Raw genomic sequence first — 239,374 nt, 5'->3', positions numbered from 1 at the left:
ATTACATGTGAATTTCCCATTTCAAGAAGCACATCTGTCTCCGAACAGATTGAACTCAGGGTTTATTCCTACTACCCGGGACATCTAGGGTTTAAAAACTAATCACGCCACTGAAGGGGATTAGGTGAGGTCACCCTCTTAATCCCTCAGTGGAATGGGCGTAGTTTGACTGTTTCATTTGCAGGGGCAAAGAATGGGGTGGAGCATATTAGCATATTCATTTGCATGCATATATATATGCATGCAAATGAATATGCTAATATGGAGGAAGGAAGGAAGGGAAAAAGAACTGTCTTTTTTGGGGAATAACCATCATGAATATGTATGAGATATCAAGCCAGCTCTTTCTCCCTTCCTTCCTTCCTTCTTTCCTCCTTACCCAGCACTCCCTCTTCCTCTCCAGTAGTATTTCCCCACCCCCTTTCCCATATCCATACCTTGCCTGTTTTGATCTCGAGGAAATAGGAAGTTATATCAGAGGGCGGGACTGGTCATTTAGGGCACCCTTTTGTGCCTTATTCGTTATAAAAACAGGTCTGGCTCAAAATGTCTTAGTTTTAGTCCTGGACGGTTTTGTTTTGTTCCATAATGGCTGTAAAACATCCAAGTCTTAGGAATGCCCAAAGCCTGCCCTTAACACACCCCCAACATGCCCCTTGTGTTTTGAATGCACTTCTGACGGACTTCATAGAAAAAAGTCTTTAAAAATATTTTGAAAATATTGATTTGGACATTTTTGTGAGAAAAACATCCAAATACTGCCTTATGCCACTTTTTTTTTAGATGTTTTTCACTTTGAAAAATTAGCTCCGTAGGCACCCATTTGGCCTTCACACATAAAATATTAACCTCCATATGAATACTCAAAGGAAAATGACACATTATGATGAAAGTCAGTTAGAGACATGCCTTTGCCAAAGGTGAAATAAACTAGTTAGATCAGTAGCGGGAAGGAAAGGCGGGATCAAATTAATTACAAACCACATTATCATTTACCAGAAACTATAGGTCCTCTATCACACCTCTAAGGACTCACTTTTGGAAAGGTATGTTCCAGATGCGTAGCATGTTGAATTCTGATCTCTGTGCCTTTTTTTTTTTAACCCTTATACTCTTTCCTTCTCTTCTTTAGTCCAGGTCTTCTTTATCTTTTCTGTTGACTGTCCTATTTACATTGTAGTTCTTTTCTTACTATTCATTGAAGTTGTAAACCGCTGTGATGCCTTATGCTCTTAGCGGTATATCAAATAAAAGAAACCTGAAGCAATAAGATCACAGTCCATAGATATCTCTAGCTAATTTGAAAAACCTTGAGCTATTCTGCCAAGATTAATGGACAACACTGCACAATCTCACTGAGCAAAGTTAGGAGACACTTATCCTAAATAACACATGGCTGTTATTGCTGAGAAAGGGATTCCACAAGTATTGAATCCAGCGGTGTGAAAATTTATGGAATCAAGATTTTTTGGTTATTCTATAATTGTTCTTTCACATTGAAAGTGTAGCGTACGTTGAGTAGATCGGTGAAACAAATTCCTAATACATTTATTTATTTTAAATACTTCTATTCCACTTATCTACTAAGTGGTTTCCATAAAAACATACATAATAAAATACAAAATAAAATAACAAAATATACATCCTCATTAACATACATAACAAAGTGCTGCCATCACAAACTCTCCATTACTTATCAGAAAGAAGCTTGAACAAAAAGCTGTGTTTTTAACATTTTCTTAAATTGCTGAAAACTAGTAATTATACGCAGCTGATCAGGAAAAGCATTCCAGATAAGCGTTCCTGCAATTGAAAACCTAAACAAAATACCATGGCATTTTATCATGAAGATTTTTTTGCCCTAGGCCCAGCTTTGTCTCTAGATGGCCCTGGTTGAAACAACTTCACTGGTTGCCCGTGAAACATAGAGTGCAATATAAAGTTTTGACTCTCATTCAGCAAGTGGTCCATGATAAAATGCCATGGTATTCTGGTTAGGTTTTCACTCTGTTCTCATCTGGAAGGTCTTTAAGATCTGATCTCACTAAATGTTTGAATCTGCATTTAGTATCTTCTGTGCATTATGCTACTACTCGAGCATCAACCTTTTCGATTGCAGGAACGCTTATGTGGAATGCTTTGCCTGGTCAGCTGCGTATAACTGCTAGTTTTCAGCAATTTAAGAAAATGTTAAAAACACAGGGGTCCTTTTACTAAGGTGCACTGAAAAATGGCTTGCGGTAGCGTAGGTGCGGGTTTTGGGTACGCGCCAATCCATATTTCAGATCTCTGTAAAAAAGCCCTTTTTAACATTTTTGACAAAAATGGATGTGCGGCAAAATCAAAATTGCTGCATGTCCATTTTGGCTCTGAGACCTTACCATCAGCCATAGACCTAGCGGTAAAGTCTCACACAGTAACTGGGCTGTAATGACCTACACGCGCCAAATGCCTCTTGGCACGCGTAGCTGACATGCCAGAAAATAAAAAATATTTTTGGGGCACATGTAGCAGACGTACGCCAAAAATGAAATTACCACAACGGCCATGCAGTAGCCGTGTGGTAACTCCATTTTGGCAAGCATTGGGTGCACGTAGACGCTTACGCGGCTTAGTAAAAGGGCCCCACAGCATTTTGTTCAAGCTTTTTTTTCTGATGGGTAATGTGGAGTTGGGGAGTTTGTGATGGCAGCACTTTGTTATGTATTTTTTTCTTGTTTTATTTTGCAGTTTAATATGTATGTTTTTATGTTTTGCCACATTCAAAGTCAACTTATTAGTTGGCATCCATTTACAAATCTCATTCATATAAGATGTCAATTGCAGCACAGACAACTCCTCTCCCCATGCTATTATTGGGGAAAAAATTGAATATCATTGGCATACAACTGGTACTCCATATCTAATAACTCTAGAACTTCACACAAAGGGGGCATATAATACTAAACAGGAGAACAGACAAGGCAGGCCCCTGTGGGACCCCCTCTTAAAACTGGAATGGATTTAGTAACCACTCCTGCAATTGAATTGTATGTTTTTAGACAGCAGAATGTGAACAATGCACAAGAGTATGAAGACTTTCACAAGGTAGTGTGTGTGCATAAGTAACATCACCCACATACTGCTAAAGTGTAGGAACTGAACTGATGCCTAAATTCTTTTTGTCAGTGACGACTGTACTTAGGGATGTTGTATAATGTCAGCTATGTCTTACCTCCCCTTCTGGCCCAGTTATTGAAGAAAATAATTGCTTTTGGTGCTGTCTCTTAACAAACAAGAATGTCACTGTATGTCTGCTGGTATTGGAAAGCAAGGTATGAAACACAGTCAATTGTACCATAGGCAGTGGAATGGAGTGGTCCACCAATATTTTGCCCAATACAGCACTAGCAACTACAGAGCTTGAGGGTTCAGACCACCCAAAAAAACCCTAGAAATTCAATGTCGGTTGCCGGATATGGACCAGCATTGAATTTCTGGGTTTGCTGCCGATCACGGGAGGCAGCCTGGCTAACTCCTGTGGTCTGAATATCGGCCGGAATTTAAAAAAGTTATTTTCATATATAAATGGCCTCTAATGCTAACTACAGCAAATTGCACACAACGACATAATGCTGTGTACTTTGCCAGAAGGTGTGTACAGGGGCAGAGTTTGGGTAGAGTTCACAAGAATGCACATAAAATATATAATACTAGTAAAAGAAGCCCGTTTCAGAGCAAATGAAACGGGCCCTAGCAAGGTTTTCGTCGCCAACACCCCCTCCCTCTCTCCCTGGCCAACCCCTTCGTTGTTCTGGCATTGCTCCGCCCCCAACGTCATGACGTTTGATGCGAGGGTGGGGCCCAGAGCAATTTCCCACCCTCCCCCGCCTCCCTGCCTCCCTCCCTGTCAACCCCTTTGTTGTTCTACCATTGCTCCACACTCGAGGGCAGGGCCTGGAGTGTTTAAGAAAACATTGACTGCCATGGGTTTAATATTACCACACTTCCTACCATTTAGAAGATAATCAATAGAATTAAAACAAAATAAACGACCCTGACACAACAGTCTATGATATTTCCAAAATTAACAAGTGTTCAGCAACCTTAATATACCTTCTGCCCTCCTCTTCAAAAGGGAACTTGGCAAACCCAAAGTAACATTTTCTGACTCCCATAAAGACACCACCTCTTTACATTGTGCTAAGCACTTGGGCCCGAGGCACAGAACTCCGGCACTTTAAGGAAAAGCTGAGAGGGGGCTAAATACCATATAAGTAGTTTTTTCCCCTTATATGGTGCTTAGCCCTTACCAGTGCATCCCAGGATGCACAGGGCAGGGGCTGGGAAGGGTGGGCCCAGAGGCAGGAAGGAGGAGGAGGTGTTGCATGGTGGGGTGGGGGGTCACTAGACCACCACAGTTTGAGTTGCACGGGGGGGGGGGGGGGGAATTTTTGTAGTTTTGTAGGAGTGAATTATGTGCTACAACCACTGTCCCCCTAATTTTATAAAAGTTGCCAAAAACTGCACGGACAATTTAATTGAATAACAAGTCAATTAGTGCCAATAATTGTCATTTTAACAAGCAATTATTGGCACTAATTAGATTTAATTGGCATTTATGTGTGTAAATTTAGGCGCACAAGTAAAAAAAGGGGCGTGGAAATGGGAGGTGCATGGGCGGAATGGGGTTGTTCGTAGAATAACAGGTATACGCTCCTATATTTGCACCATTTTTCAGTTGGTGCAAATGGTGTTGCCTAAAGTTAGGAGCAATTTCTGTACATAAGTACTATACTATAAACCCCGTATGTAAGCGCTATTCTATAAACCACACGTAACTTTAAGTACGGCTTATAGAACAGCGCTTTTTTGGGCCAATTTTTTCAGTGCCGTATATAGAATTCACCCCTTTATGCTCACTTTACATTTTTAGGCGCCAAAACTAAATGCAAACTGATGAATGCATTCCCCTATTATATGATGAAGCAGCAGCACTGGGGGAAAAGGCTCTCAATAAGGCCCAGATGATTAAAAGCCCTGCGCTGTTCCAAACAGCACCCTAAAAATAGCGCCGGGACAGCGCAGGCCTTTTCTGCATCGATGATCAAAGATAATGCATGCAAATCTAAGCAGCGCTATTATCTTTGATTATCATGTTGAAGTGCGGGAGAATTGCGCCCGAGCATGCCCTCAGCACAATCCTCCCGCACTTGTTTGACAGGTCTGGGCTGTCAAAAGCCCAAACCTGTCAAACAGCCTGGCCCGAGGCCCGAACAACGAGGCCCCCCCCAAACCTCCAGAAAACGTCGTGGCCGCCGCCGCCGGCCAAACCCTCTCCCACCCTCCCACCCAGCGACGGGGGGGGGGGAGGCTGGAGGATCGGTGGGTCTCCAGCCCCCGAAACCCCCAGAAATCGTTCTTCCATCGACGGGGATGGGTGGGGGCTGGAGGTCCGGTGGACCTCCAGCCCACCCCAAATCCTCCCTCCAGCGTTGTCTTTAAATTCCCTGGTGGTCCGTGGTGTCAGGGGGGGGGGGCTGGAGGTCCGGTGGGTCTCCAGCCCCCGAAACCCCCAGAAATCGTTCTTCCATCGACGGGGGTGGGGGTGGGGGCTGGAGGTCCGGTGGACCTCCAGCCCACCCCAAATCCTCCCCCCAGCATTCTCCTTAAATTCGCTGGTGGTCCGTGGTGTCGTGACACCCCCCTGGCCCCGTCCCGGCCCCCCTACCTTGTGTTGGAGGAGGGGCGCAGCCTGCCTGCCTGCCTCCCTCCTCTTCCAGTCAGTCGTAGCCCAAAATGGCGGCGCCCAGCACCGCCCACTGCATCCTGGGATGCACTGGGCGGGGCTACAGACCATGTAAGGGAGCTCGGAGCTGGCGTTGATTTTGCTGCGGCCAGTGACCCAATCTTTGGCGCGCTGGTCGCTGATCATTGGGGATGAATGCGTTAAGCGCCAATTAGCATGCATTTGCAAGCTAATTGCGCTAGAAGCCCTGTTTAGCATGCATTTGCATGCCACTTGCACTGTTTCAGGCGCTCGAGGGCTCTGATCATGGGTCGGCTGCAACCTCTGGCGCTAGTATGGCGTTAACAGCCTCTAGCGCCAGAGTTTGCTTTTGATCATGAGGGCCTAAGTCAGTGTGTGTGTGTGTGTGAGTCAAACAGGGAAGACAATGTGTGGTGTGTTCACTGTTTCTCTCCTTCCATTTCTATATGAATCTGTCTCTGTCTGCCTAACTTCCATCTGTCTGTCTCTCCATCTGTTTTCATCTCTATGTCTCTCCCCCTCTGCCTGTGTCTCTGTTGTCTCTTCTCCTGTATGCGTGCGTCAATCCTTTGAAAATTTGAGCCAGTGAAGCCTGCAGATAAAAAAGTGCCTTGGACATATTTTTAGCCATTGAGTGGAAGGGAAATTTCAGGGACGTTTAAGTGGTTAATAACTTGGGCAAATTTATTTGAAAATGGTCCTCCATTTTCTCTCTAGCCTTTCAGAGGTGCCAGAGAAAGGTAATATCATTTTATGTTGCTGTTTTCATTTGCAAAGCAAATTAAATCTTTGTAGTGCATACCTCAAAAATAGGGTCTGAAAAATCTCGTTGTTTAGGGTAGTCCAAATTTGGCATCTCTGTACTTAAGGGTGGAAGAAGAAGGGATCTGGATCCAGGAAGGATTCCCTTTCACTCTCCCTCCCCAACTAGTTCAGATCACCTTTCTCACCCCCACTGAACACTGGTTCCATCTTTCTTACACACTCAGTGGTCTTCATCATAATGTGTATGGAGACAGACTTAAGGATCACAATATGTATACTCTGGAAGAAAGGCGGGAGAAGGGAGATATGATAGAGACATTTAAATACTTATGCAACATAAATGTACAGGAGGCGAGTCTCTTTCAATTGAAAGGAAGCTCTGGAATGAGGGGATATAGGATGAAGATGAAAGGAGACAGACTCAGGAGTAATCTGAGGAAATACTTCTTCATGGAAAGGGTGGTGAATGCATGAAATGTTCTCCTAGTGGAGGTGTTGGAGACAAAGACTGTATCTGAATTCAAGAGAATATGGGACAAGCACCAAGGATAGGCTATATGGTCATTATGTGCCTTCATTTTCTCTGTTTTTATATGCACACACAGACCCTCACCCACACCCTCACATATACATACCTACCCCATCCACCTTGATCCTCTCTCTCTGCCTTCTCTTGTACAAATCCCCTCATTTCCTTCTCCCTCCAGGCAACACCCCCCCCCCCCCCCCCCCCATCACCTCCTTAACCAATTCCGCTGCCCTCAGTGCAGAACTGACTGCCTGGAAGAGGAAGGAGCTGTGGCACCTCAGATTGTGTTCTATTGATCTGCTCATCTGTGACCAGACTTGTGGTTTAAATCACAAGGGACACATGATGGTGTAGCTCTCCTCTTCCTACTGCTAGCTAATTTTGGAGGTTAGTGGGGAAAGAAGGAGATGAAGGAAAGCCCTCTACATTCACACTCAAAGCTGCCTGTCCCTGGTTGAGGGAATCCCATAGGGATGGGGTAACTCTGTGAGCTGTCCCAGCTGCGGAATTATGGAAGATCAGGGTCCCATCGTGTGTCTTGATATTGTACCAGGAAATATATTGGACAGATTAGATGGGCTTACCTGCCTTTATATTCTCTGTTTCTGTGTTTTATGAGGCCTTCATCTGTTTCTTTTAGAACCTGCAGAAACTCTATAAGAAAGATATACCAGGAAGATAATTAAAGAATATAAAAAAATTAAGCAATAAAGCATCAGGGTGTGTGATGCTGTTGTGAAATATTTCCGCTCCTGGTGGTATTCTCGAAATTCAGTATAATTATAAAGCTGGCAAAAGCAGGATAGCTAAACTGAGTGGTCTGGTTTTACTTGTAGATCCAAAACTCAAGCTGAGTCAGACAATTTAGCAAAGTTTAGTTATAATAAAATAAATAAATAAATATTAACTCAATGTGGAATAGCAGAGCTACACACAGACATATAAACAATGTCAACAGATAAAAGAGCCAACCAGTCTGCCTGTTTCTGTCTGCCTACTGTGCCATCACTGATCTTACATGATATCTGGTCTTCTCCCTCCCTCTCTCAATTAGGTCTCCTATCCTATGTGTAGGGAATACTTGTATCACAGTAGACCAGTGGTTCCTAAACCTGGTTCTAAAGGCACCCCATCCAGTCAGGTTTTTAGGATATCCACAATGAATATTTATGAAAGAGATTTGCATGCAGTGAAGGCAGTGCATGTAAATCTCTCTCATGAATATTTGTTGTGGATATCCTGAAATCCTGACCTGCTGGGGTGTCTCCAGGACCAGGTTTGGAAACCACTGAAGTAGTCAATCAGGGGACTGTCACCTCAAAGGGCCCTCAGAACCTTTATTTGTCTCCTGGTCCTCTCCCCTCACATTGCTCAGCATACATATACTCTTCTCTAAGAGAGCAGGTTCTCTCCAAGGAAAGGAATATCCCTTCAAGACCCAGGTGTAAATTTCCCTTTTTTTCTCATATAAAAGGAGACAGATATGGGTGCTTCAACTGACATTACTGAGGATTGATGCAAAACAAGAGTCTTTCTGAGGTAGTCTCTAATTCCAGAAGTTGTACGACATAACGTAAGCACATATGGGCTGATATTCAGACCATGGGATGGAGCCTGGCAAACTCCCACGGTCAGCAGTGAACCCGGAAATTCAATGCCAGGGCCATATCTGGCAACTGGCATTGAATTTCCGGGGTTTTTTTTGGTCACTAAAAACATAGCCGGTTAAGCCGATATTCATTGGCTGACCAGCTAACTTATATAGACCTGCTATTTACAAGGGTCTATCTGGCCACTAAACTTATCCAGTTAGCCAGTGAATATTGACGCTAACTGGCTGTGTCGTGCAACATAGCCAGTGACCAGGCTAGCCGCTAGGTGGTAATATTCAGCTGAGATAGCTGGCTATCCATGCTGAATATTAGCACTTAGCTGGCTTAAGGCTATTTAAGCAGCCAGGAGCCATTCCTGGCCAGTTAAATAGTTTTAAATATTGACTGATTAGAGTCTTATATTTGTGTCTTTGATCCTTCCCAATAATTGTCAGTCTGTTGGGGTTTGGGGTGTAGTCAAGCTCCTTGTTGGTGCATCTTTCTCTCCTTTCGTTCATCAGATTGTGGCTCAAGCTCTCTAGTTCACTCTTTAGATTCTTGTGCCAGGCAAAGGGGTAGCAAAACCTTCTTGCCTGTTGTGAGAGTGCAGGTGAAAGGGGATCCGGGAAGGCACAAAGAAAGGGGGTGCAGGCAGCCGGGGAACCCCAACGGGGCAGATTTCATGTGCACAACACCCACATTCAGAAAGCTGGTCTACCAGAGGCAGAGAGGTTGGCCGGGTTAAGGAAGAAGAGGAGGAACTACCAGTCCCAGAATCCTTCTCTTCCCCACCCGGCTGTGCAAGAGTTAGGGGAGGAGATAGAAGATTGGGAAATGGTCTCGGAGGAAGGTGATGAGAGCCAGCTGGAGAGTTTGAGGGCGGGGGAAGTTGGAGAGGAGGATAAAATGGAGGTTACTGAAGGACTAGGGGAGGAACAGATGGAGATTGGAGCCCTGGCTCAAACCCAAAAAGCTGCTGTAAGAGGGTGGCTAGCTGTACCTTGGAGAGACTGGTGGAAGACCGGAGGAAAGAGGCTGAGGCACTGGGGGAAATCTCTACTAAAGAGGAAACAGGTGCAGCCTGTGAGAGAGAAAGAGAGCTGGGCACAATTGAAACCCCAGCCTGAACCAGGTGGGAATAAAGCTGTGTAACCGTGCTGTAAGAAGGTGCAAGAAAGACTGTGTAAACTGTTTCATACTAAAAAGGTCTGGGCTGCAACCTACCAAGCTATTGGGTTTTTCCCTCTGATAATGTACTGTTCCCTAAGTGAAGTAATCTGAGCTAAAGTGAAGTTATATGGACTGTTTTTGAACCTGAATTTGACTGTGTTGAACCTGAATTGTGCTCTGGTCTGCTAGCCTAAACAACCTGGAGTGAAGGGTGTTTTGTGGATTTGAAGCAAGAAAATAAAAGCTCTTACTTATAAACATTGGGCTTTGAATGTGCCTCTGTGAAAGGAACGGAGGGAGGAGGAAGTCCTTGGAGTTCGCAGGGCCTGGAGCCAAGGCTCAGAGGAACCAGATTGCTGTGGAGTGAAGGCAACAGTTGTGTGGAGGAAGAGGCAGCTAAGCAGGGTCAAGCCTGGCTGGGTCCTGGATGGGCAACCCAGCTACACTGTATACACATTTCACACAAAGGCAACTGATTCAAAGGAGACTTCACAGTGGACATTGCTAACTAAGCCCAAAGGTTGAACCATCAACACACATTGATTCTTACAGCAAGTCCACCATAGTCCACAACAAATCCACTACTGTAGGGGCCTCTGCCTTAAATGAGGGAAGGAAGAACTATTGCAGCCAGGCCAGCAGGGGACAATATAGCAGAATAGTGTGTATATATCCTCTCTACAGTATAATGGTATGGTCCTGATAACTGAAGCATAGTAGACTAGTGAGATTTCTTAAAGGATCCTTACACATGCATGTCTGAATTCTGCTAGTGTTTTGGGGCCTATCACTTCCTCTGAAAATCTTTACCAGGCTATAACCCCTGGATCCCTCCAGAACCAGATACACATACACCCTAAGCCTAGCCCAAAAGGTATCTGTGGTCTGCAATGGCTGTGACCCCCCTCTTTTGTCTGCCTTCAGTGCTGCCACTGCACTCCAAATCCAGGTACATCATTTGTTTTGATCTCAGGCAGGCAACAGTCAATACAACTTTGTATTCAACATTTTACAGAGACTTTTTTTTTGTTACATTTGTACCCCGCGCTTTCCCACTCATGGCAGGCTCAATGCAGCTTACATGGGGCAATGGAGGGTTAAGTGACTTGCCCAGAGTCACAAGGAGCTGCCTGTGCCTGAAGTGGGAATTGAACTCAGTTCCTAAGGACCAAAGTCCACCACCCTAACCACTAGGCCACTCCCATTTACTTCTGTAAGCAAGTGGCTATTTCTGAAAATAGAGTACTCTGGCTGCCATGTTAGTCCGCTTGCATGTCTAGAAATGTGTGAACAAATCATAAGCGATATCTATTTTACAGCAGTAATTTACTACATCTTAAATCAAATTCCAAAGGAGCCACGGATGGGAGAGACAGGAGGAAGAGGACCTGAGAATAAACTATGGTTGTGAGCAGGAGAACCAGCTTTGGGAAGAGGCTATGGGGGGTGGGGAGGGGGAGACAGAAGGGAGACGATATGGGAAAGTGTTTTGGAGGCAGCAGAGAGAAGACCCAGGAAGGGACCACTGGTGGATCCTATTCTAAAAGTTCTCCCCAAGTCACCTGGACTCTACAGGAGGTGCTGCACTAAATACAGTGTGTGCAGCTCTTTTAAACTCAAACCCCTTGATATTCAACCAGAGGCAGGTAGTGAAGTTAGCTACTGCCGGCAGTGCTGACCCCGGATATTCAGTGCCGGATCATTTCCAGTGACTGGCATTGAATCAGCTATGTGAATTCAGCCAAGATAGGACTGCTATTTATGCGGTCTGATTTGCTCGCTAAACTTAGTCAGCCAGCGGATAGCCGGCTATGCACTAAGCACCAACCTTCAGAGGAGCTAACTGTCTGTCTCGTGGCCTAGTGGTTAGAGTGGTGGACTCTGGTCCTGGGGAATTGAGTTCAATTCCCACTTCAAGCACAGGCAGCTCCTTGTGACTCTGGGCAAGTCACTTAACCCTCCATTGCCCCAGGTACAAAAATAAGTACCTGTATATGTAAGCTGCATTGAGCCTGCCATGAGTGGGAAAGTGTGGGGTACAAATGTAACAAAAAAAATTATTAGTGCTTAGCTGGCTAAGTGCTATTTAACCAGCCAGGAGACATTCCTGGATGGTTAAATAGTGCTGAATATTGGGCCCAAAGAACCTTGTTTATCAATCCCCCCTGTTTACTAAGCTGCGTTAGTGATTGCCGTGCGCTAATGCTGACACAGCCCATTTACTTTGAATGGGATGTGTTGACATTGCTGCACAGCTGCTGCTACTGCAGTTTAGTAAACAGGGGGCATTGTGTGCTGATAGAAAATTTACTATGAGAAAAAAATGTTGGGGTCATGTTAAAAATGGGCTTAATGCATGGGAAAGTACTGTGTTAAAATGCACTAAGTCCATTTCTTAATGCATTTTAGTAAAAGGGCCCCTATATTATTCTTCTCAGGCGTAGGAGGTTAGAGGAATTTTCCTGTGTTTTGTGAAGTGTGGGTCAGGCTGTCTGGTACTGATGTCTTTGCTTTATTAGGGAGAATGTATTCATTGTTATGAGAAGTTTGCTGTCAGATAAAAGGTTTGGCATGAAATTACTGCTATGTGAAATATTATTAGCTTTGCTTTATTAGCTATATGCCAATTCTATAATATATCACTACTTGTATGAAATGTTTCTTGTCAACGTCCTTATTGCCAGTAAACAGAGTGAACTTGTTCCCAGGGACAGGTGTAAATAATTCCCTAAGCTCTGTAGACTTGGCAGTTCCCCATTACAGTTACCCCCCGGGTGCAGCACCCCCCCCCCCCCCCCGGTGAAAGGACACCCCCCCGCGTAAGGCCCCCCCCCCCCCCCGCGCGCGCCTGTCCATGTTTTTTCTCTGCCCCAGAACAGGTTACTTCCTGTTCCAGGGCAGAGAAGAAGCATGGAACGAACGGAGGACAGACGCGCGCGGCACCCCCCCCCCCCCCAGCGGCGTGCACCCAGGGCGGACCGCACCCACCGCACCCCCCCCTAGGAATGCCACTGGATTGCTAGGAGTATTTTGATTGTATTCATTTTGGTGGCGATTTGGGATAGTTAGATAATTCACAGACAGATGCTCAAGAGTGGTGTCCTGGGCGCAGCGCTCTGTAGCTCTGGATGCCATCTCTTTCCTGTTCCTTCCTATGAGCAGCTTAGTGCCGTGGCTCCGGCCAGAGGTCAGAGGCCGTTCATTCCTTGCACCATGCCTTCTCGTGGTGGTCGTCGGGCTGCTTCTCTTAGCTATCACCTGATTCTCCGTGCGCTGCTTCATCCGCACGCTGTTCCTTGCTCTCCTGTTCTTTGTGAGTGTGCCAGATGGCCTTCCAGGATGTGCGGCATGCAGTTAGATGATCAGAGGTATTGCCCCAGGGTGCAGAGGCTCCGTAGTTGTATCATTGGTTGGGGTAGGGATCTCCCCAGTGCACTGGGTTCCTTAATTTTGAGGGTTGAGTCACTGGTCAAGGTGGGGATCTCGTTTAGACGATCTTAGTGTAGAGTTAAGGCAGGTACAGACTCCTTATCTTGGCAAGTTCAGCTACTTGATTTACTGCTGCCTTTAATTCCCTTCATAAATTAAAAACAGTGAAGTCCTTGGACTAAAGATGCTTTTTTTTTTTGTACTTCACTAGCTCCTTTTTCTCTGAAAGTTAAATCAGTTAAATCAGGTGGTAGATGTGTAAGCTGTTTACTCACAGTCAGTATACAGAGTGTTTCTTCAGGGCATAGAATCTATGTGATTCTGAGAGCTGTAGCAGTAGTTGAGGTGATGGATGTTCCCTGCAGGCAGGCCCAGGGGCACCGACTTCTCCCTGAGTGGGAGCGGGCCTTCCCCTCCGTGGTCGCCGCGATTGGCGTGATTCGTATTGGTCGGCCACAGGGTTGGTGCCAGCCACTGGATCGTCGTCAGGCACTACCTCGGGTTGTCCTCCCATGCTCGGCGTGCCCATGCACCTCTTCCCTGCTGTCCTGAATCGGCGATTGGCCGGCCGACTCTCCTCGCAGTCTGCAGCGGGGCTGGGGGCATCGTCGGACCCGTCGGCAGTTACTCCTGCCCCCTAGTTTGTCAGGTTCAAAATGGCACTGGTCAACCCCTAATGGCAGTTTTGTGGTACTGCTGCTAGGGGGTCCTCTGTGCCCCCTCTAAACATCAGAGATAGGTCTAGTAGGTCCGATAGGGTTAGAGTGAGGGGTTTCTCTTAGGGATGGTAAGGGGTCTGTTCTGAGGTATAAGGGGTCTCTTGGGGAGAAAAGGGGGTATCTTTGTTGGTGGGGGGATCAGGGTAACCCTTGGGAGCATCAGGCTGTGCACTAGTGACTCGATGCTCCTGGGAAGGAAGTATAACACCGCTTGAAAGTGCATTTGTAGCAGCGAGTTCATGTTTGGTGGACAGTTGCATATAGTATACCCAGAGTTGGTATCATTTTGACCTCGGCAACCCATATAACTTTATCATCAACATTTACACATATTTTTTTCTTTATGCTGTGAGCTAATCTGGACATGCTGAGCTAATATTTTCAAGCTTTTTATACATGTAAAGCCAGTTTAATAATATTGCATAGCTGTTTACATGCATATAAATGCACACGCATGCGAGATCACATGGAGGAATTCCTAGAGTTGTAGTTCAGATGGAATGAATGGAGACTGGTGATGCATGTACATTTAGAGACGGTATAATTATATGTCAACATTTGTGCAATGTTAAGGTTGGTTCTGGGATCCTGTTTTATAAAGGCACAGAGGCGCTTAGGTTGACTTTATAAGGGGCTTTGTTACTTGGACTTTATTATTTGTATTTTATTTAGATTCATGTTCTCTAATAAAATTACCCCTGTAGGGACAGAGAAATAATGAACTAAATAAATATTATATAGAGGCTTGCACTTCTTATTTGTGAACAAAACGTAGAACAAACCAACAGTTAGAACCAGAAGAAATGCCCTACCTAGACAAAGATCCAAGGACAATAGAAATCCACAAGAAGCCAAAAGGAAGTTTCACAATTCAAATCAATAGATTTATTGATAAAGCACCACAATTGAACAGACCCGACATGGAGCCATGTTTTGGTGAAGATCGCCTGCCTCAAGGGTCACAAAATCTTATTTGACAAAAGCTGTCAAATTGTTTGGTGCTGTACTATAAAAAATGGCTTTATGTGCATTCAATGTGCATTCAATGTGGAAACTAAAACGAGTCAGACCATTTTTCCCAAGAATGGTCTTCCGCAATCTGGTACAATCACTGGTACTCAGTCATCTGGACTATTGTAATTCACTCTACGCTGGCTGTAAAGAGCAAATACTTAAAAACCTCCAGACAGCCCAGAATACGGCAGCCAGACTAATATTCGGCACACCAAAATACGAAAGCAAGAAACCCCTACGAGAAAAACTACACTGGCTCCCACTGAAAGAACGCATCACATTCAAACTCTGCACCCTAGTCCATAAAATTATCCATGGTAACGCCCCTACCTACATGTCAGACCTGATAGAACTACCGCCCAGGAACGCAAAAAGATCTTCTCGCACACCCCTTAATCTTCATCCTCCCAAGTGTAAGGGTCTGAAATACAAATCAATGCATGCATCTACCTTTTCCTATACGAGCACGCAGCTCTGGAATGCGCTGCCACGTAACCTGAAAACAGTCTATGAATTGACCAACTTCCGCAAACTATTGAAAACTTATCTCTTCAACAAGATATATCACAAAGATCAACATGTGTAACTGTATAATCTTTAAAACTTCTAGAACTGTCTTATAATGGTTTTTTTTTTTTGCTTAACACTATCATGTATGTCGCCACCATGTAACACAAAACCCTCTGTAAATTAATTGTATATTTACTTCTATTTCCAGTATCCATGATAAACTGTAAACCACATTGAGCCTGCAAAGAGGTGGGATAATGTGGGATACAAATGCAATAAATAAATAAAAATAAATAAATTCCAAATTTTATCTGTCATGAGGCTGAAAAAAAGAGCTATGTAATTCCATACCTTAACCACCATGAGGCTGAAAAAAAGATCTGCCTTTCCGATGATGCTGAAGCTTTAAAGTGAGGGACCAAAACAAAAAGTAGAACCACCAGTTCGGCAAAACCAGGATTGGCTCAGCCTGTCAAAAGGAAATGGAGCCCTATGAGCAACTCTCTGATCCAATTTCCTTTCTGCCCTTTTCTGGACACTCAATGAAATTACATGGAAATACTTTTAAAACAAATAGGAGAGAATATTTTTTTTCACACAAAGAATAGTTAAACTGTGCAACTTGCTGCTGGAGGATCTGGGGTTTAAAAAAGGTTTGGACAAGTTCCTGGAGGGAAAATCCATAGTCCGCTATTGAAATGGACATGTGGGAAGCCACTGCTTGCCCTGAGTTTGGTAGCATGGAATGTTGCTACTATTTGTGTTTCTGCCAGGTACTTGTGACCTGAATCGGCCACTGTTGGAAGCAGGATACTGGGCTAGATGGACTATTGGTCTGACCCAGTATGGCTTTTCTTATGTGCTATAACGTAACCCTGCTGCCATTCTCTCTCCCCCCCCCCCCCCCCCCCAAAAGCATGTTTATATACCACCAGATCAATGTCTTTGCAAAAGGCACTAGAGTGAGGTTAACTGAGTGATGGTTTATGCAACATATCACACAGCTCAAAAAAATTACTCATTCTGCAGCCCACGCGAAAGAACAGCACCTGCCTTGATGATCTGCTGCCAAAGGAATTTTATCAGTTTTTCAATCACCTCATCTGTTTGGGATAGAGACTTCTGTAAACAAGGAAAATCATATCAAATATCCACATGGGAAGTCAGGGCCGTGCCGATGCGGTAAGCGAGGTAAGCGCCGCAGGGGGGCGCCCACCTCTGGAGGGCGCCGCCGCGGTGCTTACCATCGCCCCGCCGAGGCCTTTAAATCTTTTGGTCGCCCCGGGTGTCACCAGAAAGGGGGGTGCCGCCGCTCCCGCTGCTCTTCATCCTGGCACCCCCCCCCCCCTCCCGCACCAGCCCTTTAAATTTATTTGCCGATGCGATAGCGAGCGCAGCACCTCGTGTGGAAGTAAAGGAAGCGGATCCGATCATCTCATTGGGCTTTCCCTCACTGTCCCGCCCTCCTCTGACGCAACTTCCTATTTCCTCTAGGGCGGGACAGTGAAGGAAGGCCCAATGAGATGATCGGATTCGCTTCTTTTACTTCCACACGAGGTGCTGCGTTCGCTATCACGTCGGCAATTTCTTTTTAAAGACGGGTGGCAGGGAGAAGACGAGGCAGGGTGAGGGTGGGGGACAGATGGGGTGACCGTGAAGGTGGGGGAGGACTCGGATAGCAGAAGGGACTGGGTGGGAGCCAGATGGGGTGAGGGGGACTCGGATGGGCAGAAGGGACTGGGTGGGAGACAGATGGGGTGAGGGGGACTCGGATGGGCAGAAGGGACTGGGTGGGAGACAGATGGGGTGAGGGTGGGGGGCACTTGGATAGCAGAAGGGACTGGGTGGGAGACAGATGGGGTGAGGGTGGGGGGCACTTGGATAGCAGAAGGGACTGGGTGGGAGACGGATGGGTTGAGGGGGACTCGGATGGGCAGAAGGGACTGGGTGGGAGACAGATGGGGTGAGGGTGGGGGGCACTTGGATAGCAGAAGGGACTGGGTGGGAGACAGATGGGGTGAGGGTGGGGGGCACTTGGATAGCAGAAGGGACTGGGTGGGAGACGGATGGGTTGAGGGGGACTCGGATGGGCAGAAGGGACTGGGTGGGAGACAGATGGGGTGAGGGTGGGGGGCACTTGGATAGCAGAAGGGACTAGGTGGGAGACAGATGGGGTGAGGGGGACTCGGATGGGCAGAAGGGACTGGGTGGGAGACATATGATGGGGTGAGGGTGCGGGGCACTTGGATAGCAGAAGGGACTGGGTGGGAGCCAGATGGGGTGAGGGGGACTCAGATGGGCAGAAGGGACTGGGTGGGAGACAGGGGGTGAGGGTGGGGGGCACTTGGATAGCAGAAGGGACTGGGTGGGAGCCAGATGGGGTGAGGGGGACTCGGATGGGCAGAAGGGACTGGGTGGGAGACAGATGGGGTGAGGGTGGGGGGCACTTGGATAGCAGAAGGGACTGGGTGGGAGACAGATGGGGTGAGGGTGGGGGGCACTTGGATAGCAGAAGGGACTGGGTGGGAGACGGATGGGTTGAGGGGGACTCGGATGGGCAGAAGGGACTGGGTGGGAGACAGATGGGGTGAGGGTGGGGGGCACTTGGATAGCAGAAGGGACTAGGTGGGAGACAGATGGGGTGAGGGGGACTCGGATGGGCAGAAGGGACTGGGTGGGAGACATATGATGGGGTGAGGGTGCGGGGCACTTGGATAGCAGAAGGGACTGGGTGGGAGCCAGATGGGGTGAGGGGGACTCAGATGGGCAGAAGGGACTGGGTGGGAGACAGATGGGGTGAGGGTGGGGGGCACTTGGATAGCAGAAGGGACTGGGTGGGAGCCAGATGGGGTGAGGGGGACTCGGATGGGCAGAAGGGACTGGGTGGGAGACAGATGGGGTGAGGGTGGGGGGCACTTGGATAGCAGAAGGGACTGGGTGGGAGACAGATGGGGTGAGGGGGACTCGGATGGGCAGAAGGGACTGGGTGGGAGCCAGATGGGGTGAGGGGGACTCGGATGGGCAGAAGGGACTGGGTGGGAGACAGATGGGGGTGAGGGTGGGGGCACTTGGATAGCAGAAGGGACTGGGTGGGAGCCAGATGGGGTGAGGGGGACTCGGATGGGCAGAAGGGACTGGGTGGGAGACAGATGGGGTGAGGGTGGGGGGCACTTGGATAGCAGAAGGGACTAGGTGGGAGACAGATGGGGTGAGGGGGACTCGGATGGGCAGAAGGGACTGGGTGGGAGACATATGATGGGGTGAGGGTGCGGGGCACTTGGATACCAGAAGGGACTGGGTGGGAGCCAGATGGGGTGAGGGGGACTCGGATGGGCAGAAGGGACTGGGTGGGAGACAGATGGGGTGAGGGTGGGGGGCACTTGGATAGCAGAAGGGACTGGATGGGAGCCAGATGGGGTGAGGGGGACTCGGATGGACAGAAGGGACTGGGTGGGAGCCAGATGGGGTGAGGGGGACTCGGATGGGCAGAAGGGACTGGGTGGGAGACAGATGGGGTGAGGGTGGGGGGCACTTGGATAGCAGAAGGGACTGGGTGGGAGCCAGATGGGGTGAGGGGGACTCGGATGGGCAGAAGGGACTGGGTGGGAGACATATGATGGGGTGAGGGTGCGGGGCACTTGGATAGCAGAAGGGACTGGGTGGGAGACAGATGGGGTGAGGGGGACTCGGATGGGCAGAAGGGACTGGGTGGGAGACAGATGGGAGAAGGGGCATGGAGCTGGAACTGGGGTCTGAAAAGTGAGCAGGAGGGAGAATGGGGTCATGCCTGGGGCAGGGGTGGATGGGAGAATCAATGGATCTGGAACTAGGGGCAGCCGCAGGTGGGAACTGGGAGCCGAAAAGAGGGGGCAGTGAGAGAGGGGGGATAGATCCTGGATGGAATGGGGAGTGAGAGGGAGGGCAGACCCTGAATGGATGGGAGGGGGAAAGAGAGAGGGCAAATGGTGAATCGAAGGAGCAGAGAGAAAGGGCAGACAGTGGATAGAAGGGAGTGAAAGAGCAGACAGTGGATGGAAGGGGGCAGAGATAGAGGGCAAATGCTAGAGGGAAAGGAGAGAGAGAGGGCAGATGGTGGATGGAAGGGGGAGAGAGAGATGGCAGACTGGGGCAGATGGTGGATGGAAGGAGCAGAAATAGAGAGCAGATGTGGATGGAAGGGACATTAGAGAGGGCAGACACTTGAGAGCAGAGAGAGAGCGAAGACAGATGCTGGATGGAAGGAAAACGGTGAAAAGAAGATAAGGAAAGCAGAAACCAAAGACAACAAACTGTAAATATATATTTTATTATTTTGCTTTAGGATATAGTATTTTAGCTGTGTTAATAAATGTTTATAAATAGAACATGTAAATAAGGTAATCTTTTTATTGGACTAATTTTAATACATTTTGACTTAACTTTCAGAGAACAAAACCCCCTTCCTCAGATCAGGATAGGATACTGTAACAGCACTATACTGTATTGACCTGAGGAAGGAGATTTGGGCCTCTGGAAGCTAAATGTATTAGTCCAATAAAATGGTATTATTTTATTTTCTGTATTTGTTTTATTTCTATTTGTTAATTTGTAAAGTGGTGATTGGTATTTGTTAGTTTTTTCAAATTTACATCTGCTGTCTTTATATTTTGTACAGTACTAAGGGACATTTTCTGTTTCTGTGGTGTTGCATTGTATGCAGAGTCTGGCATCGGGGGTTCAGTTTAATTTTTGTCTAAATAGAAAGTTTATGATTACTTATCCTATAGTGGATTTGGGTGTATCTGTGTTTGAAAAAGACATGGCTTTCAGTTGGCATTGACTGTGCAGGATCTACGATCTGTACTATTCTGTCTGGTTTCGTTTTACAATAGGTGAATTGATGTTCTAGTGCTCACTGTAGTGTTTAAGATGCTTTCCTTTTCCTTGTGTAACTCGTAGAAATGACTGCTTATGGTATGGTAAAATTGCTCTATAGGTCGTGAGTGTTTTGTATTCTCGGTATGCCTAGTACTGGATTGGGGGGGGGGGGGGGGGGGGGGGGGGGTGTTAAACAATGACCGGCCCCGGGTGTCAACTACCCTAGCTATGCCACTGCTGCCGACGTCTCCCTTCCCTTGCACAAAGGGCACAAAGAGCGCAAAGGGAAGGGAGATGTCGGCAGCGCTCCGCTTTCACTGACGCTGCTGCGACCGGAAGTAAAAGATTTAAAGGCCCCAGGGTGCGGAGGGAAGGGCAGAGAGGCATGGATGGGAGGGCAGGGCCCAGGGAGAGGACAAATTGCTGGAAGGGAAGGGGAGGGGAGAGAGGATTGCTGGCTATGGATGGAGGAGGGAAGGGCAGAGAGGGACAAGGATGGACATGGGGGCCCAGGGAGAGGACAAATTGCTGGAAATGGAGGGGAGGGGAGAGAGGAGGATTGCTGGGTATGGATGGAGGAGGGAAGGGCAGAGAGGGACAAGAATGGACATGGATGGGAGGGCAGGACCCAGGGAGAGAGGAGAAATTGCTGGAAATGGATATAGAGCAAGAAATGAAGAAGAAAGGAGAAAAGTAAAGAAATAAATGGAAAGGAAGCCCTGGAAATGGAGTTAAGAGGACAGATAGCAGCAGAATCAGATACTGGACCAGCATGATTGAAAAAAGAAAGTCACCAGACAACAAAGGTAGAAAAAATTTATTTTATTTTCATTTTAGCGTTTGGAATATGTCCACTTTGAGAATTTACATCTGCTATCTTATTTTGCAATGTATAGCAATTTGTTTCTAAGAATATTGCTGACAATTCCTTTCAGTGTGGCAAGTGGTGAGCGATCATTTTCATGGGGGGGGGGGGGGGGGGCGTGATCATTTTCATGGGGGGGGGGGCGCCAACTGATAGTCTGCAGGGGGGCGCCAGAGACCCTAGGCACGGCCCTGTGGGAAGTGGCAGTGTACTTCTTGTGTATCTCTGAAAGTTTTACACTTACAGAGATGCTAGGTCTCATTCACTGGGAGCGTGTCACACTTCTTTTGAGGCTCCCTCACTCTCTTACTCCTTGAGCCCCTTCTGTCCCTCATTATAGCCTATGACAGTGCACTGATCATGATCACTGCTTTCAGGAGACGCCCAGGAACCAACTTTTCAAATCTATTGAGGGTGCTAAACTCAACACAAATGATCCCTTCCCAGACATAATGAAAACGTTTGCTCAACACTGGGTGTACTCAGGCACCCACAGAGCTGGTATCTATGATGAAAAGCAAACAGGAGAGAGGAAAAGCCAAGTTGCTTAATCAGTAGGAAGAAATTCCTGTATATTTTGTTTCCCCCATTCTCATCCCTTTTCCCTGCACCTACAGGTACTTATGCTGTGAAACCTGTGTGCATACTTGTAACCAAAGTGGTTGGGAAATTAAAAAAAAAATTGTCTCATACTGGCATCTACTTTGTCTATAGCCTTTCAGAGGCAACAAAGAAAAAACTCTATTACACTGCAATATGACATTCAGTTTTTTCTAGATTTATACCTTGGATATACCATGTAAAAAAAATCTCATTCTTTGTCCTTCAATCTCACACCTTGGGTTGGTAAATCTCACTCTTTGGCATGGTCCACCGTTGGCATCGGTCTCTTATTTCCTTATCCTTTTCCCACCTTTTTAAAAGAATAATCAAGGGTAGATTCATGAAGTACACATCCTATACTTTAAAAAAGTTGTTCCCCATTTTATCCTTATTGTGAGGCCCCGCCAAGAATTCTGTTGTTGCAACAACTCAAACCCTGTTGTTAGTAATCGTGGCAGGTAAGAGTCTTGTACCCCAGAATTCAGGGAGGTCCAGAGAAACTAACCTCGCTGTACACTCTCAAAGAGATGTACAGGGAAAAAAAACTAAAGGACTATTCCTGAATTTGAGAGAATAAAATCACAATTTCCTTATCAATAAAATAACATTTATTTTCTTTCTTTAACAATCCAATAACATATAGTAAATTCTATTTTAAATTGTACATTTAATGTTTCTGTTTCTTTTAGGTCTATTCTACTCCGGAGCACCTCCCTGCATAGACATCAGATAAGTATTTCCCCCTCTAATACCAAAAAATATACCCTTTAGTTCAAATAAGTGTCAAAATGTCTCTTAAAAAAATTTGATACTTTGTGTGCAATTGTTGTATTTTTCAGGTCACGTGACAGCTGCACCCCAAGGTAAGTTTGATGTTATATGTTTGTTTGTCTGTTGGTTATATTCACCACAGCCGCCGCTGCTGTGCTGGATATCTGTCTTGCGCTGGGGCCCGAAGTTCCAGAATTTCTGTGCACGTCTTTTCTTCACCTAAACCTAACACTTAACAACTAAAATGGAATAAAAACCCTAACTCCCTAATAAATTCCTTATCCCCACACTAAATGATTTTAACAATATAACATTTGGACAATCTAACTATATAAAAAGAAAATAACCAAACAACCCTTACCTAATTTTCCTAAACTCAAACTGTATTCCCTATTCTATAGAGCTTTCACATATATACACCACCCATCAATCATAAATGTACTTTCACTATAAATTAAACTCATTCATAAAACTACATCAAATTTTCCCAAACACTCTCCCACAGTAATCAATCACCCAATTATACTCTCTTACACTTAACTCACTCACTTCCAATTCTCCAATATCACTCTTAAAGCACCAATCTCACCAACTCACATAAAACACCTCCTCTCTCAACCACCGTCACCAACGCTCTCACAACACTCTGCTTATCACTCAACTCCAAACCTCACCCACTTTCAATCTCCACCAACTCTCCAAATCCTCTATCTCAGCCACACCACCAAAAACACGTCCTCTCCTCACCTCAGTCAGAAATGCTCTGCCAACTGCCAGCTTGCCCGTTACCTGGGAGACGGACCCTTGGCTTGGGGTTCCGCAGCCCATCCAGCCAATCCTGAGTCCTGCTCAACATTCCGTATCCTTCTGCTGACCAGCGGAATGTTGAGCAGCACTACTCAAGCCCCATTTTAATTAATAATTTCCCATAGGGATCAATGGGAAAAACTTTAATTAATTTAAAACCCCTGAAAATTTTACTCAAATTACCCCAAATTTCCCATACTAATTAAACCTCCCATTCTCTATTAACCTATATGTTTAAAATTTAAAAATCCCAAAATTTAATATCCGCCCGGAAAAAAACTTCCTAAAATCCCGGAAAAATTCCCCAAAAATTTAAAACCCCCCTCAAAAATTCTAAAACCACCTCCCGGACATACCACGTCGAAATTTAAAAATTAACCCTTTCCTAACCTCATAAAATCAGCCCCTTCCCAAAACACCCCTCAAAAATATAAAAATTCAAAAACTAAATCACCCAAAAAATCCCAAAAAATCCCCCGACCCCAAAACTGAAAACAGAATTCAAATTAAACAAAATCCTGATTTTTAAAAAATAAAAGTCCCTATTTCCACAATTTAAAAATTAACCAATTAAAATTTTGGGTTAAAAACCCCTTACCTGTTTTCCTGATTTTCTCCTTACACGATCCAAACCACCGGATCCGGTCCCGGTCGTCTCCCCACCGAAACGGAGCAAAAATAAAAAAACTTCCGAAGTCGGCCCAAAATTTAGGCCCCGGCTTCGGCCTACACGGAGCTTCGCGCGCGCCGCCTTGTGCACACGCGCGCCGATGTCATCTTCGGGCCGGCCATGCTCTTCTTTCTTCCTCCCGCCCGAATCGTCACGGCGCTGCCTCCCTGCCGCTCCCGCGGCACCTCCTCCACACACGAGCGGCCCAGCAGGGCCCGAAGATGCCGGGAATGCCCGGTTCGTGCCCCACATGTCCGGGGACGTGCCCAATCGTCCCCGGACCCACTCAACAGACGCGCTGCCTCCCGCAGCGTTCTTCCTGCCCCAACTCGGGCCCGAAATTTACTCTTCACTCCCAGAGACGTTTTCAATCGTCTCCGGGAGCCCAAAAATCCAGCGCTCACTCCCGGAGCGCCCAGCCCCCGGCCCAGACCCCGAGAAAACGCGACGCTGCACCGGGAGCACTCTTTCCCTTCCCCAGCGCTCCCGGTTCCCAGGTAAGTAAAAAAAAATTTTTTTTTTTTTTCAATTTAAACCCCGGGTTACATTCGTCCGGTCTTAAAATCAAACATTGTCCCCAATGTTCACAACTCATCCCGTTTTCAAAACATTCCACCACATAACTCACCACAACCTCCAAGCTAACGCACCCACCACTCAAACCTTAACCATCTTCCTTCCATTCTCAACTACACACCCGCTCTCACCTTTATTTGCACACCATTCAACCTCAACACTTCTTCCAACTTACGCATTTTACACCTCCTTTTCCCCCCCCAACTCACCTCCTTACACACCAACCCCTACACATCCCCAGCTAACATCTCTATTTTCACTTTTCAAAATTTTTATAATTCTTAAATTCTCTCTTTCAGTAGTAATATTCTTTCTATTTAAAATACATTTAATGTAGTATGAACATCTAACAAAAAGAACATTTCAGCAACATATAATAATCCATATTTGCAGTTAACTTTACTTTCCTCAAAATAACATTTCAAAGATCCCCAAAATATAACTACTTTAGAAAATAGTTCTCTTTTAAATAGGAAGAACATACCCCCTTATTACTTCTGGACGAGCTTCTAACATGTTCTGAACTCTCTTGCACAGTGCATACCTTATCCGAATCTATCAAACTTTCAGTAAAAATCACATAATCACATGCGTCTTCCAGAAAATTTCTACCAGAATTTGAAACCCTCCCCTTGTCCAAATTCTGTGCAATTGGTGTTGCTATTGGTTCAGGTTCTACCATACTCAAATTATATTTTTTTAACAAGTCTCGGTGAACCACTTTAACTCCATGAGTCGTGTTCTGGATTTTAATTACATTATTAAATTTCCCCAGAATTTGCACCACTTCATATGGTTGCTTTTCCCAAAAATCCTGAATTTTGTGCCTCCTACGAAACCCCCGCTCCCGGAGCAGCACCCAATCTCCCTCCTGAAGTTGTTCTGCTTCGATTTTTTTCCTCTCATATTGCCCTTTCATCTTCTCGAACTGAGTTTCCGCGGTTCTTCTGGCTAATTCTCCTGCTAAATCCAACTTCGCTTTATGATCAGCCAACCAGTCCTCCAGGCTATTAACATTTTCATTATATTTTTCTTCATTCTGGTTCACTAATTCGGTGTAAGGTAACAAATTTTCTTTACCCAAAAAGAGGAATGCTGGAGTGTATCCGGTAGCATGATGTATTGAACTATTGTATATTTGATTAAGTTCAGGCAGGAACCTAGACCAGCTTCTCTTCTTCTCCGGAGGCAGTGTACGGAGGATCTGATGCAGTGTACGATTATACCGCTCACAACGTCCATTCCCTTGTGGGTGATATGGAGAAGTACGGGTCTTCTGGATGCCATAATATTTGCACACCTCTTTAATTAATTGAGACTCAAAGGCAGGGCCTTGATCAGAATGTAGTCTCTCTGGCACGCCATAAACCGTGAACCATCTATTAATCAGAATCTTAGCGGTAGTCCTTGCCGTTTGGTTCTTTGTTGGCACCGCGACAGTGAAACGTGAAAACATGTCCGTTAAGACCAATACGTTTTCATATCCTCCTCCATCTCTCTCCAGGACCGTGTAATCAACCGCCAGGACTTCATGCAGCCGGACTACTTTAAAGCATCCCAACTCGGCTCTCTCTCTCGGGAACAGCTCTTTGGCAAAACAACATCTCCTGCAGTTGTTGATCCAGCTGATAACATCCTTCTTCATGTTGACCCAAAAGTGAGTCTTTCTCAGGTTTTTAAAAGTCGTCTCCGCAGCATAATGTCCCATCCTGTCATGAAATATCTCCAGTACCTGCTTCCTCCAGGCTGTCGGCACCACCACCTGCATCTCGTCCCGACCCGTCCGGCAATCCTCATATTTCCGGAACAGGACCTCCTCTTCTATCAGCAACCTGGCTCTATGTTTCCATAAGGCTCTCTTTTCTGTGCAGTCTAACTCTTCTTCGGTAGGAACATGGTTTTCTTTAATCCAAGAGGCAACACTTCCAAGTACACTATCCTCTTTTTGAGCCCTTTCAATCTCCGAATTTCGGTATTCAGTAAAAATTCCCCAACATTTCCTGTTTTCTCTTTTCTTCTTCCAAGTCTTCTTGGGTCTGGCCATTATCCTGGCACAAGAGAATCTCAGGAAGTCCGTATCTTCTTCCTCTAACTCTGGTTCTTCACTCTCCGGTAACCGGGATAAGGCATCAGCCACAACGTTACTCTTCCCATTCTTATACTCCACAGAAAAATTCAACTCCGCCAATTGGGCAAGCCAGCGTTGCTCCACTGCATGGATTTTGGCGGAATCTAAATATTTAAGTGGGTTATGATCAGTCCTCAAGAGAAACTTCTGGTAGATCAGGTATTCCCTGAATTTCTCTGTTGCAGCCCACTTGAGCGCTAGTAGCTCCAACTTAAACGCCGAATAATTATTGGCGTTTCTCTCGGACTTCCTAAGACCTCTGCTCGCAAAAGCTATGACCCTCTCTTCTCCATTTTGAATCTGACTGAGCACCGCTCCTAAACCACGAAGGCTAGCATCAGTCGTTAAAATAAAAGGTTCGGAGAAAATGGGATAAGATAAAATCGGAGCCGAGGACATCTTCCGCTTCAGAATCTCAAATGCCTCCTGGCACTCCTTGGTCCACAGAAGTTTTGCCTTTTCAGGAATGGTCTTCCCGGTCAGAGCATGCAGGGGTGCCGCCACTTGTGCGAAATTCTGCACAAATCTTCTATAAAAACTTGCGAAGCCTAAAAAACTGCGCACTTCAGTTTTTGTCGTAGGAACTTTCCACTCCCTCAAAGCCTTCACCTTCTCCACATCAGTAGACACTCCCTGGGCCGACACTATGTAGCCCAAGAACCTGACTTCTCTGCACAATAGTCGGCACTTGGACGGTTTCAGTTTCAGTCCATGCTTCCTCATTCTTAAAAACACCTGCTCCATTCTCTCAAGGTGCGTTTCAAATGATGGTGCAAAAATCAGGATGTCATCCAGATAGAGGAGGAGGATATCAAAAACGTATCCATCTAGGACTGTTTCCATAAGTCGCTGAAAGCTGGCCGGTGCATTACATAAACCAAACGGCATTCGGGTCCACTCAAATAATCCCATAGGTGTGGTGACTGCCGTCTTCTCCATATCACCTCTATTCATTCCCATCTGGAAATACCCAGAGGTCATGTCAAGAGATGAGAACCACTGGGATGCTCCCAAAGCATCCAAAGACTCGTCTATTCTAGGGAGTGGGTAAGCATCTCTAATCGTAACTGCGTTGAGCTTCCTATAATCGCAACAGAATCTAATACTTCCATCTTTTTTCTTTATGACGACAGCTGGAGAAGCCCAGGGACTTTGACTCTTCCTCAGAATCCCTTGTTGTAATAAGTCATTCACATGCTCCTTGAACTGTTCAAAAATGTGAGGTGACACTCTTCTATACGGCTGTCGAATAGGTTTGGCATCTCCGGTATTTATTCTATGAGTGACCAGCTCTGAGTATCCAATATCAGTATCACACACTGAAAACACTTCCCGGTGTCTCCATAACAACTGCTTCAACCGACTAGCTTGTTCTGTCGTCAGCTGACTCCAGTCCACCTTCACAGCTGGAATCTCTTGTTCCCAACCCACTCTCTCTTTCTGCTCCGGTAGGTCTATTTCCGGTATTACTTGTACTTCATGCAACTCCGCTATCTGTGTCCTTCCTGGTATCACCACATCTCGTACTCCAATATTTATCATACGGACGAACACATTACCCCGATTTTGAGTAACCAGAGTATTTGCCACCATAATTTTATCCGGGAGATTTATCCTACGAGAAGCTGAAACAAGCAAACCTCCTGATGTCCCATGGATTTGCTGACACTTGCCCATAATAATTCGCTCAGACATGGCGGGTATAAGCTGTCCAACATTTCCCTGCACCTTAACCAATCCATCTCCGTTCTTCACCCTGGTGGTACGAAGATGCCGGGAATGCCCGGTTCGTGCCCCACATGTCCGGGGACGTGCCCAATCGTCCCCGGACCCACTCAACAGACGCGCTGCCTCCCGCAGCGTTCTTCCTGCCCCAACTCGGGCCCGAAATTTACTCTTCACTCCCAGAGACGTTTTCAATCGTCTCCGGGAGCCCAAAAATCCAGCGCTCACTCCCGGAGCGCCCAGCCCCCGGCCCAGACCCCGAGAAAACGCGACGCTGCACCGGGAGCACTCTTTCCCTTCCCCAGCGCTCCCGGTTCCCAGGTAAGTAAAAAAATTTTTTTTTTTTTTTCCAATTTAAACCCCGGGTTACATTATGACATGCACACATATGCTCCCAATGACATGTCAGAGCTCAAGACACTCTCACCAACATTAGGGCTGAAGGGTTGCCTCCTCCAGCTGGAACCACTAATATAACTGTAGTTGTTCTCCCTCAATCACTCACTGAGCCTGCCTCACCCCTATGGCATACCCAGGCCAAACCACTGTTCCCTCTAAGCTGAGCGAGAGTCCTCCAACTGCATTGTTACCAGTGTGTGGGGGGGGTTCAATATTGTGTTTTCAAACATTAGAGACAGACAGGCTCCCTGGAGTCCTCCAGAGCTTGCCTGTACTCAGTGGCGTTCCTAGGGGCACTGACACCCGGGGCGGTCGCCGATGCGCCCCGCCCCCTCCCCGTGCAGCGAAAACCCCCTTGTCACCCCCCCCCCACCCCAGAGAAAGAACCCCCCACCGGGTGCACGCCGCTGGAGGGGGGGGGTGCCGCGCGCCGGTCAGCTTCGTTGTTTCCATGCTCCCTCTGCCCCGGAACAGGAAGTAACCTGTTCCGGGGCGGAAGGAGCATGGAAACAACAAAGCTGACCGGCGTGTCACCCCCACCAGCGGCATGCACCCGGGGCGGGCCGCACCCACCCCCCCCCCCCCCCCCCCCCCTTAGTACGCCACTGCCTGTACTTCACTATTGGAAATGTGATGGCAGCCCAGCCAACTCTCCTGCATTCATCGGGAGTCTCCTGCTTTGGTGGGTCATCTTCCACACTCCTGCCAAAGCAGAAAATTCTCCTGCTGAGACACACCACCACCACCACACCGCCACTGCTGCTTCTCCCGATGTGCAACAGCAGCAACACAACAGAAAACAAGTGCAAGGCCGCAGCCTTCAGGCATGCACTGTCAGTTCTGCCACTCCTCTGTCCCCGCTGATGTCAATTTCCCGTTCCAAGGCAGAGGACTGGCAGAGCCGACAGCACATGCCTGAAGGCTTTCTAGCTGTTGTTTTGCTGTGTCTGCATTTGCTCAATGGGAGAAGCAGCAGTGGCCAGAAAAGAAAAGATATGGAGTGAAAGGGGAAGAGGGTATGGAAAGAGAGGTAGGAGATGCTGGAATGGAGAGAGAAAAGTGGGGACACTGAATGGAAGAGGAGTAAAGAGAGAGCGAGAGAGAGCGATGAAGAGTGGAAAGATGGGGAGAGAAAGAGTGGACACCCTGGATGGAAAACGGCTAGAGAGAGAAGATGCTGGGGAGAATGATGGGGAGAAAAGGGGAGACCCTGGCTGGAAGGATGGAGAAAGAGGGAAGGTGCTAGATGGAAGGAGGGGGAGAAAGAGGGAAGATACTGCAAGGATGGGAACGGAAAAAGGGAAGATACTGGATGGGAGGATGCAGAGGGAAGACACTGGGAGAGAAAGAGAGAAGATGCTGGATGGAATGGATAGAAAGAGGGGAGATATGGAAGGGTAGGGAGAGAAAGAGAGATGCTGGATGGAAGGATGCAGAGGTAACGAGGGGGAGACACTGGAAGGATGGGGGAGAAAGAGGGAAGATGCTGCATGGAAGGATAGGAAGAGAAAGCGGGGAGATGCTAGATGGGAGGATGCAGAGATAAAGACACTGGAAGGATGGGGAGAGAGAAGGGACATGCTTTGTGGAAAAGGGGAGAGAGAGGGAGACACTGGATGGAAGGATCGAGAAAGAGGGTAGATGTTGGATGGAAGGGTATGGAGAGAAAGAGGGAAGACGCCTTGTGGAAGGGTAGTGAGAGAAAGAGAGGAGATGCTGGATGCAGTGATGCAGAGAGAAAGAGGGGAAGACACTGGAAGGATGGAGAGAGAAAGAGTGAAGATGCTGGATGGAAAGGTAGTGAGAGAAGGAAGAGAGATGCTGGATGGAAAGGGGGAAGTATAGAGTTAGTGAAAGACTGGAGAATAAGAGGAAGGGGCACAGGGAAGAACAAAAGTGAGGAAAAGATGAAAAGCCATAGGTAGATGAAGTAAGAAGAGGGAAATTAAAGACTAGATAATAAAAATTAATTAAATCTGGACAGAGAGGCAGAAAAATTAATTACAGAAAACTGAAAGAAAAGGAGAGAAAAAAATGGCAAATGGACAGGAAACCCTAGCAAGAGACTTAAGAGAAGGAAAGCAGAAACAAGAGACTGGGATGAAAACAATTAGAAAAAGTAAATGACCAGACAGCAAAGGGAAAGGGGCTTGATAAACTGCCTTTCTGTGGTTTTTGCAACTACATTCAAAGTGGTTTACATGGTGGGCTCCATGGAGTGTAGGGATTGATCTTGGTATATGATTATTTCCCTGTTTGGAGATTTGAGGTTCCAACTTGAGTAATTTGGATGTACTGATTCCCGTGTTGGAATCTTTAAATATACTCCCAGAAAACACCCGCAAACTGATGTTAGATATTTTCAAACTTCTTAGAGGGGTCTTATAATTATTTAGTAAGTTTGAACTTCCCTGAATTATTTAGAAATTTCTTTAATGGTATACTATTTGCAATGTCAACACAATACGTAATAGAACATTATAATTGATGGTGAAGGGTAAGGCAACGCTGTAACATATAGATGGGTAAGAAAGTAGGAAGAATTAGAAAGTAAGGTGACTGATTTGAAGAAAGTTGTACATGAGGTCAGAGAGATGGTTAAATTGTATCTCAGCTAGAGTAGTCACAGTTTACAGAATACACCTAGGCTTATTTATATATGGGACTCATGAAAATGCAGTCTGCTGGGCATTTTGTCATTTGCATATTGATGTGCCTCAGTAAATTAATTAAATTTGTATCCATAAGAGGATACTGTAAAGGACTAAAATATAAATTAGTATATGCATCCAGTTTCTCCTATATAAGCACGCAAATCTGGAATGAATTACCAAAATCCATAAAAACAACCCACAACATAATTAATTTCCGTAAATTATTGAAAACCAATTTATTCAAAAAGCATACCACAATAACTCATCCTAAATGCCAGTTAACAAAATATACACTGGATCAACACAAAATGTAATTCTTTATTTCCTAATTGTTCATACTAATTTTATCATGATTTGAAGTTTAATATTCCTGATTGTTCAAGCTAATTTATCACGAATGAAGTTTAATCCAATACCTTTCATTTCTTTTATAAAATGAACTTTCCTTACCTGAATACCTAATCCATTCTGTCTCCTCTTCCTTAACTATGTATTTCTCTTTTCCGGAACTGGTAATCACCATTACGGAACTAAGTAAGCCACATTGAGCCTGCAAATAGGTGGGAAAATGTGGGATACAAATGTTACAAATAAATAAATAAAATAAATAAATATAGAGGTGCTTATTTGTACCTGGGGCAATGGAGGGTTAAGTGACTTGCCCAGCATCACAAGGAACTACAGTGGAAATCAAACCTGGTTCCCCAGGATTAAAGTCCACTGCACTAACCACTAGGCTACTCCTCCACTCCACAATAATTTTATTTTTATTAAAAGTTTTGATATATCGCCACTACTACAAAAGATCACAGTGGTTCACAATAAAATATTTTAAATTTAGGATAAAGTAATGTAGTAACTTTGTTAATAATGGTTAATAAATACAAATAAAACACAAAATAGAAGATAAGGTGACATCTTTATATTGGACTAATTTTAATACATTTTTGATTAGCCTTTAGAGACCAATATTTTCTTCCTCAGATCAGGAAAGGATACCATAACAGTCCTGACCTGACGGTTTTGGCCTTTGGAAGCTAGTTGAAAAAGGTATTAGGCTAGTCCAATAAAAAGGTATCATCTTATTTTCCATTTTCAAGTGCCTGAACTGAGATTATGAGGACGGGCCAGCATCAGTGGCTGAAGCATGCTGCTGACTGCTGTACTGCTCAAACAGCACGGTAGGGGGTTCATGCAGTGGACCTCTTTGGGTAGTGGGGCTTGGACATCTCCACCAGCAATTCAACCAGTGCCACAATTTTGGAGTGGGCTTAAGCTCAAAGTGGGGGGGGAGGGGGGGCTGGCCTCCTTGTGGTTTTGTCCCTGGGAGGCAATAGATGCTGGATATGGGGTGTAATAGAGTGAACTGAAACACTCCCTCGTATCCATCCCTTCTATCACTGGTGTAAATAAAATATTTTTTGGAATGGCCATGAGACAGGTGTGCCAGGGGATGGAGCTATGAGTTAGAGTGGGCAGCGCCAAGGCAGTGTGAGGCAGGGCTGGGGGCGTGTACTGATAACTCCCTCTCACCCCCCTTGGCAGCTCTGTGATAATGAAGCAGCACCCCTGACTGGCAGGACTATAGGTGGAGGACCCTCACTCAGCTTAGAGGGAACAGTGGGCCCAACTGTCCCTTTTAGTTTGAATTCCCTTCATTTTCAGATCCAGAAACAAAGCCAAGGAGGCAGAGAGGAGTGACCCACATTTAACTCTCAGAAATCAAGATAAGCTTGAAAGTTTTTTCTGCAAGTGAAATGTCTGTGGAAAGGAGTTTGAATGTTGCCCTGAAAGGGAGAAAGGGAAAGGGGAAAGGGATTTGATATAATGCCTTTCTGTGGTACAATCAAAGTGGTTTACATATTACATACAGATAATTTTTCTGTCTCTAGTGGGCTTACATGTACTAATATGAACCATCAGAGGACCTCTTCCTCATCCTGTGTAACCCACAACATCAAAATTGCTATATATGGCACCCAAAATTGTGCATGCAATTTGACTACTGCACCATGAACTAGCAATAATTGGGCGCTAACAACCAATTATTGCAGTTAATTGGTTCCAATTAGGATTTGTGTACTGTAGTCAGGTCTCCATCCTCCTACCAGGAAGAGAATGGCAGCCAGGCCTTGGCGGTGTCTTGACACAGCTTCACTCCACTTTGCCTTGGTGACCTTATGTTTGTTAACCCTTAAGTAAGGGTCCCTACCCCCATAAAGGTCACTATTCACTAGGCGGGGCTCTCTGTTTAAGTCCAGACCCCTGTCTCCACATAGGCTCGTGCCTAGAGCAGCTTCCACCCCAAACTTAATATAGTATCTTTTATCCAGGGGTTTCCTCCCACCCACCTATCAGTCCATACAGTCCTTAGCAGGAATTATGTAGTCAGTTCATTCCTCCCCCTTCAAGCAATGTTCATACAAAACACCACGTTCATAACAATCTCGCATTCACATATGCGCCCTCAGCTTCACTGCTCCAAGACTAATTAGAGTCCATGGATGTATAGATATACAGAGCACTTCTGTTGCTTTCAGCTCAACCAGAGTTCATTTGTATATAGAGCAATTCCACTGCTTCCTGCTTAACCTCAAGTTCATTTATATATGGAGCAGTTTTGTTGCTTTCAGTTTCACTCAGAGCTTTCAGCTACAACCCTCTATTCCTTCACCCCTCCTCCTGTGTATTAGCACAGGTTGAAGGGACCCCCTCCTATATCTATACCAGCACCAACTCCCGGTATCCTCCCACTTGGGTCAGGGCTGAGCCTTTTAGCTGGTTCTTTTCTCCCTCCCCAGGAACCTTTTCCCTCCCTGCACCAAGCTAGAGAGCAAGGCTGCTATGAGCCCCTTCAATTGTTCCCCTTTCACCTTGGCCAGGGCCGAGATATCCATAGGTTCCTGATCCACAGTTGCCTCATGAAGAACCCCCTGTCTTTCCCCTAATGGTTGCCAGTCCATGGGTTCCTCCCCCTGTGTCTCCCCCAGCTTCATCATAGCCCCCTGATTAAACCACACCAGCCAGTCACCCTCCTCCCCCTCAGGAGCCTGGGGGATTGTAGTGCTGGGCCTTCCTCTTGATCAGGTCAGGACAGGTGCCCTATCTTGGGGCTGCTGGGAACTGTAGTTTTCATGCCTCTCAAAGAGAGGGGAAAAACTGCTGTTACTGAGAGGGGAGGGCAATCTATGTCGGGGCACTCCTGGGGTTTCTGGGTAAGGTTTACCTCCCCGGCCTTTTCCTCTACAGACTTTCCTGCCCCTTCCTCTGGGCTTCTCACAGTACACATCTTGCTTGGAACTATTCTATAAAGACTGCGCAAATCCTTTAGTATGTAATTCAGAAGGGGGTGTGGTCATGGGAGAGATATGGGCAGGTCAGAGGCATTCACTAAAGGTGCACACAGTAGTACAGAATACTGGGAATCCATGCCTACCATACACACCAGGATTTGCATCTGATTTCAGCTGTAAATTCTGGGGCACATTATAGAATAGCTCATAGCAGATCCCGGCACTACACACTATTCTATAATGGACTCCTATCCTGGCGTGCCCTTTATAGAATTCTGCTCAGTGCCGATATTTTTTTACGCCAAATTTTGAGCACCATTTGTTGAATCTAGTCCATTGCTGATGGTTTTTCAGTGTTAGTTCAGGCACTACAAGTTGCATTCAGGAACAGTCAGTACTCTTCTGCCCCTCTGTGGGGTCACAATCAAAGTCTGTTCTCTTGCTGTAGGAGTGTTCATTAGATGCTTTGCATGGAGTGGCAAGAGATGTGCCAGAGGAGCAGGATAAAGCTCTAATGAGAATCTGGGGAGCCCATCCTGCAATTCATAAAAGGATGATCATGCCTCACTGTAAGTTGTTCAGGGAGAAAAGGTAGTGGTTTAGGCTTTTTGTAGGAAGACAAAGTGGTACCAGTAGCAAATTGTGAAGCACTGCGTATGACTGGTAGCGCTATAGAAATGAGTAATAGTAGTAAATTAAACATGAGCCACAATAGAAGTTGTGCTGGGTTTGAAAAGAAACCTGTGAATGTCAGATAGGGTCTTGCAGATGTGACCCAGAAGGAAGCTTATGGAGGTAAAGGACAAATCCGTCATTGAAAAAATAACTGTGGTCCATTCCAGAATCCTGTGATAAAAGAAGTCAACTCAGGAGAGCACACAGGAGGGCATGATCTCATGGTATTTCTGAGAGATGAAGTCCATGGGAGTTCTGAGAGAGGAAGTAAGTTCATAATAGAGATGGGCCCTCTTGGAAAAGTAGTGAGCAAGAGCAGGGGTTCAGGAAACAGGCGAAGGCGCCTGGAGCCAATTAGCATCCTTGTGGTGAATGAAAAGCAGAAGTCAAGGCAGGATGAATGGGCCAGGAGAAACAGCCCTGAAATGCAGAAGGAAGAGAATTTTGAGTTCCTGTGCCAGACTGCTAACTTACAGGAACAAGCCAGTGAGAGTAGACAGAGCAGATGCTGTAGCCATGGGGCTCGGCTGTTGACTGTATGCTGTCTATGCCTTCTGGTTGCAATTGACCACCTGGCTGTCAGCAGAATGTTGTTTGTTTTTTTTTAGATTGGGACATGGTAGAAATTATTATTTTTTTTTAGAATAGTCATCTTTTCTAGAACAGTCATCTCAAATTTTCTGAGTGAAAAAAGCGTATGCCAGGCCATTTTGTAGGTACCTAAGGCTATCAGAGTTGTCTTGAGAGATGTGAAATAAAGAATCAAAGGCTTTGACAAGGAGCTAAATTTTATAAACGGCGGCCAAATTTGGGTGGCAAAAAAAAAGAGCACTAAACGCTATTCTATAAACAGGGCTCAAAGTTCTGCACCGTTTATAGAATAGCACTTACCGGTGGGATCCGTGCCCAGTTTTGGATGTGAGAATTTACACCAACTGAAATCTGATATAAATCCTCTCACCTAAATTAGGCGCAGATCTTCCATATTCTATAACACTGCGCTCAAATTCTAGGAATGCCCCGACCCGCTGATGTCCCTGCCATTGCCACACTCCTTTCGGATCCATGCGTAGTTTTACATGTTCATCTTTATAGAATACTGACTACAAAGATGCGCATATAAATTTAAATAATTGCCACTGAGTGCCAATAATTGATTGATAGCACCCAATTATTGGCACTAATTGGCTCATTGTTCAATTAAATTGAATGCGCAGATTGGACGCCGAATTTTGAGCGCGATATATAGAATTTAAGGGAAGGTGTGCAAACATATTTTTCACCTCTTGAAAGACAGAGGTCATGACCCACTGAATCTGAGCCAGAAGGGAAATAAGAAGACTGGAAACAGTAACCAAGACCTTGAGGAATTAAAAGAGATCACAAGATATCGAGGACAGTCAGTCAAAGAGCTAGGTGAACCACGTGTGCTGATTCTATCCTACTAGTCCATAAAAAAAGCGAGGTTACATACCTGTAATAGGGGTACTCTGTGCACAGCAGGAAACACATGCCCCTCTATATTCAGCCGGCAGCAGGCAGGGCTTTGACTGCCGGCGTTCATCCCATATATTCAATGCCAGGTCATTTCTGGTGACCAACGTTGACTATCTGAGTTTTTTAATGCTGGCTAACGCATGACCAGTTAAGTCGATATTCAGACTTAACAGGCCATGGATTAGTGGGCAAAGATAGGCCTGCTTTTTATGTGGCCTTATTTGCCTGCTAAACTTGGCTGGTTAAGTTCCAGATATTGAAACTTGAGCAGTCAAGCCCCTGGAACACCCCCAACATCACCTGGTTTTTTTGTTATGCTAACCTATCATTTTCAGTGATGATAATCGGTTAAATGCTTCTGAAAATGACTGATTATCCACTGGTTGGGAATTTTCTTACTACAATTCAGATTACCACAAGGGAGAATTTTCAAAAATATATACATATTTTGACTCTGAAAATATGTCCACACAAGGCAGTGGGTGCAAAGTGTGAGGTTATTTTTCTTGGGTAAGTTCCAAAGTTAGTGAAATACACTTTTGCTTTAAAAATTTGGCAAAGGCAGCAGAGCTGCTTTTTGGTTGAAGGGGTCAAGCAAACCATTCTGCAGGACCAGTCTTAGGCAGAGGCGACCGAGGCGGCCGCATAGGACCCCATGCTTAAGGGGGCCCCACGTGGCGCGCCTCAACTCTGCCTCTCCCTCCAACCCCCGCTCGCTCAGACCGCATCATCATCATGATCCCGCTTGCTCCGAACCTCATCATGATCGCTCCGCTCCCGCCACCGGTGCCCCCCCCCCCCCCCCCCCCGCTGAGCCCGCCGTCAGCTCCCGGCACCTCCCAGTCCCAGGACAATGACAGTTGCAGCGGCGGCCTGGCCCCGACAGACATTTGTAGGCACGACGGCTCACTCCAGCTTTTCCCTTCCTCCTTCCCGCTCAATGTCCCGCCTCCTTCTGATGAGGTATTTCCTGTTTCCGTGAGGGCGGGAGTCATTGAGCGGGAAGGGAAAAGGAGCTGGAGCGTGGTCGGAGTTGAGCCATCGATTCGCTGGTGCCAGTGCGAGTGCGACTTAAAAAATAAAGAAATTCAAGTAGAGCGCCTCGAGCAAGTTTGTGCCACTGCCAGTGCCATTCAAAGGCAAGGCATGAATGATGATAGCTTTTCTTATAAAGGAACCAAAGTGCTCTTGTTGATTTGCGAATGGAACTCAACCATTAAAGTGATGATCTGGTGGTTCATTTGTGCAGGTGAGCCATTGCTGGTGCAAGTGCTGTGCGACTTAAAATAAAGTCAAGTGGAGGAGCTGGAGCAAGTTTGTGCCCAGGGCCGGTCTTAGATGCTCCAGGCTATCATTCATCCTAAAACCGGTCTGGTAGGGGTGTAAAGCAAAGGTCTTGTCCAAGAAGTCACAAAGTTGGTAGTGAACAATTTTGGCAATGAATGGAAGGTTTGAGATGGGTCAGAAGTTTGCAGGGTCAGAGGAGTCAAGGGTGGGTTTCAAGACTAGAGAATGCGTCCAGGCACTTGGAACACTGCTGTTGGTTAAAGAGATTTGAAGGATGGGTAAAAATAAGGGGAACACATGAGGTGCTAGATGCTTGAATAAGTGAGTGTGCCAGGGATCAAGAGGAGAGTCAAAGGGGTTCATGTCCTGGAGTAGAGTTTTGAGGGAGAAGAGGACGATAGCACTGAAAGAGCACCAGGAAAACTGAAGTTGGGCAGCGCTCTCTGGAGCAGGAGAGAGGGGGATGAATGAAGGAGTTGAGTGGGGGGATGAGAAAGGGGAGAAGAGCTAATTAAGGAGGACTGAAGTGTATTCACCTTGTTCTGCTAAAAAGTGGCAAGAGTACCAACAGGTAGCATAGAGGGGTCAAAAGTAGGGGGCTCTGAGGTCAGGGGGGCTAGGGACCTAATGATATTAATATATAGTTATATATCCTGCTGCTTTCAGTTTAATAATCCAAAATATGGGCAAACCAACTTAGAAGTGAGAGAAAAAGTGCATAAAAGAGGTTTGTGGAGGAAACACTAATATTCCCAGTCCAGGATCAATAGCACTAGACTATTGCAACCTGCTGTTCACAGCTCTCCTACTGAACCACCTCTCTCTACTTCCATCTATTCAAAATTCATTTGTGCAACTCATCTTCCACTAGTCTACCTATATTAACATAATTCTCCTTCTCAAGTCACTTCAGTGGCTTGTTCACATTTCTGGATACACTTCAAACTTTTCTTACTCACCTACAACATCTTTAATTCTGTGACTCTTTACCTCTCCTCTCCTCTCCTCTCTTCTCTCTCCCTATATCCCTCTTTGGGACAGGGCTGGTGTTAGACATTCTGGGACCCAGGACACCTACCTTGCTAATTCAGGCAAATTTGGGTTCCCCTGTGGCATGAGGAGTCCATCAGTTTGTTTTTTTTTGTATAAGTTTAGCTTCATTTGTCTTTATTTGAAGTTTCATAAATAAAAAATTTTCAAAAAATGGAATAATCTTTTCAATGGGGTGGAGCTAGAGTGGGGGCGGAGGGGCTAGGATGGGGCCCCACCAAATTGGTCTGCATAGGGCCCTGCACTTGCTAAGACCAGCCCTGCCATTCTGTGGTCCCATCCCTAAGCTCTCTAGCTGCAGATGATGTGTTGTAGAAAATATTGGTTGGAACCTGTGCTGCCCCCTCCCCCCACATTTCATCACCTATGAAATCTGGCAGAGTCCATAGAGTCAAAAATATACATGCTTTTCATTTATAAAAGTACACCCCTTAATTCACTCCCAGCACCCCTTCCTTCCCATGTCTGTCCACAAAGCTTTGCAATAATCTAAACCCTCTTCATATACCAGCAAGGCTTCTACCCAAATATACAGTCTTCCAGGTCCTTTTGACTTTTCCAGAATATTTAGTCATTGGCAACCTGCTGCACCAGCAGTCAACACAAGTAACTCATAGCTTGCCAGATAGACCTGACTATATGAGTGCCTGCATCCTCACTGGGACTTCTATTTATTCCTGTGCTCACAGCCTGCAAGACCGACCCAGGTGCTAATTAATTCTTCATATATTGCAGGTGCATTATGGAACAAATGACTAGTAGTCTAGATATGTTTTTCCAAGAAATAGTACAGAATCAAATGTAATCAACATTTTTGAGAGATCTACCTTGTCCTTTTATGGCCTTAGCACACATCCAGATGGTTGCATGCTGTTTATAGCCTGTGGTCTACTGCTTCACTTGTGCCAAAACATAGACAAATACGTGTTCATACACACATCCAAACGTCATGTGCTGCAATGAACTGGCTGTGGATGGATGCGGTCCCAGTTCCTGAAGAGCAGAATGGTGACTAATATACAACAGGAAGCTGAGTTGTACAGCTGAGATCACACAAGAATTTCCCTTCCCAGTTTATCAGACTTTGGAGCTACTGTACTGTCAGAGGGCAATGACAGGCTTCACAGGAGCTTTCTCTGGATTTGTTTTTTCACTTTTAGGCTAGTGGTTCCCAAACCTAGTCCTGGAGGCACCCCAGCCAATCAGGTTTAGGCAGTGGCGGCTGATGCTAAAGTGTACCAGAAAGGAATAGACATGGAATATGACAGTAGATAAGATCATTTGAATGCTATACACAAGGGGAATAGCCAGACCTCAACCGGGGGGGGGGGGGGGCAGAGCCGAAGATGGGGGAGCACATTTTGGCCAGAGGAGACGCTTCCGGGCAGGGGCGTATCTGCGTGGGGCCTCAGGGGCCTGGGCCCCCGCAGATTTCGCCCTGGCCCCCCCTACCGCTGCCAACCCTCCCCCTCCGTTGCTCGCCTACCTTCGCTGGCGGGGGACCCCAACCCCCGCCAGCCGAGGTCCGCGTCCTCCTGCCGCTGCCGGCTGCCTTTGGTCCTTTCATTTTTCCATTGAAGCTGGCGCCGACTAAAGTTTCTTTTGAATCTGACGTCGCTGCACGTTGTACGTGCAGGACGTCAGACTCAGAAATTGTTTCTGAGTCTGACGTCCTGCACGTACAACGTGCAACGTGCAGCGACGTCAGATTCAAAAGAAACTTTTTCGTCGGCGGCGGCGCCAGCTTCAATGGAAAAATGAAAGGACCAAAGGCAGCCGGCAGCGGCAGGAGGACGCGGACCTCGGCTGGCGGGGGTTGGGGTCCCCCGCCAGCGAAGGTAGGCGAGCAACGGAGGGGGAGGGTTGGCAATGGCAGCGGCTGGGGGGAGGGGGATCGGTAATGGCGGCGGCGGCGGCGGCGGCGGGGGGGGGGGCTATAATGTGCCCCCTCACTCTGGCCCTGGCCCCCCCTACCGCCGCAGGTCAGATACGCCCCTGGTTAGAAGCAGGAGGTAGCGTGTTTGAATCGCTACCACTGCTGTTGAGAGTGAGACAGAGGGAGGAGGTAGATCGTGGCGGCGGAGGTAGCGTCTGGGAAGCGCTGCCATCAGAGAGAAGGAGGCAGATGCAGGATCAGCGCTGCCTGCTCCCTCCGCTCCGCTGCTGGGTGGGCCTGAACCCAAACTGGGTGGGCCTAGGCCCATCCAGGCCCACCCGTGGCTAAGCCCTTGTAATAGAGTCTCAGCCATTGAAAGCTAAGTAAAGTTTTTTTCTGAACATCGGATTTAGATTTGGATATCAGCGATGTTATGAACTTTTAGACGGTAAGATTTAATTAGCTTCAGGAGGTTTTTTCCTGTGATGAAGAAGCCCTAGCCCTTCTACTTATTTAAAAATTAAGAAGGTGCTTCTTGAGGTTTTTCCTCCTGTTATATTAAAGTTTACTTACCTAGTGGCTTACTCTAATCGAGTTTCCACATTTCTTTATCTATTGGTAGTATCATTTTGGCATGCACTGCATGTGCGTAGAACCTACGGCGCCTTTGCAAAGGGCCTCGAAATGCTGCTGAATATTATGAGCTGGGTCACTCAATGGAATTTAACTGGCAGGAGCCTCTCTTGCCCGGTTAAACCCTTTTGAATATCAGACAGATTGCGTCTACTGGAAGGCCAGTGTAATCCACAAACATTTGCATGAGGTAGCATTTTCTGATTTTATTTCTCAGTTTACCCTCATTGGACGAGGGCAAATGCAAGATTATTCAACAAACCCTTGAGATTTTGATAACTCAAGTCATTGATTATGATGATCTACTACCACCACTCCTGAACAATCCTGTAAATAAATATACAAAATTGGACAAAGGTAGAACAATTTTCAAAAGCCATTAAAAAATACCCAGTAATTGTCAGGCTTCTTCCCTGGAAGCACTGGGTTTGTGAGCCCTTGGACCACTACCGTGGAGCGGCAGTGGCAGGCATGGTCACCTTCAAAGCAGAGATGAGGCAAGGCTGGACTGGAACCCCGGACTGGAGTTCTGCACTGGAATACACAGGACTGGAATGCACCGGACGGGTGCACACTGGACTGGAACCCACTGGACTGGTACACACGGGACCGGAACCTGATGGACAAGAACACGCTGGACCTAGGCTTCACTCACGCTTAGCCACCGTTCCCCGAGGGTTGAGCCCTCAGGTTCGGGCAGCCAGCAGGGCTTACAGGAAAACCGGAACGGGAACTAGCAAGCAGGAACAACAGGAATCAGGATACAGAAGTGCCCCCAGGCACCTAGGCGAAAGCAAGGCAGACAGGCGGGGAATGTCCGGGTTCCGGCAATAGTCAGGTCTGGCCACAGGCAGAGAATATCCGGGTTCAGGCAGTAGTCTGGTCAGGCAGCAAGTATCGTGGTTCAGGCAGTAGTCGGGTCAGGCAGCAGGCAGCAAGTATCGGGGTTCAGGCAGTAGTTGGGTCAGGCAGCAGGCAGCAAGACTATGGCTGGAGCTCCAGTAGCAAGGAGTACTGGCAGCGGACAGGACTAGGGCTGAAGCTCCAGAAGCAAAGGAAAACACACACGGGAAAACCAGAAAGCTAAACACAAGAAAACTAGTAAAGCTGTACACAAGCTAACAAGAAAGCTATGCCCAAGCTAACTAGTCACAAGCTAGAAACTCACACTAAGCAAAACACAGGAGGACTAGTAAAGCTGTACACAAGCTAACAAGCAAAGCTATGCCCAAGCTAACTAGTCACACGCTAGGAACTCACACAACACAACACACCACACAGGAGAACTAGTAAAGCTGTACACAAGCCAACAAGAAAAGCTATGCCCAAGCTACTAGTAACAAGCTAGAAACTCACACTGAACTGGACAAAGTAGCAGTGCACAGAGCACTCTAACATACCAGGGACCTTAGAAGATGCAAAGGCTGCAGTCTCTAAGTGATTAATAAAGCCCTTCAACACCTGAGGAGCAGCTGCAGCCATCAGTTAGCAACTATGGAGGCTGTCCAGGCGCAAACAAGAAAGACAAGTCCGGCAGCCTGGCAGAACCAGACTGGACTGGGCTAAAGTCTGGAAGAGGTAGGAACAGCAAGACAAACTATGGCAGCCACTGGCTCTGGCCACCAGCGGGTGAGAGGAGCACAAACCAAGGAGCAGGCAGAACGCACACAGAACACAGAGAGACTTAGAATACCTAGGTGCAGCACAGAGGAGCAAACAGAGCCAGGCTGGAGACAGAGGTAGAGCTAACTCAGGCAGCATCCCCAGGAGCAGTAGAGTGGAGTAATTAGAGCCATGCTGGAAGCAGCCAGCACACAGAAGGAAAACTATTCCAGAAAGGATAGGCAGAAGCCAGCTTAGAAGCTGACCCCCAGAAATAAGGTAAGTCTGAGGGTGGTCATGGCCACAGACGTGACAGTAATAAGGGTTTTCTGAAAATTATCACTCAAAAATACATACAATTCAAAGGAACCACATGCTGCATATACTTTTCTCTTTTCACTAACTTTACTCTAACACTAAAGGATAGTGTTTTCATTCTGACAACCATGCAGAATGCCAATATGCATTCCTTCTCCTCTTTCTAATTCTTCAAGGAGCAAGCTTTGCCACTGCAAACGGTCCTTACACCTTCGAGACCCCTGACGCAGGCACTGTGCACCGAAACACGGCCCATGTTGGGTCATTGTTTGAAGACTGTTTCCTAAGTTGTGTGATTAAAGGATTCTTGTCCCGCTTTCTGAAGGCTCTTGGTGCTTTCTTTTGCTACTTGTGCGTGTATGATACAAATATGTTTCAGAAATTAGGTCACAGTAATTTGTCATCTGTGATTTTATGGAGTTGATTTTAAAAATCAAGAAATACATGCTGGGAAATGGTACTGCCTAAATGTTCACCTATATTATATAAACTGGGCAACGGTGGCAATCTAATTTATAATGTAGGACTTTCTGTGAGGCACATACTGGCAAAAGTGTGTAGAAATGTGCACACTGACATCATGTGTGCAGGCAATTGCAAAATTGCCTCAAGGGCTAGAAAGCCTAATTTTGACACTTCTTCTGGCCTAACTCATAGTGGAGCAACAGCACAAAGTGTTCCCCACCCAGGGCCAGAGGAGGCACCAGGCCTGAATGCACCTGCTGTGACGCTACAAGACAGGCTTCATACAACTAGAGGTAAGACTCCAGAACAGGGTAAACTCAGGAGCCACAGCATAGCCTTAAAGAAGGAAGTTACAGAGGGTTATTGGAAGAAATGGCAGTGTAGTATGGGCTAGGATTCTATTAAGACCTAGATAAAACCACTGTCCTACATAGCTGCATAGATGCAAAACTGTCAGGTGGGCACACTCTCCTCGTGTGGAAATCAAAGTGTATTCTATAACAGTGTGCGCAACTTAATTCTTTAACTAGCTCATCAGCACTGTTAATTGGATGTTAACAAGCAATTATCAGCACTAATTGGCATTAACTAAGATTTATGCGCACAACTCGCTAAGTGTATTCTGTAATGTTGTGCTCATAAATTCTAAGTCGCATAGTTGAAAAGGGGGTTTGGCCATGGGTAGGATGTGGGCATTGCTAAAATCTATATGCGTTGTTATAGAATACACTCAATCTGCACCTAATTTAGATGTTGGGATTTACACCAAGTAAAACATGGCATAAATGGCAGTGACTAAATTTGGTCCGTGGAGAGGTGTTCGGTGTAATTCTATATACCACACAGAAATTTAAACCTATTCTATAAAATTTAGGCGTACTTTAGAGAATAAGCCTAAGTGCATTTTTTTTCCGCAAGGAATTTTCAGGCACCATATATAGAATCTAGCCCTCTACCCTGAGCACCTTCCTGGTGCTTTAGTCATGGCTGACAAAAGTTCATAAAGCAACACAGAGAGGGTCCAAAGTACAGAACAAAGTCCAAATAACAAAAAGAAGCACCAGGAACCTTCAAAATCGGGACACAATTTCTTTAATTATATGAACTTGAACGACAATGTCAATTCTTCCCTTGGTGACCCGATATGGGCTATGTGTCAGGAGTCAAAAAAAATGTGACATCTAATCCATTGCTTAATAAGCAATGCAACTTACTCCTTTTAAAGTGACAAATAAGATGAATTGATCCGTTAAATGCTGATGAAATATACTTGATCGCTCAGTAAAATTAGAGCGAAGATGATCCCTCTTGATCGAGTTCAAATGTACAGAAGGCATGCTAGGTGGCTAGATGGAGCTTCCCAGGGTCATCCTACTGCCAGACATGATCAATGGATTCACTGAAACTATGAGTAAAATACACAGGAGCCACACAATGCTACTAAGATAAAACATGTGACACACCAACATGAATCTAGGGTTACAGATATGATGGGAATAGGGCCCACTACATGGTCTACATGATCTTATTTAAAATTAAATAATATGGAGGCAATATTAAGACCGCGGGAGGCAGCCCAGCTAATTCCCATGATTGGTGGTGAGGCCGGATAGTCAATGCCGCATCATTTGTGGTGACCGGCGTTGAATATCCGGTTTATTTTTGGCCAGTTTAAACTTAAACAACCAAGCCAATATTCAGCACTTGCAGGTTACGTTCATAGCGGCCAAAGATAGGCCTGCTGTTTGGGCAGCCTGATTTGACTGTCAAACTTAGCCGGTGATGCACTGAATATTCGTGGCTAGCTGGTTATATTGCATGATATAGCCAGTTAGCCGCTATGCTCTTGCTGCAAATATTTAGTGGGAGATAGCCAGATATCCCCTGCTGAATATTTGTGGATAGCTGGTTAAGTGCTATTTAACCGGCCAGGAGCCATTCCTGGCCAGTTAAATAGCACTGAATACAGGGGGGGGGGGGGGGGGGGGGGTTATGTACCATATGTATATAGCAAGAGGATCTGAAGAAGTGAGCTTACTATCTGTGCATCGTGCTGCCTGGCTGGAAGAGGTGCAGGCTGTCATGGAACAAGACACAGCTCAGTACATCTATTTCATACACCCACATGTATTCTCTCTGCTTGTTTCATGACATCCCATCTCATTGCACCCCCTCTGCAGATGGTCCTATCTCTAGGCCTAGGTCCATGCTTGCCTGTTGGGTTCCTGCTTTCAGTCTGTCTTACCATACAAAGCACAGGAGTTGTACAGCAATGAAGGGTTTCCGGGTAGGCATGCTAACACCTGTTCCCAAGTATACTGACAACACTTCCACTCTTCCTTATCTTTCCATAGACTATCCAGCTTATAATTGAAAAAGAAAAACGCCTATATTGCGACCCAAATCTGGAGATAGACGTTTATCTCACAAAAACGAATAAAGCGGTATAATCGAAAGCCGAATTTGGACGTTTTCAACTGTACTCCGTCGCGGATGCGGACAAAGTTGATGGGGGCGTGTCGAAGGCGTGGTGAAGGCGGAACTGGGGCGTGGTTATCGGGCGATCAGAGATGGGCGCCTTTCGCCGATAATGGAAGAAAAATATGCTTTTTTAGCGAGAATTTAGGGCACTTTTCCTGGACCCTGTTTTTCTATGAATAAGGCCCCAAAAAGTGCCCTAAATGACCAGATGACCACTGGAGGGAATCGGGGATGACCTCCCCTGACTCCCCCAGTGGTCACAAACCCCCTCCCACCACAAAATATGCCGTTTCACAGCTTTTTATTTTCACCCTCAAATGTCATACCCACCTCCCTGGCAGCAGTATGCAGGTCACTGGAACAGTTATTAGGGGGTGCAGTGGACTTCAGGCAGGTGGACCCAGGCCCATCCCCCCCCACCTGTGCTGCTTAATGCTTAGTCGTCCAACCCCCCCAAACCCACTGTACCCACATGTAGGTGCCCCCCTTCACCCCTTAGGGCTATAGTAATGGTGTAGACTTGTGGGCAGTGGGTTTTGAGGGGGATTTGGAGGGCTCAACACACAAGGGAAGGGTGCTATGCACCTGGGAGCTCTTTTACCTTTTTTTTTTGTTTTTGTAAAAGTGCCCCCTAGGGTGCCCGGTTGGTGTCCTGGCATGTGAGGGGGACCAGTGCACTACAACTCCTGGCCCCTCCCACGAACAAATACCTTGGATTTATTCGTTTTTGAGCTGGGCGCTTTCATTTTCCATTATCACTGAAAAACAAAAACGCCCAGCTCACAAATTGTCGAATAAAATATGGACGTCTATTTTTTCCGAAAATACGGTTCGGTCCGCCCCTTCACGGACCCGTTCTCGGAGATAAACACCCATGGAGATAGACGTTTTTGTTCAATTATGCCCCTCCACAGCTTCTAACACGTATATCTCTTCTCAGAGCTCACTTTAACAAAACATTCATAGTGCCAGTGCCACTAAGGAATCAAAACCAGCTTCCCACACCTCCCCCTTCACAATCTCCATTCCGCAGTATCCTCTCAGAAAGCTATGTTCCTGATGGACACCTCAACTTTATCCATATTTCTGCCCCTTGGCCTACTCATGTACAGCTTTGCATTCTCTGCTTGTAGTATAGCAATCCACTCCTTCTCCTGCCATCCTTATCATATAATTCCTGTTCCTAACAAGTCAATCATCCTTACTCAAACCCCCCCCCCACCACCACCTTCATTTCTTTTCCCAAATAACTGGCAGGCCCTTCCTGTACCTCTACTAGATGAAGAGGGGCAAACAGCAGAAGGATCAGGCCCAGTCCCCCTTTACTTCCCAACAGCAGCAGAGGTTTTCCTATTACTACATGTCTGAACAAAGAATAAGAAATTACACAATAACTGAATGACCCTGTGCACTTGAGATCACTACTAACCCTATATAATTTACAATTTTCACTGGCCATTCTCCACATGTATTGCACTGCTTTGAGGGCCTCATTGATTGAGCAATACTTTTCTCTATTTGAGCTTTTACATTACCTAACAGGAAATGTCTTGATGTGAAATTTCTTTGAAAGATGTCAATGCAGCTTTCAGTAATCATTCTGGCAGGAATGGGCCTGTTCTGGAGCTTTTTTTTTTTTTAGAATAGGAGATGGTTTTCTCAGTATTGTAGCAGGGAATGGCCAGATCAGAGCTTAATTTGCAAATAAAAATAGGCCAGACTGTCCCCTCTCCAATCCTCTCCCAACTAGCCTGCTCCCCAAATCAGCCAGTCCCCCAACCAATCATCCTGTCCTGCCCTGACCAGCCAGCCTGTGGACTGCATAAAATAATTCATTTAATTGAATTTAGTTCTTATACTGTATTTTATTGTTTCAGGGTTATCACTGGTCAATGTGGATTACAAAAGAATATAAACGTTATACAGCATAACATTTACTTTTTCACATTATACACTAGTCCACATTACATATTTATTAAAGCTATCCACCTCCCTCATCCAGCCAGCCTGCAATTAGCCATTCCCACCAACTAGTCAGCCTGACACTAATTGGCTTTAATTAGAATTTACGCACACAAATGTCTAAGCAGATTCCATAAAGTGATGCGTGTAAATTCTAAGATGTGGATCTGAAAAGGAGGCATGGCCATAGGTGGGTTGTGGACGTTCATAGAATTTATGCGCACTATTATAGAATATGCCTGTTCCATGCATAATTTAGGCATCAACATTTACACCAGGTTTTCATTGGCATAAATGGCCGTAACTAAATATAGTCGCAGAAAATGACTATTAGGCATATTCTATAAACTATGCCTAAATTTAGGCATGGTTTATGGAATACGCCTAGGTATTTTTTTTTCTGGCGACGACTTTATATGATTGATATATAGATCTAGCCCTATATATGCATGCACTTTGGCATGTATCTTTCATGAAAATTAAGCTCTCAATCGCTTTCTTGAAAAGCTCCTGTATTTTCTACTTCATTGCCCCTGATGGTAAAATAAATGAGCTTCTTGTTTATTTTCGACTGCAGTTTAAAATTCTCACCCTGGCTTTTAAAGCTGTTCATGTGGGCTCCATGATTATTTAGCGAGGCTCACTATTCCATATGTTCCTGTCCGTAATCTCCGATCTATGAATGATTTTAGGTTGGTTCTCCCCAACCCTAGAGAGGCTTATTGGGAGGTAACAAGAAAAAACACCTTTATTTTATGTCTCCTTTCCTATGAAATGGACTCCCTTGAGAAATTTGGTGTGAGCAATCTTTTAAGAAATTCAAGACTATGGGGGTCTTTTACTAAAGGTTAGCTCAAGTTATCTGCAGCAGGTCTCATTTTATTCCTATGGGCCCTGCTGCAGACAACTCGAACTAATCTTTAGTCATCCCTGAATCTCTCCAGTGGTCATTTAGGCCATCTTTGTGTGTTTTATTCATTAGAAAAACAGGTCTATACTAAAACCTTTAAGTTTTCACCCTAGACATTTTGGTTTTGTTCCACTATTGCTGTAAAATGTCCAAGTTTTAGGCACACCCTAAGCCCGTCCTAATCCCACCTTCAAAATGCCCCCGACATGTCCCCTTGTGATTTGGACGCACTGCAGACAAATTACATAGATAAACATGTTCCCTACAAACAATACAGAGACAAAACTATTTGTGAGTGTGGATATTGATTTATATTCATTAAGCGAGTACCAGGTTGTGTCTGAAATAGATAAACATCTGCAAAATATATTTCTAAAATACCAATTTAGACATTTTTAGAAGAAATTCATCCAAGTGGTGCTTTATGACACTTTTTGGATGTTTTTCTCTTTCAAAAATGAGCTTCATAGTAAGCCATGTAACTTTGTAAGTGCTTTGAAAATACATCTCTACATTTCCTTGAATGCATGAAAACAGTTTAGATCATGTTTTGAAACATATATGCTCCAGACCAAGAAGCCTCCAAACAAAAACAAAATTCTTATTACAAAGGGTGATTGTTAATTTCTTAAAATGCCACAAACAATAAAATCAGAATAAATTAAAAGTATAAGAAGAGGTACAGTGCAGTGCAGCTGCCTGCCCATATTAGATTACATTACAAAACACAATAGTTAATGTACACCAGCCTCTTAACTATCAATTAAAATACAATTTGACATTTAATCAAATCCATACATTTAAACAAGTAACATCGAAACCAAAAATGATAAAATCCCCATTACCTAATACTGTCGGGACTTATGACTGACAAAAATCCGCCTAAAAACTCCAAAGCTTCCCCCAACCGGCATGATACCTAGTTCGTTCCCCTTTAAGTGAGTATGACAATTTTTCAATGTATGCAATTTCAAAAAGTTGACCATGCCAAGAAACAATATTCAGTGACATTTTCCAGTACTTGGCAATAGCAAAACTAGCTGTGAGCAACGTTTGCATCATCAAAATCAGGTGCAAGTGGGTCCCCCTTCTTCCTTGAGTACCAGGCAATGCCCCCCCCCCCAGGAGCTGCTTAGGCAGAATTTGTGCCACTAGTGTGAAGTGCAATAGTGAAGCTTATTATTTAGATATTTCAGCTGAGACTTCTCCCCAGAAGTGTTGACTTTTTATTTCTTAGGATTTATTTACCGCCTTTTTGAAGGAATTCACTCAAGGCGGGGTAGATTAGATTGTAAGCTCTTTGAGCAGGGACTGTCTTTCTTCTATGTTTGTGCAGCGCTGCGTATGCCTTGTAGCGCTATAGAAATGCTAAATAGTAGTAGTAGTAGAAGTGGGAATGAGAGATAGGAGATTGGTGATGGTTAGGAATTGAAAGCAGCCATCTAGCCCTCCTGTCCTGTGAGTTGCTATGTTGGGGTGGGGGTGGAAAAGGGTGGGTCAGGTGCAGCACTAAACAGCAGTCTCTGACAAAACAAGGGTCCAGGCTGTGCTGTGCTGTCTCTGAGCCCTCTCTGGGCTGGATTCCAGCTCCTGATTTCACTCTCAATCTCAATGTGTTTGGAGCAGTGAGGTCCTCTGACAAACACAACAGGAGGATATTTCTCTGCTTGGGAGGGGGGAGGGGACTGGACAGAGAGCTGACAGCTCCTGCTTTGGAGCCAGACTGAGATGAGCAGGAGAGATTAGATAAACAAAAGCCTCAGCAGGCCCCCTTGAAGGCAAACGCCCTCCTGCAATGCATAGCCTGCTTACCGGGTTTGACCAGTCCTGGGCCGATGCTCCAAACTCCCGCAGTAAAAGTCAACAGCGCAGCAGGGCCACTGAGAGACAAAGCCAGGCCGGGGGGGGGGGGGGGGGGGGGGGGGGGGGGGGGGGAGCAAGCACCCCTCCCTGGGCCCGCCCTGCTTACTTGTCCTGCTCCTGTCACTGTGCACAGTAAAATTCCCCAGGGCATGGCGCTAGCATGGCTCTCCTGTTCCTGTGCGCGGCAGTGCCACAGAATAGAGTCCTTCCTTCCTTCCTTCCTGCCGTGTCCAACAAGAGCAGGAAAGAAGTAACATAGTAAATGATGGCAGACAAAGGCCTGAATGGTCCAGCCAGTCTGCCCAACAAGATAAACTCATTTTACATGGTATGTGATGCTCTGCTCTGCGGCGCTGCCGCGCACAGGAACAGGAGAGCAATGCTAGTGCCAGGCGGGCCCCCCTTGGATGCCGGGCCCTGGGGAATTTTGCCCGCCCCTCCCCTTTTGTCAGCCCTGCAGCGTAGAACCCATATCGCCGGAACAGCACAGAAAACAAGCTCACCGATGCTCAAAGGAAATGGTATTCAAATTATTTGTGCAATGTAAAAGCAAAAGTAAGGAGGAATGTGCTTAGCACATGCGCAGAAGTGTTTTGCGTGTGCACCAGGCAAACCCAAAAGTGAAACACACATTAGCACCTGTTTTCTGCACCTTTAAATATAAGCTTTTCAATTTTTTTTTAATTTGGAAGGCTTATATTTAACCGCAGGAAACAGGCGCCAATGTGTGCTTTCACTTTTGGGTTTGCTCTGACTTGCACACTTTTATCTCTCACTACCAGTGCTTAGGGGTTTGCGCAGACTTCCTTCTGCTTCCAAATTAAATAAAAACCAGCAGATTTTAAAGAAAGAAAGAATAGTGAGAAATCCTCTCTTCAAACATCCTAAAGCCTGCTCCGAGATAGCGTTAGGTTTCAGTGGTAAAAGTGGCTTTGTTTTGTGTGCTGGTCTCTGAGCATTAGGAGGGAATAGGAAATTACCTTATTAACATCCATTCGACTACATTTGCACACTATTTGCGCTAATATTTAGAATGCACATTGTATCCCATGCTAGAACCCTTGAGCATTCTGCGCTCACTAACACCAACGCTAGTCCAGGGGCATAACCAGACACCCAATTTTGGGTGGGCCTGAGCCCAAGATAGGTGGGTAGAAGAACTCCTCCTTATCAAACAAGTGATTTGGAGGGGCATTTTCGAAAGGGACGTCCAAGTTGCGATTTGGACGTCATTGCAAAACGACGAAATCCAGGGGTGGGGAAACTCGTATTTTCAAAACAAGATGGACGTCCATCTTTTGATTTGAAAATACCGTCAGGGACGTCCAAATCCTTAAATTTGGACATCCCTAGATTTGGACGTCCCTAGACATGGATGTTTCTGACTTTTGGTGATTTTCGAAACCAAAGACATCCATGTCAAAAATGTCCTAATGCAAGCCATTTGGACATGGGAGGAGCCAGCATTTGTAGTGCACTGGCCTCCCTGACATGCCAGGACACCAACCGGGCACCCTAGGAGGCACTGCAGTAGACTTCATAAATTGCTCCCGGGTGCATAGTTTTCAGATGGTGGGGCTTGGGAATCCCTGCCAGCCACATCATAGGTGTGCTGCTACTGGATGGGCCTGAGCCGAAAGGGGTTGGGCCTGGGTCCACCCGGGCTCACCCTTGGCTACGCCACTGCGCTATTCCAGTGCTAATTGCCTCTAGCACCGGCATTATATTTTGAGCATTGGTCCATGAGAGCCCCTGCTATGGAAGCAGCTCTGTACTGGCATCGATCTTTCTCCCTCTAGTTTTTTGTACCATCTCCCATGACTTAAGACCACACCTGTCCATTGCCCAATTGCAAACACTGCCCCAGTGTTTCCCAAGACTGGTCCTGGAGTTCCCCTTACCAGTCAGGTTTTCAGGCTATCCACAATGAATACACATGGAAGAGATTTGCATATAATGGAGGCATTGTATGCAAATTAAGTTTATGCATATTCATTGTGGATATCCTGAAAACCTGACTGGCAAGGGGTACTCCAGGACTGAACTTGGAAAACACTGCACTACACCAAACTGGAATTCTTTATTTATTGAAAGCCTGGGTTTGCCTGAAGCTATAGATGTAATTTTCTGTGAATCTGGTTCCTGCAACTTTCTGTCTTGCCTCACCTGTCTGTGGTGACTTCACTTTGGCATTTTCTTCCTCGTTCATCATTCTCACAGAGCTGCTTTCTTTACTCCATATATTTTTGACATATTTGAAAAAAATAGCATTTTTTTCTTTGCGTTGCACAACTTTTGACTTCTATTCCACCCTTATTTTAAATCTTATCTCACCCCCCCCCCCCCCTTTATAAAGCTACACTAGCAGCTGTCAGTGCGGTAATGCCGACACAGCCCATTCAAAGTGAATGGGCTGTGTCGGCATTACCGCATGGCAGCCACTAGCGCAGCTTTGTAAAAGTGTGGGGAGGGGGTTAATTGTTTAACAGGGGCAAATTGGCTTTAACTGCCAATAATGGCCCTTTATTGGCATTAATTGTACCTAGATGTTATTCTGCAAACTAACCGCCCGATATTCAAAGTGATTTTAATGGCCAGGAGAGGCTCCAGGCCATTTAAGTTGCTTGTTTGGGTTAACTGTGACATTCAGTGGCACTTAACTGGATTTTGCTGCTGTATATCCATGGTAAAGCATCTAAGCTGAAACTGGCTAACTTGTGGGCAGTCATGAGGCAGAGTCAGAACTTTTGTGGTTTAGGCCAATATTTAGTACTAAATCACATACAATAACTACATAAATTGGACAGCATAAAAAGCAGTCCTATCTTTATGCAGTTAAGTGCATTTAACTGCATAACTGTTATCTGGCAACATATGCCCTGAATATTCAATACCATTGAATATCCGGGGAAAATGCTGACTGCCATGGGCTGAATATTGGCCAGTTAGGATGAAATTCTATATATGACACCTAAAAAAATCAACGCCAACAAAACTGTGCTTAGTGGTCTTCTATAAGCCTCGCCTTAAGTTAGCACCCGCTCCTTGACTAAAATTTAGGCGCAGCTATTTATGTAAACTGAAACCTGGTGTAAATGCTTAAGCCTAACTTCAGCACAGATCGGGCACATTCTATAACTGTGCATATCATTTTTAGGAATGCCCATGATCCGCCCATGCCCTTCCCTTGGCCACAACTCCGTTTAAGATCCGCGCATTAGAATTTATGCGCACCACTTTATAGGACATAAGAATAGCCATACTAAGTCAGACCAATGGTCCATCTAGCCCAGTATCCTGCTTCCAACAGTGGCCAATCCAGGTCACAAGTTCCTGGCAGAAACCCAAATTAGTAGCACCATTCCAGAACCCCTAAGAGTAGCAGGATTCTAGAATCCCAAAGAGTAGCGACATTCCATGCTATCAATCCCAGGGCAAGCAGTGGGTTCTCCCATATCCATCTCAATAACAGACTATGGACTTTCCTCCAGGAACTTGAACAAACCTTTTTTAAAACCAGTTACACTAACTGTGCACATAAATTTTAATTAGTGCTGATAATTGTTTGTTAGTGGCCAATTATCAGCACTGATTGGCTTGTTAAATAATTAAGTTGTGCACAACTTAGTCACTATATATAGAATCTAGGGATTAGTGCCTAAGATGGTGCGTATACCTGCAAAGGGGGCATTAACATGGGAGGGGCATGGGCGGGTCAAGTGTGTCAGGCACTTACATGCTAACTTTATGGAATACAGTTAGTTATGTACACACCTGACAGTATTTAGGTGCGAGCATTTAAGTAAGCGCTCAAATACCAACTTACGCTAGTGGTTTATAACCACTTCAGCGCCCAACTTTGCCATTTTAGAAAACGTAGCACTCCACTTTTTTGTACCCGTTCTTGAATGTACTCTCAAGTGATTTAGATGCACTATTTAGAGAACAATGCCTGAGCACTTAGGAGTAGCCTAGTGGTCAGAGCACCAACCTTGACCTCCTGAGGTGGCTGGTTCAAATCCCACTGCTGCTCCTTGTGATCTTGGCAAGTTACTAAACCTTCCCTTGCCTTAGGTACAAGTTTAGATTGTGAGCCCTCTTGGGACAAATCAGGGGTGTAGCTGCTATGGGGTCACGGGGGCCAGGGCCCCCACAGATTTGGCCCTGGACCCCCCTACCGATGACCCTCTCAACCCCCCGCCCGCCGCCAACCCGCCGTCGCTGTCTGCTACCTTTGCTGGCGGGGGACCCCAACCCCCGCCAGCTGGTCTTCTTCCTTCATTTGGTTTCTTGAGTCTGATGTCCTGCACGTACGTGCAGGACGTCAGACTGAAGAAACCAAACGAAGGAAGAAGACTTCGGCTGGCGGGGGTCCCCGCCAGCAAAGGTAGGCGACTGCGGGGGGGGGGGGTCAAAGTTGTTGGAGGTGTCGGCAATGGTGGGGCGGGGGGAAGGTGTCTGCAATGGGTGGGGGGGGGGTGTCGGCAATGGTGGCGGGGGGGGGGGGCTAAAATGTGCCCCCTCACCTCGGCTCTGGCCCCCCCTACTGCTGAAGTCTGGATACGCCCCTGGGACAAATATCCAGTGTACCTGAATGTAACTCACCTTGAGCTACTACTGAAAAAGGTGTGAGCAAAATAGATAAATGCCAATTACTGGCACCAACTGTGGACAAGCTCTAGTGTTCTATAAACTGGGCACTAATGATGTCCTACAGAATTGCTTTTTATAGATTGGTTATTATATGGCATGATCCAAAAGGGCAGGGGATTTGATATACCACCTTTCTGTGGTTTACATACTACATACAGGTACTTATTTTGTACCTGGGGCAATGGAGGGTTAAGTGACTTGCCCAGAGTCACAAGGAGCTGCAGTGAGAATTGAATCTGGTTCCCCTGGGTCTCAGGCCACTGCACTAACCATTAGGTTACTCCTCCTAGATCTGTATTTGCAATTCTTACGTGACAAGCATCAACGCTCCCCACGAGCAGCTCTTCTGCACTTCATGAGACAGCACACTCAAACCTAACAGCGACGTGTCACAAAATTCAACTGCTATGCATGTTTTATAAGCCAATCAACAAAACAAGTAATAAATTACTCATAAAGCGTTACTTTAATTGCCAAGAAATTCAATGTACATAATTCTTTTTTTTTTCCATCTCCTCTTAGTTTTCAGAACAAAGTTTAGACATTTATCTCATGGACAAAATGCATTCATATGCCCATCTTACACAGTTGGGGCTGGATTCTATATAAGGTGTCTTAAATGTAGGTGCGTTGGAATAATGCGTAGCGCTATTATATAAACCACATCAATAGTAAGACACAGTTTATAGAATAGCGCATAGGCAGGGGGAATGTGTATATATTTAGACATGGCCATTTATGCCACTGAAAACCTGGTGTACATGCCCCAGTGGCGTAGCCAGAAGGCAATTTTTGGGTGGGCCAACAGGTTGGATGGGTGGGCACTAGAGTTGTCAACTTTTTTGAAAGAGAAAAAACAGCAACCTGATGCACCCATGCTCTGTCCCTACCCCACTCCCCATAACTTCAATGAGGGTTGCAGGGCAGGCTTCAGTGGCTGCAGGCCAATTGAGAGCTAAGGGAAGTACAATAGACTGCACTATTCAGCCCCATTGAGCCATGGTCCTCCAACAAATATATGGTATTGAAGCCAAACACATTCTGCATCAAGAGAACCTCCTGGCCCTCCACCAACAATGGATACAGAGCACAGTAAGGACAATTCTCCATAAAACTCATCATACAAAGAAATTTTGTTTTCTAGTGTAATCTCAATTACAGACATATTATAAATTAACTTTAAAAAAATCTATAAAACAAAAGTCACTCAGAACCTAGAGCAAATCTACCATGCCAACACTAACTTCCAAAAACAAAGATCCTACCTATGAAAAAGAAATGCCTTAAATATTATAGTAGGGCTCAAAAATACAAATACATTTATCAGAAAAGCTGAACAAGCCAAATTACTACAGAATGCTACATAGAAAATTCATGCTAACAGAATACCTCAGTCACACACACAAGACACAAATGCCAAATACAGAATAAGTGACCACAAACTCTAGAAATATAAATTAAACGGAAGCCCCAAGAAACTAGACCTTGCATGTAGTACATCACTAGAGAAACAAGAAAGAAAGGCATTTGCTCCTGTGCAAAATATAAAGATGGCACATGCCAGGGATGGTGTTAGGGATTGCAACTAGGGCAATTGTGCTTGGTTCCTTGGCCAGAGAAAGCCTGCAAACTGGAAGCTGAAGGCGCAGCCTGGTAATGGACTTTGGGGTCCTTTCCTAGATTTCTGTCCTGGACCCCAGCCATGTTTAACATCAACTTTGGCAAGATGTACATTCCAAATCCAACATATTATATTCACAACATTGACGACAAAATAATATTTTTATACCTTTTTGTTGTCTGGTCATTTTTTCTCAAATCATATTGGTCCCAGTCTCTGGTTTCTGCTTCCCTCTTTCTTCTCTTAACTCACTTGCCAGGGTCTCCTATTTGACATTTCTTCTTTCTTCATGTCCATCATCCATCTCCCATCTCTGTTTTCCTATATTTCCTTGTCCAGTATCTCTCCTGTATTCATATCCCCTCATCCATCATCATTCCTCTGTTCACCTATGCACCCCATGCCCAGCATATCCCTTCTGTGTTCCTATTCTCCCCCTTGTCTGGTATCTCTCTCCCCCCCTCTGTGTCCATATACCCCCCTCTCCAGTGTCCAGCATTTTATCTCTATTCCATATCCCTGTTCCCCCCCCTTGTCAGGCATTACCCCTCTGTGCCCATGTGCCATCCCCACACAGCATCTCACATTTGTGTCCCTGTCCCCATGCTCCCACCTAATGCCCATCATCTCCCTTCTGTATACTTACCTATGTCCCCTTTCTCCCTTCTCCACACCAATGTGTCCCTCTCCTCTCTGATCCCATCCCCCAACCAGCTTCTCTTCCGCTCTTTCCTTCCCCTTATGCATCTGGCTCTTTTTCCATGCACCTCTCCTCTTCCCTCCAACCTCCCCTCTGCAAATCCAAAACCTCTCCCCTTCCCTCTGCAAATCCAAAACCTTCCCTCTGCAAATCCAAAACCTCTCCCCTTCCCTCCGACCTCCCCTCTGCAAATCCCAAACCTCTCCCTTTCCTTCCAACCTCCCCTCTGCAAATCCCAAACCTCTCCCCTTCCCTCCAACCTCCCCTCTGCAAATCCCAAACTTGTCCCCTTCCCTCCAACCCTCTGCCCCTCTGCAAATCCCAAACTTCTCCCCTTCCCTCCAACCCTCTGCCCCTGGCAAGTCCAGCACCCTTCTGTTCCCTTCCCAGCCTCCCCTTACTGGCCCAGCACCCCACTGACTTCCTCACCTTCTCCCACCCCTGCAGCAGCGCTTCATTTAATTCTGTCCGCGCTGCTGTAAATGCACAGTCTCCCACTCCCCGCGGCGGCGCTTACAGTTTGCTACCGCGCTGACAGCAACTCTACAGATGCGGCACCGACGTCTGACGTCCTGTTCCGGGGCCTTCCGCGTCCCGCCTCCATAAACAGAAAGTTACATCAGCGCAGCAGAGGGAAGGCCCCGGAGCAGGACATCGGTTCCGCATCTGTAGAGTTGCTGTCAGCGCCGTAGCAAACTGTAAGCGCCAGGGTGGGAGACTGTGACAGCAGCACCCATAGAATTAAATGAAGTGCTGCGGCAGGGGTGGGAGTCAGGAGAGGGTAAGGATCTGCTTCTGGGCGGGCCTGAAGCTAAACTGGGTGGCCCTGGGCCCATCCAGGCCCACCCGTAGCTACGCCCCTGACATGCCCACATCTAAATGCATGTGCGTTCCTCCGAATTCTATAACAACACGTGTAAATGTGATTGACACCCCTGATGTGCCTATGCTCCTCCCATGACCATGCCCCCTTTTCAGCTTCACACGTTGGAATCTACATGCACCTCTTTTTAGAATACACCTAAAAGAAGCAAGCGTAAATTCTAATTACTGCCAATTAGTGATGACAATTGGTTGCTATTGGCCAATTATCATGATTAATTGGCTCATTACTCAATTGAGCAACATGCGTAAATTGGCCGTGTGCACAATTTAACGCATGCTACTTGTCACACCTTATATAGAATCTGGGAGTTGATTCTCAGATGTGTTCATGCATAGACACAGGTTTCACAGATTCTGTGAACTCCCATATAGTCACTTCCCCTCTCTGTGAGTACAGATTTATTATCTTGATTCTTGAACATCCAGAGTTTGCATAACCGCAACTATTAGACATCAGATTATGACTGTGATTTTGTATTACCCAAGAAAAGAAAGCATGCTAACCAGAAACCTTGCCCCTTCCAAATATATTATTTTAAGGAAATACCAGTATGAGCTCACAATGCAGTGACCTATCACATATTTTTTAAAAACAGACATAAACAAATCATTACCCTGCATCACTTACTATCTGATAAACACAGTGGACTTCCCATGACAGGGTGCCAACCCATGTGGAATGTTTATGTAGTTTAAAAGTTTATAACCCACTATTTCTGAGGTTCCAAGCAGCTTACAACAAACATACATGGAGGGGCATAATCGAACGCAAATGCCTATCTCCATGAGCGTTTATCTCCGAGAACGGGTCCGTGAAGGGGCGGGCCGAACTGTATTTTCGAAAAAATGGACGTTTTGAGCTGGGCGTTTGTTTTTTTTAGCGATAATGGAAACTAAAAACGCCCAGCTCAAAAACATCCTAATCCGAGCAATTTGGTCGTGGGAGGGGCCACGATTTGTAGTATACTCGCCCCCCTGATATGCCAGGACACCAACTGGGCACCCTAGGTCAGTGTGGTGGACTTCAGAAAAAGCTCCCACATGAATAGCTCCCTTACCACAGGTGCTGAGCTCCCAACCCCCCTCCCCCAAAACCCACTACCCACAAATGTACAACACTACCATAGCTCTTAGGGGTGAAGGGGGCACCTACTTGTGAGTACAGTGGGTTTTGGAGGCCTCCCATTTACCAGCACAAGTGTTGCAGGTGGGGGGGGGGGGGATGGGCCTGGGTCCACCTGGCTGAAGTGCACTGCGGTACCCACTAAAAGTGCTCCAGGGCCTCTAGGACTTGTTGCTGCTGTATAACATTGGCACACCAGTTGACACCTGAAGACTAATCTCTCCGAAAATGTCCTTTATTGGAATAAGCACGTTTACTCACAGTTAACTGCAGAGGTTGTGCCCCACTGGCAACGAGTCTCCCTGGTACTGAGATGAGCAGTAGGACAGAGCTGGCAGAATGCTGTATAATGCCCTCTTTCAGCCACATTCAAGGTAAGAACTAAGTTGTCTAACGTGGCTAACACAGGAAAGGGAACTAAAACTGGCTTACAAAAATGGCCACTACCGCATGGGCTACAACAGCAAACACAACAGGGCACACTCTGACCCAGTAGGCAGGGGGGAAAGCACCATGGGAGAAGAGCCTACCAACTACCAACATTGTGAGACTGTAACACAAGCTAATGAAATCACGGAGCCCAATACCCTACACCCACCACAATGCAATGCTGATGTGACCCTGTAGTGCACCCGAGAGCCACATCTGTCCCAGGGAAAGGCTGTGAGAGGATCGAACACATTCTGCTGTCATGGAGGTGGGTACGGCATTTGAGGCTGGCATACAGGCTGGGAAAAAGTTTTTTTAAAGTGGGTTTTTTTTTTTGGTGGGAGGGGGTTAGTGACCACTGGGGGAGTCTGGGGACGTCATCCCAATTCCCTCCAGTGGTCATCTGGGCAGTTGGGGCACTTTTTTGGGACTTGTTCGTGAAAAAAAAGGGTCCAAAAAAAGTGACCCAAAATCGCGGTATTAAAAACGCCTTTTTTTCGATTATCAGCTATAGACGCCCATCTCTCCTCGGCTGATAACCACGCCCCAGTCCCGCCTCCGACACGCCCCCCGTCAACTTTATTCGTTTCCGCGACGGAGTGCAGTTGGAAACGCCCAAAATCGGCTTTCGATTATACCGATTTGGGCGCCTTTGCGAGAAAAACGCCCATCTCCCGATTTGGGTCGAAATATAGGCATTTTTCTCTTTCGATTATAAGCTGGATGATCAAATTAGCAAGGGAGCACATCCAAAATGACAGTGAAAACATAGTCAGCATAAAATTCTATGTAGCAGGATGCAAAAATTCTTTGTTATTGCATTGAAGAAAGAACATTCTGGCCCCTGATCCAGATATGAGGTGTCAATGAATGTGTAGCGGTAGGAGATTTAGTTAGAGACTCTCATCCAATAGGATTTGACTATGAGCTTTGGTGGGAAGTATAAAACCTGAGAACAAGGGAGATGCTGGCTCCTATGGTCTCCTCATCCTGTCCAAATGAATGGTAATATACTGTATCCCACTGGTATACTCCTCCCCCCCATCACATATAGAATTTCTATACATAAAGATTCAACATTGCATTCTTCTGTTTATACAAATAAATAGTACTTAATATTTCTATAATTAACCCCCAAAGGTTCAGATAGTGTAACCCAAGCCTCAATCTAGGTCAACCTAGACAGCCAGTCCTGGCTTTTGCCACCAGAGCTGTCTCCGGGGCCTAGTGTAGTAATGAAAGGTGGGGTCTCCCATTTCAATGGATGATTATTTCTCTTTCCCCACCTGACTCGTGCCTCTTCTACCTTGCTCATCTCTCATTCCCCACTTCACTACCTCACTCACAAGTCTCTTTCCATCTTGCACACCATATATCCATCTGTCTCTGCCTTGTTCACTCTTCCCTGTCTCCCCTTGGTCACCTCCCAGACTGCATGCCTTCACCTTTCTTTCTCAGCAGCAGAGCTGCACAGATATGAGCACATGTTTCACCTGCTTCCCATAGTTGATTGATTCCCTAGGCTAGATGAGAGTGAATCGATCAACCGTTGGAGGTGAGGAAGCAGAGCAAATTCAAAAGTGCTTCCTCCCAATTTTCACTGCCTCTGTGGTCCTGTACCCTAACCAGAGAGGCAGCTACTCTAGGGGGGAGAGAGGGAAAGCCTGTGACTCCATCTGTCACCGGTGGCCCTGCAGGAGTCAGCTTTGTCTTGTAGGAATGTGCATGTATTAGCACTCATTCAGTTTGTTAGTGTGTCATAAAACATTTAGTGCACACTCAATTGATTTGACACATGCTAACCTATGAATCAGTGGCGTAGCCACAGGTGGGCCTGGGTGGGCCGGGGCCCATCCACTTAGGGCTCAGGCCCAACCAACAGCAGCACATATTTAGTGCTAGCTAGTGGGGATCCCAAGCTTCGCCAGCTGAAGACCTCCCCCTGATGGTGCTGAAAACATTACTTTCCACTTCAGCAGTCAAAGCTTCCTAAGCTGCTGATACTGGCCTCATTGCATTGGGGAGGGGGGGGGGGGGGGGGGAGGAAGGAGAACACTTGGTGCCCACCTACTTCTTGAGTAGGCCCACCCAAAATCTGCTGTCTGGCTACGCCCCTGCTATGAATTAACATATATTAAATGGATTAATACATGTTAAAACATTCTAACACACTTTAATGATGCCTGAAAAAAAATCAAGGTCTCAACATTAAGGATTAAGACCATACTTCCCAAGATCCGTCTTTCGCAGCCTAGTGCAATCCCTTGTGCTCAGCCATCTGGATTATTGCAACTCACTATACGCAGGTTGCAAAGAACAAACATTGAGGAAACTTCAAACAGCCCAGAATACGGCAGCCAGACTCATCTTTGGAAAGCCAAAATATGAAAGTGCAAAACCATTAAGAGAAAAACTGCACTGGCTTCCACTCAAGGAACGCGTCACTTTTAAAGTATGCACATTAGTCCACAAAATCATTCACGGTGAAGCCCCAGCCTACATGTCTGAGTTGATAGACTTACCACCCAGAAATGCCAAAAGATCATCCCGAACCTTCCTTAACCTCCACTTCCCCAATAGCAAAGGTGTGAAATACAAAATGTTACACACGTCAACCTTTTCTCACATGAGCACGCAGTTTTGGAATACACTGCCGCGCAACCTAAGAACAACCAACGAGCAAGCTTCCTTCCGCAGATTACTGAAGACCCATCTTTTCGAACAAGTCTACAGAAAAAAACAAAACACATAAAGTCCACACTTACTGTTCACTAATGCATCATACATTCACCTCGGAACTCCCATTCCCGTATTATCACATCACTCATACCTTTACTCACAGAAAGTTATATACCATATGACTTCATGTCTTATCGCCCCTAAGCTCCCGTTGTTTCCTTCCAAAGTTGCAATGCCTGTGTTCCATTATTACATCCCTTAACGACACCTCAATTGTTTCGCTTAACCCTGCATAATATAATCCATAACTATCTGTAACAAATTGTATTTCCAACATTCAACTCATATTGTAAGCCACACTGAACCCGCAAAAAGGTGGGAAAATGTGGGATTCAAATGCAATAAATAAGAATCAGAAGCACTCATCAAATTATCAATGCTTCAAAAGCTGTTCAATTAAACATTTTTCATTAATACTCTATTACAAAGTATAACTCCCAACCTGAGACATGTTACAGCCCTATCCCAGGTTTCCTTATCGCTTCCTCCTGGAGGCAATGCCAAAACCAGCATCGCATCTGCCCCAATGAACAGAAATGGAGGCAGCTGGCAACCCTCACTATTGAATGGCAGCTTTCTTTAATTACTTTGCTATATTTCTAGATTTGTCTAACTTTCATTTATGCAAGACAAAAAAATTTTTCAAGCTTGTATTTGGACATGTTGGGGCTTCTACAGTAATTCCACATGACTTGTGCTACAGTTCAGGCTCTCAGTTCCTTTCCATTGATGTTAAGAAGTATCAACCTCGGACACAATTCTTTACTACTTTCTAATATAGAATATCACAAAAGTAATCAAAATATATGCATGAGGGCTGGCCTGGTGTCCAGTGCAGATGACCCAGCTTTAATTCCCAGGTCAGGTTTCTGTTCTTTAGGGCCAACTGGGGTGGGCGATGTTCTGTCCTCCGACAGCCTCGCACTAGTTTATAACGTGATCCTAAAATGTGTGTAATGCCTTTACTGTTATTCTCAGTCCCAAGGACTATCATTGCTGCAGTTTCCCCACTGGAAAAATACATGAGCAATGCACTGTGGGTAATGTAGTTCACAGGCAGTGCAACCACACTTGTTTGGCTGTGTAAGAACTGCTATCACTGGTTGTGAGGCTGCTCAAACCTTCTCTCTCTCCCTCTCTCTCTGCCAAGCTTGGCTCTTTTGTCTTCCTGCTCAGTATTACTATTCTGTCCACAGAGGTCAGCCAGGTATGACCTTTCCCTCCTATCTCTAGGACTACCCCTTGCTATCTGATAGCAGGCTCCATCCCCATTGGTCTCTGTCTGCTCCTCCCTGTATGAAGCCCCACCACTTCCTTGTCCTTTCAGCCATGTGGGGCTTCTTCCTCCATTATAGCCAGGGCATGGAGCCCACCACCATCTCGCTCCAGACAGCTCTGTCCTGCTGAAAATCCCTGTAACGTCTAAGCCCTCGCACTCCCTGTAACGAACCTGGATTTTTTACCCTGTAAATATCTTCTTCCAAATGAGATATTGCACATTGCAGTCACCCAGCTTTGGACTATTTCTACCTGTTCAACTACTTTCCCCTCCCCCTGCAACACAACTACCTCTCTTCAGATCTCCACCTCCCACAGCCTCCAGATTCAGAAGTCTCTGTATCCTGAACATCTATCTGTGAGTAAATTGTCTGTGATTTATTCAATAAAAGAGACTTTACAAAATAATAGAGACTTCAGGTGATTGCTGCGCCAGGGTTATGCTCCATGATATTGGGGCTTCTTATTATCAAGCCCCGAGAGTCATGACAGTAAAAAATCCAGCATTATAACTGAATAGCTGTGAGGAAAGCTTGGAGCAGGACAACTGTGCCTTTAAGAGAACAGAAGGGTCAAGTGTGTGAAAAGAAAAGGAAAATCAGTAACTGCGCATTGTCTGGATGTTAATTGATCTGCATTCTAGTGAAGCCATAAGGAAAGCAATGTTGGATGATCTGTTAAAGTTAAAGTGCATTTACTAGATAAGTGGAGCTTGTGAAAGAAGCAGAAAATCGTGGAGGTTTAAACTGAATCCAGTGTCTGCCTGCATTCTTGATAGTGATTAATTTAAATACCCTCTCCTGCACAGAAGGGACCCCTTCTCATCTGGCTCGCCAGTAACCAAAGTAAAAAACCAGAATTAAAACAGCCATCTGCACTGTGTTTAAAGAAATCAGTGACTCTGCTAGCACTGCCTATGTTAATTGAAATGCATTTAAGTGAACTTGCAGCTAAAGGAAGCAACATTGGACTGTTTAAAGTTTAAAAGCATTTATCAGAAGGACTTAGTTGTGTGGGTTTGCAGAGTTTTCAAAACCAAAGCTTTGAGAAGACTGTGCTAGCAATGGGTCACATTCCAGAGAGCCATTAAGAGGCAGATGCACGAAAGCTTAATGAGCCTTTAGTCAAAAGCACTGTCCTATTGTCCTCTCCTGCTCGAGAGCAGCCCCCCCCCCCCTTTTTCTGGGTCATCAGTAAATGAAGCCAGCAGCTAAAGGGTCAGAGAGAGAAGAAAAATGTTTTGTGTTGACAAACCTGTGAACGTTTAACCTTCAAGCAAGACATCAGAGTGAGCCAAAGAATGTGCAGCTAGCTCTTTGTCTGAATATCACACCTCTGTGATTACTGAGGAAACTTGGAAGGTCCCCCTCCCCTCTCCCTCCAGCCTCAGAAATCTGAGCCCTGAAGGTCTTTGGGCAAGAAGGGCGGGAGGCAATCTGTTGCTAGGTTACTGCTTGAAGCCACAGCCCTGACTCAGAGCTACTCTCTCCAGTCCCCCCTCCCTCCTCCTTTGCCCAGTAACATAACAGTGAAACTTGATCCAGTTGAATCCAACAGCTTGAAAGACAAACTGCTTCGTGCTGGGTAATCCTTACATCCCCAGCCCCCCTGCACACAAGAGTTGACTTTTCATTTAATAAAGACAAGAGAAGCAAACCAGTCAGGATGGCAGAACTTAATGCCTTACAGACAGGACCAGATGAAGTGTCCCCTGCACCAGGCATGAAGAAACAGCCAGAGGGCAGCGCAGGGTTCAAGGGCAGAAGAACTTGTCAGTTAACCCAGAAATTCCTGGAAAGTTATCAAGCAAAACAGGAAAAGTACAGCGAGAAACTAATCGAGCGCTGTGAGGAAGTGGAAGAAAGTATACGTAGCGCTGCAAAAGCAGGGGCAGACAATGATGCAAGATCCTCCAGGTCACATACAAAAAATCGCTCCAACCATTCGAAAACCAGCGAGGCAGCCTTCCAAATGAGGGCCCTCATTGAGCAAGAAACCGTCCTGAAGTTAAAACGAGCTGCGCTAGAGGCCGAGGCTACACACAGAAAGGCTCAGGCTGCATATAAAATTGCTGAGCTGGACATCATGATGGAAACACTCCAACACGAGAGAGAGGTAGCAGCACTTGAGGCAAAGGCCAAGGTCTTAGAAGCTGCCGTGGGTCGGAACCATGGAAAGAACCGACTCAGTCGCCTTGCCTCTGAAGACTACGCTCCTCGAGCCAAAACTCATGCAATGGCACACACCCCATCACCTACTAGCGCATTGAAGCAACTCGTGTCAGAAGAACCCTCATATACCGAGGAACCTGATCTACTTTCGTCAGAGTTTAACGCACCCGAGATGAATGAGCCTAAAGCAGAGCACACTACAGAGGCAAGCTCATACGACAGTGACTCACACGCAAGCATGCACATGGATGCACTACCACTAGCACTCGCTCCAGAAAGATGCGCTAACAGAGACGCTCCATCTCAGCAACAGAGTCTGAGCCTTCACACAGACTGGAGGCAGGGGGGACACGAGCAGGAACGCTCACCGCAGAGTCTGAGCCTTCACGCAGACTGGGGGCAGAAGAGACATGAGCAAGAACGCTCACCGCAGAATCTGAGCCCTCGCGCAGGGCGGAAGCAAAGGAGGAACGAGCAAGAACGCTCACCGCAGAGTCTGAGCCCTCACACAGGGCAGAAGCAAAGGGGGAATGAGCAAGAACGCTCACCGCAGAATCCGAGCCTTCACGCAGACTGGGGGCAGAAGAGACATGAGCAAGAACGCTCACCGCAGAGTCTGAGCCCTCGTACAGGGCAGAAGCAAAAGGGAAATGAGCAAGAACGCTCACCACAGAGTCTGAGCCCTCGTACAGGGCAGAAGCAAAAGGGAAATGAGCAAGAACGCTCATCGCAAAGTCTAAGCCCTCGCACAGGGCAGAAGCAAGAGAGACCGGAGCAGTCGCTCTCAAGCAGAATATCGGCTGAACTCCTTTGGTCTAAACCAGAGGGAGCTGGACAGCCACACTCCGCATCAGGTGTCGGAAAGGCGCAAGCCAACCAACTGGCAGTGACGTCAGCTGCTCGACTTAAAGCCACAGCAAGAGATGAGCCAGCAGAGTGTCTGACCAGCAAAGATCTGGGGAGCGCAGAGCTTACCCAGTCCAATGACCGCCCTGAGCGGCACAGGACGGAGAAATCCGATTCCGAGGATGCCATAGCAAGTATGAAGCTTACTCCTAAGCAAGAGAAGCACACGATGCTGCACGGGCTGAGAAAGGAAACGGCCACACGTGTAGAAGAATTGAATTCAGATCATCCTGCCAAAAATGGCAGAGTACCTATCAAGGGTACAGAACATGGCAACGACCAGAGCGTCTATGCCGTACACCCAGATGATGCCGAACCGAGTTCTAACCCCGCATCGAATCATGGCGGGGAGACGGAGGAGGAGAAGGCACCAACATTCCAAGCCACTCCGAGATGCACGAAGGCGTGTGAAGGAAACTGCGAAGGTAGATGCCGCACCAAGACATGCTTGACCGAAGTGCACCTTAAAGGACGACGTGACGAAGCAGCCAAAACGTACGTTGTCATAAATGAGCAGAGCAAACAGGCCTCTTGCAAGATCAGAGCGCCATGACCTGTTCGACATCCACCAAACTACACCCAAGACAGCATCAAAACTTGTGCAAAGGCCGTACAGACGGCAAGGCAAGCAGCAAGCGGTTACGCGATAGAGGCTATGAATGGTGACACCATGCCACAGTCACTCACAAAGTTTGAACGTGACCAGATACCAAATGACAAGGGTGAGAGTCCCACGCTACAGGCTGCCCGGAATCACCCTTACCTGAGGCCCACCACCGACCAGCTTGCATACTTGAAGCCAGACGCTGAGATCTCGCCTTTGCCAGACAGAGATGCACCAGAACCCCTGGGTATCCATGAATCAGGCAAGAGCCCATGCAGTGCTCCCTATGCTCACCCACTCAACTTGGGTGGGACAACGGCAGGCGATGCCTGCCTCAAGCGAACAAGAGAGTCAAATGTCAAGGTACTTCACACCAATGTCCTAGACAGCGGGTGCTCTTCCTTGTTCGAGCCATGTACCAACCACTTAACCACCAAAGAAGCTCCCGCCCAGAAGGAACAGAGCATTGTCCCAACGCTCTACAAAACAGTCTCTCCAGCAGATCTAGGAGAACACCTGGGAAGCTCAGTGTTCCAGAACACCAAAGATGGAGACGAACCAGCCTTCTCCATAAAAGATAAAGAGTTCCTGAGCATGATGAACAAAGAGTTCAGTAAAGATGAGTCATTCCCTTCTGTAGACCATGCCAGAGACCTAAAAGATCTAGACTTGGGTGTGGACACACCCTCGTTTCAACGCCGCCTTGGCCTAAACTGGGAATTCACCCTTTGGGTCTCCACCCAGCTGCACCAGCGCACCCAACGAAGCATCCTGTCTACAGTGAATGGCCCGTATGACCCACTGCCAAGATTTCGCTTCCTGGACCACCCGAAGAAGCACAAGCACAGAGAGTCGCCATCCTCCCATGAAGACCAAGGACTCAAAGACTCTCTCTCTCTTTTGTGTTGTCTAGTGTTGTTGTTGTCTGTCTCTCGTTTCAGCTCCTGTGTGATGAAGAAGATGACCCTTCAGCCAGTACCACAACTGTGGTCGTGATCCCCCTCTGGTCCACACCTTGTCCTGAGGGTCAGCTGCTGTGCTGGCTACTGTCTGTGTGTTTCTCTCCTGTGTGTCAAGCCTCACTTTGGGTTCTGTGTATTTCCTGCCTCTGTCCTGTTTATAAGGAAGCGTAGCACTTCTACCTCATTCATAGTCTGTGTGCCTATGGGCACTTCTGCCTCTGCTCTTCTCAGTCTGTTTGTGTGCTGGGTTCAACCTTCAGCCATAGTTCTGTTGTTTGTCTGTGTAGGTCAGATTTGTGTCCTGCCTAGTCGGCCTTGCTTGTTCTAGTTCTCCTCTACCTTAGTTCCAGCCTTAGTCTGTTGTCTGTCTCTAGGTCGGTTTGTGTCCTGCCTAGCCTGCCTTGTTTGTTCTAGTCCCTCTCTGCCTTAGCTTCAGCCTTAGTCCTATTGTTTGTCTGTGAGGGCTAGCTTTGTATCCTGCTTGTGTCTATCCTGGTTGTCTTCAGCTCCAGTTCCCTACCCGCTCGTCTCTGCTTTGTTTGCTTTCAGCTCCCGTTCCTGTCAAGTTTGTTCCAGCATCCTGAATCCCGTTCCCGTCCAGCTTGTACGAGCATCCTGAACCTGGTTCCAGCATCTTGAACCCTGTTCCTGCAAAGCGAAGCCCGTCCTAGCAACTGGTTCCAGCCAAACCAAGCTTGTTAGTCCAGTCCTGCTCGGGAGGTTTGCCTCCTGCTGCCGTTCAACGACAATAGGTCAAGATCTCACGTTGTTCCAGAGTTCGCGACTGTTTGTTTGAAGTCTGGGATCGTGACAGCCGATGGACAGCCTGAATGTCAATAATGGACCTTGCATGCGATTAATTTGATAAAGTGTGATAATAAGGATAGTGGTATCTACCGATACCAGGCGGGGAGTGTTCTGTCCTCCGACAGCCTCGCACTAGTTTATAACGTGATCCTAAAATGTGTGTAATGCCTTTACTGTTATTCTCAGTCCCAAGGACTATCATTGCTGCAGTTTCCCCACTGGAAAAATACATGAGCAATGCACTGTGGGTAATGTAGTTCACAGGCAGTGCAACCACACTTGTTTGGCTGTGTAAGAACTGCTATCACTGGTTGTGAGGCTGCTCAAACCTTCTCTCTCTCCCTCTCTCTCTGCCAAGCTTGGCTCTTTTGTCTTCCTGCTCAGTATTACTATTCTGTCCACAGAGGTCAGCCAGGTATGACCTTTCCCTCCTATCTCTAGGACTACCCCTTGCTATCTGATAGCAGGCTCCATCCCCATTGGTCTCTGTCTGCTCCTCCCTGTATGAAGCCCCACCACTTCCTTGTCCTTTCAGCCATGTGGGGCTTCTTCCTCCATTATAGCCAGGGCATGGAGCCCACCACCATCTCGCTCCAGACAGCTCTGTCCTGCTGAAAATCCCTGTAACGTCTAAGCCCTCGCACTCCCTGTAACGAACCTGGATTTTTTACCCTGTAAATATCTTCTTCCAAATGAGATATTGCACATTGCAGTCACCCAGCTTTGGACTATTTCTACCTGTTCAACTACTTTCCCCTCCCCCTGCAACACAACTACCTCTCTTCAGATCTCCACCTCCCACAGCCTCCAGATTCAGAAGTCTCTGTATCCTGAACATCTATCTGTGAGTAAATTGTCTGTGATTTATTCAATAAAAGAGACTTTACAAAATAATAGAGACTTCAGGTGATTGCTGCGCCAGGGTTATGCTCCATGATATTGGGGCTTCTTATTATCAAGCCCCGAGAGTCATGACAGGCGATGCTATGTTCACAGCTCTTTTGTTGGGTGTCTCAATCATTGAACAACAGCAACACCTAATGACCAGGGTCCATATTACCAAGTTACAATCCTTCAAATTCTGTACCTTTATCTTTCAAATACTAAATGACATAGCTCCAGACTACATGGTACCATTAATAAACTTACCTCAAAGAAACACTAAATATGAGGCAAGAAACTATCTCAGACCACACCTCCCAAATTGCAAAAAAATGATCTACAAAACTGTCCACTCTGCAGACTTCACTTACCTAGGAACCAAATGGTGGAACTCCTTACCACCCAAAATAAGAAATACATAGGAATATACTAGATTCCGCAAAATCCTCAAATCGTTCCTATTCAAACAAACCCTTACAAAGAACAACCATATTTACCCAAATTGGTTATTACTCTATTTACCATTAACTTTCTCTTTGCTTCATGTACAATTTCTCATTCATAATAGATTTTCTAAATGTTAAACATCCATAGCTATCCCAGTATGTTTATGATACTGTATTGTAAAATTGGATTCTTACAACAAATTACTTTCTTATGCATTATTCTTTGTTATGTATCCTATACTGTTTATTGTAAGCCACATTGAACTCAAAAACTTGTTTGGGATAATGTGGGATATAAATGTCATAAATAAATAAAAACCTGAGGACCTGCTCTGGTAGCTGAAATGAGATGGGAGGATAATATGAAAATTAGGTGGTGGTGGTGGGGGGAACTCTGCATAGTTTCAGCTGAAGGCTCCTGGTGCACTAAAAGCTAAAGGATGTACATGTGATGAACAGGAAGCTATTGGTGGGGGCTGGGGAAGAGAGACGGGAGAACGTTTCTTGAAATGGACAAATATGTTCCATGATGCCAGCATGTAGTTCCTGTTTATAAAGGACATTATTCAGTAAAATCACCAAAAGAGGAAGGAAGAGAAATAATTTGACAAGGGTTATTCATGTATCAAAAGCAATTTCACTCATGGAGATGTAATGGAAAGCTTGTTGAGCAATCTTGGTCGGTCAGAATGTGTTCTGCAATGCTGGCCTTGATTTGAAGTATGCTAGATTATTGTAATTCTCTATACATTGGTCTGCTATTAAAGGCAGTTATAGGTTTCAGGTTATTCACAATTCTGTAGCAAATCAGAAATTGCCAGGCCTGCTTTGATAACTTTATATTAGCTACCTATTCAAGCAAGAGTAAAATTCAAACTTGTGGTGATGGCTTTTTTTTTTTAACTTTGAATGTTTTTATTAATTTAGCATAATCATCAAACACATATGCAAACAGCAAATATAACCAAAAGCACAACCTGCTCATATCCGCCCACGCAGGGGCCTTCACCCTCCCATCCCTCCCTACCCCCTCCCCCACCTCACCACTCTACTGGTAACATTACATCAAGCTTTTAAGGCTTTATGATACAACAAGAGAACCGAATTAGTTGACAGAGTGAAGTGGTATACTCCTGTGAGGCCTCGTAGATCTAGACAGATATCTCAGTAGGTGATTCCTTCTGGGCATTTAAGGCCTCTTTTATCAAGCCAGGCTAGTGGCTCCTGGTGTGGTAATGCCGACAAAGCCCATTCACTTTGTATGGGCTCCGTTGGCATTGCTGCATGGGACTGCTAGGGCAGCTTGATAAAAGAGGCCCTTAGTGAGAAAAGCGCGGTGGAGATCGAAGGCTTTCTCAATGGTGTTTCTATCACTGTGAACAAGTAGAGGTGAAAGGCTCTTAAGCACTATATAGTCCGTGTGTGTATGTATGTGCGCACGCGCATGCTAAATGAAGCCTTATTCATGTTTAATTTTTTTGCATTTTTTGCGGGGCTGGTGGTTGGGAGGCGGGGATAGTGCTGGGCAGACTTATACGGTCTGTGCCAGAGCCGGTGGTGGGAAACGGGACTGGTGGTTGGGAGGCAGAGATAGTGCTGGGCAGACTTATATGGTCTGTGCCAGAGCCGGTGGTGGGAGGCAGGGATAATGCTGGGCAGACTTATACGGTCTGTGCCAGAGCCGGTGGTGGGAGGCGGGGCTGGTGGTTGGGAGGCGGGGATAGTGCTGGGCAGACTTATACGGTCTGTGCCAGAGCCGGTGGTTGGGAGGCGGGGCTGGTGGTTGGGAGGCGGGGATAGTGCTGGGCAGACTTATATGGTCTGTGCCCTGAAGAGCACAGGTATAAATCAAAGTAGGGTATACACAAAAAGTAGCACATATGAGTTATCTTGTTGGGCAGACTGGATGGACCGTGCAGGTCTTTTTCTGCCGTCATCTACTATGTTACTATGTTCCATTGTAAAAAGTTTTGAACTGTGTACAGGAAGCTGATATACTAGAAAACAACAAGGCAAACGATCTGTGAAATCCAACGTGGAAAATGAGCAAGCAGATCAGTATATTATCCAAAATATTTTATTGAAGATACCGTATCTAAGACAGCTGTCCGACACAGGCCGTGTTTCGCCCACAAAAGGGCTGCATCAGGGGCTAGTCTGTATCTCTACGAATAAGAACAATTGCAAATTGCATATCAGGACAAGGAAAAAGGAAATGCAAAAAAACCCAGCACAAACAGTGTGTCCTGTTGTGTTTCCAAATCACCAGCAAGCAGTCTGCTGTTTGTGCTGGGTTTTTTTGCATTTCCTTTTTCCTTGTCCTGATATGCAATTTGCAATTGTTCTTATTCGTAGAGATACAGACTAGCCCCTGACGCAGGAAGTTGATATAGAAATAATTAAAATAAATTTCAACCCACTGGTAGGAGCAAGAAGGCGGCAAGGTAAGTTGCAAAGGAAAACCTACATATATAGTATGTCTGTTCTCTGCAGATACATGTATACATGTATGACTGATGAAAACTGCTTGAGTAAATGAATTACCTCTAGTGTTACTAGTAGTAATGTAAACTACTGGAGCTTTATCCTGTCCTGCAATATGAGGACCTTTTGTAATCTTGTGCTGAACAGGCTATTCTGCAGTGATCTGCAGTGGTTGTACGAGTGGTTTGAGGGTAGAGATGTGCAAATCTGGGGTCAAGATATATCTGGATTTGCCAGCCCTAGATGGGAGTAGGACCTACATTCACTTTATATATGACCAGGGCCACCGAGAGGGGTGAGCAGGGAGGAGAGATAAGATTCCCCATGCTCGGCCTCCAAGGAGGGCCCGGCGCTAGTGCTGTCCAATTTGTGATTCGATTTGATTGGCTGATTTCATTTTTGAAGAATCAATTTGAATCGTTTCAATTGTGTAAAAATTGAGGCCCCCCCCCCCCCCATGTACCTTTTAAAACAGAAGTTCTTAGCCAGCAGTGAGCATGAGCGGCCAGCGACTGATGCACACTGCTCACGCCAGCTGCACAGCCTTCCCTGTGATGCAATTTATTGTTACCGCAAAGGCGAGAACAAGCCGACAGGAGCATTGTGTATCAGTCACTGGCTGCTCATGCTCGCTGCTGGCAAGGAACTGCTGTTTTAAAAGTTATGTGGGGGGGGGGGGACTCAATTTTTAAAAAAAATGAGGATGGGGCAGCAATGGTGGCAGTAGGGGTGGCAGCAGCATTTGAGGGGGGACTGCAGCTGGGGGGCTTGTTTGCCCCGGGCCCGGCTTTGTCTCCCAGCGGTCCTGTATATGGGTACCAAAGCACATATAATCATGCCTGCATCTCAAAAAGGTTAATTGAGAAGAGGAGACACATTAAGTCAAGATTCCTCTGAGGTTTGTCTCTTCCCCCTACCCCGCACGGCCATCATCCCAAGCAAAGCAAGCAGTCCTTTGAGCTGCTGCATCCATGTTGTCATTCTTTAATGTTGGTAGCATTTCTATTTAACCTCATTTATATGTTCAAACATGCCAGCTTTTCATAGGTAGAGTAGTAATTTGTTATAAATCGTAATTAGTGTGTCAGTTGGAGTAGGGGCTGGTTATAGGGACACTCTAGCACGTGTTGTATTCATGCAGACATTTTTTTTCTCCTGATAAAGAGCCACTAAAACAGGCATCATGTTATGAGAATCAGGTGCTCAACATCCAGCGTTTCTATTTATTTACTTATTTTAAGTTATTTATGACATTTACATCCCACATTAAACATGAATTAGGTTGAATCCTGGGAGCATTTAAAATCTATTTTTTTCCCTGTGCCTAGATCAAAAGAGAAAGATGGTCAGCATTCCTGCCAGCAAAGGTATGCCTAGCATGCTCGCATGGGGGGTGGAGGGGAGAGTGAGGAATGCATTGCCCCCCCAATCCACATCAGGGCCCCCCCCCACACACACACACACATTGTACGACTGGCTATGCCCGGAGAGAGAGCCTGTTAAAAATTATCCAGCACACCACTGCACACAACTCATACCCCCTCCATACTCCCCACTGTATTTCCCCCATACACCCCTCTTCCACTAGTTTTGACATGTTTGTGGAAGTTTTACGGTGTGTTTATAAATGCTGAGGAACCCAACTTGTTCTTTGCCCAGGGCCCATCGAAGTGTTAGTGCAGCCCTGGATCTACTGCAGAACAAGTCACTGCCCCCTCATCATGACATAAGCATGATAGTTAGTGGCTAAACTCAGGGTGCACCCAGGGTAGATAATGGGAGAGTTATTGCATTCAACTACTTTGATGCAAATATCCCTAAAGTGTGGACACTGGATTATTCAAAAGAACTGGAAATTGTCACAGAACCTTTCACTCCAGGATCACTGGTTAGAGTCCAGCTCAGGTTGATAGCAGCCAAGTGAAATGAGTTAGAGGGATCTCAGCCCAGCTCCAGGGTTCAGGGTAGCAGCAGTCATACGGCAGTCCCTATCAGATTCTCATTAATTTGTGAATTCTGCCTTTCATCTTGTCACTGATTACTGAAAGGGACTAGAATTTAGCTCACACACCTTTCTCAGAAGTTCAGGTATATTCCTGTGCCTGGACGGCTTACAGTCTAAGGGGTCTTTTACTAAGGTGTACTAGCATTTTTAGCTCATGCTAAAAATCAGCTGGTGCTAAATGCAGAGACACCAATAAGACTATAATGGGCATCTCAGTGTTTAGAACCAGCTAAAAACGCTAGCGCACCTTAGTACAAGACTCACTTAGTTTGTATGTGAGGGTTAGGTGACTTGCCAAAAGTCACAAGAAACAACCATGGGATTTGAATTCTGGCTCTCAGCCTGATAATCTAACCATTAGGCTGTTCCTCAAAAGAAGAAAGTACCTCTAAATCCTCTTTGACCCTGTCTGTGCTTTTCGTGACAGGTCCAGCTGGAAGTTACACAAGCACTTCCGTTGAAGAAGTCATGCAGGGAAGAGGAACCCATGAGTTTTCTTCTCATGCTCGTGGTCGATGACTCATGGTGGATCAAGTGAAAAATAACAGTACTTGGAAGAAATGTCACTGAGAATATGTATTCTGCTTTCTATGCATTTACCTTTGTGATATTGGTTTCAGAATGGCAAAGGAGCCCCACCTAGTGCCCTGAGGATGAACTACAGCATGGCTGTCAATGCAATCCTGGGCTGCAAGATTGCATTGTAAACTTAATATTCAGTTAGTGGCAACACCCGACGCCGCTCATATGAACATCCTCCTGCATTTATACACCATGCCACTTACATGGCCCTTACAGAATAAAGCTTACTTACTTTTCTGCAACTTACACACTTAAGGGTACTCTTACCAATGAAAGTGACATTATTGTGTACATTTACAGGAACAAGCCGCACGTAACTGCGGGCAACCTCTTAAAGAACTGCCTGTTATGTGGCCAGATTATTCAAATATGTTTCATGAATGGGGGAGGAAGAAGACTACAGTTTATAAGAGTGGGATTATCAGGGTGTCCAACTGTTCTGCATTTGGAAAACTAGATTCTCTTTTTTTTTGGCTGAACAAAAAAACATTTTTTTTAAATGTGTCTTACATTTAGGATTTAGGACAGGGGCATTCTCAGCACAGGCATCACTATGGGATGGCACAAGGTGGCAACTGCCACCCCCAAACTTGCTTTGCCAGCCCCTTGCCGCCCCAGTATCACGCACTGCCCCTGACAGTGCAGCATTACTACTTCATTCTTCCCTCCACCTCATCCTGTTCCCTCCTGCAGACCCAGCATAATCACTTTCCAATTTCCCTCTGCTCCTCCCCACCCATGGGCCCTACAAATTTGCAGTGTTTGCACTGCTGGCAGCACTACCATCAAGTTCTCTCCAACCAGGCCCGGGCCAGGGTCCTTCCCTGTCGCAACTTCCTGTTGCTGCAGGGGAAAGATACAGCAGAGGAAAAGCCTCAGAGTGGCTGGAGGGAGCTTGAAGTAATTGCTGCTGGCAGTGCTGGCAAACGCTGCAAGTTTGTAGAGCCTGTGTGTGTGTGTGTGTGTGGGGGGGGGGGGGGGGGTCGATATACAGGGAGATAGGAAGGTGATGATGCCAGGAGGGAATGGAGAAGGGGAGAATGCACACAGAAGGGAAGGGAGAGGGGGAGAAATGCAGCATATGGATGGAAGGGGAGAGGGAGGGGCTAAATGCTGCCCAGGAAAGGATGGGAAGGGAGAATGCAGCAGAAGAAGGGGAGAGGGAGAGAGGCTAAATGCACAGGAAAGGAAGGAAGGGAGGGAGGGGGAATGCTGAAAAGGGAAGAGAGAGGGAGACAGGCTGCACATGGAAGGAAGAGATGGAAGGGGGGAATGCTGTACATGGAAGGGATGGAAAATGGGAAATGCTGTACATGAATGGAACAGAAGGGAGAGAGGGACATGTGCACATGGAAGGGAAGAAAAGGGAGGGGATAAATGTGCATGGATGGAAGGGAAGGGAGGGAGGGAGGGGGGAAGGCTTACATTGATAGAAGGAAAAGGAAGAAAAGGGGGGAATGTGCATTGATGAAAGGGAAGGGGGAAATGCTGCACATGGATAGAAGGGAAGGGGGAAATGTGGTACATGGATGGAAAGGAAAAGAAGGGGGGAAATGCTGCACATGGTTGGAAAGGAAGAGAAGAGAGGGGGAAATACTGGATATGAAAGAGAAGGGAAGTGTAGAAAGGGGGAATGTTGCATATAAATGGAAGGGAAAAGAAGGGGGAATGCTGCACATGAATGGATGCAAAGGGAAGAAGTGGAAGACTAGATAGTTTTGAGAAGAAGGCAGAAAAATGGAAGAAAGCTGAACTGGATAGATCAGTGCTGAAGATGGATGTAGAGCAGGAAGTGAAGAAGAAAGAAGGCAAGAAAAGAAATAACAAATGGACTGGAGGTCCTGGAAGTAGTTAAGCGCACAGAGGGAGGGAAGGAGAACCAGAGACTGGAAACAAGATTATTATAAAAATAAAATCACCAGACAACAAAGGTAGGGAAAATTATTTTATTTTCAATTTAGTAACTGAATCATGCCAGTTTTGAGAATTTACATCTGGCGGCATTATTTTGCACTGTACAGGAGGAAATGCATTCCTTTCTCTTTCTCTGGTGTTGCATTAAGTTTGGCATCTCAGGTTTCAGTTTAATTTTTATCTACATTAGTACTTTTAATTTGTGGTCACTTATTCTGTATTTGAACAGGAGCTTTGTGACTGAGGTCAGGATGGGGTGGTGTGGAAGAGTATGAGGGAGAAGATAGGTCCCAAGGGGTTGAGTGAAGGTGGAAATGGAGTTAATGTGGTCAAAGAGAGGTAATAGGAGATGGAGTAGAAGGTAAGAAACAGAATGACCTGGAGACAAGGGAAGGCAAGAGAGAAAGGGATGGAGCTGGGGCTGGTAGACGGATGAGAGGCAGTGGAGGGTAGATGAGAGCTGAGGGGTGAATACAGAGGATGGAAATGGAGGACTAAGGAATGGGTGATAGATAGAGGGGGGATTAGTAGACTGGAGAAGGAGATAGACAGAGGGGGAAATGGGATTGCTGGAGAGAGGATGAGGAGATGAAAAAAGCCAGTAGATAAATAAGAGGTGAAAAGAAGGCGACTAACTCTAGAGGGTGAGAAAAAGGGAGACTGAGGTAGAAAAATCATATATGGGTGGATATAAAGGCAGAGAAGAGAAAAATAAAAAAAAACATCAAAAAAAGAAAAATAAGTGCCAGACAGATGTGGAGAAGAAAAAGGAAGAAGGACAAGAGAAGAGAGAAGAAATGGAAAGGCAAATCTAAAAAAAAAAAAAATTAGAAGACTGACACAAATAGTGGAACAAACCAGGAAAGTACACAGACAACAAAACTAGAAAAGAAAAAAAATGATTTTGCTTACTTTTTAAGGATTGATGTGTCTGCTTTGGGAAATGTACATCTTTTCTAATTTTGTATTTACAAGAGTACAGGAGAAAATGCATTTTTGTTTCTCTCATACCAGTATTTTCACTACTTATGCAGTCTGGCTTACTTGGGGGTCTCCATTTCATTTTTTATCTGCATGTTTTTTGTGATCCCCTATTTTGTATCAGATGAGGGTCTGTCTGTGTTCTGCATTTCTGACAGAGTTGAAGGATTCTGCTAAAATGTAGTGTCTGTGTAGGACTGTGTAACAGTCCAGCTTGTTTCAGTTTCCCAGTAGGAGGTATACTGGTGCTCTAGGGCCCAGTCTAATATTTATAACACTGTATTTTCATAGTTGGGTCAGGGTTCCTTTTGATATGATGGCTGGTGTGGCCAAAGACAGATAACTGCCTTTGGGCTGGGGTACCTTATTTATATTTGTGTATTTATAAATAAATAAATAACAACATTTATACCCACAATATTCCAAATCACATTGATTTATTGTGGCTTACATCATTAGTAACAGGGACGTCAATAGACCATATAAAGCATAGTATGGGGTGCTGAATTATACCAAGGGTAACTTCCAAGAGGATGAGATGTAATGGGTAAAATGATAATGTATACAATAGAAACTGAGAGAACAACTGATCTATGTTATCATGAGCTTATATGTGGTCTTCATAATAGAATTTTCTGAAGAAAAATGCTATGAGGTGTTTGCGAAAGTTGAGGTATTGACCTATGCACGTTAAGGTTTTCGGTAGGGCATTCCATAGTTTTGTGCCTTGGTATAAGACTGAGTGAATGGTCTTGTATATTAGTTTCTGGCATTTTGGGTAGTGGAGGTTCAAGTATGTGCAGATTCCGGCTTTTACATTCCTGAATGGAATGTCAATTAGGTCTCTCATATAGACTGGGGCCCACCAAAGATTGTTCAGTAGACCAGGGTGTGTATTTTGAATGAGATGCACTCCTTAATTGGGAGCCAGTGGAGCATTTGTAGTAGTGGTCCTGCCTTGTCATAGCATGATTTTCTTATTATTAATCTTGCTGCTGTGTTCTGTGTGGTTTGAAGGTTTTTTTCAAGATTTCCTCTATGCAGCTGCCATATATTCCATTGCAGTAGTCCACGTGTGTTAGGACCATCGACTGTACTAGCAAGCAAAAAATGTCTCTGGGAAAGCAGGTTCTTATCCTTCTTAGTTGCCAAAGAATTTGGAACATCCTGGTTGTCAAAGTTGCTGTCTAATTTTCAAAGGTGAACATTTGATCTAGCGTGACCCCCTAGGATCTTTAGAGATTGGGTAGTTGGTTCCACCCATCTCGACTAGAATAGATGTCTTTGCAATATGGGGACGTGAGCAGTAGGAACTGTTTTTTCCTTGTTCATTTTTAGTTTGAAGGCAGTTGACCAGGCTTCCAGCAATTTGATCACTTACCTAATCTTTCCTTTTATTTTGTTCAGGTTATTTTCAAAGGGAATGTAAATGGACCCATCATCTGCACAGATGAAGGGATGAAAACTTTGCAGTGATAGGTGTTTCGCCAGTGGGATTATCATTATGTTGAAAAGTGTTGGTGAGATGGGGACCCTTGAGGGACCCCGCAGGCTGCTTTCCAGGGTACCGACAGCATTTGGTTCATCTTCACTTGGTATGTTCTGGTTGTTAGGAACCCCTTGAACCAGCTGAGGACTTCACCACCGATTCCAATTTCATCTAGAAGTCTGAGTAGAATTTGGTGATCTACCATGTCAAATGCTAAAGACATGTCGAATTGTAACAATATTATCTTTTTTCTTTGCTTATCTCCTTCCTGAAATTTGCTAGCAGTGTTATTAGGACCATTTCAGTGCTAAACTGGGGTCTGAATCCCGATTGTGATTGACACTACCGGTCTATAGTTCTTAATGTTGCTCTTACTAAGTTTTGTGGTTTTTTGGGATAGGGGTTAGCAGTATGTTGCCTTTATCTAACAGGTATAGCCCCTTGAAGAACATAAAGGCCACGTATTGTGTGTTGTGTTCTACAAATTGGATCGGGGCAGGGGTGTGCTGGTAAATTTTTAACAACAGGCTCTTTCTCTGAACATAGCCAGCTCTGCAGTTGGAAGGGCCGGGGGGAGGGGGGAGCAACACTTGCCTCTTTCTCTTCCCTCCCTTCGTGCGGGCACGCTAGGCATACCTTTGCAGGCAGCCAATAAATGGACTGCCTCCACTCCCAATGTCTTGCTCTGAGCAGCATGCTGAAACTTCTCTCACCTGCTCGAGAAGTCCCAGCCTGCTGCCCAGAGCTGGAAACAAGGAGCGGGGAGCAGCAGTAGTCTATTTACTTGGCTGGCAGGGCTCAGCATCCCCACCAGCAAAGTAAAAGAGAATTCAGCAGGGGGCCCAAGCCCACATTTTGGGAGCCAGTTGTTAAAGAAGCCATGGAGGGCCCTGCTTTAACAACCGGCTCCCAAAATTCTTAAAATCCTAACAACCGGCTCTTGCAAGCCTGCTCCAGCACACCACTGGATCGGGGCCTCTTTCACTATGTAACTTGTGCCAGTTCAAATTTCCCTCCAAATGGGGTCTCCTCCCAGTATTATCTCACTAGTGCACAGAATCCTCCCATGTTCTGGAAATTGTAAATGGCACAAAAAGTTCATAATGTACTACTTTAGTAGAGCTACTAGAGGTCTCTGCCATATAAGCCAGGCAGAACCTTAGGAATCGCTACACATTCGTAACAGAAAGGCTGCTGGAGACAGAAGAAAAGATAAGTAATCAGGAGTTGCAGAGTGAATACATTTGTAGGTGAGCAACAGAAGTTTGAACTGTATGCAGAAAAGGAAGGAGTGCCAATGTAATGATCTGAGGAGAGGGGTTACATGTTCACAGTGACTTTGAAGGAAGATAAATCACAGATGCATTTTCAACGGATTACAGAAGAGAAAGATGGTGTAGTGGAATCCCCTCTAGGATTAGGTTGTAATAGGCTAATTGGGAAGTGATGAGGGAATGGGTAAGCATCTTGGTAGTATGCTCAGAAAGAAAGGGATGGATTTTAGCAATGTTGAAAAGGAAGAAAGGACCTGTTTAAGCAGATATGTGCAGAGAAGGATAGAGAGACATCAAAGATCACTTCAAGGTTCCAAGCTAAGGGAATCAGAGGGCCAGGGATGCCATGTATAAATACAGAAAAAGAGGAAATACAGGAAGTGGATTTTGGGGAAAAGATAAGGAGTTCTATCTTGGCCATGTTGTTTAAGGGGATGGTGGGACAACTCAGCAGAGATGTGAGGCTTGTATTCTTGGTGAAAATTCTAGTGTGGCAAGATAGATCTGGAAGTCATGCGCTTAAAAACAGAACAAACCTTTTTTCCTTTTTCTTTTTTTTTCATATTTGGGATTTGCTTAGGGATGTCATCCCTATTTCTGTTACAAATGATATTTTGCTTATTTATTCTTTGTAAATTGGCCTTTTAAAAATGGTACAAACAGCTATGAGAAGAAATATGAGCACTGAGCGATCAAATGTAGAGAGAGAAAAGGGCTTAGGACTGAGGCTCAAGGTACATGAACTGAAAGCAGAAAAACAGTGGAGGAAGAACCACCAGCGGATACACTAAAAGTACAATAGAAGAGGTATGAAGAAAGCCAACACAGAGCAGAGTCCTGACATCCAATTGTATATAATATGTCAAGGAGCAGATTGTGATCAAGTGTCAAAAACATTGGATTGATCAAGGAGGTTGAGAATAGAATAAAGGTCTTTGTTCTTGGCTATAAGGAGATCACTGGAGACTTTGACAAGAACAGTTTCTGTGGAATCTAAAGGGTGAAAGCCAGACTGGAGCAGATCTGGAACAACTTGAGATGAAATAAAGTCAAAGTGCCGCAGTTTGGATATGAAATGAAGAAAGATGAATCGGTAGTTGGCAGGGCAGGTTTTTTTCTGGAGTGGTGTGATCACATCATATTTGAAGGAAGAGGGAACAAGTCACAGTGAATTTTCACTTTTGTTTTTTTTTATAAACTTCATTATAACACTAACATTTCTATAAGTTCCATATGTGTATTCTATTCCTATGCTATAATAATGTATTCATTTATTACACATGATAGTGAAGTTTCAAGGAAAATATGGGAGAGAGGTTCTGGAAGCCAAATTTAGGCTCTTAGGTAGAAAGCTCAAATCCAGATCCTCTAGGGTAGCATTTTCTGAAATGCTACCTGTTCCACGCGCAGGGCCAAAGAGACAGGCAGAGCTCCAGAGTCTTAATGCGTGGATGAGACGATGGTGCAAGGAGGAGGGTTTTAGATTTGTTAGGAACTGGGCAACATTCTAGGGAAGGGGGAGCCTATTTCGAAAGGATGGGCTCCACCTTAACCAGGGTGGGACCAGGCTGCTGGCATTGGCATTTAAAAAGGAGATAGAGCAGCTTTTAAACTAGAAACGGGGGGAAGGCCGACAGTCGCTCAAAAGCGCATGGTTCGGGATAAGGTATCTTCCAAAGGTATCACCAAAACAGGGAAGATAGGGTATCCTGATAGTGAGGTTGCAAAAGAGACATTAGTAGATCAGGTGTCCTTAAATAAAAATAAAAATCAGACAAAAGATTGCAAATTAATACTGTCAAGTACTAAGCATGATGTAAATAGGAGCAACAAATATAGTTTGAAATGTCTATATGAGAATGCCAGGAGCCTAAGAAATAAGATGGGAGAGTTAGAATATATTGCACTAAATGAAAAATTAGATATAATAGGCATCTCTGAGACCTGGTGGAAGGAGGAAAAACAGTGGGACACTATCATACTGGGGTACAAATTATAGCGTAGTGATAAGGTGGATCGAATTGGTGGAGGGGTAGCATTGTATATTAACGAGAGCCTTGAATCAAATAGATTGAAAATTCTGCAGGAAACAAAACACTTCTTGGAATCACTGTGGATTGAAATTCCATGTGTAAAGGGGAAAAGAATAGAGATAGGAGTGTACTACCGTATGCCTGGCCAGGATGAACAGAATGATGCAGAAATGTTAAAGGAAATTAGGGACGCAACCAAACTGAGCAACATGGAGGGGCATAATTGAACAAAAACGTCTATCTCCATGGGCATTTATCTCCGAGAACGGGTCCGTGAAGGGGCGGACCGAACCGTATTTTCAAAAAAAATAGACATGCATGTTTTATTCGACAATTTGTGAGCTGGGCGTTTTTGTTTTTCAGTGATAATGGAAAATGAAAGCGCCCAGCTCAAAAACGAATAAATCCAAGGCATTTGTTCGTGGGAGGGGCCAGGAGTCGTAGTGCACTGGTCCCCCTCACATGCCAGGACACCAACCAGGCACCCTAGGGGGCACTTTTACAAAAACAAAAAAAAAGGTAAAAGAGCTCCCAGGTGCATAGTACCCTTCCCTTGGGTGTTGAGCCCCCCAAATCCCCCTCAAAACCCATCGCCCACAAGTCTACACCATTACTATAGCCCAAAGGGGTGAAGGGGGGCACCTACATGTGGGTACAGTGGGTTTGGGGGGCGGGTTGGAGGGCTCCCATTTACCAGCACAAGTGTAACATGTGAGGGGGGATGGGCCTGGGTCCACCTGCCTGAAGTCCACTGCACCCCCTAATAACTGCTCCAGTGACCTGCATACTGCTGCCAGGGAGGTGGGTATGACATTTGAGGGTGAAAATAAAAAGTTGTGAAACGGCATATTTTGTGGTGGGAGGGGGTTTGTGACCACTGGGGGAGTCAGGGGAGGTCATCCCCAATTCCCTCCAGTGGTCATCTGGTCATTTAGGGCACTTTTTGGGGCCTTATTCGTGGAAAAACAGGGTCCAGGAAAAGTGCCCTAAATTCTCGCTAAAAACGCATATTTTTCTTCCATTATCGGCGAAAGGCGCCCATCTCTGATCGCCCGATAACCATGCCCCAGTTCCACCTTCACCAAGCCTTCGACACGCCCCCATCAACTTTGTCCGCATCCGCGAAGGAGTGCAGTTGAAAACGTCCAAATTCGGCTTTCGATTATACCGCTTTATTCGTTTTTGTGAGATAAACGTCTATCTCCCGATTTGGGTCGCAATATAGACGTTTTTCTTTTTCAATTATATGCTGGATAATAATAATAATGGGTGATTTCAATTACCCCGATATTGACTGGGTAAATGTAACATCGGGGCACACTAGGGAGGTAAAATTACATGATGAAATCAAGCTTGGAGAGTGGCCAATGTAACGCCAATTTTTAAAAAAGGTTCCAAAAGAGATCCGGGAAATTATAGACCGGTGAGTCTGACGTCAGTGCCAGGCAAAATGGCAGAGACTATTATAAAGAACAAAATTACAGAGCATATTCAAAAGAATGGATTAATGAGACAAAGTCAGCATGGATTTAGTGAAGGGAAATCTTGCCTCACCAATCTACTACATTTCTTTGAAGGGGTGAACAAACATGTAGATAAAGGTGAGCAGGTTGACATTGTGTATCTGGATTTTCAGAAGGCGTTTGACAAAGTACCTCATGAAAGACTCCAGAGGAAATTGGAAATTCATGGGATAGGAGGTAGTGTTCTATTGTGGATTAAAAACTGGCTAAAAGAAAACAGAGAGTAGGGTTAAATGATCAGTATTCTCAATGGAGAAGGGTAGTTAGTGGGGTTCCCCAGGGGTCTGTGCTGGGACCGCTGCTTTTTAACATATTTATAAATGACCTAGAGATGGGAGTAACTAGTGAGGTAATTAAATTTGCTGATGACACAAAGTTATTCAAAGTGGTTAAATCGTGGGAGGATTATGAAAAATTACAAGAGGACCTTACGAGACTGGGAGACTGGGCGTCTAAATGGCAGATGACGTTTAATGTGAGAAAGTGCAAAGTGATGCATGTGGGGAGGAGGAACCCGAATTGTAGCTACGTCATGCAAGGTTCCACATTAGAAGTCACAGACCAAGAAAGGGATCTAGGTGTCGTCGATGATACGTTGAAACCTTTTGCTCAGTGTGCTGCAGAGGCTAAGAAAGCAAATAGAATGTTAGGTATTATTAGGAAAGGAATGGAAAACAAAAATGAGGATGTTATAATGCCTTTGTATCGCTTCATGGTGCGACCGCACCTCGAATATTGTGTTCAATTCTGGTCGCCACATCTCAAAAAAGATATAGTGGAATTAGAAAAGGTGCAGAGAAGGGCAACGAAAATGATAAAGGGGATGGGACGACTTCCCTATGAGGAAAGGCTAAAGCGGCTAGGGCTGTTCAGCTTGGAGAAAAGGCTGCTGAGGGGAGATATGATATAGGTCTATAAAATAATGAGTGGAGTTGAAAGGGTAGATGTGAAGCATCTGTTTATGCTTTCCAAAAATACTAGGACTAGGGGGCATGCGGTGATGCTACAATGTAGTCAATTTAAAACGAATCGGAGAAAAGTTTTCTTCACTCAACGTGTAATTAAACTCTGGAATTCGTTGCCAGAGAATGTGGTAAAGGCGGTTAGCTTAGCGGAGTTTAAATAAGGTTTGGGCAGCTTCCTAAAGGAAAAGTCCATAGACTGTTATTAAATGGACTTGGGGAAAATCCACTATTTCTGGGATAAGAAGTATAAAATGTTGTGTACTTTTTTGGGATCTTGCCAGGTATTTGTGACCTGGATTGGCCACTGTTGGAAACAGGATGCTGGGCTTGATGGTCCTTTGGTCTTTCCTAGTATGGCAATACTTATGTATGCCACAATCTGGGTTTCTGCCAGGTACTTGTGACCTGGATTGGCCACTGTTGGAAACAAGATACTGGGCTGGATGGACCATTGGTCTGACCCAGTATGGCTATTCTTATGTTCTTATATAAGTTACCTTTTATATCTATCTATCTATCTATCTATCTATCTATCTATCTATCTATCTATCTATCTATCTATCTATCTATCTATCTATCTTATATATATATATATATATATATATATATATATATATATATATATATATATATATATATATATATATATATATATATATATATATAGGGAGCCCTCTAGTGTTAGTGAGGAAGAGTAGAAATTAATCACAACCAACATATCTTTGTGGTGATGCAGTTCTATTTAACCTGTGTAACTCCCATTTCCTCTGAATATATTAGAAAGGGAGGAGTATAAGAGGATTTTCTCATAGGGGTGGGGGGAAGCTAAACTTCATGGTGATGTTATCAGCAGTTACGTGTATGTTCACTGTACAAGTAGCACATGCCACACAGTATTCTTGTACCAAATAAAAACAAACTTCAACTGAAATAATTTCACAAAAAGTACATTTTGCTGGAGAACATTCCAAATACTCTGTTATCCACTGCACCTCTTTGTTGAATTATTGGTGTGACTCAGGCATCTCTAATCCTTTTCACATTGACCTTAATGTGAATTTTCTGTCTTTATTCGCTTACAGAGGTGGAACTGCCCTGGAAGCGATACAGGGAGATAAACACCTATGATTGTTCTACCTGGGTGCCCAAATGAGATGTACCAAGGGGAGAGGTTTTGAGGTCCCTTAAAGCAGTGCTTCTCAACCCAGTCCTCAGGGCACACCCAGCCAGTGGGGTTTTCAGGATATCCACAATGAATGGCTTAAAATAGATTTTCCTCTTTGGTATACAAATCTACCTCATGTATATTCATTGTCGATATCCTGAAAACCTGACTGGCTGGGTGTTCTCCAAATACTGGATTAAGAAGCACTGCCTTGAGGTCATAGTTTTGGAAAAGTGTCTTTTGCCTCTTACCTGCTACCTGAGTAAAAAGTGCAACCCTGCTTCCTGTGGTCCAAGGCCCTGAAGAATCACCCAGAGACTCAGGGATTAGTAAAAGGAGGTCATTCCCAGGAGAGGATATTGTTTGGTTCTCTGAATCTTTTCTCCCAAAAAGCTGACTGAGCTGTAAATGAGGAAGGCATATAGATCCTGTGAAGGTGTACCCACAGAGATAAATAGGCAAGGTATATGAGGACCATCCTGAGCACTTACCAGGGCAGAAGAACAACTCTCAGGTGGCAGGGATTTCATTGGTGCTGATCTAAACCCAAGGATCCAGAGATCCTGGAGAAATCCTGATGCTCAGTTTCTAATGAGGAGCTCAGTGGTACAGGACTGTAGTCAAGCAGTTGGTGCAACCCATGTGGAACTAATGCAACTATGGGCTGGGAAGAGAGGTGTTCCCCAAGTGATCTGACTAGGTTTATCCTGTTCTGAATGAATGGAAAGTGTACCCATGTGTTTAAACAATCACTTAGGAAACTGTAAATATCACCTAAGTGTCTTCCAAAAAGATACTGTTCCAGGTAAATTTTCCCTGAAGTTAATTAGTAAAGTTGAAGCTGAAATTACATATCACTCTGTGCTATGTACTTTTCCTTGACCACCCTCACAGGGGCCACATTAAGAAGCCTAGCTCTAGAAGGCTCAGCAGAGAGGGCGTAGTTGAAGCAGGGATGAAAAAACCCAAAGCAGAGCCAGGGAGGCCCAAAGCAGGAAGAAGCAGGCTGCCAGAGAATCTTAACACAATGTATGTTTGAAGGACCAGAGGAGTAACTGTAACCTAGGGGTTAAAATAAATTTAACTGGGCTCCTCCAGAGGGAAAAGAAAAAAAGTTCTATAGTGACATGACTCTGGAACAACAGCTGAGCAAGCTGAGACCTGGTTGCCTTGGCGATAGCTTGCTGTTCAGTTGAAAGTTGGGCAGAAACAGATGAAGAGAGTATATGTATTTTTGAGTGTGAGAGTGGCCAGAAGGAGTTGGTGCTGCGGTGAGAGAGGTTGTGTGTGGGTGAGGCTGGTGCTGATTGAGGTGGAGAAAGATATATATGCTGAGTTAGGATTGGGAAAGGGGTGAATACCTGTGAGTGAGTGCCTAGAGAGGGGATATTAAAGGGAGAAGGGTGAAGGCTGTTGGTGAGAGCGGATGTGTTGTGCAAGGTGTCTGTGCAAAGGAATTACAAGGGAAGTATAGGTGTTAGGAAAGAGAGATGAATGCATGAAATTAAAGTGTTAATATTGTTTTGAAAGGGGGAATATCTTGGGAATGTGTGAATAACATTTGGACTTAGGTAATTGGATTTGGATGCAGTGAATGCAGTGAATAGTGGATATATCCTTCCAGTATAGGGAAGCACAAGTAATAGTTTAGGCCTGGAAGTGAGGTGCCTTTGGTTAATTTTATTTATAATAACTACCAGCCCCAGTATTTGAAATTCCATTTAAAAGTCATTTAGTATAGTGGAATATGGTAAAGGAAATAAGGAGAAAGGGTTTTCTTTCCTATTTTATTTAATTAAGAGTAAGGTGTAGGAGGAAGAGAGACGTGAAAGCGGTGCTGGAGGAGAGGTGATCGAGCCCCCACGCAAGAAAGTTCGGAGCTGCATCAATTCAAGAAGGAGAAGGACAGCTACGTAAGTAAAAGTGAAATAGACTTTGAAGCAATACTTACCTGGGAGAGAGTCCAGGTAACCTAGGGAAACAAAAAAAGACACAAAGTATCACATTCTTCCTAATTTCAGGGAAGAAAATAGATAAAGAAAATAAATAGGTGTTGCCACAGGTTGATGATTAAAAAGGGTAAATGTATAAAAAGAAACTTATCTGATGGTGGTGCATAGAATCCAGATTAGTCTGTCTGGAAAAGGAAGAATACAAGAAACATTGTTATGATGTTGAAGTGAAGTAATTGAAATGTTGTTTAAATGCTTAGTGCTAAGTTAAATACCAAGTTTTGTTGTTCAAAAGGTAAAATTATAATTATTAGTCATCAATAAAGTTTATATTTTGCAACTATTCAAATTGGTCTCCTTCAAGTTCGGAACTTATCCTAAATTTAGTTTTTTATTCCTCTCCTGCCCTTTGAGGACAGGAGACGAGGTTAGTGGATTTGTACCCCCTTCCGGTTGGCAGAGAGTTCCTGAGGGTGAGTCACGACTACTACCAACTAATTCTCAGAGAACCTACAGCTGACATCGCATGCCTTACCAGGGAGGGCGTGTAACATAACCATTAGGTAACTGTTCACACTGGAATTCTTCTGCGCTCTGGTAGGAAGTGGAACTAGACTCTTTGTTTGCTGTTGAACTCTAAGTGGGTTTATGTACAGTGGTGTCTCTAGACGGAAATATTTTGGATAGTAACAGGAAGGCAAGCTAAGTATGAGGGGAGACAAGTCAAGGTAACATGGCCATACATCATAATCATCCATTCCCAGGGGGCAGCCCAAGGAAAGATGCCATCTGAGAAAGGGCTGAGATGCCCCACCCCCGGGCCAAGTTCTGGCATCTCCTCCTTCTTTCCTTCACCCTATTCCCAGAGTTTACCTTCTTTCTTCATGTTCTAAAAGCCAGCAGCTGCAACAATTCCCATATGCTGCCCTGCCACCAGCACCAGCCTCTTCTCTACTGTGGCCGCCTCTGAGAAAACAGGAAGTTGCATCAGAGAGGTGGCAGCAGTAAAGAGAAGAAGGTGGGTGATGGGCAGCAGGGCAGCATATGGGAATCATGCCTGCCACCGCCGGCTTTTGGAACATGAAGAAAGAAGGTAAACTTGGGGAACATGGTGGAGGAAGGAAGGGAGAGATGCCACTCCCGAAAGAGTGCCGCCTGAGGCCCCCACCTCAGGTGGCCTAATTGTCGAGCCACCCTGTCCACTCCACTCCTTTAAATAAGCTGTAACATACACTATAAGAAAGTCCCAAGGGTCTTCTATGCATAAAGAATCTCCCAGCTAGTTTCAGCCACCATTGTAACTGATAGCATTATTTCACAAATTCTTCTATGTGGGAGTGAAATCTGGATCCCATACAAGACTGGACGGAATCCAGAGATGCTGAGTTACCTAGTTCCGGGAGAGAGACAAAACATTTTGGCCAATTTTGGTTTTGATCTTATATCCCAAAGTAATGTGGAATTTATAGTCCCAGCTGACTGTGTGAGAGAGCCCAGTCTTCCTTGCAGAACTTGATGATTAGCAGCTGTTCTAGAGGGCTGATCCTTCCTTAATCTTCCATCAAGATTTTCACCATCTCCCCACGTCATTTCCCATATATTTTCCCTGCGTTTCTCCCCTTATTCTCCTTTGAGTGTTACAGCTTTTCCTCTCAGCTAGGCTGAGATTCTGGCCGTCTCCTTGCCTCTGGGGTGGCTAGATACAGATTCTATGTGCAGAAGGCAACACTTCTCTTCTAAGCAACTGAACTGTAAATTGGAATTTCTTTGTTTATTATGAAGATTTGCTTAAGAATTGAGAGTCTACTGATACAGCTTCTACTTGAGGATGGCTTCGCTTGCTGTTTAGTGTTCATAGTCGGAGTCTGTTCTTACATGGCCCCCTCTGACAACCTAGTATCAGTGAGGGCTGTAATTATGCGGGAATTATTTCTCTGATATACCTACTTACCATAAGAAATATACAATTTGGAAATATGGGGCAAATAGGGTTTTTCTACCTCCTTACACCCACCCAAGATACAATGGACCAGCCACCTTCAAGATATGGAGTGGCAGAAAAGACAGAGGCCATGCTCTTTCCAAGGAGTACGTCTTTATTCCAATATAGATGATAACAAAGCAATCAGGTGATAAAGTAATTGGAGTAATTAGGTAATTAGATAAGGAATTAGGGAATTAGGTGGTGTAATTAGGTAGGGAATTAGGTAATTAGACAGAATTAGGTCAAGTAATTGGACAGAGTAATTAGATAGAGACAGAGCAATTAAAGTAATTGGACAAAGAAAGGTATGGCAAAGAAATCAGGCCATAGCAATTTGTTATGAGAGGGACAGAGACCACTGCTGTAAAAAGTTACTCTCTGTTGATCATCTCCTCCTCTGACTAGATTCAGTACCACGGCCACTTATATACAGTGGATGGAGCAATCCTCCTCCCAACCAGTGTACAACTTGCAATGTCAGCCACTTGTATTGTAACATCAGCTAAATTCTGTCTTACTGTCACGTTTTCAAAAGCAGGAACTAGGTTAGTGAGTCCTTGGGCCATTGCCAAGGAGCGGCAGTGGCAGGAAAAACCACCCCACACCAGGAACAAGACAGAACTCAGATAGGAACAGCAAGACTTCACCTGCACTAGCCGCCCTTCCCCAGGAGTTGAACCCCTGGCTGCAGGCGGCCGACAGGACTTACAGGACAGGGTAGGAACTGGAAGCTGCAAGCAGCCACTAAAACAGGGAACAAACACTGACAAACATGAGACAGAACTGAAAGCTGCCAGGCAGCCACTGAACAAGAAACACAGACAAACAGAACTAACACAAAAGACAAACAAGGAACAAGACTAGGAAACAAACAAACCCCAAGCCAAACTACACACAGACTAACCAGAAACAGACAAGAACTAGAATAAAAGCCAAACTAGGCAGAAGTGAAACAAGCACCAACAAACCAGGGCCTTAGGCGATGCAAAGGCAAAGCAGAGAGTGTCCAAATGGCTAATAAGTCCAGCAGCAGCTGAGATTCAGCTGCAGCAATCACCAGGCAGCTACGGGTGCTGTGCAGGCTCAAACAAGACAAGCAAGTCTGGCAGGCCGGAAGATCCGGACTGGACTGGGCTGAAGTCTGGAACAGGAAACAGCACACAGACAATCCAATGCAGCCACCAGGGGGCGAGATGACTGACAGCCTGAAACCAGGGCACGACCGTGACACTTACGTTATTGTTTACATTAAATGGAACATACTATCTGAATGTTTACAGAACCAGCATCTTAAAATAAGTCCAAAGCTCTTTTACCGAAGACTTTCAGTCGCCACCTCGTATAGGAATTTGCCTAACACCCGGGTCTTATCACGGTGTTACCTAAGTCCTCAACACTTCCTCCTTCCCAAACGGTAAACATATTCTTCTGAGCTAGAGTCAGTGGCACCATTTCTGTAAGGGGAGGGGGAAGAGCACTCTTTGCTGGTACAGTGTGACCTTGCATTTACAGCTCTTGGCAAAAATACAGAAAGATGAAGTTTGAGCTTTTAGCTATGTAGGTCATGGGTCATGCCTGTCAGTAAACAGAAAAGTTAGATTCAAACGTACACCAAAAGAAGGAGGAAACAAGGAATTAAAAGTTAAAGGTGGATACAAAGAGTAAATAAAGTTGCATGAAATTGAAACTGGGTGTTCAGAAGTAAAAGACAAGATCATACACAAACAAGTGTTATAATGTTGTCTGCAATTAAAAAGAAAGGAAAATAATTGAGTTGTAGGACGGGGTCTTGTACACATGTAGCAGTTAGAAATCTTAAGGGAAGAAGTAGTATAGTGCAGTCAGTTTAACCATATTAAAAACTTCATATCCAATCTCATGAAATATGGTATCCTGAATAGAATTATTATTAAGAATTTTGAGATCACAGTGACGCGTGTGTGGTTTGGGTAACCAAGGTTCAAGGGTTATAGAAAACAAGATTATTGCCAATTTGGTCATCAGGACAGATGTATATGTGTTCAGTGATATACTGGCGTTCTAAAGCTAGGCTTGTGCATGTAAGGACATCACAAAGATTTAAGGAAAAAAATTATGGGTGTCAACCTAAGACTTAGAATTATGTCATGTTGTAATGGGAACTGATGAGTTGGACCTATTAATTGTACAGGGTCTAAAGAATAGGTGACAGAAAAGAAACAAAACAAAGTTAGAAAGGTGGTTAAAAGTTAAAGGAGACATAATATTAACAATCAGAGAAAATATTAGAAAGTAGGAATTAAGGGCAGGCAGAATGCAGCAACAAGAGAGGACAAAAATGGGGTGCAGGAGAGAATGATATGTAAAGTATCATGAGTAAAAGTGGGCCATTAACAATTAAAACTATGGTGGCATATGTCTTACACAAGGACACAAACCTGAAAACCAAGTATTAGTAGAAAAAAGATAATAGGAAGAGCATTAGCATATGGAATAGTAAAGTAAGAAATTTCAACAGGTCATATGAAATTTTCTGAAGCCACTTAGCATTAGTTGTGGCTTGCAAGCTAGGAGTACACTATATTTTGCCTAGAACAACACATTGAAAAATCTTGGATACCACAGTAAACTTCTCAGGGGTAGTGAAGAATTTTGGAATAACTCAGGGGATTCTACTGACATAGATTTTAATGGACATTCTCAAAATATCTTTTGTGTGGATAACAAAGCATGTTCCAGTTCAAGTGAATGTGTGCATGCAGAGTAATTATAAGCATTCCTCAATGTGAAAGAAAGAACAGAGTTACAAGTGCATTGCTTAAAAGCTTCTAATGTGTGACCTCAAGTGAAAATTAAATAATTCTGCAGAAGAATTGTGCAGTGTGAAAGCTCTAAGCCTCAGCTCTATCTCTAGCAGAGCAAATAAAAGTTTGTTAAAGTAAATTACATTGCTTGAAAATACTTATGGTGTCAGTTTGAGGGGGAAATCTGGACTGTTAAAGTAAAAAGCCTGATAACACTTGCTGCTGGTGAGTTATATAGAAGGCAGTTTTGGTGCACTCAACACTCTCTCTGAAGAAGTTTATTAAAGATAAAAATTGTATGGCTTAATACATTACTGTGTAAATTTAAGTGTGAGACTGGTCTGTTTGAATGACTTGTAGAGCATGTGTGCAAGTCTATAAGCAAAACATTTGTGCAGACTCCACTGGCTATTGCAGACAGGTGGACCCAGTTTCCCTGAAAAGAAAGACAAACCTGCATAATTAATTTGCTAAAACCAGGTGCTTTGCACATAGCAAGAAGCTGTGCCCCTTTCCCCCACTGCCTGCAAGATACAAAAGAAAGGAAATAAATTTCCATATAAGAGCTTGCTAACCAGGCAGGGCCGTGCCTAGGATCTCTGGCGCCCCCCTGCAGACTGTCAGTTGGCGCCCCCCCCCCCCCCCCCCCCGTGAAAATGATCACGCCCCCCCCCCCCCATGAAAATGATCACTCACCACTTGCCACACTGAAAGAAATTGTCAGCAATATTCTTAGAAACAAATTGCTATACATTGCAAAATAAGATAGCAGATGTAAATTCTCAAAGTGGACATATTCCAAACGCTAAAATGAAAATAAAATGATTTTTTCTACCTTTGTTGTCTGGTGACTTTCTTTTTCCGATCATGCTGGTCCAGTATCTGATTCTGCTGCTATCTGTCCTCTTAACTCCATTTCCAGGGCTTCCTTTCCATTTATTTCTTTACTTTTCTCCTTTCTTCTTCATTTCTTGCTCTATATCCATTTCCAGCAATTTCTCCTCTCTCCCTGGGTCCTGCCCTCCCATCCATGTCCATTCTTGTCCCTCTCTGCCCTTCCCTCCATCCATAGCCAGCAATCCTCCTCTCTCCCCTCCCCTCCATTTTCAGCAATTTGTCCTCTCCCTGGGCCCTGCCCTCCCATCCATGTCCCTCTTTGCCCTTCCCTCCTTCATCCATATCCAGCAATCCTCCTCTCTCCCCTCCCCTCCATTTCCAGCAATTTGTCCTCTCCCTGGGCCCCCATGTCCATCCTTGTCCCTCTCTGCCCTTCCCTCCTCCATCCATAGCCAGCAATCCTCCTCTCTCCCCTCCATTTTCAGCAATTTGTCCTCTCCCTGGGCCCTGCCCTCCCATCCATGTCCCTCTTTGCCCTTCCCTCCTCCATCCATAGCCAGCAATCCTCCTCTCTCTCCCCTCCCCTCCATTTCCAGCAAATTGTCCTCTCCCTGGGCCCCCATGTCCATCCTTGTCCCTCTCTGCCCTTCCCTCCTCCATCCATAGCCAGCAATCCTCCTCTCTCCCCTCCCCTCCATTTCCAGCAAATTGTCCTCTCCCTGGGCCCCCATGTCCATCCTTGTCCCTCTCTGCCCTTCCCTCCTCCATCCATAGCCAGCAATCCTCACCTCCCCTCTCCCCTCCCCTCCATTTCCAGCAAATTGTCCTCTCCCTGGGCCCCCATGTCCATCCTTGTCCCTCTCTGCCCTTCCCTCCTCCATCCATAGCCAGCAATCCTCTCTCCCCTCCCCTTCCAGCAATTTGTCCTCTCCCTGGGCCCTGCCCTCCCATCGATGCCTCTCTGCCCTCCCATCCATGCCTCTCTGCCCTTCCCTCCGCGCCCTGGGGCCTTTAAATCTTTTACTTCCGGTCGCAGCAGCGTCAGTGAAAGCGGAGCGCTGCCGACGTCTCCCTTCCCTTCGCGCTCTTGGTTCCCTCAGTGTCCACCTTCTTCTGACATCAGAAGAAGGCGGGACACTGAGGGAACCAACGAGTGCAAGGGAAGGGAGACGTCGGCAGCGCTTTCATTGACACTGCTGTGACCGAGGTAAAAGATTTAAAGGCCTCGGCGGCGCGGGCGAAGGTAAGTACCGCGGCAGCGCCCTCCAGAAGTGGGCGCCCCCCTGCGGTGCTTATCCCGCTTACCGCATCGGCACGGCCCTGTGTAGACATAGTGTAGACATTTTAGAGAAGTAGAGGCTGGTGCAGTTTAACCTGTCATCGCAAATGCTTTCTTGAATGTTTAAAATGTTCAATTGCTGCTGCCTGTTTGTGTTACTCTATCTGTTATCAGGGGCATATCTGCGTGGGGCCACAGGGGCCTGGGCCCCCACAGATTTCGCCCTGGCCCCCCTACCGCCGTCAACCCTCCCCTCCGTCGCTTACTTTTGCTGGCGGGGGACCTCAACCCCCGCCAGCCGAGATCCGCTTCCTCCTCCGAGTTCTACATTTAAAAATATTTCTTCAGCTGGCGGGGGACTCCAACCCCCGCCAGCCGACCCGAGATCTTCTTTAACTTTCTTCTATCTTCGTCCTCCGCGTGGCTGACATGTTGCTGCTGTTGTGCAAAGCTGAAATCCAGTTTCGGAGTCTGACGTTGCAGCACGTTACGACGTCAGTCAGACTCCGAAACTGGATTTCAGCTTTGCACAACAGCAGCAACACATCAGCCACGCGGAGGACGAAGATAGAAGAAAGTTAAAGAAGATCTCGGGTCGGCTGGCGGGGGGTTGGAGTCCCCCGCCAGTTGAAGAAATATTTTTAAAGGTAGAACTCGGAGGAGGAAGCGGATCTCGGCTGGCGGGGGTTGGGGTCCCCCGCCAGCAAAAGTAAGCGACGGAGGGGAGGGTTGACGGCGGTAGGGGGGCCAGGGCGAAATCTGCGGGGGCCCAGGCCCCTGTGGCCCCACGCAGATACGCCCCTGATAACAGATAGAGTAACACAAACAGGCAGCAGCAATTGAACATTTTAAACATTCAAGAAAGCATTTGCGATGACAGGTTAAACTGCACCAGCCTCTACTTCTCTAAAATGTCTACACTATGTCCACAATTATTGTTCAGTATTAAAATTAAGTTCAAAACATACTGCATGAGTAAGTAGGACATATCAAATTCAAATACATTTTTTCATAAAACAGTGATCCTAAAGCTAACATATTGCCAGAGGAGACCAAGAACCAAAAACGCCATGCAATACAGCTCAGTTCCTTGAGCCTATGCAACAAAGGGCCAGAAAATCACCAATCTTATTCAATAGATCTCTGTGAAATAGTAGTAATAAAAAAAGGCAAGGGCATTTTTATAATATACCACTGCATTCCAAAAAAAACCAAAAGGACCAAGTTCTCATATGCCATCTTTTTCTTTTAATACAGTCTATTGGTTTTCTTATATTTTGTCCTCGTGTTCACATTTGGGTAATAACTGAGAAAATGCTGCTATCAAATCATATTAGTAAGCTTGACATTGAGTTGGTTAACTTCATCTATATACAAACACACAGCCGGGAGACAAAGATTAAACCCTACCCCTCCCACCCCCACCCCCCCACCCCCCAAAAAAAAAAACATGCCTTTTACAACCAGACTTGAAAAATAAATATATATCACAGAAAAAAAATCTCTGCACGAATATAACCAGCCATTCCAAATGATATACTGATTACGATTTATAACAAATTACTACTCTACCTATGAAAAGTTATTCCATGTACATCCGTATGCTGCACAAGCTGGCATGTTTGAAAATATAAGTGGGATTAAATAAAAATGCTACCAACAATAAAGAACGACAACGTGGATGCAGCAGCTCATAGGTTGGTTTGCTCTGTTTTGAGTGTATGGGGATGACGGTTGCATGGGGGAAGGGAAACAGAGACTACACAGACTTTCCATTGACGGCTTGGCACAGCTGCCAGTCCCGCCCCCGTTGTCACTTCCTGTTCGAGGTAGAGCCGGCAGCCTGCACCAATAGACACACAGGCCCCGAGTGTAAGTTAGTTTATTTTCTTGTTGCCGCTGCTGCTGAGGAAGAGAAGCGCCATCATTGATCAGACTTTAAGGGTCACATGCAGGTCCACTTGACAACCCATATGCCTACTTACTCACCCTCGGATGGGTGACTGTAGATGACATCTACCTTAACAGACTGAGGAGACCAAGTATAGATGTCTACAAAACATGCATCTTGGAAAATGGGTGCACCACCTTGTTCAAATCTTGTCATAACCATCTGCATATGAAGGAGGTTTACTGCTGGGAAGAACCAGACCCTGGCTCAACCATCTGTTAGGACACCTCTCCACCTGATTTAGGAGAATATCTGGGGAACTTGGTGTTCCAAGTCATCAAGGAATACCAAGACAGTAGAACACACAGAGTTCTTGAAAATCATGGATATGGAATTCTACAAGGATGAGTTCCACAGCTGGGTGGCTCCGCTACCATTCCGGACACCCAGAACATGACTACGTAACAACAGAGAGCAAGCTCTCACTCGTCTCACTTCATTGCAAAAGATCCTATGTAGGAAAACAGAGAGAAAACAGCACTTTACAACATTCATGCAGAACATGCTGGATAATGGCCAAGCAGAGCCAGCTCCACCATTAAAAGACAATGAAGAATGTTGGTATTTACCTACCTTTGGTGTGTATCATCCACAAAAACCAGGCCAGATCACAAAGTTATAAAATTAAGTAGGAGGAAAAATGTTTTTCTGTATTGTTTTTACAATTAATGGCTGTATTACACTTTGCAGTTGTATATATCTGTATAAGTATATAGAAAATAATAAAAATTATAAATCTTAAAACCAGGCCAGATCAGGATTGCGTTTGATTCCAGTGCTCAATTTCAAGGAACCGCACTCAACAATGTACTGCTTTCTGGGCTTGACATGATCAACACTCTAGTAGGAGTCTTGATTTACTTCAGAAAGGACCATACTGCCATAACAGCAGATATCCAGCAAATGTTCTACTGCTTTGTCGTACACCCAGATTACAGAAACTACTTGAGATTCCTGTGGTACTGTCATAACAACATCAACCAGGAAATCGTGAAATACAGAATGAGAGTTCACGTCTTTGGTAACAATCCATCACCTGCAGTGGCAACCTATGGACTTAAAAAGACAGGCCAAGAGGGGGAAAGAGAATATGGCACAGAGATTTCATTGAGAGAGACTTTTATGTAGATGATAGTTTGAAGTCCTTACCTACCGAAGGACAAGCTACTGACTTGCTAAAGAGAACACAAGAAAAGCTGGCAGAGGCCAATCTGAGACATCATAAAATCACCTCTAACAGTCCAGATGTAATGAAAGCATTCCTTGCAGAGGATCATGCCAAAGATTTAAAGGATCTAGAGTAGACACCCTTTTACTTCAGAGAAGCCTTGGATTACATTGGGATCTAAAGAGAGACATTTTCACCTTTCAAGTCTCCACCCACGAGAATGCATATGCACGCAGAGGTGTCTTGTCTACAATCAATAGTCTGTACGACCCACTGGGGTTTGTGGCTCCAGTCACCATTCAAGAAAGATCCCTACTGAGACAACTTTCCCAAAGTACTGATAAGTAGGATGTTCCATTACCACCAGAAATGCAACAAGAATGGGAAAAACGGAAAGATTATTTAAAGACTCTTGAACAACTGCATATCCCACACACCCCTGCAGCACTCAGTACTGCCCATCACAAAGAGATTTGCATCTTCTCAGATGCTTCTGAAAAAGCTGTAGCTGAAGTGGCCTACTTGAAAGTTACAGATGATGATGGGCTATCTCATGAGGGATTCATCTTTGGCAAAACCATTAGCATCACAACCCAATCATACCATTCCACGCTTACAATTGTGTATAGCAGCGTTAGCAGTAGAGATGGCAGAAATGATAATGAAATGGACATTCAAATAGTTGCTATCAAAATGTACACCATACATATATGTTAGCAACAGAGAGGAGAGTATACGAAAGTCAACACGACCAGAACGGTGGCATTACATGCCAACTGACCAAAATTCAGCAGATTGTGCCACCAGAGCTGCATCAGCATCTCATCTAATGGAAATCATGTGGTTATCAGGACCAGACTTTCTTCTAAAACCTGAACATACACTTCCAGTGATGAAGAATTCTTTTGAACTTATAGACCGTGACTTTGACACAGAGATCCATCCAGAGATGGCTGTTCTTGCAACTAACATTATGGCTGAAAACAAATTGGAAGCTCAGCGTTTCTCTCATTTCTCAAGTTGGATAACGCTCAGAAGAGATATAGCACATCTTATTCATATTGCAACTTCAACTCATCAACCAGTTTATGAAAGAACTAGTATAAAAGGCCCGTTTCGGTAGGCAATGAAATGGGTGCTAGCAAGGTAATCCCCCCCTGCAGCGTCCTTCCTGTCTCCCCTGCCCCCCCTGCAGCCACCCATCTGGTCTCAGGACCCCCTCCCCACCAACCCTCCTCCGCCCCTGCAGCCACGCATGTGCAGCGGCCCTCCTCTCTCCCCTGCTCCCCCTGCAGTCACCCATGTCCAGCGACTCTCCTCTCCCCCTGCCCCCCCTTGCAGCCACCCATGTCCAGCAACCCTCCTCTCCCCCTGCAGCTACCCATGTCCAGCGACCCTCCTCTCCTTTCCCCTTGCCCCCCTTTAGCCACCCATGTCCAACGACCCTCCTCTCCTTTCCCCTTGCCCCCCCTGTAGCCACTCATGTCCAGTGACCCACCTCTCTCCCCTGCACCCCCCTGCAGCCACCCATGTCCAGTGACCCTCCTCTCCCCCTGCCCTCCCTGCAGCGTCCCTTCTGTCTCCCCTGCAGCCACCCATCTGGTCTCAGGACTCCCTCCCCACCTCCCTCTTCCCTGCCCCCCCCCTGCAGCCATCCATGTCCAGCGACCCTCCTCTCCGCCTGCAGCCACCCATGTCCAGCGACCCTCCCCTCCCCCCTCGGTGCATCACCCAAACCCCTACCCCCCCAGCGCATCACCCCAGCCCCTATCCCCCCCCCCGAGCGCATCAACCCCCTCGCCACCCGCAGCCACCAATACTAACGCTGTCCGGCCGCTGCTGCGTCTCCTGTTGAGCAGCAGCAGCCGTTACAAAAAGAAAAAAGCCAAAAAAAGATTTTAAACCTGAAACACGGCTCCGTAGACAGCCATCTGGCATTGGCTGTCATCTCTGCAGCCGCTCCTCCTCTCCCCCCTGATGTCGCTGCGCTCCTCCGGGGTCTTCCTGCAGGGGCAGTGACATGGAGGGGAGAGGAGGAGCGGCTGCAGTGACAACAGCCAATGCCAGATGGCTGTCTACGGAGCCGCGTTTCAGGTTAAAAATCTTTTTGGGGCTTTTTTCTTTTTGTACTGGCTGCTGCTGCTCCACAGGAGAAGCAGCAGCGGCCGGACAGCGTTAGTATTGGCGGTTGCGGGTGGCTAGGGAGTTGATGCGCCCGAGAGGGGGGGTAGGGGCTTTGGTGATGCGCCGGGGGGAGGGTCTTGGGTGATGCGTCAAGGGGGGGTAGGGGCTTGGGTGCTGCGCCGGGGCGGAGGGGCTTGGGTGTTGCGCTGAGGGGGGGGCACTGACAGCTGTTTCCCAGGCTCCGCGTGTTTTCCTACTCCTCCCCCTGCCTGGCTCGCGGTTTTGCAGGGCAGGGGCTTGGGTGTTGCGCCGAGGGGGGGGGCACTGACAGCTGTTTCCAAGGCAGAAGCATGTTTCCCAGGCAGAGGCGTGTTTCCCTACTCCTCCCCTTGCCTTGGAATCAGCTGTCAGTGACATCACTGACATCAGTGCATTCTAAACTGCCTAGCAGACCACCTCCAAGGGAGCCACGGTACCAGGCACATTAGAACGTTGGAGGTGAGAATTATTATATAGGATGGACAACTATCATCAAAATGCCATCAGAGATACAGAACTACAGATCATCAATGACAACTTGGCACCACCTGGGAACTCTGACACAATACTTCCTTGGAAGACAAGGAACTTCTTCAGCAGAGCCATCACTGAGACAGTGATCCACACCAAGAAAAGATGAGGACACCATGGACCGTTGTTTACTCCAGAGACTCAAAGACTTTTCTCTCTTCTTTGTGTTGTTTGTATTGTCCATCTCTCATTTCAGCTCCTGCGAGACTGCAAGAGAAGTTGCCAGAGCAACAGTGAACCGGAGACAAGCAAGACACTGCCAAGTTTAAGATCCAGATACAAATGGACTTTTGCATGTTTATAGTTTAAGAAGCTTTTTGAGCTACTACTTTTGTGTTTTTGAGCCACTCCTTTGGCAATTTGGAACCTGATCCACAAGCTTTTCTCCAAGGCTTCTGATGCACTGTGCTTTTTACATTAAATTTCCCAGCACAGACTCCTGAGGCAGGTACTTGTCACCAAAACACTGTTCCAAGTCGAGTCTATAGAATAAAACTCTGTGTACAAAGAACTCTTGACTCCCGCTTTTTCTTGGAGGTGCCATTCCTTCACCCTACTCTTCTAAGATTATTCTTTTTTAGCCACATCACAAGTCAATGAAGGAAGAAAAAGAGACGTTGGGTCATCATAGTCATGGTGGTAAGCGAAGAATAGACCTACTATATTAAATGCCTTTTTTTGGCCTGATCAAGTGTAAGGTGTAAGGGAGAGAGACAGGGGAATTTAGAGAGCAAGAGACTAAAGAGATAAGGGGGCAGTGGGGCACAAAGAGGGAGTGGCATGGGGTGGGTCTTGGAATGGTACAAAAGTACATAAGCACCGCCATACTGGGAAAAGACCAAGGGTCCATCAAGCCCAGCATCCTGTCTCCGACAGTGGCCAATCCAGGCTTCAAGAACCCGGCAACCCCCCCCCCCCCCCCCCTCCAAAAAAAAAAATTAATAATGTTCAATGGACTTTTCCCTCAGGAATCTGTCCAAACTCCCTTTAAATTCCGTAAGGCCAGCTGCTGTCACTACATTTTCCGGCAACGAGTTCCAGAGTCTAACTACACGCTGAGTAAAGAAAAACTTTCTCCTATTTGTTTTAAATCTACCATATTCTAGCTTCATCTTGTGCCCCCTGGTTTTGTTGTTGTTTGAAAGTGTAAACAAACGCTTCACATCTGTCCGCTCTATTCCGCTCATTATCTTGTAGATTTCTATCATATCACCCCTCAGCTGCCTTTTCTCCAAGCTGAAGAGCCCTAACCTTCTCAGCTTTTCCTCATAGGGAAGTCGTTCCATTCTCTTTATCATTTTCGTCGCCCTTCTCTGCACCTTCTCTAATTCCTTTATATCTTTTTTGAGATGCGGCGACCAGAATTGGACACAATATTCTAGGTACGGTTGCACCATGGAGTAATACAACGGCATTATAACGTCCTCGTGTTTGTTTTCCATCCCTTTCCTAACAATACTCAACATTCTGTGCGCTTTCTTAGCCGCCGCAGCACACCGAGCAGAAGTTTTTAACGTTTTATCAACGATGACTCCCAGATCCCTTTCTAGGTCTGTGACTCCTAACGCGGAACCTTGCATGACATAGCTGTAATTCGGATTCCATTTACCTATATGCATCACTTTGCACTTGTCAACATTGAACTTCATCTGCCACCTGCATGCCCAATCTCCCAGTCTCGCGAGGTCCTCCTGTAATCTTTCACACTCCTCCTGCGACTTGACGACCCTGAATAGTTTTGTGTCATCTGTGAATTTAATTACCTCACTAGTTACTCCCATCTCTAGGTCATTTATAAATATGTTAAAAAGCAGCAGTCCCAGCACAGACCCCTGCAGGACCCCACTGTGCTGGGACCTCTGCTTTTTAACATATTTATAAATGACCTAGAGATGGGAGTAACTAGTAAGAAGGAAGGAATGGGGCAAAAGGGGGTACCAAGAGGAAGGTACAGATGGGAGAATTTAGAGTGGCATGAAAGGAAGAGAGATGGGGTTAGGGCTGGAGCAGGACTGAAAGAAAGAGGTGGAAGTAAAAGGAGGAGACGGAGTGCTGGTAGGCAGAGTGAGGGAAGCTAAGAGTACATAGAGGGGAAGAGTACAGAGATAAGGACAGAGAGTGTGAGGTGGGGTTTGGATAGGAAGAGAGGGGGAATGGCAACGAGAAGGGAAGTAGTGGGCGTGAGAGGGTGGGGAAAACGGAGGTAAGTGGACAGTAGGATAAGGGCAGGGGAGTGTGGCTGAAGGAATGGGGAGTCAAGAGTGAGGGGAAGTGCAAGAGATAAGAGAGATACAGAGGAAGAAGCTATTTGGAACAGTTTATAGGGGGGAAAGAGGATTTGGGAAGTGATACACGTAGTGTTTGTTGGGGTCATTAAGTCCCACTATCTCCACTCTTTGTGTTCTTGCTGAAGTGGGATGTATGGAGTTGAGGCTGCTGAGAGGCCTTCGTTTTTGTGAGGATGGGAGGTGCTGTGTTGGTGCCATTGAGCCCCTTTTATTGTTTGGCACATTTACTGAATTCCTTCTTGTAAATGTCACCGCACTCTACTGGTAGGAAGTTAAAAACCCACTGGCAGGACAGAACAGGGATGCCCCGAGGAGAGAAGAGAAATCCTTCACCCTATGCCTCCATCACAGAAGTATCAAGGATTGAAGTCCTTCACCCTATTCCTCCACTGCAGAAGTGTAAACTGCAGAAGCTTCACTAAAGTAGGCTGTTTGTCATGGAACCCTGCTGGAAGTTGTAACTTTGGAACCTAGGGCTAGGTTACGGCCGCTTATGTTCAATACTGGAAGACAGAACTTTAACTCTGGGAATCCAGGCCATAGACAAGCTGTTGATGCTGCCTTTTTGAGAGACAAACTCATGTATGCTTTAGCCCTACAGGAGTAGGCCTCGGGGAGAATTCTTGAGAACAAAGACTGACTTTTTGCACGTTTATATACCTTCACCTGTGAAAGGTACAGGTTATCTATCTCCCTGTAAATCAATAAACTGCTTTGTTTTACTTTTAACCCTTTGCGTGGCTGTATTTATTAAGGGCCCAGGCTTGTCCACTAGCCACACTGCCACACCGAGTTAAATTTAAATGGCGGAGCTGTTGACTCACCTTCTGTAGAAGGCGGCTCCATATAAGGTTCATTGGTCAACTACCATTTCCAAGGTCTAACAGATGCTGTCTACTTCAAGCCACTTCTGATTAGTCCAACTTCAATTGATTTATTTTGTATCTCGGGCAATGGAAGGTAAAATTATGTATAATCATACCTGATAATTTTCTTTCCATTAATCATAGCTGATCAATCCATAGACTGGTGGGTTGTGTCCATCTACCAGCAGGTGGAGATAGAGAGCAAACTTTTGCCTCCCTATATGTGGTCATGTGCTGCCGGAAACTCCTCAGTATGTCGATATCAAAGCTCCATCCGCAGGACTCAGCACTTAGAGAATTACACCCACGAAGGGACACTCTGCCCAGCTCACCACCGCCAAAACGGGGGAGGGGAATTAACCCAGCTCATCCCCACACAAGTGGGGGAGGGGAATCCGTCCAGCTCATCCCCGCGGAGCGGGGGAGGGACACCACACCCGCCGATGCGGGGGGATCTGGCTTATCCTGCAACCGCAACCGCGGGAGGAGCTGACTGACCCTAACACCGCCGAAGCGGGAGGGGTACAAAGCTGCCCTACAGCCGCACGAAGCGGGAGGGAGTGCCGGCAGAATTTATGTCTCAATCCAGCCCCGTAAAACGGGGGGGAGAGGAATGCAGCAGCTCACTGTAACACAAACTCGTCTCAACTCTTGAAGAATCCAAGTGAAAAAACTTGAACATGAAGTCTTTCTGAAGTAACTGAAGACTAAACTTGAACCTGAAATGCAACCAGAATAAAAACAGTACAGATATCTGGGAGGGGCTATGGATTGATCAGCTATGATTAATGGAAAGAAAATTATCAGGTATGATTATACATAATTTTACCTTCCATATCATCAAGCTGATCAATCCATAGACTGGTGGGATGTACCGAAGCAGTACTCACCCAGGGCGGGACATTGAAATCCCTGACCTCAACACTGAAGCTCCAAACCGGGCCTCCGCCCGTGCAGCCACCGTCAAAGGATCAATGCTTGGAGAATGTATGAGCCGAAGCCCAAGTTGCCGCCTTGCATATCTCTTCCAAGGAGACGGATCCGGCCTCTGCCATCGAGGCCGCCTGAGCTCTCGTGGAGTGAGCCTTCAGCTGGATAGGCGGCACCTTCCTTGCGGCCACATAAGCCGCTGCAATGGCTTCCTTGACCCATCTTGCCACTGAAGGCTTAGCAGCCTGCAGACCCTTACGAGGACCTGCAAACAGGACAAACAGATGATCCGATTTCCGGAAATCATTGGTCACTTCCAAGTATCTGATGATGACTCGCCTCACATCCAGATATTTAAGAGCAGAGTACTCCTCTGGGTAGTCCTCCCTACGAAAGGAAGGGAGACAGAGCTGCTGATTCACATGGAAGCGAGAAACAATCTTGGGCAGAAAGGAAGGCACTGTGCGAATAGTCACTCCTGCCTCAGTGAACTGCAGAAAAGGCTCTCGACATGAGAGCGCCTGGAGCTCGGAAACTCTTCTGGCTGAAGTGATAGCCACCAAAAAGACTGCTTTCCACGTCAGGTCTTTCAGAGATGCCCTTGACAAGGGTTCAAAAGGCGGCTTCTGCAATGCTCTTAGCACCAGGTTGAGATTCCACGCAGGCACCACTGAGTGCAGAGGAGGCGCAGGTGATTAACTCCCTTGAGAAAGCGCACCACATCTGGCTGCGAAGCCAGGGAAGCACCCTTCAGGCGGCCCCTGAAGCAAGCCAGAGCCGCTACCTGGACTTTAAGGGAACTGAGCGACAGGCCTTTCTCCAGACCTTCTTGCAGGAACGCCAACACTGAAGAAATTGGAGAAGTGAAGGGAGAAAGTGAGCCTGCTTCACACCACGCTGCAAAGATACGCCAAACCCTGGCGTAAGCAGTAGAAGTAGAGCGCTTCCTCGCTCTTAGCATAGTGGCGGTGACCTTGTCTGAGAAGCCCTTCTTCCTCAGACGCTGCCGCTCAATAGCCAGGCCGTAAGACCAAAGGGGGAGGGATCCTCCATCACCACGGGACCCTGATGTAACAGGCCCTGCTCCACTGACAGCCGCAGAGGATCGTCGACTGAGAGCCTGATCAAGTCCGCATACCAGGGACGTCTGGGCCAATCCGGACCCACCAGGATTACCCTGCCGGGATGCTTTGCCACCCGGTCTAGCACCCTGCCCAACATGGGCCAGGGCGGGAACACATAGAGGAGCTCTTGTGTCGGCCACTGTTGGAGAAGAGCATCTACTCCCAGGGATCGAGGGTCCCGTCCTCTGCTGAAAAAGCGCGGCACTTGGCAATTGGCCGATGACGCCATCAGATCTAGGCTCGGCTGGCCCCAGCGCTTCTTGATGTCCAAGAACGCCTGAGCAGATAGTTGCCACTCTCCGGGCTCCAAGGTATGGCGACTGAGAAAGACCGCCTTGACATTCATGACTCCGGCAATGTGGGCCGCTGAAAGCTGCTCCAGGTTCGCTTCCGCCCACTGGCAAAGATTCATAGCCTCCTTGGCTAGAGGGGCGCTCTTGGTACCTCCCTGGCGGTTGACATAGGCCACAGCCGTGGCATTGTCTGACAGGACCCGTACAGGCTTCAACACCAGTACCGGGATGAACTCCAAAAGCGCCAACCGAATGGCTCTGAGTTCCAGGAGGTTGATAGACCACTTTGCCTCTGCAGGAGACCAGAGCCCCTGCGCTGTCCTTCCCAAGCAGTGGGCTCCCCAGCCCGACAAAGAGGCGTCCGTCGTGACGACAATCCACTCTGGGGTCACCAGAGGCATTCCCGCAGACAACTTGTCTGTCTGCATCCACCAGCTCAGCGCCTTGCGCACTGCTGGGTCCAAGGGAAGGCGCACAGCATAATCCTCCAACATCGGAGTCCAGCGCCGCAGCAAAGATTGTTGAAGTGGTCTCATATGAGCCCTGGCCCAGGGCACTACTTCCATCGTGGCCGTCATAGAGCCCAACAGCTGCACATAGTCCCAAGCCCGAGGAGGAGAGGCTACTAGGAACTGGTCCACTTGAGCCTGAAGTTTGACAATCCGATTGTCTGGCAGGAACACTCTGCCCACTTGGGTGTCGAATCGAACTCCCAGGTACTCCAGGGACTGAGTCGGGCGCAGCTGGCTCTTCTCCCAGTTGATGATCCATCCCAGGGAGCTCAAAAGAGCAACTACCTGGTTCACAGCTTTGCCGCACTCTGCATAAGAGGGGGCTCGGATCAACCAGTCGTCCAGATAAGGATGGACTTGTACCCCTTCCTTTCGTAGGAAGGCCGCGATGACCACCATTACTTTGGAAAAGGTCCGCGGAGCAGTAGCCAACCCGAATGGGAGGGCTCTGAACTGGAAGTGTCGTCCCAGGACTGCAAAACGCAGAAAGCGTTGATGAGGAGGCCAGATGGGAATATGCAGGTACGCTTCCTTGATGTCCAAGGATGCCAGGAACTCTCCTGCCTTCACTGCCGCTATAACAGAGCGGAGAGTCTCCATGCGAAAGTGCCGCACTTTCAAGGCCCGATTGACCCCTTTGAGGTCGAGGAGAGGCCGGACAGAACCTCCTTTCTTTGGTACCACAAAGTAAATGGAGTAACGTCCCTTGCCAAGCTGACTTTCTGGCACCGGAACGACCGCGCCCAGGCGGATCAGATTGTCCAAGGTCTGCTGCACTGCCACAGCTTTGACCGGAGACTTGCAGGGAGAGAGTACTACCCGTCTTTTAAGGGTCGGCAGAACTCTAGCTTGTAGCCGTCTCTGATGACTTCCAGCACCCACGCGTCTGAAGTTATTGTGGTCCACTCGCCCAGAAACGAGGACAGCCGTCCTCCAATCTGCACTGGGGCGTGGACCAAGGCCCCGTCATTGGGTATGAGACCCTGGGGGAAGACCGGAGGGAGCAGCTCCGGGACGGCGGTCTCTGCGAAAGGAATGCTGCTTGGGGGAGAAATTCCTCTTGAAGGAAGAAGGGGCAGAGGAGCCCGACTTGCCCGGGCGGTACCGACGGGCTTCCTGCAACCGTCCTCTGAAGGTACCGGGACGAGTACTAGCCCGAGCCCTGACCTCTGGTAATTTCTTGCCCTTAGACGTGCCGAGATCGGTCACGATTTTGTCCAGCTCGACCCCAAAGAGCAGCTTGCCTTTAAAAGGCAATCTAGCCAGGCGGGATTTAGAGGCGTGGTCAGCAGACCAATGTTTCAGCCAAAGCCACCGCCGCGCAGAGATTGTCTGAGCCATGCCTTTAGCTGAGGCCCTCAAGACATCATACAGCAAGTCTGCCAAATAGGCTAAGCCCGATTCCAGGGCCGGCCAATCAGCCCTCAAGGAATGATCCGAGGGGGAAGCCCGCTGCACCATAGTCAGGCACGCCCTGGCCACATAGGAGCCGCAAACTGAGGCCTGCAAACTTAAAGCAGCCGCCTCAAAGGACGACCTTAAGGCCGCCTCCAATCTTCTGTCTTGGGCGTCCTTCAGGGCCGTGCCACCTTCCACCGGCAAAGCCGTTTTCTTAGTCACCGCAGTGATTAAAGAATCCACGGTAGGCCACAGATAGGCCTCACGTTCACTCACAGCCAAAGGATAGAGGCGGGACATAGCCCTAGCCACTTTAAGGCTCGCTTCCGGGACATCCCATTGAGCCGAAATTAAGGTGTGCATGGCATCATGCACGTGGAAGGTTCTAGGCGGGCGCTTCGTCCCCAGCATAATGGCAGAGCCAACAGGGGCTGAGGGAGAGACATCCTCCGGAGAGGAAATCTTCAAAGTGTCCATGGCCTGTAACAACAGGTTGGGCAAATCCTCTGGGCTAAAAAGCCGCGCTGCAGAGGGGTCATCCGCTCCATCCGAGCGGGGATCTATCTCCTCCAAGGAATCCGCAAAGGACCGTTGGGAGACCTCAGACACGCTGCCCTCATCTACATCGGAGGAAACAAAGTCCTCCAAGGCCTGGGAATCAACCCGAGGGCGTTACCTCTGGGAACCTCAACCTCTTTACCAGACGAGGGAGCAGGGGCAGCGTTTTGCATGAGGAAAGCCTGATGCAGCAGCAAAACAAACTCGGGGGAGAAACCCCCCAGACTGTGCACTTCCGCAGCCTGGGCAACAGCCCTAGACGCACCCTCAACCGGCGCTCGCACGAGCGGGGGAGAGACATGCTGCGCATCCAAAATGGCGTCCGGCGTGACACTCCGCGAAGGAGCCGCGCGGGAAGAACGGCGCTTAACTTTAGCCGCTTTTGTGCCGTCGCCCAAATTAAGGGCGTTCATGGCATTAATGTCTCCAACCTCAAGGGCGGCCCACGAAGAAGCCGTCCGAGCCGCGTGGCCGGCCAAGATGGCGGAGGCGAGGAGCGGGGGATGGGCGTTTATGGCGGGAAAAACCGCCACGCCGGAGGAAGGACCGGGACATTCATCGGTCACTAAACTGTCACCCATCAAGGGCGAATCAGGCTGGAAAACCCCCGCATCCCCTCTAGAAGCGCTCCAGCGATCCGGGGAGCGACCCTTTGCGCCCTCGCCCTCCGACGCCATATGCCACGAGGAGAAGAATCGGGGAACCTCCTGCCCCCTATAAAAAGGTAAAATTACCTGCTTGCCGCTCCGAGCTGTAACGAACTGGTGTCCCAGTGAGTAGCTGCAATGAACGTTTAAATAAACGTCGAAATAAACGCCTTTAAGGACGTTTAAATTTTTTTTTTTTTTTTTTTTTAACGGAGCCAGCGGGAGGGGGGAGAAAAGGAGGGACCTGGCACCACCAGGTTTGCACTTGCTCAAAAGAGCCCTCAACCCCAGGCCTCAACAAAACCTAAGGATTAGGCTTGGAGGCCTAGCCAGAGCTGCTGCTGTGTGTGACCACCACCTGCTGAGATAGAGAACATACTGAGGAGTTTCCGGCAGCACATGACCACATATAGGGAGGCAAAAGTTTGCTCTCTATCTCCACCTGCTGGTAGATGGACACAACCCACCAGTCTATGGATTGATCAGCTTGATGATATGGAAGGTTACGTTACTTGCCCAGAGTCACAAGGAGCTGCAGGGAGAACTGAATCCAGTTCCTCTGGTTCTCAGGCTACTGCAATAACCATTAGGCTAAACTGTTAAAAGAAACAGAGTTTCACAGCCCTGTCTCTGTGAAACTGGGAAGGTTCTTAATGGGATTAGGTCATCTGCTACCTCTGAAGCTTTCCATGTGTGTCAGATGTTAATACATGCATTTCTGGCTGCTGAGATGACACCTTTAGACCCCTGTTCCCCTTCCCCTCCCCCCCAAAAGTCTAGTCTCACTTCTTAGGAAAGCTTATGTATTTAGCTCATGCCATTAGCTCATTGCTATTAGTGCACAGCCATTTTTAAAAATGACTGTAGCAGTGCAGCATTAATGCCACCTATTTTGCAAGTGGTAAGTGCTCCTATGTTATCCATGTGCTAGTTAGCATGTGATAATGCAGATGCGCAAACTGGTTAGCGCAGGAATATTAAAAAAAATACAAAAGTTATTTAGTGTGCTGTTAAGAGCGCTCACATTTAAAAACTACTGTATGACACTTTAATGTGTCCCATGATAGTCTATTGTTTGCTGCATTCAGTACAAGTTAGTACCTAACAGAGCTTAGTAAAAGGACCCTTAAGTCTGCACCTGAGGCAAGGGAGGGTTAAGTAAATTGCCAAAGATCACAAGGAGAAGCAGCAGGAATTGAACTGACGTCCATGGTCCTTTAACCACTAGACCGACTATTCCTTGGAGTGGGTGGGGTTTGAAGGATGGAGGGAGGGGAAAATGAGAAGACAGAGGCACTAGCAATGCCCAGGGGTTGACACAATTCTAGCTCTGTTATTGCATGCTGGTATAAATCTATCACAGCTCTTACTTGGATTACATCCTGGACTGCAGGTGATAAAGCCAGCTAGATCCCTTTGAAAATTGTCTTTTCTAAATGCATGACACCAGTACAAAGCTGAAATGTGCTTTATTTTAAATTCCACTGTTTTTTTTATTTTATTAAGGATTCTTCAGTAAGTTGTATTTTACAGCACTACAGAAGTGCCTATTTCTGATTAGCTTTATCTGTTGCTTTTCTCTGACTGGCCATTAGGTGTCACTATAAGAGTTTACAATTGTTAGTAGGCTGTAGTCAGAGAGTGCACTTATCTCCCCATTTAGAAGGAGAGGTATAACCTACTTATTTGGTAGAGGAGGTAATAAAGCCTTTGCACAGAAGTGACTTACAATATTATGTCTCATTCTGGAGGCCAAATATATGTGAAATAATATACATGGCTCAGGCTGGAGGCAGTCCAGTGAAGGGCTATCAAAAGAGAAGGGTGTACAAGAAAGCTATATTTATGGGGTTCATTTTCAAAGCAGACTTACGAAGTTCCATAGGATACTATGGAACTCTGTAAGTCTAAGTGCTTTGAAAATTGTTTGAGCTAAGATTGAAGGAGGCTATCTATAGACTAAAGGAGAGGAGACATGGGGGAGGGATGCGGGAATATGACAGAAGCATTCAAATGCCACACAAGTACAAGAAGCAAACCTTCATCAGAGAAAATAATTCTCTAAAACAAGAGCTGATGTTGTGAGGCTCCAAGAAGCTAGACTCAGGAGCAACATCAGTAAATATTACTTCACGGAAAGGGTGGTGGATGCATGGAATAGCTGTCCAGAGGAGCTGGAAACAGAAACAGTACCTGAGTTTAAGAAAGCATGGAGTAAATACAGACACAAACACATGAATGTAATGCTGCAGACAGACTGGGCTTTATGGCTATGCAACAGCAATGACATTTGGGAAACTAGAAGGACCTTACACTCCTTATCTGCCATTTCCTTTAAAGTTGCAACAAAATAAATAACTGAATAAAAATACACATTCAAATAAGCAGAACAAAATTAGTTTTTAATCCTGTTCCTGAGTGATTTGTCTTTTGTGGAAGCAGACTGTGAGAAGCAGCCCAGAGACACAGCTGATGTAAGAACTTCTTACTAAGAAGTCGTTTCATACATGTAATACCTTCAGAATAACCTCTCCCCCAACCCCTCAGGATCTACATCAGTTGTAGCCCTCAATTGCACCTAACTCAGTTTGAGACACTGGCCACAGGAAAGCTGCACCTGAGCAGGGGCCAGACTGAATTCCCAATTAGTCTGGTGCATCTGGCCAGGGACCTGCTACAAATGGAAACATTTCTTCATAGAAAGACTAGTGAATATGTGAAATGGCCTACTACTAGAGAGGTGGTAGAAGCAGAAGCATTAAGAATTCCAGAACGCTTGGGATAAGTGCAGAAAAGCAAAGATAGGAAGAGAAAATAGGGAGACTGCTTGGGCTTTGAAATCTTGATGTGCTATAATCCATATATTCCTCGTAGTGACAGAAATTTGAACTAAGGACCCCAGGTAAAACATTGGAAAGAGTCTGTAGAGCAGGGGGGAATCCATTTTAGAAGATACAGTACAGAAGTGGCTATAACTGTGCCCCCCTCCTTCCCCCTGCAGGGCAGGGGCTTGGGTGAAACAACTGTTCTTCTCTCTTTCACAGATGCTTGCAGGATTTCATAAAGTCATAGGTTTCCAACATCAAAAAGAGCCCGAGGTTCCCTGCAAGGATTTCTGCTACTTGAGCAGCAAAAAGAATTTCAGCTGCCCTGTCACAGGGCTGCATCATGTGCCAGAGACTGAGAATTTGGAGCTGCCAAATTAAAAATGTTTGAACTACAAAATGTCCACCTCCTGGAGGGATATTTCATGCCAGTCCTGAATCCACAACCCTTTCCTTTCCAGATCCGTTATGGAACCAGCAGCTCTGACTTCAGTAGGCAGATATACCGTAACTGGTGGTGGTCTGGAATGTAAATTCAAAACCCGGACTGGCTAAAAGTTCTCCTTCCTGGCACTAGATAACTTGGCAACTAGTCTGTGGATAGTGCCTGGCTGGCTGGCTGGCTCTCATCTCTTGCTGATAAGTGATTGCCGTCAAACCTGACCGACTGCTCTGGAATCCAGGTTGAAATCTGAGACCTACTCCTTTTCCCCCCTCCTTTTTAATTATTTCCGGTACAAGTACAATGTACTGCGGTGTCCAAGCCGGAGCTCAGCTCGCCGCAGCACTCTCTCCTGTACGCTCTGCTACGATCCTCGCTGTGTTACCCTCGTGTGGGGCCAGGAGAGACAGTGGCAAGCAGGAAGTCGCACCCGAGACACAGGCTTGCAGCAAGAAGGCTGGAGAGAGTGAAAGCAAGCGACAGAGGCGGTGGCTGTGCTGAGAAATGAGCCTGCCACATTGTGAGGAAGAGAGGAACTCCAGGCCTGCACTCTCCAGCCAAATCGCTGCACCGAATGGGTAAGTTCAAAGTTTCCTGTACTAAGCAGTTCCCGGCTTTCTATGTGCTGTATATGTTTACATGCGCACATATATGCATTTGTGCATGTTAATGACATATTACATACCGATCAGTAAAAAGCACATTTATAAGATAATAAAGATCTGAAAAAGTATTCCAAAGAGCATAGCTCAACTTGTCAGGCTCGAAAAATGAACATTCTTGTCATTGGAAGTCCAGGAACAAAACTTGAGATTGCCATCAGACCAGATCCGTTGCAGAATTGCTTCCACAAGGCAACTCGCTCATTTCGCACGAACACAGCAAGACCCCTGTGGCATGACGATCTTTCTGGGTTTTTTTTTTAAATTATTATTCTAAAATATTTTTCATCGCTCTCTTCAGCAAAGGGAAATAGATACGCCCATGAGGATTAAGAACATATGAAAACCAAAAAGTAAACACGAGAGATTTATGGAACTATTTGGGTTATCCTGATCAAAACGCGTTTATCTCCGACTCTGTTTACCCACATGATGAATCCTTCTAGTAGTGAGTGTGACCTGCAGGTTAATACAAAAATAAAATTGAATTAGATAACAATGTTCTCATGTTAAGACTTTTTAGCACATTTTTCATATTTCTAAGATCTTGTCTCTGGCAGTCCCATTATACTATTATTTGCTTATTATTCAAGAACCAAATTTTAAACCTGCTGGTTAGGTATTTGAACAAAGAATATTTCCCCATTTGGTGCCTGTGAAGTTCTAAGACCTGTAAGTGCAGGTAGTTTTTTTCCCAGTAAACTGTTTTAAGTCAGGTGGCTGGATTGTTGTTTCCCTGTATGATGTTTTCCATTATTTTGCATGGCAGAGACCCACATCCGCAAGGAGTTTGCATGGTGGGATGTCTAAGGTGACAAGTGCTACTCAGTGTCATACAGAATGCCTCTGATTTGTTTCCTGTTGGGTCTTCTGATTACCAGCGGGCCAATGCCCAAAATCTAACGCCAGCACTAGAGGTAATCAGCGCCGGTGTTAGTGAGCGCAGAATGCTCAGAGGGCTCTAGGGGACCTTTATTTATTAGGATTTATTTACTGCCTTTTTGAAGGAATTCACTCAAGGCAATGTAAGAATAAATCAAACATGAGCAACAGATAATTACAGCAGTAAAAATATTCAAACAATAATACAAAGTATGGTTTCACTAAAGCTTAGCTCGAGTTATCTGCCGCAGGGCCCATAGGAATAAAATGGATAACTGGAGCTAAGCTTTAGTAAAAGACCCCCCTAGTGCGGGAGATGTGTGCACGCCAAAGATTAGCGCAAATAGCATGCAAATGTAGTAAAATGAATGTTAATGAGGTCATTTCCTATTCCCTCCCAATGCTCAAAGAGCTGCAAACAAAACAAAGCTGCTCTTATTGCTGAAAACCAAATGCCAGCTTGGAGCAGGCGTTGGGGTGTTTGAAGAGAGGATTTCCCACAATTTTTTCTTTAAAATCTGCAGGTTTTTTATTTTAGTTGGAAGCAGAAGGAAACCCTTGCAAGCCCCTAAGCGCTGGTAATGAGAGACAAATGTGTGCAACTTGGAGCAAACCCGAACGTGAAAACACCCATTGGTGCCTTTTTTCTGTGTTTAAATATAAGCTTTTCAGGTGAAAAAAAATTGAAAAGCTTATATTTGAAAGCGCAGAAGAAAGGCACTAGTGTGTGCTTTACTTCCGGGTTTGCCTAGCGCACGCATTCAAGAGCTGAGCTTACTGCGAAACTCTTGAGCATGTGCCCCAGGCGTGTTCCTCCCCCTTGCTTTTAGTCAGACATGCGTATATTGTTTTCATCTTTTTACAATTGCGCATTGGGGAGCTATTTTTCTGCGCTACTCCTGCGGTATTGGTCAGGCACTGTTCCAGATAGCACCAGAGTTCTGAGCATCAGTCCACAGATCAGCCAGGACTAGGAATGCTGTGGATTCAGAATTTATAGTCTCTGGAAGGAGGGAAGTAATAAGGCGGAGGGCCGCAGTGCATGAAGCCACCCTTAACATGGCCCGACTGGGGGAGGTTAAGCTGGAAGCAGTCAGGGAGCCCTGGTGTCTGGAAAAGGGCTTTTGCGCCAGAGCAGGGCTCCTACGGGGAAAGGAGGTGCCAGAGGCATGGGCTTAAAAGCCCACAGCGTGCCATAAGAGCCCGCCTTGTCCCTGTGGGCTCAAATGCGAGCAGCTTACCCTTCCACTCAACTCTTGCTTTAACGTCCTGTGTCTTCTATTCTACACGTCTCAGCTTGGAATGTCCTGGGTACAGTATATAGTGCGTTGGTCAGTCTTGCGTATGGCAGCAGACAGGGATGCATTATTCATAGTTTTTGGCTCGAGTGTCCTGTTTTGGTTGTTTGTTTTAATAAAGCTGCGGCCAAGTTGTTCCCATTTAATTAGTTGTTCCCATTTAATTAATGGGTAATTGTTGTTATTTACTAATTTGGGTTCAGGGTGCAAGGAGCTGTGGCAGGGTGTCTCGGATGCCTGTGTTATTATGGTCATTGCCTCAAGTTGATTCCTAATGATCAGGTCCAGGCCCATAGTTCCAGGGTTCCAGAAAGACGGTCAAGGCAATGGTGCTGGGGCCTCTTGATAACAGTGATCATACTATGATCAGATTTGATTCGGCTTTGGAGTAAGTACACATAGGAAATCCAATACATTAGTATTTAACTTTCAAAAAGGAGACTATGATAAGATGAGAAGAATGGTGAAAAAAAATCTTAGAGGAGCAGCTTCGAAGGTCAAAAATTTACATCAGGCATGGATGCTGTTCAAAAATACCATCCTGTAAGCCCAGGCCAAATATATTCCGTATATTAAAAAAGGAGGAAGGAAGACCAAACGACAGCCAGCATGGTTAAAAAGTGAGATGAAGGAATCTATTAGAGCTAAAAGAAAATCCTTCAGAAAATGGAAGAAGGATCTGACCGAAAATAATAAGAAACAGCATAAAGAATGGCAAATCAAATGCAAAGCGCTAATACGAAAGGCAAAGAGGGACTTTGAAAAAAAGATTGTGTTGGAGACAAAAACACACAGTAAAAAATTTTTTTAAGTATATTAAAAGCAAGAAGCCAGCAAAAGAATCAGTTGGACCGCTAGATGACAGAGATGTAAAAGGGACAATCAGGGAAGACAAAGCCATAGCGGAGAGATTAAATGAGTTCTTTACTTTGGTCTTCACCGAGGAAGATTTAGGAGAGATACCGGTGCCAGAATTGGTATTCAAAGCTGACGAGTCGGAGAAACTGAATGAAATCTCTATAAAACTGGAAGAAGTAATGGCGTAATTTGACAATTTGAAGAGTAGCAAATCTCCTGGACCGAATGATACTCCTCCCAGATTACTGATAGAATTGAACAATGAACTTGCAGTACTATTGTTAGTAATATGTAATTTATCTTTAAAATTGAGCGTGGTACCGGAAGATTGGAAGGCCAAAAAGGTTCCAGAGGTGATCCGGGAAATTATAGACCGGTGAGCCTGATGTCGGTGCCAGGCAAAATGGTAGAGACTATTATAAAGAACAAATTACAGAGCATACTCAAAAGCATGGATTAATGAGGCACAGCCAACATGGATTTAGTGAAGGGAAATCTTGCCTCACCAATCTATTACATTTCTTTGAAGGGGTGAACAAACGTGATAAAGGTGAGCCGGTTGATATTGTGTGTCTGGATTTTCAGAAGGCGTTTGACAGAGTACCTCATGAAAGACTCTAGAAGAAATTGGAGAGTCATGGGAGAGGAGGTAGTGTCCTAGTGTGGATTAAAAACTGGTTGCAAGGTAGAAAACAAGAGAGTAGTGTTAAATGGTCAGTATTCTCAATGGAGAAGGGTAGATACTGGGTTCCCCAGGGGTCTGTGCTGGGACCCCTGCTTTTTAACATATTTATAAATGATCTAGAGATGGGAGTAACTAGTGAGGTAATTAAATTTGCTGACGACACAATGCTATTCACAAGAGGATTGTGAAAAATTACAAGAGGACCTTACCAGACTGAGAGACTGGGCGTCTAAATGGCAGATGACGTTTAGTGTGAGCAAGTGCAAAGTGATGCATGTGGGAAAGAGGAACCCAACTATAGCTACATAATGCAAGGTTCCACATTAGGAGTCACTGACCTGGAAAGGGATCTAGGTGTCATCGTTGATGATATGTTGAAACCCTCTGCTCAGTGTGTGACGGCGGTTAAGAAAGCAAATAGAATGTTAGGTATTATTATGAAAGGAGTGGAAAACAAAAATGAGGACATTATAATGCCTTTGTATCGCTGCATGGTGCAACCGCATCTCAAATATTGTGTGCAATTCTGGTCACCGCATCTCAAAATAGTGGAATTAGAAAAGGTACAGAGAAGGGCGACGAAAATGATAAAGGGGATGGGACGACTTTCCTATAAGGAAAGGCTAAAGCAACTAGGGCTCTTCAGCTTGGAGAAAAGATGGCTGAGGGGAGATATGATAGATGTCTATAAAGTAATGATTGGATTGGAACAGGTAGACGTTAATCACGTTTTTATATTTTCCAAAAATAGTAGGACTAGGAGGCATGCAATGAAGCTGCAAAGTAAATTTAAAACAAATCGGAGAAAATGTTTCTTCACTCAATGTGTAATTAAAACTCTGGAATTCTTTGCCGGAGTGTTGTAAAACAGTTAGCAGGGTTTAAAAAAGAAGTTTGGATAGCTTCCTAAAAGAAAAGTCCATAAGCTATTATTAAAATGGACTTGGGGAAAATCCACTGCTTATTTCTAGGATAAAAATCTGGGGCCGGACTCTACTATGTCGTCTACAATACCAATACCAAAAAATAGTAGAGATGAACTAGAGAGTTAATCAAGACAAACGTGATCAGGGAAAGTCTCATACAGTCACTAGGGTAATTCTTAGCACCAATGTTGGTGAACCCTAATACGTGACACTTTTAATCATAGACTGACCCCCTCCTTCCAGTATTTTAAATCACAAGCGTAACTTATTGATTTAACTTGTTGTTGAGGCTTAATCGAAATTTCTTAATTTATTTGGTTGTTTACTGAAGGAGTGATCTAATTTCACTTGGTGTTCACATGTTTGTTAATACTCTCTTATTGAGTCTAGGTGTTAGGTGATGCAGCAATACAGTCTTAAATGCTAAAGTCACACTTATCTGTGATGACGCTGGTCTCTGATTCGCTAGTCTGCCGATATAGCCTGTTGTCCTGCACGGGTATTCCCAACAGGTGCCTGTTTCGCTACACACCGCTTTGCCAAGGGATACTAGTGCCCAGGATCATATGTCGGCTTTATTTTGGACCTGCAGAAGTAAAAATGTGAGCATTACCGTAGTTCATCAGCACATCATATGGCTCAAGAGGAAATATAGCTCACTGCTCGCGGTCTATCAGCTTTGGCTTTATTTCAGCGTCTATGCCCGGTTAGGAAATAGCGGCCTTTTTTAAAGCACTTCCCATTGACAGTTTTCAGTTTCAACTGTCAATTGTATCACCACCGGGGGTGTTTCACATAAAGCACCCCCAGTGAATATATGTGTTCAGCCCATTTGGTTCCAGTGTGTTCACATTGTATATCCAGAAAGTTTCTTGTTGTAATAGTTTCCTGTTCCTGTCTCCTCCCCTTGTGTTTGGTGTAACGTGGTCAATAACCATACATTTCAAGGAATCTGCAGTGTCCTGCTGCCGGACACAATGTTGCACTAATTGTGCCCCCAAGTGTTGTGCGGTAATCCGTGACCAATGTTCAATCATTCTAGCATTCAGTAATCTACTTGTTTTCCCTATGTAGACTTTTTTACATGGACAAATCACGTAATAAATCACATAAGGGGTCCGACATGTCGTATTGTGTCTCAGAAAGTAAGTTTTCTCATTATGCTCAAAGCTAGTACACTCTATCGTGGAGGCACACGTCCTACAACTCAATCTATTGCATTTGACGTGCCCACCTTCTATAGTTACTGGTTGACTCTCTGTAACTGGGAGTGCAGCAGGGCTTAATAGTTCTTTCAAATGCGTGGTGTCCTTGATGTATGACTTACTCTCTGGTACAAACTCTTTAAGAAACGTGTCCTCATACATGGAGAGGGGTTCTAGTAGTGATCCCCTGGATGACATTATCGGTCTGCCCGGGGGGTTATTTAAATCTTTGTGAATTTTGGGTAGTGTGTATAACACTGGAAGAATGGGTAAACAGTATAAAATGTATTGTACTGTTTTTGGATCTTGCCAGGTACTTGTGGATTGGCCACTGTTGGAAACAGGATGCTGAGCTTGATGGACCTTTGGTCTATCCCAGTATGGCAATACTTACGTACTTATGTACTTATGAAGGAAAATGTGAGGGTTATAAAGTAAGAGGAAAAAACCTGCATAGTTGTGAACAAAGGTTCGTGATACTGGAAGACAATGTAAGGCCAAAACAAAATGCAAAGAGCTTTTTGGACAGGCATGTTTTAATAGACTTGTGTCAATATTAGAGGAAGTCCTGCAGGTCACTGATGCAGGGTAATATGAGTGAGAGGTACAGCAGCCTTACAAGGATGCTTGCCTTATTAATTTCAATAGATAAATACAAAAATATTTTCCTTGTTCTGATTGTTTAGAGGTTTATAAGCTGGTTACTACAGTTTCCATTACCAGCAGTTTCTCCTCCCTAACATCCTAAAAGTGAGTGTTGCTGTGTTAATGGTTATGTACTGTTATCAGAGCATTATAAGGTGTTAGGGTTGCCTGTCTGATACCTTCAGAGAGCAGATTAAGGGGACAGGGTTAATCCAGTCTGATTTATGACGGTGTGTGGGTCTGACTCATTTTACAGGGACCTTTTCAGCCTCAAACAGAAAGCCAAGTCTTTATGGCATATAGACATCACAGCAGTTCTGTTTTACGATCTTAATGAAAAAAGGCTACAGGGAAATCAAAGGAGAAACCGCCATACCAATTCTACAGTTTACGGTTATCGCCCATTTTCTGTCTGCTAAAATCAACTTGATCGTGTTCTATAAAATTAAGAGTGTCATTGGGAAGGTAGAAGAAAGCGTGAAGCCAGTGGCTGAAATGAATTTGGAACCATTTTTATTTTCTCATGTAAGAACATCAGAATTGGACGCTTATGGGATACAGAACAGTCTGAAGTGCGAGAGGTAACTCTAGAGCCTGGCAAAGCTGGAGAGCTAGTGAGGTCAGTGTAGTGCCTTCTGCTAAGAGAAACCTGAAACAGCTTTTCAGGAATGGGGGGTACAGAAGAGAGGTCTCTTTAGTCACATTTATTGATCTTTGCTGAAGATTTAATAACGTAGACCTTCTTCCTATGTATCCATTGTCAGAGTATAAAGCCTGTGTTGTGTTTTAACACATCTGGACCCTCACCAAACACAAAAAAGGAACCACATGACAGGAATAGAAATGTGCAGACAAAACCTGAACTAAAAAACTCTGAGAAGCTGAACTTTGCATATAATGCACCAATGAGAAATAGAAACAGAATGTATTTCCTCCTGTGCTTGCAAAATGTAAAGATGGAAGAGATGCGGGGGTAACAATAACACCTTTGCATATCTTCACATACTGTATGTGCTTTGCATCTTGGCTCGAATTTTCAAATGGAGATGCTGCAATGAATATCCCTTTGAAAATGACCTTGCTGGCACACGGATTTAAGTCACTTGCAAGTCCCATTGACAGTTTTTGAAAATTGCCCCCAACTCATTTTTTCTTTTTTTTTTTTCCCTGGAGATTTTGTAAAAAATACATTGGTCTCTTTTTTTTCCATGTTCCTCTTGTTGGTCTTTTTAGGATTTCCTTTCAATTTGCCATTTATTGTCTTTCCTCTCGTCTTTACTTTCTCCCTTATATTTTTCTCTGATATTGATCTTTCCCTTTCATCTAATTTTTTTTCTTCTTCTCTGCCTCTCCATTCACTCATAGCCAGATTTCATCCCCCCCATCTCTCCCTTTCACTGGGTTGCTCACTTTACCAGACTCAGCTGTCTGGCTTCCTTGTCCTTCCACCATTTGAGAAGTGACTCCTTTGTGGGTCTCTCAAACCATCCACCTCCTCCGTTCACTTCTCACTTTCTGCCATAGCCTTACTCTCCCATTACAACTTCTTCCCCCTCTCTTGGTTTCCAATCGCTGTTTCTCTACCTCTTCCTTCTTTCCACTTTTCTCTTAAATCTCTGTCACTTACCCCAGTTCCGTTTCCCTTTTTTAATTGTTTGACTAGTTAGATCAGCTTTTTAGCTCCTTTTTTCACCTTCCCAGTCCCCCTGTGTCTTATTTATTCCTTCCCTTTAGTCCTTTTCCTCCATCCTTCATCTCATAGTAACATATAGTAACATAGTAGATGACGGCAGAAAAAGACCTGCACGGTTCATCCATTCTGTCCAGCAAGATAAAGTCATTTGTGCTACTTTTTTTTGTATTCCTTACCTTGATTTGTATCTGCCATTTTCAGAGCACAGACCATAGAAGTCTGCCCCGCCTCCCCCCACCGGCTCTGCCACCCAATCTTGGCTAAGGTTCTGAGGATCCATTCCTTCCGAACAGGATTCCTTTATGTTTATCCCATGCATGTTTGAATTCCGTTACCGTTTTCATCTCCACCACTGTCTCTGTGAAAAATACTTCCTGACATTTTTCTTGAGTCTGCCCCCCTTCAATCTCATTTCATGTCCTCTAGTCCTACCGCCTTCCCATCTCCGGATTAATACCTTTCAAATATTTGAACTTCTATATCATATCACCCCTGTTTCTCCTTTCCTCCAGGGTATACATGTTCAGGTCAGCAAGTCTCTCCTCATACATCTTGTAACGCAAATTCCATACCATTCTTGTAGCTTTTCTTTGCACCGCTTCAATTCTTTTTACATGCTTAGCAAGATACGGTGTCCAAAACTGAACACAATACTCCAGGTGGGGCCTCACCAACGACTTATACAGGGGCATAAAAACCTCTCTTACCCCAGCGCACATCCCTAGCCCCATCTTTCCTTCCTCACTCATACCACCCCCCAATTGCTGATTCCTCAGTGTTCCCCTCCCATCAAACTCAATTCTTGCACTCTTTAGACCTCACTCAATTTCTGAGTCCCCACTGCTTTATGTTTCAACATTTTTATTGATGACATTTCAGAGAAAGGAACAAACATAAACATCAATCTGACTATACAGTGTTGTACCTAATAACTTGTGTCCAAACAATAAAGAAAACAAAATGGTACAGTCCGTCATTATTTTTTTTTGTTTTAACCTTAACCCCCTCTCCGCTCCTATTGTGAAGTTTCGTCCTCACTGCTTTAATTCCCGTTCTCTGTTTTCCCACTCTCCCAAGTCCCATCCCAACCCCTGAATCCCTGCTCACTCCATCCCAAGTGTTCACTCGTTTCCTTCCTCCCCTGAGTCTTTGCTTATACCCCCAACCCATTCTGAATCCTCGCTCTTCCCCTTCTCAGTCCACTAGTTCACACTCTCCACCCCACCCAATCACTTTGTCTTCACTCTCACCATCCAGTTCTAGTCTCAGTCCCTTTGTCTGTATTATGTCCCCCACAGTCCCAGTGTGTTGCCTGTTCTCTCTTCCATTTCCTCATTCTCAATTCCTTTGTTTCCATTCCCTTCCCTAAGCCCCCCCCCCACCCTCTCTCCTTCCCCACAGAACTTTATTGCTCTTCTGTTTACTTCCTGTCCGTGGCCCCTCCCTCGTTGTCCCCTTTCATGACATGGAAGGCAAATGGGGCTGGGAGTCTATTATTTCTAACTCCTCCAGCCATTTCTCATCCTTACAGTTTAGATCAGCTGATTGAACTGCATAAAACAAGAGGAGAAGTGCTGACAGGAGGACAAGTTGGTCAGTTGTGCCAGCTGGCTCTGTTCTTGGTGACAGAGGGAGTGGAAGTTGCAGCATGTAGTAGGGTAATGGGGGGTTATTTTTATTTTTATTTTTCACTTGGTCCCATACAGGCACTATCAAGAGGATTTAAGGTTTGACAAGAATAGCAAAGCGGTGACCAAAGCAATTTAAAATCTAGGGTGGGAATTAATAAAACATCCATAGGAAGAGTAGATCACTGCCAGGGCTTTCTATTTTGGCTTTATAAGCTCATCAGGTGCTCTAGGCAGCTGCCTTCTTTGTTGGATGGATAAGCTAGCCCAACTTGGGGAAGGGACTGTGAATCAAAATAAAACTTAAGGAGATCCTACAGTAAAGCATCTGAGTTTTGACTTTTTAGGATGCCCTTGGGTTTGCTTAAATCACTTCCAGGTTAGTCCTGGGAACTGAAGAGGGTGGTTGGAGCTGTCGTAGCATCCTTCCACATCAGTACCTGCCCTCTAACCAGGTTTGATGGTGGGGCATTTAGGATCACATCCAGCTCTTCTGTTTACTGGTTTAACTGGGTGTTTGCTAAGAAGCATCAGAGATTTTAAACGTGTAAATCTACTTTGGGTCATGTACAATTTTAATCCAAAATTGGATAGCCATTGAAAAATAGCTTCTAGGAAGATGTGTCACATATTTGTGTAGGGCAATAGGTCACATATACTAACATCTTCTGTTTTTGTGCCTAATTACCAGGTATTCTCTAGAGGTGAGTAATGTGTGATCAGAAATAGGCTAATTACTATGCAAGGAATGTGCTTTACCACATTCAGTATGCATTATTGTACGTTATTCTTCACTGACTGGATTGCCAGCCCTTGCCGTGGCTTTGGGCTGACAGGTCTCACCAGTGTGCACACCCATGTTGTAATGCTCTTTGCACCCCTGCTGTGGCACTATGGGGGTAATTCTATATAGCGCCAATTAGGTACCCAATGGTAGGCATGCAAATGTGAGATAGCGGATCTTGAGTGCCAAAGTGGGGGTAAAATGGCAGGTACACCTGTAAGTGCACTTAGGCGCTATTCTATAACTGGGTTCCTAATGGCCAGATGATCAAAGACAAATACGGGCGCTGGAGGCCATTGACGCCAGACTAGCACCCACGTTTGCCTGCGCCCCAGGATCAGAACCGGAGAGCACGTGAAACAATGAGCTCACCAGCTCTGACTGCTAATTGCATACAAGGGAGGGTCTCCCTTATATGAAAGTTAAACCTTACTCAGTGCATCCCAGGGCTTAAAGGTACTGCGGGAGGGGAGGTGGTTATGTTGGGGGGACCCCCCATAATGCTAGACCACCAGGGCTAACCTTTGGGGGGGGTTGGGTCATGTTGGGCCCCCACTGTCACGGGTCCCACTGGACCACCAGGGCATTCAGCGTGTGTGTGTGTGTGGGGGGGGGGGGGTGAGGGGTCTGTGGGCCCACTGGACCTCCAGACCTTGTGCTTGGTAGGGGTTGGGGTTATGTATTAGGGTTCTGGGGGTCCTTGTGTTTAGTGAGTCCTTGTGTTTGGTAGGATGGGGGGCATGGAGGCCAACTGGTCTACCAGGGCTTTAGGTTTGACAGGCCTAGGAGAAAATTGCTAGGGACAGGCATGTTCCCTCGAGTTCTGCAGAACTTGCCTGTCCATCACTATTTATCTGAATTTTGCTCACACCTTTTTCAGTAGTAGCTCAAGGTGAGCTACATTCATGTACACTGGGTATTTCTTTGTTCCAGGAGGGCTCACAGTCTTAAGTTTGTACCTGAGCCAATGGAGGGTTAAGTGACTTGCCCAACATCACACGGTGCAGTAGTGGATTTGAACCAGGCACCTCTGAATGTGAAGACCAGTGCTCTAACCACCAGACCACGCCTCCATTCCACTATTGAAGCTGTAATAGTGAAACAGCACCCCCTACTGGCAGGTCTGTAAGTGGAAGACTCGCTCAGCTTAGAGGGAACAGTGGTCATAGACGTGACATAAGTGGTTGCGTCTAAAGTTGGCCATCTAACAGATTAGGTGCGTTAGTGTGCCAGTATAGAATACTAGCTGAGAACCCTAGTTTTGGGTGCCTAAGTTTGAGCGCCCTTTATTGAATTGACCCCATATGTGCAGGTCACACCAGTGTGAACACCCTAGAGTAGCATTATATCTGCAGCTTTCACCACTATGCATACCTGTACTGTGGTTTGATGTTGACAGGTCTCATCAGTATGCACCTCATGCTGTTATCCAGTGTGTCAGATCTTCGCACCAGAGTGTAAACACCTCAAGTATAGCTATGTGGTAGTAAAGACCTGCACATTCCATCCAGTCTGCCCAGCCAGGTGGCCGGAGTTGAGTCTAGCACTTTGCACAGGTAATCTCTGTCTCTCCCTGCCAATTTTGGGGCACAGACCATAGAAGTCTGCCAGTGCTAAGAAAGCAAATAGAATGTTAGGTGTTATTAGGAAAGGAATGGAAAACAAAAATGAGGACATTGTAATGCCTTTGTATCGCTCCGCTCCTTGAATATTGTGTGCAGTTCTGGTCACTGCATCTCAAACAAAATATAGTGGAATTAGAAAAGGTACCGAGAAAGGCAACGAAAATGATAAAGGGGATGGGATGACTTCCCTATGAGGAAAGGCTAAAGTGACCAGAGCTCTTCAGCTTGGAGAAAAGATGGCTGAAGGGAGATATGATAGAGGTCTATAAAATAATGATTGGAGTGGAACGGGTAGACATGAATCGCTTGTTTACACTTTCCAAAAATATTAGGACTAGTGAGCACGTAATGAAGCTACAAAGTAGTAAATTTAAAACAAATAGGAGAAAATATTTCTTCACTCAGTGTAATTAAACTCTGGAATTCTTTGCCAGAGAATGTTGTAAAAGCAGTTAGCTTAGCAGGGTTTAAAAAAAAGGTTTGGATAACTTCCTAAAAGAAAAGTTCATAAGCTATTATTAAAACTACTGGAGCTGCCGTCGGAGCCCTCACCAGTCTTGATCTTGATCTGTTTTTGCCGTTTACAGGACCCAGACTGTAGAAGTCTGCCCCACATTGGTTTCACTTTCCAATCCCAACCTCTGAAGCTACTGTAAAGGCTCATTCCAGTTATGAGACCATTTAAGTTTGCTTTAATTGGATTCCATCCTTTTTCTAGGTCTTTGCAAGAGAAAGTACATGGCCTTGCTGTGGTTCTAGGTGTGCAGCCTTTGTGCCAAAATGCTTCGGTCCCTGCTGTGTCACTGTGCTGGCAGGTCTTTTTATCTGTGCGTACAGACGCAGACTGGCTCTATGCATGCAGCTATCATTTGAGTGTGCTGGCAGGACTTCACACCAGAGTGTGCACAGTTCTGCTGTTGCTCTGTGTGTGCAGGTCTTTTGTATTTTGGCAATAAAATGAAATACACATGTATGCTTTGGGTAAACAGCCCTGCCCCAAGCCTGCATGTCCAAGCATGAGCCGAGCCTGGGGTCAGTAAGTGGTTCACAGTGCATTTTTACAGCAATAACTGTTCATTTATATTTTTCACCCTTTGTTCATTCATTAGTCATTGCTTGATGTACCAACAAAGAAATTCCTCACTTAATCCTAAATTATGAACACTGCTAAGTTTCTACTCTCAATAAAAAATCTTTTCTAAATCTCCCCAAGACTAGAAAATCAAAATTCAGCAGCCTCTCTCCTGCAGATTTCTCTGTTTGGCCCAGCACTAAACTTCTGGCGCTTCAGTCTTCAGCTCATTTGGAAAGAGGCAGGAGCATTGCAGGGGCCAAATGTGCTCTGTGCAACACGTCCCTGACTGACACGCGCTCCTGCCCTGCCCATTTTGTGACATCAGCACATGGGAAGCCAATGGACGGCTTCCTTTGCACCCTGTTGAGCCACATAGCTTGCTACAGCTCTGGAAAGAGGGCTGGGATTTGGTGCTGTGAGCCTTTATGTTCAATCATTTTTATTGGTAACATTGCTCAACTGGTACACCATACAGTCAATACAATGATACAAATCAACAGAAAAGCATCGTTATTATAACATGTTCATCAACCATGATACCTAAGCCCTTGCCCTCCACCCTGCCCCCACCCCCCCTCTTCCGTCCCCAAGTGAGCTGTATCAAATATTCAGATTATGACTTCTCCCTCCGGAGGGCAAAGACATCCACAAAGGTTCCCATTGTGTGTGAAATCTTGCACCCAGAGCACTATCTAAGGAACGATTACTACATCTGTTCAATCTCATTTGTTGGATTAATTGTGCACGTCAAAGGACCAGAGGGGGACCCTGTTCCGACATCCAAGATCTCAAAATGGTAGAGAGGCCAAAAAAGATAGCCAACAACACAAATCTTTTGAAACCCGGCGGAGTTGCTGCTGTATAGCTGTATTTATAAAAAAAGGAGCAGAGGGTCAAGTATTAATATACACCCCCATAGTTGATCTACTGAGCGTAAAATGCCCCTCCAAAACTGTTTGACGGGCAAGACCAAAACATATGGCCCAGGGTAGCAGACTCCTCCCCACATTTGGGGCAAGATCCCTCACAGGTGTCAATTACTCGGGCTCCCCTCCTTGGCGACATGTGCGTTCTCAAAAGAAACCTGTACAGCTTCTCACATTGTGGAACTGGCAATCTCAGCTGGTACAGGTTTCCTATGAATGCTTGGCACAGGTCAGCCTGCATTGTACAGCCCAAATCCTCAGTCCAGCTGCGGGCCAAACGCACATAATCTAGTTCAGTTGTTGTGTCTTTCAATTGGTGGTGGTGAAATTTTTAATGGGACAGATTGCTGAGCTCCCAAAGAGTACATATTGGTTAGTACTTCAGTGACATCCTCTGTTAGTCTGTCAAAAGTAGGGTAGACATATAATGTTGTAGTTGACGTTAGGCAAACTGCTGACCCCCTGTTATACCGAATTCCTCACAGAGTACTGTAAAAGGTTTTAATTGCCCTTCCTCATTGATCACCTGTGCCAGATAAATTATTCCTTTTTTTCGCCCAACGGCTAAAGACACTTCCCCCCTGTCCCGGCGGAAAGTCAGGGTTATTACAGATAGGAAGTAGGGGGGTAGTTTTTGCCAAGAAACTATGCCTCCTGCATATCCATCTCCAAGTGGCTCTAAGTGAGTGTAGTAAGGGGTGTCTCCTAAAGGCATGAGTGGGCAGCCTATTTCCTACATGCAAGAGATAACTAAAATGTACCCTGGGAAAGAGAGACCCCTCCGCTGCAGTTATAGAGAATTCCGAGGTGCCCCGGAACCAGCCGTTAAGCTGTGAGCCTTTATTTGGACATGCCTGATGATCTCTTCCATATTTCATATTACTCCTGCCATCAACATGCCTAATCTGGTCGTTACAGTGATGGTCCTGGATTGGGGACCATGTTCTAAGGTTCCCTGTAGCACTCTGTAGTCACGGGCGCTGAATCCTGTCATCGTTTAATCACTTTGAGTGTCCACTCAAAGCTGAATAAAACATCGGTTCCAATAACTTCCACATAAAAGGGAATGAATATTGACATCAAATAAAAATTCTAAAAAGAAGGAAGAAGACTTCAAATGTCTAAACAGTGTCAGCAAGCAGAATCTCTTAGTGCCTTCGTTTATCGGACTCCATTTTTCTCATTGGCCTAAAAAAAAACCTCCTTATTTATTTGTTGTCTTTTATCTTTATCTTATTGTAACCTTTATTTCACATTTCAATCCCATTAATGATCTTCTGGATTAACACCACAATATCAGTCAACATATCAAAAATATAAAAGATGATTGAGCATAATTCCCTTTAAGCACTAACCATAACTCTCTCACCCCCGGGGCTGTGAGCGCTGCCTCTGCAGCATTCCCTTAGCTGACCCAGGGAGTGGAAGACTGAATTTTGGGATTCAAACAGGTATAGTCTGCATGGCAATGGACAGCACTTGCCACACAATCCACCGGGCTGGCCACATGTAGTGCTCTAATAGTCATAGTAGTCCAGGAGAAAACTGAAAGGGGGCTCTCTGCACTCTCTACAGCATTATCTTTGAATTTTTATGTACACTCCTCTTCCTCTGTCCTCACTAGGAGGAAGTGGGTGGTACTTGGCGGGGGTGGGGGGGGGGGGGAGTTTTTAACTTCAGGACCTTGCTGGTATCTATGACCAGGAATTGGACACAGACACAAGTAGTCTTCAGTGGTAATGATTGTACACTCAGTACATTTAGTAGAGATGAATCAGCATGTGTCATCCAGTGCCACTAAAAATCAAAAACACAAAACTCTTACCTGCACCGATCATTGTGGCTGACCAGGCCCAGCCCTCAAGAAAGCCACAGCTTGATGTTGAAATGTTGGTTCCACTTACTTGGATATGTCATGACTCGGCCAGCAGCCATGACACCAGCTGTGGACACCTAAGAGAACGTCGTATCTGTCCCCTTCAGGGAACTGTAAACTGCCTCATTTACATTTATTTAAGTTTAGTGATGAACAGGGACAAATCCGATAAATAAATAAAGCCAAAATAAATACCGAAAGTCTAAAAATACATGAATGACTACTTAACATTCCGAAAACACCTGAAAGCACACTTCTTTAGAAAATTGTTACTGGATGAACCTATATAGTCAAGATAGCCACCAACAAACACATCACGTTGCTTGACCACTAACAGAAACTAAACCAAGGCATGTGTCTACTCCTGACATCTATGTAATATGTCTATGTAAACGAAACCTATGCCAGAACTGGACAAAACTTAACTCTCCCTCCTTGACTACCTAATGACTACCTAATTTAATCTGTCACTCATGAACTTTAACGCAATACCACTCTGTACTTCTCATACCGAAATTGGCGATCGCCATCACGGTACTATGTAAGCCACATTGAGCCTGCAAATAGGTGGGAAAATGTGGGATACAAATGCAACAAATAAATAACAGAAGTACATTGAACTGACAACTTGATTAGAAAATGTGGGGTGCAAATGCAGAAATAAAAATAAAAGTTACAGCATGGTTAGGGTTTCCTTGCCTAGTTCCATTAGCATAGACTGGGCTGGGACCCTTTTCTTCTCCCACTGGCCCCATTTATACTCAGTTCCCATAAAAGTACACCAACAGTGCTCCCTTCGCAAGACCCCTGGCTCTTAAACTTGTCCTAAAGTTGCAGGCAATTTGCCTCCCCTGTTTGTACCCAATGAATCTGCTGCAAACTGGCATAGATTAGTCTCAGTTTCTTTCCTCATCACCCTATACGTGGTTGTGCGGCGGGGATAGTGCTGGGCAGACTTATACGGTCTGTGCCAGAGCTGGTGGTGGGAGGCAGGGATAGTGCTGGGCAGACTTAAAGGGTCTGTGCCAGAGCCGGTGGTGGGAGGCAGGGATAGTGCTGGGCAGATTTATAGGGTCTGTGCCAGAGCTGGTGGTTGGGAGGCGGGGTTGGTGGTTGGGAGGCGGGGATAGGGCTGGCCAGACTTATATGGTCTGTGCACTGAAGAGGACAGTACAAATAAAAAAGTAGCACATATGAATTTATCTTCTTGGGCAGACTGGATGGACCGTGCAGGTCTTTTTCTGCCGTCATCTACTATATTTACTATGTTTACTATACTACACAGTAGGCTGTTGTCTTGAGACCCTAGAAAACCTCTGGCAATTCTCTAGTAAACCCTTTTATTAACAGTGAGGGGGCTTCTCTGTGTTCCTCCTTTGGAAATGTGAATTTCCCCTAAGAAAGAGGAACAACCGCCCTCATCTCCTCCCTGCAGTCTCCCTTCTCGGGAACTCTAGACATCTCTAGGAGTCTCAAATCAATATCCCTCTCCATTTCAAGGCTCAAACAAAGGGGTTTTAGAATTGGCAGAAATTTTCACACTCCTTGTATGAGGGGCATTACTAGTACTGAGGAACCTAGTAAGGCCTCTGTACTTATGGTGGTCTCAGTAATAGTTCTTACGTCCTGCCACTTGAAATAAATTATTCTTAGAACAATGCCAATACAACGGAGTTGCAGGCTACAGATCAAACTAAAAAGATCACTTCATGGCAGTCTGAAACCTCAAAATATTTGTCCTCTTGCTATTACTCTGTTATTTCCGTCTTACCAGTGAGTTGGACAGGCTGAGGATGGAATTCTTGACATGGGCCAAACATAGAATCCACTGTACTGAAGCTGTCAGGAAAAACTGTTACAGCTACAGCAGAACAGTGAACATTTCATACCACACACCCATATAACCGTACATACACAGTGCTGATTTTCTGCTGTGTCATACTAGGTCACTGACCTTTTTAAATTGTTACAGATTGTTACTTTTTCCCCTTGGCAGGTGAAGACCACAGCTGGCTCTGTCATGACAGTCATCCTGTGAATATATATTACACAAACTAGATTTGTCCAGTGGCAGTTCAAACACATCACGCATTTTGTGAAAGAACAGTAATGTCTGATCAAAGACTTTTTTTCGGGCATAAAACTGTGCTGTTTAAGTTTGCAAAAGTTAAGCTGTGTTGAATCATACATTGTTCTGCCCTACAGCTGTATGTGCAGGTTTACATTCAGTTTTTATTATACCGACAGCCTATAACTAACATAAGATATTTCCTGCTTGGTCCTGTAGCCTTTATAATAATAGATTAAATGTTGCTTTTGACCTCTACTCTATACTCCCCTTGAGACTTCTTTGCTCATACCTCAGCCTGGTGTAACCTTTGACCCTGTTGGTTAATTCTAGAGCCCCTAATCCTTTCGGTAGTCTTCTGCAACTCTCCCCTTACAAAAAAAAAGTCTCCATCTTCGCTCCAGCATGACTAGGCTCCTTTCTCGTCTGGTCCAACCTTGCAAACTGATCAACCGCTTTTACTGGTTGAACATTCATCAACTGCAGCATTCATCTCCATTCATCACCAATTAGCAGACCATCCTGACACGCTCTGCCACACGCGGTTTCAGCTATCTTAAGTACATAAGTATTGCCACTCTGGGACAGACCAAAGGTCCATCAAGCCCAGCATCCTGTTTCTAACAGTGGCCAATGCAGGTCACAAATACCTGACAAGATCCCGAAAAAGTTCAATACATTTTATGCTGCTTATCCCAGAAATAGCAGTGGATTTTCCCCCAAGTCAGTTTAATAATGGTCTATGGACTTTTCCTTTAGGAAGCTGTCCAGACGTTTTTTAAACCCCGCTAAGCTAACCGCCTTCATGCAGTAAGTCTCTTGTTTTTTTTTTTTCTTCTGCATTAAAACTGTTGGAAGCTAAGAGTATGAGTCTCTTCCATAGATTGTATGATTAGTTTAGCTATGTAATATTGTACTGGAGAAACACAGTATGAGGACAGAAAAGTCATAATTGTGAAACAGCGTTGCATTATTTAATCTGAATTCTATTCTGTGGAGTCTTATATACTGCCCATTTTCCTTAAAGGGTTCATATTGGTTTACAATAAGGAAAGTGAAGCTCTTTTATATAGAGAGAAGTGACATCTCGAGGAACAATAATAGGAAGAAAAAATCCGTTACACGGGTAGTCTGAAACTGTTGACATAATACCAAACAATTTGTCAGATAAGTCCTCGAGGCCTTCTGAAGGAGAAGTAGGAGAATATGTGCATTAGATCTGGTGATCTTGTCCCCCTGCAAAGGAAAAGGAATTCTCAATAATGGTTTTGAACCAAATGCACTTCAGTGATGGAAAACCTAATTTCAGCATTCTCAGAAAACCCAAAGTTCTGCCAGGGGGTGGCACAACAAGCAGTTTGTTCAACCCCTCTGAATTTGATCTGAAAACAGATTTGAAAATATAATCTTTAGAGATACAGGTGAGGACTGAGGTGCATTGGTAGAGCTGTATATGTGGTTCTCAGTACTAGAATAGCAGAGGGTGCTGCAGGAAAGAAGTGAAATACATTTCTGTATAGTACAAGAAGATATACCTCGAGTGAAGACGTAATGCTTCCGAGTTTTACATTTTGGATAAGATATACCTCAAGCGAGGTACCTAATGTTTCTGAGTTTTACATTTTGGCTAAGTTATACCTCGAGTGAGGTACCTAATGATTCTGAGGTTTACATTTTGGATAAGTTATACCTTGAGTGAGGTACCTAACGCTTCTGGGGTTGAATAATTCTCGCATCCCCAGATTGGCCGTGGAGGCTGTGGTACGCGAACCTGATTCGACTGCTGGACAGGGATCCTCTCCATCTTCCACAGGTACATGGCCTATTGAAGCAAGGTCCATTGCTCATGGAGGATATGTGCCCCTTTGGTGTTATGGCTTGGTCATTGAAAGGGCTCGGTTAAGATAAAAAGATCATTCTGATTCGGTCATTACTATCTTGCTTCAGGCGCGGAAACACTCTACATCCATGGCGTATACAAGGGTGTGGAGGATATTCACGGGCTGTTGTTCTGAGCATAGACTTCCTTGCTTCTCTGCTCAGATCATGCACATCCTAGCGTTTCTCAGGGGCGTATGCGTGGGGCCACAGGGGCCTGGGCCCCCGCAGATTTCGCCCTGGACCCCCCTACCGCCGTTAACCCTCCCCCGCCTACCGCCAACCCTTTCCCTGCCTACCGCCGTCACCTACCCCCGAGGTCCGCTCCTGCCGGTTTTTTAAAACATTACTTCAGCTGGCGGAGGACCCCAACCCCCGCTAGCCCAGCCGAGGTCTTTAACTTCTTCATTCTTGTGCTGTTAAAGCTGCAATGCAGTTTTCCAGTTGGACGGAGTTTGACGTCGCAGCACGTTGTACGTGCAGGACGTCAACGTGCTGCGACGTCAAACTCCGTCCAGCTGAAAGGATGCATTGCAGCTTTAACAGCACGAGGATGAAGAAGTTAAAGACCTCGGCTGGGCTGGCGGGGGTTGGGGTCCCCCGCCAGCTGAAGTAATATTTTAAAAAACTGGCAGGAGCGGACCTCGGGGGTAGGTGACCGCTGTAGGCGGGGAAAGGGTTGGCGGTAGGCGGGGGAGGGTTAACGGCGGTGGGGGTGGGGACGGTAGTAGGGGGGCGGCGGCCGGGGGTTTATAATGTGACCCCTCACTCTAGCCCCTGCCCCCCCTACCGCCGAACCTCAGAAACGCCCCTGGCGTTTCTCCAGGCAGGTCTTCAGAAAGGATTGGCATTGGGTTCTCTAAAAGTTCAGGTTGCGGCGCTATCCTGTTTCCGGGGCCAACTACAGAAGACGACTCTTGCGGTTCACCTTCATATCATTCAATTCTTGCAGGAAATGGACCGCTTGCAGCCTCCCTTTTATTTTTTTATATTTATAAATTTAAATCATTATATCAAGGATTTACACTTGTACAAAAAAGTGTTATAACAATCAAAAGTCATAAGGAATATTAAATAATATTGATATTACATACTTCTTAACATTCAAGTCCACATTATTGGATTCCAAGATTAATACAAAAAGAGGAATATAAAGCAAACAACCCTTTAAGGAAAATATTGCACCTAAGACGGGACTGGTAAATATCAAATGGTTCTAATTAATCTCCTCAAGATCTTTTTGACACAACAAAAGATGATAAATGAGAAAGTCCCATGAACACATATTTAACTGCATTATATCTTATTATGCTTTTACAAGGAAATCTTAAGCCTCCCTTTTATACGCCGTGTCCAGAGTGGACCCTTAATTTAGTCCTTCAGGCTCTTTAGAAACTTCCTTTTGAGCCACTCTGAAAGGCCTCCTTGAAAGATGTTATGCTAAAGACAGCATTCTTGGCGGCTGTTGCGTTAGTACATCGGATTTCAGAGCTTCAGGCTCTCTCGGGATCCCTTTCTTCGCTTTTCAAAGGCAGGGGTGTCCCTGCACATGGTTTCCTCCTTTCTTCTGAAAGTGGTATCAGCATTTCATCTCAACCAATCTGTGGAGCTTCTGTCCTTTCAGAGAGAGGATGAGGAGGCTCAGTATTCTTCCTTGAAGTGTAGAGTCCTCATTAGATATCTGAAAGTCACGAATGAGTTTCGCAAATTGGACAGACTGTGCTTTTTGGTAAACAGGCTTGACCTCATGGCTTCCAAGCCCATAATTGCTAGATGGCTGAAGGAGACTATCATGTCAGCTTATTTGCTTGTGGGGAAGCAGGCTCCTCAGGCCTTGTGGGCTCATTGTACGAGGTTTTCAGCGATATCCTGAGTGGAGACTACCTTCCTGTCTCCCTCAGATAGATGTGGTTGATGCTGCATACCTTTGCCAAGCACTACACTGTGGACGTTGTGGTGCACTCGGAAGCCAGTTTTGGGGCTTTGGTCCTCGGGGCAGCGATGACAGGATCCCACCCACTCTAGGAACTGCTTTTGAACATCCCACTTGTTCTGGAATAGTGGGAAGTTGAAGGTTAGGCAGAGGTTAACGACCAGACCTTGGAACCCAGAACACAATGGGATAACCTGGTAGGGCTGCTCAGGCCAGGAAAGTGTGGAGTTGGTGTACTATTAAGCTGATGGCCCTTGCCAGTTAATGAGTACTACCGAGATGCTCTTCAGAGGAGGCACCCTTCCATCCTTAGGGCCAGCAGGGGTTATGTAGTGCTTCCCAAACGTGTTTCCATTCAAAGAATAAATAGGGATTACCAAGTGCTGCCTAAACATGCTATCTGAGAAGGGATGGGGAGAGGGAGTGCACAAGAATCAAAAACAGGAGAGAAAAAAAGGAAAAACAGAGAAAAAAAAATGTTAGAGCAGGTGAAGAAACAAACCATTTTTCCTTGCATGTGCTGTCCACAGAAATGTGCAGATGCTGTACACCTCTACTTGCTGAGTGCTTTTTGAGGTTAATAACTGTTTTTGCTAGATAATAGTTTAGTGATGCAGTTTGGTGGGTTAATGAAGATATCTTGCACTTGCTGAAAAAACAGGTCATTGAAAAGGAGGTCAGTGAGTCATGTACCCGCAGCTGTATCAGTCTGGTAACACTCCTGTGAAGTGTGATTCACACAGATATGCACAGTTCTGAAGGCATGCTGCTTCCTTTATCTGGGCTGAATTAAACTGCTTCATTCTGAACTTCTCGTTTTACCCCCTAAACCCACCTCCCCTCTTCCCCCATTCTCTATCTCTGTTAATGGCTCTCACATCCTCCCTGTCTCCTCGGCTCGCAACCTTGGAGTCATCTTTGATTCTTCTCTCTTCTTCTCTGTGCATATTCAACAGATCGCCAAAGCCTGTCGTTTCTTCATCTACAACATCAGCAAAATTCGCCCCTTCCTTTCTGAATACGCTACCAGAACCCTTATCCAAACCCTTGTCACCTCTCGCTTGGATTATTGCAATTTGCTTCTCACTGGTCTTCCACTCAACCATCTGTCTCCTCTCCAGTCTGTCCAGAATTCTGCAGCACGACTTATTTTCCGCCAAAATCGTTATACCCACACTAGCTCACTCCTCAAGTCACTTCACGGGCTCCCTGTCCGCTTCCGCATACAGTTCAAACTTCTCTTACTGACCTTTAAATGCATCCATTCTGCAGCCCCCCATTACCTCTCCACTCTCATCTCTCCCTACATTCCTCCCCGTGAACTCCGCTCACTGGACAAATCTCTCTTGTCGTCCCCCTTCTCCTCCACTGCTAACTCCAGACTTCGTTCCTTTTCCCTCGCGGCACCTTATGCCTGGAATAGACTTCCTGAGCCTGTACGTCTAGCTCCATCTCTACCTGTTTTCAAATCTATGCTGAAAATCCACCTTTTCACCACTGCTTTTGGCTCCTAGCCACTACTCAATTGCCCTCGTTCCTTCTCACCCAGTACATCCCTTGCCCTTATTTGTCTTGTCTGTCTGTGTTTTTAGATTGTAAGCTCTTTTGAGCAGGGATTGTCTCTCTGTGTCAGTTGTTCAATGCTGCGTGCGTCTGGTAGCGCTATACAAATGCTAATAATATAATAATAATTCTTAGCTGGCATACTTGCACACCAATAGTCCACTTTCAGCTGCAAACATGGGTTAACTGTGGAGCTTATTCACAAAAAAGGATTCTGTGGAGAGTGACACTTTTGTTTCTTGACCATGTTTGCAAATGCCTTGTCAATGGCAGATTTGCCAGATTTTACCAACAACTTTGGTAAAATTATGCATGCTTATAAAAATCTCTGCCAGACACTTTGCCGGGAGACTTTTCATATAAAAACATGGAAAGTAAGAGGCATTTGCAGTTTTAGGGCCCTATTTACTAAGGTGCGTTAGTGTTTTTAGCGCACCTACACTTAGCACATGCGCTGACCATGTAGGCACCTATAGGGATATTGTAGGCACGTACATGGTTGAAGCGCGTTAAAAGTGTTAACACGTCTAGAACACTGCTTAGTAAACAGGGCCCTTGAAGGTAAAAATGAATAGGGAAGGGCAATGAAATGGAAACCAGTGCAAAGTTGCCAAAAAAAAAAAAAAAGTCTCTTGTTTGCTTTTTTTACATGGTATTTCTGGTGCCACTGGAAAAAATTCTTTTGGAATTTTTCTGATGACAGAATCTGTTGATGCTTAATACAATACAACAGAATTTATAGTCCGTTATATACCAACTAAAGATCAATGCGGATTACAGTCACTAGGAAATACAAAAATGATATCTAAACCAATCTAATCTAACTAAGTCAATGCATAAAATAAAAAGAATTGCATTAAATAAATAGAAAATAAGTAAGCCTTTAACAATTTATGAAATTGTAAATAGGATTCTACCAATCTCAGTGCCAAAGGAATAGAGTTCCAACATTGCACCAAACAATAAACAAAACTAGAACTATGAAAGGACTTTTATACTGTATATGTTTTACAGAAAGAAGCTGCAGTAAGCAACGGTCCCTCGATCTAAGAGAATGAACCGTTGTTCCTACAGTGAATAATTCCACCAAATAATCTGGGAGAAAACCATAAAATAATTTGTGGATAAAAAGACAGAGCTTAAATTTACATTGCGCTTCAATAGCAAGCCAATGAAGAGATCTTAATAAAGGGGTAACGTGATCAAATTTGTCTTTCACAAATCAATTTAGCGGCCGTGTTCTGCAAAATTTGCAAACGTCTCAAAGATGATTGAGAACATCCAATATAACGTGCATTGCAGTAATCAAGCTGGGACAGCACCAGCGCCTGAAAATAGGTTTTACTCATCAAACATTTAATATGCGTGAAAAGCCTAATTTTTACCCATTCTTGTGTGTTTATGGTAAAACTTTTTCCCGCATCTTATTGCAGAGTAGCTGATTCTATGTGGAGTAATTGAGAAGACAGTGTACTGATCCGGACTGTTCTTCCACTTTTGGGCTCTAACACACTAGGGGGTCCTTTTACTAAGGTGTGCTGAAAAATGGCCTGCGCTGGTGTAGACGCGTGTATTGGATGCCTGGTGTGGCTCATGCCAGGCTAGAATATACTAGACACTCTGCCTTTTTTTTTTCGTTGCTCACAGTCTTTGGAATGTTCTTCCTCTGTCTCCAAGATGATTCCCGTTGTAAGAAATTCAAGGCCCGGCTTGAAAACTCATCTGTTTGAGTCTGCTTATGGCATAGGGAATTCAGGAGAATTCTGGTGTCTCCCCTGAGGGAGTGTGGTCATTGGGGGCCTGCTGGTCAGGCCACTAGCACCTGAACCCTATCCGAGCATGTCTCTGTTGTGTTATGAATGTTTAGAGGGCTCTCCTGTTCAATGATGTATTTCTTTTTTTTTGCTCAGTTTTATTATAGAACTAGGAAAAAATGCCTGTTTCTGAGCGCAATGAAACGGGCGCTAGCAAGGGGCCCCCTCCCTCCGTCCCTCCGAGCTACTTGCCTTGTTCGCTGTGGCGTTTCCATTTCGGCCCTCGTCGAGTGTCATAGCTCCGCTCTCGACGTCATGACGTTTTGACGCGAGGGCGGTGCAGACACTCCAGTGCACACCGGATATCTCGGGCGCCTCAACTTCCGTGGAGGCTTCAGAACGTTGGGGTTGCCTTTTATATAGAGAGATGTACCAGCTTGACATGCTTCCCAGGAAAGGCGGTATATCAAATTCTTAATAAACCATAATATCATTTTAGCACTTGAATTGATTAGATTAATTTTTATACAAAGTATGTGTGTACTTGTGTCACATTCAACATGGTATGAACAGATTTTCTTCTATAAGAAACTGAGCAAGCCATTCATTTTTGGTGTCCTGGTACCCTAAGACTTGAATGGGACAAAATGAAATGGGGGATCACTCAATTCCTGTGGGCATTTGCAGTGTTGTGAGACATGTTACTGTGTATTGTGCTGGTGAATACCCTGATACAGCAGCTCCCACCAGAGAGTGAAGAAGGGTCAGCCTATACTAAAGCAGTGGCAAGGGTGGTATTATAAAACAGATCAGGATCAAGGCTGGAATGGGCATCAATGACAACTCCAGTAGCTGGGAGCTGGGAAGTAGGACCGATGCTGAGCAGACCTCCACCATCTATGCCCTAAATTTGGCAGGGAGAGATAAAGTATACCAGTGTTTTATTCATGAAGAAGAGGAACCTGTGCAGAGTGCCAGATTCAACTCTGGCCACCTTGATGGGCAGAGTGGAGGGACCATGTAGGTCATTATCTGCCAACATCTACTATGTTACTATAAATTAAAAAGCAAAATCTTGTATTGAAAACGGAGCAACTTATTTCAGACATTTTTTGAAGCAGAGATACTCGGTAGCAAGATGAAACCAAAAATTCAAAGAACAGAACTATCTGTTCTTAAAATAAATGGTTACACTTTATTTTAAAGGGTGATTAACTCGCTGGTGTTTAAGTTTGTTCTGGGCTATGAGCCCCATAGATCAGAATTGAAACATTCAGGTTGGAATGTGCACTGTTCCAGCTGCTGATGAAAATACCTGCAGGAGTGCATATCTATTTGCCAGCACATGGAACAACCATTTTGACATGTTGAAAAAAAAAAAACTGGCTTGGATCTGGAAAATACCACATGGAGGTGTTGGCACTTACACATATGGCTGTCCCATTTTACAAACCTACACATGTAGGCACAATTTAAACTTGGCTTCATTTTGGATGAGTAAGTAAAGAAATAGAATTCAGGAGGAATAATTCTCTTAATCTTTTGTGTGAAGTCCTGGCCACTTTTTAAAAACCTACGTGTGCCTTTGAGTTGGTGTATTTATTCCCTTTGTAAAATGGGGAGTGTACTTGTTGATTTTACATAACATAACAATAAAATGTATATTCCACTAACACCGTGACGTTCTAAGCAGATTACAGTAATAAAGAAACTAGACCGACTCTAGTAATTACGTATAAAAATTATTGTGTTAACTCAAAAACAAACTTACAAAATAAAAAAGGTTTTCGCTAATTTCTGAAAAGTATAGTAATTGGTAACAAACTGTAAGACTCTTGGTAAGTCCTTTCATATATTTACAGCTTGAGGTGTCGGAAGGGCAAGAAAAAAAGAATCATTGCAACTTCTGTGATCCCTAATAGGCTGCTTGAACCAAAAAAATATACATTTATGATGGTAAAAATCCATATAATGCTTTATGAAGAACGCAAAAAAGAATTGAAAACAATTCTCCCTCCATTGGCAGTCAGTTCAGTTTCTGATAAAGAGGAATAATTCTTCCAACTTTAGGCAGAGATAATCTCAGTATTTTGTATAGTCACATTCAAGCCATACTGAAGCTACACCCCCTTGAAATCTCTGAACAGTGGGGATACCTGCATGTAAATAAGGGCATTCAGTGATATTCACATCTAAATGCTACTATTTACACATAATGATCTATATATACAGTGGTGGAAATATTTGATCCCTTGCTGATTTTGTAAGTTTGCCCACTGACAAAGACATGAGCAGCCCATAATTGAAGGGTAGGTTATTGGTAACAGTGAGAGATAGCACATCACAAATTAAATCCGGAAAATCACATTGTGGAAAGTATATGAATTTATTTGCATTCTGCAGAGGGAAATAAGTATTTGATCCCCCACCAACCAGTAAGAGATCTGGCCCCTACAGACCAGGTAGATGCTCCAAATCAACTCGTTACCTGCATGACAGACAGCTGTCGGCAATGGTCACCTGTATGAAAGACACCTGTCCACAGACTCAGTGAATCAGTCAGACTCTAACCTCTACAAAATGGCCAAGAGCAAGGAGCTGTCTAAGGATGTCAGGGACAAGATCATACACCTGCACAAGGCTGGAATGGGCTACAAAACCATCAGTAAGACGCTGGGCGAGAAGGAGACAACTGTTGGTGCCATAGTAAGAAAATGGAAGAAGTACAAAATGACTGTCAATCGACAAAGATCTGGGGCTCCACGCAAAATCTCACCTCGTGGGGTATCCTTGATCATGAGGAAGGTTAGAAATCAGCCTACAACTACAAGGGGGGAACTTGTCAATGATCTCAAGGCAGCTGGGACCACTGTCACCACGAAAACCATTGGTAACACATTACGACATAACGGATTGCAATCCTGCAGTGCCCGCAAGGTCCCCCTGCTCCGGAAGGCACATGTGACGGCCCGTCTGAAGTTTGCCAGTGAACACCTGGATGATGCCGAGAGTGATTGGGAGAAGGTGCTGTGGTCAGATGAGACAAAAATTGAGCTCTTTGGCATGAACTCAACTCGCCGTGTTTGGAGGAAGAGAAATGCTGCCTATGACCCAAAGAACACCGTCCCCACTGTCAAGCATGGAGGTGGAAATGTTATGTTTTGGGGGTGTTTCTCTGCTAAGGGCACAGGACTACTTCACCGCATCAATGGGAGAATGGATGGGGCCATGTACCGTACAATTCTGAGTGACAACCTCCTTCCCTCCGCCAGGGCCTTAAAAATGGGTCGTGGCTGGGTCTTCCAGCACGACAATGACCCAAAACATACAGCCAAGGCAACAAAGGAGTGGCTCAGGAAGAAGCACATTAGGGTCATGGAGTGGCCTAGCCAGTCACCAGACCTTAATCCCATTGAAAACTTATGGAGGGAGCTGAAGCTGCGAGTTGCCAAGCGACAGCCCAGAACTCTTAATGATTTAGAGATGATCTGCAAAGAGGAGTGGACCAAAATTCCTCCTGACATGTGTGCAAACCTCATCATCAACTACAGAAGACGTCTGACCGCTGTGCTTGCCAACAAGGGTTTTGCCACCAAGTATTAGGTCTTGTTTGCCAGAGGGATTAAATACTTATTTCCCTCTGCAGAATGCAAATAAATTCATATACTTTCCACAATGTGAGTTTCCGGATTTAATTTGTGATGTGCTATCTCTCACTGTTACCAATAACCTACCCTTCAATTATGGGCTGCTCATGTCTTTGTCAGTGGGCAAAATTACAAAATCAGCAAGGGATCAAATACTTATTTCCACCACTGTATATTGGCAAACCTCTATATCTGAACAGGGAATTTCAAACTTAATCAAAATTGACAAGCTATCCAAAAAAAGTTTGAAAAAGTATATATTTTGTATCTCATCTATCTGTATCCCCAAAGTTTCAACCAGGGAACATTTCATACAAATTTAAACAAACGAGACCTCAAAACTCCTGATAGGAATGAATATCCAAAGTATTAATACAATCCATTATCATTCATGGAAGTGAGGTAATATCATCAGTCCCAAAAGTAAGAAAAAAGGAAAAAAAGAATCAATTGCAAAAACTCCTTAAAAAGGAGAAAATCAGATGATTTTAAAAAACGGTTGCCTGATAGCTCGAATGCTTGATATTTGGGAGTATATAAATCAGTATACGCTCAGCTTCTTTGTATCAGTCTATATTCCTTAAAGATCAAAAAGTATCGGGAAATCATAGTAGGATCTATCAGATCAGCGTACCTGCCCCTATTTGACTAAATTATTCAATGAGCCAAGCATACTTCCAGGGGTGGTATCGCAATCCTCATTAATCCTTATTTTTTTAAATAATTTGTTCATTAACATTTACTTTCAGGTTTTTTTTATATCCTTTAAGCGGTATGTCATCAGGCCGAAGCCATTATATATATATCTCAGATTTCTTTGTTATATGTATGTAACACTTTAGAGATAGTACTTAGCTTTTATCAAGCTCTCAAATGCTGGAGACCGGATGTCACCGACATAGATCCATGTTTCGCATTTCCAAACTGATTCAAGGTAGTCTCCTATAAAAAATAATAGTTCTTAATAAACAGCAATACTACTATGTGCTAATACATATCTTCGTATTGATCAAGATATGTATTAGGACATAGTAGTATTGCTGTTTATTAAGAACTATTATTTTTTATAGGAGAGAGACTACCTTGAATCAGTGTGGAAACGCGAAACATGGATCTATGTCGGTGACATCCGGTCTCTAGCATTTGAGAGCTTGATAAATGCTAAGTACTATCTCTAAAGTGTTACATACATATAACAGAAAGAAATCTGAGATATATATATATAATGGCTTCGGCCTGATGACACCGCTTAAAGGGCCTTTAGTCTATATAAAAAAAACCTGAAAGTAAATGTTAATGAACAAATTATTTAAAAAAAATAAGGATTAATGAGGATTGCGATACCACCCCTGGAAGTATGCTTGGCTCATTGAATAATTTAGTCAAATAGGGGCAGGTACGCTGATCTGATAGATCCTACTATGATTTCCTGATACTTTTTGATCTTTAAGGAATATAGACTGATACAAAGAAGCTGAGCGTATACTGATTTGTATGACTGAGCTCCCTTCAATTTAAAAATTATATTTGGTGCATACTGATTATCTTGATATTTGGGAGTGGCAGTTCCATTTCAGCTCTGAGGACAGCTACAGTTACAGCTAAGTTTTCTTCCCTTTTTTTGAAGGGCTGGCCATTCTCATTCGGGTAGTCTGTTTTTGATTTTGGCTGTTATTATATGAATGCCTGTTTTGGGGGTTGCATAAGTACATAAGTATTGCCATACTGGGACAGACCAAAGGTCCATCAAGCCCAGCATCCTGTTTCCAACAGTGGCCAATCCAGGTCACAGATACCTGGCAAGATCACAAAAAAGAACAAAACATTTTATACTGCTTATCCCAGAAATAGTGGATTTTCCCCAAGTCCAATTTAATAATGGTCTATGGACTTTTCCTTTAGGAAGCCATCCAAACCTTTTTAAAACTCTGCTAAGCTAACTGCCTTTATCACATTCTCTGGCAATGAATTCCAGAGTTGAATTGTACATTGAGTGAAGAAAATTTTTCTGTGATTCGTTTTAAATTTACTACATTATAGCTTCATCGCATGCCCCCTAGTCCTAGTATTTTTGGAAAACGTAAACAGACACTTCACATCTACCCATTCCACTCCACTCATTATTTTATAGACCTCTATCATGTCTCCCCTCAGCTGCCTTTTCTCCAAACTGAAGAGCCCTAGCCGCTTTAGCCTTTCCTCATAGGGAAGTCGTCCCATCCCCTTTATCACTTTCGTCACCCTTCTCTGCACCTTTTCTAATTCCACTATATCTTTTTTGAGATGCGGTGACCAGAATTGAACACAATATTTGAAGTGCGGTCGCACCATGGAGCGATACAAAGGCATTATATTGTCCTCTTTTTGTTTTCCATTCCTTTCCTAATAATACCTAACATTCTATTTGCTTTCTTAGCCGCAGCAACACACTGAGCAGAAGGTTTCAACGTATCATCGACGACACCTAGATCCCTTTCTTGGGCAGTGACTCCTAACATGGAACCTTAATTCTAGCTTTACTCTATGTATTTAGTTTTGCCATTATTATTTTTGTATGATCATTCACTTGTTCCCCATTTAGTGTTTGAAAAAAGGTTTTTTAAATCATCCGGCTGATTCACAAATGGTCACTGATCCCTGTCATGCTAAATTGATTTAGTGTTCATGATAAATAATATCAAGTTCCCTAAATCACCTTGAGCTACTACTGAAAAAGATGTTTGAGGGAAATGCACACAAACTAATAAAGCCTTCTAGTATGGTCTAAGGCACCAGCTATTGCTTCCGGGGCCGATGCAGAAAGCTGCAGCTAGCTCAGCCTTTGCCGGCGAGGAATGCAGGAAGGGAGTTGAGTGCAGGGTTATCTCAGCGTGGCATACATGGCAGCAAATTGCATACAAAGGCACGCTAGCGTTTTTAGTGCGCACTAATGATTAGCGCACGCTAAATGCTAGAGACACCCATGGAAATATATGGGCGTCTCTAATATTTAGCGCACGCTAAAACCGCTAGTGTGCCTTTGTAAAAGGACCCCTAAGTTCCAATTTATACTTTGTTCTGCACTTCAACCCTTCCCTTTTGGGTCAGTGTGTGTTATGTGTGATTAGAAAGTTCTTTATGTCTTGTTATATTCTATTAACATTTAGTTGTCTACAGGGCTATGATATTTGCAAATGGTGGTATAACAATGATGCAAATAAATTAAAAAAAAAAGTCAGTAGGGGCTGAAAAGTGGGGCCATGTCCTAAAAACACAGTATCACTTTGTAGGGCTAGCCCTTGTGACTACACCTATGTTTCCAAATTGCTAAAAATTGTAACGTGCCCTATGATCAGTGTGAATGATGCATCAGTGCTACTTAAGTCCTTGATGTTGATAGCAAACCTTAAGCTGGCACAGCTTTGTACCACAGAATTAAAAACTATCAAAGCGCATTTCACAAAACTAGCTTTTTACTCAAACAGCCTTTCAGCCACTTCCTGTGAGACACAGGAAACTCATTTCCTTCTCTCTGAAAGCTAGATTTTAGACACATCCAAAGACAGGTGCAGTCAGAGGCTACAGAATTATGTAAAAGACCTGTTTATATCTTCAATGTTATAAGCCAGAGTGCCCCTGAAAATAATTTTCAAATCTCTGAACCCTGTAGTTCACTTCAATTAAACTGATGCTGATTACAAGGACCTCACATGAAGTAGACCAAAGCAGCAGTCGTAAGCAGATTTACAGGGCAACTTTGATACTACCTGTGCTGCTTTCAGTCCTTTAGGTACACAGTGTATGCGCATTTTGAAAGGGAAATACTCCACAAAATTTCTCTTCGAAAATGCTGGTGATACATGCAGCTCGAGTACTTTGGTGCTTGGGTACTTGTTTTCTTTTTTTTAACATCTCTGGGATGGATACATACAGGGCCTGTATTGCAAACCAGCGGGAGAAGAAGGGAGGGTGACAGAGTATAGTCACCTAGGCCAGTTGGCAGAGGTGAAGTGGCTGTGGAATAGGATCACTAAATCACTAATTGTTCCATTATGCTAGTCAGGTCAGCCATAGCCGGAATATAGCAAGAGGCAATATCCTATAAACAAGGAATCATCTAGCCACCTGAAGTAGCATCCACACCCTCTCCAAGGGACAGTCACAGTCACAAAGGCTAGTGAAGTACCAGTTTTCTGCCCAGTATTTTTTTTTCTTTGTGAGGAAGGAACATGGAAGAAAAAGGCAGGAGAGATGGGTAAGGGTAGAGAAGGGACCTGGGGTGACCAGGTGTAACCCCTAAAAGTGGCACCGCTCAGCCTCACACCGCATAGCTTTACTAAACTGGGAGACCCAGGATAGGAGCTGAAACCAGATGAGGCCCAGGAGTTTGTGATTAACCGTTCATCCATCTGCTAGAGATAGAGAATACTGACTGGCCAGGGAGCATCACATCTTATAAGACAGTCAGTTCAGCGCTCTCTATCTCCACCTGCTGGTAGATGGTCATAACCCACAAGTATCTGGATTCATTTGCTGCTGACGCTAAGGAACAAAATTTCAATTAATTCTGAATAAAGCCATCATGGCCTACTATAAGGAAAAAAAACAATACCTTAGTACAGGAAGTATCTGATAGTATCCTTTACTCTTGGATAAATCAATCACCTTGAAATGTACAAAATAAACCCAAATAGTACTAAGACTAGAGGAGACTCCTTAAAACTAAAGACAGTACATTAAGAAAAACAAAACAGAGACAGGATTTCTATTTTTTCATTCAGCACACAATTAAGTTGTAGAGTTTTTTTTTTTACTAGAGGAGTTGCATTTACAAGATGTTTAGACAAGTTCTTGGAGGAAATGTTCATAAATCAAAGGTCCCCAAACTTTTCAAGTTAAGGGCCACATAGAATATTAAAATAAACAAAAAACCCAAGATGGCTGAGGGTCCCACCTCTTAAAGCCTCTAAATTTGCTGAACATGTTAGGGGGGGAAAGGACATCTGGCTATATTGATGGTTTGAAATGTTGAGAAGGGGGGACTCTCATGGGTGTAGCAGAGAGTAAGAATGCTGCTAATATTTTAGAATGTGTGTGAGAGTGAGAGAGTATATACAGTGGTGGAAATAAGTATTTGATCCCTTGCTGATTTTGTAAGTTTGCCCACTGACAAAGACATGAGCAGCCCATAATTGAAGGGTAGGTTATTGGTAACAGTGAGAGATAGCACATCACAAATTAAATCCGGAAAATCACATTGTGGAAAGTATATGAATTTATTTGCATTCTGCAGAGGGAAATAAGTATTTAATCCCTCTGGCAAACAAGACCTAATACTTGGTGGCAAAACCCTTGTTGGCAAGCACAGCGGTCAGATGTCTTCTGTAGTTGATGATGAGGTTTGCACACATGTCAGGAGGAATTTTGGTCCACTCCTCTTTGCAGATCATCTCTAAATCATTAAGAGTTCTGGGCTGTCGCTTGGCAACTCGCAGCTTCAGCTCCCTCCATAAGTTTTCAATGGGATTAAGGTCTGGTGACTGGCTAGGCCACTCCATGACCCTAATGTGCTTCTTCCTGAGCCACTCCTTTGTTGCCTTGGCTGTATGTTTTGGGTCATTGTCGTGCTGGAAGACCCAGCCACGACCCATTTTTAAGGCCCTGGCGGAGGGAAGGAGGTTGTCACTCAGAATTGTACGGTACATGGCCCCATCCATTCTCCCATTGATGCGGTGAAGTAGTCCTGTGCCCTTAGCAGAGAAACACCCCCAAAACATAACATTTCCACCTCCATGCTTGACAGTGGGGACGGTGTTCTTTGGGTCATAGGCAGCATTTCTCTTCCTCCAAACACGGCGAGTTGAGTTCATGCCAAAGAGCTCAATTTTTGTCTCATCTGACCACAGCACCTTCTCCCAATCACTCTCGGCATCATCCAGGTGTTCACTGGCAAACTTCAGACGGGCCGTCACATGTGCCTTCCGGAGCAGGGGGACCTTGCGGGCACTGCAGGATTGCAATCCGTTATGTCGTAATGTGTTACCAATGGTTTTCGTGGTGACAGTGGTCCCAGCTGCCTTGAGATCATTGACAAGTTCCCCCCTTGTAGTTGTAGGCTGATTTCTAACCTTCCTCATGATCAAGGATACCCCACGAGGTGAGATTTTGCGTGGAGCCCCAGATCTTTGTCGATTGACAGTCATTTTGTACTTCTTCCATTTTCTTACTATGGCACCAACAGTTGTCTCCTTCTCGCCCAGCGTCTTACTGATGGTTTTGTAGCCCATTCCAGCCTTGTGCAGGTGTATGATCTTGTCCCTGACATCCTTAGACAGCTCCTTGCTCTTGGCCATTTTGTAGAGGTTAGAGTCTGACTGATTCACTGAGTCTGTGGACAGGTGTCTTTCATACAGGTGACCATTGCCGACAGCTGTCTGTCATGCAGGTAACGAGTTGATTTGGAGCATCTACCTGGTCTGTAGGGGCCAGATCTCTTACTGGTTGGTGGGGGATCAAATACTTATTTCCCTCTGCAGAATGCAAATAAATTCATATACTTTCCACAATGTGATTTTCCGGATTTAATTTGTGATGTGCTATCTCTCACTGTTACCAATAACCTACCCTTCAATTATGGGCTGCTCATGTCTTTGTCAGTGGGCAAACTTACAAAATCAGCAAGGGATCAAATACTTATTTCCACCACTGTACGTCTTTGAGTATATGTGTGTCACAGTCCCTCCCACGCCTTTCATGCCCTTCCCTCTTTTTATTCTCAGCACTTTCTCCCTCTCATGCCCACTCCTACCTCTCACCTCATCCCTCCCTCCCTCTCTTTTCCTATCCTTTGACTCGCACCCATCCCTTCCCATCCCCATCATTCTTTACAATCCCTTCCTCTTCTCTTCTCACTTCTCCCTGTCACACACTATCACTTACTATTTATTCATTTATTTTTCTATTATTGGGTGAATCACTTCATAAAGGCACCTAATAAACCCCAAGGCATTTTAGAAAGGGCGTTCAAATTGGAATTGACACCTTCAGGTCGGGATGTCCCAAGTTTGGCTAAGTATTTGAGAACATAATCTGCTGACATAGAGCCCGTTGTAAAATACTGGGAGAAATGGGCATTTATATGCTGTCCATCTGTGTTATGAACAGAAGCGTAGCCAGGTTCAGCCAGCTTGATGGCGCAGGGGGAGCGAGAGCGGACGTCCGCCGGCGCTGGCACACATTTTCAGTGCTACACAACGAAAAACAAAATAGGTGCCGGCACCAGCAGAACTCCATTTGGGGGAGCGGCCGCTCCCCTGGTGCCCTACCTAGCTACGCCACTGGTTATGAACATCCATTTTAGAAAAATAAACGTCCACAATATCAATGGGTCAAAATGGGTACACGAACATTATGTTGTGGGATAGCATTATAAAAGTTTATCTTAGCCATTTTTAGAAACACAAATGTTTATTTTTCCCGATGCTGTCACAGCCCCATATCCCTTGCCAGTTTAGCTTTCTGAGAGGGGGGGAGGAAAGAGTACATAAGTACATAAGTACATAAGTAGTGCCATACTGGGAAAGACCAAAGGTCCATCTAGCCCAGCATCCTGTCACCGACAGTGGCCAATCCAGGTCAAGGGCACCTGGCACGCTCCCCAAACGTAAAAACATTCCAGACAAGTTATACCTAAAAATGCGGAATTTTTCCAAGTCCATTTAATAGCTCTGGGGGGTCAATGCAGAAAGCCTAGCGGTAGATCTGGCTCAGCTTGTGGCTTTACTTCAAAACTGCCTCTCCAAAAGCATTGCAGCATTCTCAAAGCAATGAGCACACAAACTACTGCTAGGTTAAAATCACTGCAGTAATCCACAGCTCATTGGGAAATGTCTCCCTTCCTGTCTGTGCCTGAGCTGTAACTGCTCAGGCACTTACAGGAAGGGTGACATTAAAAACAAAACAAAACAACAATTTGCCAACTGTCTGCACTGGCCCCTGATCTCTCATTCTGCCCTACTCAGCCCAACCCTGTACCCTCGTGCCCCCCCATACTAAAAAAAAGCAAAAACCCTGGTGTCTAGTAGGCCTCCCGAAGTGACCAGCTACCAGCCTACTCTCACCCCACAAAAGGACTGACCATCGCATTCCCAACTTTAAAATATTGCCCTGGTTTCTAATGGCACCCCTCTCTCCCACCCTCCCTGACTTGATTTTAAAAAATAGTCCGTGGTGTCTAGTAGCACCTCAACCCCCTCCCTAAGCCTCCCATGTGCAACCCAGATCCCTGTACCTCAAAGAGGAATGCCCATTTGCTCTTGCTTCAAGGGTTGTCCTCTTCAAGATGGTGGTGCCCTACCCCATTTGATACATCCTGGGATGAACTGGGTGCGGCCAGTTTGCATGTAAGACAGTCTCTCCGGATGCACTGCGTGGGGGCAGGGATTTCTTTTCTTTAAACCAGGGACAGGGGACAACCTTCCCTAATTCCATAGTGGAGCACTGCTCAATTAGGAGCACTTTTCTGAATGTTACACATCCTAGGTAGCAGGTGTTGATTTCTTAGGACACAGATATTCATTCTGAAGTGGGGAATAAATGTTCATTTTTTAGGCCCAGCCTAGTCCCACACAAAACATGCCAAGACCACACCCCCTTATCAGCTGCACATTTTTCAGCTTTAGGTATTTGCATCCACAGAACACAATGACTGGAAAATTAATAACCTACTGGACTCCACACAATCAAAAAGTCTGGATAAAAACCAGGTTGTCAAAGCTGACGTAAATAATGGAGGGATCCACTTGCAAATGTTGGGGAAGCTGGTTCCAAAGCACTGGCAAAACACCAAAAAAGGATTTTAAAAGATCCCCTACAACAAAATAAAAATGAAAAAGAAGTAGGGGGAGGACCAATTAAATAATAATAATAGAAAACCTAGGCAACACAAAGCTTATAATAATGAAAACTAGATCCTCAGTTCTGTATAAGAACAATTCCCCAAAGTGGTGGAAGTTCAGAAGGACTCGACAAGATACTTGTGGTTAGAACTACTCGGATTGTTGTGACTCCTGATAGAGGTGTTAGCGCTGAAACACTCACCGTGTTGAGTCCTTCTGAACTTCTACAGCTTTAGGAAATTAAGAACATAACAATAGCCATACTGGGTCAGACCAATGGTCCATCTAGCTCAGTAACCTGTTTCGAACAGGTGCCAATCCAGGTCACAAGTACCTGGCAGAAACCCAAATAGAAGCAACATTGCATGCTACCAATCCCAGGGCAAGCAGTGTCTTTCCCATGTCTATTTCAATAACAGACTATGGACTTTTCCTCCAGAAACTTGTTCAACCCTTTTTTAAACTCAATTACGCTGCCATATCCATATGGTAACTAGTTTCAGAGCTTAACTATTCATTCAGTGAAAAAAAATGTCCTGTTTGTTTTAAAAGTATTTCCATGTAATTTCATTGAGTGGCCCTTAGTCTTTGTAGTTTCTCAGGATTTTGTAGAACTCAATTTTATCTCCCCTCAGCTGTCTCTTTTCCAAGCTGTAGAGCCCTAACCTCTTTAGTCTTTCCTCACACAAGAGGAGTTCCATCCTCTTTATCATTTTGGTCTCTGTTCCTTTTTTGTTTTGTTTTCCCTTGTGTCCTTTTCTTTCTTTTTCAGTTTTTTCTCTACCCTCGCTGACTGGATATTTTAATGCTTTCTGTGCCTTCTGTCTCTTTCTATCCTCTTCTTTCTTCTCTTTCTTGTTTCCTCTTCTTCTTTCCCTGTTAAGTCTCCTTACTCTTTTCTTTCTTCTGTTTTATTCTTTCCTTATCCTTTTTCTATTGCATTATTGTCTTAGGTTGTTCAGCCTCACTGCACCAAATCCAGGGTCATTTTTCTCTCCCTTTCCAGCCCTTCCTGGTGCTCCTCCTTCCCCCTCATCATGGTTTCTTGCCGCTTCTCTGTCTACCCAATAACCGGTCCTTTCCCTTTCCCTCCATCTTTAGTCCTTTCTCCTTAACCTTATCCAAGTTACTCTCTCCTGGATTATCTCCCCTTCTCTCTCCTTGGCTACCACTCCTAACCCCACCCCCTCTCCTTCTGTTTGTATCCTTTCTCTCCCCCCCACCCTGGGTCCTCACTTTCTTTCCTTCATTCCATCATCTCTCTCTTTCTCTGCTCCCCTTCCTAGATGTGATCTGACTTTTCCACAATCCCCAAAAGGTTCTTGCTTTTGCAATGGTCATAGTATGGAAACAATCTTGAGTTGTTTTCTAAGTGAAGCACATGAAATATTAGATAGTGGGTATTATGCGCTTGTAGTGTCATTAGGTCTTGCAGCAGTCTTTGATCTTGTGGAACACGAGTTGCTACTACATAGAGGTCTTGAAATGGTTCACCTCATTCTTAAAAGGAAGAACCTTGACAAAGGTAATAGATAAAATATCCAAAGATTATAATTTGACATGTGGAGTGCTACAAGGTTCTGCTCTTTTGCCAGTACTCTTTAATATTTTAATTGCATCATTAATAACAATTATTCAGGATTTGGGATGCAGATGATATTTTAATTTTGGCTAAGATCAATGCTTCAAAACTGTCTAGCCGCAACATCTCAATGACTGAAAGATCATCAGCTAGTTTTGAACATTGATAAAACTATGACATGTTGGATTACAGATCAAGGCCCTCAGCCAGCTCTGATTCCAAATCTGTTAGGTAAATCCATTTATTTATTTGTATTTTGCTCACAGCTTTTTTAGTAGTAGCTTAAGGTGAGTTACTTCAGGTACACTGGGTATTTCCCTGTCCCTGGAGAGCTCGCAATCTAGTTTTGTACTTGAGACAACGGAGGGTTAAGTGACTTGCCCAAGATCACAAGGAGCAGTAGCAGGTTTTGAACCGGCCACTTCTGGATGTCAAAGACCAATGCTGTAATCACTAGACCACCCCTCCATTAGATGTTGGCTTTTCAGTGTAAGGTCTTTTTTTATGTAGCATTGCATCAGTAACTAAATTTAAATATTTGGGGGCGATGATGGACTCACAATTGACTTTTTAAAGATCCCATATAAGAACTTATTAGAAAAGGTTTTTATATATTGAGGTTGCTACGTTCGGTAACACATTTATTTTGATGAAAAAAACCTTCATACTTTATTGCATGCACTATTTGTGTCTAGTATAGATTATGCTAATGTAGTGTATATTGGAACCTAGAATTCAAACCGTAGGCAGATGCAAACATTGCAATATGTGGCGTTAATATTATTAAGCAATGGCAGAAAGTATGATCGTATCACTCTGTACTTTTTGAAGTACCATTGGTTGACCATATCATATAGGGTAAATTTTAAATTGTTGACCCTGGCCCATAAAGCATATTATGGACAGTGTCCAGAGTATCTGCACTCCATGACTGTCCCCTATACCAGGGGCGTATCTGAAAGTCGGCGGTAGCGGGGGCCGAAGCCAGAGTGAGGGGGCACATTATAGCCCCCCACCAGCCGCCGCCGCCATTTCCGACCCCCCCCTGCCGCCGTGGGCTGGTGGGGGACCCCAACCCCCACCAGCCAAAGTCCGCTTCCTCCTGCCGCTGCAAGGTTTTTTAAGTTAATCGGGATTCGTCCTCCGTCACTCTGTGCTGCTGTTCAAAGAAGCTGCTAGCTGAATGCAGTTTCGGACTGAGTCTGACGTCGCTGCTGCACGTTGTACGTGCAGGACGTCAGACTCATGTACAACGTGCAGCAGCAACGTCAGACTCAGTCCGAAACTGCATTCAGCTAGCAGCTTCTTTGAACAGCAGCACAGAGTGACGGAGGACGAATCCCGATGAAGAACTTAAAAAAACTCGCAGCGGCAGGAGGAAGCGGACCTCGGCTGGTGGGGGTTGGGGTCCCCCACCAGCAAATGTACCCACGGCGGCAGTAGGGGGGTCCAGGGTGAAATCTGCGGGGGCCCAGGCCCCTGTGGCCCCACGCAGATACGCCCCTGCCGTATACACCAACCAGAAGCCTATGATCTTGGCAAGATAATAGAATGATTATAGTAAATCTGAAAAGAACTAAATGGGCAGCTGTGTACTGTAAGTCCCTTTTTTATGTAGCACCTTTTTGTGGAATAATTCTCCACATTTTGCACGTGCTGAAACAAATTTTAGTAAGCTTAAGGTTTTGTTGTAAACCTTATTTTTTTTTTTTTAGGTTTCAATAATTTTATTGATGATAAATACATTAAACAGAACCATAACCATTCAAATCTGGCCTTTAAGTATTGCAACATGCTTGTGGACATAAATGAGGAGATCAGGCCACATTAATCATCAAGGATTTTGCCTCTTCTCCCCCCCCCCTCCCCCCTCCCTCTAACCTATGGTTCCCAGTAGTTAACATAAAGCTTATTTTTTAAACAGGCTTTTGATGTTGAATTAGAATATATTAATAGAATATACTAGCAGGATGTACTGGCCTTCTGCAGGGCACAAGATTTAGGAGGAATGATATGTTTATTATGTTAAGAGTGGCTGTTTGTGTGGATGTTTTTTAGGCTTTCCTATTATACTAATGGAGTTCCTTTTCTTTTTAAATTGTAAACAACTTTGTTCTGCAAAAGTTAAGCTGTATGTTAAGCTTTTTCATATACATAAACTGAATCTGCTCCCCTCAGAACTCGGAAATCTCTCCTCAGATCTTCACCTTGAGTTGTCCCTACATTCACTCTAATTACCCAGTGATCTTCATAAAGCTTGCCTCATCTTCCCTTTTCTTTCCTGGACCCTAGAAAGTTCTTCCCACTTTTCATCCCCTACCCATTTCCAGAATCCTATTTCTACACAGCTCCACCTGTGGAAAACACCACATTGCATCCCCTCCCCCCCAATCCTCTTTGACCCAAGTCCCTTTTGGTCCTCGTCCTCTGCTGACAACGGAAGCCATGCTTAACACAACATGAGTTCCCTGTGGTAAGCTGGTCCTCTAGATATCAGAAACACAGATTTTACAGCTTGTGCAAGACTGTTCTCCTGCTGCATAGGAAGCTGATACTGGGTAAAATATCACTCTTGCTGCAAGCCAGGCAGCCAGGGGTGGGAGGAAGCAGAGAAGTTAGGCAGGGTTACATGCTGGATGGTGGACTGGGCCCCCTGCCTCTTCTGTTGGCTGGGGCAGGGTGAAAGAGAAGAGGAGCTGGGTTCCAACCTGCTTGGACGATGCCAGCTAGCTCATATTTGTGACACTGCCCTATTCAAATGCACAGCTTGCACAGTAGGTCACATCAGCCCTGAATTCTGGTACCAAAACTGAATTTAAGATTTTATAGGAGAGAGAGGAAACTATTATTCATGGTATTGCCTAAGTGATGTTCAGGGTCACGTGGAGAGTCAGTGACTGAGGCACAGGGAGATAAAGTGATAACTCAGAGTCACAGAGAGTCAGTGACTGACACAGAGAGATAAAATGATGAGCTCAAGGTTACAGAGTCAATGACTGAGACACGGGAGTATCAAGTGTCGAGCTCAAGGTTACAGAGAGACAGTGACTGAGGCACAGGGAGATACAGTGATGAGCTCAAGGTTACAGAGAGACAGTGACTGAGGCACAGGGAGATAAAGTGATGATCTCAAGGTTACAGAGAGTCAGTGACTGAGACACAGGGAGATAAAGTGATGAGCTCAAAGTTATAGAGAGACAGTGACTGAGGCACAGGGAGATAAAGTGATGAGCTCAGATAACATAGTCATTGGTAATGCTGCGTCTTTGAATTGGATCACTGGGTTGTTCTGAGTGTTCATACTGTGTTCATTCTAACATGTAATTCTTAGCACTGGGTGACAGCTTCATATTTTTAAATGTCAGCATAAGGGGATAATTCTATAAGGAAGCAGAATACCGGCATATATGCGTTTATGTGTGCACATATGTAAATGCCAGTATTCCTGCCACATGCTATGGCTAAATGCACTGGTGCATAGTTTGTAGTGGGTGTACACGTGTGGAGTCTGAGTGGAGTGTGGATGGGGTCACACTTCACAGTTAATTTATGTGTGTATTTTAGCTCTATGGCTGGTGGAAATGGTCATCCCTAAAATATGCGCACACATTTTGTCCTGCAATGTTTGTAGTCTGTAAATACCTAGTGGTGGCAAAAAACAAACAAACTGTGGTGGAACACAGAGGATGTCTAATTAGAAAATGAATGATATAAAAAAACCAAAACTGAAAGGGTTGCATATGTGTTTACATGTCAAGCAGTGCTTAGATGGCGACTCTGGCTGCATCAAATAAGGCCGGTGCTGGGCTGGCTTGTACGGTGTGAGTCTCGCATATACAGTGGTGGAAATAAGTATTTGATCCCTTGCTGATTTTGTAAGTTTGCCCACTGACAAAGACATGAGCAGCCCATAATTGAAGGGTAGGTTATTGGTAACAGTGAGAGATAGCACATCACAAATTAAATCCGGAAAATCACATTGTGGAAAGTATATGAATTTATTTGCATTCTGCAGAGGGAAATAAGTATTTAATCCCTCTGGCAAACAAGACCTAATACTTGGTGGCAAAACCCTTGTTGGCAAGCACAGCGGTCAGACGTCTTCTGTAGTTGATGATGAGGTTTGCACACATGTCAGGAGGAATTTTGGTCCACTCCTCTTTGCAGATCATCTCTAAATCATTAAGAGTTCTGGGCTGTCGCTTGGCAACTCGCAGCTTCAGCTCCCTCCATAAGTTTTCAATGGGATTAAGGTCTGGTGACTGGCTAGGCCACTCCATGACCCTAATGTGCTTCTTCCTGAGCCACTCCTTTGTTGCCTTGGCTGTATGTTTTGGGTCATTGTCGTGCTGGAAGACCCAGCCACGACCCATTTTTAAGGCCCTGGCGGAGGGAAGGAGGTTGTCACTCAGAATTGTACGGTACATGGCCCCATCCATTCTCCCATTGATGCGGTGAAGTAGTCCTGTGCCCTTAGCAGAGAAACACCCCCAAAACATAACATTTCCACCTCCATGCTTGACAGTGGGGACGGTGTTCTTTGGGTCATAGGCAGCATTTCTCTTCCTCCAAACACGGCGAGTTGAGTTCATGCCAAAGAGCTCAATTTTTGTCTCATCTGACCACAGCACCTTCTCCCAATCACTCTCGGCATCATCCAGGTGTTCACTGGCAAACTTCAGACGGGCCATCACATGTGCCTTCCGGAGCAGGGGGACCTTGCGGGCACTGCAGGATTGCAATCCGTTATGTCGTAATGTGTTACCAATGGTTTTCGTGGTGACAGTGGTCCCAGCTGCCTTGAGATCATTGACAAGTTCCCCCCTTGTAGTTGTAGGCTGATTTCTAACCTTCCTCATGATCAAGGATACCCCACGAGGTGAGATTTTGCGTGGAGCCCCAGATCTTTGTCGATTGACAGTCATTTTGTACTTCTTCCATTTTCTTACTATGGCACCAACAGTTGTCTCCTTCTCGCCCAGCGTCTTACTGATGGTTTTGTAGCCCATTCCAACCTTGTGCAGGTGTATGATCTTGTCCCTGACATCCTTAGACAGCTCCTTGCTCTTGGCCATTTTGTAGAGGTTAGAGTCTGACTGATTCACTGAGTCTGTGGACAGGTGTCTTTCATACAGGTGACCATTGCCGACAGCTGTCTGTCATGCAGGTAACGAGTTGATTTGGAGCATCTACCTGGTCTGTAGGGGCCAGATCTCTTACTGGTTGGTGGGGGATCAAATACTTATTTCCCTCTGCAGAATGCAAATAAATTCATATACTTTCCACAATGTGATTTTCCGGATTTAATTTGTGATGTGCTATCTCTCACTGTTACCAATAACCTACCCTTCAATTATGGGCTGCTCATGTCTTTGTCAGTGGGCAAACTTACAAAATCAGCAAGGGATCAAATACTTATTTCCACCACTGTAGCAATCCGGTTCAGGATTTGATGAAAACTCCGGTAATTTGTAACGTGAGGACTTTTATGGTCTTTGTCCGGCAAATGACTAGACGGATTCTGATAGGCTGGAGTGGGCTTTGACGGCAACTCCAGGAGTTGGAACATAAGGACAGAGCCAGACGGACTTCTACGGTCTATGTCCCAGAAACACCAAAGAAAGACCATGATCACATATATAATATTGCGTTCATTGTTGATTTAAATCTGTTGGGCAGACTGACTGGACTGTTCAGGTCTTTATCTGTCGTCACTTACTATGTTGCTATAGTTACCTGAATGTAACGCACCTTGAGCTACTACTGAAAAAGGTGTGGCCAAAATCCAAATGAGTGAATAAATAAATAAAGGAAAGTAGGCCCCTTCATTGAATTACCCTTCACGTGTCTGACTGATACTGATATACACTTATTCCACAACAGCCTTTTAGTTCAGTGCGGATTACATATACAGTATGGCGCCAATTTATCTGAACGTCAGTTAACCAGATGTCCACTGATCCGGACCACCGGCGCCCTACAGGGTACTTACAGATGGACCAGAGTGGGAACAGCAGCAGGGCAAGTGGACCAGAGTGGGAACAGTAGCAGGGCATCACCTCCCTGTCTCCAATTATGTTCAATATACAGTGTTCTATTATGTGCTCTATGTATGTCTAGTCATCCGGATTTACGATTTTCTGGATCACCCCTCTGCCGAGGGTAGTCCGGACAATTGGAATCATACTGTATTGTATATCCCAATGGCTTATTTTTGTGCATTTTGCCCTTGGACATTTTTTTTCTGATAATGGTCTTAAAAGATAGACACACTGAGCACAAGTATGTCTAGCAAATGACCATTTTTAAAACAAAAAAATTTGGTTGTTTTTCTGGTTTGAAAGTGGCCATGTTTTTTTTTTGTTTTGTTTTGGGGTATTTTTTTAACAGGTATTTAAAAGTTAAGTACTTTAACTTTTTTAAACAAAAGTTGCACAAAAGTTATATGAGTAGCAAATTATTGAAAAAAGTAAAAAAACTGGACCAATGAGGAGTGGGCAACAATTCATTTTGGAAATGATTAGTATGCATTTGGCAAGCCATAGTTGAGGTTCCCCCCAATTTTTTTTTCTGATTATGTTTTGTTACTAAAGCTTAGCTCGAGTTGCCTGATTCATGGCCCATAGGAATAAAATGGACCCTGCTGCAGATAACTCGAGCTAAGCTTTAGTAAACAGTGAGGTTAGTAACAAAACATTCCATTAACAGTGCTGATTATCTAGTCAAATAATTAAGTTATGTGCATTGTTCTAGAATACGCTTCAATTTTCACACAGAAATTAAGGCGCAATATATAGAATCCCGCAGACTGTCCAGTGCCTTTTTGTTTGGCATCATCAAGTATAAAGGAGAGAGACTGGGGAGTTTAGAGAGCAAGAAACTAAAGAGATAAGGAGGCGGTGGGGCACAAAGAGAGAGTATGGGGTGGGGTGTATCTTGGAATTGTAAGAATGGGGCAAAAGGGGAGAACCAAGATGAAAGTACAGATGGGAGAGTTTAGAGTGGCAATAGGGGAAGAGAGATGGGTTAGGGCTGGGCAGGATTGAAAGAAAGAGGGGTTGTGAGGTAAAAGGAGGAGAAGGAATACTGGTGAGCAGAGTGAGGGAAGATAAGAGCACATAGAGGGAAAGAGTAAAGGGATAATGACAGAGAGGAGAGTGTGAGGTTGGGTTAGGATAGGAAGAGAAGGGGAATGGCAAAGAGAGGGGAGGTAGTGGGAATAAGAGGGTTTGGAAAACGACAGCAGGATAAGGGGCAGGGGAGTGTGGCTGAAGGGAAGATAAGAATGAGGGGAAGTGCAAGGGATAAGAGAGAGAGGTGCAAGAGATAAGAGAGAGGAAGAAGCTGTTTTTGGTACAGTTTACAGGGCGAAAGAGGATTGGGAAGTGATACACGTTTGTTGGGGTTATTGAGTCCCACTATCCCTGCTGGGGATGGGAACTGTTATGTTGGGGCACCAGACCCCTCCTTGTGTTCTCGCTGAAGTGGGACATATGACATTGGGGCTGCTGAGAGCCCTTCTTGTTTTTGGGAAAGTGGGAGGTGCTGTGTTGTTGCCATTGAGCTCCTTTTGTTGTTTGACACATTTACTGATTCCCTTGTAAATGTCACCACAGGTCATTTCAGCTTAGTTACATGGTCTGATGCTGGTAATGAAGATTGCCAGGGAGACTTGAATGTATAGTTTATTTATCATACCTAATCATACACATGTATAATTGTTGTAGCAAGTCCCAGAGAAAGAAGATTCCTCTCTGAACTCCTGTCACAATCAAAGGGGTCCTAGACAGACCTTGATAGTAGAAGGAAGAGAAGCAGATATCAGTGGGAGGAGACTGGAGAAGATAGAAGGTTCATGAAATAAAGGGAGAAAATTATTGGCAGGGGAAGAGACAGTTCTAGGAAAAAGAGAGAGACCTTGAGGAATTTGGGAGAGATAGAAGGTACTTCGGTTATAGAACTTTATGATTTAAAAAAAAAAATAAATCTGAGCTAATGAGAACTAATCCATTTAGTTATGGGTTCCAGCCTTGTCTGACCCAGCCATGCCTATGTGAAATAAAGTCAGCATGAAAATAATAAAATAAAAGCAATCAGAATGCCTACTGGTACAAGAGACAGGAAATGTTTGAAAAAAGTAGACAAATGTCAGAGCCGCTGTCTTGCTAAAACCTTTCATTTCCTGTCTGTACCACAAGGCAAGCAGCCACTTTCAAACTTTCCTTCAGATGCTCTGAGCCATCATTCAGGGACATTTGAGCTGGTTTTAACTCCCTTCCTTAAATGTTCTGGATAAAGTATTGTTGTTACTGTGATAGTCCACTTTATAAATAGATATAAAAGAAAGGAAAATAAGGCAAGAACTGTTTTTATTGGACTAAATATATTTTTGGCAAGTTTTCGAAAACAAAACCTTCAGCTCTGTAGTGCAAGATTTCCCACATCCAGCTTGGGGTCAGAACTGTGCCTTAATTCTTATGAGCAAACTGTAAGGAATTGCAGAAGGATTTTGTGAGGTTGGAAAACTGGTCAGCTAAGTAGCAGATGAAATATAAAGTGAACAAGTGCTAAAGGAGGCACCAAGAATATATGTAATAATCTTGGGTGGTGGTTCTCTGCTCAGGCTGGTTGGCCTGTGGCCATTAGGCTTAACACCAGTGAAACAGAAACAGATGTAAATTCCAGAAACAGATATATTCCCATCACTAAACTGAAAATAAAATCCTATTTTTCTGCCTTTTATTGCCTGATAATTTTATATTTTTAATCATGTTGGTCCAATCTCTGGCTTCTGCTTTTCTATGCTTGTCTTTTCTTAATACTGTTTCAGGCTCTTCTGCCCATTTGCCATTTTTTCTTGCCTCTGATTTTCTTCATTTCTTCTTTTCCTTTCAGCTTTCTCTATATACTCCCCCCTTTTTCTTATCATCCACTCCTCAATATCATTTTTCATACTTCATTTAACAGAAGCTTTCCATTATTTCTGCTTTCCAGCCTCTTATTCACCAGTCTTTTACTAACTCTTCTCTCTCTACTAGTATCTGCTTTCTGTATGTTCCCCCATGTCATGCATCTCCCCTCTGTCTCTTTATACTCCATGTCCAGCATCTTCCACCTTCTCTCATGTTCAGTATTTCTCTTCTTTTTTCCCCTTCCTCCCCTGTGGTCTAGCATCTTTCTTTTTTCTTCCCTCCTCCGCCCCCTCCCTCATAGTCCAGCATCATCCCTCTACTTGCTGACACCATATCTTGCCAGGTTTGTGGCAGCAGCAGCAGCACTAGCACTAAGACAGAAGTAAGCATGGGGACTTAAAGCCCATGCATGTGCTCAAGACCTACTGTTTCCCCACTCCTTTTGTTGCAGATTTTATGTTTCAGAGGAGCAGGCAGCCACAAGCCTTGCGTGAACTCATGGGCTTAAAGGCCCCAAGCTTTCTGTTTTAGTGCTGTTGCTTATCCCTGCTGTTCCTTGAGCTCTCCCCACCCCCCATTCCTTGTACTTCCTGCTGGGTAGAGAGAAAACCTCTTAACTAGGAGCTAACTGTGGTTACCACCACAATGACATTTGGGGCAACTTGCTGCCACACCCCAACATTTGAGGCCTGAGGCAGTTGCTTAATATAGAACTATCTCGGTACTGGGGGTGACAGCAGAGGTGGGAGAACAGTACTTCAGTTGGGCTGGATAGGGTGGTGAGGCCAAATATCCTCTAGTGAATTCTCACTAAGTTGCAGCTAGTAGGGACAATTACTCCTAATTATGTGTATACAGTGCTAGTTCCATATTAGGAGTAACCACCCAGGAAAAGACAGTGGAGTCATTGTGGACAATACATTGAAATTCTCAGCTCAGTATTCATTAGTAGTTAAAAAAAACAAAAACAAATAGAATGTTGGGAATTATTCAGAAAGAAATAGAAAACAAATCTGTGTATATAATATATGTATCTATTCATGGTGTAACCCCACCTTAAGTATTCTGTACAGTTCTGGTTGCCAGATGTTGAGATAGGAAGGTAGTCTCTTAATATGTAAGGCTGTCTATTGTTTCGCCAAAATATAACTCTAAAGAAATACGTTAAAAAAATGAGCAAACAAGAATGAGGAGATTTCTAGCAGTAGGTGTGTTACAGGGTGTATAGCAAAGGTGGAGTGATAGACATGGCCCATATTTGCTGGGTGGACCCCTTTTGTCAGAATCTATATAGGTATCTCCATGAGACACTAGAAGGAGCTGATTTCCGTCCAGTGAGGAGTGGAGAGAGGTAGGAAGGATGCTGGCCTGCTCTCTGTGGAGTGATTTCTTCAGCTTCTTCAGTTTTTCTATCCTATAAATGTAAATGTATTAGTTGCCCACTTGCTATAAAGGTCCTGGTGACATATTTCATGAAGAGACTGGAACATTTGCCTGGAAGTGTATAACAAAAAAAAATAACATAAAGTAGGTTTATACATCAGAATAATGTTTAGACAAATAAAATGTTTTATTAATTGATGAGATTCTAAATAAGAAGTAGGCTATTCTAAGTTTTAGCAGCCTGGAACTTAAAAGAAAACTCAAAATACATGCGTACATTGAATTCCTCTAATCGATGGAAATTCAAGCATATTCTAATTCAGTCCCCTAGATATCTTTTTGGAATTAAGTACTGTTAAGGTGCTCAGGTAATATTCAAAAGTAAGACCTTGTAAAGTATTATATATTATGGAATACTAGTAAAAAAGGCCCGTTTCTGGCACAAATGAAATGGGCGCTAGCAAGGTTTTCCACGGAGTGTGTATGTTTGAGAGAGTGTCTGTGAGAGTGACTGTGTGAGAGAGAGAGAGTGAATGTGCAAGTGTGTGTATGTGTGACAGAGTGAGAGTGGGTGCGAGTGTGTCTGTGAGAGTGTGTGTATGTGAGAATGAGTGTGTGCGAGTGCGTATGTGAGACAGTGAGTGTCCTCCCCTCTCAGCCCCTCCCCTGTGGTCTGAGGACCCCCTTCCCCCCTCTCTGTGGTCTTAGGGACCCCACTTCCCCCCTCTCTGGTCTTAGGGATCCCCCCCCCTCCTCTCTGGGCTTAGGGGCCCCCCTTCCTCCCCTTGTCTCAGGACACCCCCTCCCAGGTCTCAGGACCCGCAAGACACATGTTGTGTGTGTGAGATACACAGTGTGTGTGTATGTGTGTGTGAGACAGTGTGTGGGCACTCCCTTGCACATCAATTCCCTCTTCTCCCATCATGTTCCTCAACCTCAGTGCATCATCCTTTTCCTTGTAGCTCCCCATCCTGTCTTCCATTATCTCATTACCTGCTCACCCTTTTCACCCAATGTCCAAGTCTCCATCTCCATCCTCCCAATCAATCACTGCTGTTCTCCCAATCCCCAATCTGCTTTTCCATTCTTTCCTTTGTCTGTCCCCATCCCAGGCTCCAGAGACAGTGTGTGTGAGTTTTCTTTTTGTGGGTTACCTTTTTTTGCCGCTGCCGTTCAGAAGCGGCTCCTGGTCTTTTTTTTTTCCGCTGCCGTGTCTCCGCTACCGTTCAGCTGTCCAAGAGCAATGTTGATTGGTCCGTCTTGCGTCTTACGTTTCGTTCCGTCGCCTAGCAACGTTTCGGCAATGGTAGTCGTTCCTTATTTCTTGCAGGTCGTTCTCATGGGTCCGCAATGCGTCTGACGTCACGTTTCGTTGAGCAATGCGATTCGCTGAGTGTCAGTGCTCTGCCCTCGACGTCATCACGTTGTGACGCGAGGGCAGGGCAGACACTCATGGAGAAAAAAACGATCTACACAACTACAAATTTAGAATGTTGGGAGACTTGAGGCTTCATTAGAACGTTGGAGGTGCATTTTATATAGAGAGATATCTTAAAGTAAATCCTAGCCTGAATTGACAACCAGTGCAACTTGGTCAGAAGAGGGAATACCTTATCGTATTTCCGAGCACCGAAAATCAGCCTAGCGCCTTCTAGAGGGAAGGTCACTTGTCTTTGCACAAAGACAGAGCCTATTTCCCAATTTATGTGAGGTCATGTGTCCATTTGATTCTATGTGTAGGAGGGTAAAGTCCCCTTCTGCAGACTATCCTGGCTCTGCCTTTCTCAGTGATCAAAGGTCACCTGCTCTCTTCTGCAGCGCTCAGCCTCACAGTCTGTTGAGCAGCATCTGATCTGACAGAGTACACTGCCACCCGTTGAACTCAGGGGAGTCTTGTACAGGTGCCCAAGTCACCCATTCCTACAGCCAGCCCTGATTGAGAGGATATCTTAGTTCCAAGTCCCATTAAGCTTCTTTCTTCTTACTAACAATAATAATCATGGACAGATGGGGATGAGTAATGCAAACCTCTCACAGCTCAGTCATGTGACCTAGGAAGGTCACTATCAGCTATTACACAGTAACAACATTTAGCCCTTCCCATGGTGGGCTTTTGTTAAACTAGCATAACTACCATCCCAATACACTAGATCCATAAGAAAAAGGAGGAAAACAAAAATCTTCCACAAGGAGTAAAGAGATGAACAAAACAAAGGTGGAAGTCACCAAAAATACAAATGTTGAAGACAGTAAGTAAACATCGATAGGCTAATAATGATGAAGTCCATCAAATTTATTCATCCATAATTGGTTAAACCTCCATCCAAATGAAGGATTAAGACTCAACATGGGCCATGTTTTGGCATACAGGCCTTCTTCAGGGATTCTACTACTACTACTACTTAGCATTTCTATAGCGCTGCCAGGGTAGCCAATATGGAGAATAGGAGGTTACAACCAAAATGAGGACAACCTTATAACCTGCTAGACCACAGTGAGACTGTGTTGTGTTCATCCAGTGCTACTGCATCGTCCTATTCGGACAGTGAGGCAGCGACAGACGGGTTGGGTGATCAATTTTGAGAAGAGCAGACTAACTCCATCGCAGACACTCGACACAGCATGGGAGAGGATCTTTCTCACAGAGCACAGGAAGTCAAAGCTGGTTCAGCAGATTCGTCGTCTTCTCCTCAGTCAGAGCAGGCCCAGGGTCTGGGACTACGCTCAGTTTCTGAGGTCAATGACAGCAGCAATGAAAGTGTTGCAGTGAGCAGGGGTTCATATGCGGCTGTTACAGGAATCTCTTCTCAGCCGTTGGTCTCCGGTGTCTCAGAAGTATGACCTTCATCATCTTTGAATGGAGTGGTGGTTGTAGCTCAAGAATTTGACCGTTGGAGCTCCCTTTACGGTAACACAATATGAGGTGGTGACAATGGACACCAGCAAGTTGGGTTGGGGAGCTCATAACAAGTTCTATCTGGCACGGGACCTGGAAAGAACAGCAGTCTCAGTGGTCAAAAAATCCGTTAGAGCTTAGAGAATTGTGAAATGCCTTATACGACTTCACCCCCTTTCTGGCAGGGGCTCCGGTCCGAATTATTTCCAACAATGCGATGGTGGTAGCTTATATCAACAAGCAAGGTGGGATCCGCAGTTATCCAATGATGGTGGAGGCGGCCTCTCTCATGAGTTGGGCAGAGAAAAATTTTCTCTGCTTGTTGGCAGCTCACATCGTGGGGGTCCTTAAATGTGGAGGTGGACTTTCTCAGCAGGTTCTCCGTGGACCCAGGAGAGTGGGAACTATCCAGCCAGGGTTTTCAGCTGATAGTGGATCGATGGGGTTCTCTGCTTCTGGACTTGATGACAATGAAAAAGAATGCCCAAGTTCTTCAGCTGTTGGAAAGAACTAGACTCGATGGGGATTGATGCCCTACTTCGGCACTGACCAAAGACACATCTACTGCATGTCTTCCCTTCTTGGCCCATGGTAGGCCACATGTTGAAAAGGATTGCATTGCACCAGGGTCAAATAATTCCCATAGCCCTGGATTGGCTGCAGAGGCCGTGGTACATGGACCTTATTCTACTGCTGGATGGGGGTCCTCTCCATCTTCTGCAGGTACACAGCCTACTGATGCAAGGTCCAGTGCACAAGGATAAGTGGAAGTGGCTTGTCACACATGGTCACGGCACTACAGTGCCTTTTACCTGTGGTTGAGATCTCAGCTCAGATGGGCTGTGTAAAGAGATAGTGAGTCTCAGGGCCAGATGCACTAAACTTAACGAGCCAGCAGTGTGGTTTTTAAACTGGTTCTAGCCAGTTAGCGCGCAAGCAGTAAACTGGGACATGCACAAAAGGGTTCTCCAAACCATTTTCCTGTCACAGCAGCAGCTAATGAAAGTGGAATGCAAATGAGCTAATTACTATTATAATGTGGTGCGATGCGATGCACTACCATTTCCGACCCCATGCACCGTGGAAAACCTAACGGGAGGTCTGCACCTCTCATTGGGGCTGCTGTGAGCGGGACCCATGCAGAGGACGCCCATCGCAAAAATTGGAAGAAAAAAAACGTCCAAGTGCTCGTCAGGGACGTCCTTTCAAGTGCCTAACACTTGGACGTCCTTCACTCAAAAAAAAAAAAAAGGACGTCCCTGACAAACACTTGGACATTTTTTTTCTTCAGATTTTGTGGTGGGCGTCCTTCTCTTGGACATGCGTTTCTTACATGCCCGAAAACCGCTGGAGAGAATCGTGGATCGGGACGTGCGAGGACATCCAAATCAAAACTATTTGGACGTCCCTTTCAATTATGCCCTCCAGGTCTCTCTCAGCCAATCACAGCGCATTTAGCTGGCACCAGTGACAGCTAAACACACTGTGATTGGCTGAGAGAGACCTGGAGGGGCATAATCGAAAGGGACATCCAAATAGTTTTGATTTGGGGGTCCTCGCACGTCCCGATCCACGATTCTCTCCGGCGGTGTTCTTGGACGTGTTTTTCTTACGTGCCCGAAACGACCACCGCCGGAGAGAATCGGGGATCGGGACATACGTAGATGCCCAAATCAATACTATTTGAACGTCCCTTTCGATTATGCCCCTCCAAGTCTCAGCCAATCACAGCGCGTTTAGCTGACACCAGTGACAGCTAAACGCGCTGTGATTGGCTGAGAAAGACCTGGAGGGGCATAATCAAAAGGGACGTCCAAATAGTTTTGATTTGGACGTCCTCGCACGTCCCGATCCACGATTCTCTCCGGCGTGGTCATTTTGGGCACGTAAGTAAAACGCGTCCAAGAGAAGGACGCCCATCATAAAATCTGAAGGGAAAAACGTCCAAGTGCTCGTCAGGGGCGTCCTTTTTTTTTTTTTTTTTTTTTTTTGAGTTAAGGACGTGTATGAAACCGTCTTTGGCATGCGCAGAGCAGCCAACATAACGATTGGCTGCTCTGCACATGCTCAGCTGGCCGACTGGCTTCCCCTCCTTAGGAAGAAAATCGCATGAGTTAACAGCGAGCAGCTCATTTCATGCCCGTTTTTTACCGATTCGCTAAGGGATCGGTAAGGGAAGGGCTCTTTCCATGGAGTTAGTGCATCTGGCTCTCAGTCCTCTTACAGGGGCCAAATCCGGAAGCATTCACACTGTGACCCCTGTCATATTCTTGTTAATCTGTGGACTCTATTGAATACCTCATCACTGACTTGTGATAAGGACCTGAGGAACAGCAGTCCTGTGGCATTTGCCCTGATAAGATCAAAGCCCCCCTCCCTTCCTGATACTGGAGAGAAAGGCGGAGTAAAGAATCCTCATCTGGACACTGAAGCCTGAAAATGCCTGTAGGCTTAGGCCATGCTGAGTTCCCAGGCTAGAAACACTTGCTGTATGTTTCTGTTCTCTAAAAGTTTATCATCAAACAACAGGACACATTGAAAATGAGAAAGAAAAAGGAAGGGTTAGATTGAAAATGTAAGAAGGAGAGATGCTTTTCGGATGCATGCTGGGTGTTGCCCCTCCCACACACTGTGTCTAAATATTGTGGGCAGGAAGTGTGCAAATGATGCTTCTGAACAGTCAAGGCATCTTCGAACTGAACAGAATGTACAAGTTTTTCTCCGTTTCTCTCTCTGAACTTTGTGGGATTTCTGAGCAGTCCTTTTGCCAGGTAAGTAGCTCCTTAAATATCTTTCAGTGTGTGTGAGTCTACTACCGTACTCTGAGAGGTGCTGTTTTGTTTATTTTAACCGGTACTAATGGGAAAAGAGAGGAGGAAAAGGCTAGGTGGAGCCAGCTCGAAACATGCTGTCCCTTGTCATTGGTCTCCCCAGCAGAGCCATGGGGCAGAGGGGGGCACAAGGCGGCATGCACACAGGGGCATTTCCTTTGTTGATGGTAACAGAGTATGATACAGAGTCAGAGAGGGAAGGACAAAGAAGGCAAGAATGTGACAGAGTGGAGACAGAAACTGAAGTGAGCAATGTTTCCCATTAGATGGGAGGATTGAACGGGGCAGAATTTACGTATAAGCTAGACAAGCTACAGCCTAGGGCCTCATATTACAAGGGATGTAACGTTTCACTAGCATGGAAACCTATTAAACCTAAAATTTGCTTACTACTTAATCGAGGGAGGCCTCTTAATTGCCACAGCTTCTACAATACACATAAATCTAGCCTTGGGATGGACCCTAAGTATTAATGTCCTGGGGGCAGAGAAGTGGTATTTGGGAAAAGAAAGGGATTTCCTCAAGGCAAGGGAGACTCAGTTTCCGTTGGAACTTTAGACAGCTAAAAACAGTAGAGTAAAAATGATCTTAGGAAGCCATCAGTACTGTGGATAGGAATTACCTGTTATGGACATGGCCACTACTTGAGGGGCTGGATGTAGGGACAGCGAGAGGTGCGTCTTGCACTATAGCTTTTTTTTTTAATCATTTTTGATATGATTAAAGGTTGCTAAAACCTAAGATGGGCTCCTTTCCTCTGCTCCCTCCCACCCCTCAACCCTTCTTTTTCCTGTGCCTTTAGTGAACTCTGGCCTGGTGCCCCAGAAATCCCCTTTGTTGCCTACCAGTCACAGAGAGAGCCCTAGCAGAATATATATAAGCTATTGTGACCCTGGCATTTCTGTGCTAAGGGGATTTTCCCTTTTTGTCATTATGGGAATTACACAGAAAAGTACAGCGCCCAAAGCGAAAGCACAGTGAGACACACATCAAATCACATTTTCAGTTAGCACAACCTTTGAAATATGTGAACAATGCCTGGTGCATGGTTTCTTGATTTTCCAGCAGAGGTGGTCGTCTGGCTCTTTTCTCCCATCTTCCCCATGCTTATATCTGTTGATCAAAAAGAAAAACCTACCCTGTTAGCATTCTCCTTTTCCATCCTTCTGATCATCCTGACGTCCAGAAAATTTGGAATGAATAAGAAGCAAAGCAACCAAGTGTTGAACACTTTCACACATGGACTACATAGAGCCAAAACATTACCCTGTGCCTATTCTCATGTTTCCCCTGAGAAGAACGGTGAAAAAAAAAAACTTAGAGGAGCAGTTGTGAAGGTCAAAAATTTACATGGGGCGTGGATGCTGTTCAAAAATACTATCCTGGAAGCCCAGGCCAAATATATTCTGTGTATTAAAAAAGGAGGAAGGAAGACCAAACGACAGCTGGCATGGTTAAAAAGTGTGGTGAAGGAAGTTATTAGAGCTAAAAGAAAATCCTTCAGAAAATGGAAGAAGGACCGACTGAAAATAATAAGAAACAACATAAGGAATGGCAAGTCAAATGCAAAATGCTGATAACAAAAACAAAGAGGGACTTTGAAAAAAAGATTGCATTGGAGGCAAAAACAAATAGTAAAAAAATTTTTTAGTTCTATTAAAAGCAAGAAGCCGGCAAAAGAATCAGTTGGACCACTAGATAACCAAGGGGGTAAATGGGGCACTCAGGGAAGACAAAGCCATAGCAGAGAGATGAACCCTAACTATAGCTATGTAATGTAAGGTTCCACATTAGACGTCAATGACCAGAAAAGGGATCTAGGCGTCATAATTGATGATACGTTGAAACCTGCTCAGTGTGTAGCAGCGGCTAAGAAAGCAAATAGGATGTTAGGTATTATTAGGAAAGGAATAGAAAACAAAAATGAGGACATTATAATGCCTTTGTATTGCTCCATGGTGCAACCACACCTCGAATATTGTGTGCAGTTCTGGTGACCGCATTTCAAAAAAGATATAGTGGAATCAGAAAAGGTACAGAGAAGGGTGACGAAAATAATAAAGGGGATGGGATGACTTCCCATTGAGGAAAAGCTAAACGACTAGGTTTCTTCAGTTTGGAGAAAAGATGACTCAGGGGAGATATGATAGAGGTCTATAAAATAATGCATGGATTGGAACGGATAGACGTGAATTGCTTGTTTACTCTTTCCAAAAAATACTAGGAGTAGGAGGCACGCAATGAAGCTATAAAGTAGTAAATTTAAAACGAATCGGAGAAAGTATTTCTTCACTCAATGTGTAATTAAACTCTGGAATTTGTTGCCAGAGAACATAGTAAAAGCAGTTAGTTTAGCAGGGCTTAAAAAAGGTTTGGATAGCTTCCTAAAAGAAAAGTTCATAAGCTATTATTAAAATGGACTTGGAGAAAATCCACTGCTTTATTTCTTGGATAAGCAGCATAAAATGTACTGTTTTGGGATCTTGCCAGGCACTTGTAACCTGGATTGGCCACTGTTGGAAACAGGATGCTAGCCTTGATGGACCTTCAGTCTGTCCCAGTATGGCAATACTTATGTACTTATATTCTGAAGATTTGTTGTGCATGGTATTTCACACATGCGCTTATGTAATATGTGAATTCCCTCCAAAATACCCCCATTGTGATCTTTTAGGTGGCCTGATATGTAATAAAAATTTGTTGACAGAAAAAGGACATAGGAGCTGCTTGTAGCCAAGCTGATGTTTCTGAGTTCAAGAGATCAACCAAGCACAATTTCCAGTGAAATCAAGTCACTTTATTCAACATATTAATCAGTCCAAGGACTCAACATAGACTGTATTTTGGCGATGCTTGCGTCAGGAGTCCAGAATTCTGGTAAATATCTCCAAACAGCACAATCAGATATAGTGTGAATAAAGGTTACAATCACTATTGTCACTAGAGCTGTGTGTCCTTTACAGCTACACCGAATAACATATGTTACTATTCAGCTGAATACGAATAATGAAAAATATTATTTGACCAAATACTAATAATGGGCATTGAGCTTTAACATAATAAATAATAAAAGAAGCAATGTGAAATCAGAGATCAAGTGTTTATTTCAGTAGGATTTAGCACAGTAGAGCCCTGGATTATTTATATTCAAATTTAAATCACTATTCTGGCCTTGTATAAACATTGTGTCTGGGTTGTCCCCAAATACAGACCTTTTGGATAAGTCTTTGGGTGCTTTTGAGTGCAGTGTGTGGACAAAATTGGCAAACACTTCATAGGTCCTTCCTTTATTCGATGGAGAACATAGTGGAAGGCGCAACCCTTTTAGTGATCTTTTTGCGTAAATCCTGCTTAATGGCGAAACGTATCTTGTTGCAATGGATACATGCAGACCCACCTACACTAGCCCAATGACGTAGCCAAATGTTTGAGCTGCTGCGGATAGAAAAGATGGCAGCGGTCCTCGGAGGCCAAACTGCAAAAGAAGCAGTTTTTGAAGATTCGGGACCCTTATCTGGCTACTCTGTCCTTGAGAGTACGTCCTGTGAGTTTAAGTGATTTGGAAGTTTAAAGCATGACCCAGTTTTATCACTCGGAGTTCTTGGGTTGTTCACACCCACCTACTATCACAGCTTGCATGGATGCCCTCTGGGCATGGCTAGGACTTTTGAGGTGTAGCTTGGGAGTTAACCTTGGCCAAGGTTGGGAAGGGAATTTGTGGTGGGGTGGGGATATAGCACATTTGATAGTTTGATCATCTTTTCTTTGTTCAATTTTGCTGTCTATTATGTGTTTGTATAACATTTGTATCTTGTTTCTTGCTGTTGACAAGTGAATAAAGAAGTGTAAACATAAATCATTATTCGGACAAATACAAATAATGTATTTGGGACCCTGAATTGAATTGAATATGAATATTCGGTACAGCCCTAGTGTCCTTTATTAGCGCCAAACACAGTACCAGAGTCCTAGACTCCTGACACAGGCATTGCCGAAACACAGTCCATGTTGAGTCCTTGGACTGAGTATGATATGTGGAATAAAGTGACTTCATCTCATTAGAAGTTGTGGTTGGTTGATCTCTTCGACTTAGAAACATCAGCTTGGCTATAAGCTGCTCCAGCTCACCATTTCTTTTGGTTAGGCCTACTCCTTTGTCTTTCTAGCTATTTTTGTAGGAAACCAGTTCTTCTGCTGTTTTGCTTTGTAAAAAAAAAAAAAATCATTGTATGAAGAGTGGATGGATACATGATGGTCTTCATAGAGTACGTGGATATGGAAAAACACCTTTGTCTAATCTTCATCCCCCCCCCCCCTTCCTGACTTGCCCACCAAGATTTGATATCTATTAGGAAAGTTATTAGTGAAGGAGGGGCGTATCTACATACACACAGGGTGATCACATCAGCCTCCTTGCAAAAAGTAGGCTAAAAATAATTCCTGATGTTGCTTCAGGGGTTTTAGCCATTAGCTTCTTTATGTGGCTGTATTTGGGACCTTTCATTCCGAATAAAATGGTTAAGGATAAAGGGTTAATGATTTGATATAGCACCTTTCTGTGGTACTACCAAAGCGGTTCACATATATATTATATGCAGGAATATGGTTGCCATGTTAGAGCACTTGGTATGTTGACATAAAAGTCTTCTAACAAGATGCAGATAATACCTTGCTATCAGGGATTCATACTTGATTCTGTGACCCACCAGCTGGGCCAGGACTCCAGGGGTCATGGAGGTTCAAAATTTACCAGTTGCTATATCCAGTTAAAACTCAAAGGTCCAAAAGAAAAGTAGAAACAAAGGTTAAAATAAGTCCTTTCCTGAGAGATGTGCCACCTACTTCCAGCAAAAGTCCCTTTAGCACAGCAATTTTCAACCAGTGTGCCATGGACATTGGTGTGCCGTGGATGGTCCACAGGTGTGCCCGCTGGACTTACAATGGCTGCAGTGGCTAGCAGGGATCCCCAAGCCCCTCCGTCTGAAGATGTCTCCGATGACGCCCAGAAGCTCCTAAGCATGGCTCAGCAGTCAGCAGCTGCTTCCTGAGTCATCGATTTCAGTACTCTGCACATGCTCAGTCCTTGCCTGTGCGCAGAGTACCGGGTGTCGGTGACATCTTCAGCTGGCGGGACTTGGGAATCCCCCAAGCTCAGTACTTGTAGTTTGGAACTAGTTGTTTTGAACTTGTTTCTGTAATGTACATGGCACCATAGGCTTTAGATTGATGTCCCTCTTTCATATTTGAATTTGGAAGATCTTAGTGGAAGTGCAGTTCATTGCAAATTAAATTCTGAGCTAGTTCTGATAGAATTAGTTTGTGAATGCACATTTTAATATTCATTATATTTGTCTAATTCACACATTGAATCTGCTGTTAGTATAGTAAAATGGCGAGTAAAGGAGCTCTCTCCTTCATTTTTTTGTGCTTTGTCCAAAAATTGTTTTTCTTCTCTGCGTTAGGGTAAATGAAATGCCAGTCAAAGCTATTGTTGAAGCCTCTTTGTCCTGCAGTTGTCTACTGGATTTTTCTTTCAGGTTTTTTTTTGTCATTTCTCAGGAGCTCTTAAATTTTTATCTTGCCTTTATCAAACAATATTATAGACCAGTGTTTTTTTAAAGTTAAGTGTGTGTATGTGGGGGAGCAACTCGAGAAGGCGGGGAGGGATTAGAGAGGACATATAGGGCTAGATTCTATATATGGCACTTGGAAATTCCATTCGATAAAATATACGCCTAGGCATATTTTCTAACGTATGCCTAAATTTTATAGAATAGGCTTAAATTTCTCCGCGATATATAGAATACACTGAGTACCTCTCCACATGACCAAATTTAGTCACGGCCATTTACGCCACATTTTACTTGGCGTAAATCCCAACGCCTAAATTAGGTGCAGAGTGGGTGTGTTCTATAACAATGCGCATAGATTTTTGAAACACTCATCCCTGTCCATGGCCACGCCTTCTTTTCAACTATAGAATTTAGACACCGTGTTACAGAATATGCTTATCAAGTTGTGCACATAAATCTTAATGCCAATTACTGCTGATAATTTCTTGTTAACTACCAATTGACAGCGCTAATTAGCCAGTTAACCAATTAAGTTTGCGCATTGTTATAGAATATACTTCAGTATCAGCACGGAAATTAAGGTGCAACATATAGAATCTGACAGATAATCTTTAAAAAACTGATGGTATGCCTTGACAATTGTGTAGAACATTACTCAAAACTCATGGACTTTGTGTTCAAAGCAGTTTCACATAAGAATAGCCATACTGGGTCAGACCGATGGTCCATCTAACCCAGTATGTTATTCTGTTTCCAACAGTGGCCAATCCAGGTCACAAGTACCTAACAGAATCTCAAATAGTAGCAAGATTCCATGCTACCAAAACCAGGGATAAATAGTGGCTTTCCCCATGTCTGTCTTAATAGCAGTTTATAGAATTTTCCTCCAAGAACTTGTTTTAAACTTTTTTTTAAACCCAGGTGTTCTAACTTCTGTTACCACATTCTCCGGCAACGAGTTCAGTGAAAAAATATTTTCTCCTAGTCATTTTAAAAGTTTTACCATGTATTATTGATGGAGAAGTTGGGAGGCTATAAGAAAAAGTCTCTCGTCTTGGGATTCCAGATGGTTTACCATATAGCAGGAAGAAGAGTTTGCTTTATGTATATAGGAATGTTATTGGTAAGAACTGGATGTGATTTTGTTCTACAGTGATATCTGTCTGATCTTTGTCGTGCTTGCTATATGAATATTAATAAAAAATTCAAATAAAAAGTATTACCATGCAACTTCATTTAGTGTACCCTAGTCCTTGTAATTTTTTGAGAGAGTAAAAAATGGATTCACGTTTACCTGTTCTGTTCCATTCTGTGCTTATTTTTGAAGTTGATAACAGAAAAATACCAGTTTCCTACTTGTTGAATAATGTGTAATCTTCATCTGATTAATAATTAATTTTCTTTTCTGTTTGTGTTTTTGCTGTTTAGGGTAACCTTTGAAATGATGGATATATTCCCAGAAGTACCTACATTGCTCAACACATAGCAAGCAATATAAAGGAATGGTGCATTTCAGACTCATTATAATGGTACCAACAAAATTGCTCTAGCACAGAGCAAATGCAGAGTTTTATGTCCATGGTTCACAATGCAATGAATAATACAGGGCATAGAGCAGTGGCCATTATTTGGAATGTATAGTACTTGGTTTGGAATAGATAATGTTTACTGTCTAAGACTATCCTTTGCACAAAGCATATGATTCACCTGTGTTTTCTGGACCTTCCCAAGGTATAACACATGTGAAACCTAGTTGCTGAATTTGCACAACCAACAAGCTGGCAAGCCAGTGTTGGCCAACATGGAAGGACTGGCACGTGATCTCAAGAAATCAACAGAGGAGTTACTTTACCCTTTTGATATAGAAAAAACTGACACTGAGATGGTCTGTGAAGTCTTTTGGCCTCCTAAGGTAGAGGAACCAGGAACCTCACATGATCAACCTCAAGGAGCACATGGAGAGCCAACTAAAATAGATAATTCAGAGAACCCAAAAATGGGTAAACATGAATCAGCCCAAGAAATGTTTTGGGCTGGTATCCTCCAGGCACAGTTGTGTATGTTGGACCTCCAGGATGAAATAGACAAACAAGGTGATCTGAAAGAACCATCAAGGAATTTGTTCCAAAATCTTGAAGAAATACCAAAATCAGTTCCAGCTGTAACAGATTTTCGGATTGACAAAAACGCTTTGCTGATTGAAGAAGAAGATGAAGTTGCAGATGAAAATAATGATGATGATGATGAAGAAAGTGATGAGGAGAGACAGAGAGACAATGAGGACACACCTTCTGAAAGTGACATTGAGGAAGAATGTTTATTTTTTAACAATCCCCTATTCCAAGAAATTGCTGGAACAACAGTAAAAAGGACCCATGTAGAGCAGGCTTTTCATGAGGAACTGATAAGCAGCGCCTCTTTCAGTGACGCAAATGAGAATGACTCAAAGGAAAGTGTTCTGTTGAACTTGGACAACAGGGCTCAGATTAGGCCTGCAGACTCAAGGGCGAGTCCTGAGCAAAGAACTGATGAGCCAATAGAAAATGGCCTCCAGCCATGTGAGGTGAATCATCTAGCAGTTCCTGACCCCTTGGATCATCTAAGTCCAGTAAGAGATGGCTGTCTGACCAGCTATGCCTGTAGTTGGTCAGAAGACACAAAGGTAAGAAAAGCTGTAAGTTCAGATGTGCAAGACACAGATTTGATAAGCTCCTGGTGAACCCCAGATTAAAAAAATGTTTTCTTAAGTATGATGTGAAATCAGTATCCTCATTATATGTTGTGCAACAAAATAGGACAGAGTATGGATTGACTTGTCAAATTCAAGAGTATATCAGTCATATAATAAAACTGCTGAACTTCTGATTATGGCAATCTAAGGGGTTTTATTAGAGTCCAGACCACTGAAGTCATTGACAGGTTTATATGATCAGCAGAGGATCTCTTTCTTGTTCTCTTAGTGGAATCTTGTGGAACACTTAAGGTGGGAAAACAAAGTTGAGTCATTCCATATGTCAGGGATTCTTAGGATTTGCCATTTGGACAAGAGAGAGACTGGCCATATATGCAATGCCTTGTCTTTACACCCTTATGTGTAGCGCTATAGAAATGCTAAATAGTAGTAGTAGTTATGTATGTTTCATATTCTGGTGTCTAAAAAACAGAATTCAGAATGCATTAAAATATGAGCTTGTTTCATGGATCTACATAATAGACACTATCTCCCCGATATTCAGCTGGCGGCAGTCAGCATTTTTTAAAACGCTGATCATCATCAGCTAACTTATCCCCTGATATTCAGTGCCGGGCCATGTCCAGGCACCGGCACTGAATATTGTGGATTTTTTGGGTGGGCTGAGCGCCCGGGACTTATACGGACCCAGCCAATATTCAACTAGGTTGTGGCAGCCATTTTAGACCGACACCGCAAGGGGCAGGAGGCATGAGAGGGCTGTGTTCCTTCCCCCATCGACCCCGTTGGAGCACCAGGGGTACAGGTAGGCACAGAAGGAGGGCCTGCCTGCATGACTGGGGGGGGGGGGGGGGGGGGGGGGGTCTTGATGCAGACTGGGAGGGGGAGGAAAAGAAGGGGACATTGGCAGGGGGGCTTGAGGGGGCACTGGAGCTTTAGTAAAGGAAAAAAAAAAAGAAAGTAAGTTATTCAGGTGCCAGCCCGATATTCAGATCCAGCACCCGCATAGCTAATTTTTCCTTAGACTTCCTTGCCATTCTCTTTTAGCTTAATAACAGCCGTGCATTGCTATTAAGTTGCAGCTACTTCAAAGCCAATTAGCTGGGGAAGTTCAGAGTATGGGCTTTTTTTCCCAAGCTGCAGTAAAATGGGCTCTGCAGTAGTGTCAACGTGTGGATTTACCACGCGTTGAAGCCCCTTTTACCACAGTCGGGAAAAAGCCAAAAACGAAATTGGCTGTACAATAAGTAAAAACTTGCCGTGTGGCCGTTTCCAGGGGGAGCCTGTACCGCCACCTATTGAGGTGGCTGTAAGGGCTCCCATGCTAACCAGGCAGTAACCCCTCACAATTAAAAAAAAAAAAAAATCCAGTCATGCCAGAAATGCCAAGGTAAAGCAAGGCAGAACCTTAGGGGTCTTTACATATAGAATAAGCAAGGGAGTGGGAAAATAAACTAGAATTAGAGTCGGTCTTTGGGGCCAGCATTTTGTACTCTGCAGTGTCAGGGTCTTGCTGAGGTGAATAGTATCACTAAAATCAAATACACGAACTTCTGTGAAAGGAGATGGTAGACAGAAAGGCGGATGTTCACACTTCCTATTATTATTCACTGCACAAAAAATGAATCTTCAAATCTGTTAGTTATTTCAATGGCAGCAGTACGAACTCCCTCCACTACCAGGCATTCTGTGTGTAACAAATCCCTCAGAAAATACACACAGCAACACAAGTGTAGCTCTAAAAGGGTCGCCCTTTTACCCTTCTTACTACAGTGTCTCTCCATTCTGAGGGCACTGAGAGGGTTGAGTGTGACATAATTATTGCCACTAATTGGCATTAATTAGAATTTACATGCAGAACTTGCTAAGCGTATTCTGTAAAGTGGTGTGCGTAAATTCTAATGCATGCTGCCAAAAGGGGCGTGGCCAGGGTGGGATGGGCGTGTCATGGGCATTCCGAAAAATAACTCGCAGGGTTATAGAATGCACCTGCTCCATGCCTATCTTATGTGTAAATGGATTCGCCTAGAGTTAGGTGCAGGCATGGCCGCTAGGCATATTCTATAAACCATGCCTAGATTTAGGTGTGATTTATAGAATACACCTAAGAGGAAAATTTTTAAGTGTCAGTTTTTCAGGTGCCATATATAGAATCTAGTCCTAAATGTTTAATGTGTGTTAAAAATTTTAACGCACGTTAATGACAGGTCTCACTCCCTCACCCACAGTGACAGGTCTCGCTCTCTTTCGCGGGCTCACCTGGGTTGCAGAGACCAGCTGCTGGGTAGCGGGTCCGGGTTGGCCCTGCTGCTATGCTCTCAAGCCTGCCAAGCAGTGTTCTGTTATGGTATGGTAAGATGTTTCTACATATTGTTTTTCAGTGGAGATATTGTGTGTTGGCTTTACATAATTTTAGTTTGTCGAAACATCAGACAGAGTTTGCAAAATAATCAGAGAATATATGTATGTGCCATTTTTCTTCTGATATGGCAACCTTAGTGCGGATGGTTGGGTGTAGAGGGAAGGGGAGCGTGGGATAAGTTGCTAACAGTAGGTGAAGAAAGGGTCTTGGGACAGGACAAGGGAGGGGCATGGAGCATGGCAGGTGTCGGGTTTTTCTCTGTCAAAATGTTGGCAACCCTAGCTGAGCTGCAAGTGCTGGGGTGAGGGGTGTGTGTGGAGAAAATGATCTCTGCGTGGGGCCTTGGAGCAGCCAGTGGAAACAGTGTCTGGGGTGGGGGAAGAGGATTTTTTTTTAAGGGATAGAAAAATAAGGAGAATGTGAGGGGGTTGGGGAATTTGAGGTCTGCAGCATGCTGAGAAAAAGCATACTTTCCCTTTTCAAAATTACCCCATGAAACATACTTACATAGATACTTGTCATTTAGCATGCATAAATTTCTCAGTTTATTTCACACACATCCTATATAATAATTTGCACCTCCAACGTTCCATGTCTGGCTGCCTGGGTTCATAACATCTCCTGGTTGCCTGGGTTCGTAACATCTCCTGACGTCAGCCAGCCTCCAGCATTCCATTCCCCCTCACTGTCCCACCCTCGCATCAAGACGTAATGACGTCAGAGAGTGGAACAGTGAGAAGGAAGGGAACGCTGGAGGCAAGCTGACATCAGGAGTGATGTTACGAACGGAAGCCAGCGCCAGCCAGCCAGAGAACGTTCAGGTACAAATCGAGGGGAGGAGAGAATCGCGGGACATCCAGGGGCGGGAGGGAGAAAGTGGAGGGCAGGGCAGAGGAGAATTGATGGACATGGATGGGATGGGAGGACAGTAGAGGAGAGAATCGTGGGACCTGGATGGGAGGACACGGAAGAGGAGAATCGCTGGACATGGAGGGGAGGGAAGAATTGCTGGACATGGAGGGGAGGGCAGGGGAGAGAGAAAAAAAAAAAGCTTACATGACAGCCTTCCTAGGGCCCGTTTCATTGTTGAGGAAACGGGCATGGTTCCACTAGTATATACATATTTTGTAAAGTTGGTCCAGAATTTTCCCCCAGGACTACCTTCAAAAAGTCTGTCCTGAGTTAACCGGGTATCTATCTGGGTACCACCCCTGAATGCCAGCAATACCTAGATAACTCCCAGTAGCCTGCTGGTACCTGGATAGGTGCTAGCACTGAATATCTGGATCTAATTCAGCCCATGGTGGTCAGTACTTTCAAAAACACTGACCGCTGCAGGCTAGGGAGGAGACCTAGGAAGCCAGATATTTGGGCGTGACATTGCTAGTACTGGCTGCTGTTTAGATTTTTGCATGGCTTTGCAGTTAGGCATGAGACAGATGGCTGCCAGAGGTAACTAAGTGGGGATGGTATATGTTCCACTTCCCAGTAATTTGTGAGTGAGGACGAGAATCTTAAACCTGGATCTGTATGAGATAGGAAGCCAGTGTAACCGAGGAGTGACATGATCATATTTTTGGCATTTAATAATAAACGGGCAGCTAAGTTCTGTAGGGTCTGGAGACAACGTACTTTGATCTGCATAATACCAGCATAAACTGAATTACAGTAGTCCAAGCAGGAGATAATGAAAGCGTGAATTAAAGTATACATAGATAGAAAGTCTAAAAGTTTGTGAATAGAGTTCAGATGGCATAACCAAAGGAAACCAGTCTTGACAACTTGGGAGACCAGGTTTTCAAAGGGAAATGGGATGTTGTATACTGCCTTTCTGTGGTATTTTGCAACTACATTCAAAGCGGTTTACATATATACAGGTACTTATTTTGTACCTGGGGCAATGGAGGGTTAAGTGACTTGTGCACAGTCACAAGGAGCTGCAGTAGGAATTGAACCCAGTTCCCCAGGATCAAAGTCTGCTGCTCTAACCACTAGGCTACTCCTCCAGAGAGGCAGGAATGAAAGATGACATCTAAGTAGCGACAAAAGGGTACTGGCGTCAGAAGTCATGGAGGGTGAAAATGTCTAGCCAAACATCCTTGGTTCTTGCTTACCTAGCCCCCATGCCCACTCACAAACTACTACTATCACCAACCCACAGCTGGGTTCTGCACTTTTCCCAGCTACATCTGGAAAGATGGGGGATGGGGATGGGGCAGGAAAAGTGAACGTGACTGGCGGGAGCTGTGGGAAAATTAAATACCACACCTCTGAGACACAAATATAGAACACAGACAGTTCATCATCAAATACAGAGCAAGAGACCACAGACTAGAAATAAAAATATGCAGACAAACTGAACTGGAAACCCCACAAAGCCAGACTTTTCATTCAGTGTAACACTAGAGAAATAGAAACAAAAATGCATTTCTTCTTGCACAGTGCAAACTACAAAAGCCAAGAGAAAAGACTTTCCACAAAAGAACGAGCAGGTAAGGCTCTGCATGACACTGGGAGAAAGGAAGAAAGAGAAGTTAGAAGAAAAATCCAAAATGTGTCATATCTTGTCATCAAGGGGAGGCATGTGACCTGACCAGGGAGATTACAGATCAGAACCAGAACCTGGGAATTGTTCTTGTTATTGTTCTCTCTATACCTAGTCGTTTCGGGGCCCTTTTACTAACCTACTGTAAGTGCTAACGTGTGCTTACTGCAGCTTAACATGCACTACCGCGGAGCAGTCTTAGGCATCTGGGGGCAGAGAGTGGGTATGGCTATGCTCATTGGATAGCACAGGATTAGCGCATGACCCCATACCGCCTGCAAAATTGGTGGCGGTAAGTGCTCACATTCTAATGGCCTTGTGCTAATGGGGAAATCAGCGCATGGCTATTACCAGAAAATAGAAAAATCTGCCTTTTACCAGCAGTGCTAAAAGTGGCCTCAGAGAGCTTAAAAGACCCACATTGGGGCTACCGCAGGCCACCTTTATAGCACTGCTTGGTAAAAGGGCCCCTTATTCTGTTACTATTTTGTAAATTATTTCTTTACATGTTTTACTCTAATCACTATAATCCAGTGGTTCCCAAACTTCGTCCTGGAAGTACCCCAACAAGTCAGGTTTCCAGGATATCCACAATGAATATTCATGAGAGATTTGCGTGCACTGCCTCCACCTTATGCAAACCTATTCTAGTCGCCGCATCTCAAGAAAGATATAGTAGAATTGGAAAAGGTGCAGCGAAGGGCGACTAAAATGATAGTGGGGATGGGACGACTTTCCTATGAAGAAAGACTAAGGAGGCTAGGGCTTTTCAGCTTGGAGAAGAGACGGCTGAGGGGAGACATGATAGAGGTATATAAAATAATGAGTGGAGTGGAACAGGTGGATGTGAAGCGTCTGTTCACGCTTTCCAAAAATACTAGGACTAGGGGGCATGCGATGAAACTACAGTGTAGTAAATTTAAAACAAATCAGAGAAAATATTTCTTCACCCAACGCATAATTAAACTCTGGAATTCGTTGCCAGAGAACGTGGTGAAGGTGGTTAGCTTAGCAGAGTTTAAAAAGGTTAGACGGTTTCCTAAAGAACAAGTCCATAAACCACTACTAAATGGACTTGGGAAAAATCCACAATTCCAGGAATAACATGTATAGAATGTTTGTACGTTTGGGAAGCTTGCCAGGTGCCCTTGGCCTGGATTGGCTGCTGTCGTGAACAGGATGCTGGGCTCGATGGACCCTTGGTCTTTTTCCAGTGTGGCATTACTTATGTACTTACATATATCTCATGAATATTAATTATGGATATCCTGAAAACCTGACTGGCTAGGGAGCCTCTAGGATCAGGTTTGGGGAACCACTTCTATAACTTATGTTAAACTTTTTTGCCAATAAAATTATCTAACTCACTCTGCCTGCTGCTGAGTGCTAAAAGATTGGCATTGACAGGAAGGTTTGGAGTAGGCAAGTCCTTGGCAAGTCAGTTATCATTTGCCCATTATACTAGTGATAGGTTGTGGGTTTTATTGGAGTGGAGGAAAGGCAGTGGCAAAAACTTAAGGTTTAAAGTTCATCTGCAAGTAGAAACCCTGGGTACATGACCTCACAGCTGTGGGGCGTTTGCTCTTATGGGCTAATTTTAGGATTTGAACATGAGGCATGCATGGGGTTTCTGCTTACATGAGATTTGTCTGTGAAATTGGGTTTTAATTTCCTGTAGCTGAAGAAATAAAGATCAGTAAATCTGCCTGTAGGTGGTGCTTTCATTTTTCGCCTAACCATCTATTTCTGATGAGTTTTTGAGAGTTAGTTGCAAAAACTAGATAGGAAGATATGTAAAAACACAAGTAAATCAAAGGTTAAATTGCTATTGTGCCTGGACCAGCTTGGTGGTTTAGTGGCAGTGCTGGGCAATGCTGTGCAGAGGGGCTTGGGTTTAGTTTATGGCTTGGGTCTTCTGTCACTGGGGAGTGGTGATGCTGCAGAGTCAACACTCATAGCTTTGGGAATCATATAATCATTCTGCATCGGTGACACCTGGTGGCCAGGTTTGGGGCCAAGGACTTCAGGGCTCTGGAAGGTGTCCGCAGCCAGGGACTGTCATTGCAGTGACTGAGGGGGCCCTTTTACTAAGCAGCGGTAAAAAGTGCCCTAAGGTAGTTTGGACTCGTGAAATTGGTGCGCCCAGGGCCATTTTTTACCGTGGCTGAGAAAAAGGGCTTTTTTTAATGGGGCAATAAATACCCGTGCGCAGCTATTTACTGCCTGAGCCCTCACCGCCTCCCATTGACCTTAGCGGTAAGGGCTCACGTGTTATTTGTGCGGTAATCAGGCAGGGTGCGCCAGTGTGGCTGCACTGCCAGTTATCACCGGGAGCGCCCTCCACGGTAGAAAATAGAAAAATATTTTCTACCTTGGGAAACAGCATGCGCCAACTCCAAAATTATTGCCAGGCACCCGCGCTACCCTGGCGATAGTGTTGATTTGGCATGTGCTATCTGCGCGTTAGCCCTACCGCTCTGCTTAATAAAATGGCCCCTAAGCTAGGTGGGTTGGGATGGGATATAAAATGGAAAAAAATTTTCTCCTGGTTCTGACTGAGCAAAGTAGAATGAAAGGGCCTGCTCAAAAAAGAAAACAAAGCTGATGTCTGTTTTTCAAAGCTGTGAAGAGGGGCAAGAAGAGAAAAAAAACTGACAGATTCACAGCAGACTGCACAGGACTGCCTGGAAATGGCTGAGAAAACCTGTGTTTTTATTAAGTCTTTTTATCCTTTTTTAGTAACATATTTATTAATCACTCATCTAGAAATAAGACCATTCTGTGCAATGTACAAATAACAGCCATAATTTATAGACGCACTTTGGGACAATAAATCTTACCAATTTCTTTCCAATTCCAATAAAAGACTCTATCCTTAAATAATACAAGAATTAGGAGTCTGGATAAGCTTCAGCACAAATAGTTTCCTGAAGTGTTTTGCGTCAGATTCAGCCCGTATTATTCTCAGACAGTGCATAATGAAGCTGATGAAAAGCTGCAAGAAGGGGCATATGAAGAGACCGAGGTACTTAGATAGAGTATGGGTGCCCTTCTCTATCTATCTGTCTCAAAACTTCAAACACCAATCAACATACCTTAAATGTAATTCTTTTGTTCACAAGCAACTGGTTGAGAAACATCAAAGAAGGGGGGGGGGGGGGGTGTTCATGACACAACTGACTTGAGGAAATGCAGTGAGCAGGAAATCCCTACAACCTTGAATTACAGTAATCGATAGGGCTTGCAATACTGGCTTAGCATTGGATGATGGTAAAAGGAGACACAAACGTCAAAGTAAGCACAATTTTACAAAATGTACTTTCAGCAGATGAGTGGCCTATGGTTTCAAAGTCTGAGCATCTTAATTTTCAATTTGTAACATTTTGAAGTTCTTTAGTATTCTGATTGTAGTGTTAAAAATTGTTTTAATTCCTCTAAGTAGCCAAAGTAAATATAATTAACACTCCTAGCACTTGGACTGTCTTCTCCCTCACTTGCTGAGTCCAGAGAGGTGCTGAGGTCCCAAGTATCTCCTCTGCTACAACTTTCTCTCTCTCTCCTCTGCACATTTCCCGTCAAGATAGTTCAAATCCCTAAACAAGTGCTCAACCATTTGGGAATATCGGGGCTAAAAATTATACTCCTCAGTGCCCCATCTAAGTTGGTGCAAAATTCAATAATGCCTAGGGATACTTCTGAAAAGGAATCCCTATTCCCCTTTTCTCAATTTCCCCAAACGTTAATATCCACTTTGCCAAAATAATTCACCAACATGCACTTCCCTCTCCATTGCCTATACAGGAGGACAGGGCCGGCATTAGGGCGTTGCCCAAGCCTGCCTGAATCTGAAGGAGGAATAGTGTGAAGGTAGGCTTTTAGGGGCTCCATTCACAGTTTCTGCCATGGGCCCTATCATGTCTAACACTGACCCTACAGACGGCTTCTAGAGTTCAAGTCCCTACAGATCAGCTTTAAGTCTCACAGGGTTGTGAGATGCACCCACAAGTTTCTTACTTTCCTCTAAGTTTGCAATCACCTTTCTGTAGTTAGTAAGTACAGATGTGCTCCTCTCAGCACCAGACCTTGGTGTGTTGTCTGTTCACACAAACAGACCTTTTTTTCCAACCTCCACTCCTATTCTTCTCTCTGGTGGTCTCCTGGGTAGGAAAACCACTGTTGTTTCTGGGTTTCCTTGCTTGCTGCCAGCAGACCCCTAAAACTGGCACTTGAAAAGCCTTTTTTTTCCTTGACTCTTTCTGCCTCCCTTTCTCTTACACTCTTCCCTGCCCACGGTTTGGCATTTCTCCTTCCCCTCCAGTCCCTAACACCCCACCTTATGATCCAGCATCTCCCCCATGACCATGACAAGCACCCATCTCCAACTTCAGTGGGGTCAGCCCCCCCCCTTTGGCCCTCCCCTTAAAACTTGGCTCCACTTCAGACAGCGAGCAGCAATTCATATGGTGCTTGTGGTCAGCCCACCCCCACCAGAGCCTTCCCCCTATGCAACTTCCTGCTTCCACATATGTGAGACACAACAGAGTTAAGGCTGTTTCTGGGCTGGGGCCTGCCATGAGCATGGTGTGAATCACTGGTGCTGCCTACCTGCCTGCACCTTAAAACTAGTAACACAATACATGGGAAGGGGGATGGTCAGTGGGCTGAGAGTGGTAGATGTTGGATTGTAGGCAGGGAAGGGAGGGGGAGGAAAAGGACTGGGGAGAGTCTGGACCTGGCAGGGAGGAGGGAGAGATGTTGGACCACTGGGAACGAAAGGACAGACCATGCTGGGAGGACATCAGTGAAGAGAGAGGGAGAGAGATCCTGGAGGAACAAGGAGGAGAGGGGGAAGATGGGGAGAGAGAAGAAGGGAAGATAAAGACGGAGATTCTGGACATAAAGTGGGACAGAATAGGGAGAATGCTGACTATGGGGGGAAGGGGAAGAAAAGGAGAGTGAGAGGAAAATGCTGACAGGGAGGGGAAGGAGGGGAGAGAGATGGGGGAAGATGTTGACTGGAGAAGGGGGAAGGAGAAAGAGCGGAAAGAGAGGGGATGATGATAACTATGAGGAAAGAAGGGATAGATGCTGACTATGAGGTAAAGAGAAGGGGATAAGCTGCACTGTTGGAGAGGGAAGGAAGAGGGGACAGGGAGATGCTAGGTTATAAATATGGGGACAGTGAAGGAAGTTGTTGGTCTAATCTATATGTTACAACTTTGCCTTACCCTTCACTACCAATTATAATGTTCTATTACGTATTGTGGAGTCATTGCAAGTGGTATACCATGCCATCCTTTGTATTGTTACTTGAATGTTTTTACTGCTGTAATTGCCTATTGCTTGTTTGATCTATTCTTACTGTACACCGCCTTGAGTGAATTCCTTCAAAAAGGCGGTAAATAAATCCTAATAAATAAATAAGGATGGGGAGGAGGGGAGAGAGAGAGAGAAAGAGGAGATACTGGTTTATAAAGGTGGAGGGAGAGAGGGGAGATGCTGGACATGATGGAACCATGTGGGAGAGGCCACGGGGGTCTATCAAAAAGATGAGTGAGAAGAGGATGGTTAGTACAGAGGGTAGAAATGTGGTAATAGGAAGTGGGTGACAGAAGGGAATAAGAGATTGGGGACGAAATGAGACACTAGAAATGGGAGAGTTAGTGGGTGAGTGAAGGAGTGGGAAAGTTGATAGGTAGGTAAAAAGTGAAAAGGAGGTGGAGAATTGGAAGATGAGAAAGAGAGTGAAATTTGAGTGGACAGAAAGGCAGTAAAGTAAAAAAGAGGAAAGAGCTAAAAGGAAAAGATCAATATGTCAGAGACAGATACAGTGGAATGGAAGAAGACAGGAGGAGAAAGGACAAATGGACAGCAGTCCCTGGAAAGAGTTGGCAGAAGAGAGAAACTGGGACCAACATGATTGGAAAAATAAAATGCCCAGACAACAAAGGTAGAAAAAAGTATTTTTATTTTGAATTTGTTAACTGAAATATGTTAGCTTTGGGAAGTATGCTTCACAATGTCTGAATTTTGTTCATAACAAAAGGAAATGCCTTTGTTTTTTATTTCTCCAGTGTTGTGGTATATATGCTGAGTTTGACTTTTGAAAGCCCCAGTTCAAATTTTGTCATCATATTTCTATTTCTAATTTGTGATCCCTTTTTCTGTATTTGGTGAGGGTCTGTCAGTGATTTCTGTGTGACCAAGGTAAGGTATTCTGTTTGCATATAGTTTCTGTGTAGAATTCTGTAGCAGTCCCACTTCTGTTTTGCCAGTGGTAGGTATATTGGTGTTCTAGGTCCCAGTGTAATATTTGTAGCCCTGCCGGTTCATAGGTGGAATTCTTGATATTTAATTCATAGGAATTAGTGCTGCTGTTGTATGGCAGGTTTGCTACATGTATGTTGAATTAGAATATTTTTGAGGTTTGTATTCACTGTGTGCCTGGTAGTGGAGAAATTTATATTACTATTGCTCAGATGATGACATGAGAATCAGAATATTTTTTGCATGGTAACTTCCATTGAGTCATGTCCTAGTTCTGATCTGTACATGTTGTTGGGGTGAGAGGTGGGATTTTTGTGGACACAGAGCATGTTTACGTTTGACTCAAAAGGGGTGCTATAGTGTGTCAGACCAAAGATCCATGAAACGTATCTATCTATCTATCTCTCTCTCGCTATATATATATATATATATATATATATATTTATATATATATAAATTGGCCAGTATGGAATTGGCAAAGGACTTGGAGCAGGGCATAGGGGTGGGACAAGGGAGGGGTGTGGAGCGAGACAGGTGTCGGGTATATCTCCTTCAAAGGTTGGCAACCCTACTTTGTTAGAATCCCTCCCCCTTCTCTTTCCTTTCTGCTATAGTCTCCTGTGAAGGAAGGCCTCGGTTTACACCTTTTTCTTCTCATATACTTCCTGTATCTCCTATTTGCCTCTCCTTGAAGGTTTCTTTAAACTTCCCTCCCAAACCACAGGGAATACCCACTGCAGGGGGATTGACATGCAAGACTATGCTAACATGAAAGACTAATCCACATTGCATCATCTTCCAAGTTCCAAGGAACACTCTTCAGGTACTGGGAGCTAGAATACCCCTCACTTTGTGCCAAGGGAAGGCACATTTTGGTATCATACTACATTTATTTATTAGGATTTATTTACCGCCATTTTGAAGGAATTCACTCAAGGCGGTGTACAGTAAGAATAGATCAAACATGAGCAGTAGGCAATTAGAGCAGTAAAAATATTCGAACAACAGTACAAAGTATGGCAGTGGTATACTACTTGCAATGACAACACAATATGTACTAGAACAATATAATTGGTAGTGAGGAGTAAGGCAAAGTTGTAACATATAGATTTTTATTTATTTATTTATTGCATTTGTATTCCACATTTTCCCACCTCTTTGCAGGCTCAATGTGGCTTACAATACATCATGGGATAGTGGAAATATAATAGAAAAGTAGGCATTTAGTGTTACAGAAAATTTTTGGTAACATGATAATGATAAGACATGATAGATGAGTAAGAAAGTAGGAAGAATTAGAAAGTAAGGTGATTGATTTGAAGAAAGTTTTCACGTGAGGTCAGAGAGATGGTTAAATATTATCTCAGCTAGGGTAGGAGTGGATAAACATGTCCCGCTGCAGTATGTGCCGCCCGAGTCAATCCTTGTGTGTGTGAGTGAGACTAACAAGTTAGTTACTTCTTCCATTAAGTAGTTTTTCCAGTATAAAGCTGTTGTCCATGATGTGTTTCTTGACTTTAATTTTTATGCATCCAGGTAGACTTATGTGACAGTCACACTGTTGTAGCTGCCCTGAATATCAAATCCTGGAGCAAAAGCTGCACAATTTCAAAATTGCGCCAATAGAATAACCTGCAGTGTTTTTGTACTTTGCCTTCATTTGCCAAAAATGTAAATCTGGTCTTAAGTCTAAGAGCAAATTATTTCCTTGATGCAAACAGCTGAATTTCTAATTTTTTGACTAATATCAGGGCAGAAAGCCTTAGTTCTAAGTCTGTGCATTCTCATTAGAAGGGAGTTGGTTGTGAGCTGCTTGGAGGATGGGTGCTGAATGCAGCCACTTCTGAGGAACCTATATCTGGTCCTTAGTACACCATGTTCTGTTTTTCAGGAGTGTCATATCTCTGAAGACTCTCAGTCGTGGCATGAAGTGCCCTTCAGTGAATCACAGCTCATAGACAGCAGTGAGCTAAGTAAGTGACATGTTTTAGTTCTTTTTTTGCAACTGCTGTGGTTAAGGCATGTAATCAAGTTATCTGTACATCCCCTTTTGAAAGAAGGGTATTATTAGTGGGTGGGATTTCCCTTCCTTCACCCAAGGGAAAAGCAGAAACAACTGTGAGTATGAACAAGGCAAGCTGGATGTATTTCCAAATTTTATTAATTTATTCAACTATATGTTTATAGCCAGTACCAGCAAGTCTCTCTTATACATACCTATAAGCATCAGATAACCTTTCAGATATTTTGAGGTACCAATCCCAAAACAGTATTACCAGTTATCTAAGGAATGCTTATATCTCCTCCATATCCAGTTAACTAGTTTTACTTCAGTACCCCAGCTCTCACCTGTTTGCAGAAATGCAATTGAACTGGTGACTGCTGGAGGTCCTGGAAGAATCTGTGTTGCCTGGCTAGTTCTGTCTCCCCTATTCCACTCTCTGTTTCCAGAGCTCCACTTCTAAGGCTAACTCCATCAATCCTGGAGCTGTACCTTCACTGTCTCCGCTGTTGCACCTTCTTCCCACCTGAAGAGGTCACTACTGTGCCACCTCTCCACCACTGGACCTTCCTTTTGCCTGGAGGGGTCACTGCTGCATTGCCTCTTACATGGAGGTTTAATGACAGGAGATGGCATGAGCCTATCTGGCCCATTATCTGGGCTGCAGCCAGTGGGTGGAGCTTGCTGTCATATTGGTTTGTCCAAAACAATAGCAAACGCTATTGGAAACAATAGCAAACTTGTGAGGTTTATATTGTTTTGTATTCTTTCTGTTAGGAAGGGATGGGGGGGAGGTTGGGGAGTTTTTGAGGGATCTGTGAAGGGGGGGGGGAGGGTTATATTCAAAATGTTTCGGGCATTGCTCCAGAGCTTGGTTTGTTATTTGTAGTGCTGTGTTGTAGATTTCAATGTTGCGCTGTATGCTTTTATTTTTGCTTATGATGACAATAAAGATATTTCTACTTAAAAACAATAGCTTCGGGCAGCAGCAGCTCAGATGCCCAGTTCAACTCGTCAGTAGCCACTGCCTCCTGAGTGCCCACATCTCCCTACAGCCCAGCTCAGTGACAGCAGCGGCATGGGCAGCAACTCGAACTTCTTCCAGATATCCTCCCCCTGCGGGGCCGAGTCCGGCCCACAGAGTTATCGTTCGGGTAGAAGCAGAGCTGCAGGAAGTCAAACTCCAGATCTCGGTTTTTATTCACCACTCTTGCCATTTTCGTAAGCCTATAGAATTTTTATTCCCGAACGGATGCATGGGGTTTTGGTTTTCTCTCTCTTTTTACAATATTTAAGTCCACAGAAAATTCCCCAAGTTCTAAAGCTCCTGTGGCTGTCAGCCCATCTGCACGCATCCTGGGCAAGCAGCACTGCAAGGCCATCTCCACGTGCTCACTCTCCGTTCCCAGTAGCCAGACTATCACAGATAGTTCCTCTGTGTACATCCATATGCTGCACAAGTTGACATGATTCTAACTACAACTGAGATAAAATAACAATGAACACTGACAATGTGGATGCAGAAACTGGTAGTTTGTTTTGGGCATAGCAGGATGGCGACTGTTGGGGGAAACTGGCTTCCACTTTTTGATATCATGCCATCTCCTGTCATTAAACCTCCTTGGTCTGTTTGCTGCTCAGGGCCGTCTTCCTTGGGATGGGTTTTCATTGCCATGGGTTGCATCCTTGCTAGGTCTAGCTCTTTGTGAATTAAGCTGTTAGCAATTCCAGCTGACAGAGCTTTTATGGACTGCAGTTCTGCTTCACCAGTCTGGGACCCATCCATGTTCAGCTAAAACACCAGGAACCAGGCAGGAGACTGCTCCTAAATTACGCCACAGCCTGGATGTCCCATTCAACAGCCAGCAGACTGAAATCACCTAGCAATAGCTGTTCCACTTTCACAGCAATTCTATGATATCCTGTATTAAATCTGCAGTCAGTTCTTCTGTTTGTAAAGGAGGTGTGTATTTCACACCAGTATTAATAGCGTCTTCCATTTCCTCTTTTCAGATTAACCCACAGTGCCTCCTCCTTAATTCAAAACCCTGCAGTTCTTTAATTTTAATATTTTAAACATTACAATGACACTTCTCCCCCATTCTTCCTACCCTGTCCTTCCTGAATAGATTACAACCCAGTATAACTTTCTCAGTCATGGTTCTCCATGCACCACATCTCCTCAACTGTCATTATTTCCAAGCCAGCCTCTTCCATGACTTCCTCTAGATTCCAGATTTTATTTTCCATCATATGAGCATTAGAGTACATAATTTACCAGGTGTTGCCCTTTCCCCCCATTTATCTACAAGTATTTAATGTTTTACTAACCTCGGGAATTTTACCTACCTGACAGTTTTGTCCATCCATAAGTCTGTGATGCACTTTATCTATTGTCCTGCTCAACTGAGGGTTTCTAAGAGTAAATATGTTTTGTTTTGTTTTTTGTTCCCATAATTCCTTCTTTCTCCTTTTTATTCCATCTCAACCCATTCTGGGATTCTAGCCTCAGAAGCCTTCATTTACAACAAGCCAAGGATTTCCCCTTTATTTGAATACTCCCCTTCTCCTAGTCCATGTCCATTCCTTGCAGCAACAGTCCTAAAGCCAGAAGCATTGCACTGAGCCTCATTCAGGAAGCCTGTATCCTAGGTTCTACATCTAACTACAGGGTGCCACAACCTCCTTCCATACCAGGGGCTGTGTGGAGGAGTAGCCTAGTGATTAGTGCAGCGGACTTTGATCCTGGGGAACTGGGCTCGATTCCCACTGCAGCTCCTTATGACTCTTGGGCAAATCACTTAACCCTCCATTGTCCAGGTTCAAATAAGTACCTGTATATACTATGTAAACCACTTTGAATGTAGTTGCAAAAACCACAGAAAGGCAGTATATCAAGTCCCATTTCCCTTTCTCTGCAATACAGAGAAGCCAAGTTACCCATTTCCAAGCTGGAGATTTTGGAACAGTCCTGTACTTAGTGCTGCAAGTCCCATAATTCATCTAGATGAGGGTAGTCGGAAATCCGGGGCTATCCCAAAATCTCCAGCCTGTAACTGGGTAACTTGGCATCTCTGATGACAACCCCAGCCACACCCAGAGAGTGAGGAAGACCCAACATATGAATTGAACAGGGGACCTATTGCACAACAGCATACCCTGCTGCAACCACCTAAGAATAATTCTGTGTCAACTGCTGCCTGTTCAGTCAATCAGCAAGATCCCAAAGCACTCAAAACAGAGCAGGACAGTAAGTACTGGTTCAGTCTGCTTAATTGACAGAAGTATAGAAAGAAAGCTCACTTGATAGCCTTTTGTTAGAGTCTGTCGTGCTCTAATGGCAGGAGTGGGGGGGGGGACTCTTGTTTATTATAGGGTCCTGCTCAATTAAATCCTCCTGAGCTGGCCAGCCACTGATATTCAGCAGCACTTAACGGGTAGTGCTCCTGAATATCACCGCTAACCTGTCATCTCCTAACCACATAGGTTAGGGGTAGGCCGGGACCAGAGTGGCAGTTCCATTCACTAACTGCTAAAGTAAGTGCATAAAATTAGGACAGCGAAACAACTACGTGTGCCAAGTTAACCAGGCACTGGTCTGAATATTGGCTGCTGCCCAGTTAATTTACTGGTCAGCACACATACCTCAATTGTATGCAAATCTCTCTCATGCATATTCATTGTGGATATCCTGAAAACCTGACTGGCTGGGGGGTACTCCAGGACTGACTTGGGGAAACTGATGTAAAGCACCCGTACACATAGCTCCGCCGAGGTACTTCCTTCCTGAATCAGAAATTCCCTGGGATCTTCAGGGTCCTGTCATAGAAGTTGTAGTCTCTTGATAGATGTTGCACTGCACAGAATACCCTAGGCATTTATTAAGAATCGGGGAAATATTCAGTGCGTGGGGATCAGCCTTTCTTAAAATTCTGGCCACTGTATGCTTGTTATACCGAGCTGAACCATACCCAGATACCAGAGCTGAATATCCAGTATAATGGAATCTTAGCGGAGATTGGGTGGCAACGCCGGTAATTGTGAAGCAAAACCAGTGTTGGACAGACTTCTACGGTCTATGCCCTGAGAATGGCAAGGACAAATCAAACTCGGGTATACCAGTGGCGTAGCTATGGGGGGGCATGGGCCCCCCACATTGGCCTTGGAGTCCCCGGTTTGGCTGGTGGGGGTCCTCAACCCCCGTCAGCTAAAGCATTTGTCCCGCGCTGGTCTCGCATTGCCTGGCGCCCTGTCCTGTTTTCAGTCGCTGTGCACGCTCATTTTAATGAGCAGGAGGGGGAGGGCGGAAGTGGCGGCTGCAGAGAGACAGGCCAAAATGTGCCCCCCCCCCACCACCCCACACACACCTTTTGCTGTGGTCCCCCCTCCCAACAAGGTCTGTCTGCGCCCCTGGGGTATACATGTAAAGTATCACATACCATGTAAAATGAGTTTATCTTGTTGGGCAGACTGGATGAACCCTTCAGGTCTTTAGCTGCCATCATTTACTATGTTACTATGTTAATGCTGTCACCAAGACTTTTCTGGGTTACAGTAAAAATCAGACCGGTGCCTGAACTGTCTGGATAAAGATAGGGCAGCTTATTTTCTGCCATAAGTTTATCCAGATTACTCATAACTGGTTAACTCCTATCGCCACACAACTTCACCCCCAGACTGCTTTGCTCTACCCAGATATTCAGCACCATTATCCTAGGTAAGTGTCGTTGAATATCCTGGTCAGCCCCACTGACAACAATTTAACCAGGCCGGAGCCTTTCCTGTCCAGTTAAATCATTTTAAATATCTAGCCCAATATTTATTTATGACTTAGCTGAAATCATTTTCCTGCAATTTTTCCTTAAGTTAGTCACCCTTATTTCTATCTAACTCCTGTTACTCTGTTTTATATTTCTATGTGCTCCACCTTTGCTTACACCCTATGCTATTTATTAAGATGTTTTAATGTGGATTATGTTGACATTGTAAGTAGCAGACTATCCAGCTTATTTTCGATCGAGAAGGCCGGCCATCTTCCGACACAAATCGAGAGATGGCCGGGCATCTCCTAAAGCCGGCGAAATCGGTATAATCGAAAGCCGATTTTCACCGGCTTCACTTCTTTCCATCACAGGGCCAGCCAAAGTTCAAGGGGGCATTTCGGCAGGGTATGGAAGGCGGGACGGGGGCATGGTTACGAGATGGCCAGCTTCAGCCGATAATGAGGAGCATTTCGCCGGCTTCACTTGGTCCATTTATTTTTAAGACCAAGTCTCAAAAAAGTGCCCCAACTGAGCAGATGACCACCGGAGGGAATCCCCAGTGGTCACCAACCCCCTCCCACCCCCCCAAAAAAATTAAAAATCATTTTTTTGTCAGCCTCTATGCCAGCCTGAAATGTCATACCCAGCTCTATGACAGCAGTATGCAGGTCCCTGGAGCAGTTTTTAGTGGGTGCAGTGTACTTCAGGCAGGCGGACCCAGGTCCATCCCTCCCCTGCCTGTTACACTTGTGGTGGTAAGTGTTGAGCCCTCCAATCCCCCCCCCCCAGAACCCACATGTAGGTGCCCCCTTCACCCCTAAGGGCTATGGTAGTGGTGTACAGTTGTGGGGAGTGGGTTTTGGGGGGGGCTGGGGGGCTCAGCACCCAAGGTAAGGGAGCTATGCACCTGGGATCAATTTTTGAAGTCCACTGCAGTGCCCCCTAGGGTGCCCGATTGGTGTCCTGGCATGTCAGGGGGACCAGTGCACTACAAATGTTGGACCCTCCCACGACCATATGCCTTGGATTTGGCCGGGTTTGAGATGGCCGGCCTCGGTTTCCATTATCGGTGAAAACCGATGCCGGCCATCTCAAACCCGGCCATCTCTGACATTTGGCCGGCCCGAACCGTGTGGCCAGCCATCTTTTTTGATAATATGGTTCGGGTCCGCTGTTTGCGGCGCCAGCCATATAGATGGCCAGCGCCATTCGATTATGCCCCTTCACGCCACAATGGGGCTCATTTTCAAAATAAAAAAAAGTCTAAAAAGTGGCACAAAGCTTGGATGTTTTTCTAGCCAAAACGTCCAAATCGGTATTTTAGAAACCCATTTTCCAGACGTTTTTCTATGCTGTTCATCTGCAGTGCGTCCAAATCTCAAGGGGGCACGTTAAGGATGGGATTTGGGCATTCCTAGGACCTGGGCATTTTTCAGCCATATTGGAACAAAATGAAAATGTCCAGGACTAAAACTAAGACGTTTTGAGCTAGACCTGTTTTAATAACAACTAAGATCATACGGACAATACGCAAAGTAAGAGTTCTTTATTCACAGACTCAACACGGGCCTCTGTTTCAGCCAAAAGGCCTGCCTCAAGAGTCTCTTATCGGATGTAATTGTAGTGTATAATGTTGTCTGTAATTAATAATTAGTAGTTTTATCAACACACAGCTGAACAATCTCTTGCGCTTTCAGAGTTTTCACTGTTTGAAAAAAAAAAAAGAGACTCCTGAGGCAGGCCTTTTGGCTGAAACACTGACTGTGTGGAGTCTCTGGATGTGAATAAAGGACTCGTAATTTTTCGTCTGTGTGATCTTTGCCTCCTTTGCTTTGGTTGTGTGCTGTTGCTGTTCGCGAGGGATTTCCTCTCTTTTGGTCAGTTTAATAACGACTGATCCAGAAAAAATGCCCTCAATGATCAGATCACCACTGGAGGAATAAAGGAATGACCTCATCTTACTCCCCCAGTGATAACTGACCTCCTCCCACCCCCCAAAGATGTAAAAGAAACAGTACATACCAGCCTCTATGACAACCTCAGATTTTATAGAAAGTCCTATTAGTCTAGCAACCAGGTTCCTGGAGTAACCTAGTGTTCGGTGCAGTGCACTGTGGAGAAGGAGACTTAGGCTAATAATGTACTCTAACTGTTACACTTGTGGTGCAAAGTGTGTGGCCTCCAAAACCCACCACAAACCTGCTGTACCCCATATAAGTGACACCTGTAGCTATAAGGGCTGTTGTAGTGGTGTATAGTTGGGTACTGTTGGTTTTTGGTGGGTTTTGGAGGACTCACTCTACAATATAAGGAAGCAATGGTGAGATGTGTACCTGGAAGCTTTTATGTGAAGTCCAGTGCAGTGCCTACTAGGATGCCCACGGTGGCCAGTCTACTAAGAATTCTGGCTCCTCCCACATCCTAATGGCTTGATTTTGTGCATTTTTCACTTGGAATATATATATATTTTTTTTTTTAATGGACCAAAAAGATAAATGAACAGAGCACAAAAACATCTAGCAAGTGTCCATTTTCGGAAAAAAAAAAGATAAACGTTTTGCTGTTTCAAAAATCGATATATTTGCTATTCGGATTATGAACATTTCGAGCAAAATGTCCAAAGTCGGGCTTAGACGTCATATCGAAAATGCCCCTCAATGTGTGTTGTTATTTGACTGTGTTTACTGGTATAGCCTATTGTCTATGTTCGGCCTATTCTTGCTGTACTATGCCTTGGTTGAATTTATTCTAAAAGGTTGTAAATAAACCCTAATAAATAAATGTAATAAATATTTTTATCTGTCTTGTACCTTTTTCTCTTCCCAGTCCAAGAAGAGTCCGAATCCTCAGCAGATAATGGCCTCCTTTTCTCAGAAGAAAACATGTCCTTGGTGTCAGCCTTGTTATTAGAAGATGATTATAGTAATAATTCTCCCTCAGAAAATAGTACAGCTGTTCTGGAAGAGGTGAACATCATTACCTCACCAACTCCACAAATCCAGGCCCTCATTAAATCCGAGTATGTCCCATGGGAAGTACTAAACTGTGAAATAGGATCTCGCTGCCCAGGAAATGCATCCCCTACAGGATTCATTGACTGTGAAGGAGGGAGGGAAGCTGATGCCTCCTCCTGTTTGGAGGAGGAAGAGGAAGAGGAGATGCAAGGAAAAGCTGACGTAACCTCTGAAGACGTTAACAACCTGGAGAAGAGCGGAACAGAGTCTGCAGAGAGCGAAGAAGACCTAACAGATGCACTGATCCTGCACCTTGGGACAGGAACCAATGTATCAGATGATCATTCCAGGCTCTCAGAAAGGTGAGCAAGCAACTCTCTTCTGCATTGTACTGCCAGTTCAACCAGCATGAAGGGGACAGGATAGTTATTTGCCTAACTTGTACACATAGAAGCCAAGCATCTGACAGTGGATCAGGACCACAAGGCCCATGTCATCTGCCCAGTTTATCCTGTTACAAGGCCACACATCCCAACTGATCTCTTCCTTTCACTTTGATTTATCAGTATCGTTGTCTGTCTGACTCCTCCCCCCCCCCCCCCCCCCCCACCCGGAAGTTTCTTTCAGCCCTTTACCTCTCTAAGTGGAAACAAGACTTTTCCTCACAACACACATTGCCATCTCTGGTCAAAACTATCTAATCACTTCTGCAACAGCTGAATACAGAATCTAGCTCAGAACCATTGAAGACCTCAGAGGCCAAGAATGTAGTAAGGGGACTAGACAAGGTGAAATGCATTGGTCTCCTGCGCACTCTTGCCTATCAAGATGGCAAAAGTCAAAGTGATCTCTGACTTGCTGGTGTATATAATTTGTGAGTCAGATATCCAGTCCTCTCACAAAAGAAGTAAAATAATACAGCTGTGTTTTTATGCTGTTTAGGCGAGACACACAAATATTACAGTTCTATACCGATAATAGTTAAAATCTGTAGGGGGGGATCACAAAATGACTTAGCACTACCCCTACTATCTATGGACACTGGGAGGGTCCCTCCAAGCACAGCTCTGGCCCCTACACTGGCAACTTCCATCTACAAACTGGGTTCCCCCCTGCCACTGGGCAAATACCCCACCCTGCAAACTCTTCACTGCTGATTTTCTAGGGACACTGAGGCCCACACAAAACCATGGGTTTACACAATTCCTAAAAAATATGCCTATAAATCAGATACAAAAGAAAATGCTGCTATCAGGCCCAGACACAGGACTGATAACCTAAATTATTAGAAAATGATTAATAAATTATTATAAATTATAACTCACTTGGAGCTGTTTTTGGTTAAAGCATGTAAGAATAATTGCAAATATATAAATAATATTTCCAGTGAAGAGGAAAAGGAGCAGGAATTATACAGTAAACATTATCCACTTAAGATTTACTTTAACTAGCCCATGTCCAGTAAGTCTGACCAGGTAACTTTTCAGAGGTTGAACAGGGTCGTCGTCCCCCCACCCCCCACACACACCTGACTGATAGAGGAGAGCTAGTGTTTGCAGATCACTTGTATGGTCACATGTCAATGAGAAGGAAGGTGTCACAGGGGAAAGGGGGAGGAAATGTTCCAGGGCAAAATAAGGAATCCCAGTACTTAAGAAAGGTATTATGGTCACAAAGATTCCCCTTCTACTCTTAACAGCAATGGGGAAAACGAAGCAAATTCCCGAAGATTACAGATCAGCGACCTGGCAGGAAATCACCACTGGTTAGCATGAACTTATACTGTACAGAAGGTTTCATGATAGACTGACTTTTCCTGGATTTTGGTTTCCTTCCTTGAAGGAAGCATGCCAGTGTACTGCAGGAGTTCTATTATAATGAAGAGTCATACAGCATGAGGGGTTGTTGTAATAGAAATATTACTCTTGCAAGACCCACTTGCTCCATCCCCCTGGCCATATATTGGAACGGAATCTCGCAGAACGGGATTAAGTTAACTGCTTCATATGCTTTGTTGTTTTCCTCTGGAGCTCAAGGGAGATTGTTCATAAGCAGTGCAGTGAAAAATGAGTGGCCTTACCTCGAGCAGAACATGATGTGATGCTGGCCACTAAAGTATAGCCCAAAAAGCAATTGCATGAAAATTGAGGTTACTGATTCCTGTTCAGCTCTCAGTGTGAGGAGTGGGCAACTAGAACAATTGCCTAGACAGTTGTTCCTCCATCTGCCTTAGGTTGATGGAGAAAGCACCCTCTCCAATATCTGCCCATCACATCTATCACCAGCCCTGGGCAGACTGAAGGCAGCATTCTGAATTTCTGTCAAAGACCTTGACATCAGGATTGGATTATCATCATATTGGGCACTACGCAAGAATAGTTTGAGGGCCCCTAACATAGACCCCCCCCCTCCCAGCTCCCATTCACTCTCTTTCTCCTCCCTCTCCACCCCCCCCCCCCATAGAGCTTTAGTTATGCTTTCACTGCCCCCTGCTTCTTGTGAGCCTCCATTTATGACCTTCAACTCTAGACTGTCCTCCCTGTACAAGTTTGCTTCTCTGGAGGTGGGTTGAACTAGAGGAGGAGTCTTAGACTAGTGGGTTGAAAACCAGAGGCGTGAGAGTCAGATCCAGGTTCTTCCATTGACAACTCCTTGTGACCTTGGACAAGTCATTTCACTTTCCATTGCTTCAGGTGGAAAGTTACAGCCTCATTTGGTAACCTGCTTTAATTAATTAAATTAAATTAATTATTTACCGCCATTTTGAAGGAATTTACTCAAGGTGGTGTACAGCAAGTATATCAAACATGAGCAATAGACAATTACAGTAGTAAAAATATTCAAATAATACAAAGTATGGCGTGGAAGGGCATTTTTGAAAGAAACGTCTAAATCATAATTTGGATGTTTTACAAAGATGTCCAAATTCCGAACAGGCAAGAAGGTAATTTTGAAAAAGATGGACGTCTATCTTTTGTGTTTGAAACTATGGACATCCTGTGATTTGGACTGCCTTTTTTTTGGTCCATTTTCGAAAAAAAGACGTCCAAATGCAAGGCATTCAAAACAAGAGGAGTGGCTTAATGGTTAGTTCAGCGGGCTTTGATCTTGGCAACATGGGTTCAAATCACACTGCTGTTCCGTGTGACTTCGGGCAACTCAAATGCACAAGGGCATTTTTGGATATGACATCTAAGTCTGAATTTGGACGTTTTTTGTAAAACGTCCAAAATCAGAACAGGAAAGGTCATTTTCTACAAAAAAAAAAGTCTTTTTTCCTTTTGAAAGTGCTGTTTGGAAAAATGTTTTGTGATTTGGGGGAGTAAGGGGAGGTGATCCCTGAGTCCCTCCAGTGGTTATCTGGTCATATGGGGCACTTCTTGTGTGGAGTAGAGGGGTAGCCTAGTGGTCAGTGCAGCAGACTTTGATCCTGAGGAAGTGGGTTCAAGCCCCACTGCAGCTATTTGTTATAAAAACAGGTCTAGCTCAAAAAATCTAAGTTTTAGTCTTGGACATCTTTGTTTTGTTCCATTATTATTACTGAAAGACGTCCATGTCTTAGGAACACCCAAGTCCCGCCTTCAACACACCCCTGGCACGCCTCTTGAGATTTGGACATCCTTCTGATGGATTTCAGAGAAAGACGTCCAAAAAGAGGTTTTGATAATACTGATTTACACATTTTTGTGAGACAAATGTCCAAATGCTGACTTATGTCACTTTTGGACGTCTATTTCTTTTGAAAATGAGCCTGATAGTATACTACTTACAATGCCAACACAATACGTAATATAACATTTGAATTTACAGTGTAGGTATAAGCATGGAACATATAGATGCATGATATTTAGTACAAACGTCATTATTTTCTGTGGGATCTGTTTACTGACTGAGCACATAATTTAAAGCATTAACATAGTTTAGTAAATGAGGCTGTTGGATTGCAAGGCCTCTGTGGCATGGACCTACAAACTGTACTTGAATTTGTAACTCAGCTTGAGCTTGGATTTTATAAAGTAATTAAACCCAAATCCAAATGTACACAGGCCCTGCCTCCCACCCAGGAGCAGGAGAAGCCATTGCAGACCTGTTAGTGTTGTTGATTTATTCACAGCCTGCTGCTCTACTGAGGAACAGCAGCCTTTAGCTCAGGGCTGAGGAGGGAGAAGAGAGAGACAAAAAGTAGAGGCAGTCAGACAAGTGGTTTCAGGGGGACTGGGGTGCATTTAGAACCATAGAGAAAGAGAGGTGTACAGCATGTCTGCTGCTAGGGATTCAAACTGCTTGCAGAACAGTGGCAATTATATTGCTGGTATAAAGGTTCAGCCAGCCACTAGCCTCCCTTAATCAGAACTGCTGGTTGGCAACCCTTTCCTGGCCAAAGGTTTCCCACATTTATCTGGCGTCTGCCATTCTATTGCAAGAAACCCGTGTGCTCTCTGACGTTCGATTTGTACCTGTGCCCGTGTGCAACTGGTATCTCTGGCATTAGAAGATGAATGACTTGTAATGCTGTGCTGGAGGCCGGCCTCACGGATATAAACCCAAGGCTGTTTCTTCCTGGTGAGGGAGAATTCCTGAAGGAGAGGCTTTCTAAGGCCTAAGGTTTATTTGCAAGCCACTGCTTAGGAAGTGCCAGTGACCTGATCAGTGCTAATGATTCCTTTACTCAGGAGTCTTCCCTTTCAGTGCCTGGTGAGGTCCCCTGATACACACCGGATGTTAGGCTTGACAGTATTCGGCCCAATGCAGCACAATGCGTATTTTGCATTATTATGAATAACATATTTTATATTACACTCAAGAGCTAATTAAAACTATCCAAGTGGTGTACAATAAAAATATGAAATAGAGGGCAGGAGAAGAGCACCATACGCAGGTCTGCAAAGGCCGGTTCAGATTGTGCTGCACACACTGAGGCTATACTTGTCCCACTGTGGTTTGTGGTGACTGTAGCAAATTTGTATCTGTTTCTGCCATCACATGCTCTTCATACCATAGGGCCCATAATGCTTTTTCTGTTCTTAAATAGATTAAGAAAAGCCAGTATTTATCCCTCTCTGTAAGGAATGTCCTCATTTTAGTAATCTTTCTTCAGATGGAACATGTTGTCAGGCAAGCTAAGGTGTCCTTAATGCCATGGGGTGTGTAGTTAATCTGTTTTTCCACTGCTGAGGATAAAGTGGGAGGTGTGGCTTAGTCTGGTGGAGTGAGTTCTTTGCTGCTGTGCATGGCTTCATGGAAAATAAATTAAAAGTCGTGAGTAAGGAACCCTTACACCACCGGCTATTTGCTAAAAGAGCTGAAGAATTCATACCACTGACCACTTCCCTTGGTGGGAATTTGCTGTAGCTTTTCACCTCTCTCTCTAGTTTTTATTTTGAGCTGAGTAACCCTAGGGATTTTAACTGATCCCTTTTGCATTCTGAGACTCCTGCTTTTCTTGAATCACTGGGAGCCTAATCTTCAGAATAGTGCCAAATTTAAATCCTCTGGCGCCCCTTAGGAGATTTCTTGAGCTGGTTCCACCCTTACCTCTTGTGAATGGCTGACTGCCTTGCTCTCTTCCTCTCAGCTCTCCCATGGGCATATTTTATGTGGAAGGTGTAGAGGATGATCCTGAGCAGGAACCAACAGAACAAGACCGAACTGCCTTTGCCAACGGGTCCATCCAGGATCGGGAAGCTGCAAAGCGATTGGCCACACGACTTTATAACCTGGATGGCTTCAAGAGGTCAGATGTGGCTTCATATCTGAGGAAAAAGTAAGGCTATCATATTCCTTTGAAGTATATTTAAAGATCAAGTTTAATTCTTCTGTTGGGAGAAGCTGAGACTGTAGCAAATGTGAGTTCCCCAAATCCAGGGTTTCCTCACCATTCCCTACAGCATCTCCTGCTGGAGAAGCTGGGACCTTAGGAAACATGAGCTCCCCCCACAACCAGCACTCCTGCACCAATCCCTGTGGCATCTCCTGCTGGGAGAGATGGGGAGTGCAGGAGCTATGAACTCTGCCCCCGCTCCCTCCATCCCCACCCCACCCAGTCAGGACTCCTAAATCACTCCTTACTGTACCAACACAATACTTTGGACTATGCCTATGCTGTTGTGTATCTCACAGGGAAGAGCTTCAAGCAGTTATTTTCTGTGTTCTGAAGAAAGCCTGTTACCTGTTACTTTTTGTTTTGCAATACTAAGAGTAGCTGTCTTTTAATGAAACAGAAGTCATTGATTGGCTGGTGCCTTGTGTCTGTTCTTTAACTGTTTTTATTGGCTGATTCCAGCAATGACTTCAGCCGAATGGTGGCAGAGGAGTATGTCTCGTTCTTTGACTTCACTGGGCACACTGTAGACCAAGCGCTCAGGTGAGTGGAATACTTTTGTTCTTTATTGCAGTCTGGCACATAACCATTTCTGAGATATCTGACACATTCACTAGACATGTACAACCACTGCTGAGACGTTCCACAACTCACTAGGTGTGTACAGCCATTCCTGAGATATCCCATACTATTTTTAGGGGTGTGAATCTGCTCCTGACACATCTCACACATTTAAAAGGGTGCACTTCCACTCCTGAGACATTTCAGACTTTTAGAGTTACTGAACATCCACTCTTGATATATTGCGTATTCTCTTTGTGAATGTGCATCTGCTTCTGAGATATTTTAGATGTTCTAGAGAGATACCCATCCACTCCTGAAGTATCCCACAATTTCTCTAGGGGTGCACATCCACTCCTGAGGTAGCCCAAGCTCTCTCTCTCTCGAGGGGTGCGCGTCCACTCCTAAGGTAGTCCACGCTCTCTCTGGAAGAGTGCACATCCATTCCTGAGGTAGCCCGTGCTTTCTCTCGAGGGATGTATATCGACTCGTGAGGTAGCCTGCGCTCTCTCTTGAGGAGTGCACATCCATTCCTGAGGTATTCCATGCTCTCTTGAGGGGCGTACATCCATTCCTGAACCAGGGGGGAATTGTACAACACGGCACCTCCATTTAGGAAATCTAGTAATGCAGGGGTGAGGGTGCTCAAGTGTCCCTGTTGATTACTATTGTACAGTTGGGTGCCCTCATTTACACCTGCCGTAGAGCTGGCAGAAATGGGCATGTTTAAAGGTAGCTGGCATGCAGGCAAGTTACCATATTCTCTAAGTTGCCTTCATAAATGTCTGCCCTCTATCAAATACACACGCTGCCATCTGAGTGCCTATTTATAGAATACCACTTAGGCACCCAAATGACATTTTTGCAGGTAAATGCACCCGTATGTGCTTAAATACCAACATTCTATACATTTAGATGCGCAGTTGGGGCTAGATTCAGTAAGTGGTGCCCTATTTTGGGCACAACAGAAAAATTGGTGCTACGCACTATGCAGTAAAAGACACTCCTTTATCGAATAGCATGTAGTGCCAATTCCCATACCCAGATGTGCACGCCAGGACTTACGCCTGCTGAAACCAGGTGTAAATACTGGCGCACAAGTTGGGCACGCTTCCCCCAAATTCCTTAACGCTGCACGTAACATTTTGGAACGCCCCTGACCCGCCTATGTTCCTCCCATGGCCATGCACGCACGCCTTTTGGGTTGTGTGCAAGAGGATTTAGGTGCGGTTCTTCATAGAACTGTTCCTAGACTGTTGTGCGTACAACTCCAAATGAATGCCGATTAACACTAATAGTTGTTAGCAGCCAGTTATTGGATGTTAATGGCTCGTTAGCTGAGCTGCGCGTTCAACTCAGGATCATGCACAAATCTAGGCACCCATCTGTGGGCGCCTTTTACAGAATCTAGGAGTTGCTGTGTAAAGCTAGGATCATCCTCAAAACTTGTACTTTCATCTATAAAATTATCTATGGGTTGGCACCAGATTGTATCATGGATCTTCCCACTCACAGTGCTATACCAGGTGCAAGGAACTACCTCGTACACTTCCCAAAAATATCAGGCCGATATTCAAAGTGATTTAACTGGGCAGGAGCCTCTCCTGCCTGCTTAACTCTTCTGTCGCCACTCAACTGTAAATATTCAGCAGCACTAAAGCAGGGAGTGCCACTGAATATCGCCTCTGACCAGCAGTCATAAAAGAAGGCCGGTAAGGGGCGGCTATGGGGAGGAGCCAGGACTTATGCGGGCGCTGACAATATTCAGCTGAAGCCCACATAAGGTAAGCGGGTGAAGTTAGGACAGCTTTTCACTCACTTATCTTTATGCGGGTTGAATATCTTGCCAGAACCTGCATAAATAAATTTGTAGTTTCTCCCTTCCGCTGCGGCGCAGCCACCGACAACAAACGTTGCCAACCCCTCCCCCCCCCGGGTAGCTCCAGTCAACCCCCCCCCCCCCCAACAAAAGCTCTGTCCCACCCCCACCTCCCGGTCAGGATAGGATACTCTACCAGGGCCTACCTGACCTACCCGGTGGTCCAGTGGGGTGTCGGGAGCAGGAGCAAGGCCCTCTCAGTCCTGCCACTAGCGGCAGTTTCCTGAAAATGGCTGGCGTGACCTCTCACGGTCCTTTGCAGTACGTGAGGCTGCTGTGAGAGGTTGCGACAGCCATTTTCAGGAAGCTGCCGCTAGAAGCAAGGGGGTTTCACTCCTGCCCCCGACGCCCCGCTGGACCACCAGGGAGGTCGGGTAGGCCCCAGGGGAAGGTTCTGTCCTGACCAGGAAGCTGGGGTGGGACAGGGCTTTTGTTGGGGGGGGGGGGGGCGGTACACAGCGGAGCTGCCCAGTGGGGGTGGACGATGTCGGGAGCTGTGCTGACGTGAGAGGGAGAAAATACACTTTGTTTAGTGCGGGTCCCAGCCCAATATTCAGCCGGGGCCTGCATAACTTTCTTAAGCGGGCTCGACTGAATATCGGCTGGGACTGCATAAGCTCCAGCAGCCTGCCCACCCAAAATTATGCCCTGATATTCAGTGCCAGTAACCGGACATGGCCTGGCAGTGAATATTATTTTATTTATTTATTAGGATTTATTTACCGCCTTTTTGAAGGAATTCACTCAAGGCGGTGTGCAGTAAGAATAGATCAAACATGAGCAATAGGCAATTACAGCTGTAAAAATATTCAAGTAACAATACAAAATATGGTATGGTATACTACTTGCAATGACAACACAATACATAATAGAACATGAAGGGTAAGGCAAAGTTGTAATATATAGATGAGTAAGAAAGTAGGAAGAATTTGAAAGTAAGGTGACTGATTTGAAGAAAGTTGCACATGAGGTCAGAGAGATGGTTAAATATTATCTCAGGCTAGGAGTGGATATTGGTGCATAATTTAGCTAGTGATGATCAGCGTTTAAAAAAACGCTGACCGCTGCTGGCTAAATATTGGGGGGGATCAAGTATAAGTCCGCACTAACTAGAGATTTTTCTCATCTGGGTACTAAATGTTGGAATTCTATTCCTAGGAAAATAAGACTTATCAATATCTACTTGGCCTCCCATAAATTCTTAAAAGCCTTCCTTTCAATAAGTTCTTATATTAAGCTGTTAATGTGTTATGAAATTGCCCTTCATAAGTCTACATAGTCACTGATACATTGCACAGTTGTCTCAGTGGTGCGACTACTTCATTAAGCCTCTCTCACGCATTCATTTCAAACTGTTGACCCTCACAAAGGATGCTTTCCCTATGCCCCTGACTACTTACAACGTCTTCTCATTCCCTACACTCCCCCCCCCCCCCCCCCCCCACGGCACACTCCGGTCCTTTAATGCTGGTCTCCTTCCCCTTCCCCCTCCTTCTTTTATTCGTTTAGATACCACTGAACCTTCTTCTTTCAGTTATATTGGTCCTATGTTGTGGAACTCGCTCCCTTCCCAGATCCACTCTTAATCCTCATTCACTACCTTTAAAACAACACTCAAAACTCGCTTATTCAGACTTAGTTTTCTTATTGCCTCTTTTCCCCTTACGTCATCTGTTTTTTTTATTTTTCTTTTACTTTTAGCTGTCCATTGTTTTTTGTACACCACTTAGATGCCAGTGTTTTTGGTCCTTTGCAGTATGTCAAACTAATAAATGATGATGATGACGACTGTATAAATCACCACAGACTCCAACCTAGAGTTCTGTCTCCAAAGGTTTGTCTCCTCTGACCTTTGTTTCTGTCTTCATCTTTTAGGTCCTTCCTGAAGGTGTTTGTCCTGACTGGGGAGACCCAGGAAAGAGAGCGAGTTCTGAAACATTTCTCAGACAGGTTCTACCTTTGCAATCCTGAGCTGTACACCTCTGCAGGTCAGTGATATTACGGGCCAAGCTGAATGGGGGGAATTTGTCCTTTCTTGGGAGCCAGGCTGTGTCTAATAGGCATGATTATTTTCAGAGTAAAGAAGAGACATTTGACTTCTTTCATGTGTGTGGCTTTCTGCTTTGCTCTCATTGTGCCAGCTGAGAGAAGGTTGTATGCAGTGTTGGGGGCTCATTTAGGACCAATACATTTTTATCCCATAGCCCTGCAGCAGTGATTGGCTATCAGTTTTTTTCTTTGTATGTGTTTTTTTTTTTTTTTTTTTTGCCCAGGAGCTTCCACATGCTTCTTTGTCTGTGCAGCACCATCTGAATTGGCTTCTGTTGGTTTATGGTGCAGTGAGCCTTCATTCATAACCAGTGTAACACTTCAGCTCTCACCCTCTACTTTCCACGTATTATGGCCATCACAGTGGCAGTCCTCAGCCAAGAGCCAAAGTCTGTGGCATTCTCCAAAGTTTGGTTTACATTCCCCCTGAGTGTGGCCACCAGGGGTCAATGTTGTGCAGAGACTGAGACTCCCTTTCATTGTGGTCAGTGGAAGCTTTTTCTGTGGTATCCAGTTCTTGCCAGCCTGGAAAGCAAAAGTGTAACCCAGGTTCTGGTGGCCAATGATACATATGCAAAATACAGGACATCCGGTTGATAAAACATGACCGTATTTAAAATGGCAACCTTTCTTTCCCTTCCCATCTCTATGTAAATCAGATCAGCAGCAATGACACTAGGTTGGTAGCACAGAAACATAGTAATTTGCTCTCCCAGTATCTGCCATTGCTCCCTGTCCTCCTCCTAGGCATCCTGATAAAAGATGAAACACACTTCCTGGGGAAAGAGCTGCTGATGGGGGGTGGGGGATGTGAGTACATGTTTACCATATCCCTACCCTGTTGATCAGCTACTGTTCTACCCATGGCACCATACCCTAAACAGCTGAGAGGAATGTGAAAGAAGGAGGAGGTGATTATGAGGAGTGCACAATGCTCCATCTTGAGCCAGGAACACATAGGGCCTGATGCTCAAAACTCCTGCACTAGAGACAACAGTGCACACCCGTAGTGCAAGAATAACACTGAAAGCTAGCCCCCCAATTCCAAAGCAAATGGGATACAAATTTTATGCGCGCTAGTAAAATTGAAAGCAAGGGGGAGGAAAATGACTGATGCATACACATAAGAGCTGTGCTTGCCACGAAACTCCTGTGTGCACGCGCCATTCAAAACAGGAAGTGTAAGAGCACATCAGCATTTTTTTCCCCATGTCATGAAATATAAACCCCCCACAAACATTTTGCAGTTTAAATCCCCTAAGAGGCTCACACCAAAGTGCAGGAAAACAGGCTCCAATTCTCGCCCTCACATCTGGATTACTCGCAGGCTTTTTTTTTCTCACTATTAGCACTACAGGTTGCACAGATGTCTTTTCTCCTTTCAAACGAAGTAAAAAAAAAACCCAACAATTGAATGTGAAAAATGCAGAAGAAATCCTCTCCTCAAAATGCCACCCCCAACCTAGCAGTGTGTCTTCACATTAAGGGCCGGCGTTAGTTTCTGTGCTGTCTTTTGAGCATTGGTTTGAATCAATTTCAGTGCATTTAAATACAATTTGCGCTCATCTTCGGTGCACATAACACGTGCGCTGGAGGGTTTTGTGTATGCTGTGCACATTAACATGCATGCAATTCCGGCACTAATTGCGCCTAGAGCCGGTGATGGGTTTTGAGCATCTGGTCCATAGACTATAGTTTAAGTAAATGAGTAAATCTGGGAAAATCGGGGGGGGGGGGGGGGGGGGGAGTTGGAAACGAAAAAGAACTGGAGGGAAAAGAGGCAGGAAATGGAGAGTGGTCTAGAAGCCTGGGATCCAGATCCAAGGTCAAGAGGAGTTTCATAAAAGTGCAAGAGTTATTTCCCGGCTCCCAATCTAAGCTGTACCTGTGTTGTAGAGTACTCGTGGGGGGGGGGGGGGGGGGGGGGGGGGGTGTAAACTTAAGGGGGGAGATGGAGAGGTACCTGAGTGACAGGAAGAGATGGAGAGGAATCTGGAAGAAGCAGAAGGTGAGAGTGAGGCGTTGGGAAGGAGTAACAGGGGTGATGATGCACCACATCATCTGTACCTCATTTATTAAGGGGCCAATATTCAGTGAGGTTTAAGCAGACAGGAGACCACACAAAAGGCAGCTCTATCTTTGCCCTCTTCACTATGCAGTTGCTACTTTGAATATTGGCGGGCAGTGATCAGGCAAGTACTGCAATGAATAGGATTGTCCAATCCTCTGTGATACCCAGAGACCTACTGTAGGTTCCAGTCCCACCTCCAGCCTTACTGCATGACTTTCAGCAAGTCCTTCTTCCGGGTGCTTTGGCTGTAGGTTTATGAGGGACAGTGGCCCTGGTAATCACATTTTCCTGTTTTCACACACATCCTTCAGCTGAAGCCACCTCAGTATTTTGTGTATTACAGGCTGAAGTTTTCCGCTGATGACAGAATTTACCCCTTATTACAACCTAAGGAAAATAAAGTTCCTTTTTTTTTTTTTTTTTTTTTTTGCTGTAGATGCTGTTCATACGTTAACATGTGCTCTCCTGCTTCTGAACACCGATCTGCACGGACAGGTAACCCCTCTTCAGACTTTCTGCTAACAGTTCCTAGGACCACAGAGGAGTCTTAATTAAGGAATAGTTTACTGGCCACAAATGGCATCTGGGCTATCAGATGGTCATATAGGGGATCTCATGACAGTGGAAGACTGGGTGCATTGCCACAGAGCCCTGCGAAATGAGTTCTAATCTCTACACTTACAGGGACTTGCTTTGTGTAACTCTGACCCATCCACATTTTTTAGTTTATCCAAGGAAACCTTACAAATCATGAGACTGATAAGGCTTTTACTCCTTGCCTCTCTTTTTCAGCAGCTATCCTGAGTCCTGTGCACACTCAGTGCTAATGCTGATAGTGACTCTCTGGAGCCTCTGAAATTGCTGAGATTCCAGAGGTTTGTTCTGTAGGCAGCAGTAGACATAAGGACAGAGGCAGAAATTTAGAAAACATTTGTTCCTGTGTTTTTACCAGTCATTATTCTGAGAAATCACTGAGCAATCTGTAGTATATTTTTAACTAGAGCAGGACTGTGCTAAAACGTACCCCAAAGTATGGATCCAGCAATAACCCTAAGGCATGGGATGAACTGGCTTCTCCTTGTAGATGTAACCAGATGTTTCAGGGGAATTAGACCTGACTGGTTTGATCAGATGGTATAATGGACCACTCACATCTCAGGGCTGACTTGGCCCTTCTAGGGAATGATAAGAGCTTCTGCTTTGGAGACCCAGCCAGACTTAAAAATTTATTGCAGGGAATCCTCTCACTATATTTTTTTTGCTAGGTGGTACTCAAATCCTGTAATAAAGGAAGTCTGTAGGTAAGTGTTTGTGGTTTCAGACATAGGTCTATTTATGAACAAGAGTAAAGGTATTTAGAGGATCCACTCGCACGAGATTTCCCAGTGAATGTTCTTCCTTATAAACTCTGACGCAGCATTCTTCCAACAGTGCATCCTCTAAACATATTTCTGGGTGACTTGGAAGCGTGCAGTGTATAGACTCCCAGGAGGTAATTCCATCGATGTTGGCTGACGTCCCTGTCTCCATGAGCTGACTAGTTTATGTTTTCTTAACCTTCTGCACATTCTAGTTGCTAGAGCTTGTCTATAGTTCCTCCAATTCCCAGCAATAAGGCATGTTCTGTAGGAATACACCATTCAGATCTGCAGAGAAATGTAGGTTAGTATGATTGTACTGCGGGGCGTGCACATGGGTGGGGTTCCCACTTCTGTGCAGAACTTCTAGAATACTTCCACATTTATGCAGTCGCAGTTACATCAAGTATTTTGGCTGATGTAAACGCGGGCATGTAAATATTAAGTGTGCCGAAGTTGCATTATGCTACAATTCTATCACATGTTCTTGGGGTGCCTAAATGGAGGTGCCCTGCTGAAGGATTGCTGCCTTTAGTATATGTGTGTGTACAGCATGTGTGTACCCCACACGAATGTGTCTGTGTTTGCGCAGTAGTATCTCACGTGTTCTAGCTCGTATGTTACCCTGTGTGTAGGTATATGCTCTGTATGACTAACGTGTGTGTGTGTGTGCTTGCATGTATGTGCAAGTATGTACAGTGGAGCCGATATTAAGACCTTGGTAGTTAGCTGGCCTGCGCCTTGTGGTTTTTGATCAACCGAAAAATTCAATGCCAGACTATATCCAGCGACCAGCATTGAATTTCCGGGGGTTTTTTGGGCAGTCTGAACATAGCTGGTTAAGCCGATATTCATCAGCTGACCAGCTAAGTTATAGTGGCCAAAGATAGACTTGATATTTATGTGGGTCTATCTGGCTGCTAAATGTAGCCGGTCAGCCAGTGAATATTGGCACTAGCTGGCTATGTCGTACGACATAGCTGGTGACTGTGTTAGCCAAGCGCTAATATTTAGCCAAGATAGCTGGCTATCTCATGCTGAATATTAGCGCTTAGCCAGCTTTAGGCTATTTAACCGGCCAGGAGCACATAAGGGGGTAATTTTATAACAGGTGAGAAGTTCAAAAAGCTGTTTACGCTAAGCCTGTTTATAAAGGTAACATAGGAGCCTCTGTGCCCTTAGAATAGAGTTCTGAACCTTGAGGACACACCCTGGTTTTCAGGATATTCACAATGAATATGCATGAGACAGATCTACATGCACTGCCTTTATAGTATGCAAATCTGTCTCATACATATTCATTGTGGGTATCCTAAAAATGTGAGTGGCTGGGTGTGTCCCGAGGACTGGGTTGAGAACTCCTGCTTTAGAAAATAGGCTCCTGGATCCACAGTTTGCACACAGTTACACCTGCTTTTAAAAGGTATAAATTCATCAAGCTTCACCTTTATTTTGATACTAGTAAAAAAGGCCCGTTTCTGACACAAATGAAACGGGCGCTAGCAAGGTTTTCCTCAGAGTGTGTATGTTTGAGAGAGTGTGTGTGAGAGTGACTGTGTGTGAGAGAGAGAGTGAATCTGCGAGTGTGTGTGTGTGACAGAGAGAGTGAGACTGGGTGTGAGTGTGTCTGTGAGAGAGAGAGTGTGTGTGCCTGGGGCCCCTCCCTCCCACCAAGTTCCAGTGTCCCCCCTCCCTCCGAGTTCCAGGGTCGTCCCCCCGCTTTTTTTTTTTTTTTTTTTTTAAGTTTTTGTACAGGTGGTGCATTCCCCCCCCCCAAGTTCCAACTACCCCCCCCCCCCCCCCCCCCCCCCCCCCCCCCCCCCCCGGAAATGCCTCCACAGAGGTCACTTAAAAGCAGGCACCCTCTTTCAGTGTGTATTTATTATACATCTGAACCAGGCATTTTATACAATTTCTTCCTAAAAATGCCTGTGTACTTTGCACCTGTTGTTTTGAGTAGGGGTGGTTTTTGAAAATTCCTCTACATGCACTGTTTTTTGCCCCAGTCCCAGACACACCTCTTTTGAACTCAGCTGGTATGCACGCTATGGAAACCAGCATTGTGCTTTTAATGGGAGTAGTTTTCAGACTGGACCTGGGTAGGTCAATTTTCAGACTAGCCATATGGCTTTGAAAATGGCTCTGTATGTGATGGCACTGTGTCCTGTATAGATAAAAGCCGCCACACACACAACTAGCACAATGATTCATGTTGCTAACCCAGACTGAAAACTGCTTATCCGTGTTTGCAGAGACTGAAGTAGCCAGTGTGCCAGTGCAGGAAAACAGAAAGTGAGCAGTTTATACCCTTGCCAGAGCAGGGCTTGGCTGACATTTGACCATTCTGACTGAAAGGAAACCTTTTCTGGTTATCCTTTCTACTAATCCTTTCCCTTTCCTGCCTGGGTGGTGCCCGTTGTGACACAGAGTCTCCATCACATACAGCTGTGCTTTTAGTGACTCATGCCTTCCAGCATGGAGGCTCAGCGTTGCCCCCCTTGTCCTCATGTGTTCTGATTTCAGAGATGCCAAGTTACCCAGTTCCAGACTGGAAATTTTGGACAGTCCTAGATTTCTGACTACCCCAATCTGGTGCATTATGGGATTTGCAGTACTGATTTCAATGAATAGAATCAGAGACTACAAATCCCACACTACTTTGAGATGGAAATTCAAAACCAGAACAGAATCAGTGATATTTCCGGTTTATATCTACCAGGGGCATAGCCAACATTGGATTTTGGGAGGTGCCCAGTTGTGGACTAGGGGGGTGGGGGGCATCGCATGTCCTCTCCCCAGCACCACCACCTTTGCTGTTGGGGATGCCCAATCCCCATCCAGCAGACGAGATCTGCTGCTCAAAGTGCCCAAGCAGGAACAAGTCAGTGGCCCCATTTCCAGCCGCTGATGTCTGCACTCCCATTGGCAGCTGGAAAGGAAGCCACTGATTTCTTCCTGCTTGGGGATTGGGCATCCCCCGCCAGCCATTCGATATCTACGCCGGTTTTGGGGCCTGAACCAAAAGTGGGGGCCCCAGGCCTCCAAGCCCCCCACCCCTCTTCGTGACAGTGCCACTGATATCTACCATTAAACTGTGTCCGAGTCCCTTTGATTTATACTGTGGCCTGGCCTGAAGTAGAAAGGAAGGGTGCCTGGAACTTTGAAAAGCAGTTCTCATTGGAAAGCAAGAATTGCATGTTTTTTGTGTGTTATCGGTGCTGTCTAGGAGTTCAGCCACTAGTATGCTTCATGCCCCTGCACTGCATGACAGAACCCAGGAGTAACAGTGGTGCTTCTATGATACCTGTTCTCCTCCCCTCCCCTCCCCACCCTTCCTTTATCTATTAAACAATACTTTAAGCCTGATTTAAGTATAAGATCATTGTAGCTCTGTGGCTGTGATCCCTTGTAGTGAATCAAAATAAAATGTATTCAGAGATAATATAGGACCTTCCAGGATCACATGGTCCTATCTGCATGGTCCCATGTTTTAGCAGTGACAGGACTGCTGCCAAAAATGTTTACACGTGTGCATTGACCTTCATTTGTTGACGTGTTCTGTGTCCAAAGCTACCAAACTTTGTGACTCCTGATTCAGATGCTTTTGTCGAAGCACAGCACCATGTCAGGTTCTATTTTTGAGTTCAACCTTTATCCACTGAAAACATAGCGAAGGGTTTTTGAGTCCTATTTTTATCTGTTGGGAATACAGCAAAGTTGCGTTTTGTTGTCCATATGAGGTTTTGATGTTATTTACTTTGTTGGATGCATAATAAACGTTTGTACTTTTATTTTTTGGGGTAGTGTCGCCCCTTTTTTGAGGTACCCCTTTTTGTACCAGATTTCCCATTTTTCGGTCCATCCCTACACCTTCCTTCCATCTGAAGATGGGACACGTATGCTCTGAAGAGCTGCATCTGGATCATTCTTACATTAGACAGAAAAAGGTTTCACCGCCTGCTAAGTTTCTGGTTTTCTGAGCCACCCAGACATGTAGATGGGTGAGAGGTGTAGAATGATCTTGAATGTCTTTCCTTTCCTCATCTCCTGTTTGTTTGTTCTCTTTCTGGATACAGAACATTGGAAGAAGTATGTCCTCCCAGGAGTTTGTTACCAACTTGGAGAACATGAATGATGGGAAAAACTTCCCAAAAGACCAGTTAAAGGTATGTGTGTCTTCTGTACAGGAATCCTATCCATCTTCTATATTAGGAACTCAATATCTAGAGTCTGAGGAATTGATTTAAATTTTTTGCTTTGCTTTTAATGGTATCAGTTGCAGAAATAGGTAGATCTCTTCATAAAGGTTGTTAATAAATCCCAATAAATAAATATATAAACCAACCTAGTAGTTGACAGTAGGTAAAGAGCAAGTCAGCCCACCAAGTCAAAATTTCTCCACATTGGGCTGAATCAAGTAAATGATGCCAAAATTTAGCACCAGAACAAATCTGTGCAGAATGGTCTTCATTGGGGAGGAATGATGAGCCCTGTCCAGCATGCATTTGCAATCTAGCAGGCGCCTCATTCCCCCAAATGCAGCAGCCCATCCGTTCCTCCCTGCACACGAGCAGGAACTCCGACCTGACCCCCCGCCCTCCCCCAGCGACACTGGGGCTGGAGGTCTGGTGGACCTACAGTCCCCCTGACCTCCCCTCCCTGACACAGGTTCAGGGGGAGCTGGAGATCTGGTGAGTCTCCAGCCCCCCTAACCCCCTCCCTTGCATCCTCTCACATGCAACCCTGGTGGCCTGGGCCACGAGTCAATCCCCTTCCCCCGACCTGGTGGTCTAGCAACCCTTCCCCAACCCCTTCGTTGGAGGAGGGAAGTGGCCTCCCTCTTCTTCCATCTACAAAGTTAGGGGGTGTGGAAGGACCGCTAGACCACCAGGTCGGGGGGGGGGGGGAGGGGGTGACACGCGGTCCAGGCCACCAGGGCCGCATGTGAGGGGGATTAGGGGGGTCTGGAGACTCACCAAATCTCCAGCCCCCCCTGAACCTGTGTCGGGGGGGGGGGGAGATTGACTCAGCCCACTGGGCCATCGGGGCTGCATGTGAGGGGGGGTGAGGGGGGCTGGAGACCCACTGGATCTCCAGTCCGCCCCCCCCCCCCCCCCGAAACTGTCGGGACGGGGGAGGGTTGACTCGCAGCCCAGTGGGCCACCAAGGCTCTATTCGAAAGGATGCTAGGGGGGGCTGGAGACTCCCCCCTCCCCCCCCCCAACTTGGGTCAGGGGGATTGGAAGTCCACCGGACCTCCAGCCCCCGTGTTGCTTGCCTCGGGGTGTGGGTACTTGGGATCTCTTGGTCCCATGTACCTCCAGCCTAGGCCTGTCAAACAAGTGCGGGAGGATTCAGGCACAATCCTCCCGCACTTTTACCCTATGATCAGAGATAATAGTGTGCTTAAATTTGCATGCTGTTATCTCTGATCATAGGAGCTGTTATGGATTGGTTCAGGACATTTGTTTATGCTTAGGATATTTTTTTGTATTGCATTTGTATTTTGAGTAAAAAAAAGAGTGGTGGCAATGAGCTCCATGGTGGTATGCTTGGTGTTTAATAAGTATGATGTTATAACATACATATGTAGGCTGATTTGTGTCTATGCAGTAAAAACAGGAAATATTTCCACAAGAAAGTGTTTATTGCATAAAATATTTCAGTAAAGTGGAAAATATAAAAGTTTAATGAAATTTGTGATTTTCTGACTGGCATTAGAAGTAAGATATAAACTGTATGCACAGTTTGGGTACGATAACTCATTTAGTATCATATGCATATTCATTAGAGATATCCTAAAAAACTGACCTGTTGGTGGCCCTTGAGGGCTGAGAATGAGGACCAAGGCCCTAGCCAGTCTGGTTTTCAGGATAGGCACAATGAATATGCATGAGATAGATTTGCATGCACCGTCCCCACTGAATGCAGTTCTATCTCATGTATATTCATAGTGGACGTCTTGAAAACCAGACTGGCTAGGGGGTTCTCCAGGACTGGTTTGAGAACCACTACGTTGAAGGGTGCTCCAAGGACGCACTCTCAATCTACCTGACTGGGTGTTAAGGAAAATTAATGTGTCAAGGAAATCAGTTCTGGCAAAGATATTTTTAAAAACCCGAAACATAAGCTGCCTTATTTATACATCATGTAACATAGTAAGTTACCAAAATTTCCCTGAAGGGAAGTTGGTTTCATAACATGAATATTTCCATCCTCTGTGCTTTATTTTGGTGTGAGTCTGGATCACTTGAGGCCATTAGGAACAAGCTGAGTCAATATTTCCCTCCTCCTGCTGCCTGTCTGCCTTTACATGGCACAATATGAGGAGAAATTTGTGTATAATTCGGTTTTATAAATATGGAAATGTTCTATTGGTGATGTTCTTCTCATATGGGGAGGTTTAATTACATTAAATAATTTTTTACAGTATTTGGATGGTTGTGGTACCAACATTTCTTTTTCGAGCCATATTGGCCACCAGAGGGTGAATTTTTTGGATATTCATATACAGTATATTGAAGGAGAGTTTTTTTACACAATCATATGATAAAGAAACAGACAGGAATGCTGTTCACCATTATTATAGCCATCATCCTAGGAGGTTGGAAGACAGCAACCCTATAGGTCTGTTTCTTCGTTATACATAGGTTGTGTACACTACAAGCAATGTTTAAACTTCAGGCGGAGGATATGAAGCTTAAGTTCAAACAAAAGGGTTATCCTTCTAAAATTATTTGGAGGGCATATAAGAGAGCATTTAATGCCCAGAGAGAATGGCTATTACACCCCTCTAGAAATAATCAGGATAATAGACTTACATGTGTTTTACTTTATACTCATTTGGCCATTGAGGTGAAAAAACATATTTGCAAGCATTGGCCCATTCTTTCCATTTATTCACAATTTCACCAACTACCGTGGTTTGCGTACACTAGAGGTCGTAATTTGGGGAAAATATCAATAAATAGAGTAAAGAGGTCAGGAAGCAAGTGTGGGGCATCATAAATGTAATAATTGCATTTACTGTCAATATGGTACGGTGCAGATAACTCCATCAGCAGACTGGATGGGTCATATGGCCTTTATCTGCCGTCATGTTTCTATGTTTCTATACAGTGGGGAAGATTTTTTCATTATGTTCCTACACTGATTATAATTCACAAGAAGTACTCTGTGGCATGCAATGCCCATGTAATAAACAGCATATTGCCCAACATTTGAGCAATTTCTGAGTTCAACATATGAAAGCCCCTTTAGTTAGTCATTGGAGAATGGCACAACATCAAGCAGAAGTTAGATTTTTGGTTTTATTTCAGGTGCATACAACTCGATCAGGGGATATATCTGCCATACTAGAACATAAGGAACAGCGATTCATTTACACTTGGAATACAGTTTTTCCTTATGGTTTGAATAAGGCGGTAGATTGGACTGTAGTTCAGTAGATAGAGCTGTGCTTGTCTATTTAAAATGCTGACAACCGGCGTGTTTCACAGCACATACGCCGGCGTTTTGTTCAGTCCAGTGCCGTGCTTTCTGTGAACACTCCTACGGGAACCCTAGTCTACTAGTGTCTGAGAAGAGTTTTGTAGGATTCTATAAGGTAAATTATGTTTGTATTTTAAATATGTAGGATACGGCAGAAGGGCAATTTATTGCATGTGCTGTCATCTGCTTGACTTTGCAGTCTTTGCCCCTGATGACACTTGGGTTGTGAAACATGGGACCATGTCGGGTCCAGAGTTAAGAATTGGTTTGGAGCAGATTTTCATCTAGATGGAGTGAATTGATAATCGATACATATTGAACTGAGCCCATATTAATATTAGATCACTGTTGCTGAAGTTGGACATCTTCATGATTGTTGACAATACTACAATATCTACAGCTCGACCAATGATTTTGACATAGCAATTTTAAAAACAAGTGATATCTTGCTTCATGAAGAGTGAAAGATATTTATATTTTTCCATGGGTATTCTATATGGACTTATCGTTGGTTTTTAATACCCTTCTCAGAAGGAGTGTATAAATGCAAAAGATTAACTTAACGGCCTCAAGAAGGATTTTAATTGGATGTTAGATAGATAGATAGATAGATAGGATGGGTTGTAGAGAGCTTCGACAGAAACTCCAGTAATTTGGAATGTGAGAACAGTGCAGGGCAGACTTTTAGAGTCTATGTCCCTGAAACAACAAAGACAGACCATGATCAAGTATGTATCACTTTCATTGTTAATTTAATCGTGCATTGATAACGAATATGACTGTTGGGCAGACTGGATGGACCGTTCAGATCTTTATATGCCGTCACTTACTATGTTACTGTAATCATCTCTCATGACTTGTCCTCTGCTTTTGACTTGGTTGATCAGTTGCTTCTTCTTTGACGTCTCTGTTCTATCGGCATTTCTGGTTCTGTTCTTTCCTGGTTCATATTGACAAACATAGTTATGGTATTTTAGAATATATACTCGTGTAACAATATTGGAATTATTGGTTACCTAAGAATAGTTTGTGATGTATATTTATTAGGGATATCCTGAAAACCCTTGAAGACTGAAATGAGTATCACTGGCATGGGGCATATGCTAACCTACATGGAAGTGCTTGCTGCTGGGTGATCTGCTTAATCAGCAGTACACTTCTGAGTATTAGGAAAAAAGGAAATCAAATACTTTTTTTGTTGGAAATGCCTATAGTCATTTCAGAATATTCTGTTCTCCAGTAACAGGTGCACATTTAATAGCACCAGAGAAGAGTATTTATCAGTTGTGCTGCTGTGAGTGTGAATTTGCTGATCGTTAAAAGGAAATAAGTGAAACCCATGAGTGGAAAACAGATGTTTCCTGCTCATTGGGATCTGTGAGCACAAAATTCCCTCCAGCCCAAACCAGAGCAGAGACATTTTACAAATACAGGAGGGGAGGCCAGTGCAATTAACTCAGACCTTTTCTCAGAAGGGCTCAGATGTGCAGGCCTATCTCACATAAACATTTTTTTTTATCTTGTCACAGGTCCTGTACCATTCCATCCGGAATGACAAGCTAGACTGGGCAGTGTAAGTGGATAATCTGGTCTGACTCGGGAGGGGGGTGGGGGGGGGTGGGAAGGATCACATTGATTCATACCCGATTATGGCTTGGCTTAGTTCCAGCCACAGGTACCTTCCTGTCCTGGGGCCTAAGCAGTGACAGCAAGCCTGTTTGAGACTTTATTTCTGTCATCCTGATCTCAGGTACAAAGAGAATTGTAGTCCCAGCAGGGCCGCCGTTGCCGTCCCCCTGCCGCCCCCTGTCGTTCCTCCTGCCGCTGCCGCCCCCCATTGCTCCCCCCGCCGCTGCCGTCCTCCGCCGCTGCAGTCCGTGATCTCATCTACCTGCCTCCACAGCTCTGGGCCCCCTGCATTCAAGGTGGCAGCCGCAGATCGCCTCTCTTCTGGCCTTCCCTCCCTGTGTCCCGCCCTCATCTGATGTAACTTCCGGTTTCCGCAAGGGCGGGACACAGGGAGGGAAGGCCCGAAGGGAGGCGATCTGTGACTGCCGCTTCGAATGCAGGGGGCCCGGAGCCGAGGAGACAGGCAGGTGAGACCGGGAACTGCAGCGCCGGCGACCTGACCCCGGCGCCAGGCCCCCCCCCCCCTCTTGGCGGCCCTGAGTCCCAGCATCCTGTTAAGAAAGAGGACATTTGTCATTGGTTTCATGTCTCAGATGGAAGTTCTTCAAAGCCTGATATAAATCACATGATCACTGGCAAATTAAATCTGAGGGTCTGTATTAGCTGCTGTAATCAGCACAGAGAGAAACTACAAGAGGCAAGGGAGGAACTGAGAGGTAAAGGACAGGGGAAAATTGGAAGTGACTGGAGAGGAAATTAACTTTATCTGTAGGTCCACTTTAAACTACCAGACAGATATGGTTTGAAGTGAAGAGGAAGCTAGAGGTCAGCTTGTGGGGGGGGGGGGGGGGGGGGGGGGGGCACTACACCATGAAAATCAATTAGGCCAACTAGATGAGTCTTGCAATCCTTATCCACCAATCAATTCTATGTTTCTGTGTTTTACTAGAGATGAAGAGGAGCTGCAAAATGTTTTTGTGCCTAAGTTGGCATATTCTCCCTCCAGTCGAAAGAAGAGCAGCCCCTTCCTGGAGTTGCCACCTCTTGACCACAATGCACCAACCTATTACCAGGGCATTCTGTCCCGCAAGATCCACGCAGATATCGATAGAAAGAAAAGTTAGTACCTTCAATCTCCTACCTGTGTGTAGACGTCACTTTCTATCAGCCTGTGCTGATGTCACAGTCCAGTGCTTTGTGACATCACACAGAGCAGGTGAGGGCACTATGCCCTTAGCTTCTGTGACATCACAATATGGTGGGAAACATACAGGTTGAAAACAAGCGAAAGTTGGCTAGAGGCAGGGAAGGAAACCCAGAACAAGCTTGTTGCACATAAATGGCTCTTGGCCAGTCTGAATTTGTTAATTGGCCTGATCAGGTGAGAGGGATTCCCCCAGTGACGAGCATCAGGCTGCTGCAGGTAATACCACTCATGTCTGAAGGACTGCCTGTGAAAGTCTCTGGCACCTAATGCTATAACTGCATTTACCCACAGGGGCTTTTCTTCCTTATCAACCCTGCCTTGCTGTCCCTGGAAATCAGTTTTGCTTGTGACAAGACAGCAGAGAGAGAAAAACTTCTCGAAGGCTTATTAAATGGGCTGGGGAGGTGCTTGGGGTGCAGAATCATCTATCCGTACTACTTTCTTTCTCCCCAGACATACACATACAGAGCCCACATTAACCCCACAGTGTGTCCATATCTTAACACCCACGCACTGTGCTTCTCTCATCCCTACCCAGGAGATTTTAGATAAACTGAGACTGTCAAGCACAGTACACTAGTGAAAAGTGGCAGAAGGACATGCACAGAAGACCTAGAGGTACGAATGACCACGTTTGCTAATCTCAGCTCTTTTTTCTTTCCAGCACCATGGGGGAAAAGAAGCTGGAAAGCCTTCTATGCTGTGTTAAAGGGAATGTTGTTGTATCTCTTAAAGGTAAAAACTAAATGTCTTGTGGAGGCCTGTATGCTGAGGCTAATTACCCTGCTACGGAAAGGTATTCTTCTGCCAGTTCACTGACTCTATGTATGACAGGGTTTCCCAAACCTGTCCATACTAGAGACCCCACAGCCACTTGGGTTTTTAGGATAGCCGCAATAAATATGCATGAGATGAATTTGAGCGAATGGGGTATCTGATGAATGCAGATATATATCTAATGCGTATTCATTATGGATATCTTGAGAACTAGACTGGCTGTGGGGGGGTCATAGGACATGTTTAGAAAGCCCTACTGCGTGATCTTGGATGAACTGGTTTATTTCCTCTACTTGTTCTTACCCAGATGAGCGCAAGGTATAATACAAACATTCTTCCTGCTTTCACTAGACGTTGGCGGCTGAAAGGTGTCTAGGTATACAGTCTGTTTCCTGAATGAGTCAGTGCTGAGAGAGGTTCCACTTGATTGACTAGTTCTAGGTATCTAATAAAGAAGAGGGAGTTTTCTTCTGTTAAAATTATACAGGATGTCAGTGAGAATCACCACTGTTTTTAAGGGGAGGGCAGTGATAAACAGCAAGTTAGTAGTAAGCTGACCTCTGAGAGAGGTCTGGAGTCCAGACCTACCTCTTGCTCCATGGGCCAGCCCCAAAGATGAAGTCCCACCCGTAGTGGAAGAGTGGGGAACCTACTGAATTACTCAAGTCACGCATCCCAGGATGGCCACCTCACTCCTGTGGCTGTTCCAGTCCTAGTTCTGCCCCACTGCATGCCGGGAGACATAGTTTCTACTTTTCTTATGGCAATCAGAACAACACCACCTTGCATGCAATAGGGCAAAACCAGGACTGTATCAGCCTCTTAGCGCTGACATGGGTGAGATGGCAGCCTTGACTGCGGTCTGTACCTCTCAGAGAGCTGCTGCTGCATTAGCTGAACATGAAGGGGGTGGGGGAGATAAGGAATAAAAAAGGTGGGGGGCAGGGGCTTAGCCATGGATGGGCCTGTCGGCCTAGACTCTTCTTTTAGCAGCTGGGTACATCATTGGTAAAGGCCTCATCAGCTGATGAAATCCAAGCCCGTCCCTGTTACCGGCACCAGCATCAAGTTCAGTTCTTGCTGGAGCACTTCCTGATGCTAATCTCATGAGCCAGTGCTGCCGCTGTCTGCTGACTTCTTCACTGCACTACACAGCTGACTTGGGGTGGGCTCCTGATTTCTTCAGCTGGTGGGGCTTGGAGATCCCTGCCAACTAAAGTATTCTTTTTTTAAAATTATATTTGTTTATTAATATTTGTTTAACATTACGAGATTAACTTGCAAGTTGCAATACAGAGAAAATCGTACTATCAAAAATTATACATTAATAAAATTATTATTTGCTCTCTTTCTTAGACCACAATAATGAAAGGAAAAAAAGGGGGGGAGGGGTATATTAGATGAGGAGATCATAATTTAAAGAAGAAAACGATAAAGAGTATGTCTAGCCTGAGTTTTCCATATTTTTCAGGTACTTAATCAGTTAACATTCATACATAAGAGTCTATTTGGTCACTTCTTTTGTCTCAAGAAAAGTTTGAAGTTGTTCTGGCTCAAAAAATACTTATTTATTACCCATGTATCTTATAAGGCATTTACATGGGTATGCTAATAAGAATGACACTCCTAGTGCCTTAGTCTCTTCCCTAAGAGCCAGAAACATTTTCCTTCTATCTTGTGTTATCTTAGTAACATCCGGGTATATCCATATTCTGGAACCACAAAAAATCTTTGACGAGTTCTTAAAGTATAACTTCAAAACTCCAGCTAAAGTATTTTTAATTTTGGTAGGGGGCAAGGGAGGGAAGAGGAAAGAGAAAGCAAGAGGAGGCAGAGGAAATGGATGCTCAGTGCCTAGTGTTGCCCCCCCCCCCCCCCCCCCCCCACACACACACACACACACACAATAATTTCTGGTTTTGTCATAGGGGGGCAGGGAGGAGAGAACCCCAGGCATCAAAGGCTCATGGCACCATAATCTTGGCTGGAGCCAGTTCTGATTGAACAGGAAGCCCAAAGGAGAAAGAAGAAATTGTGAAATTCCAAAAATATATATTAGTAATCATGGTAATATTAAGGTTATCAAGAAACAAGTTTGAACCTAATATGCTCTGTAATGGAATTCCCAAACACTCCCACTAATTTCAAAATGAAAATAGTAAATAAATACTTAACAGAACTTCCCAGTAGGGTTCAAACTTGTTTCTTGATTAGTATTTGATATAAGTAGTTTGAATTCCCCTCTTTGTGGTATTGTGTTTTAAATATTAGGGTTATCACATGACAAGATTCATCCAGAACCACACTCATCCAATTATAGATTTGCCCTTTTAATTTGGAAGCGCAACTGCTCTGCCCTGGTTTCACTTCTGTTCTTTAACTCTAGATCAGGGGTTCTCAACCCAGTCCTTGGGACAAAGCAAGCCAGTCAGATGTCAGGATACCCACAATGAATAGCAGCAATAGAGCAGACCAGCGCAAAATGTCTGTATTCAAAATTTATTTACCGCAAGCAATACAAGAACACAAAAACTCTAAAAGCCCAACGCGGCCATGTTCAGCCCTCCTAAGGGCTGTGACAGGGCAAAATGAAAACCTACAAGTGTGAGTCCAATATGACACCTATCTGGTTGGAAGCAGCTCTCTGTGCAAGTCATAGCTTTTGCCTGCAGTGAATACTTTTTGGTCTGCTCTATTGCTGCTGTTTTGGATTTTTCGGATCATCTGCCTGTGTGTTTTCTTGTACCCACAATGAATATGCATGAGGTAAATTTGCATGCACTACCTCCATTGTATGCATAGTCATATTGAGTATCCTGTAAACATGACGGTCTAGATATGTCCTAAGGACTGGGTTGAGAACCACTGCTCTAGATCCAGGTCTGGAGCTATTCGAGTATACAGAGTTTTGTACCAGAGATTTGAGAATACCACAATAAAAATATCAGATTGGCTGATTCCAAAAATTACATGAGGCCCAAACCTCTCTTCTTAGTTATAGAATTTTCTCTTCATTGTGTAGACCGCTGAGGGCTTTGCGATTGACCAAAGACTTACTGATCTTATGTGCCACACAGGATGAATACAGAACAGAGTACCCATACTATGAGGAGGTGATCAGTATTCACCACGCCTTCGCCGAGAAAGCCAGCAAATACACCAAGCGAGTCAACGTCTTCCGCCTCCAGACGGCCGACTGGCGTGTCTACCTGTTCCAAGCGCAGTAAGGGCATTTCATTCCTTCCCACATTCTGCTGTGATTATGCTAGAGAAATGAGAAAAGAGGGGAAAGGAAGGGGCACTGTAAGACTCGAGAGTCACAGGATCTTGCGCCTGTTTTGAACAACCTGCCATTCAAAGTGATTTTTTCCCGAAAATTACATAAAATCGCAATAAAATTCACTGACCTTAGTAACATAGTAAATGACGGCAGATAAAGACCTGAACGGTCCATCCAGTCTGCCCAACAATACTGACCTTAGAAATATGACATAAAACCCAAGGTAATATCAAATAGAAAATCAACAATAAATTGAGCAAACGCAAAAAAACGTAATACTGACTCCATTAGGAGAGAGGCGGAACATTTCATTCTGTTGTTTTACGTCCTCAGCTTGAAAGAAGGCTTTCAACTTTTCCCTAAGGATTATTAAAATTGGTAAATCTGAGCAGATTTCATAAGGAAATTTGAAGCCCTTTTACTAAGCTGCGGTAGAAAATGAGCTTACCGCATTTTAACGCGGTACTTTCCCACAGGCCCTTTTCTAATGTGGAAAAGACATTTTTCAAATTTTTTTTTTTTGTATTTAAATTAGCGCATGTTACCTGAAAAAAGTTAATGCGGGAGCACTTACCACCTCTTATTTTGGGGGCTTTTACTAAAGGGCGGTAAAGCCATTTCCCTTTAAAAAAAAAAAGCCTTTTACCTGCTGCGGTAAAAGGGAACCTTGGCATGTGGCGAATCCAGGCACCGAAGCTACTGCAGGCCCCTTTTACTGCAGCATGGTAAAAAGGGCCCTCAGGAGGCACCCCTGAATGGATCGCAGTGGTCTCGCCATAAAATATCAATCTGGTCTGTCAGTCACATAAGTTGGGCAAAATATAGAAATACAGGGTCCCATATTCAGCAGGCTGTGGCAAGAGATTTGCTCATTGTTGACGAAGTTATTCCCAGATATTCAAAACTGGGCCTTGTCTAGGCTTTGGCTTTGAATATCCAGTTATTTTTGAGCCAACTAACACAGCGGCTTAAGTCGCTATTCAGCACTTAAGTGGCCATGGGCTGGCGCATGAAGATAGGACAGACTTTTATGCGGTCCCATTTATGCCGTAACCCCCGGATTCTATACATCAGTTCGTGTCTAGTGCTGTGCGCTGAAATCCAAGCATATTCTATAATAACGCGTGTAACTTAATTGGCTTAACAAGTTAATCAGCGTTGATAACAGCACTTAACGAGCGAGATGAATTGGCAATAATTAGAATTTACGCATACAACTCGCGTAGCATATTCTGTAACACAGAGCGCCTAAATTCTAATGCGTGCAGCCAAAAAGGGGCATGGTTATGGGTGGGGAAATGGGCATTTCGTGGGCATTCCAAAATTTACACTTGCTGTTATAGAATATGCCCCTCTGCGCCTAGATCTACGTGCCGGTATTTACGCCACGTTTTCCTTGGCGTAAATGGATGCACATAGTTCTAGGCGTTGGAATATCAATTAAGTGTGTATTCTATATACCGTGCCTAAATCTAGACGCTGCTTATAGAATGCACTTGGGTGGAAATTAGTTCCACGCAGAGTTTTCAGTCACCATATATAGAATCTGGCCACTTAAGGGCTGAATATCAGCTCTTAAGTGGCCGTGCTGACTCCTCCCACAGAACACCCCCAACGTAGCCGGTTTTGAGTTTAGCGCTTACTACGAATTTCAGGGGCATTTAGCAAGCTAAATGCTTCTGAAAATTAGCGGCTAGCCTCGACCAAGCGATTTAATCGGTCAGCGGCCAGCTAAATTGCTTTGAATATCGGTCCCACAGAATCTTTTTTTCAAATAAGAATTCTTATTTATTTATGTGCTTTTATTTCATATTGCCCACCCAAAATAACTTCTAAGTGATGTGCAATAGTATATAAAATATTTTAATCATATATTAGTAAATCTCTGAATAACACGTCCTAGCAGCAAAGCACAAGACACTCCTAAATGACACACAGGGGAGCAGAGAGCCTATACCAGGAACACAAGCACAGGATAAGACAGAAAAGTGTCATGGGAGCATTATTATTCAGTCTGCAGTAGAGAGATGCACAGGGACAAAAATCTAACTCATCTCCGTGGGGAAGCAAACCCGTTCCCGCCTCAAGTAATTTCCTCCATCCTAGCCCCCGGCCTGCCCTGCCCTTGCCATGCCGCAGTCAGCGGAAGTCTTGCAAGGCTGCCACTGGAAGTCTCGGCAGCCATTTTAGAAAAGCGATGCAGCAGCAAGAGGGTCAGCGGCAGTGGGCAGGAAAGACTGGGGATCTTTCCTGCCCCAAAGAATCCACTAAACCACCAGGATGGCTTGAGGTATGTGGCGGGAGGTCACCCTGTGGCTTGGGGGAGGAGAGGCAAAGCTCAGATCGCCTTGCATTTCCGCGGGGACCCCGCGGACCTGGAGGGGATCCCCACTCCTGTGCATCTCTCTAGCCTGCAGCCACGTGCAATAGCCTATCAGGAATGGAATAGAAGAATGTTCTCCTGGAGGGTATAATGTTTATCCCTTTCTTTTCTCAGGAGCAGAGATGAAATGAACTCCTGGATCGCTCGGATAAACCTGGTGGCTGCTATGTTCTCAGCTCCTCCTTTTCCGGCTGCCATTGGCTCTCAGAAGAGATTTGTGAGGCCCATCCTTCCCACAGCACCCTGCAAAAACTCTCTGGTAAGACTGCAGTCCTTCCCAGCACTGCAGAAGTCCCTGAGCAGTGGTCATGGAGAGGACCCAGTCCCTAGAGGAGACTTTAGGCCAGCTCTAATCACGTCAGAGCACCCTCTTTTTTTAAATTCTTTATTTATTAAATTTTACATTTATATCTATACAAATATATGAATATACAAATATATATCTATACAAATATATGTGATGAAATACAGAAAATAAAATACAATGGAGTAAAACATTACCCTGAATATAACACAAAAAGAAATTTTTTTTTCAACATTTGTCCACAAACTTTTGGATCAAGAACTAAGAAATTCTAACATAGGAACCCCCCCCCCCCCCCCCCCCCCCCCCCCCCAGTTTTATAACAATAAAGAGCGGATGGGAGATAAAAGCCCCCACAGCCGATTTTTCCAGCATAATCATCATTATGGGTTCTGTTCTAGGGATAGAGCATTCCTTTCCTTTGCTTCAATGAAATCTAATAATTTCTTGGGGCTAAAGAAAAGGTAGTTTATCAAATTCAAGGTAATACAACACTTGCAAGGAAATTTCAAAATAAAAGTACCACCTAACTTTATACATCAAAAATTCCTTTCTTTTCCTTTGAGTAGCTCGTGCCAGATCAGGGAAAACTTGAATTTTATATCCCATGAATAAATCATTTATATGCCTGAAATATGACCTTAAGATGTTATTGCGGTCAAGTTCAAGTGCGAATGTCACCAGCAATGTAGTACGTTCAGAAATAAGTTCAAGGGAGGATTCCAGGAATTCTGTCAAATTCAAATCAGTAGAAGGGGCAGTTGAGCATTATCTTTAGGCAATGAAGATATCCCTGTGATATACTGGGTTCTCTTTATAGGAGGATATGCCTCCTCTGGAATCCCCAGTACATCCTTGAAATATTTTTTTAACATATCCAACACATTTATTAAAGGAGACTTTGGGAAATTCAAAAATCTCAAGTTGTTCCTTCGTCCGTTATTTTCAAGGTATTCAAGTTTTCTATCCTGGATATCCCGTTCCTTGACTAAAACCTCTGTGAGATTTTGTAATTTCACAATTTGTTCTTCAGTTTTTTGAGATTTAACTTTCTGCTTCTGAATTTGTTCAGACATTAAGTGATTAGACTTCTTTAAATCAGTTATTTCATTTTTAAATGAAGTACTTAGCCAAAGTAAGGTATTGTTCACACCCTGAATGGCGTCCCATAAGGCATTCATAGTTACCACTGCAGGTCTCTCTAATACTCCGGTTCTCACGGTGCCGATCTCCAGGGCATTTAGTGCAGATCCTCGAACCGAGTCCTGCATCGGTATTCCTTTGCCCGGGGTAGAAGTACTCGCGGGTCCTCCTGCAACAGACACTGAAGAGCCGGGAGATTCCACGGCGTCCAAAGGCTTTAACCCCGCATGCAACAAATCGGCTCCGGGTCGTGGAGGTGCAGTGTGAGAGGGAGGGGTGAGCGTAACTCCCTCAATGCTGCACTCGGCCCTCAGCAGGGCCGAGTTAATCGAAGTGGGTGACTGTTCTTCGGGGATCCCAATCCCGAAATTATCCAAGGTCGTTTGGCGTGTGGAGGAAATTGATTGCGGGACCGCGGAGGTAGGAACCGCTATCTTTCCTTTTCTCTTCCCCATCGCTAGGTCAGAGAAACTTCTCACTCGCCAATTCATCGGTGAGCAATTCGGGAGCTGGTGAACCCGACTTCCGCTCACGTCGCCATCTTGATTCAGAGCACCCTCTTGATGCATTTTGAAACTGGTGGAACTGGTTTCAGACAGGAAAAACAGAAGTACAATACCAGAAAGCACTGGGCTGTAAATTCAGAACATGTGCATGCCCCAGAGCTTCCTCCAGGTACTGTCTCACCTGACAGCTCGGCAGTTCTGTTGTCCATCTCAACCAGTGAGGATCTCCAACACATTATCGCCAGATAAGCTGTCTTTTCACTGGGCCATCCAGTGTTGCCAGGTGGGCGGTTTTACCGCCCAATTGGGCAGTTTTCCGCGACCCGCCGCTGGAAATTTTTGCCCGCAGCGGGTTGCGGTTTTTTGGGCTTCTTTTTTTGTGTTTTGGGCGTTTTTTTGGCGTTTTTTTTCGGCCGTGGGGGGCGGGGTTAGTGATGTTTTGGGCGGGGCCGGTGACGGGGGAGGCGGGGCCGATGACGGCGGGGCGGGGTTGATGACGGCAGGGGCGGGGTTGATGACGCGGGGGTGGTGGTGTCAGGGGCTGGGTTTGAGTTTGGGCTGGATTTAGGCTGGTTTGGGTGGGAAAAAAATGTTCCACCTGCCAACCTTGGGGCTGTCCCGTGATGTGTCCCCAGCTGCAGCACCAGAGAATAGTTCCTCCCAGGCTCATCCTTCCCTCCGCCCCTAAGTTATATGGATAGTATGGGGCTGGTCTGGCAGATACTCAGCCTTTACTCTCTATATAACTTCTTAAGATAAAAATTGTTGTTTAGGTACTCAAAACAGTATTATTTTGAGTAAGTACTCTTTAAGAGGAAAAGGCCTCGAGAAACCCCTTGACATATGAAAAAAGTCAAACGGGTTGGACTTCCTCATCATCGGCCAAAAACCTCTATGTGATAACTTTAAATTGGCTAAACAATATTCAAACAAACTTAGCTCAATGAAAAGTCCGTCTCTGTGCTTCTTTGTTGATTTGTATTGTTTAGTAACTTCTTAAGATAGACATAGAGGGCCTGATATCCAGCTGGTGGCTCTCAGCGTTTCCCTGACCGCTGCCAGCGTTAAACCCAGAAATTCAGTGCCAGGGAAAGTCCGGGCTTTGAAATTGAATTTCCGGGTTTGCGGAGTTGGCTAATGCATAACTGGTTAAGTGCGATATTTAGCACTTAACCGGTTGTGGGCTAAGTCGGTCCTGTTTATGCGATGATCTTGGCCCCCGGGAATGCCCCCCACATAACCAGTTTTCAGTTCAGCGCCAACCGCTAGGTTTTAGCGGCACTAACCAATTAACTGCCACTGAAAATTAGCAGTTGGCCCCATACAAGAGCGTTTCCAGCTGGTTAAATCACTCTGAATATCGACCTGATAATTTATACAGTCACTGGCCTCGGGTGACCACATAAATGCTTTTGAAAACTGACCCAAGTATTTGGAACAAACTAACTAACTTGCCTTAGAGAAATATTTTGATTATGAATCACTTGGGTTCCCTGCTGAAAATTTGTGTCTCAGGACTTTCTAGTCGACTGAAAATCACAGGGTCAAAACTGCGCAGCATTTTTCCAGGTACAGTGGCTCCTGTCCAGATAAGTGCTGCTCGCTGGGGCCAGCCGTTACCTGGATAATGCTGCCGAACATCCTGACTGACTGCTCGGTGCTATACAGGTCTATAATAAGAAGGGAAATATGTGGACCTCGTGAAGGAAAGAGACTTGAACAAAGCAGAGTTTGTTAGACTTATTAAAGGCTGGAAGAAGAAGTGCAAGTTATTGTCTAGTAATTAATGCTGATCAGGTACTATGGCAGAATGATTTTGTACGGTACGATCAGAGTCCAACTAAAAGATTAAAATCCAGAAAGAAAAGACTGCATTATTTTAGGAATATCTCAAAGCTCCACTTTTTTCTTAAACAGGAAGATCAGCGGCAGTCCCACGAGTCCTGGATGGACACGTTTACAGACGATCTGGCTGATCACCAGAGGAAACTGCCAGATAAGAAGAGCAAAGCGAGAGACTGGGAGGAGTTTCACCTGAAGGAAGAATATTTACAGTATGAGGTGAGGGCTCCGAGGATTCGCAGCTGAACACTGCATTACCAGAGCGTGTTTTAAGACTCAGATGCAGGGGAAGGTTTAAGTACTGGAATAACAGGGGTGCTTTTAGACAGGAATGAGATGATGGCAGAGCCAGCCCAAGAGTATGTGACTCCCTAGGCTGGTACTTTTCAAACCAGATCTCATGGCACACCCAGCCAGTCAGGTTTTCAAAATAATCAACAATGAATTTGCATGAGATAGATTTGTATGCACTGCTTCCTTAATATGTAAACCGATCTCATGCATATTCATTGTGGATATCCTGAAAACTCAACTAGCTGGGTGTGCCCCAAGGACTGGGTTGAGAAGCACTGCCCTAGGCCAACTTTCCGCCATGTGACTTCCCCCTCCCCCAATCAAAGGGTGACTCAAGCCTCCCATACATGTCCAGCATCTCCCCTTCCCTTACACAGTCCTCAACTCCAACCCGGTGGTGTCCAGCATATCTTCCCCCCCCCCCCCCCCCCAGTGTTCACCAGTTTCTATTCCCTACCCTACATGAAGTGTTCAGCATCTCACTCCTGTCCCCCTCTCATGAGGTGTTTGGCAATTTCCCAACCTCCCTCCCTTACCTTCTCCAGTATGGTGTTGGTGTGGCAGTCAGCATGTATATAGAAGATTAATTGAACCAGCACAGGGCCTTGAGTATCTGTACAAAACTTCTGTTTCAGAGAGGAAAACACCCTAGAGATGCTTAAAGCTCCACACTGGCCATGATGAGGCTTTTGTAGACCGACTGCCTCATAGGTGTCGCTTGCAAATTTCTGCTGCCTGAGGTGGGCACTCAGTCTGCCTTGTAGGCTGGTCCTCTGGATTGGGCAGTGCTGTGTGTGGGCAGATAAGGAAGTGCTTCAGGACAGGAGTGAGGTACATCAGCAGAGCTATGTGTGTGGGTCTCAGTACTTGAGAGGGTGCTGGTGAGGAGTGAGGTGAATTGGCTTGTATGTGTCGGTCTCCGTACTGAAAGAGTAGAGGTTAATGCACAGCTAGAGGATATTGTCAAAGATGTATGTGGTGATCTCAGTACTAGAATAGCAGTCTGGCATCTTTCATTAGCACTCGGACATTCACAAGGAGAACATGTTAACATAATTATAGAAGGCTCAAGTCAGGCTACCTTGCCTCACTCTCTTCTGATTTTCCTAATACAGCTTGACCTCTTAACCTGTTGGGTAACATTCGATGTCCATTCTCAGCCGTCTTTGAACAGTGTTTTCTTATTATCTTTTCCTGGCTTGCAGAAAACCCGTTACGAGACCTATGTAAAACTTCTGGAAGTGAAAATCAGCAGTGGCACTGAGGATCTAGACAAATGGGAGGCCCTTCTGTCCGAGAACAGCAATGGCCTCGAGGACAGTTTGGGTCTAAAGAAGTCACACTCCAGCCCCTCCCTGAACCAGGAACAATCCGCTGTGGTGATCAAGGTGAAGCGCAACATCTCAGAACGCAGGACTGTACGCAAGATCATCCCGAAAAGGAACAAGAATCTTAATTAATACAGTGCATTTGGGGGAGCACTTTTCCTCCAAGCATAATGGTGACACCTGTCTATGTCTTGTATGTCAATAACAGGGCAATCCCTTCACGTGAGGAACAGTGAAGGAATGCAGGATGTGCCTATCAGTTGTGTGCTGGAGAACTGCAGTTCCAGTATTATGCCACAAGGTGGCACTCTTGTGAAGCGTATGGGATACAAGCTGCTGTTGAGACATTATAAGGACCCTGCAGCACTATAGCACTTCAAGCACTGTACCACCTTTCAAGAAGCAAGCAGTTGAATAGTATTTCAGGGTACACATGTGATGTGTATAGGACCCTGAGTCTGCATAAAGTACTGATTAGGCACCACTAGTGTCGTTATACCCTTTGCAGACAGAAAAGGTTCCCATTCCAGAGCTGTAAGGACATCTAGTGGATCAGAATCCATCATTCCATGGAAAGTGGAGCATATTTCTGGGTGTTTATGAGAGACTGCCTTATGACACATTATAACATCAAAAAACATTTCCTGTTTCCAGAACCCTCCTACCCCTCCTTCCTTCCCAATAATCTACTGCAATACACGGCCAGGGGAATATTTTAAGATGCTCAAGGTGGGAGCAGATTCCAGCTTGTACTGTGAGCGTCCCTAGCCACATCTGGACCATCAAGAGGCCCTTTGACTATTACATTTATAGATTAAAAGTGAAACAAAAAGTTCTGTGCCTAATGAAAATCAAAGTAAAAGCTGGAATGATTGGACTGCTACTCAGCAGAGGGCTCTTTGGGGCATGAGAAAGGTGTATTGCAAATATGTTTATGGAGCTCTCAGTACTGGAATAACATCATGATTAATATGGTACTCTCCAAATGATGGGGTAGGAACAGAGAATTTACTGCCACCCCCTCCGTCTTATGTGATTCTAAAACTGGAAATCTTAGTAGGATGTGGTGCCTTTAATTATACAAATAGGGGAAGAATGAAAAAAAACAAGCCCCTCGATATTCAAAGCTATTTAACCGGCCAGACACGGCCGCTGACTGGTTAAATAGTATATCGATGCCTAACCACTAATATTCAGCAGGAGATAACTGGTTATTTCTGCAGAATATCACCAATTAGCACCTGGTGCATAGCCGGCTATATTGGGTGACTTATCGAATTAGGCACCTGTATTCAGCACCTAACTGGATAAGTTTAGCGGTTAAATAGTACCACATATATAGTTGTCCTGTCTTTAACTGCTAAACAGTTAACCAGTTAGCGCTGAATATTGGTATAGCTGGTTAACTTCTTAGTGGTAAAAAAGCTCTCAGATATTCAATGCCGGTCGCCAGAAACGGCCCAGTATTCAATATCCGGGTTTAATGCCAATGACGGACAGCAAAAGCTCTGCCCACCACCAGCCAAATATTGCACCCGTTATCTTATATGGATTTTGGAGACCGTTTTGGGGTGGAGGAGTAGCCTAATGGTTAGTGCAGTGGCCTCAGGCCCAAGGGGACCAGGTTTGATTCCCTCTGCAGCTCCTTGTGACTGTGGACAAGTCACTTAACCCTCCATTGCCCCAGGTACAAAATAAGTACCTGTATATAATATGTAAACCGCCCTGATTGTAACTACAGAAAGACAGTATATCAAATCCCCTCTCCTTTCCCTTTCCGTATAGGCCCCTCCCTCTGATCAAGGGACCTCAGGTAGCCCAAAAATAAAACTCACCGATCAGCAGTTTTTTAAACACTGGTTGCTACTGGCTGAACTAGACCCACGTGGGCAGCCACCAGGAGTTACTAGGTATTGCCAGCATTTGGAGGCAGTACCTGGATAACTACCCAGTTAATGTAGGACAGCCTCCTTTTTACTCCGCCCCTGGACTGCCCGGAGAGTGCAACAGCGGTCTGCCTGGATTTTCAGTGGTGCTGTCTGGGTGAGTGTCACTGACAATCCAGGTTGTGCCCAGTAACTTGGAATTATGTAGGTAAGAAGTGCTCAGTTTTGAATATTGACCCCTCAGAGAGTAAGATCTTTGAATTACTTATTGAACTAGCACAGGGATATTCTAACCTATTGAGTTTTCCGTTTTCTTCTGGACCAATTTGAGTACCAGAGATCTAGAAATTAGGGCTGTACCGAATATTCGGATATGATTCATCCCTGAATACATTATTCGTATTTGGCTGTATAGCGATTTAAATTCGAATGTGGATAATCCGGGGCTCTACTGTGTTAAATCCTAGTGAGATAAACACTTGACCTCTGATTTCATGTTGCTCCTTTGGCCGAATAATATTTTTCATTGTTCATATTCGGCTGAATAGTACAGTATGTTGTTCGGTACAGCTCTACTAGAAATAGACTGTTCCAGTGGTGGCCATCCCTGTTACAATCTGCCCCTGCGGTTTCTAAAGATATTCACTTTATTTCAGCGGTAGCAGACTGGTGACATTGGAAAGTCCTTGCCTTTATGGCAAATGGAGGCCCAGATGCTTCACTGGTGCTGGCACTAATTGAAACAGGGGCTCCCAGTGGTGGGGAGGGCTGTTCAGTTCTGAATGTCTGTCTGTCTTTTAAGGAGCCATCCCCACCATTGCTGTAGTTTGCCTCTTTACTTTGGAAAGTGGTTATATTGCTGGGGGGGGGGGGGGGGGGGGAGAAAAGGACCAATTCAGCATTAGCACTTGAGGGGTGCTACACCCCCAAAGTATGCCTATTCACTGGTATGAATGTGATGTCATCTGTCGCTTGACAGCCAATCTGAGCAGAGTAGTAAGACAAAGGAGGGAGACTGGAGCATGCAAATTAGTCCATCACAGGTTAAATCTACAGAGTCTCTCTGAAAACTCAGCTCACCCTGTTCCCAATGGTTGATGCATTGGGGATAGATTTATTTAAGGAAGTTGGGGCTTTTTTTTATGTTTCCAGGAACATAAGCAAAAGCTGTTGTATCGTGGGGACCAACTGTGCAATCAAGTTATCACCTTGATAGCTTCTCTCTTGTTTTTTTGTACTGAAAGAAAGGTTCGAAGCTTTTCCTGCGGCTTGATAGAATGTTGTTCCGTTTTAAGAAATGCTGAGAAGTTTATTTTTTATTAAATATCTATTTTAAGCAAACTTTTTTTGGATGGTGCCTGAGATCTTCAGTGTTTATTCTTCCTTCTGTTGCTTTTACAATAAAAGTTCTATGAACACACAGTCATATACCCAACAGGAATAAAACGATTTCCTGTTAGAAGTGTGGATAAGGGTAGGGTTTGAGATGATGTCAGAGGCTGGGGTCGAGATTATGGATTCTGATTCAGATTGGTGTTGGGATGAGGGTTAGTTTCTAGGATTAAGAGGTAGTTCAGGGAATTGGTGATAGATTTTGGGTCAGGAGTTGAGACTGGGGTTAGTAGGAGCTGATGTCAGGGAAACAGCTATAGTTTAGGGCAGTGGTTCCCAAACCTGTCCTGGGGGGCTCCCCAGATAGATAGGTTTTCAGGATATCCAC

General features: G+C 44.8%; 1 protein-coding gene across 2 annotated transcripts; it reads left to right on the top strand.

Moving 5' to 3' along the window:
* Window positions 1–113,769: 113,769 nt before the first annotated feature.
* Window positions 113,770–237,407, top strand: PSD4 (pleckstrin and Sec7 domain containing 4). Of its 2 annotated transcripts, none has more exons than XM_030201703.1 (16): window positions 113,770–115,174; window positions 177,689–178,922; window positions 192,018–192,099; window positions 199,718–200,207; window positions 205,421–205,609; window positions 206,129–206,209; window positions 209,982–210,094; window positions 212,663–212,721; window positions 217,661–217,750; window positions 222,605–222,648; window positions 223,654–223,823; window positions 224,576–224,646; window positions 227,766–227,911; window positions 230,466–230,610; window positions 234,222–234,365; window positions 235,646–237,407. In XM_030201703.1, the coding sequence occupies exons 2-16, from the start codon at window positions 178,062–178,064 to the stop codon at window positions 235,898–235,900; spliced, it is 2,940 nt and encodes a 979-aa protein (XP_030057563.1). In that variant the 5' UTR covers window positions 113,770–115,174; window positions 177,689–178,061; the 3' UTR covers window positions 235,901–237,407. The 2 variants fall into 2 exon arrangements, with proteins under 2 accessions (XP_030057563.1, XP_030057564.1); XM_030201704.1 differs by lacking the exon at window positions 113,770–115,174 and adding an exon at window positions 170,549–170,627.
* Window positions 237,408–239,374: the final 1,967 nt, after the last annotated feature.

The sequence above is a fragment of the Microcaecilia unicolor genome, chromosome 4 (genome assembly GCF_901765095.1).
Source record: "Microcaecilia unicolor chromosome 4, aMicUni1.1, whole genome shotgun sequence".
NCBI lineage: Eukaryota > Metazoa > Chordata > Amphibia > Gymnophiona > Siphonopidae > Microcaecilia > Microcaecilia unicolor.
This window is presented reverse-complemented; position numbering and strand designations above follow the sequence as displayed.

What these genes read in the sequence shown, in the direction of transcription:
- PSD4 (XM_030201703.1), top strand. Translation starts at nt 178,062, where the DNA reads ATGGAAGGACTGGCACGTGATCTCAAGAAATCAACAGAGGAGTTACTT. An exon ending in TGAGCTGTACACCTCTGCAG is followed by an intron (nt 210,095 to 212,662) that starts GTCAGTGATATT and finishes TTTTTGCTGTAG; the next exon opens with ATGCTGTTCATACGTTAACA. An exon ending in AAGAATATTTACAGTATGAG is followed by an intron (nt 234,366 to 235,645) that starts GTGAGGGCTCCG and finishes CCTGGCTTGCAG; the next exon opens with AAAACCCGTTACGAGACCTA.